The sequence below is a fragment of the Lepisma saccharinum genome, chromosome 6, assembly GCF_977018435.1.
Source record: "Lepisma saccharinum chromosome 6, izLepSacc3.1, whole genome shotgun sequence".
Classification (NCBI taxonomy): domain Eukaryota; kingdom Metazoa; phylum Arthropoda; class Insecta; order Zygentoma; family Lepismatidae; genus Lepisma; species Lepisma saccharinum.
In genome coordinates this window covers 5,935,725-6,224,082 of record NC_139234.1, presented here as the reverse complement: position 1 = coordinate 6,224,082, position 288,358 = coordinate 5,935,725, and the positions used below count along the sequence as shown (strand labels likewise).

The following is a 288,358-nucleotide window of genomic DNA, read 5'->3' as shown; positions in this document are numbered from 1 at the left end:
ACAATAGAGGATTTAAAAGAAAATATAAGAAGAGAAATTGCCAGAATCACACCTGAGGAGCTTATGGATGTTCAGAGGAATTTCATACGCAGATGCCGGAAATGTATTGGTGTTGAAGGAGGTCATTTTCAACATCATTTATAACACAGAAGGTTAGTGATCATCATTATTATTATTAGTTTTAAATATAATTTTACACTTTCGGTTAGCTTTATGCGCCGCGATGCTGTCTTCCCTTTCTGTCAACCGAGGATAAAGTAGAGATGTCTAAGAAAGATTAGATGTCTGAAATAAGGTTGTAATTCTAACTGTAATTGTGAAAAGTGGAAACATTACAAAACAAGCGGTTTCTGTTACGGACTATCTGTTACGCAATTTGGCGGCACCTGATGCATGACAAGGCCGGTAAGCGGCCGAAGCTCTCGCGGTGTCTAAGAAAGATTACATGTCAAAAATAAAGTGCCAGAAATATTTGTATTTTAGAGGACACCTTTTCCAGCATCCTTACGACAAGGTACGTGCTTATTTAAGTTGTAATTGTAACTATAATTGTGAAAAGTGGAAACATTACAAAACAAGCGGTTTGTGTAACGGGCTATCTGTTACGCAATTTGCCGGCACCTGATGCATGACAAGGCCGGTAAGCGGCCGACGCTTTTGCGGTGGCATGCTGCAATAACCTCCCTGTAGAAGAAATGAATACTTTGAGAGAAGACAGGAAGATCAGACTAGAAATAGTTTAGCAAATAGGGAAGGAAATGAAATTACCAGAAATGTACCGGTTAATGGCCAAGGTTTTGATAACTCTACCGCAAACCGTACTAGTTCAAAAAACTAGTAATGAAAGAGTCACGTGATTTTTCTCGGATAGTGGCTGATAAAATAAGAACCGAAAATAGAACTGATAACGGACCGGCGATAGTAAATCAAACGTTTCTTTACAGTGATGTAGTGAAAAATAGTAAAAATAATCCCGAGAAAGAAATTAATGATATATTAGTTGTGAAAGCTGAAGTTCATGAGCCTCCATTGAGGGAGAAGTTAGTAACTAAAGTAGGCGAGTTGAAAACATTTTTGGAGGAAGTTAACAAAAAGGAATTGTCTCCTAGTGATTTGTGTAGTGAATGTGTTACTAATTTTGAGAAAGTCGGGAATAGTCTTCGTATTTTACTAAATAAACTGGAAAATGGAAGTAGAAGAAAAAGTTGCACCTCACCAACTATAGTTGACTTCGAATCAAAGAAATCAGTGGAAGATGAAACACTGAATAAGTTTAAGAAAGAAGATAATAAAGAGGGTTTTAGTGCTAATCAGTGCAAGAATAGTATACAAAGAACAGCAGTGGAGAAAGTTGAGAAAAAATGTGTACTTGAAGATTATGAATTGATGGGAGACAGTCAATTAGTGAGATTTGCGAACGTTGTGTTAAACAGATCAGTGAAATTTAACGAAGAAGGAAGAAGATATGTCGGTTTGTGTGAGAGTGGTTGTAAAGTTGATGACTTGTTACAAAAATTAAGGAAAATAGAACATAGCATCAAGTTCGATAAAGTGTTAGTTTTAATAGGTACAAATGATGTCTTAAAAAGAGGAAAAAAGGAAGATTTTAAGAAATCCTACGTAGAGTTAGTAGACTTATTGGAGAATAAGAGTGAAGAGATTGTTTTGTGTACGGTTCCTCCTGTGCCTGCAGTGGCGGATGATAGCAGTTATGATCATTGGAAAAATGGTGCGGGACTTTTGGGCCACCCTGTATATTAGCAGGAATAAAGATAGAGAGAGTGTGTAATATGAAGTAGTATCTAATAATAATAGAAATACTAATGGGAAAAGTAACAACACGAAATAAAGAGAAAACGTTACTGAGTAACTAAAAGATGTATTCAGGGTAGCAATGATGGGCAACATCATTATAAGTATTGCTCGAAAATAATAATAATAGCATCATTATCAGTCATTAACGAAGATGATGAAATAGTTGAAGGGACATTCACAAAGAACGCCCGTGCTCATAGGAACATTTTATAGGATATACTTGTAATGATAATATGACATGGTATGTACAGCGACACCCCTGAATATATGTGATAAAATTACAGACCTATCATACCATCTACAACAGACAAACTAATTTGTCTGTGCTTCTACTTTACAGTAGGTAGAATCCTTTCACATGCACATAACGTGTGAATACGTATGTTTTCAAGTTATGAAAGAGAATATAGCATAATTAACACTACTTTCTGTACAGGTACCTAGAGTCTGAATTTCTGTAAATCGTAATATTTTTTGTGACTTACTTCTTTTCGAGACTTATGTAAACCTCCGTGGCGGAGTGGTTAGCACATCGCGTTGTGGCGCCAGGGGTACCGGGTACGAATGCTGGTCTGAGCACGGGCGTTCTTTGTGAATGTCCCTTCAACTATTTCATCATCTTCGCGATTAGCCAAAAGTGGCAGATAAGCGAAGTAAAATAAACCAGATCAATCAATCAAACAACGACTTCTGTAGCAGTTATAAGAAATTGTTCCATTATACTCACAATTTCAGAACAAAATTTGTTGGACAGAAGATATCAGAAACACTTTTATTATTTTACCCCATACACATAGTAGCTTAACATTTTTTTTCTGTTATAACTCATGCATATACTATATGACCGTAGACTGGCAATTGAATTCAAACAAATGTATTTAACTTTGTGGCGCAACAGCCCTTGAGGCCTACCGACTACCGGTTCACCCCCACATGACTTAGCAGAGGTGGGCGCTCATCCAACCATGTGGCCAGCACGACGAATCCCCAGTCGTTGTTGTAGCTTTTCATGACCGCGTTACGCTACTCATTCGTAGCTCCCCAATTTTCTCAAGATAATGGGTAGCCACCGGCCCCATACACTTGCCGAAATCTCAGGAGAAAGGTTGTTACGCTTTCCCAAGAAGATTCGAACCAGCACCCGTAGCCCGAGCCACGGGGTGGGACAAAACAAAACTATCAATTCCCTTTATGTGTTCCCAATTGAGAAATATGCATAATATCACCCTTCATAAGAATGATAATTACGCGAAATTGGGTCAAATTCAAGGAGGATACATGAAGGTGGGCCCATTGAACATTTTGCTTATGTTCTGGAATTTTCTTGTTACCTAGGTTGGAGGACCTCCTTAATTTTGACAAAACATATGTTCTGCTCTCCTTTATTTCTCAATGAGGTTTTCCTTCCGAGGACAATTAGACATTAGCTAATGCATATGTGGGAAATTAACTGCATAAAATGTTTAAATTATAACACTTCAGAAACACGCCTACCTAATGTGACGTCATTTATTATGTTCGTTAAAATGTCCCTCGTGGATTCAGCAGTATAAATTCTACTCTTTGTCAAGTGACAGGGGGGAAAAGAGACACATTTCAGAAATCTACCAATCAGGCTCTTCCCTGTAACATTACCTCATTTCATGAAGGTCATGCGAAGAATTGAGGTTATAACAAGTAATCTGTTCAGAGTTTCCTCATCTAGGTAACGAATGGCAGGCTAGTAGAAGCGTGGAAAACTTTGCGAATAAACACTGCAACATTCTACGCAACTTACACGTTGATTTTGTGTCTAAAAGCACGACACTTTTGTAATAAATAACTTTGTATGTAGAACATGAATCGTATTGTATACCATGTTCACACAAAATCTGCTCAAAACTACTGCTTTTGGACCTGTAGTGCTTCTCAGAAGCATGTAAACAAACTGTAATTTGCTTTTTATATACGTTTTGCTGTTGTTGTTTATCCTACTGCCGTGTTCATCAAATCGTATCACATTCCAATGGCAATTGAGGGTGGAAGGGGACAGCCTTTCCGAAGACACCCAAATGTCAACTTCACTTCCACGGAGCACAATCTGGACTGCAGTTTATAGACTAACGAGGCTCTGGTGCCTGGAACAGCAGCCAGGATAACCCTCTGTAGAACGTGTGGTGTGTCGTCCCTATATGTTTGCGATTGTCCTTTCATGTATCTCATCATTTCACCATGCATCCCGGTCGTCGCGATTAGCCAAAAGTGGAAGAAAATCAACGTAAAGTAACCCAATTCAATCCAATGGAAATTGGCTAATTGCTGTATTTGGAACAGTGTTAAGTAAATAAACAAATGAGAGCCTCGGTCGATGGTCCAGTCAGAGTCAGTGTTGAACTTCGTGGCGTAGGGCGCTTTGACGCTAGAGGTCCCGAGTTCGAATCTAGGTTAAACATTGATATTTGTGTTTGTCCTGATATAATTGAGTAAAACTGATACGTATCAAAAACAGAGAAAAGGAATGGCGGGGAAAACTTCCGCTTAGGGTTTTCCTTGTGTAAAAAAAGAAAAGTCGGTAGGGTGTGTGACTACTACACGGGAGGTCCGGGTTCAATGATTTCGGGTGGGAAATTTTCCAACAATGTCCGTCCCTGCATGGATCGGCTCTAGGGTTCACCCATGTCTTCATGGCATGTAGCAATGTGCAATGGGTAAAAAAAATAAACAAATAAAAATATATTAGCTTATAGTTGAGACGAATCAACAAAAAATCGTAAAACCAAGTATGAACAAATAAAAATAATCAATCGTGCATTATTCTCGAATTCAATAAATTCCCAGTTCGTTGACAACTAGTTCAGTGTTACCCAAAGTGCGCGCCCTGAGGCGCCGTGGATGGCTTACAGGGACGCCGCGAAATGTTCTAACATTTTCACTGAAATTATACTTATTCCAATGTATGTGCTTATTTAGTACTTTTTATAGGCCCACATTCTGACTTGGGCGCCGCCGAAAAAAAATTGAAACACTGAGGGCGCCGCGAAACGAAAAAGTTTGGGAACGCCTGACCTAGTTTATATAATGTTCGCAGGCCAGGAAGGAGTCATGCTTGTTTACAAGAAATCGCGTTGCTTGAAAGGCCTGGGGGATGTTGTAATATGCAGGTCAGACACCGGGGATTCCCTTTGCACATTTATGTGCTGACCGGCTGACACATCGCTCCAGACGTGTATTGGAAGAGGAGCTCGAAGGTGCAACATAGTTTTCCCGCTTGCTTCGTCTGTGACCTTCGACTCACCCACAATGTAAGTAACTGGGTCATTTTGTTGCTTGCTGTGTGTTCATTCTGTGCTCCAACACTTTCTCCTTTCATGGCTGTCTTAGGTTTATATCACACCGTGCCTTTCTGCCGTTTCGGTTGTGATGTGTGTTGTCTGACAGGAAGACTCGCTATTCTCGGTAAAGCCCGAAGCACACGGAACTGAATTTTCAGTAGGAATGCCCTAGTTGGCGCTGGACTGGCTACCGATTTGCTTGTTTTCACCTCACATTATACTTGTTACTGCACTTGTCGATAGACTTTTCGTCCCATAATACATTGCACAGAGCAGACAATCTATAAACATAGACGGGCAATTTGAAGAATGCTGTGGGAGAATTAAAAATTAAAAAAGATAAGTGTGGACTAGAAATTCGCTCGAAAAAATATGTTTAATGACTCGGGTATGCATATTCATACATGGATTCGAGGGTTTCATTCACAAAAAAAGAAATAGAAAAAAAATACACTTGAAATAATAAGGTTTTTTGTTTTTTGTTTGAGTTGGTGTTTTAATTCCACTTTGTGCACAGTAAGATAAATCGGGACTGGACCTACAGTTTAAAGTGGAATCCGAACCACCATGTGCCTCCATCAGGTATCGCACCCCGGACTTGAAATAATAAGGGTTTTCATTTTCGGCTAATCACATTTGTCACGTACACATCTCATCGCTTTGCATAAATATCTAAATATTAATGAACTGAACACGAATGCACTGCACGTCCTCTCTTTACTTTTTTATCGAGTTAAAAAGCCAACACTAGGAAACCAGAGACAAAAGAACTCTCCTTTGCAAACTCTTACATTATCTTCACATGGCCAAACTTTGCTCTGATTTCCTGTTCCACAGAATATAGTCGAGAAAATCCAGCAGGAACTAGAAACTCGTCTATTCCTCAAAACCAGTCAAGCAGTCAGCCATGCAGCCATCACTTCCGGTCAGGTAGTCAGTTCAGCGCCAACTAACTAGATATCGAGTTCCGTGTGTTCGGCCTTAAAGGAGGAGTGTTTCTCTAACAGCGAGCGTGGTGATATATTCCCCAAACGAAAGACTCCAGCGATAACGGAGGAGTTATCGAATACAAGACCAGTTTTTCCGACACAGTGCGGGTCTTTCATAAAAGCACTCGATGTGTTTAGCGACACCGACATGTTTTAGCTTTCTTCCAAAATAGGATTGACTCTGGGAAACACAAAACTTGATGCAAAACAGTTAATCAAGTAGAAAACGACTCCGGCACGGTTCAACCAAACCGTCCGACCACCCCACTGCTTGTGTTGGCGCTGGTTACTCTTGTCTAGTGATCCAGTTATACTGCTACTACGCCGCACCATGATGTCGCAGCGAGAGAGTAGAACATGCCGTTTAGTTTAGAGTTTAACTGCTGTACAGTGAGCATGAGACTAGATAAGATGAACAATGCATAACAGGTGAAAAAAACACTAGATACCTTGAAATATGTGTAGCGGTAAAAGTCAAGCACTCCCCTGTGTTTTGCACCACGCCATGAAGGCGTATAGGGGGTGTGGAATTAGGGCCCCACACTTTCTTGACCACGGTCGAAGTTGGGGGTGATGTGGTCAGCACCACGCGCCTGGCCGCCCAGATTTTCCTCCAGGTACCCAAGTGGACGCCGGAGCCACTTGAATAGGTGCAAAAAATCCCGGTTCTCCCCCTCCGGCGTTCGAACCCGGGTCCCTCGCATGATAGTCATACGCCCTAACGACGTTTTTTTTTATAGGAATACCCCTCATCGCAGTATTCCCCGTTTTCACGTTTTAATTTTCTCTGTATTCTCGTTTGGACAAACACAAACATCCATGTCCGAACCGGGTTTCGAATCCGAGACTTCTCTCTTCGTAGCGCGCTGCGCTGACCACTCCGCCACAGAGGCCGACACTGAGGTACCGTGGCTATGTGTAGTGGTGTCTTTATTATTTCCTTCATTTGGTAAAGTGCAGTTGACTGACTCGCTTTGTGTTATTCTCTTGCATATTGACCCACCTGTTACCCACCCACCTTGACTTTTCAAATCCCATTTGATGTTATTTCTTACCAGTCAATGATCCTGTACAGTGGGATCCATGAGTATTACCGTGCAAATTGTCCATTACTATTTTCATTAATTTTTCTCTCGCATCCTATGTGTTTTTAAGCGATGGATTTATATGTATTCTGGTGCAGTTGTTGTCAACAGCTTGTTTTGAGTTTTCTTTTAATTCTTGAAGCTCTTATTGGGTCAAATGAAGTGCACGAATATGGTGATGGACAATTTGCACGGTAATACTCATGGATTCCACTGTACTACCACTGATTGACTTGCCTGTCATCCAGGGCCGGTTCTACCGTACGTGCAACACGTGCATTTGCACGGGGCGGCAAGCTCAAAGGAGCAGTAAAAAGCAGAAACGGATAAGAAAAGCATGGAGTAACTGCGAAAGATAGCGGTGCCGCAGCTATTATTGTTTTGTCTGTGAAAATGGTAAGCAACGTCTACTGTGCGTGTGCGGTGCCAAGTTACAACTCTATCTATTGTTTGATCGCGCGCCAGTCCGCCAGTCCTCCGCCCCAGCCCCCTGTTATCGAGGTTTGAGTTAAACTGACGTGTCGCATTCAGTAGTCGGAAATGGAGCTGCATTGTTCTTTGACGACGTATGGATCGCGAAAGGTGGTGATGATAGGTATTGCCGAATCGCGCAAGACGCAATAGTAAGTACGAATATCCGCTGTTCTTTGTCGTTGCTGGTTGCACCTCATTTACGATCTTGACGGTGTCATGATAGTGCAGTTAGTGTATGTCGTGTGTGAGAACGCGCGCGCGTTTGAGTGTGACAATGTATTGAGAGACTTGTGTATTTGTGCTGTCATTCAAGCAAATGGTTTGTCAAGTCGTCGTAAGAAACGCAAACGAGGAAAAGAGCTCAATATAGAAAAACAAAGTGGAGCTTTGCACATATTTCTGAAACTTAAGGCAAGCGATGTAGTGAAAGCCGAAGAATTCGAAACTGAAGGTACTTTCCCACTTAACACATTAAATATTCTTTCATTTTATTATGTTAAAAATTGGTTATACTATGTGAAATTGCCACGGATAACAAGCTTAGTTGTTCATACATTACATATTTTGGGGTGGAGACGGCAAGATGTAAAATTGCACGGGGCGGCAAAATGCCGAGGGCCGGGGCTGCTGTCATCTACCAACCTTGACGGGGAAATACTTATTGTATACAGAAGTTCATTTCGTTTCATCTTCATTTAGTTTATAAGGGATTTCTTTTGTTTCAGGTTGACAATAAACGTCATGGTATTCGTCCAGGTGTCGCCAGTGGAGGAGAAACAGATCCAAGAGCAAATAGGCGAAGACCCAAGGCAATTGGAGAAAGGAGTTGACGTCATAGCGGAATGGCTCCGACAACAACCCCATCTTCCGGACGATATCGGTAAGCGTTTGCTAAGGTGATGTTTGGGGAATCTCACGAATTTGCACGAAACTGTACATTCTTTCCAGTTCAGACTTTGTTAAATCAAACTAAAGTTACACTTGTGTGCGAAACTCATGCTTAAACAGTTAAACGTACACTACTATCATTTCTCAGAGATTTGCCTATCTAATGTGACGTCATCTAAGCATGTCAATTGAATATCCCGGACGAGCCCCCACCTGTGTGTTTCGCCTTGGGTATTTGTAATGGAATAACAGGGCAGAGCAGCATTATGATAAACTTAAATATAACAATAGGCAATGACCAGCTAATTGTACAGTGGGATCCATGAGTATTACCGTGCAAATTGTCCATCACTATGTTCGTGCACTTTATTTGACCCAGTAAGAGCTTCAAGAATTAAAAGAAAACTCAAAACAAGCTGTTGACAACTTCTGCACCAGCATACATAAAAATCCATCGCTTAAAAACACACAGGATGTAAGAGAAAAATTGATTAAAATAGTCATGGACAATTTGCACGATAATACTCATGGATCCCACTGTACTACTAAGTACTTAAAGGAACCAGGAAATAGTGGATATGACAAAATGTGTTTAGTTAATTTTATGCTATACATTCATTTCACCTAATGTGAAATCACAGAAGGTAAAGTGTTAATGTTTGATAAGTAAGTAAAGTTATATTTCTAGTACGCTCTTCCACAAATACGACGGGTTGGTGATCCCTGTCGTAATAATAATAATAATAATAATAATAATAATGAAAGTCATAAACAATAATACAGACCAGAGGAATTCTCTCCCTTCTTTGCAAAGCGGAAGCACCACCCTATCTTGTAATAAACATTTTCTCTTTCTTTCAGAGCGTGAAATACTAGTAACCTATATACGAGGTTGCAATTTCAGTTTGGAGAAGGCGAAGAAAAAGTTGGATACACTGTTCACGATGAGGGCAGCTGCACCCGAGTTTTGCTTAAACAGAAGTCCCACATCGGAGGACTTGAACTTATTTCACTCATTAATGTAAGTATTTGACTTCATTAACTATGCTATACATTTACGTCACAATTTAACAAGAAGCACTGGGAGCATAACAAGCTTCAAAACCTTACTCGTGTTATAGTAAAGCGTTGATGTTTCATTTCGGCTTTAGTGCAGTAATTTTAAGGCATAACACGTTGGAACTGTCTTTACAGCTCCTCTTCTAGAACCAAAATTTCATGCAGTTACAAATTTGTACTAAACAATGCTTTGTGCCCTTATTTTTACGTGAAATAAAATTTGATACGTTGTATTTACCCATCACGAGTAGAAGTTTTAACTCAAGTCCACTTCATGATCAGATAGGCCAATTGAAAGTGGATCTACAATCTATAGTTGCACGTACAATGGGGTGGAATGCACGTACAGTGGGGTGCATAAGTACTGTTAAGTAAATTGTCCATCGCCATGTTCATGTCCAATGAGAACTTCAAGAATTGAAAGAGAAACCAAACAATCTAGAACTGCCTCTGCATCAGAACACTTAGAAATTGATTTCTTAAAAGTGGGTAGGATGGAAAAGAAAAATTAATGAAAATAGTCATGGACGATTTACCGAGTAATACTTGCGCATACCACTGTACATCCTGGGTTGATTTAAGGAATGGAATTCTGTTGATGTGAAGCAGATGTCGTCCTCTGCATACTGACGTTTCTGTTTCAATTCTTAATCATCACATTGTGAAAAAGACACTGAATCAAAATGGTGATGGACAATTTGCCTTCTATTACTTGTGTCATTGGGAAATGGCGCTAACTTATGTGGGCACGTGGGGCTCAAGCTCATCCAATAATTTGCCTGTTCTTATATGTGATTTTAGAAAATAAAGTCCCACCCTTAAGGAAAGAAAATGTTTCATCATTATACACCTAAAGAATTCTAACATCTTAATTCCCGAATGTCCGAACGTCTCCAGCATGATACTTTTTAGTGTCCTAAATTATTTACACTATCCGTGGTCAAATCGTTGGAGGGGAATAAAAGTTTATATATAATCAGGATGACGATAGATAGGACTACAGACTATGAAAATAGGCAGGAAAAAGAAGCCCCAAAAATACAAAATAGGCTCAAAAATTAGAAAAAATCAGTATGCTGACCAAGGCAGTAATTTATTTTATTATAAAACATAAACTAGTGAGAAAATGGAAGGAGGCCAAGGAAATAGAGAAGAAAGGTGAAGAAGACACAATGAACTGGAATGGGGGACTGAAGTTAAACAAGGAAGGGAAGAAGGTGTTAGAAAGAGTGGAAAGGACAAGAGAGAAAGAGAAGAGAAGAAGGAAGAAGAATGAAGGAAAAAGAGCGTGAGATAAAGAGTCCAAGCACATGGAAGAAAACGTTTAGCCTTTTAGGTGAAAGTACAGTTGACAAGGGAAAGCCACCTGCTAGAATGTTCCAGAACAACTTTCTAATAGTCTGGAGGGGAGTAATGTTTGTGTATATATATCGTCCTGCTTCTGTTCCTTGTTACATTTGTACTTGGTGCAGAGTCCGAAGAAGACCTTGCTAGAAGGTTGAAACGTTACGTTTAGTTTATGTTTTATAATAAAATAAATTACTGCCGTGGTCAGCATACTGTTTTTTTCATACAATGGAAACAAGGCTTAACATCGACAGATATTTCGTCATTTTTCGGGATTAGGCATTGAAAAAGCAGTTATCTGAGAAATAGGAACTACCCTACTACTAGCTAATAGGTAAAAAAGCCACTATAAAATTCATGTTGTCTCAGAAATGGCCTGAGATAGTTTTTAGACGTAAAAGCAGTGGCCGAATTGGAAATAAATTACTGCCGGTATGCTCGTATCCACAGACCTGTCCTTTTTTGTGGGTGATTTCTTAAGAGTGCTGCGTACAATCCTTTTTGGCATCTTAATTTACTACCCGTATGCCATACTGGCCCAATTCGATCACTTCGTGAAAGCCTACATATTACAACCAAGGAACAAAAAAGGCACAGGGCAAATCCTCAGCCTACTTATGACGTATTAATGCATAGCCCAAAATTATATTTAAAAAAATCAATTATAAAACAACGGCAGTCGGGTGTATAATTAGCCACTATTTTCATTCATGTTCCTTCATTCTGTGTATGTAGGGAATGGAACTATACCTTTACTGGAACAAAATATTGTCACGTGTTTATTCGTGGTTTTTGTTCCAACTCCTGAACCTTCCATTGGCCGTACAAGACAATTTCCTTCTACTATAAATGTTTGCCAATAGAAGATATGTATCTGAAGACCACAGGGAAAGAACGTGCTTTGTCAATGTCGAAGCGTCCGGTCATCGGGAGATGCGGCGATGACCAAGCAAAATAATAAAAATATTGCATTTTTTATATTTTAGAGAAGAAGTAAAAAATAGGTCAGCATACTCGCATATTTGTGCGAAAGAAAGCAAGCGACAGCATGAAACAGCTCGAAATACGCAAGAGATTCGCTAATCTTAGCGCGTCGAAATGATGCCCCAGTACTACCCCTCGCGCCGAACCCTCTCGTCAAGTTTCCCATTGAAGGCAATAGTGTTAGAAGCCCCAGCTCATCGCAGAAGAGGTGCGAATCAATCGTCTTTGACGGTGCCGAGAACAGCCAAACCATGGCCGAACGCTTCCGAACAGGCGGTCCAGCAACCTCTACTTTTCCCCACTCTTGAAGGTCTGAGTCATAACAGGCCTTCTTTTCAGCCCCACATCCTCATGCTTACAGCCACGGCGTGGTTTGTCTGGGTCTGGAGTCATCAAGATTCTTCAGAGTGTCCAGTGGCGTGATCAAGGAGGGGTTGGTTAGGGGTCATAATCCCTGCCTAGGCTCAATAGTCTTACAAAAAAAGAAGAAAGAAAAAAAGAACGTCAAAGGCAGGAAAGAATGATAAAATGAGGAATTCAGGAATGACTACTAAAAAGTACACGGGCGGGCACACCACTGCGAATGTCTGCTATTTCCACTTGTTAAGAGGAAATGCACACATTGAACAATATGAAATCTGCTTTTCATTATCAAAACAACAATTGACGGCGAACCATAAAAGTTTTTATCTTTAAACGCGACAATTGAGGTGTTTTCATTTCAGTTGCGATCATATTTAATAATTATCATGGTATGGGATGGAACTATGTTTCTTTTGTATCCTTAAGGTCTGTGGTATGAGCTTTTACATTGAATTGGCAATGATCCCCCACCCCTACACCGTTGAAAGATGGACCCTGACGTTTGGGAAATCTTGCGATGACTACGTAAAAATGTCACGCTTCGCCACTGTGCTTTGTCCATTTTTAGCCGAACTGAGGTAAAGATGTTATCAGATAGCTCTGTGAAGGGCCTTTCTAACTACGAATTGTACAAGAATAGGATGTGCTTTTTCCGTCCTTTACTAAGATTGATTTATTTGCTTTATTTTACTTCGCATTTGTGCCACTTTTGGCTAATTTGCGAAAATGGGGATGAGTGATGATATGGTGAAATTGATGAATGGACACTCACAAACATCCATGCCCAGGCCGGGATTCGAACCCGGGATCCCTGGCGTCGTAGCCACGGGGCCGGGTTCTTTTACAAAGAGGTTTGGTTTGTGTATGTATACAGGGAAATAACGTGCTAATATAATGGACAAAGCACGTTTCATCCCTGTGGTCTTCATTTCTTACGTTCAATTCGTTTACATGACTGTCAGCGCCATCTCTTGATCTGGTTCTTAGTCACAAGATCTTCGGTTGTTTCTGATGTTCGATTGTTTCTTTTCAGGTACACGATTCCCCTTCCAGGCATCGCCCCTGGAGGCCACCTGGTCTTCTTATCGGGGTTCCACAAGAGCTTCTCCCCGTCCACCAAAGAGACTAACGCCATCGCCAAAGGTTTCCTCAACAGCATAGACATCTCTGCTCTGAAGCAGCCGATCAAAGTAGGGGACATCTTGGTCCTCGATGCCAAAGAGCTCAAACTGGATCTAACCATGGGAGGAGCGCTTGCACAGAAGAAGAAATTCCTCACATTCATGGAGGTAGGGCTCATAACCAGCCGGAGATTGTAACTGGATGGAAATTTCCCTCAGCATATGGAAATTTGAAGGAAATAGAAGGAAATTTTCTCAAAAGTTGACAAAACTCTGGAAGCAGCCCAGACAATTTTTCAATGATGCTGTCCCTATTTTGAATATAATTTGTTTTAGTAGGGTAGTATTTGTAGGGGGATTAGGGGGAATTATTCCCCAGTGGTTGCTTGTATCCTAAACCAACTTACTCGCCACCCAAGATTCCAGGTTCGAGTTCTGGCCTATTGTGAGAGTCCCTTCATCAATCTATCTAATCAGTTCTCAGCCTCATCAAAATTAGCCAAAAATTGCAGAAAAGTTACGTAAAATAAGATCAATACCATTCTAGTTTTGGTGAAGAAGAAATACAAAGAACTCCTTAAAAATATTGACGATCCAGACAATTGTACCCATTTTGTCAATATTCTGAACCATGTATCTATTATACCATCATGTTCAAGTTCACATTACTCGAAATTGTAGAATGGATGGAAATTATTTCTCTTATTCATAATGAACATTAAATCTTCAATTCATTGAACACAATTGCAACTGACAGTTTGTCTCCACATTAGTTCCAAACTGTAATGAACTCTACATTTTAAGAAAGGTGAACGGACAACAAACAACAGCCAAAATATGTTTTTGTCTCAAGTTCAGTAGATCCTTTATGCACCACGTGCTTGTAATCACATGTAGTACCGAACTATACCATAATTAAATAGATAATACATTTTTAAAAAGTTAATAAGTTATTAATATGTTGTCAAACATTTATACAGTACAAGTTTTCTCTTTCACGTAGAATCGTTACTTGCTATCGGTATGGCAGTTTTCGTATATAGCCATTATCTTTGTAACGTGCACTAAAATTACTTGTAAATCACACATTCAAAATGCGAGAATAGAAACGATGGAATCTAACTCGAAAAGTGTCTCGATGGCGTAGTGGTAACGTCGCCTCGCCTTGAAATCAAGGTGTCCCGGGTGCGATACCCGATGGAGGCACATGGTTTGGATTCCACTTTAAACTGTACGTCGTCTCTTTCTGTTCATAAAGTGGACTTAAAAGAGCAAATCAAAATCGAAAAGTTGTGTGCCCGGTATAAGACAGCGAATGACTTTTTCGTAGCAGTCTTGCATTTTTTCCTGAGTTTGCTTTTTTTTATTTTTAAAAAATCTAGGTCAAATAAAGTCCCCCTGGTACGCCACTGTCATTCTTAATTTCTGAATGCAAGTATAGAGTCCAAGTATAATTTTGGTTTACGATTTTAAAATAGTTTCTGTCAACACCGTGTGCTAGTGGAGATGAAGTGTTGAAACAATTAATTTTGAGAAGAAAGTCATTTGACTCTGATAGATAATATTATTTTTCATGGTTAATCATTTATTCTACCACTCAGAAGTTAAAGGGATACCCTTATTTCATGTGGCATTACATTGGCAGATATTTATATCCAACGAACAATATTTTATTTCCAAGTGTTACATTTGTCAATAGCTTGGTAGATCCTACCCTGATATAAATTAATTTATCCTCCTATATTGCAATAAAAAATAATGCGTTGACTTTAGTTCTATATCTCTTTATGATTATAACAAAAAAGGAACGGGTAGATACGTGTAGTGATGAATCTAGCAAGTGCTGCCATCTCTCATCAATTACTGGAACGAAATCCTCTTACCAGAGTTTTCTTCTCTTTTTTCAGAAAGCCTATCCGAACAAAGTGAAGCAGGTTCACGTGATAAACGTTTCGCCAATAGTAGAGAAATGTGTCAATGTAATTAAACAATGGCTCAGTGAGAAGATTAGAAACAGGGTAGGTATTTGTAAAATAAAAAATGTATGAATTGCACAATGGTGTAACATTCAATTTTACAATCATTATAATCACTGCCAATCAATATATGTACAGTGGGATCCATGAGTATTACCGTGCAAATCGTCCATCACCATGTTCGTGCACTTTATTTAACCTAATAGGTCTCCCCGATGGCGCAGTGGTAGTGTCGTCGCCTTGTAGACCGGGTTCGATACCCAGTGGAGGCACATAGTGGTTCGGATTCCAGTCCCAATTAGCCTTACTGTGCATAAAGTGGACTGAAAACACCAACTTAAGTAACTTAACTATTTGACCCAATAATAACTTCAAGAATTAAAATAAAACTGAAAACAAGCTGTTGACAACTTCTGCACCAGCATACATAAAAATCCATCGCTCAAAAACACATGCCGAGCAATACTAGTTAATCCCACTGTGCATACATACAGGTGGGTACCGAGGAGCAATAAACAGAGCATATTGAAGTTTAAAACCAAGAATTATGGGAGGTTTATAAAAGTTTCTAAATTAGAGGTTCTCTTCGATTCCTATCTACCACTGGTTGTGGTCAATATCAAACTACTCCCTCTGTCCAATAATTATTGTCCGGTACACTTTTGTTTGTTGTCACAAAATACTTGTCCGATATTCAAACTGTGACACTTGCGTATACAGAAGAAGAAAATTAAACACGGGAATGAGTCATACAACGTTATTACTCAAGGATCAGTACAAATTGGCCGATCAAGTATCCAAAAGAACATAAATAAAAAGTTATCATTTTGGCATACCGGACTATAATTATGGGACAGAGGGAGTATTATTTTACCTACCAAAGTGGGAATTTTTATTCATATCAAGTAACATACATTATCTCTAATGATTCTCTTACGTTTCTTAGAATTTTGACGGTGTCATCATTCTGTAATTAAACTAACTTTCTATTGAAATGTTTGAACACGATTTTCATGTACCAGGTGGTTATAATTAAAGTGACGGTGTTCAGAGTGGTACAGCACGGGCTGTAATGAGAGTAGCAGTCTGAAATTTCGCAGATATGCTAATGAAGCAATGCGCTCGCGAATTATGTAAAAAAAAAAAAGTTCCAATTATCACCACCAGGGTAAAACATGGCGCTGTAAGCAGTCAAAACGTGGAATTTTCCGTAACTCTGACGTCAAAGTCGATGACATTGCCTAACCATTGTGTGAGCTCACTGGTTGTTGTTGGTGACGCTTGTTGCTTTTTCCTTTAGTAATGTTCATGTAATTCGAATAGTGAAATTGTAGCGATATTTTATTACAAAGAGTATTGTTTTCTGCGATTTATAGTGTTTTTCCTGTAACTATACCAAGTTTTGACTGCTTACAGCGCCATTTTTTCCCTGGTGGCGAGAATTGGAACTTTTTTTTTTTTTTTTTTTTTTTTGCATAATTCGCGAGCGCATTGCTTCATTAGCATATCTACGAAGTTTCAGACTGCTACTCTCATTACAGTCCGTGCTGTACCACTCTGAACACCGTCACTTTAATTATAACCACCTGTACTTTGTTTGAATATAATTTCAGTAGTTTTTTATATTTTAAAATATGGCAAAACAACCCATGAAGTCAGGAAAACTAAGATTAGTTGCTTAATTGGAAGCAACAACGACATATATACTCATAATAAACAGTACAAAAACAATTATTTCTATCTGGTAAGGGGCCTGAGGCGTGTACCCGAATTGCCTCTCCCTAAGGCCGGCCCTGCATTACATACATACATTACGATTTTTCTCGGGGGTTGTGGTTCGTAATCCCATATTTGTAGATCCAAAGCAGGGGATTCGGGTTCGTGACCCAGCTTAAGCATGAGTGTTCGTTCCCTTCTAAGTGTCCATCAGTTTCATCCAATCATCAGTCACTCCTCATCGTAGCGATCAGACATAAGCGGCGCAAAAACAAGAACAATATAAATGTAGGGATCTGCCAGTATTTTCTCGGGAGTTGCAAAAATAGATTTAGGGTAATCATGACCATAAATTAGGCCTTTGTGAAACATTTCAGGATCAGAATTTTGAATGGTTTTGGGGTGGTTGTGGATAAATATATTATGCAAGGTGTGGCAATTTATTCTGTATTCTTTTTATTACTAGACATTACTACAGAGCATTCCCTGACATTCGCTACGAGACTCGGCGGCAAGCGGCCCGGCATCAGGGCTTGTCTTTCCCGGTGAACGGGTCCGCGACAGTCGCTTATATTAAACCTCGTAAAAAGGTTTAGAGTAACAGGGTCAGTTCTGAATAAAAGTGGAAAGAAAAATGGGGAATAAAGTATACAAAGACAATCCGCACACCATCCGATAGTTAAAAGAGAGTATTGTACGAAAAATCGGGAGAATTACAGTAGACGAATTTGCACGTGTAAATGCCAATTTCCTTCGGAGATGCCAGGAATGTGTTGCAGCAGAGGGCATCATTTTCAACACCTTCTGTAGTCAAGGTTAGTACACAATATGAAAACTGTAATTTTAATAGCCGACTCTAGCGACTGTCACTGACCCGTTCACCGGGAAAGACAAGCGCTGATGCCGGACCGCTTGCAGCCGAGTCTCGTAGCGAATGTCAGGGAATAATCTGTAGAACCTCGCCTGAAATTCTGTTGGATATTTATAAAGGAAAGCACAGGGTGTCGCCGTAAAATATCGACAAACGTTCAAGGCGCATAGAAGACAACACGTGCCACGGTACGAACCATATAAAAACGGCATATTCTATTCTGTCTGTATAGAGCCATGTAGTACAGAATCACGGTTGCCACTGTCATTTACGTTTTATACATGAAAACATTATATTTTATAGTAAGGTATTGAAACATTATCACGTCGTCAGGGTTCAACTCCTGTTCCTTAAATCTTGTACATGCTCCCCCTCCCCCTTACTTGTGTTATATATCTTGTGCTATGTATTTGCATTAATGAAGGTCTTCGCACGTTTAACCCAGAGGGATTGACACTCCAGAAAGCGGTTCTTGCTTTCATTGTTTACACAGTTTGTCCGCATCGTACTGAAATTTTTATCGTTTGCCGACAGAAAATATAGCTGACAGTGGCAACCTTGAATCTATAATTCATGGTTGCAAATATTCAAGATAGAAAATCCGGTTTTCGAGGGTTCGTAGCGTCGTAACGAGGCCTTAACGCACAAATGTTGACAAGAAAAATCGTTTGACTTGGTGTCCTGTACACTACTGCAAAATACGTTCTTGTTTCGGCTTAGAGCTCAATGCGCCACACGCTTACATTTCAAATCTAGCCCTGAACAATAACCTAGTTTCCTAGATAATAGATTTTTTAGGGAAAAAAATTGATCAAGTTGTTAATATGTTGTATACAGTAGGCTACATACTTTCTTTTTCCATCGAATCGGCAGTTTCAGTTATTTATCCACACACCCCTAAACACCCCCAAAGTTTCTAAACACTCCCTAAAATTTTTCATCAAGGTTCAATTTATGGTTAATTTGGCTCTAAATTTACCCTTAGATCCCCACAAATACGAACTTGCACCCCCCGATGGAAAATTCTGAATAAATCCCTGGGCAGTTTGACTTTTTTTCATCACGACAGAAAAAAACACAAACCTCCATGTCTAGTCCACGATTCGAACCGAGCACCCTGTTGTGCACTTGACGGTCGATGGCGACTGGACCAATGCGGGTAGTTTTTGTATATTAAAACAATCGTAAATGCTAGTGTTTTTTTTTAGAATTAAATGTACTTTTTTGTTGTATATTCACTTGTGCTATTCTATCATGCTCTCATGCATGTGACGTTGATGTCATTTATTTTTTAGATAACCTCAAACCTTGTCGTTAATTTTTTCAGTTATTTTTCCACGCGTGTGGCAACTATAACGACTTATACAACAACGTGCCGAAGCATATGCTTCCTGACCAATTGGGAGGCACCGCCGGAGACCTCAACAAGATGATTCGTGAGTATCGTCAAAGTTGTTCTGTAATTGCCTCGTGTCCTCACCGTCAATATAATACCTGTTGCATAACTCCTCGGTGACCCTCATGAAAATTGGCACCGTTCATTTGACTGTAGAAAAGATGAAAGAAGTGTATATACCAAGTCAGGGGCGCCGACTTGTCAAAATTATTGGGGGGGGGGCTCTGATCACTGAAATAAATTAATGATTGACTCACTCTCTCCCTTTCTTAAGTTTTGGCCTCAGTGTTCGGAATCACGTAAAAGCCCATGAATTCCTCAAAAATATCAAAATTTTTATTCACAGTTCTAATGCAGAATATTAATATTGTCCACGAATGGATATTTCACAAGTTTCGTCAACCATAATAGAAAAATATTTCCGACTTTTAATATCTGCTACCACGGAGCGCAAAACAGATCTCCCTAATATATCAATGATCTCGTTCTGAATGTCATGTGAGAGCCATTTGTAGCCCAAAAGTCTCATCCACTACCCTAGTTCATACACATCGTCTTTTGAAACTCTTTTTAGTAAAAATTTTAACAATACTCATAATTACATACTTAGTATATAGTAATAAGTCATGTGTTTTGCAGTCTCTGGTCATAGCCCCCCCCCCCCAAGTTGATGGTTTAGCGGTCTCAGCCCCCCAAATTGATGGTCTAGAACATTTCAAATGTGTATTTAAAGTTAAGTTCATGTGGCACAATTCTGAGTAAACTTTACAAAAGAAGCAAAATAATACATTAGATCCTCTAAAGCAAAATTATTTGGGGGCTCTGCCCCCACATCCTTAACATTGGGGGGGGGGGGGCTCGAGCCCCCCAAATCCCATGGAGTCGGCGCCTATGTACCAAGTTAGTGAAAAAGGAGCAGATTTGAAAATGTTATTTCCAACAAACAATACACGACAGAAGCACAATCCGTACGTCATTGGATAGCGTCTTGAGACACACTTTTACTAAGCGTGTGAACCTCGAAAGGTTCGGGGATCGAACCTGGAGGCCTTTAGATGAAAGTAATTATTCTTCAATCGGGGGTTAGCGGTAGCCCGTAAGCTCTCGCTTGGCTGCATCTGCTAACTGCAGGAGGTACCTGAATAAACTTAAATTTACAGAATCCTTTATAAAATGGCAACTCTCTAGATTTGGGCAAAGGATGGCATTGGAAAAGTATATTACCTGTCTCTCTTTAGAAGCGTGAACCGAAGGGTTTCTAAAGTACCTCTCACTCGCTTGCTGAAGTTCGCCTCTTAAATTGTCACTCAGCTTCGCTGCACTCCACTTCCAAACAAGTTTCTAAAAGTCTGCATCCAGCCTGAATCTCCTTCAAAATCAAAACTCAGTCTCCTCTCTCCAAAACTCAAAACCCCTTTTCTTCCTCCCGAACCACTCTCCTTTTCTCTTCAAAACCCAAGACCAACCCCCCTTGTCTCTCTCGAGCCAGATCCAACTTGCATTCACCCTGATCAAAACTCCTCCCTTTTTTCTCTCTCATCAATTTTCCTTTGCAAATATTGGCGAATGCTTTTCGCTGAGCTGGTGCTGAAGTTAACACTTTCCTATACTTCCTGCCAGGCTGCCTAGCTAAACGTAACTCGAAAATGAAAATGAGGGATACGTAACGATAGATTAAGGTTCAAAGTTTTGTTGTAGCACAATTGGTTTCGTTCGTGCACTAACAATGACGTTTCGTGTGCTACAATTTGCGAAGTGTGAATCCATTGTGCAAGAGCAACGCAAAATTCGAACCTTCTGTCACTGTTGCTGCCAGGGTGCGATGCCTACAATTGCAACTTATACGGTTGCAAATCCATAACACAGTCAAGACTAGAACTGCTTCAGATCTTCAAGAGTTGCAGCCATAGCCCACTGTTTTTGGAGGAATGCCCAGATTTTCTAGGAATACGCTCGATATTTTCATCGCAGCATAATGGATTCACAATATGCAAATTGTAGCACACAAAACTATTATTTCTGTGGTGTCGTCATTTACCTGGAAGAAAAAAACGTCATTGTTAGTGCACGAACGAAACCGATTGTCCTACAACAAAAACAGTGGCGTGCATACAAGGTAGTCTATAAAATAAATATATTTCAGCTAATAATGTGAACAGAGTAACTGAAGAAGACATATGACACAACCAAAACTAAGTTCGGTTTGGATGCAATTCAAGTTTTGCATTATTCCCAGGATACTTAGACTCCCCGGAAGTGTCGAGAGGCATTTTTGCGGAGCCCGTGAAAGACTAAAATGCCACAAAGCAGTGGCGGGCAGTGTTTTTATCAAGGCAAGCCTGCCCTTGATGTACAATTGTTTATTTCAAAATTATATGTTCAGTGCTTCGGCTATCTAAATGGTCACCGCACGCTACTAATGAACCTTAATATATCCAATGATGTGAGGATTATGTTTCTGTCGTGTATTGTTTGTTGGAAATGACATTTTCAAATCTGCTCCTTCTTTTTTACTTCCCCTGTATATATAAAACTTAGGATAGTCTATAAAATAAATATATTTCAGCTAATAATGTGAACAAAGTAACTGATAAAGAAATATGACACAACCAAAACTAAGTTCAAACATTGTAACGCAGTGCTCGAGGGAAATTTCTAGCTGGGGATGTATGTGGTGGTGCTTGAACGGATCAACATCAGTGCAATACGTGGGTAGCTGTTCATGCAAATGTTCTTACCGGGGAGGGGTGTTTTGTGAAAATGTTCTTAACTGGAAGTTAAGAACTCCGTGTCGTCTATTCTCATCCCCGCTTCTAGTACTGGTAATATATTACAGGGCATTAATTTGTCATTTGTGAAGAAAGAAGAAAAACACTTGTATTGGGTATTGAGTAAAAGTATCTCTCTAATGATGATGATGATAGCTAGGGAACGTATTTTAAGGTGCAGCACTTTTCCAAAAATATAGCTCTTTTCATACCGGTCGTTTGAGATATGTATTTTAGGACCTTTTTGCACCTTTTCATGAGATTAGCACATTTTCCCCTTTTTACCCATCCTCTGATGCTTCAGCACCTCTTTTCTTCCTTTTCTTTCATGTTTTGTTAACAAATTATACAGAAAAATAAATGGTTTTCATTCTTCTTGAGCAGCTACATAAAATCCTATAGTTTCATTTTGTAGAGCAGAACGAGAGCTATATAATGGTATAATACAATCATTGCAACCCCAATAGTTCCAAAGAGAATGTAGCAAAACCCACGAAAGAAATCACGAACTTCAACAAAACATGTTCGGCATAAACGCTCTCTCTGCGGTCCGCGCGCATTATATAGAGAAGGAGCATTGAATAAAGGCATTTTTATTAGCACCTTTTTGAAACATTTTCAGAACCTTCCCCTTTCCCGACCAAAATCCATTCTCAAATGATAACTATTATTATTATTAACCGTTTGTAACTTAACGACTTGACCACATACAAAAGAATACTACTGCGTCGTGATTGTCCTAAGAGAATTCGCATCAACCCCAAAGACTACGGCGAACACTAACCTTCCCACGTTAATGATAAATTATTTAGCAAAAGTGCCGTATTTTGCGTAGACTCATTTTCAAACTCCTTTTTACGCATGTACGCTAATTGGGACTGGTTCTAAGATTTCTGACGGGGAATTCGATTATCCCAATGTGGCACATCTTGCTTGCACTTTGGGCGGGTGGGGCAGTGAGCGCTTCGTGCGGTGCGACGTTCCCGCCTCAAGGTCATTAAGTAGCAGAGCAGGAGTGGGGAAGCCGTTTGCGTTGAGGGGTAAAAATTATACACCCTCCTTTTCACGGAACCACGTTCTGTTTCTACCATGGCTAAAACGCCACACTGCACTGTTACTCACGAATCAGATGACGAGAAATTTTCCACTGCACGAACGCGACCGACGAAGCCCCCTGCCTCGCTCATTTCCTCCTTTCCGCCCGCCCCTACCATAACGCTGTTCGATCGGCAGTACACACGTGCATACGAGAGCACTCTTTCACAAATACGACCTTTTGAACAGCCTATATTACCTCCCACAAAGAAAAAACAACAATTCTCTGAATTGTAAAACGCTCTAGATTAGGTAAGCAAATGTCTTAAAATAAATGATTGGTGTTTAGCATACACATCCATTGCAACAGTGTAAATGTTGTGTTTCACCTACGTCAGAAACTGTTGAATTGTGGCTTCGAGCAGTCATGATTGAGGCCAGTTCTTGTAAGCATACTAGATTCAATCCGGCTGGCGGGAGATACTAACACGCACGTTCGTGATTTAAATCAACCGTGCAATTGGTGCAGATGTAACGAACGCTACGTAGAGGATATTTCCTTGCAAACGACAAACAAAATTGGCTGCAAACATGGCGGCTGTGCTCATCCTGACGTCACATGAAGCCAGCTATAATTATAAGAACTTGTTATTTTTGCTGTTCCGGTTTTTTTTCTTTTACTAGAACGTTACAATCCCCTATTATAGGGGCACTGCCAGAAGCGGTGAACGCATGCGTCGAATGTGGGAAAAAGGACAGCTTGCTCTGCGACGACATTCATGAGCATTTCTACATTCTAATTTCGTCATATAGGAGAAGTATTTATTTTACACGAGAGCGCTGAACTAAGCTTATATTACATTTCTTGGATCTGAAGTGACGCATGCCTCAATTGTGGGAAAATAATTATTACTTTCTTTCACTTCAGATCCAAGAAATGTAATATAAGCTTAGTTCAGCGCTCTCGTGTAAAATAAATACTTCTCCTATATGAAGAAATTAGAATGTAGAAATGCTCATGAATGTCGTCGCAGAGCAAGCTGTCCTTTTTCCCACAATTGACGCATGCGCAGCATGCACCGCATGCGTTCACGAGACGCCTCTGGGCACTGCAAGAAGGAAAATAGTATACACTCAAAATAAAGTTGGTTCTTCTAAGGTTACTTGTAGAGTGGGATCCATGAGTATTACTGTGCAAATTGTCCATGACTATTTTCATTAACTTTTCTCTTGCACCCTATGTGTTTTTAAGCGATGGATTTTTATGTATGCTGGTGCAGAAGTTGTCTGCAGCTTGATTTGAGTTTTCTTTTAATTCTTGAAGCTCTTATTGGGTCAAATAAAGTGCACGAACATGGTGATGGACAATTTGCACGGTAACACTCATCGATCCCACTGTACTACCATTCAAAGAAGGCAGCTTATACACGATTCTAGGAAGTTAGACTAGATCGGTCAATAACCTATCAAATTATAGTGACGTCAGTGTGGTAACACTTCTAACAGTGCCAATGTTAATATGCTTCTAATTGATTTCCAGAGCAATACAAGAACTTCACTTACGAACTGAAGGATTACTTGGAGCGGCTAGAGTCTTTGAAGGCGGACGAATCGAAGAGACCTGGGATCCCGCGAACACACAGCGAGATTTTTGGAATAGAAGGATCCTTCCGTCAGCTAGCTTTGGACTGAGAACGCCATCGTACCTCCAACATCCTCAAACACCACACCACGGAGCTCGGGCATTTTCAGTATTGTGTACTTAATATACACTTATACATAGGTCAAACAAAACAACAAGCTTACCATTGACCAGTGGCGGACCAGGGACGAGAGGGGGCAGTTGGCTCCCCATTTCTTGTGTCTTTTGCTCCCGCATTATGCTAAACCTTATCTACCAAGGGAAAGTAAACTGCCTTTGCCCCCCCCCCCTCAGTTTTGGAACCCAATCGCCGCCACTGCCATTGACACTTGGATCAACTTAATGTCAAGGGACCAACTTTCGTCGGTTGTTGTTCTAATGGTTACAGATTTAGTGCACGGGATGTTTAATGGCTTTGTTATTATAAATATGCATGTTAATTTATTTATGTGTCATGGCAGTGATTTCCAAATTATATTCCTACAGATTTATGGATTGTTTTAGCATGTCTCTAGTTCATCCAAAAGCGACAGACAGATCCATCTTATTGATCACACGTACTTTTATGCAATGACTGTGTGCACAATAATTGTTCCTAAGCATGTCTGTTGTACGATTAAGCACACATGTAAGAACTGTACAGTTACAAGTGAACTTTAAGACTATGGACATTTGTAATTGGAATGAACAATTAAATGTTTTCGCATGATTATTTTTCATGTGAATTTTATTGTTACCTTTCTCTTTTCATTATTATAGTTATAATTCCTATTAACTTTATATATATATATATATATATATATATATATACACACACACACGTTGATTTCGTATTCATACGTTGAGGTACGGCACGCTTACGAATATAAAATGGGCTAGTACATAATAATAACTTTACTTCCACTGGTAACTGACACGTGTTTAGGGTTATTGACTCTTGACTAAATCTGAGCAGAATGAAAAACTAACAGTAAACAAATTAAACCGATTTTTAAAAAGCAGATAAAGAGGGAAGTAAGTATTTGTTTACTCTGTTTCAATGCCAAAAACAGGATATTATTTTCGAAGCTGGTGTAGTTATTATAAATATTAATAATAAGTAAGCAGTACGTTTCTATTGATTGTTATGATCAATGGATTAAATTTTGCCCTACAAAGTGGTCAGATTAATCGACTATGTCATACATATTGTGCGTGTTATACAGAGAGCACACACACACACACACCAGGTGGGGGGATTGGACCATTGACCCCTGGAAAATGAATGTATAGATTAAAAACCTAAAATTACAGAACTATACACCTCAAGACTAGATAACGGTTCCGATTGTTTTATGATTTGTTTTCAAATTCTCCTAGCAGAAAGAGTAATTATGTACAGTTTTGGCAATGAATGTCACAAGAAATTAGAAACTTCCTTAAAGTAATGAGCTTTTAAAAGAGTTATTTGTGTTGAAGAGAAAACTTTAAAGTTACCTTAGGCAAGCATGCGCGCTCCCCATGGACAAGGAGGCATTTTCCGTTGATAGAAGTGATAGTAAGTATCGTAGACAAGTGGGAATAAATGTTACAGTAGTTTAGAACCTTTTTATAGAAAGCATGGCCAGTACCCAGGAATTTTGAGGGGGGCGAGACCCATAGGCGAATTTTAATTAAATTTTCTCTCATATTATACACTATATATATGTGTGGGGGGGGGTATAGGAGAGGGTGGGTAGAGAAATTTGCTCATTTTGTTACGAAATGTTGAAGAACAGCATTTTCTAACCTATATGTATGCAACCACGTGACAAATATTTGCAGTTGACATGGACATTTGTATCTGTCAGAGAGCGAAACAAAATTGTATGATGGGATTAAATTACGTGTATGCATAATACAAATAATTCAAATAGCCTACGAAAAGCAACATATGTGTGTGGAGTTGATGAGGGTTCACACCCATTTTGCAAAGTCCCTGACTTTTCCAGGTAATATTTTACATAACTGTGTAATGATTTAACATGCTAAAAATAAGAGTTATACTTCAACTTTGTAAGTTAATCAAATGAATCACGTTTGTTAAACATTTTTGAAAATAAATGGAAAATAAAATGAAATAACCTTTTTATAAGCAATATTACCCAAAAAGGAAGATTGTTGGGAAGATGAAACGAAACGTGTTTCCGGTTGCAAATTATGCCAAGCAAAAATCATTTAATTCCACTGACTTTCCCAGGTTTTTAAAGCTTTTTTTAAAAAATAATTTGTTTCCAATGACCTCAGTCCTAGTCTTGCTTTCCTGACTCCTCCAGTTGTCCAGAACTTTGGAGTCAGTGCGAACCCTGTAAAAAAATTATCTGAAGGGAACGGCTAAGTGACTTCACCCTGGCAGGGTGTCTGCTGGCATAATATTGTTTCTATGCTGTATTTTCGCATTTAGAATCTTATTCGACAGTAAAAATAAATGCCAGTGGCAACCAAGAAGCTATTAAATGGGGATGCATACATGTGGGATAGAAAATGCCATTATCAACGGCTCGTAGCATCGAATATTTTGGTCCTCGCACACTGTGAAAGGTGTCTGTTGTACTCTTACACCACTGTGTATTTATGTTCAAGACACGTAAATAATAATGTACTTAATTTCTTGAGTGTTTTGGACAAATAACAATATATGTTAGAAGTACTTCAGACAATTTTTTGCCCCAAAAATCTAGCAACGATTCTGCTGCGAAGTGGATTCTCCTATTTACATAATATTAATTAACCCTAAGCCATTGAGTAGCAGAATGGACATCAGTTGTAGAAAAGCCCTGATGTCGGAGAAAGAAAACAAAGTTTTCTATCCTTCTGCTCAGTAGTAGAGGAAAGGGATCACAGACCTTGCGTTGCGGGTGGAGAGCCAAATTCCCCTTATATGGTTGGTTTTGTATTGCAGTCATTGAGGATTTTTTCTTCCATAATATAAAGAGTATAGAAAATTCCCCTCTATTCTAATTATGTGAAACATTTGTGATCGAGCCGAGGCGAAAAGGTCGAGACATGGATTAAAAGGAATGGTCTGTCCCGACTAAATCGGAATGTCTGATAGCCTTGCATCAATTGTTATAGAACTAAAATAGCCCAATATTGCAAACTGCAGACTTCTAGAACCTGTCTCTGTCCAGAAACAATCTATTCATTTGTGCAATGACAAGATCGAAATTCATGCAAAATTTGAAAAACCATCAACGTAATTTTTGTAGGTTTTTATACGTTCAAATTTAAAAAATTCATGGCTCGGGGGGGGGGGGGCATGGCCCCCTGCCCCTTCCCTTGGGTACGGGCTTGGGATGTTATTTTAATGCTAAGAGAACGAAACCTGATACGCCTAAGCTAATTACAAAAGCATGTATTGAACAAAATCTTCAAACATTTTGGCGTAAGTAATCGCTAAATCGCAATAAAACTAAAGGAACTTCAGCGCAGAACTCTTCTGGTTTTTCACAAACAGATACGGTAGATTTTCCCAATGCAAAACCTACTTACCATGATTATGTTGGTGTCTGAAGTCTACGTGATAAGAATTAACTTACCTTGAACTCTGAAAACCTCAAATTATTGGCTTAAAATGTGAGGTTTTCTTCTAATAACATTGATTCACATGACAATGACCTTTCTTGGCTTTATGACGTGCAAATCGTGGGGAAAACCATGTAAAAACATGCTTCGTAATCTTCAGAAACCTTTACATGCAAGAATGGAATCTTCATTAGTTTCTTCTTTAAAACAAATACATTTAACTGCCTCTCAGCAATAGTGCCACGAAAGGTCAGGGCTATCGTGGGTGACCATCAAAATTGACGAGTCATTGACAACCTATGCTGCTAATAACCTTGACGGACAACATTTGTCAAGTCTTAATAATCAAAAAGCCGAATTCAACCTGCGAGTTGATTTTTATTTCCATAATTTTCGTGTAAACTGGTTTGGAGTGAATCACAAATTTCTAATTAAGGCTTTTCAAGGTTATTTCAACATAAGTTGATGCATATTTTGAAAAATTATTTGGATAATACTGGTAAAATTACAATTCCATTATTCTTCACAAACTACACTTGCTTGTACACTCGCCTAACTTACTGTTTATTTCCTTATACAGCGTATTTGCAGAAGACACAATTCAACCTGCATGTGTATCAAAATACGCTGTATAAAACCTCATCTTATTACTGAATTCGTTGACCCTGTACATATCGAGCTTACTGAAAAACTTATAAAGGGGAAAATTTCCTCCGGATAGAGAAATTCAGATAAAATTTTAAGAGAAAGGAGAAATTCCAAGAAAAGTAACAAAATTGAAGGAAAGTTTCAAGGCGTCCGCCTCGTATACTTTTATCTTTTTCGTGGCACAATGTAATCCCATCTCTCAAAAAAGAACAATAATATTGAAAAAAATACTTTTGCTTAGGAATCGTATGTTCCCGCCATTTAACTTTTAAATTGTTGCAACGAAAGAACTACTGAAAAAAATCTTACATTTCGTATATTTTTACCACATTGTACAAAAGTGTGATATTTATAATCCTTATATATTATTTTCATTTATTCATTCAATGCGAATAATTCTCTGAAATGATGTTTGATTAATAGCACGTAATTGATGTTTGAGGTTTTTGATCACGATTTCAATTTCTCTATGATGAAGGGGAAACTTCGACGAATAAGGGAAAATTTTCAATTTGAAAGGGGAAATTCTACTCTGAAATTGTAACAATACTGGATGAGCCGTCCATGCTTTTCCATTTTTTTTTTTAAAGCGGCTCTCCAATATAAGCGTCCAAAATAAAAGAATGAATGAATGAATTCCAATATGAGCACACCACAAAAGTGGCCGTACAGTGGGATGCATGAGTATTACGAAACAAGTTGTCCACCATGTTTATTCTCCTTGTTTTATGCACTGAGAGCTTGAAACAAAATGCCAAACAAACGACTGACAGCTTCTGCGTCAGCATAGTAAAAAAAATACAGTCCTCGAGAACATGTAAGATACAAGAGAAAAATTAATGAAAATAGTTAAATGGTTAATAGAAAAATGGACAAATTGCCGAGCATTACTTGTGCATCCTACTGAACCATCTCTTTTTAGGCCGTGTCCGAATGGTACAAGACCGTTCTTGAAGCGAGCATACTTGGAGAATGGTCTCGCAGTGCGGCCTTGAAGTCGTAGACAGGAAGTGAAGATCTTTCGAACTGCACTTCGACTGCAGCGCCAAATACGATCAGTAGATGTAACGGAGGACACGTTGGTTTTCCACGTTAAACACTTGTTTCTCACCGCAGAAATCACATAGCAATGTTCTTATACATACATTTTCACACATTAGAACAACTGCAACCAACAACTTGCTGGCTTTCTACCTCCGGGATTTCAAACAAATGAACATCAAGTCCACTTGTCACGTGACCAAGCCTGCAACGTGGCGTGCTCTGCCCTGTGGTCTTGATTCCTCGTGAACTTGGCGCTTTCGAACTACACTAGGTGACGTCACTTCCGTCAAGACCATACTTCAAGTCTGCACTTTGTACCTTTCGGACACAGCCTTAGGCTGATACTAGCTCTTATTAGGCGCCAGTGAATGGTGGAGCGTTTGTGGATCCATAGGCGAACGAAGTGTTGTGGCAATGTGGGTGCGGATTCAGTGTGCCTAGTATACGTATAAGGTATACTAGCAGGGATACGTGTACACGTATTTTATGGATATATAAATAAATATTTGAGGCTATATAAAAATATGACACAGTACATTTTCACCACGTAACTTATTTTGGTAAAAACAACACAAAAGATTTCATAAAGACATCCTTCTGGTGATGGAATCATTGCTTTTAATTCTTCAATGACATGCTCGAACCTAGCATTCATCTCACTTGACTTTCCACTACAATAGTCTGTCAGAATTTCACTTGAACCGTCAAGTAGGGTATACAGTTTTTTCTTATTGATTTTATTTCATAAACATTATTTACTGACTCAGAAACCGAATGATGCCACCCTGGCATCCTTGAGCATTTTCTGTTATGACGTCATTAACATTTCATCATAAAAAGTACAATATATCCTCATAAGGCCAGGAAAATCATAAATGTCTCACAAAATGTTCAGGTAATTTAAAATATGTATGTGCCATGGTAACACAGTGTTACACAGACACAAAAGTGCGAACCCGAACGTATGCCTCCACGCATTATATATCTCGGAACTGAAAGTAGTGATCGGAAGTGTAGCAGCATAATCCAACCGCCTACGACGGCAAGAACCCTGACGTTATAGTCATCCACGAAGCCGTCTGACGTAGTGGAAAAAAAACAGCTGAAAGTTTAATTCATAAGTGGTGTTTAAAAACACACGATGTGGTAAATTCCTGTAGTCTTGGAAACAAATACCAATGAATGATTAACTAGTCTGCTTATGTGAGTAGCACAAGAAGGTAATGTTTCTTGTAGCCATTCAACGAGACATAAGTCCACTTTTATACACAGATAGTCTATTCGGGACTGGACCTACAGTTTAAAGTGGGATCGAACCACTATGTGTCTCCACCTGGTATCGAACCTGGGAACTCTTGATTGCAACATGTATCCGACGTGGTACTGATTCACTTTTTACGTATAGAGTTTACAATCCATATCTAGCAGGAGGAGAGGTAATCTCTCTCTCTCTCTCTCTCTCTCTCTCTGTTACTGTCATAAGTTAATGAAGTCACGAATTTCTGGGTTGTAGTAACCCTATTGACTTTCAGTGTAATCGTTGCAACCCAGAAGTGGAAGTGCCCGTGAGTGTACAATACATAGGCGAAGAATCAAAATAAATGTTGATATAGAATTGGGTCTAGGTGAACCCACTAGATATTTTTTGGTATTCGGGAATTTTCGTGTCGTTTAAGTTGGTGGATCTCACAAGTTTGCACTAAACGACTGTTCTGGGGTGGTAATTCAACGTAAGTTAACGTAAACCTATAATGGGTAAAATATCCAGTGGGTGAATAGTTTTCCAACACCGTTAAAACTATAGCACTGTTCTTCCACCCTGAAGATGAGAGTGACGTCAGCTCTCGAAAGCTTGGAATCCTTTCCACAACTCACCTGGTCGATAGCCCTAGAGACATCCACCTCTGCTCTCATTGGTGAAAGTGGATCCGGTTCTAAGATAAAGTTAATGTTATTCAAACGGATGCTCCCAGCAAACTTCACTATGCTTAACTCTTATGTTCCTGCAGACAATCCGTAACGACCTTGCAAATTGGAACAAAACTCTTGGAATACTAAAGTTCCCATACACGTGTCAGATGACATGTCCTTCCCGGACGTATGAACAGACTGTTGAAGTACACCATCCCGCCTCATAGATATGAATCTTGGAGCTGGAAGTGAGGAGATTAATGGAAGTGCATGAGAGAAAGATTGTGAGGTTACTGTGATTTCTTCTTGTGAGTTTCGTTATGATGTACAACGTTGGTTTCTTTGTAAATTGGATAATCAAGATAAATAGATTCTCAATTCGGTAAATTTCTCGTATCGGACAAACGGATTTCCTCAAATTTACAGGAGAAATTACTTACCGAATGCAGTTTCTTTAGACTTGTGGAAGTTTGGGGAAGTGTTTTCTCTCATCGCTCATTGAATTTTGAGCTTTCGTGCATCGGTCACACATTTATATCGAAAAATAGATGATTTATCGGCAAAATTCAATGAACGATGAGAGAAAACACTTCCCCAAACTTCCACAAGTCTAAAGAAACTGCATTCGGTAAGTAATTTCGCCTGTAAATTTGAGGAAATCCGTTTGTCCGATACGAGAAATTTACCTCTGAGTTCATATGTTAAAACGTAAGTTCTGTGTTTTTGTGTCTATTTACTGCAAATCTTAATGTTTTCCCGTGCCCTGGGAGGTATCACGCGTATACCAATATATAGTCTCATGTTGCTCATTCTCAATTTGTATTGAGCTAAATATATTCTTATGACTATTAATGTCCTATGGTTGAACCTGGCATGACCGTGTCACAGAACACTGCTAATGCCATCAAAGTCAAAGGTTCGTTGGTACAAAATAGAGTTGCAAGACAGGTTACTACAGTGACAAGTGTACGTTCACATTTTTTAATGTGTAAATTTCCACAAAATTACAAGAATGGATTCTGCAGCTTATTCTAACCATTAAAAAATTGTATCTACAGTTAACTCAATCTTATCAGACATCCTTTTCTTTCTTCTTTCACTTCGGTTTGCCACTTTTGGCTAACCGCGAAGACGAATACGAATGTTGATGAGTTGAGATGGATGAAAGCACAATTACAACATCTAGATGGATGACAAAACACTAGTCCCACAAAGGGCTATATTGGCTTTGAGTCCAGACGCCAGAGCCTCGCTAGTCTGCAACATGAAGTCTAGGGTGTGCTACGTGGAAGTGAGGTTAACATTAGCAAAAAGAGAAAACGTTGCAAAAGAGTAAATATCAAGGGATCTTGTGAAAGAATTGACGCCATATTACATTAAAATTCTGGTAAGTTTGTATAGAAATATATCTAAAATGTTCTTCTTCGCTCCGCTCGTAATGCAGTGTTTGAAAAATACGTGATTGGCATTTTGATTACGTGATTGTGGATGATAATACTGAACCTGCATTAGGAGACGGTTGATTAATAATGTCAGTTCCATAAATATCACCGTTAGGGTTGGTATTGTACTATGGGAACGTAGTTTGAATAGTTTGGTGAATTTCTTGAGATAATGTGGAAATTCGATCTCTGTTAGCAAGTGACTTTTGACGGTTTTAGGCAGATGCAACAGGTTATTCACGTTTGACAGTCATCTGAATCGACCACTTTCGTAACGCCCAAGATTGGCGCACAAAAAGTGCTCTTTCAACAGGACAACGCGCCGTCCCACAAATTGACCACCGCAATGACAAAGTTGCTTCGAATGGATTCCCCTAATGCCCGGACTTGGCCCGTGCGAGTACTTACTGTTCCCGCGCTTAATACTTGACTCGATGGGAAAAAATGTTCTTTGAACAAGGATGTATCAGAGGCGTCAATGGCTCTTTGGCAGAATTTCACAAAACCTATTTTCCCTATGGTAGGAAAAATTGGAAACTAGTTAGAGACTACGTTGAAATATTTTTTTTGGAAATAAATTAAAGAAATGAGTTTACACACATGGGAAGAAGGTTTTCTACACCAGGTAATCTAATAGGAAATTACGCGAGAAACACGTATCGTAAAATACCTGATCAACTATGTACCTAGGTGGCGGTGCTGTCGTACGCACCCTGTACAGTGGGATCCACTAGTATTACCCCGCAAATTGTCCATGACTATTTTCATAATTTTTTCTCTTACATCCTATGTGGTTTTAAGCTATGGATTCTTATGTTAGCTGGTGCAGAAGTTGTCAACAGCTTATTTTGAGTTTTCTTTTAATTCTTGAAGCTCTTATTGAGTCAAATAAAGTGCATAAACATGGTAATGGACAATTTGCACGGTAATACTCATGGATCCCACTGTACATGAAGACATATCCCCCGGAAATAAGAACATTGCCATAAAGTTTCGTGACGTCATTTAATTTTGTTCTCTAAATGTCCCAGATGGATCTAACTTCATTACTAATTACTCATTTCATAATTTTGTGTGTATGTGTGTGTGGCAGTTCGTGTGCTAATTGCACACACAGAAAATGTGGAACAATCACTATTGATGTAGACACAAAATAAAGTCGACGCGAGGCACGGAATGGGGAAATTCTCATGACGTACAATGACGTTTGAAGGTAATGTACACAAAAACTCTTGGCAGCGAACAAAAGCCAGTACGTCATTACAATCATATGTAAACGTAATCATATCCTTTACAAATATTTCCCAGCGGGAAAAAATGAAAACGTCGGGAGCAAGTGATTACGGATCTTAGCTATTAAAGGAAGGGACAATTATATTCCCCACAACATTGACCTTCACATCGGGTACGAGCACACGCTTCTTGGTTTTCGTACAGCGCTGTACACTCGCTAATGAAAGTCGCAAGTGTTCAGAAGCAACAAGATTAGTGGTTTCGTGTAGAAGTGTTTCTCATTATAACTGCCGTTCTGTAACTTTGCCTTTGTACCTTTTTTTTTAAACAGGTAAGTCAGTGTTTTGTTATCTTATGCAATCGTGTTTTTAGATTTCTTAATACCATGAGCGGTTAAAGATTTCATTTTCATTCTTGCTGTAATCCTTTTAATAAGACTTGGAATAACACTTCCCTCAATTTGCGGTTAGGTTTAATGTACAAGGGAAAACTTGGAGCTCAATTTTTGTCATTTCTCGAACAATGGAATGAACATTTTGCCCAACTGAATGGGAAAACCAAGTCTTGCAACTACAGACAAATGCAAACCACGGCATATTGTCTCAACACTTTCTTTGCCTTTTTGCGGTGAGAGATGCTGGAATAAAAAGCTATTGTGTTTCAGGAGAAACGAACAGTCCATACACGGATTTTGCACCTGGAAGTCGGCGCGTATGGAAGGTAAAGTCAACTCTTTAAAAGTGAACTTAGTGAAAGTACTATTGTGTTTAGAGGTGTTGTGCTTTGTATTCTTCTAGAATAGCTCTACTCGTTCAGAAACAGTCAAAGAGAATGGCTGAACTGGAGTTTCAGATCGCTTCCAAGGATCTAGATTTGCAACTTTAACAATCATTATCATGCGACGTGAAAGGCTTTTAATGAACCATTCGCATTTGAAGTTTGTTTGTTTGAATTTTTTAAGCCCTATTTATGCACAGATAGGCTAATCGGGACTAGACCTACAGTTTAAAGTGGGATTCGAACCACTCTTCAATGTTTCTCCATCGGGTATCTAACTCGGGACCCCTTGATTCCAAGACGACGCCATTGGGGGAGGCCACCGTATCTTAAGCAAACGTCACATTTGGATCAATTTCAATGTTCTCAGATAAAAATCATGTTGTTTCTCATTGATACTGTCTTCTTCTGCACACTTACTCATATTGGCTTCTTAATTTGAGAAAAACTTCTTCGAGCTGATAAAAGCTATGATTACGGACTACTCACGTATTATACATGTCTTAACGTATACACACAATACAATCATAGAAATTTCAGTCATCACAGAAGGTTCCGGGTTCGAATCCCGCCCTGTGCATGGGCGTTCCTTTGGGAGTCTCTCTTCATCAATGTTAACAGGGTCTGGGACTGGATAGACATACAAATGTTCACGACGAAACAGAAAAAAAGAACTTAGAATCGGAAAGGATGTGTTTGGCTTCCTTCGCAATAAAACTTCGGGTTTAGGAATGCCGGAGAATTAGTTTTAGCCTCCTTCGAAATGGAAATCATTAACACTTATAGAAATATGAGCATGAAATCACTAAAAATTAGTTTGTCTTATATCCACATTAGGGCTATGCACGGATTGGCTATCCAAATATCCGGCCTGGTTATACTACAAATTGCTGTCTACGCTAAGCGGGCTAGATTTGAACATTTTTTCTGTCAAAGTTGGTTGTTTGGTTGATGTTCGAAATTAGCGGCCGCAAGTCGAATATTTAGTTTGGTGCGTAACAGAATTCGCCATGGTGCTAACGAATTACATCTAGTTTTCTTTCTCCTCCCGGTATATCTTTTTCCTCTTTTCTTTCTTCCTCTGTACCCCTCCCTCACTATCTTCCGATCTCTTTCTCTCCCTTTCTCCGTTTCTCTCTATTTTTTTTCTTTCTTTCATTGAATCACTTTTCTCTCCTCTCAATTTATCTTTCATTTCAGTTATCTACTACTTACCTTTTCCCTCTTTATCTTCCTTTCTTCCTATGTTCTTTTAACTCACTATCTCTCTCGGTTGCTCGATTTATATGCTTATTTCTTTATATATTTGTATTTTCTTTCTTCTTTTGTTTCTCTATTTCTTTTTCTCTCACTTTTCTCTCTCTCTCTCCCTCTCTTTTCTCTCAGATTATATATCACTTTCCTCCTTTTCTCTCTTTTCGTCTTCCTTTGTTCCTCTATGTCACTACTCTTAACTTTTAGGTAGGGATTTTAAAGAAGGGAAATGTTCCTCGTATACCACGAAGGGTGCAAAATGGCCACAATATGTGCCGGAGCACCCAAAATTTTAGCTCCTTCATTCATTCTCTCCCTCAAGCTCTCTCTCACTCTGTTTCTCTGTTTATCTACTCATCTGGTTCTCTTTTCTTTCTTCCCTACTCCATTTCTCTATTCTTTTCCTTTCCTGCACTCTTTCAATCACTTTCCCGAGGGTTTCATGTTCTCATATAAATGACTGAAAATTTAATGCAGCCTATTTGGGTGGGCTAAGCTATGCACGGTGGGCTCGATCTCCCCTGTGGCTACTCACTTGCGGAAGCAGTGTAGCCATCAACATTCCTTCACAACGATTAGTGCAGAAAACAATCTATATATCAAATCACAAACCCACGTAAGGTAAAACAATGGCAAATTTGTAGTATGGGATACGCTGCCGCAAATGACGTCTCATTTTAAACCCAATGCTCTTTCTTTTTTTTTTACTTATTGCTTCACCTTTATGGTTAACTCTTTGCACCAGTAATCATTTCCCATAAATTTGGCTTCTTTTTTTTAATATATTTTACTTGCATTTTTTAGACAAAATGATATAACATGGTAATGTATATTTCTAAGGATGATATAGATAGGAGTGTATTTGAAATTTGTTTGTACATTTTATGTAAATTGTATCTTATGTAAATAAAATATATAATGGGCATAAACAGCCATATGCATTGCTGTAAGTCCAATAAATATATTGATGATGATCAAAACAAGACAAAAAGTTCGTAAATTTATTGCGGTTGGAAACTTTGACAAGCATCCTAATAACGATTTTTGTTCCGCCAAATATAGTGCACTTCGTAAAACAACTTGGTGACATGGCAAGGCAAGATAAGTGTGAACATTTTGTAGTAATATAACTTTCAATGAGCTTAGAGATTTGTGTACATAATGATATTTTATAACATTGGTTATTTTCTAAAAATAATCATGTGAACAGCAAGGAAGTAGTGCAACTTAGTAATATTTCCTTAGAAAAATAACATGCCGAGTTCTATGCGTGAGGGAAAGTCTCCGTGTTCTCCGAGCTTGTTTTCAAAACACCAGCAAGGACAGCCTTTGAAAAGGGGTGAGAAACAGATTCTACTCAATATTTATGCAACGTTCTGTCAGTGGTATCCTGAGAAACCAGTAAATGAAGTGGTTAAGTTGGTATCCCAGTGCAGTGGTGTGTCAGTGTCTGCAGTTTTAAAGGTTATGAAAGAGAGAATGACCGGGAAAGTAACAATGTATGCGGCTGCATATTCGTCTGATGTTTTGAGAGCGGGTTCTCACATTCAGAGGCTCTTATATAAAATGAATAGGTGCGGCGAACTATGAGTGTAACAGCAGAAGATTGCGGTCATGGATCAGCTGACGCAGAGTGATACATCGAATCGGTGAGACCGTTTGTTTACAGAAGGTCTCAGGGATGGTGATTTAGACCTTAGTGACTTCAAGTATCCATCTTCGTCACACAAACAACATGCGACAATGCAATTTCTTCCTGCAAGGTTCATGAAATGAAGAATGGCTGTCGCTTAGTTATTAGACATCCTTCATACTCGGGGTCGCAGCTGCTTCTTTTGTTTCGTTGAAGGTCTCTCTTACCAAAATAACTTGGCAACGTTGCGTATTTCCCAGTAATTATATATAGCTCTTGTGACTTTTTACTTCACGTTAATAGCACTATGTTTATGGATGCTGAGGCTTTATATACCTCTCTCAAAGGTAACATTATGTTTAGAGATTAATGTCGAAGTGCACATGTAGGAACCTTGAATTTTTTGTAGGCGCAATAACGCGATAAAGACATCCGTTGGTTTAATGAAATGCATCTATGTGTGCAACGATGGGTCCTAACATGTTTTTCATGCACACTAAGTCGCGAGGTTCTGCTTCTTTGCAAATTACACCACTTCTTGTTGAAAATGCAAGATATCTGTGCCTTTGGAAAACATGGGAATTACAGGCTTCCCTGAGGTGTAAGCATTCGACGCTAGCACCATGCAGTGGCGTAGCAACATATCGCGAGGCCCTGGGCGAGATTAGTATGCGAGGCCCCCAACAGTTCTTTAAATTTGATATCTCAATATGAATCGATAGAAAATCTTGAGGGATACGTCTGTAAATTATCATTGACGATTTCACTCACCCTAAAAATGTATTTCTCTGTTTTCCTGGAGCTGAAATCTGAGATGTAGGAAGGAAGGAAGAACTGCTAATATTATTCATGCCCTTGTTGAGTTGAAAACAACGCAAGCATTTAAATGCTTATCACTTGCTTTGTGGCAGTTGGAGATACTTTATCGTTAACACATTAAAATCGGGATTACTTTTTATTAAAGAGAAGAATAAATGGTTAAAAATGTGCAAGCATTTGAACTTTTGCGTAAATATTTTATGTGAAAAATAATACAATAATGTTTACTTTTTTCGGGCCCTCTTAGGTTTAGGACCCGCCTGTCTGTATGTTACGGCCCTGATTTGACGTTTTCGTTCAAATTATAACATTTAACTAGAATTTAGAGCCAGATACAAAGATAATGTTTTAATTTTTTGCCCACAAAAATGGCCATTTTCATCTTTTTTCTCACGTCTATTTATTACATTTCTCGTATCAACCCTACGGAACGCGAGGCCCCGGGCGGTCGCCCACTTCGCCCACCCCTTGCTACGCCACTGGCACCATGCTTCGAAGCGGAGGTACAGTGGGAGACATGAGTATTACCGTGCAAATTGTCCATCGCCATATTCGTTCACTTTCTCTGACCCAATTAGAGCTTCAATAATTAAAAGAAAAGTCAAAACAAGCTGTTGACAACTTCTGCAGCAGCATACATAAAAATCCATCGCTTAAAAACACAGAAGATGCAAGAGAAAAATTAATGAAAATAGTCATGGACAATTTGCACGGTAATACTCATGGATCCCACTGTACAAATAGCAGGTCAACAGCGCAAGTTCTATTCAAATGTGAATCCATTCCGAAACGAATAATTTTTCTAAAGTTAACATTTCAGTTGTGTACAGCTATAGTCAATGTGTGAATTATGTTCATCCCCGCCAAGGATGGTTTTATCCACCTCAAAGAAAATGATGCTGAAACCATAGTGTACCATTTCTTAGCTATGTAACAAGAACAATTGAAAAATCATTCGTGTCCATTCATGGTCCAGTCATCAAAAATGTCCCTGACGAAAAGTATCCATCCTGAAACAATCTGAAACTGACCAACCTCACCGAGCAAGCTGTTTTCCACTTGAGTTTTCATGGCATAGTGCTGATACTTTACATGTATTAAACCGTTCACACGATACTTGTCGGTAGGTTAGGTGGACGTTAAGTTTAGGTTAGGTGGACGTTAAGTTTGAACTTGGTCAAGTTTTCGGTGTTACTAGTTTGATAGCTCTTTTTGTGTACGAGTTTGGGTTTGCCTAGAATGTGTATATACTAATTGTTTCTATATTACGTGTAAATGCTATAAGATTTAATGACCTAGGCTAGAACCACTGCTCTAAAATACTTAGAACCGCAAACCAATAGTTTAGTTTGCTAACTGGTAACATATTCAAATTTGCATACCCACTCAAAAAAACTACCTCCCGAAATGAGACAGAAATACGACATGAGTGAGGATTCCACCACCCCAAAGTAAAAAGCTTAATTCACACAGTGGCTGTAGTACTGCCTCAAAACTTCTTTCTATCATTCACATTCTTGTAACGTGACAGAAGACAGCAATTTAAAGAAAAAATGCACGGATGAGAACGGGACTGACTAAGCCTCCTGCCCTCTTACAAAGCTACAGAGTGATCTTCCACAGATACTGCGGGTTAACGAGGTGCACCACAAAGATTAAACAAAGGCATCATTAGCACTGATTTTCCACGTGACATTTGAATATAAAACCATTAGTTTTCACATCACACTACTCGCCTAAGCACAGAAGTCATTTGCTTTTCCTTTGCATTGTAATATTCACAAAAATGTGCCACGGACGAAAGAATCGAACAGTTAATGATAAAATCAGTTACCGTTAAGTTATCCGATATATAACATTCTCGCTATGTTCCAACACTGAACTGAACATCAATGTTTGCACATTTTCTCGGTGTGTCATTGGGCATCAACAATTTGCGAGCGCCAAAATTGGCGTCATTATTGATTGATTTGCTTTATTTTACTTAGCTTGTCTGCCACCTCTGGTTAATTCGAAGACGAGAGTGAGTGAGGATATGGTGAAATTGAGGAAGATACTTTCACAAAGAACATCCATACTCAGGACGGGATTCGTAGCTTACCACTCCGTTGGCGTTATTATATTTTCAGATGAGCACCAAACCCCGTTACTAAATCTTCTTCCTTTCAAAATTCAGGGTAAACGACTTATCAGACACCTTGTATAAAATCTTTGGAATTCCCACTAATAACTGCTACTACTGCTAAATAAGTGCGGCTACTCAACTTTCCTTCCAAGATGATCTTCAAACGGCATTGAAGGTTTCCTTCACCGTGTGAAAATTCACGGTAATTTATGCTCTCGCTCTTAGCAGGATCATGAGAAAGAACAATGCTCTCAAAACCCTCTCAGCTTGCCACGTGGCCATATGTTTTTAATAAAGAAATTATTCACACTGCATAGCACACTTAATTCCTTCAGGTCCCATTTCCGCCAGCGGACACGCAACGAACTTTCACAATCTTGACCATGCGTTGCCTGGAATTCCAAACTTCGGAGGGTTGCCACTACAACCTTAAATTCTTCCCCCGTATATGGATCTGTTAAGAAGGGGTCTACCCAGCTCCTTAGTGAAAAACAATACCAAGTCCGCGTAAAACTTAAAGCAGTGTTTTTCTTAGTAAAGATCTGATACTGTCAACAGTACCTCCCCTACGTCTTTCAACAGATGGACAGGGAAGCATTGGTTGGTGCTATTGTTACGGCGTTGCTGCATTTTTAGGTTTCTTGACTCCTGAATTTTCCACACTAATTTTATTCTCCACCAAACCACCACTGCCCATTTAACATAGAAGAGACGTGTGGTGATCAAAATTGTTATGAAAATAAAGTAGGACTTTCTTGAATTTCATTATTCTTCCATACTTATTCTTTTAGATATTTCCCTGTTACTAGTGTTTTATATTAATTCAAATTTCAACAGGCCACTCTGACCCCATATGGCTAAAACGTTAAACATTTCATTGTGTTATGTTCGACCGTTGTAGACAGAATTCTGTCGTTCATTCCATGCAAGAGTAGCATAAGTGACGTAATATTAACTATTTCGTAGAGTTGGCAAATAAAGTCAGAAAACCAAGGTCAGCACGAAAGTGATTTCTCCTGGACTCATGAGACTAAGAGTTATTACCACATCTAAGCTCTGATGAAACATATAAAAACAACGTAAGACTCCGAGGGCATAGCATAGGTAGACACTGCAGCAGGTGAATTGTGTTCTCGGCGGAGAACCAGCACACCGCAGTCAAAAACGAAGAACTAAAGAATTGAAATCGTGGCTACAAATTTCCAGAACACTTCATCGTTTCACAGAGCAAGCAGGAAGTAGCAAATACATGAAAATATTTCATGATAGCTTTTTAGCTACGCAAGAGGTGCGTGCTCGGCGATTTCTCGGTACACACACTGATAGGAAGTATTGATGGCCTTATCTCTAGGGCTCTCTGTCTTTCTCTCTCGCTCGTTTTCTGTATCTGCTATAGGTCTTTTCCACTGTTACGGCGGCCGGTCCTCGTTATGGCAGGGAAAGTGGGGAGCGGAGATTACGCCGCAGACCAACCAGACAACAGCGCAGAAAGTTACGACGCGACGGGTATAAGTACTGCGTGAACCTCGTTCAACAGGCTGCTGCGTTGGTCCCTCCCCACTTCCCTTGTCAGCATGCCGCCCGCCGCAAGAGTATAAAAGACCTTTACCTGTCTTATCATCTCACAGAAACAAAGTATTTCGAACTGTGCCTTCGCGTTTCACAACAGAGAGCAACCGGCTTCTGTGGCGGACTGGTGAGGCAGCCATTACACCAGTACATCCTCGTCGTTGCAATTAACAAAAGGGGTATAAAATCGATGTTAATTGATTGGGAATAAAACAAAAAATCAGCTTATGCATCATTTAGGTGCAATTAGCTAAACAACGGGAGTTGATACTACTTGGCTTGTACCCAGCTCTCGATGCCGGGAATACAGTTTTCTGTATCCAGTGTGTGCCAGTGTGTGAATGACCACTCTTCTCCTTTTTTCATCAGTGATGGATTTGCATAGCCTGACCCCGGAAGAGGAGCAGCTGGTAAGGAAAAAGCTTGGAGAGGACCCTATTCAATTGGAAAAGGACGTAGAGATCATCCAGGAGTGGCTGAAGCAGCAGCCACATTTACCAGATGAGCTAGGTGGGTCTAGTTATATTATTGAGCCCCACGCTGGGCGCCATAAAAATCCTGGTGTCCATTTACATAAAATTGTTATAAAACTATTGTCATATTTTTCTTTAATCAGCCAAACTTTCTACTACTTTACATATAAACGCTGGTAAGTCTGATATGATCCTCCCGAACCATATCAAAGATTCGCTCATATTTAATATTATTCTTAATTATTTTACTTTTTATATTCACTATCATAACGTAATGAAAGATGAGATATTTAATAGTTGAACTAATGACCTAATTCTGTCATTCGAGAAGTTTAGAATTTGTTATTTGCAAGCTTCTTGAAAGCAAAATCTTTCATTGTTGACAATTAGTCAAAAGTATGTGTTCTCAGTTTTAGAATCAAACTACTTGTATTATGAAAGCCATAAGAGCTAACTTTCAGTTGGAGTTATTAGTAATATAAGCCTTATGGACATTGGAAAGAAGTTTTTAAGAATGTGACAACTTTATAGTAGAGAATATTATAGAAACTTTAAGGATCATAACTGTTGTTTTAGACATAGAAAAATGAACCTTATGGAACATACTGTTTAATCTTTAGAATATTGCCATTATACACAAATTAGTTCTGCATATCACAGCTGTAGCTATGTTTATCTTTTGTGTCACGGGAGGCGCTCTGCTTGACATGCGGGGGTATAAATACAGCTACGGAACCTAATTCGGGGGCATTTTCATCACCGACTCCGATGGATTAACATCTTAAATACTCAGCTCCCTTTATGGGAGGGTTCAAGAACTCAGTCTTCGTTCCCAAATTAGCTTAGAGACATAGTTATTCTGTCGTATGGGTAGGTTCGCCCTGTGGACATGCTAACATGTCACCATACGAAAGAATAAGTTCATTTCAACTTTATTTTGAAGTTTTCTGAAATTTTAAATAAAATCTTCACAAAATAATGTTAAATTTCGACTCAGAACTTACTGTTATTCTGACGCATGGGTAGGTTCGCCCTGTGGACATGCTAACATGTCACCATGCGTGAGAATAAGTTAATTTACGATTTCTTTCAACTTTGTGATAATTCAGTTTGATTTCTTCGAAACTTATACGTAATATAGTATTTTCAATTTTTGCATAAAGCAACAGGACTTAATGTTATTCTGCCGTATGAGTAGGTTCGCCCTGTGGGCATGCTAACATGCCATCATACGGAAGAATAAGTTCAGATTATTTCGTCTCCATGATTATTATTTATTGATCAGGTTATTCATTATTGATATCTGGTATGGTTAGGTTTCGCCCTGTGAACATGCTAACATGTTGCCATACCCGATATCAAGTCGATGTCTCTAATATTTTACGAATTATAGCCGTTTGTATTTCTGCATATATCTTGAAGCCCGACCATAATGTCCAATTTATATTAAAATCGGAGTCAATACTTAAAACCTTCGCCAGTCACGTCAAAGTTATGCTTCATTATGTCAAGGAGCGTTCATAAAGTTCCAAGCAAGCGCCTGGTCGTCTTTATATAACTGATATGACAGCTTGGTCCATATTATGTAAATAAACTGCAAAAGTCGCGTAGATTTAATTATAAGAAGGAAATCTGTTCTGTCCTTTATCTATGGAGATTTGTAACTAAGATGTAAATTTATAAAAGTATCTTGAAAATAAACCATCTTCAGGAAAATAATTGCCCATAAAGAAGCCTACTGAAGACGCAGACCTTTCTTCGGAAACAGATGTTATTCATTTATAAAATCTCCCTTTTCCATAGCCTGTCAAATGATTTAGAGCATAACAGTCGAAGCTTCATATCCCACGTATTTCTACTACTATACCCGTACCTGAGAGGGGTCAGAGTATCCCATTAGCCCACTGAGTTTTAGCCGAGGTGAAGAAATAGATGAAATAGGATATTGAAAGGTGATTGAAGGAAATAGGAAAGTAAAGATGAGAATGGACGCTTTGTCTTCGTGATTTTTTAAATGTAATAGCTGCGATTGTATAATTTTTCGAAGGCGATTTATGCTCGAGGACGCTGACGACAGAGGGTGGCCTAAAGGTTCGAGAGAGGAACCGCCACAAAGCCTAGTTCAGCATGAGAGCAGCCTAAAGTGTCGCGATGGATGTTTCCGCTCACTTTCTTCGTCTCCTTCGAAGTTTAGCTGGCGATCGAGCGCAGGTCTCTCCCCAGCCATGCAGCTAAGCAATGATGATTTCAAAAGGATGGTATTTGTTTTATTTTGATTTTGAGCGTTTTCCCTCATCAGTTGTTATGTTTTCCTTCCCAATTTTGCTTAACGCTATGCGTCGCTCTTCATAGTCATTCACCTGTTGATATGTGTTGATCACGACGGTTTATCGGCTCGGCACCTAACAAGTCGTCAACGACTTGCATTAGAGTGAAGAAGCTTGACAGTCAGCAGCCAACTAAGTGAGCTCAAATGTACGAGGGACGATGCATTTTTGCGTTAATTTTGTTATTGGTCCTGCTTTTCTCTTCTAATACCTAAAACCGCCCCTGAACCATTTGACCTTTCATTTTATTTAAACCATGTTCCTTCTGGAGTTATATTTCTGTGGTGTTTAGAAATGTAAAAAACAAAAAAAAAGTTTATAACTCATACGGAATAATATTTGTTTATAAATAAAACTTCACAAAATTAATACAGTGACGACACGTAAAACTGCAAATAATTCCAAAACATATTAACGCTATTAAGACTTCCCTGAAATTTTCAATGTTATGGCTAAAAATAAAAGTTCGCGTCCATTGTAATTTTTCTGAGCATTACTCACCTACTTTCATCAATTTAAAGTTATATTAATTTAATTTATGTTCTCTTAAAAATATTAGATAGTTCACACACAAAGGGATTAAAATTGCAAAGTGGTTTTTCAACCACATTTGGTTTTTACATTTTCAATCATAGGTAACCCAGTGTGACGTTATACTTTCGAATAACATATGAAGAGATGATAGACCAACCTGAATGTAACGGATTGGAAACAATGTTTGAAGATTGCGAGCACCAGAGTAACAAAGAGACTTAGTCATCTGCCGTTTTCCTTTGTTTTCTTGGTTTCAATAAGTGTTGATTGTGTGTAATGGTGTTAGAAAACTAAAAAATGTTAGCGTAGGCCCACTTCTGAAGTTTTAAGAAGTCTTTCGGGTACTTAAATAGGTTTGGTGCAGCCGAAAGTCAAAATCCACTTTATGCACATGTAGTGAAGGCTAATCAGTATTTGACCCATATTAATTACGAGGATGATGCAGCTTCAGGTTGCACCCTAATAATTGGTTACTTCTTACTTGTGATCGCAGAGAAGCAGTACATCGTCAGCTACCTACGTAGCTGTAAGTATAGCTTGGAGAAGGTCAAGACCAAGCTGGACAACCTTTTCGCCTTTAGGACGGCATTGCCGGAGTTCACAGACGACAGGGAGCCCCACAGACCGTACTTCCAACTACTATACAAGAATGGGTAAGCATATGTATAAAATAACTAGCTTCGAGTTTTTTTTGTTTGTTTGTTTTTGTAATAAGCAACAATACTCATATTCTGTAATAACATTTTAACTTTCTGGCAAGATATGTAAACGGAAATGCAATGTATCCAAAAGAGTAAGGTCACATAAAGCACAGTATTAACGAAAATTAATTACCTTATCTTCTAAGGTTTGTCTCTTTATTTCTTCTAAAAACATGACATTTTTGATAGGATAAATTTGTCGATCTCTAAATGATCAGTCACTCGTTTGGTACGTACGTCTAGTGGCTTCGATGATAATAAATTCAGGGTTTGTGTTCCAGACTGAGAGACGGTGCTCCTCACTATGTTTGCCAGAAGATTTTTCTTTCTTTCCCGTCATAATTTAACGAGTCTTAATAAAAGAACGTCAGACATCAAATTATGACTAACTAACTAACTAACTCTCTAGCCTTCTTAAACCAGAAGGTTCATGGCTGCAGCAACACAGGCCTTCCATCTGTCCCTATCCTGAGCCAGATCTATATACTGTTTTCCATCCCTACCGATTTCCTTTAGGTCCATTTCAACGTTGTCAAATTATAACATCCTCTAATATTCCAGATACGTGGCTATAATGCCTAGGCTCACCTCCGAGGGCTACAGGGTGTATCTCACGGGGATAGTCTCCTTGAAACCCGAGGACCTAAACTTCAACAACATAGCAAGGTGCTACATCACGGCAGCGGACTTAGTGATGTTGAGGGGCGGAGCCAGGGCTGGCGAGATCCTCATCATTGATGCCAAGGGATTCTCGATGGAGCATTTGCTGAGGGTCAACTTCGCCGAGGTCAGAAGATTCATCACTTTCATGCAGGTAAGTGTCGGAACCACTCACCCCTCCTGTGGATTTAAACTTCCATCTAAACTGTCTCCTTATTGCATCTTGATCCTGCCTTTTATCTTTCAGTACCTTAAGATCTTTATGCAAACATATCCTTTCTTTTCTTTACTTCGTCGGTTTTCATCCAGGCATTTCCCTATCATTGCTTCTTCATTCCTCACATATCTGCAAACACTTTCCTTGGCTTTTATTCCGAAACTTTCCTAACCACAACGTCTTATCTATCTCACCTCCTTTCCTAACGTCTTATCTATCTCACCTCCTTTCCTAACGTCTTTCTCCAAGAACTTTCCCAACCACTTTTTCATTCCTTCTCTCACTCAGGTCTCCTTCTATCCCAATCATATATTCTTCTGATCATATCTTCCTGCTCTACAAAACTATCCCCGATCTCCTCTTCCCTTTCTCAAGTATTTCTCTAAATCCGTTCCCAGTCATTTTGTGTTCTCCTTTTCTCCTCTCCATCTGAGCTCTTTCTCCAAAAACTTTCTTAGTCACATCTTCTTCTTGTATTTTCATCCTTCCTTGAGTTTTCCTCCAAATATTCTCGAAAATTGATTTCTTACTTTTCCATCAAACCTTCTATTAAACATACTATATTTGCTATTCATTCTAACAGTGTGTTTCATTAAATAATATTTTGCATAAATATCTTATTGGCGTCATACCTCGCCAGCCAATTACCGTACACAACAGATTAAACAGATTAGCCTTTATTGCAACCGAAATAGATTTAGCTATTTTCTAGCGATGTCCTGGTGTTGCCATCTGTCCACCAGTAATTCGCCGCCTGTCGAAGTAGAGAGTGAGATTGCTAAGAAGGCAACTTTTCCGTCTAGGGCAAAATCTGGGTTGAGATTATATCATTTGGACTGTGAGCAACAGCCTTCATAATCTCTGCATTATTACCAGTTTCCATTGTTATATTACGAATCTGTTTTCGTCAGGAACCGGTTGATAATTAACGGGAAATCACGAAGGACGTTTCCCACTCATTATTGGCTTCATGAGTCACATGACTGGCACTGTGAAAATTTATTTTGTCAAGGTTCGAAAGTCAGTTTCACGGAGATAAGATTCAGAACAATTCTTGGGAAATCTGGGTTTCTCAAAGTTTGTATTTTCGCTCTCAGCGATGCAGTAACAAGTGTTAATGTTGCGTAAGGATTACAAAAGCGTCAGAAATAATACTGAAAGGATTTAAATGTAGATTAGGTAGTTTATGAGCGGATTTCTGGGAAAACTTGAAAATGTGTTAATTTTTTCCTTTCCTATGTTTTGTGAACTATATTCTCATTATTTTCCTGTATGTTTCTTACTACAAAATGATTAAATAAGCAAAAGCTCAATTATTACTTGCAATTATGTGACATTAACATTAAAACTTGCAAAGCTCCCAATTCACAAACAGAAATATACCAGATTACACATTGGAATCGGCACATAAATACAACTGATGTCTTTCTACAAGTGATCTGGTCACGGCTCCTTGCGTATATCTTTCCTTTCTCTCCCAATTTAGACCTGTTCAGTCCTTACTAGATATTCCTTTTCCATTACATAGCCAACCTGCAATGAACACTTTACACTATACCTTGTCGATTACCTGTCTTAGATGTAACGTGTTCTCTTTCATGCTTTTTCCGACTCTGTGGATCTCCTTTTCTCTCCCTCCTTTTGGATTTATCTTTTTCTCCATATTTTGCTACTCATTTTCTCCTTCTCACACATTTTGAATTTCTCTTCTGTCTCTCATTCAGTAGTAAATCTTTCACTCTCACCTTCTCTAATCTCTCTCTCTCTCTCTCTCTCTCTCTCTCTGTCTGTCTTTTTTGTGTGCTTGTGTGTCTCTCTCTCTATTTATGTATTGACCTTTTGTTTTCATTTATCTAGATACATTTTCTCATATTTACTTTCTCTGTGTACTGTCTACTCGTTCGCTCAAGCTTATATGCATATCTTCCCATACTTCTACTTATATATATCTTGGTCCATTCTCTCCTCTCTTTCTCTCTTGTCTCATTCATCCATGTTGGGAGGAGATGACAGTGTTTTTAATTCTGTTTTTAGCTTTCTGAGATGCGCGGGACTTTTACACTGTCTCTGAGGAAATTTTTAATGTTTCTTTACATTTGTAATGTGTGTGTACATATCCTGTGCAGGTCCCTTTACAACCTTTGTCAATGAGCTTTTTATACTCCTTCTTATAAACTTTCTGGTAAGGATTTTACTCGTACAATTTAAAGTGTACAAAATGGCCATATGTGCCCCGAAAATTTAATTCATTCAATTCATTCTCTGTCCCCGGTTTGATACCCGGTGGTACACATAGTGGTTCGGATTAAACGGTAGTTTCAGTCCCGATTAGCAAATCTGTGCATAAAGTTGATTTGAAAGCAACTTTATCGTCATCTCTCTCTCTCTCTCTCTCTCTCTCTCTCTCTCTCTCTCTCTCTCTCTCTTCTATCACTGTCACCCAGGGACTGCAATTGAAACCTACTTTCAGTTTCAGTTTCAGTTCGGCTCGGAATAAAACATTGCGGTTCACTTTCAGTTCTCGAACTGAAACTGGAATGAAACCGGAGTATATCTACCCGAACTGTAATTGGATGGTCTGAACTTTCACTTCCAGTTTGGCCCGGAATGAAAATTTTCAGTTACGTTTCAGTTCTCGAACTTACACCGTTCCCAGACCCAAATGTTAAGGATCTGGGAGCGTTTTGCTATGTTTGAGATCGAGAAAAATACTGAGTAAATTTTACATTTTTACATTTAAGAACTGTATCTCACATTGTACTGACAATTGTAATTTTTTGTAATTATCTGTGAAATGAAAACGAAAAGTTTATATGAATCCGCCGCGTCACTTTTTCCGGAACTGAACTGAAACTGAAAGTACACGGAGGGTTATGGTGCACCAGAATGTAGCGAAACATTTCAGTTCAGGTTCGGGTGCGAACCAAAAGTGTTCACAATGAAGTTTCATTCCGGAACTGAACTGAAACTGAAAGTACACGGAGGGTTATGGTGCACCAGAATGTAGCGAAACATTTCAGTTCAGGTTCGGGTGCGAACCAAAAGTGTTCACAATGAAGTTTCATTCCGGAACTGAACTGAAACTGAAAGTACACGGAGGGTTATGGTGCACCAGAATGTAGCGAAACATTTCAGTTCAGGTTCGGGTGCGAACCGAAAGTGTTCACAATGAAGTTTCATTCCGGAACTGAACTGAAACTGAAAGTACACGGAGGGTTATGGTGCACCAGAATGTAGCGAAACATTTCAGTTCAGGTTCGGGTGCGAACCAAAAGTGTTCACAATGAAGTTTCATTCCGGAACTGAACTGAAACTGAAAGTACACGGAGGGTTATGGTGCACCAGAATGTAGCGAAACATTTCAGTTCAGGTTCGGGTGCGAACCAAAAGTGTTCACAATGAAGTTTCATTCCGGAACTGAACTGAAACTGAAAGTACACGGAGGGTTATGGTGCACCAGAATGTAGCGAAACATTTCAGTTCAGGTTCGGGTGCGAACCAAAAGTGTTCACAATGAAGTTTCATTCCGGAACTGAACTGAAACTGAAAGTACACGGAGGGTTATGGTGCACCAGAATGTAGCGAAACATTTCAGTTCAGGTTCGGGTGCGAACCAAAAGTGTTCACAATGAAGTTTCATTCCGGAACTGAACTGAAACTGAAAGTACACGGAGGGTTATGGTGCACCAGAATGTAGCGAAACATTTCAGTTCAGGTTCGGGTGCGAACCAAAAGTGTTCACAATGAAGTTTCATTCCGGAACTGAACTGAAACTGAAAGTACACGGAGGGTTATGGTGCACCAGAATGTAGCGAAACATTTCAGTTCAGGTTCGGGTGCGAACCAAAAGTGTTCACAATGAAGTTTCATTCCGGAACTGAACTGAAACTGAAAGTACACGGAGGGTTATGGTGCACCAGAATGCAGGGAAACATTTCAGTTCAGGTTCGGGTGCGAACCGAAAGTGTTCACAATGAGGTTTCATTCCGGAACTGAACTGAAACTGAAAGTACACGGAGGGTTATGGTGCACCAGAATGTAGCGAAACATTTCAGTTCAGTTTCGAGTGCGAACTATAAGTCGAACTGGAGCATGTTTCAGTTCGAGTTCAAATTTGGTTCGCAGTCCCTGCTGTCACCCTTTTCAATATTTTCACTTTTCTCCAATATGTTTGGAACCTCAGAGCGATGTAAACCAACCCCCAGTGCTCTAATGGCTTTGCCTTGTTCCTTACTGCAGGAGGTCTACCCTCACCAGGTGAAGCAGATCCACGTCGTGAACATGTCCCCCGTGGCGGAGAAGGTCGCCAACATCATCCTACCAATGCTCAAGGAGAAGATCAGCAAAAGGGTGAGCATTTTGAGTCTCACGTTTTCCTCCTTCCTCCGCACATTCCTTCTAATATTATTCATGTCAGTACTCAAACTCCCTCTGATCCACAGTTCCACTTGGAAATTGCTTTCTCTGTCACTTTATAGACTTAATTCAAGTTTTTGCTTTACTCGTAAAAAAGGTAATCTCTCTAAATTTAACGTAATTATATTACAAAATACCAATAGGATCCCGAAATTCCGGCATACCATATTTTTTTATGTTCTTGTCATCTGGGCAATTCCATAGTTACAAACGTAACATTTTGTAACTTTGACCTTCTGTATTCTTTAAGCTAATCTTTCGAAAGCTTTGCTTTTCCTTCACAAATGTAATTTTGTAGTATATTTTTTTCCGTGTTATAGTGTAATTGTTCTTCATACCATGTGTCTCAAAAAGGCGGGAAATTTTGAAACAGAGGTGTAAAGAAGAGAATAAATAGTTGCAGGAGATTTAACCATGGAAATGAATAGTGCAGAGGATGCTATTACAACATTGTATAATGATGAAGAGACGGGTAGGTTTATGTCTCGAAGATAACGTCCAGTGGATGACAACCATTTCTGCGCAATCGTTCCTACAGTCGTCGAGGGACATCCTGCTAACTCAATGTAACATCACCACAGGAATCTGGGCGATTCTTCAGTTGTTATTCAAAAGTATCCGTGAGGAAATCGCCCAGATTCCTGTGGTGATGTTACGTTGAGTTAGCAGGATGTCCCTCGACGACTGCAGGAACGGTTGCGCAGAAATGGTTGTCATCCACTGGACGTTATCTTCGAGACATAAACCTACCCGTCTCTTCATCATTATACAATGTTGTAATGGTATAACGGGTATCGTTATACGAGTCATATTATATTCAACTGTATTCATGTTTTTCTCTATATTATTGATAATGATTATTGAAAATTAACCACGGCTGTTGCTGCGCGCATGCTTATATTCTTGAGGACTCACAGAGCAAAATCTTTATATCTGTTGGCAACATTGTGCAGCGCTATTCGAGTAACAGATCTTTTGAACGGTTCATTGATAATAACTGATCTTGATTTCCGAACGGGATCCAGCAAGAAAATGCTTCTTTCTTTAATGTGATTTGGCGAGTTTGTGAAAAACAAAGATTAAACCATGGGTTTTAATCATTCTCGGATATACGTTGGATGTGAAAGCAGTTCTGCACTGGGAATTGGACTTGTTGCCGGAAATCGCAGGTTGGAATCTGAACGTGAGGAACGGGTCGCGGAAGAGCGATTCAGGAGTTCGGGGAGAAAATATGGTAGACGCAGAAGTGAGCTGTTTTGATGCTGCAGATATCAAGGGACATCGGTCCATTTATAGGCGATCCATCCAAATTGAAGGATGCCTATGACCCACAAAGGATAAGATTACCTGTTTCACGAGAAATTTGTGAGCGCAAGTGAAGGTGTGAGCGGATATGTGAATTTTATTTTCGCTCAATATTCACAAATTGAAGGACCCGGATGCATTGTAAGTAGGAATCCTTTTCTATCTAAGTGATTACGGACAAACTCAAATCCAACTGAGAATACATGAAACTCATCGGCTTTATACGTGATTTAAGCTAGCTTTCGTGTGCGTATATTATGGCCATAATACGGAACTCAATACGTCGTTAATTTGAGCGCGAAGCATATGCTTGAGGTAGCCATCTTGTCGAGGAAATCTCTCGCTGCCTAAGACTGTGTAAATATTAATTATTGTATATAATTTTAATTTATTGTGCTCAATTCATTCATTATTTTCTGTGATATTTGTCAAAATTTACCTCATATCGAATGAGAGATTTTGTAACGTATGTTTACGTCCGTTAGCTGTCAATAATTGTGGCTGCTAAAACTTACATAGACAAATTTCATTGTTGGTTTTCATACGTTGAAATGATATAAAATTGTATTCGTCAGCAACGTCAAAATGATCAAAATGATAATCTTTCAAATTATTTTCACACGTAATAATTGACGGTGTCAATGAGCATGGTGTGATCGATTTTAAGGAAAAAGACAGCGGTCACATCAGTTGATATTCACATATTAATACGCCATTGTCTGGCATGTTGGTAAGGTGCAGAATGTAGCTTACTCAAAATGTGTTATGTGTTCGTCGTAATTCAAAATAAAATCCAGCAGATCTTATTTCTGCAATTGTTTTAGTTAATAAATGCTCATAAATCAACTCTCTAGTGTGAATATTATTAATTTACAGATTTCAATTCATGTAAGATAACCATGTGTATACTAATGTCAGTGATCTCTTACAGGTGGGGGGTTCACTTCTTACTGGTCACTCGTGCATGAATTATAATTCAAGAAATTGTTACTTACTTTTACCTTAGCGTATTCGTTATCGGGAAAGAATTTAAATTAAGTTCATCTTTCGGGTGCGTCAATAAGTCAACGGAGATGGGTTCATTTTAATATTCAGGGTGGACAGGTGACAGCGGAATTTAGTATAAAGCATAAGTTCATTTTTGCTGCGGTTTTATACTTCTTGAGGTCAATAATGGTGAACATAAACTTTTAGGGTAATTTTGGTCAAGATTCTTTAGTTTGTTTAAGCTTAATTGTTGTAATTCTTTAACACGGCTACCAGCGTTACCGATGAGATGGGTGGGGTCACGTGTGAGAATTTGGTGTGATTTCAGGGTTTTACAATTGAGATGTCATCTAAATTGTTCACATTAACTTAATATACCTACCCACCAGGCATTGACATTCTGATTGGGAGTTCTCACCTCTCAGGGTTCGTCACATTAAGATTACGAGACGTCAGTGTTGAAAGTTTTATAGGTATTAAGCAAATTTTTATTTTAAATTTTTGGCAAAAAAAAAAAAAAAAAAAATGGGAACTGAAAACGAACCTGTGACTTTGGAATCGTTGCTCGCGTTCATCAAGCAGAGTGATGAAAGGAATGATCAACGGTTCCAGGCGTCAAAAGCAAGTATTGAGTTGCTGAAGTCAGAATTAAATGACAGTAACCAATTGCTGAAGTCAGAATTAAATGACAGTAACCAATTGCTGAAGTCAGAATTAAATGACAGTAACCAATTGCTGAAGTCAGAATTAAATGACAGTTACCAATTGCTGAAGTCAGAATTAAATAACAGTAACCAATTGCTGAAGTCAGAATTGGATGACAGTAACAAATTGCTGAAGTCTGAACTTACCGCTCACACTAGTAGGTTGGTGGGAAAACTTCAGTCAGACCTCAGTGATACCAGCAAATGTATCTTAGACTTGCAACAAGATGTGGTCAAAACAAATGAGGGTCTTCATGATCTCACTTTGACAGTCTCTCAATACAGATTAGAATGCATGAGTAGAGCTGAAGGGTTAGATAGGAAGTGTGATGAATTGGCACGTAGGTTGAATTCGGAAGTACAGCGTGTTCATGAAACTTGTGAACATTCGAATGATGCTGTTACTTCTCCTGCGGTTACAGATTGCTTGTGTATTTCACGTTTGGTCGAATATGACTACTGCACTGGCACTCGGACTTCCTGGTCAGAAAGGGGTGCACAGTGTACCAGCGAACTTAACCAGAACGTAGCGTTAGAACAAAAACATTACGAGGGAAATGATGGAAAACATATTGTAGGCAAGGAGGGTGCTCTTGGGGCGTCAGGTAACAGGGATGAGCCTTTCTCAGTCGGCTTCCACAGGGATGTTACTTCTATCCCAAAACCGAACTTGCAAGTTTCTCCATCAGGCATTTGTTCCGAAGAATGTTGTTCTCTGGGTTCGTCTTCGTGGGGTAAGCTTGTTCGCACGGTGCAAAGTGATACAGGGTGTTCAGTAAGCAAGTTGAATCTTCGTCACACACCCACTGATACAAAAACTGCTCAGAATAACTCTGTCTTGTCTGAAACTGGTAATTACTTACCTGAAATGTCCTTAGATCAAGACCATTCGGTACTCAATGTAGTCAAACCAATATCTGATTATTCACCGCAGACTGTTATGGGGAATTATGTAGTCGAACTCAGAAGTTGTCGTTGGTGTGGTCCAAGGTATGTCCCCATGGGCAAAAGAAAGGCCAGTATGATATTTGTCGTTTCTTCGATGAAATTAGGAACTGGTTATTCAGTCAGGTGCAGGAGGCGCATCAGAGTTAAAATGAAATCACCAGGGGAAACTCAGATCAAGAAAACTTCTGGAGTCAGTCGAACAGTTGCGGGAGGGAGAGTGCCCTTACATCCTAGCCATATTAAGAAAAGAAAAACAAAGAAGTGTCCTCGGAAACATATCAGAACAAAAGTTTGGGGGGAAACTTCTAGTATTTGTCTTCTTTGGGCATTGTCTCTTTTGTACAGAGTACGACTGGTTTGGCATCGTACTCATGTCAGGAGAAAATCTCATGAAATGCGATTGGGAGAGTATGATTGCTCAAAGATGAAACCTAGTGAGGTCATCGGAGCTATCATCACTCTTTAATTAGTTGTAGTAAGTTTGCTTTGTACAAATGTAAATATTGCACGTAACATATTTTAAATGGGCAAATATTATAATTTATGTATCTTTGGGGTGCTTAGAAAGAGATTTTGAGTATAAATATTTTTTTTTTAATATTAATTTGGTTTTGATACGTAATTTCATTGGGGATCTTGTGTCAAACTAATACTCAGGATTAGGAATCTTAAGGACAATTAAGTGCAGGAATTCTGAGGATAGAAGCTTATGTGGAGTTATGGTGTTTCACCATCATTTAGAAGCAAGTGACTTCTCTATAAGCCTTAGATTCGATTTCGTTTCCATGACGTGGGTAGCTTCATTTCAAATCTGTTGCTAAATGTGCATACTACGTAGTATCGTCGTGAAATTTTAGTACGAACCTATTGAAGCAAAAATTGAGAATTCGGGCGTTCTGAAGGAACGTAGGGGAACATCAGGGACACTAGTTGTCGTATTTGTTCATCCTCTTAAAGATGTCTCCACGCATAGGTTATGTGAGAACGGAAGAATGTCGAGAGGACGTTTGCCGCATAATGATGGTTTGATCCTGACACGAGTCCGTCTTGGAGCTTCTGTAATAGAATGTGTCTCTCAATAGCGATTACAGGGTTATAATAAAGGTTAACTGTTATAGTCAATATTCAATAGATACGAACATACTTTTATCTAAAATTTGGGATAGCAACGTGAAGTTATGAGTCCTACGGAAACTTACTTTTGATTCGCTCATGACTAGTGTCGTGGTTTATTTGTGGTGTAAATACGTAACTAACAATAATAATGGTGAAACATTAGGTGACAGAATTTATTCGCCGCGTACTTACGGGGCTGGTGTCATCAGCTGTTTGTTGTTGCTTCTGTCTATCAGATAATTGTTTTCGCACGTATTCAGTTAAGGTTGCTGAGTTTGTCCGAACATGGATTCATATCTGCGAAAAAACATTTTCCTGGCTATTTGGCAGATCAAGCTCTCAAATTTTATAGAAACTCTTTAAACACGTATCTTGTGTAAAATTAAAATTTAAACGTTATTTTCGCCTCCGGAACTCAGGTTAAATATGTCGAGGAGATTGACCGACATACCGCTTTTGGACGTGGGTGATAATGTGACCTGGGATGGCAAATTGGTCATGGCAAATCTAACCAGTTTCAATAAAAGGCAAGATAGGTTAAAAAAGCTTAATGCAAACATGGCAACTCATCCAAAGGTTAAAGTAGGAAATTTGGTTTTCATTAAAAATCAAAATTCTGGCGGTGTGAGAGATAAGGTAATAAAGAAATATTGTGAACTCTTTGTTGGGCCCTATCTTTGCATCAAAAATAGTGGTAATTCCACACTGGCATTGATTGATTGTGTTACAGGGCAAAGATATGATAATCAATCAATAGAAAATTGTAAATTATGGAAATGTTCCTTGGACAAACTGAAGTATTGGGTAGAGTACATGCAAGACGGGAATTTTACAGGGGTTCAGGAAATATTGATGAACCTGAAAAGTACCTGGGAGCAAGGAGATTCCTTGGTCAGGGATTTGAAGGGAAATGAAGATTAGAGGGTAAGGGTAGGATATTCTTGTTTGCCAAGTGAGATAGTGCCTGCGGCGGGCAATGTTGCCAAGTTGGTACAATTTCGCGGCGGGTTTGAACATGAAGTTAATTCCTATTGTTCCTCCCCTCTCAATCATTTTCATACGGTAGTTCAAGTCGGTGGTTTGCTTTTGTGCACAGACTTGGGTCAAGTTAGGATTAGAGGTGATCTGATAGGAGAGATCTTGCTGAGTTCAAGGTAGAGTTCACTTCACTGATCGTAAGGGGCGTAAGTTGAAAATAAATTTTGGGGCTTGGTGAGAAACGCAATTAGATTTGCACAAAGGTGTGGGCATCGAGTAGGATGTCAAGCCTATCGTCAAGCTTGTAAAAAGTCAATATATATTTTTTTTGTTTGAAGGTTTCTTTGATGTCAAAGCAGTTGATGTGGTGGTTATTGTGATTGGATGGTTCAAATTAGCGTTTGCCAGCGGTGGTCTGTTTAAACTAGTGGGCCATACTTTTTGTAGGGACTGCGTGCCATCGTGAGATTTAATTGCAAATCAGCACCAGTTGAGGTGCACTAATGTTGAGTGACCAGTGCGATTTGAACTTCGCACATATTGTAAAGATTCTATAATCAAAAGTTGATATATATGTAAATATTTTGATATTGAGTGATGATTGCTAATATTGTAAATGTAGTGTAATACTAATCTTGTTATGGTGTGTAAATTTGTGTTTTGAGTGTACCTTCATGTTGGATGTTGTAAGGAATAAGAAATTGTGTGTTAATTGGGTTCAGCCTCTTGTTGGGCGCCAATTATAACGGGTATCGTTATACGAGTCATATTATATTCAACTGTATTCATGTTTTTCTCTATATTATTGATAATGATTATTGAAAATTAACCACGGCTGTTGCTGCGCGCATGCTTATATTCTTGAGGACTCACAGAGCAAAATCTTTATATCTGTTGGCAACATTGTGCAGCGCTATTCGAGTAACAGATCTTTTGAACGGTTCATTGATAATAACTGATCTTGATTTCCGAACGGGATCCAGCAAGAAAATGCTTCTTTCTTTAATGTGATTTGGCGAGTTTGTGAAAAACAAAGATTAAACCATGGGTTTTAATCATTCTCGGATATACGTTGGATGTGAAAGCAGTTCTGCACTGGGAATTGGACTTGTTGCCGGAAATCGCAGGTTGGAATCTGAACGTGAGGAACGGGTCGCGGAAGAGCGATTCAGGAGTTCGGGGAGAAAATATGGTAGACGCAGAAGTGAGCTGTTTTGATGCTGCAGATATCAAGGGACATCGGTCCATTTATAGGCGATCCATCCAAATTGAAGGATGCCTATGACCCACAAAGGATAAGATTACCTGTTTCACGAGAAATTTGTGAGCGCAAGTGAAGGTGTGAGCGGATATGTGAATTTTATTTTCGCTCAATATTCACAAATTGAAGGACCCGGATGCATTGTAAGTAGGAATCCTTTTCTATCTAAGTGATTACGGACAAACTCAAATCCAACTGAGAATACATGAAACTCATCGGCTTTATACGTGATTTAAGCTAGCTTTCGTGTGCGTATATTATGGCCATAATACGGAACTCAATACGTCGTTAATTTGAGCGCGAAGCATATGCTTGAGGTAGCCATCTTGTCGAGGAAATCTCTCGCTGCCTAAGACTGTGTAAATATTAATTATTGTATATAATTTTAATTTATTGTGCTCAATTCATTCATTATTTTCTGTGATATTTGTCAAAATTTACCTCATATCGAATGAGAGATTTTGTAACGTATGTTTACGTCCGTTAGCTGTCAATAATTGTGGCTGCTAAAACTTACATAGACAAATTTCATTGTTGGTTTTCATACGTTGAAATGATATAAAATTGTATTCGTCAGCAACGTCAAAATGATCAAAATGATAATCTTTCAAATTATTTTCACACGTAATAATTGACGGTGTCAATGAGCATGGTGTGATCGATTTTAAGGAAAAAGACAGCGGTCACATCAGTTGATATTCACATATTAATACGCCATTGTCTGGCATGTTGGTAAGGTGCAGAATGTAGCTTACTCAAAATGTGTTATGTGTTCGTCGTAATTCAAAATAAAATCCAGCAGATCTTATTTCTGCAATTGTTTTAGTTAATAAATGCTCATAAATCAACTCTCTAGTGTGAATATTATTAATTTACAGATTTCAATTCATGTAAGATAACCATGTGTATACTAATGTCAGTGATCTCTTACAGGTGGGGGGTTCACTTCTTACTGGTCACTCGTGCATGAATTATAATTCAAGAAATTGTTACTTACTTTTACCTTAGCGTATTCGTTATCGGGAAAGAATTTAAATTAAGTTCATCTTTCGGGTGCGTCAATAAGTCAACGGAGATGGGTTCATTTTAATATTCAGGGTGGACAGGTGACAGCGGAATTTAGTATAAAGCATAAGTTCATTTTTGCTGCGGTTTTATACTTCTTGAGGTCAATAATGGTGAACATAAACTTTTAGGGTAATTTTGGTCAAGATTCTTTAGTTTGTTTAAGCTTAATTGTTGTAATTCTTTAACACGGCTACCAGCGTTACCGATGAGATGGGTGGGGTCACGTGTGAGAATTTGGTGTGATTTCAGGGTTTTACAATTGAGATGTCATCTAAATTGTTCACATTAACTTAATATACCTACCCACCAGGCATTGACATTCTGATTGGGAGTTCTCACCTCTCAGGGTTCGTCACAATGGCATCCTCTGCACTATTCATTTCCATGATTAAATCTCCTGCAACTATTTATTCTCTTCTTTACACCTCTGTTTCAAACTTTCCCGCCTTTTTGAGACACACTTTGTAGTGGTAAAAGTCATAGTGTTACGGACCCAACGACGTTAGAAAACGCACCCTCACTTAATAACTTGGCATATTTTTGTGATTTCAACAGGCAAGCTAGAAAACTTCTGATACGCAATGATAAAGGATCAAGCTCTTATAAACTGGACTGTTCTTACTCACTAATTAGAGTACAATTAAAATGTTTCGGACACAAAATTTTTACGTTCTGGATGTAACTTCTCTGTTTACATCATCACGACTAGAAATATATGCAGTCTAAGTCAATTCATACACAGCATGGCTGACATAAATGTATCAGAGACTTTGACATTTTGGTTTCACTTCTCGTCTAAATACTCATTTGTTTTCATTTTATGCTCACTCTTCAGGGTTTGTTCCGTTTTGCACGGTGTGTCTGACCATAGGCGTAGCTACGGGGTGTGCCGGGTGTGCCTAGGCACACCCTAATGGGCTTCTTTATCAAAGAGAATTAAATACAGATACTATTTCAATAAGAGAGAAAATAAGCGGCAGTTTTGTAAGAAGTTGAAAATGTCATTACTTGGTACAAACGTGTGCATTATCGCTGATGAAACGAGTGTCTATAGATATTCGATTTTTTGATGTCATTGGAGAAAGAAGATATTTACTGAATTATACTCTGTGCTACAGCGCTTCTTCTATACCTGTCACAAGCTGAACGTGTGAGAGAGAGCTTTCTCCAAGCTTACCCAAGTTAAAACTAAATTAAGAGCAACTCAGAAGCAGGATAGATTGGAAGCCCTGCTCTTGCTATTTGTGGAACAGGAAAAAGCTTAGTCTATTGATGTAAATGAAGTTATTGATGAGTTTAAGAACATTGTACATTTTGACAGACGTCTCTTGTTATAGATGACGTGTATTTTGATGTATTTGTTTGCATTTATGAACATTTCATGTGTGTGTAATTTCTATGCAATTTGATGTTTTTCTACTACATATATTTAGAAATTTTCAACACTGTCATTTAGTGAATTTATATTCCATTACAAACATCAGTGCAGTTAAAGAGCCAAGTGATCGTGTTGCAAAATATGCTATTTAAAAGGTACAAGACCTCATTTTTTTCTTTGTGCACACCCAAATATAAAGTTCTAGCTACGCCTATGTGTCTGACGTAATGAATTTCCCCGCAGGTTCATGCACATGGAAGCGACTACACGAAGCTGCTGAAGATGGTCCCTAAGGAATTCCTCCCCTTGGAGTTCGGAGGCGACGAGAAACCCATAGCAGAGCATTACAGTGAGTATCACGAGCAGGAATTTTGAAATGTCCTTCCCAGATTTGGAACGTACCCCAATTTGGCAACGCCTCGAAATTCGAGGCAACGAGTCCGAGGCTTGGTGTCAGATATTCTCGGTCTCTTTGGCAATGTGGAATTCAAGTTTTTGGAAAACCAAAATTACTTTCCTATGTGACTTATCCACGTGCTTATTTTTATTTACCTCATATGTTTTGTTGTAGTAATTGTAAAATTAATCTATTGGTGGTGCTAACCTGTACAACATAGCTGCTTAGTGGAGTTTTTCGGAGGGATATTTTTCCTTTTATCTGTCTCCCAGCCAATGTCAATTGTAATTATGACTTACATGAGCATGAAATTACGTTTTTGCGATGGGTCGTAGCGTTGAAACGAGGTGTCAAACTGGGGTCTCCTTACCTGCACTACGGCAGACGAACTTCGTATTCTGACGTCATACAAGGAATGCCTACGTTGTTAGGATAGGTCTGGTAAGTTTATTGTTTATTGTTTATGCTAAGAGAGCTAAACCTAACAAGCCTAACCTAACAACTTAGGCATTTAGCGTAACAATGAATGTATTCCGCTGTGACGTCAAAACGCAAGCTTGCTCTGACTTTGTGCGATAAGGGAGTCCCGTCAAACGGGCGGAGATGTTTCCCTTAATTGCATTTATATGCTGTGAAAGTTTGTGTGGAGTTGTTCAGACTATATACTTCGAGAGTCGAGACGAGATTTGACAAACTAAAAGAAAAGTCTTTACAAGTATTTATTAAATCATAATAAAATCATAAGATTTTCCAAATTGGAAGATAAGATACTGACTAACTTCAAATCCTCTATCTAAAATAAAGCAAAATAGTACGTTGATAACTAGTCACTCCTTCGCATGGTAAAGAAACCTTCATGTGCACCCAACGGCCAAAGAAACAGGAGGCAAATTGTCCACCATCATTTTCATTCTGTCTGTATTACACAATGTGATGATAATGAATTGAAATAATGACGTCAATAAGCAGAGAACAATGTCTGCTTCTAACCAACATAGTTTCATTCCTTAAAACGACAAAAAGATGTAGAATAGGAAGTTAATGAAAATACTGGTGGACAATTTGTCTACCATTATATTTGACGTTGACTGTACGTATGTTCCAATCGTGCGAGTAGGCGGAGCGAAGCAGAGCGCGGTGCTGCAAACGGCTGGTAACTTCAGCTGCTTCTTCCCGTCCATGTACTTATTCTCCCTCTCACGCGTCCATTGGTCAATCTTTGCGCCCTCTTGAGTCACTAGTAAAGTCTCCAACTAGGTGAAGTCTCTCTCTCGTCTTCAAAATGTCAGCTCTTGTTCTCGTCTCGGTACTAGGTAGGGATGTGCCGAAGCCGATTACAGATGTATGAAAATCGGCAGAAATTGACACATCGGCATCGGAATCGGAATCGGCAAAAGTCCGATATTTAAACCGGTACAGATTATACTAGAGTTTTTACCTTCTAATAAGTTTTATATTCTAGTTTTGTAAGATTTATTGAAAATTTGGTTATGATTCGTCATTATTGAAGAGTTTTTGTAATAAAATTATTGCAAACTCTCATTCAGAGGATCAACCTAACTATAAATCTGAAATAAAACAGTACATTGCTGAACCAGGATCTGCTGTTGTATAGGAAATTCAAAAGTGAGTATTCAAACCTGAAGCAAGTCCTGAGAAAATACTTGGCCATACCTGCTTCATCAGTATTCAGTGATTGAGTGTTCAGTGTTGCTGAACAGATTTGAGATAAGAGAAGAAGTAGGTTTCTTCCTGAAGTGCTTCCAAAACTCGTGCTTCTGAAGTTGAATCTGGGCAGAACAGGAATTCATTTTGCATTTTAAATAACTGCTTGTGCACTAATGTTAAATCTCTTGAGAATCCATGTTCTTCTTAAAGGTTCACATAACATTTTTAAGATGCAAATATACATTCGCATCTCTTGAGAATATACTGTATATGTATATACATATGAAATGCAATAGAAATGTACATAGCAAATTTATTTTTGTCATGCTGAAAATAACATCCCATTTCTGTTTAGTAATCTTGTGTATCGGAATCGGTTAAATATCGGCATCTGTATCGGTTCCAAAAATTATCGGTGAGTACATCGGCATCGGTAAATTTTCAGCTTCGTCACATCCCTAGTACTAGGATAAGGATAACACTATACAGTGTTACACTAAACGAAACGCCAGTGTTGCCAACTGTGTTAAACATGCTGTATTAGAGGTTTTTACGATTTGAAATATTGTTATTCACCCAGCGACGGACAGGGAGCAAATATTTGCTAACCCAGTCCACAATAGACTAGGACAAGAAGAGAAGTAAAAACCTTAATGTTTCCATATTATTAGTAATCTACCTTAGGAGAGGGAGGGTTGAGTTGGTGTTTTAAGTCCACTTTAGGCACAGTAAGGCTAATCGGGACTGGACCTACAGTTTAAAGTGGGATCCGAACCACTATGTGCCTCCACCGGGTATCGAACCGGAGGACCCCTTGATTACAAGGCGACGACGCTATCACTGCGCCATCGGGGAGGCCGGAGGAGGGAGGGGTAAGTGTGATAACAGACACACTGAATCCCTGTCTGTCGTAGCTTGTCTGTAATGCTATTTCAGGAAAATAAAATAGTGCATTGCCGGATTAATGGACATTTTCCGGAGAGCTATTATTTTATCTCCCCCCTTCCTTCCCAATTCGGAGTTGTCAATTAAGCAGCTCGGGAGAAAAACTTGATAACACATTCCGTTCAAATCCAAATTGAGTTAACATGGAATTCAGTTGCTGTACAATGAATGAAGTTCCTTCAGCCGCCGCTGATAGCCAGAAAAACATGGGAACATCTGGGTATCCCATAAGCCACAATGTAATGGACAAATTTTCACCTGCGTTTTTCTCGGTTTCATACGTCTGTTGGTTATCAAGTTTTACTAACGAGCCGCCCAATAATATATATGGTTTACATTCACATGGTATATTAGTAATTTATATTAAACCTGAATTAGAATTGAATGTAGCACTCATAAATAACTAACACTTAACTGTGGTTAAATTGATTATGTTTAGTTGTTGAGTTGTTGTTTTAAAAAAGTCCACTTTATGCACATTAAGGCTAATCAAGACTGGACCTACAGTTTAAAGTGGCATTCGATTCACTATGTGCCTCCACCGGGACCCCTTGATTACAAGGCGACGACGCTACCACTGCGCCATCGGGGACGCCCCGATTATGTTCCTTATTTATTTATTTATTTACCTACACGTAGCCATTTTACACTGATATCATCAACAATGAAAGAACAAAAATATAAATAACAAAATAACACAAGGGATTAACATAAACAAGTCAAGATAGCACAATTAAATATTATTTAGCAACATATGCTCTGATGCTAGACGGAAAGGCGTACTCTGTGGAAAATACATCAGCACTTGATGGGAGGTCGTTATATTGAGTGGGAAGTCTGTGGAAGAGCGATCTTTTTTAATTTCCAGTCTGGGCTTTTCTGTGTAAAATAGATCTGAGTTGCGTGTTGAGCGCATAGGCACTCGAAAGTGGAATTCCTGGAGGAGCGTGTTGCAACTGATTTTGCCATTGGCAATTTTGTATAAATAATTATTTATGCAAAATTGAAGAGCATATTACAGGTACGTCAAAAAAGGCCCTGCGTCTCTTAGGTTTACTGTATCGTTTCACCGAACTGAATGACTTCAATTATAATTGAAGTCATTCAGTAAACGGCGCTGTTAGGGAGTCAGATAGGACAGGAGATGTGGTGTTGAAAAATTGCGTAATTAGGGAACCCTGTAACGAACTATAGCCAGGTAAAAGTGAAGAACAGAATCGATTCTAGAGATCTGAGTGGGACATGCCATGGACCAGACTGGAGAGCAGTATAATAATGAACGACTTGAGGTATAAGGTGAGGGCTGAGATGTCACTAATTTCGGTAAAACGATACAGTAAACCTAAGAGACAAAGGCCTTTTTTGTGGTGCCTGTAATATGTTCTTCAAGTGTGAGTTTTTGGTCGAAAACAATGCCGTCTTTGTGAGAGGATACTGCTTTGTGTTATTGCCAAAGATGGAGTAAGATGACTTTAACAGGTTCTTTTTGAGAGAGATGGTAAGAGTAGTAAATTTTTAGGATTTAATGTAAGTTTCCATGTCAAGCACCATGAAATAAACGTTGTTATGTCATTCTGGAGAAGATGAGTATCGTTGGAGGTGGAGATTTATCTGAAAATTTTACAGTCATCTGCGAAAAGAAGGTAATTACTAGAAGCGGCTGTGAGATGGTCGGTAAGGTCATCGACGAATAATATGAACAAGAGGTGTCCTAGAACACTGCCCTGTGATACTCCAGAAAGGACGGGAAGATAGTTAGATAGAGTTCCTGGAAGGACTACACGTTGTTGGCAATAGCTAAGGTAATCTGTGAGCAAGTTAAAATAAGAAAGTTACCATGAATGTTGAATCTATTGCATAATTTGTGAATCAAAAGACGATGACTGACAGTATCGAAAGCTTTGGCTAGATCGAAATATATTACGCCCAGTTGTGAAGTGTTTGAAATACATTTCATAGCATGTGAGAGAAAAACAGACAGGTTCGTAAGACAGGAACTACCAGAAAGAAAACCATGTTGATTTGAGCTTAGGTACGGAGAGACAAATTTATATAGCCTGTCTTTGATGATTTTTTCACAAATGATGGACAAAGGAGAGAGTAATGAGATTGGCCTATAGGAAGAAGCAAGGTTTTTGTTGCCACTTTTGTGAATGGGAGTGATGTTAGCTTGCTTGCTTAGCTTGCGAGATGGTATCTGTTTTGTCTCCATTGGACTTCAGAATGACAAAAGTTCATTAGGAAACGTTAATAAAGTTAAAATTTTACTGAAACCAGCTAAGGACATGGCTTACTTCGAAAAATGCGAGCCTAAGTCGACTGCAGGTAGAAACACTGATGAAGTACGGAATCAAATGCAAGGTAAAGTGGCACGAGAACATTTGATGTTTTGAAGGAGATGACGTTCAATGATTAATTGCAGATTTATTTTGGTGCGCACGTACGACTTTATCAATAGGCAGAAGTCAGTCGCGTATACTGAGTCCAATATCTGGGCTATCTCACTATGTCACGTGACCCTAGGCTATAAATAGAAATAAATTTAAAAACTCCTAAGAAATCAGGTTGCCAACTCATAGGATATCAGGTTGCCAACTCATAGGAAATCAGGTTGCCAACTCATAGGAAATCAGGTTGCCAACTCCAGAATCAGCATCATCGTCTCACTGATATGGATAGTTAATATTATTTAAAATTTGTGATCGATTTTTCTCCTGTATTTTATTTGCTAGACTACACGCTTCGTAGATAGCCTAGCTAGCCTAGAATATACGCTCCTGGCAGAAGTACTGGTTTCTGTACAGGTGTGTGTGGGCCTCATCTATGGCGCAGTGGTAGCGTCGTAGTCTTGTAATCAAGGGGTTCTGTGTTCGATACCCAGTGGATGCACATAGTGGTTCGGATCCCACTTTAAACTGTAGGTCCAGTCCCGATTAGCCTTACTGTACATAAAGTGAACTTAAAACAACAACTCAACTCAACTCTGTACAAGTGTGATAAAGTTCTCGGTCCGGGATTGTCCCAATCCTCCTTGTGCAGGCCTGGTCCTTATGGAATTTGCCAGAACTGTCAGACGGTTGGTCCATCCCTGTATATTAACGGATTTAAAATTATTTCATACTTTAAAACAATTTGGTAGATGCTGTCCATCATGTTTACCTTCCAACATACCTCGAGTTTTAACGCTTTATCCTTTTTCAATTACAGAACGTTTCATGGACACAGTATACAATTCCAGAGAGTGGATTTTGAGTCTAGAAAACGCTAAAGCAGACGAATCCTTAAGGCCAGGTGAACCTAGGAATTTCGACGACTTGTTCGGTGTGGAAGGTTCCTTCAGGCAGCTGACTGTGGACTGATATTGTCCTACCAACAGTTTCTTATTTATTTATGCTTGAATTAAATTTCTCCAATAAATATATGTGTGCGTGTGTTCAGCAGTGTCATTTTCTGCCAAAGCTTTTGATGTGTGTTTATTATTTTTTGTGTGAAGTGACGTAGGAAGGCGGATTCCTTCACAAATTTGCACTAAACACCAGTTTCATGTATTTTTTCCACTTAAGGTTTTTAGTTCCTTAGATATAAATACAAGAAGATAAAAGTTTTTGAAGAGAAAAGTATTTCCTGAATTAAGTCTGCTTTTTGTATTTCTTTTTAAATCATTTTCATTTGTTAGTATGACGAAAAGTAAAGTTAGTCATTAATATTTTATGCATATTACAATGAATCTTTGAAACTGCCCTTCAAAGCCGTATGAGCCATATTCCTTGCCTTCCAATAAATTCAGCGGAAATAAATAACTATCGATTGTATAACAAATACTAAATAATTATATTTTGATTATTTAATTTTATTACTTGGCACGAACCGTGCCACCGCCCAGAGCAGCAAATTTTAAGGGCGGCAAAATTTGAAGAGAGGAAAAAAATAAGCCTATTGAAAACTTGAAAGTTATAATATTACGATATTATAATATACTCGTATATTATATAACTTGGAAGTTAATATATGCCAACCCACCGTTTTGAAGGAACATATCAGTAGTCTCACTTTAAAACCACTGAGTGCCACAAGGTGGGAAAGCAGATTCGATGCCTTAACTCCGTTCAGATATCAAGTGGGAGAGGTCCGTGATGCGCTCCTTCAAATAATTGGCGACAATAAAACTGTCCAAATGGTCGCACAGGAGGTTCAGTGTATTGCAAACCAGTTGTGTGGCTTTACATTCCTTTGCTCACTAGTTATCTGGTATGAATTTTTACTCCACGTAATGTAATGAGCAAATGTCTTCAAAACATTAATCTAAGATGTGTTAGATGCCGTTAGATGATTTCTTGCAAACATATCAGCGCTTTAAAAATAGCAGAAGTGATGAAAATTTTCAAAGTTTCCTAGACGCCACTTGGCAGCCTGGCTAGGCCTCCCTCACTCCACTCGTGGAGGCGTCGGGGGGCGGCGACCTGAGTCTCCCGGTTGATGAGAAAGAGTAGCATCGTATTTAGATATAGATGAACCAAAGGTAGGCAACACTGTACAGAGTCGAAATCAAAAGAAGTAGTAGTTTTAATATGATAAAACTGTTGAAGATCCACAAAAACGGTACAAAGTTGATTTTTATTACCAGGTCCTAGACGATTATTTTAGCTCTAAGAGAAAGATTTGAGCAGCTTAAACATCATGGTGAATTTTTCAATTTATTTTATATCAGTAAGCATAAAGACATGCCATCTGATCTTTTGTCTGAAAAGTGTAGAAAACTTGCCGGAATGTTAACACATGAAGGCTACTGAATTAAAAGATGAATTAAAAGTGCTTTGGGCTATAATAAAACAATTACACCAAAGGAGACCTTAAACTGATAAAGGGTCATGATTTTGCAGCTAATGTGAGTGTAGAACTTCGAATTTATTAACTTTGTCGGTAACCGTGGCAAGTGGCGAACAAAGTTTTGCTTTGGAAATTAAAGCTAATAAAAATACCATCTTCGGTCATTCATGTCTGAAACACGCTTGTTTCCATTTTATGCAAGATAGCATTATACGAAAAAGAATATTACATGCAAGGTAAAGGTAAAGTTCCCCCGTGCATACAGCACCATGTCATGAAGGCACATTTAGGGGATGTGGGGGTAGGACCACACACATTCTCGATCTCTGCCATTTTGGAGATGATGTGATCGGCACCACTCTCCGGCCGCATTTACTTCCCAGGGTTGCCCCCAGATACCCATTAATTTGAGGCTGGGTGAATCCCAGAGCCGCTTTATGCGGGGACAACGAAGGAAAGAATTCAGACCTTAGATCACCCACATTTTAAAAATCCAATCATATATCACAGACCTATAACGGTAAAGATATGAAGTCAAGCCTTCATTTCTTTCCTAATACTTGTTACATTTAAGATATACGTTTGAGAGAGAGTTTTCATAAAATATAATAATAATATGAAATTAGTGTCGCATTTTTTAAAGATCAATTGTGGTCGAGCGAGATATCCTTTTGTGGTTAGTATTGAAATAGCGTAACAAGTGACATTATTTATTTTATAGTTTGATGTTTTACTCAGGAATATATTGATTTTCAATTTCCCGAGGGGGGAGCGGGGAGCGGCATCTGTCACAACCGCCCAGGGCGGCAAAATGACTAGCGCCGGCCCTGCTGGGATCCCTTGATTACAAGGCGACGACGCTACCACTGCGCCATCGGGGAGGCCATATCTGAAAGAAAATGTTTAACAAAATAATATGTATTTTTATATGTAGATACCAGGAGCGTATATTCTAGGCTTTCTGCGAAGCCTGAAGTCTTGAGAATAAAATACAGGAGAGAAATCGATCAGAAATTGTAAATAATATTATTCGTATCAGCGAGATGATGATGGTGATTCTGGAGTTGGCAACCTGATTTCTTGTGAGTTGGTAAACTGATTTCCTATGAGTTGGCAACCTGATTTCCTATGAGTTGGCAACCTGATTTCCTATGAGTTGGTAACCTGATTTCTTATGAGTTGGCAACCTGATTTTTTATGAGTTGGCAACCTGATTTCTTAGGAGTTGGCAACCTGATTTCTTACGAGTTTGTAAACTGATTTCTTAGGAGTTGGTCAAGTTATTTCTATTCATAGCCTAGGACCATGTGACATAGTGAGAGAGCCCAGACCTTGGCCTCATTATACGCCACTGGTAGATACATATGGGACTCTAAAGTTAAGTGCACTAAACTGGAACATTATAAGTATTATGACGCTTTCGGATCTTAAGAAATTAGTGAATTAAGAAAATGAAGCATTACGGACTATTACAAAATTGAGAACCTCGCAAGATACAGAATTATCGCGAAAGGTAGGATATTCTTGGTCTCTTAAGGATAAATTCATTTATTTATTAAAAAGAATTACCATTTGTGCCTGAAAAGAAGGTCTGAATGAAACAAAATATTAAAAAGAACATACACTAGAAGGTTATAAAAAGTTGCTATTTGTAGGTGAAATATTATTTAATTATCCTGAAAATTAAACTTTTAAATGAGAATCGTCGACCAAATAACTTTTATATAACCCTGGCCAGGTGACTTTAAAAGAAAACCAATTATGACATTCGAAGCAGGTTTTATATGATCACTTTGCCCATGCATTCTTCAATTTTCTTTCTGAAATTCCATAGTCTAAGCTTGTTTGCTTGACGCCTGACTTTTACTATTAATAAACTCTCCAATCAAAAGGAATGATCATTCTGCCTTAATTACACAAACAGTATGAGCACAACATCAAAGAATGATTTTCCGATAATTTCCAATCTCCAAAAGATGATTTTAAGATTTCTTGTAGTTACATAACTAGCATAAGCACGTACCCTTCCACGATAAACTTCCCATGTGTTACTTGAAACAACAAATAAGCTTCTTCTTACCTTCAGAAGAATCAATTTATCCTGAGACTCCAAGAGATAGATACCGGAGATTCCTAGAAGCAGCATCCTAGAAGTGGTTCTCAAGATTCACCCATCACTAGAAGAGTTGAACACAACTTTGAACTTCGTAGACAATGAAAAATCCAAATAAATGCCGGCCATCTGCATACATAGGTGACGCTGTGCAACGATTACAAAAGACTTCCAAACGAGTGATTTAGCCAATGAACTGTAGTTATCACCATTTAATAAAGCAATTACGCGCGATTGAATCGCTTCTACAGGATTGCAACACATTCACGTGACATTTAGGCGTACATCTTTATTAAATGTCCCGCATGCAATACAAATCCACAGAAACTAAATTCACTTCTTTGCACTGACGCCTTTTTTCCCAATCAGAAACCACTCCAAGTAGGACGCTTCGCCGTGTTGAAGCCGTTCAAAGCATGGCGAACATGCGAAAAAGTAACGTCTACTGTTCAGATTTTTGTTCTAAATCGTTTTGTGGGTCAGGACAAGTGAAAACCTTACATGTGTTTTCCACCCCGTGGAATCAACAAAATGAAATTTGTAAATAAATCAGGGAAAACAGAATTGATTGACAAGATTGGCATAACTGAAATGCGGCAAGGAAATTACGAAGAATGCACGAGTCTGTTCACTTTATTTTTTGAAAGATGATTTTATTACCGTGAAAGTAAGTTTTAAATTGTTCTTTATGAATATAATTTTTTTTTCGAAAACAATGTATTACGTATGTAATTTGGAACAGGTGCAAGTCGATTAAGTACGAAGATTAAAATAGTTTGAGAATTAATTAATGTCTGTAATCATAAAGGTAAGTCAGAGAAAGGAAATTCACATGCTAATGTTGCTGTTTCATTCATTAAGCCAATTTTCAGTGAAAGCTAAAGATAGCCTCAATGATATTGTTATTATTATTATCCTGTGTTGTTATTAAACCAGCCTGCCTCTTTGGGGAAGGAACCAAAGGAACTGCAACGGCATGTTTACATTTTTCTCCTGCGCAAGCTTTGCAATGAATTGCTTTATTTTCAAATCATTTCTGAGAGGTCCAGTTACAACCAAGGTGCAAATGAAACAGCACTGCTTTGAAGAACCAGTGCGTATACATTAGTCTCGTCTGCGTTTTCCGTGTTATTTTTGCCTATCATAATTAAATACTTCGCTCTCAGCGCAGCTTCACCTTCGTTATAATTCCTGGAATTCACATCGCATTCGCAATATTTTAAAATATCGCGTAATTTAAACGTTTCTTCCACACGAGCAATGCCAACACGCTGGTATTACGTACAGTGGGATCCTGCCAGCTTCTAGAGCGCCAGCCGTAAGAACTAAGAAGAGCTTTTATATATATATATATATATATATATATATATATATATATATATATATGGTACAGTGGGATCCATGAGTATTACCGTGCAAATTGTCCACCACCATGTTCGTGCACTTTATTTGACCCAAAAAGAGCTTTAAGAATTAAAAGAAAATTCAAAACAACCTGTCGACAACTTCTGCACCAGCATACATAAAAATCCATAGCTTAAAACAACATAGGATGTAAGAGAAAAATTAATTAAAATAGTCATGGACAATTTGCACGGTAATACTCATGGATCCCACTGTACCACATATATATATATATATATATATATATATATATATATATATATATATATATATAAAAGCTCTTCTTCTCACTTGAAATATAAAGTGATTTTTAAGAAACAGCAAAATGGACAAAAAAAGTGAATTATTTATAATAATTGTTATATATTTGTGATTCCGATTAATTTGTGAGACTAACTGCCAACTTTAGAAGAAAAAAGAAAAGATTAAAATAAATAAAAAAAAAACAATAACGATGTCCAAAGTCGACAAGATAATGCTGACAGGGACAAAAAAAAGAAGAAGAAGAAGAAGAAGAAGAAAAGCTCTTCTCAGTTCTTACGGCTGGCGCTCTAGAAGCTGGCAGGGAAAGTGAGGAGCGGGAAAGCGACCAATCCAGCGCGATAAGAAACGTAGCGGCCAGTAGAACGAGTTTCACGTAGTGCTTTTTCCGGCCGCGTCGTGTCTCTCGGCGCCACTGCTGTTGTCTGGTTGGTCTGTTGCGTAATCCCCGCTCCCCACTTCCCTTGGCAGAACTAGGACCGGCCGCCGTAAGAACTGAAAAGAGCTATACTACTGAATGTAAACAAAGATTTATCCTACATAGAGCGGCCATATTGGAAGCGACACTAGCGCTCAGGAGGTAATTTTAATCGCGATTACTTGGCGTCGGGACATTTGGTCAGTTGTAGGGACATTTTGACTACGTCTGTAGGGACATTGCCGATAAATGGCTGGCAACACTGATAAGGATTTTAAAATGGAACAAGAAGGACCAGATATGGAACAAGAAAAGGCATCAAATAAAAAGTTGTCAAGCAAACAACGAAGGTAACTTAATTCCTAAATTATAAATAATTTCATCCTGTTTACCCTCCACCCCATGTACCACCTCGAGGAAGTGAAATATTTTGCATGGTTTATGAAGATTCTGTTGTTTATAAATGTTTTCAGTCGTTTTTAGCTCGCGGAAATGTGTTATTTTGAAGTAAAGTGAAGCCTTCGCGCAAGGGAATGTAGCATTCACACGACATTCCACAACAGCAACCATAATTTTACGTCATTTATATTAGGAATATTAGATTTGGCTTCCGACGTGTTCTTTCCCTATTTTAGTGTGCACAGAAACTGTTTTTATTATTAAATAGCGGCGAAAGCACTCCGAAAGAGCAAGTGGTAACGGTTCCGATTGTTTCACGATTTTTTTTCGGCATCCATATCATTCAATTCGTACCATAAAAAGTTGGTTATCATGTGACGGTATCGCTCGCCCCCATTGTCCTAGCAGAAATACTAATTATCGTATAATTTTGGCAATCATTGTCTCACGAAATTTGAACCTTCCTTAAAGTAATGGGCGCTGTCTGGATTTCGAAAAGTTATTTGTTTGAAAAAAAAGGTATGAATTTACGGCAATTGTCTGTTATATCGGAGACACATTTCTATCGGATATTTTCAGTTTTAAATGTTTCGTAGTTACCAATTATGTATTGCGGAACATAGTTGAAGGAGCCATTATGCTTTTTACACGAAAATAACTTCGATTTTTCACATTACGAGTAATTCTTTTGGGTCCTTTCTTCCGTTGCGGAACATACAATATGGCGCTAACAGCTGTGGATCATCACACGTCGTGCTTGTGTTTTGTCGATTTGGAGTGGGTATGCAGTGTTTCAACCTTCTTAACCGAAAAATACCTACTTTCGTGTTCATTATGTCATCACAAACCATTGACGTATAGCCCCAAAAACCATCCCTGATAGCCCCACAAACCATTGATGGATAGCCCCAAAAACCATTCACAATAGCCCCACAGACCATTTCCGGCAAGGTTAGTTTAGGTTGGGTTGTTAGGTAAGCATAGTTAAAAAAAATAAAATTCTGGTAAAAAAAGGCACGTTTGGAAACACTGGCGAGACCACATGACTTTCGACGCTCACGCCATCTGCAGGTACATAATGGAAAAAATGGCATAATGTTGTCGCTTTGCACAAAATGTAAGTTTATTATATCAAAAGTGCTTATTTCTTGTTGTGCAGCATTCTACGGTGAGAAAATACCTTCAAGAACTTTCAAAATACTACAGAAACTCATTTCCGTAAGTAGTTTCTTCTGTAAAAATGAAGAAATGTGTCTCCGATATAACAGACATTTACCAAATTTACAATACCGGAAGTATGTCCAATTGCTTTCAAATTCGGCATACTCACTAATTTCGTCCTTGTAATCACGAATCTGCCGTTAAAATTTGGCGGTCACGTCGATTACTTAAGGTTTTGTTCAATATATGCTTTCGGGGTTAGGTTTGGTTCCCTTAGCATTAAAATAAAGTCCCTAAATGCATTCTACTAAGGTTCCGATTTACTTCTACATTCATTCCCACACTTCTATGATATTTACTGTTGCTTGTCGACGGAGAATATCTTGTCCATGACAAGTGCGTAAGGTAATTTTCGAGTTGTTTTTTCAACATAAATAACTTATTTTCGAGTCCAAACAGTGCTCATTACTTTAAGGAAGGTTCAAATTTCGTGTGACAATGATTTCCAAAATTCTACGATAATTAGTCTTTGTGGCCGTGGTGGCTCAGTCGGTAACGCGTCTGACTACCATGCTAAAGGTCCTGGGTTCGATCCTTTCTAATGTTGGAAGCGGCCCCGGCACCCACCCAGCATCGGAGGACATGGGTACCTGGGGGGTAAAGGCAGTCAGGGGTGTGATGCTGATCACATCACCCCCACTCAGGACCGGATCAAGAAAGTGTGGGGCGTTACCCCCAAACCCCCTATACGTGTAGTGTTAAGCGCAGGGGAGCACTTTACCTTTTTTTTAAATTAGTCTTTGTGCTAGGAGAAATCATAAAACAATCGGAACCGTTACCCTTCCTTTTCGCAAAACGGTCTTGCTACCTTGTGAACACAGTGTTGCTCAAGTGTTGTGCAATGAGTGAGATCCTTTGCATGGTGTGTAGATTTGCATGTGAGAAAATGGTGTCTTGTGTAAAGGTACAAAACATGTTTGTCCTACGAACCATTCACGGAAAGGTTAGGTTAGACAAGCATAGTTAAAATTAAGGGTCATCATAAACATAGTTTTGAAACACTAATCATTGCAAAAAATAGTTGTTTTCTTCATAAATCAATGGTGTTTACTCCGTTCACGGACCCACTTTTTTTTTTACTTATTTTGCAATTTCTAGTCGTGACCGCCAAATTTGAACTGCAAATTTGTAATTAAGAGGCCAAAATTAGTGAGTATGCCAAATTTGAAAGCAATTGAAGATACTTCCGGTATTGTAAATTTGGTCAAAAAAACAAAAACTTTAAAAATACCTTACGCAAGCATGCGTGCTTCCCCTGGACAAGGCATTTTCCGTTGATAGAAGCAACATTAAGTATCATAGACTAGTGAGAATGAATGTAGAAGTAAATTGGAACCTTCCTGAAACTAATCAGCACAGTTTTCATTTCAAAGAAGTTCAATTTATGGGCGCAAACTCGCAGTTTCGCATGCATTCCACAGACTACTACCGCTATTTCCCTCTTCCTGAATGTTCACAGGTGGCTCAAAGGGGTTTCGTCTTTGATTTCAGCATTAGTGTTATCAGTAGTAGAGTGCATTTAGGGACCTTATTTTAATGCTAAAATACCTGCCTAACCTAACCAATAAAAAAAAATGGTCCAAGTTCCTTTTGTTTTATTGCGATTTCATCATGGTATGAATGAATGCTATTTTTATGAGAAGAGAACTAAACCTGACCCACCTAACCTAACTACGAAAGCTTTTACTGACCAAAATTTTCAAACATTTTCGGCGGTAAGAAGAATGTACACACCTGAACACTGCATGGTACACAAACTTATTCCATGAACTGATACTGGAAACCTCTTCGTACCTCACATATTTGACCTAGGTAGGAGGGGCAGTTCGTAACTAAGAAATGAATGGCTGTTTGCCAAGTACAGAATTGTATAGAAGTATATAATAATAATCTGTGGTGCGTCAGCCCTTGAAGGGCCTTGGCCTGTCTCCCGACTGCCAGTCTGCCTCCCACAATCCTACCTAGAGGTGTGGAGTTCTTGAACCGGTAATGGGGTCAGCACGTCGAACCCCCAGCCGGATTACGGTACTCACTTGTAGCTCCCCAATTTACTCACGATGGTGGGTTGCCACAGGATGAGAACCCAGCAGTCTGAGCCCAAAGCAGTGCCTTAGACCGCAGATCACGTTACCACAAGGAAGGTGATTGTTCTCCTGTGTTGCTTAGGGTGTTTTTATTCAATGGAAGCTGAGGTGAAAATGAAAACTGGAAAGAAGATTGGAGTTGAGAAATTATCTCAACATGCATAAGTTAATGAAGAAAGAAGCTGACAGTGGCTTTGTGTCGAATGTTAAACAAGTACAAAAATGTGTTTCCGCGGCTACTGGTATGTCAGTAAGTACTTTGAAATGCCTCTTATACTAAAATGAATGCTACAAGGTAACTGGGAATGGATTAGTAACTCCTAACAAAGCACGCAGAAGAAAGAAATTTAAAAGTTATGTGGACAAATTTGACATGTTTGTTATTCGTAGAACAATTAACAAATTTCACGATAATGAAGGACAGCATCCTAATTTAGATTTGTAAGTAAACTGCACATAGCCTTTTCCACTTTCATGTCTAGTAGAATTGTAAAACTGCTCCTATGAGTCACGTGATGCCTTCCGCAGATGACAAACATTTCCTGCTTTGCGCATGCCAGAGGCCAGGCTAAACCGAATGTGCTGTACTGAACAGGTTTTCTGAGTACTTACTCATTTTTTCATCCTGCTTACTTATGGTAATTTCAGTAGGTTAGGCTGGTCAGGGTAGCATAATTTTTGTTCCTTATGTGCCTGTGGTGGTACTATCTCCTTCACATGTTCACATTTTAGCACGTGAAAAGAATGCATCAGACAGCAGCAATTTGTGGGCATGGTCACTTGCACAACCTACTTTTCACAACATAATAATAGGCTCTTTAAAATGCACAAATTTATTTTTCCAAACTTCAAACTTACTTCCACAATCATTTTCAACGTTCTAAACACATCCCTCATAATCCTGTACAACTTCTGAAAATCTATGTACACTCAGAACTGTGACTGTTTAATACAAGAGATTTTTAAAGAGAATGGTGTCACTGCTTTATGTTGTATGTGCAAGATAAATTAACATTATTCACATTAAACCTTTGTAATGAGAGCATGAGTGTCAAGTTTTCCCAATTTTTGATCAGCATATATTTGACTTTCCTTTCTTGTAGGAGGTTGTCGAAACTGGCCAAAAGAAAGGAAAGTGGAGGTGGAAGAAAGAAGTACTTTGACTTCATTGGTGAACCAATGAGAGAGAAGCCTGTCACGGACATTCCAGGGGTTGGAAATTTCATAGGGAAAGAACTGATTCAACAAGGCTTTACGCTAGTAAGTCCTGAAATTATATACATTAGTTAATTTTAAATTAATAAAAGAGTAGAGCACCACATTGTTGGTTGTTAGGGAGATTTCAGACTGAAGTGACACAACAGGTGACAAATGACAGCAGGGGTTCATGCCAAAGTGACAAGCAACATAGTTCCCTTCAGTCTGCAAGCAAGAAATTACTCCTCGTGCATGAACAACAGAGGTGACGTATGCAGCTTGTCTTGTCTCTTCGGTTTGAAAGTTTACATTGATAACCGAGGGTTTGTTTTAAAGTGACATGAGTTGCTTGATGCTTTGGACTGAAATTTACCTTAGTGATAACTAGAGACCGGATGTTAGGCAAAATGCCTATTCTTTCCTGTTAGAGATATGATGAAAACGAGTGTTGTGAAGGCCAGGGGGGAGGGATTAGCTTCATTTAAAGGCAATTTTATTTTGCCTATTTCATACGATATTGCCTATATTATTTCATAAATGCCAGATATTGCCTATTTTAGGCATTTTATTTAAAATTGGGACATGACTGAACTCGGTGTTACAATTTCCGGATGGTGTTAAGCTTGAAGATGTGCTTTTGTTTGTAACAGATGCAGCGCCATATAGAACAAAGCAGCAACGACCCTTAAAGTTATTTTCCCCGCTATGCTGCACATAACATGTCTCGCGCATGCTCTCCATCGAGTTGCAGAGGAAATTCGTGTTTCATTTCCCGAAGTTGACTCTTTAATTTCCAATGCTAAGGATATATTCCTCAAAGCACCATCCCGGGTTCTTTTGTTTAAAGAAACAGCCCCTGAACTTGCTTTGCCTCCAAAGCCAATACTAACTATATGGGGTACTTGGATATCTGCTGCAGTATATTACGCGACCAACTATCAGAAGGTGGCTGAAGTAATTAATTCCCTATCTGAAGATGATGCAATATCAATTTGCGTAACACAGCGTCTTTTGAACAATTCTGTTGTGCGAAACGACTTAGGATTCACCACCACCCATTATTCAAATTTGCCAGACACAATAACATTACTGGAAGAGAGAAGTGAAACACTGATAAATTCTATGGACCGTTTTCATTCTGCAGTTGACCAAATTTGTGTTGTATCAGGTGCTAAAGGTCAGGCTGTTCGTGAGAAATGTTAGCCAGTTATTGCAGCTAATAAGGACTTGGACAAATTAAGGGCAATTCAACAAGTTCTGAGGGGTGAAAATATACAAACTGAGTTAGATCCACACCTTCTTACGGGCTTTAAGTATGCTCCGGTAACATCTGTGGATGTTGAAAGATCTTTTTCAATTCTAAAAAATGTGTTGTCCGATCGCAGACATAACTTGTCAGTTGATCCCCTAAAGAAATACCTTGTTGTGATGTGCAACAGCAATTAGTGCTTCTTATTCAGAGACTTCCAAACCATACAGTACAAAATTGAAATGCATTTAAACAGTTTCTTAGTTCGAACTGCTGTTTATTGGCTATTTGTATTTTAATGCCTATTTTACTGCCTATTTTGAAAATTATAAGTGCTTATTTGCCTGCCTATTTTATATATTTTTAGTGCCTAAACATCCGGTCTCTAGTGATAACACTGAAAGTGAGATTATCTAATCCAGCTGTTCTCAAACTTTTTTTCTCATTGTACCCTTTAGTCGTAGCTAAATGCCTAATGTATCCCTACCATAGGTTTTTTTCCCAAATAGTGGGTTTTGGAGAATTTTTTTGACTGCTTGATTGGTGGGACATTTTTGGTATGTTGGCGACATGTATCTACAGTAGAGGAAAATGGCATTTGGGTGGAAAGATGGTAAACAAATAAACATTAATATCCAACATTTATTGTTTTATTGGGTGTTCCTACGTTTCCAATCTTTATGATAAGTTACAAAAATAAAAATGTGAGAAACACATGTATGCTAAGAAATATGTATAAAATACTAATTTCCACATATTTTTCCAGAGTTATTGAAGAAACAATTTGGAGTTTTTTAAATTGTAAATCCTCTTGAGTTTCTAGTGAGAAGGATGTATCTGACACAGTTTCTTGATGTCTGGTTATGCACTTTAAACTTTCAAGCGGAGATTCGGCTCAAAATTTAGTCTATTATAGATTTCTGATGAGTATTTCATTTCAAAAATATATGAAACAAACATAAGTGTGTCAGTGACATAATCAGCCTTATTTTTCTCTTGAGTGTTAAGGTTATCAAGTCTGAAACAATGAAGTCTGCTCTGCACACCTGCAGTAAAAATGTTGTGGTGTGGGTATTCTCGATTGCGTACCCCCTTTACGCCTACCACAGTTTGAGGACCACTGCTCTTGTCACTTCAAGATGTGAAAATACGTAGTTAGTTACCAAGGATGGTTCATAAAATGATGAGGAAATTTATCTTTTTAATGGACAGGATATTAAAAATAATTTTATGTCACATTAAACTTCCATTTGCAAGATATTTAACTTTAGAAAATGTTAGACCTTTGCATTTACTAGTTGCAGAGTTCTTAACAAATCACTTTAGATAAATTGTTGTCTTTCATGGCCAGACAGGATGTCTTGAGCTGCAGGTTGGTGTGTTGGTGCTTACTGAGATTCCGATAGTTGACATATATGTTCAGTTCAGCCTAGGGGTACTTGATTAGTATTCTGAAGTTAATTATTCTTACTGGTGTGCGAATGATCAATAATGTTAAAGTTCAGTTTCTCATGAGACTAAAGATGAGTTCTACTTTCAACAATTTATTATGCAAATACCTTGGTACAGTAGATGATGTTTTATGATTTACATGATGCACGAGATGTCAAGGTTTTACATTACATTATTGTGCCTCGATGTGATGTGACAAACACTGCTACGATAGTCAATCTCCTTCCAGACTGCACAACATTTCAGGTGTTACTGAATACTTTGTTCTTGATGTGTTCCCACAAGGAAAATTACATGGTGATTAAGCAAATTGAAGGATGCAAAATGCTTTCTCTGCAACAGGAAAATGCCATATGGTGTGGAACTATGTACAGTGCTTCAGGAGTAACTATAATAGAATTAACTACACACACACACAAACAAACAAAAAAAAAATCAGATGGTCCATGGCCATGAAATTAATTATAAGTAATTCAAAGTGGGACTCGCTTGATAGACCCAAACATACAGGCAGAATATGCTTCCACTGAGATGGTTTCTATTCTAACCCAACTGTCTACTTGCAACAAAATAATTCTTAATTTGTAATGTATAGGCAAAATAATACATATATTCAGATTCGGAGCTGATTGACTAGTCACTGAGCATGGAACATTACATTTGCTAACTAGACTTTCAGATATAGAGAAGGAACAGAGTATTGCCAACTGTGCTGTATAACCATGCCCATAGACAGTATTGCAGGGTGGTTACTCAACGAGAATTCTGCATTAATTATTTGTTCCGGGAATTATGCATGAATTTTTCTCCGTAGATGTGAAATATTGCAACTTTTATTAATCCAAATCCTGTTGAATTTATACATATTTTCAGATGCCTTAAGCAAGGTTTTCAGAGTTTAGCTTTTATTTAATCGAGAAAGGAAAAAAAAAAGTTGCATGGAAAATAAAACAAAATACTTTCTTAGTGTCCTTCGCAGAGCAATCTATCTGACAGATGGAAGAATATTGCATGATAAGAGTAAATTTGAGTTCGAAACTGTTATACAATTAACATTTTTTTGTAGATTACTATATCCCGTAACTTGTGTATTTCGAGTCTCAGTATGCGAATTGACAAATGTAATCTCCGAACCTTAAATTAATATTTGAAATATGTATAGCGTTTAATTGAACTGAATTAGAATTTTTTGATACTGTTAATATATTTATGGGGGTGTTGAGAGACGGAAGTATGTAAGGTTGAAAATAGTAAAAAAATCTCTGCTTCTTTACTCTTGAATTTCTATAAAGTTTGGCTTGAAAACATGAATTATCATGGTCTTTATCAGGGAACCACTCTGTATTAGATTCTACACAGATTAATGTTAAAGTGGGAAAACCTCCTCTTGCAGGCCTAGGTAATCAGGTAACTACAAAATTGATCATTCCATCAGAAATATGGACTTCCTAAATATCTTTCCTTTTGGCATTAATTTAATAATTTTTGAGGCAAATGGGTATCTGGCATCCTCGGAACATGTTGATTACACTTTAACTGATATTTTTAAATTTTTTCCACCATTGCTTTGACCTTCCGTTTATTTCGTATTTCTTCACTTCTAATTTTGTCTCGATGGGTTAAGAATTGCAGATGATATTCTGTAATTCGAAGAGTCTATGTGTAGAATTCTTGTTGTAGCTTCAAAATATTGACAGTTCTATCCACCACCTATAGTGGGAAGCATAATGAAGCAACCTTGCAAAATTTTCTTCAAGATCGCTGCCAGCACATACAGTGTAAAGCCAGCCATTTCACATTGCCACTGAAAATATATCTGTGAATGACCAGTATCTCATGATTGACGGTTTGGTGGTCCTGCTCTAGTGTAATTAATAGGTAGAACCAGTGGCGGCCGGCGGCAAGTGTGATGGGTAGTGTCAACGTGATCAAGAAATCGAGAAAGGGGGGGGGGGAGGGAAAAAAAGCAGCTCCGCAATGCTCCCGCTCCCTCCTTGAGGTTGCCCCACTGGCCAAGATGTTTATCCTTGTTTGGTAACGTGGAAAACTGTGGGTTTAAGTAATAACACACTAATATGATTCATCTTCACTCACTAACCTATCTTTATACACTACAGGACACTTCACTAAATACACAATTACACCACCCCCTGCCACCTTCTTCCCGGCTCATGGTGGAAATGTTACTCACTGAGACTTCTCACGTGTTTCAACTTGGTTAGGGCAGCTCTTGGGTGGCGCGGACCGCTGCCTCGCCGAGGATACAAAACAGCTGGCAATGCACGCAGTGAGGAGGTTGGGGCGGTCGTATCTAGTCTGTGGTTGGGGCGGTCATAACGTCAGCTTGACCGATTGCAAGACTCGAATCTCCTTGTCTGTAAACTATCAATGTATTAATTTAACAATACTTGGGCTATGTATGCATTTCTTCTGAGGGTAGTGCCATGGCACGGCGGCTCTCCCCCTTGAGCCGCCGCTAGGTAGAACTATGTATGTATGGTGAATAAAACATCAAGATTTTGGTGCAAAAATTAGCACATTTCTGTGTCAAAAACTATTAAAAAATTGTATATCAGTGTTAAAATGGTGAATAAAACTCCAAATTTGATTTAAAATCTATACTTATTACACAAAAGAAACATTTCCCTTCTAATAAAATATTTATGTAGTTCTGCTGTGTAAAGGAGGCCATTTTTGCTTCACAAATATTTGCAGCACAATTAATAAATTTTAATGTGATTTGCAGAATAATGCAGACTTCAGAAAGTGGCTCATCAGTAAATAAACTCTACATTTTGTGTCTAAAGAGTTTATTTCACATTTTGCAGTTCGTTTTGCATACTTTCGTGACAAGACTTGGTAGGGAAATGCACTTCAAACCTTTTAAAAAACGAAATATGCACGTCTCTATTAATCGGCACTATCAGAATGTGCATACCTATGACCGATGTACCAATTTCCATTTACCATTACCAACGGTCTTTCTCCGCAGTTCCCCAAGATCTCATTTTTCTGGTCTCTGAGAAAAGGACACAGCTGTCTCAAACGAACCAGCATTCTTTCCCATGAAGCCCAGTCTATATTTGATCTCTGCACCTACTTCAAGAGAAAGAAGCCAGTGTGTTCCCGCAATAAACTCTTTGATATCCATCCAGTCCACATTCGGCTCATGTCACCATCAATTCACGTTTGGTTTGATGGTTGAAATTTAGAGAAGCAGGAGGCCAACGGTGGGATGCAGCTAATCACGAAAGTTCAAGCAATTTAAAATTTAAAACCCCCATCGTGACTCTAGTCCTGAACAACAGCTCTGCACATAACAGGCTCGTGTAGACATCATAACTCCTGCGAGCATGCCAGCCAGTCTAGAGTTTGAATATTTCCCTGTCAATGTGACGGATATGCAAATTTGAACTACAACGCTGCCCGAAAATATCTCTTCACCTCAGTGAAGTTTAGACAGCCACAGAACGCATAACTTTAACAAATTATCCGAAGTGAGTTAGTCACACCCAAGTTATGACAGCTAAAATTAGTTAGAGCAACATACTTTTCGCCCTCCAAATCAACCCCGCAAACAAGGAGTTATTGTGTTTTCATGCTACGCGGTTATCACTCCTCCGTGCAAACTTTAAGTCACGTGGGGGTGGAGCTATAGTCAACTGACCAATAGCGAAGAAGGAATTCCACCCCGGTGGCAGCGTAGCCCGCGAATCAAGGGAAAACCAAGATACATCAAAAACAGTTCCAATACATCGCTCCAACCCCCCGGGAGAGAAAAACTTTGCTCTAACAGTTTTTGGTACATCGCTTGAACCCATAAGAAGCTTCAACACAAGACTCCAAAAAAAACTCCTCTTCACTCCAGTGCGAACAGTCATTATGTGTGCTCTCTCATCTACAGTCAAACTTTATTGTTTATTAAGAAGTGCATCAGTATTATTAGTGTTTGTTTGTGTACAGAACATCGCAAGCGCGGCTCGCGACAGTCAGCTGTTATGGTAACGTATGTAGTGTGATGAGACAATGTAAGTATTTGGCCAGCCCATTAAATAATTTCTTACGATTCTTAAGACATAAAACACTACTCACCTCTTCCCCATCACATAATTAAATTAGAGTAGAATTATAGATCAACTTTGCCAAACTTTTCATATGTCTCAGTGTCCTAATTTCTTGTAAATAACAATAATTGTGATTACTGAACTTGGCTCGTGAATAAAGACCAGCGAATAAGGACTTGAATGGCCTTCTCTGCTGGTCATTAACAAAACATCAAATACACGTAATTGATATTGTACACGTTAGGTGATGTGTTCATTTTCAGATTTTACTTTTAATTACTGAACAATCCATGCGTAACGTAACAGAGATTAGAGCCCTTTTTGTTTATATACCTTAGAATTTGTAGCTGCTGCTATAGATTAAGTAACAGTTGGGCTGAAAAGTTCGTAGGCTGACTCATAGATGGCGTTACTAGAATTAAATCCATGTGATTTTTACTTAGTACTAACCTTCAAAAGATACGTGTATAAATTTCACAGCTGCCGGATAATTAGTTCGTGAGATATAGCATTGTGAGTGAAGCAGCTTTTGTTATTGTGAAAAAATGGATAAAAACGAATTTCGTGTGTTAATAAAGCATTGCTTTTTGGCGAAAAAAAAATGCTGTTGAAGCCAAGGCTTGGCTTGATAAACGTTATTCGGACTCTGCACCAGGAAAATCAACCGTTGAGAAGTGGTTTGCTAAATTTAAACGAGGCGAAATGAGCATCGAAGACGATGCACGCAGTGGACGCCCCAAAGAGGCTGTTACCGACGAAAACGTCAAAAAAGTCCACAAAATAATTTTAAATGATCGTAAAGTGAAGTTGATCGAGATAGCTGAGACTTTAAAAATATCAAAGGAACGTGTTGGACATATTGTGCATGAATATTTGAACATGCGAAAGCTGTGTGCAAAATGGGTGCCGCGCGTGCTCACAATCGATCAAAAGCAACAACGTTTTGATGATTCGGAGCAATGTTTAGCGATATTCAACCGTAATAAAATTGCTTCCCCATCCGCCATATTCTCCAGATCTGGCCCCCAGTGACTTTTTCCTGTTTGCAGACCTTAAAAGAATGCTCGCTGGAAAGAAATTTAGCACTGATGAAGAGGTAATCGCCGAAACTGAGGCCTATTTTGAGGCTAAAGAGAAATCGTACTATAAAAATGGCATCGAAAAATTGTATGACCGCTATAATCGTTGTATCGCCCTCGAAGGCAACTATATTGAATAAAATCGAATTTTGTCAAAAAAATATTTTTTACTATGTTAGCCTACGAACTTTTCAGCCCAACTGTTATGTACTGTAGAGTAAGGTTGCACACACTCAAAAGTACAACAGCCAAACCTAGCTGAACATGTTTTTCATTTGGTGACAAAGTGGTCACCTCATCAGATCTCATCACCGCTGTTTTCTGTCGCCCGTGGTTGAATTCCACTACTCTTGCTTGCAGGAAGCTTCCCTATTCTCCTCACAATGCTGGGTCAACACCAAAATGTTTAAGTTCCCACAAGTGACCAAACCTGGGACTGCTTATACAAAAGGCAGTTGTGCTAACCATTTCACTACACAGAATATCGATCCAAGATGCTTTTGCATTGATTATTTATTGCCACTTTGGCAACTTGGAACAATTAGTATGAAGGATACTCCCAAACACCCACGTCTTGAACCTTAGGAACCTAGAAGTTTGGGTGCCAAGATCAGTCTACCACATAATACACTCAGCCATCAAGACAGCAAAATAAATCACATTTTGTATGTGTCTGTATATAAGCCAGTGGGCTGGGTTCAAAACCTGGACTACCTCACAATATCGTAGCTGGCCCCCTTTGTGGAGTTGTTAGCACATCATGGGATCCTGGGTTTGAATCCCGGCACCTTAAAATTTCCTGTTTTCAGTGCAGTTACTCGAACTGTTTCAAAAGCCAGTCTATTTCTATTTGATGTGGCAACAAACTGTGATAGCTGAACATACTGTTGCGGGATGTGAGATGTTTTTTAGATGCTTACTCTATTTTCCCCATTTCTGTATTTTTTTGTAGATCATACAAAATTTCCTGTTCATTTGAAAACTGCTTTCAAAGAAATGCAAGGTTAGCCCTCGATCTAACTGCATTTGAAGCGGCTACAATTCAGGGTGGGAAGACCTGTAGTATGTGGAAAAATCTTGAAGCCCAGACAGGTTGCCAACTCCTAAATAAATAAAGATTCCCAACTCCCAAAGCACCATTATCAGCTTATTGAAATTAGCAATTTTATGAACATTTTATAACTGATTTTTCTTTGGTATTGTAGTCTCTGGGCTTTATATAGCCCAGATTGATTGATTGATTGAGTTGGAGTTTTATGTCCACTTATGCACAGTAAGGCTAATCGGGACTGGACCTACTGTTTAAAGTGGGATCCGAACAAGGTTGGCATTTTGCCTGGGTTTTTTCGAAAAACCCAACCTTGGCAGGTTTGTTCAGATAAAACCTGAGCAAAACTGGGTTTTATTAGGTTTTTCAGGCTATGTTTATAAATACATATATTTTAAAAATGAAATAAATTTTCTCCGATAGTAATACCAGGTGTATAAGCTTAAATGTGCTGTTTGCTCATATATGGTATTAGTGAGCGTATGAAGCTACCATGGGCATGCCATACCTGGTGTTTGTATGAGTTGGACATCTGCCAACACAAATCAGTGCACATCGTCAGCACGTGCAGACAACAACAGACAGTATTCCTGTGATAAGCATGTCTAGTTTTGTGCCAGAAAAAGAGCATATGCAGGAAGCTCTGCTTTTCTGCTTCCATTTGAAGAAATCGGCTGCCAAATTGCATCGAGTGCTTGTGGAGGCCTACGTTACAGTGCTGTATCGGAAACAACGTGCAGGGATTGGTTTCGTTGGTTCAAAGATGGCAATTTTGACCTGAGCGACAAGAAGCGTGAAAATTGGCCCAGGAAGGTTGAGGACCATCAATTGCAGGCTCTTTTGTACGAGGACGATACCCAAACGCAAAAGATGCTTGCAGAGCAATTGGGTGTTACTCAAGCAGCCATTTCCATGTGTCTACGTGCCATGGGAAAGGTTCAAAAGATCGGAAAATGGGTGCCGCATGAATTGACCGATCGGCAGCTGGAGAGATGCCAAAACACATGATAAATATTGCTCGCCAGACAAAAAAGAAAGTCTTTCCTGCATCGGATTGTGACTGGCAATGAAAAGTGGATATATTTCGAGAATCCTAAACGCAAGAAATTGTGGGTTGATCCCGGCCAACCATCAACACCTTCCTCGAGACCAAATCGCTTCGGCCGGAAGACGATGCTGTGTGTTTGGTGGGATCAACAGGGTATCGTCTACTTTGAGCTGTTGAAACTGTCACTGCCCACCGCTACCACCAACTGATCAAATTGCACCGTGCTCTGTGTGACAAAAGGCCGGATTATCAACAGACATAACAAGCTGATTTTCCTCCATGACAACGCCCCATCGCACAAGTCAAGACTGGTCCAAAACTACTTGGAGACACGCAACTGGGAGGTGCTACCCCATCCCACCTATTCACCAGACCTGGCCCCTTCCCTTCACTGAGCAGCACTTCGATTCGTATGCAGACGTCCGAAAATGGTTGATGAGTGGTTTGCCTCAAAAGAGAAGGACTTTTTTTGGCATGGTATCAACAAATTGGCCGAGAGGTGGGCAAAATGTGTAGCTCGCGAGGGCAAGTACTTTGAATAAATTTCTTGTTGCTTTCTATGAACAAACCATGTGTTTTTCTGATTACAAAACAGCAGATTTAAGCTTATACACCTGGTATATTGGAACATTAAATTTCTACTCTTTTAGTTCAATAAATCAAAAACTGTTTAATATTTTCTGTTAACATAGTTAAGAATTGACAATCAAGGTCTCACACCTTTGAAATGATTCAATAAAAACATACATTACCCATAGTGCAACAGACCATTGAGGGCCTAGGCCAACTTACCATTTGCCAGCCACGCTTCGACCTGATCCTACTCCGAGGTGGGAGATCATCCAACCAATTACGGGGTGATGTGTGGTCAGCAAGATGAACCTCCACTCGTTGGTGTAGGTTTCCATGACCGGGTTACGCTACTCATTTGTAGCTCCCCAATTTAATCATGATGGTGAGTGAGTGTTCACCAGTCTCATACACAGGCCGAAATCTCAGGAGAAAAGTTGTTACGTTTCCCTCAGTAGACTCGAACGTGCATGCTCCTGTAGCCGAAGCTCAAAGCACAGCCACAGTGCGGGACGAATGATTAAATTATCTAAAATACTACGTACTATATTTGACCAGCAGTTTGATTCTACTCTTCCTGGATGGCGTAACAGTTAATAGATCTGTGATCAGTTCCCAGGTTTGCGCATTGCAATACTATACTAATACTTGATAGCTGTGGTGGTTTAGTCACCCTCCGTTGCGGAGTGGTTAGCACAGCATGCTGCAATGCCAGGGATCCCGGGTTTGAATCCTGGTTCGGATGTGGATGTTTGCGTTTGTCCCAATGTGAAAATTGAGAGAAAGTGGGGGATACTACTGCTCAGGGTATTACATTTATTACAAATGTAAAAAAAAAAAAAGAGAGAGAGTCAACATGCTGTCTGACTGCCATGCAGAAGATCCAGGTTCGAATCTTGGGGTGGGTGATCTAAAGTTGGAATTTTTCCAGTCTTGTCCCTGCATAAAGCAGCTCTGGGACTCACCCAGCCTGAAATCAATGGTTCCTTGGGGTTAAAGGCAGCCAGAGTTTGTGATCACATTACCTCCAAAATGGCCGAGATCGAGAATATGTTGGGCCCTACTCCCATATTCCCTGAATGTGCCTTCATGACATGGTGCTATATGCATGGGGAACTTTTACCTTTACCTACTATACAACACATGATAGCTACACACACACTTTTAAATCTGCTTCAATACAGTTTGTTCACAATAGATATATCACACTTGTGTTTTTTCCATTATTTTTGTGGATATTTCAAGCTGAAATATCTTCTCCATGCATTAACCATGCCAAAATTATGAGGCTGACATATTTAATTGTCTTGGCTGATTTAATCCAAATGGAATACCATATCCATCTTCCAAAAGATCTGGTTGCTATGCAAATAACAGTTCCCATGGACTAAACATTAGTTACCCCAATTTGGCCCCCCAGCATACATGTGCAATGTATTTTTAAAAAAGAAAGAAATCAGTCAAGCCATAGCTTATGATATGCCCTAAAATATTAGTCTCTTTTCTTAATGTCCAAAAATTTAGTTTAGGCAGATATTTGAATGTGGCATCAGAATTTGGAGCTTTGAAGCTACCTCAGATGGAATTTTAGTTTGAGGGCACATGAACGATTTTGTATTTGTTTTGGCATCAATAGGCCTGCATAAATAATGCATTACTGCATGCTGCACTGGGTGTGGGACAAACTGGATTGCATAAGGCACCAAGCACTTGTGAAAACTTAAGTGATTTTTCCTAATTGAATGTAAACAACGCAGTAATGTTTTAAAACCACTTATAATCATCTTGTATCAGGAACGTTTATTCTAGGCTAGCTAAGGGGTCTCCCTGATGGTGCAGTGGTAGTGTCAGGAGAGAATGGAGGCCAAGGAAACCTGGCAATTGTCTTTACTAATAAATCAATCTTCTCACTGTTCATTGCCTGTTACATTTACCCAGTGCTGCATGTTCCTCTTAGGCCTGACTTAAGACTTGAACCCAGACTTCTGGCATACCATGCCGTTGACCTACCAACTGTTCTTGAGCCAGCCCTGGTTTTTCACTGAATTACCCATGTTAAATTCTCTGTAGGCTTTACTGATATCATTGAAGGTGTCTAGTTTCTACCATGCTACATATTACCTAATAATTTGGCATGGATAGGATGTGTAGTGTAACAATTTATGCAAAAAAAAAAAAAAAAAAAAAAAAAAAAAAAAAAAAAAAAAAAAAGTGCAGACGACCAGAATTAAACCTGGATTCTGGCAGCAATAGGTCAATAAACAATAGTTTTTTGCAAGTCACATGGAATTGTATATTTTTGTAAGTGAATTTTTACAGTTTGCATGGTATTAACTTCGTAACTCAGCGAAATATTATTAAGAAAAGTATATTAGCTCTGCCACTGGGTTGGCACTAAGAAAAGTTGTCTGGTGGCACCCTCTATGTATGTATGCCATTGAAGTATGTGAACATGCTACATATTTTGTACTTTCACTCAAGTGGTAGACATATTTTGATAACTTCTTTTGGCTTCTTTCTAGGCAAAGCAAGTTTACGACCAATTTCTCCAAATGGACAGAGCCAGAAAGAGGTTTGAGCCATGGCTCATAGAGAGTGGAAAAGCAACTCCAAGAGATGCGTACGGGATATACAAAGCCCTGCTGGTTTACTATGGAAAAAAGCACAACTTGAACTGATGATGATGCAAGGTGATGCATGCAGTTGTTGTTCATGTAAGTCAGAATCATGATCATTGACTGAACAGTAAACGTATAGCATTTGCAAGTTCAATATCACTGTTGTTCTATGAAGACAGTGGAACCTTGGTTTTACATTTTGCTTCATTACACATTCAATCATTTTGGTCCCAGTAGGGCAAAATGCTATAGAATTTTCCCACATTTTAAGTTATTTCATCTTGGTCCCATGCAAAACGTAAAACCAAGGTTCTGCTGTAATTTAACATATATTTTTTAAAAAAGTTATTGTTCAGTTACAAGTACAATATACAATGACATGTTCATTCACCTTTTGCACAAATATACAGTATTCCTACCTGACCTGTGTAAGAACAGTTATTTGCCTATTGATTTTGGTGAATCGCTGACCTGAAGATATTCTATGCCTTTTGTGAATGGTAACAGTGTGTCACCAAGATCAGTAGGTCAATAAACAACATATTTTTGAAAGTCACGTGGAATTGTTGTTTATTTGTGTGTGTGGTAAACAACACAGGTGAAATTTTTGGTATAGAGGAATTAATTTATACGTTAATTCGTGTTCGCCAAAACAATTTATGGATTGTGTATAAACAATAAACATTTTTTGTATTTAACATTACTGTTGTTCAGAATTTATTTAACTTTTAGTAAATTGGTTGATTTTCATACTTTGTGAATATTTGTGATGGCTGTTAAGAATGAAAATTTGGGGGGGGGGGAAGTAGATAAGTTGATTTATGTTAGATGTGTTGTGATTGGCTCTGGACTTGCATATGGTGGCTACTCTAGGACCAAACTTCATACAGATAAAAATAATGAGAATAAACATCCATGCCCACACCACAACTTGAAGCTTTAGCTATAGATGGGGAGATCTTGAGTCCAGTAATCAATGTGTTTTATCTCCAAATCAACAACAGTTCTTGTTAACAAAAGAAATATACGTGAATGCACATCCATATATAAATATACTCCAATGGCTTCTATCAACAACTTTGTACCAATATTATAAGTGCACTGGAACGTTTGTACTTACATTTTTTAAAAAACTGATATCAATTTGTTATGAAACAAGCAAGCTAAATGAATGATAATGATTCATTGATTGTTTCAAAACGATGAATTTGATCCCACACATTGAATTTCAATGGGTTTACTCTTTTATGTATCTATTTAATACTGGGTGTCCACAAAGTTGTGTACCCTGAAGCAAAATATTTTGCCTTATTTCATATTTCTTGCAAATAAACCATGCAAAAGGCTAACAAATAAGAAACTTTAGACAAGAAAAATATATATTAATATCATATCTATTGTCCTTTTTCTAGCATGTTCAATAACCCTGGATACACTTCTTTTTTTCAGCATAGCAGTTTCATGTTAATTACAAGGAAAATGTTCTTAATCTCCTGAGTTTTCATTCATAAAAAAAAAAAATAGTTCTGAACTTTTACTTTTCAGTTTTTACTGGTAACTTATGCCATTAGCATGAGTACAAAATTAAAATGCATAAAGCTAATAATGTGACGAAGCAGTAAATTGTACAATTCTGATACCGATATTTAATAAATTTTGATTATATATATATATATATAGAGACAAAAACTCTGGAATAAAATGTGAAAAAGAACCAGTAGGGCAGATAAATAAAAATATGTAATGGAGACAGTAGACACACAAAAACAAAAGGTTGATATTTCGCAGCAACTTTTGTTTGTTTTGTTTACTGTCTCCTACAGCAGTGGTTCCCAAAGTGGGTGCCGTGGCTGCCTTACAGGGGTGCCACGAAATGTTCCAATATTTTCACTGAAATGACACTTACTTGTTAAGTCTGCACATGGTTTTTCAGGACAGGACTTTTTATATATAAAATGTTTCTGAATTTGAAATGTGTGTTTATTTGGCAAGCAACCTAACCACACTAACGGAGCATTGCAAGTGTTCGATAGGCCTACGTTCTGCCTTGGATGCAGCAGGAAAATTTTGAAAAAGTAAGAGTGCCGTGAAACGAAAAATTTTGGGAACCACTGTCCTACAGTAAAGTCAGTAGGTAGGTCTGGCAGTTATGTAATAGCTGCTGATTGTAGTTTCAAAAAGTTCTCAATGGATAGCAGTACATCTTGGCTTGATAGAAAGGAGTATTGAAAATGGCAGAGAGAATAGCAACATAATGTTATAAAGAAATACTTTCCTCAAAACTTCCAACACTGATTAACAACATACCGTATTTACTCATGTATAATGTGCACTTTTTTCCAAAATTTTTGCCCCCAACAATTGTGGTGCGTATTATGCATCGAATAATTCAAGACTGCCAACATGAAACCATACAGGGTTGTTCCATGATTTTGGGACACTTGCATTGATTTTTCATGTTTACGGAACCCTATCATGCTATATATCTTTGTAAAGCTTAAATCCTGCAGTTTCTGAATATTGTATTCCATTCAAGATAACGACACTAATGTGAAATGTGGTTGAAATAAGTTCATCACAAACATTCTGATTTGTATGGTGCTTTGGATGAAAGAAAACATAAGGAAGAAGAAAACAATAATTAAAATGTATTACTGGCCAAATAATAATATATACAGGGTGTTTCTAAAGGTCGTTTACAACGCTTGGGAGGTGATTCATCACACGAAAACAAGCAAAAAGTTTAAGTTCCATTTTTACGACTGAGGCTTCGTTTCCGAGATAGGAGCCTCGCAAAAGGTGACAAAGTGAACGTCACACCTAACTGGGATGAATACTATCACAGATAGAGAGGCGGTTCCAAGGGAATCATAAAGGAATTGTATGTGCTCAGTCCGGAAGTCACTATGAAAAGTTCACTGCACGCATGCGCAATGGAGTCCTCAAAGGAATTGGGGATTTCCAGCAACAACAATGCATGGAAAAGGTATGTAACGCAGCAAGAAGGACCGTGACAATGAGAAATGCGTTCAAGACAACACATCCCGACCTCAAACATCAAAACATGACCACCGAACACAAAATCCGAAAAGTTGAGCACGGTTGCATACCCCAGTTACACGCGAGGAATGAACGAATCATGTCATGTGGCATACGAGAGACAGGAGGAGGGAAAGAAAAACACAATATCAGATGATTGCGACAACGTGTATTTTTACACGCGACAACTACGTAATATCCCCCCCACACACACACACAACAAACAACAAATGCTACAATATCTTACGCACAGACAGTCCGTGTCACTGTACACCAACTGAAGATGTCACTTTCACCACACAAAGGGGGTGGGGAGCAATACCAAAAGTGTTCGCACGCGATCATTGTGACGTAAAAGAGACCAGTTTTGGAAGCGCTGCACAGGCAAGTCTGGCTCTCGTAGTCTACGTTTGACCTTCATGACTGCTGTTCCCGCGAGAGGAGCTCGAAGGGTTGGTTCTCTCCGGCAGTCGTCCCAATCGTGTTGCAGGTGCTGGGATATGATCAGCAGTTCGCTCTAGGTTGCCATACGCATTGAAGAGTACTAGTATGTTGCATTGAAAGAAGTTGACGTGGTGGAGTGGGCAAGTCAAGTATCGCAACAATTGGTCTGTGGTGTTCGTACGGTGATACGGCCAATTTGTGCAGTGTGCCAGTGTTAAACAAAAACAATACTTTGCAGTTCCAGCTCCCTATTACACAGATGGCTGCGTATACGACCCAGCAGCTAGCAGACATGCATCTCATGTATGGGGAGGCACGTGGTAATAGCCGTGAGGCAAGGCGTCTTTATGGAGAACGCTTTCCACATAGACGTTTACCGTCTCACACCTTCTTTCAGGTAGTGGACAGTCGACTGCATGAAACACGGTCAGTGTTACCACCGCGACAAGAAGTTGGAAGACCCCGAAGTGTACGCACACATCAGTTTGCAGAAGATGTGTTAAAAGCGGTCGCAGAACATCCTGGCACCAGTACGCGAGTGCTCGCTCGGGCACGAAACACGTCTCATGTGAATGTTTGGCGAGTGTTGTCAGATGAAGGAATGCACCCTTTTAAACTGCAGAAAGTACAAGAACTGTTACCTCGTGACTTTCGCCCTCGTATGGAGTTTTGCCAATGGTTGTTGCATCAGCTGGACACAAACCCTCACTTCGGGGCAAACGTATTGTGGACAGATGAAGCCATTTTCACCAGGATGGATGTCTTCAATAGTAGAAATAGTCATGTATGGGACTTTGACAACCCACATGCACTTTTTGTGGCCCATCACCAGCACAGGTTTTCAGTGAATGTGTGGTGCGGGATAGTACATGATCATTTAATTGGACCATTCATTCTCCCTGTTCGCCTGAATGGTCGCACGTATCATGCATTTCTTAGTGAGGTTCTGCCTGAACTGTTGGAGACCGTACCTTTAGCACTGCGGCAAGAAATGTGGTACCAACACGATGGTGCACCAGCTCATTTCGATCGTAATGTACGACATTTCCTGCATGACGTGTTTCGCAATAGGTTCATTGGTAGGGATGAGCCTGTGCCTTGGCCACCGAGGTCGCCAGATCTCAACCCTCTCGATGTTTTCTTCTGGGGAGAAATGAAAACCCTCGTATACGACACACCTGTCACATCAGCTGAGGACCTCGTTGCTCGCATCAACGTCGCCGCCGCGACGGTAGCAGATACACCTGGCTTGTTTGCTCGTACTCAACAATCCTTGATTCGTCGCTGTCATCTCTGCGTAGAAGTAAACGGCAGACATTTTGAAAACCGTCTGTGATTATTGCCCTCGGCAAATACCAGTGAGAACACTTTTGGTATTGCTCCCCACCCCCCTTGTGTGGTGAAAGTGACATCTTCAGTTGGTGTACAGTGACACGGACTGTCTGTGCGTAAGATATTGTAGCATTTGTTGTTTGTTGTGTGTGTGTGTGGGGGGGGGATATTACGTAGTTGTCGCGTGTAAAAATACACGTTGTCGCAATCATCTGATATTGTGTTTTTCTTTCCCTCCTCCTGTCTCTCGTATGCCACATGACATGATTCGTTCATTCCTCGCGTGTAACTGGGGTATGCAACCGTGCTCAACTTTTCGGATTTTGTGTTCGGTGGTCATGTTTTGATGTTTGAGGTCGGGATGTGTTGTCTTGAACGCATTTCTCATTGTCACGGTCCTCCTTGCTGCGTTACATACCTTTTCCATGCATTGTTGTTGCTGGAAATCCCCAATTCCTTTGAGGACTCCATTGCGCATGCGTGCAGTGAACTTTTCATAGTGACTTCCGGACTGAGCACATACGATTCCTTTATGATTCCCTTGGAACCGCCTCTCTATCTGTGATAGTATTCATCCCAGTTAGGTGTGACGTTCACTTTGTCACCTTTTGCGAGGCTCCTATCTCGGAAACGAAGCCTCAGTCGTAAAAATGGAACTTAGACTTTTTGCTTGTTTTCGTGTGAGGAATCACCTCCCAAGCGTTGTAAACGACCTTTAGAAACACCCTGTATATGGAGTGTGTAAATTCCTTAATGGAAGAAATCTTGTGCTGCTAACTGCTAGCTTGAAGGTCCTGAATGTGCCTTGTATAAATGTTACATTAGTGACGGTAAATGTGTATTTTTTGAAGTTCTTTTAGAAAAAGAAAAGAAGTAATGAGCCTATATATAAAAGTTTGAAGGCCATTTCAAATGATTTTTCACATTGTAATGTAATGTTCTGCAACACCAAGAAAAGAAGTGCAACTCTGGTGGAATTCGAGCATGCACCTTCCGTCACATGGGATGCGTATCAGCAGTATTTGTTGGCGAGAAATAATAGAAAATAACTTCCTGAGCACTGCAAATCCATAATGTAATTTTGATCTCCCTTTCTACTATTACAGAATAAATAAGGTGGTTAAAGAGTGAAAGCTTTGGGATGCTAAACACAGTGAAGGGAAAGGGGGGGAGGTGAGTTATTGTTTACACAAGAGGATATTCTCCTCTTGGTCCACATAGCAACAGGCGACTCATTGAATAGGTATGTTGTTATTCACTCTTGATTAGCATAGCAACAGCTTTACGACCTACAACTTAGAAAGCCATTTCTTGAACCTGGATTGTACTGCATATTATATACGAGATATAATATTTTGTAATTTTAACCATCGAAAACCAGGGTGTCCATTCTACACGCATGTGCATTATACACTCGTAAATACGGTACACGACTTCTGCCTCCCACGGAGTATTTCTAGCAATCTCCGTAATTTCATTCTGCACGTGCCAATGCAGCGAATTTTAACTAATGCCTGATGAGAACCGATTGTTTGCTTGAGTCTTTGTTTAAGTCCACTTTATGCACAGATAGGCTAACTGGGAGTGGACCTACAATTTAAAGTGGGATCTGAAGCACTATGTGCATTTACTGGACATCAGACCCGGGACCCCTTGATTACAAGGCGATGACGTTATCACTATGCCATCAGGGAGGCTCGACACTGATGGGAACTTACTTTTACAAGAAACAGGTAAAAGTAGGCACAGGGAAAACTTGTTTTGTTTTGATGAAAGCATCTGCGAATACTTCACACGAGAATCAAGACTCCAGCATACATAAAACGTAACAACTTTGTAGTTCTTCACGAGAATGCCAACAAAGTGTCCTTTGAGCCATTATGGAATGGTGGAAGGGGGAAAAAGAGAATGGGCAATAAGAAAAAGTATACTGCCCTCTGCTTTGATATACAATTATGTCTGACAAGTCCTCATACCCCTAGATTATATCACATACTACAGTCTGGAAAACCCGGAAGAGTCTGGGAATTTACATTCTGGAAAAGTCAGGAAATATATGGCTTTTCTGGAAAATCAGCATTTTTATAGCAGTTCACTAAACATAGCTTTTTGAGCAAAGAAAAAAAGGACAAGCAAAAAAATTATCTTGGGCTATTGACCAGGTGAGTTGTGGAAAAGATTCCAAGCTTTCAAGAGCTAACGTCGCTCTCATCTTTGGGGTAGAAGATTTAGTTTTTACAAAATTGTAGATACCCTATATTACCACAAATATGTATGACATATTTTCAATTATAACATACTTGTGAATTATATGTTACAGTACATTGTTCGCATTGTCCTTCAGGCATTCACAAATGTCACTAGCTATGTCCGCTCACCTCGGCCACGGCACACCATGACATACAAATTTGAGTGAGCGTTCTCTGTGACCTTCAGAGCAAGGATGCCAACCACGAAAACAAAATTATTCCCAAGCAACTGAATACCAGCCAATTTTCAACCGAGTTGCAACAGGATACATGCAATTAGGCACAGGGACTTCGCGGACATACTGTATACAGGGTAAACAAGAACTGAACTGTGTCACTCCTTCCTTCTGTGTGGCCTTTGGATTGAATTTCTAAAAAAAATACACTCACAGTGGATGCACAGAACACAAAGAGTGTGAGATGCAAATTTGGTAGACTCTTATAATGTGGGTTTTGAGGCACTGGTAAAATGATGGGATAAATGTATAAGTGGGATTTTGTTGAGAAACAAGATCTGTAATTTAAATGGTTTTGAATTTGGTAATTTTACGTGGTTATCTGTGACCTATCTACTGACTTCCTCACATACATGTATCAACAGAAACCAAATACTATTTTTAAAAAAAGCAACTCCATGTAGTATAAATATCTTCCGAGATTCTATGTTGTTACACATAAAAATATGTACAAGTTTGAAAAAGAGGAGCATTTCTTATCTTCTTCCTTACAGAACAAAAAAACAATGTAATATACAACATGTATGTGAAGTCCGTTAACCCTTTCTTTCATTTACTGCAAAAAAATTTACGAACTTTTCTATTCGTCCCATGTGAAAGAGAAACACGAAAGTTCTTTTTCAACCAAAGATGCAAGAGAGCTTTCTGCATGTTGCAGTACAACAAAATCAATTGCACTACAGATGTTTAATGAAAATTATAGTCTACCTAATGCAAAGCAACACCAAGCAGGAAGGCAATGTACACAACGTGAAATATTTGTAAATGCTGAAAAAGGACCTGCATTTTGTGAAACGGCCACCAAGCTCAATGGATTTAACTCCATTCGACTTCTACCTATGGGACTGAAGATTTTGTCTTCGTGCTACCTTTGCCACATAATGCAAAGGAACTCGAGCATAGAATGTGAGATGTGCCTTCCATTTAACAGAGCAAATTACCACATGGACATTTGCAAAGTTACCATCGAATCTTTGTAATCTAAAGGATGTGGAAAAAAAACTGGGAAGACTTTTTTTGTAGTCTTTGGAAAATACATTAAAGAAAGTGTTACTGGACTTTATGTACATGCTGTAATAAATATAAAAATTTTCCCTATTTCAGCGGTTCTTAACTTGTGGACCACGGATCCCAAGGGGCTGACATAATCTGTAAAGGCTTACAGAAATATTACCAGCATTCAGACTTGTCACATACGTATGATGAAAATTGACTGTTCATTACAATAATTATTCTTATTATTATATTAATAATTGTTAAACCGATTTAAAGATTAAACATGTTCCATGACTTACTAGAGGTAAAATGTGACAATATTTGTTTTTTATTAGATATTGTTTATAATATAACAATTCTTAATGTAAAATCTGCATTTTCAAATTGTCAATGAGCCAAATACAGTTCATCTGTATTAGTCATAGAACTTGATTAGAAAAAAACAAAGCTGCCATAGATAAACAAGTGAACATAACTCGTATAATGAGAATTCTAAGTGAAATTCAACAGCATCTCTCTCATTCAAGTTATATTGGGTCATCATTAGCCGACAGTTTTATGACTCTTTATTGATTGATTGATTGAATTGGTGTTTTAAGTCCACTTTATGCACAGTATGGCTAATTGGGACTGGACCTATAGTTTAAAGTTAGATCCGAACCACTATGTGCCTCCAGCAGGTATCAAACCCGGGACCCCTTGATTACAAGGCGACAACGCAACCACTGCGCCATCAGGGAGGCCCATTATAACTCTTTATTATCTTCACAATAACAAACATTATTATTTAATAACTTGTTTCAATTGTAATAATGACTGAGCAACTTTTTAAAAATATATTTCATGCACTTAGTTTTGAGTTCTTGTTTTAAGTTCATTTTACGTATGGCAAGGCTAATTGGTACTGAAACTACAGTTTAAAGTGGAATCTGAACCAGGGGTTATTGCACCTGGAACCCCCTTGATTACAAGGTGATGACTTTACCACTACATCACTTTAGTGCTTCAAATATTGAGTTAGACACTGGACGTCCACAACAACAATGGTTCTTCAGAGAAGGGTCCATGGTAAATGAAAGGTTAAGAACCGCTGCCCTATTTGATCAAACTTTGAAGGTAGGGAATTGAATATCGGAATCATCTTCACTATACATATTGCTAGCAATTCTGTAATATTAATTTCGACTGAAATTCATGCACCGAGAACCAGCTCCGTCACAGCACTAAAACAAAACTTAAGCCTGCGTATGTGCAATCAAGTTTCAAACTTTTTTTACAACAATTATAATAGAGAAATCCATTTGTAAACAAATAACACTGACTATGCAACGGCTCAGGACAAAAAAAAAAATTGCTACTTATAAACCACAACAATGCTCACAGCCGTAATTGAACCTTGTAAAATAATAATAATAATTGTAGCACCTTCAAAACACAATCTTAAATATTTTATACACACACAAAGGATTTGCAGTATTTCAACCATGTTTCAACATTAAATTGAACAGCTTTACCAATGAAATATGTACACATGTTGGATACCCACAAATTTTGTGTTTTACGTCAAGAAAGAAAGGCTTTTCTTTCTTGCATTCCATAAGAAAAATGGGATTGAGTAGAATATTTGAGATAAGCAATTATGTAACTTTCTGGCCTTGTGGATTCAAATTGTAAATAAGCACATTTTTACACAATAAATCTAGTGAAAAGTTGTTGATTGGGCAACAGATGGGTTTGACTATCTTTTTTTCCCCCCTATTTCTGGACAAATTGTCACTTTTGAAGATGATTTAACTACATTGCAGTAAAGACCAAATGTCTTGGAAAGTGCGACAATTTGCATTAATGACAAAAAAACTTAATTTCCCTTCTATGCCGAAAAGTTTACTATCATTAAAACATTTTTTCCCTTTTGATTACTGTACAAAGTTTGCAGAATGATTTTCAGGGAGAGGGAAAAAAAAAAGCTTTCATGCATGTTCCTGTGTCATGACTTGTACCAGTACAGTGGAACCTTGATTTTACATTTTTCAGGGGCCATGGTGAAAGGGCTAAAATATGGGAAAATGTAAAATCGGGAAAAAACCAGCTGTTTGTTTGCCAACTGTGTTAGCACACTGCTGCAATGCCAGGGGTAATGTGTTTGAATCCTTGCCTGGGCATGGGCGTTCCTTGCGAGTGTCCCTTCATCAATTTCACCATATCATTACTCATTCATCACAGTTAGCCAAAGGTGGTAGCAGTGATGAATTACATAAAATCAAAATCAGGTCGTAAGCTGTTTAGCATTTAATCCAGCCCCTGCATTGTCAAAATGTGTGGCATTCTTCAATGCATGGGCATCACCTTAAGGGGAGGAGTTACAGTCATGCACCAATTGTGCATTTATTTCAATATCGCCGAATGGGCACTGCTACTAAAAAAAACTTGTGTATCCAAGGGTATGATATTCCAAAAATATGAAAAATTACGTACGCTTAACAGTCCTTCTAGAGCATTGACGTGAAATTTCATGTAGTTTTCTTTCACTGTTATCTAGATATTATCAATAGTTTAATAGACTTACATAATCGTGGAACTTTTGATAATATCTAGACAACAGTCAAAGAAAATTACACGAAAATTCACGTCAATGCTCTAGAAGGAATTCTAAGCGCATGTAATTTTTCATATTTTGGAATACCACAGTGGTTTTTCAAATGGAGGTGCCACAGATCCAGCCGAGCCTCAACTCTAGGATAGTAGCCTTGTAGCAGGTACCTAAACATCATAAGAATTGAAGCACATGATTGATTAGCTGTTTTGAGAGAATTTAGTTCAACATAAAAAAAAAAATTAAAAGGGGTGAAGGGTGAAATAAATAAATAAATTTAGCATCATTTTCCCCTTTGCATGAAACTATGCTTTTTACAAGATATTTTCATGAAATGTGTATGCAGTTATTTTTTCAAATTTTATGTGTGAAGCATGCAAGGGATGATTCCCACTATCTGTACTTAAGGTTACATATATGATGAATATCAATTACATATACAGTGGAACCTCAAACCCTAGTAAGGACTGGTAATTATAATTTAATTTGCGATTTACATATAATTGAAGGTTGACATAAAATTCTGTGCCTTCCCCCTCCCTTGGCCCTTAAAGAAACATAAATTTGGATTATTCTTAATATTAACAGAGCAAAATTCTCTTTAGATTAATAGCAAGGATGACGATGAATGATGATTAAAGGACACTCGCGAAGTAATACCCAGGCCACGATTCAACCTGGAACATTCATACTCTGTTGCTGAAGCATTTTTAAAAATCAACACGTAGGTTCGTTGATGCAACATTTTTCATACTTTCACCAGATTGAATATTGAGTAACAAAGAATTAACAACGAATAAATTCAAGACCAGGTTACATAATGCTTCTATCAAAGTATTCAGTTTCTCCATCCCTCTTCTATACTAGTAACCATCTTTAACCTACCTCCCTTCTCACCCCCAAAATAAACACAAATCTGTACAAAATTTACACTTCGCTCACTTGCATCAGCTTCATAGCTCACCATGACTAAAAACTATTCACCGTTTTACCTGATGGTAAAAACTGGCCGTAGAATTCCTTGTTAGCAGCTCGTAATTGTAGCACACTTATGTACGATAATATCGATACATCTACAGTGTCACGTTTCCTTGTTTATAGATACAGCACTTGCATTATCAGCAACCCAAGCATTCTGTTATTCAGCCTTGCCTATTTTTGGCTTTAAGCAAAGTTTCACTTCAACTGGAGGACTAATATTCGCACTAGGAGTTTTCAAGTACAGATTGCACTTTCACTTCACAATAAAACATACGGTTAGTAACTTACTGATGACTGACCTGACAACATTGTCTTCAAAAGAGAGAGAGAGAGAGAGAGGTCACACAGATCGTGAGGAAATCACAACGCAGTCTTGCCTTCAAATGTGGACTAGGACATTTTTAAGAGACAGAAGTAAGGAATCTAGGAGCGGGAAGAACGAAGAGGTTAGGAAACATGAAACCGTCTTAGTCCGGTGTGTGTGGAGGTTCTGTACTGAAGTATGGAGCAGTGTCCCGGACGAGGAGAGTATGGCATACGTCGCACACTTTCGAAGCTCTCTGGTTGGGTCCGCTCTGAACTGTGTGTGACAGGCAGTTCGTGCAGAATATCCGACCACAATGTTTACAATGTTGCTGAAAGAAAACACCACAAAGATAAAATTAAGAAAAAGTATTAATGTTCCACTATCAATTTCTAATATTAAAATAGTACACATTTTTTCATGAATTTCAGCTGTTTTGGGGCCAAAATGTGGCTTCATAAATGCCAATTTCACATCTTATGCATATATGTGGCATCACATCTTCAATGTAGTAAAAAAAATAACACCATTTTTGCCCGAATATCGGCTGGTTTTGAGCCAAAAACAGGTTCAAATCAATGTAGACTTTATTCGCTTTATGCATATTTGTATATTTTGCCCCTGAAAAAAAAATATTTGTAATATTTTAAGATATTAACTGATAGTTGGAGGTTGCATGACTCCTCCCGTTTCCCTATTGTCATCTCGGAATCATGTTTAGTAAGGAACTAAAGCTTCAACTGTGAATCCTCTGCCAAATCCAATTAATGATCACTTGTGTTAAGATAACGACTTTTGCTCTTTGTTCACAGCACAGAATGTCAAGTCAAAACAGGTGCACCCAATTTTTTTCGAACGGTTATACAAACAATTAGTTTTTCTCTTTTGCAGTCCTCATCATTGGAGACTGTACATATAAATTAGCCATAAACAATTGTGTTGCCTCTTTTACTGAGAATACACAATTTTTACTTGCTAACCAATTTGTAGACAATTAAAAACACAAATCCGGTATGGCTTATCATAAACGCACTTCAACACATGGAACTTACATGCCCATGCTCAGAATGTAGCGATAAAATCAGCATTTCAAACATGGCTCAACGATTCCCCCTTCCAAGAGACCACGGTTGAGTGAAGAAGTCTGATTACTGTTTGAACATTTTTCTTTAAAAAAAATATGAAATGATAGACGTTGATAGGTTCCTGACCAAGCATAAACAAATTATAATGCAAATACTTCGCACAACGGTGATTTTTATTACGAATTTCCATCAAAATTCATTTCACATTATCAACATTTTACAAGAACTTAAGAGGGGAAAAGCAGTGTGTATCATTACTGGACTTGTGTAAAAATTTTACGTAATGTATCACTTTGGGATGAAGTTATTGAAGGTTGTATGAAGTTCTATTATTAGAGGCACATATTTGTGGTAAATAAAAAAGCAAAATTTCAGTACAAAAACAGAGTCGATTTCGGGTTCAAAAGCGGTAAATAAAATAAAATTTTGGTGTTATAGCTGTGAATAATCACATCAAAAGTGCTACATAAAATGACATTTTGGTTTTAAAATTGTGAATATAATCCTAAATTTGACTTAAAAACTGCACTTAACCTTTTGTGTCCCAAGTATCTCGATCGAGATACCCAAAAGTAAGCCTCACGGTCCCAAGCGTCTCGATTGGGACACTGTGTCAAGGTCGTAGTTTTTACGTTATAACTTTTCTATTTTTGGCTAGAATTTCGATTTTTTTTATATATTGTTCCTAACACATGTATTTAACAGAAATGTTTCTTGCACCTTTTTTTTCCTTCATGAAAATGGAGGTGAAAAGGCGGGAAAAGGGACTTCTCTTTTGCGTCTCTTTTCACAAGGTCAAATCTTTGCTGACAAAGAAAGACGGGCTTTGTTGTTCTAAAGCAATGCTTTTCACACCCGCCTGTTAACTGCATTCGAAGGAAACTTGTTTATCAGTATCCGATGTCAAAATGAAAGTTTTCCGTGAGGGCACAAGAAGGGGGTGGGGGAGGGGGAAGACTGGTTGTTGAATCTGCTTTGTGAGAATGGAATTTCGAAGCACACTGAAGGAAACCTTTGTTTTTTTAGCACAAGTGTCCACGTGTTGTGACAGGGGTTACCCTGCATTGTCTAAAAATAGAATTTCAAGCAGCTGCAAGAATCGGAATGTTGTGCATAGGTGTCGTTTTGTGCCCAAGTGTGAGGACAGTTTTTGGGTGAAGTGACAATTTTTTAAATAATTTTTGGGGGTTTTCTCCCTTCCCCCTCCATTTATATGCCAAATTTGCATAAATTTTGCATTTTGTGCATTTTGACATTTTTTTAAGAAAAGTATTTTTGAGGGGATTCCCCCCCTTTCCCCTCCATATGTACGCCGAATGTGCATAAATTATATATCGTCTGAATCTGTGATTCATTCTGCGTACAACGGTATATCTTTCATATCTCTAGGGCATTTAGTTTTTGAGCTATAGTCATTTCAAGGTACTGCTGCATTTTGAAGCTTGAATCAGTGGCGTGCCCACCATTCCTTTTGGGGGTACAACTCAAGTTACATTGGTCATACGACAATGATGCAAATATTTTTCTGTTTCTTACATGCCAGCAATAATTTCTATGTGCATTTTGAACTTTTCACATTTTTTTTCCGTAGAGGTGGGGGGGGTGCGAAACCCCATTTTTTAAAAAAAAGTATTTTCAGGGGATTTCCCCTTTCCCCCTCCATATATACGCCGAATGTGCATAAATTATATATCGTCTGAATCTGTGATTCATTCTGCGTACAACGGTATATCGTTCATATCTCCAGGGCAAATAGTCTCTGAGCTAGTCATTTCAAGGTACCGCTGCATTTTGAAGCTTGAATCAGTGGCATGCCGACCATTCCTTTTGGGAATACAACTCAAGTTACATTGGTCATATGATAATAATGCAAATATTTTTGTGTTCCTTACATGTCAGCGATCATTTCCATGTGCATGTCGACACTGTCATGTACTTTTTTCAGGGGGGGGGGGACCAATTTTTTTTTCTGAAATTTTGGAATTTTGAGAGTTAGCCCCCCCCACCACATATATGCTGAATTTGCATAAATTTCATATAGTCTGAATCTCTGGTTCATTCCGCGTACAATGGTATATCACTCATCTCTCTAGGGCAATTAGTCTCCGATCTACTCATTTAATTGAAACTCTGCATTTTGCTCAAAATCAGCTCGGGCACCAAGGGGGTTACATGTGAAAATGGCCTTGGGACACAAAAGGTTAATACACAAAATAAACTTATCCCTTCTAATAGCACATTTATGTAGTTACCAGAGTATTAAGTTTATTCCTGTGTAAAGGAGCCCATTTTTGCTTCTCAAATATTTACAGCAGAATTAATCAATTTTCCGTGAATTGCACAACTCACAGGATACTTCAGAAAGTGTTGCATCTGTATATAAATGGTAAATTTTCGTGTTTACGAGTCAATTTCGCATTATTTCGTGACAAAACAGGATAGAAAAATGCACCTCAGAACTTTCAGAAACATAAAAAAGGAACATTACAGCATGTTATTTCGTGTTTCCGTCAAAAATGAAATTTGCATGCCTCTATCTATTAAGCAAACATGAAAATTTCAAAGGTCGAGGTTCAGGTTGGAGACTGATCTACAGCACACAAATACACACCATGGTTTTTGCCAAGCTCAGCAACACCACCTTGCCTCGACGAGAAATATTTTAATGCCTGCTTACAAATTAAGATTGCTCCGAGGAAGATTACCAACATGTGTGTAACACCTCCAACTGCAAGATTATGTGAGATTGCAGGGTGTCTACCAACCCCTACCACAAAGCCAGTTAAGATGATTATAGAAGCTCTTGTATTTTAACAAGAGATTTAGACTTGCTTTAATTATTAATCCATGTAAAAAATAATGCTTCACACTTCATCCTGGATGGGGAATGACGTTACTTCAATATTTTTACAAAACTTCATGCATACAAGAATGTAATTCTTAAAAAACAAAGTGAAAAAAATCTTAACCACAACTAATTACAATTTTAGATTTCCAAATATTCAATTTTATCAAATCCCAGTACAGGTATATAATAATGTAAATTCACTATACTGTGAAAAGTAGCAAAAATTCTTGACTACAAGCATAATTTCTAGACTTTCTTGACCTACATGGTTCTGCAATTTTCCAATACTTACCTGTTCATGGTTATTGTTGGATGACAAACAAGAAACTTGATAGCCGAGAGTTTTTGAAATGGTGCAAGGATCATGAATGATGGTGGACTTCACCTAAGAGTTTCACTCTCCAACATGGCTTAATGATGGCTCCTGTTTTTCTGTCACCCCCCAACCCTCCTCCTAACGAATACAAGCTGACACTTACATTGTAGATGAAAACAAATTATGTGGAACGCTACATAGTCCTCCAATTTTACCCGAGACATAGTCTGAAACTGAAATATCATATTTATTCATGTATAATGCGCACTTTTCTTCAAAATTGTAGCCCCCAAAAACTGTGGTGTATATTATCAGACCTAGGAATTTTAGGTGCTGCACCTTAAATTTTTTTGTGTGAAAATGGGTAAAAAAGTGACTCATCCCCAAAATAAGCACATACTGAACTCTACTCATGGTGTTTCGATTGCACCTTTTTGCACCTTTTTCACAATCTCGGAACCTTTTCCACCTTTTTCACAATCTCTGAACTTTTTGCACCTTTTCGCCCTTTTTGCATCTTTATCATTTTTTAAAATACAACTCGCGCGCTGTTTAACCCCACCCACATTCGAGGCACGGCTTCTTGGCACGCGATTCTTGTTTACCGCACAACAATGAATCTGCTTTCTTCAGTTCTTGGACGTTAATGTAGTAAGTGCGCGGACTTCAAACAGTGCCAACAATGACGCGTTACAATTGCTAGAAGTTGTGCTCCTTTTGTCCTATGCTGTATTGTTTACGAATTGTTGTAGGAAAGCTGTTTTGTTTTCGTTTCTTCTCCCATCAGCGAGCAAGGTAACTGCAGTCTGTGATCGACTGATCGATGCATCGGATTTACTTATTCACCATGCCAAAACATAAAGTAAATGTTGGGAAACTGCAGGACATTGTTAAACAGTTTAGCGGTGACGGCATTCAGAGTGATGGATCTGTTCTGAGGTGTGATGTGTGTGATATTTCTATTGCTGTTGATGACAAACACCAACGCACTCGGGTTGTGCAGCATCTACAAAGTGGGAAGCATGTCAGGAATAAAGAACTACGAGATGGTAAAGATTGGAAGCGACAGCAATTCATTGGTGAGGCGCTTGCATCTTCGAGTTCCAGAAATACAAATGAATTTTTCAGTGAGACAGCAAGGACATTTATAGCGTGTGGAATACCTCTTTCGAAACTTAACAATCCTGTCATGAAATCATATTTGCAAAAATATACTGGGAAGTCAGTTCCAGATGAGAGCACCTTAAGGAACTCTTACCTTCAACCTCTTTATGAAGCTAAAATCTCGCAGATCAGGCAAGTAGTAGCTGACCATCTAGTCATTTCATACTAGATGAGACCACAGATTGGCAAAACAGGTACGTTAAAAACTTATTTTCTCGGCAAAACAGATAATGCAAGTGTAATGCAAAGTTTCAATGATGCATGTTTTGTATTGTGGCCGGAGGGCATAATATATGATAGAGTGTGGTTAGTTGTTACAGACCAAGCATCTTACATGTTAGCTGCATTTTCTAATCTGAAGAATATGTATCCTAACTTAAAACATGTGACCTGAATTGTTCATAGGGCCTCCCCGATGGCGCAGTGGTAGCGTCGTCGCCTTGTAACCAAGGGGTCCCAGGTTCGATTCCTGGCGGAGGCACATAGTGGTTCGGATCCCACTTTAAACTGTAGGTCCAGTCCAGATTAGCCTTACTGTGCATAAAGTGGACTTAAAACAACAATCCAATCCTGAATTGTTCATGCTTTTCATCGAGTTTGTGAAGCTCTTAAAGATGAATATACATATGTGAACGAATTTGTTTTTAGCATTAAGAAAATACTGAAAAAGGCTCCTTCTAGAATACAGAAGTACATAGAAATTACGAAACTTCCACTACCACCCTCTCCCATCCTCACTAGATGGGGTACATGGTTAAAAACTGCAGTGTTTATTTGCAATCATTTCCATACAATATCGATATTTTTAGATGCTTTGCCTAGTGATTCCTCAGCTGTAGAAAAAGCCAAAAAACTTGCACTTAAACAGGAATTGCAAGATGAACTCTATATTGTACATGGCTTCTCTTTCCTTACTACTGCAATCACAAAACTGGAGGAGCAGTGTCCTGAAAATAAAGCACAATGGGCTGTTTTGATGGATGTGCAACGAGAGCTGCAAGGGGTCGGGAAAGAGAAGTTCGAACAAAGTTTAGCCAAAAACCATGATGTTCAAGAAGTCACAACCAACAAGGATGTGGATTACCGGTTGAAAACAAAATACGCACCACTTGTGTCTGTTGACGTTGAACATTCTGTTGACGTTGAACATTCTTTTCCAACTTTCAAGTATCTGCTTAGTGACCGCAGATGTAGCCTAACTCAGAAGAACATAGAAATTTTGAATTTAATCTATTTTAACAGTTTTCTAGATGACTAATTCTAAGCAAGTAAGAAGAAGCATGTTTTCATTTATGTCGCTTTCTAATGTATCAAATAATTTTCTTTGCTTAGTTATATTAAACGATTTAAAACCAGAGAATACTCTATGTGTTTATCCAGACAAGTTGAATCATATATGTTATATTAAACGATTTAAAACCAGAGAACACTCTGTGTTTATCCAGACAAGTTGGATCATATATGTATGCACTGCTCACAATAAATTTTACATCTGAAAATTAGCACCTATTTTAGCACCTTTTTTGTACAAAAATTGGCACCTTTTTTGCACCTTTATTGGCAAATTTTTGCACCTAAAATTCCTAGCTCTGTATATTATGCACGGAATAATTCAGTCAACCAACATGAAACCGTACAGGGTCATTCCATGATTTTGTGACTCTTACATTGATCTTTCATGTTTACAGAACCCTATCATGTTATATATCATTGTAAAGCTCGAATTCTGTAGTTTCTGAATATGGCAACAGTATTCCATTCAATATGGCGACACTAATGTGCAATGTGGTTGAAATAAGCTCATTACCAAATGAACGAATGTTCTGATTTTTATGGTATTTTGGTGCTAGTTTGAGGGTCCAAAATGTGCCTTTTATAAATGTAAAGAGGAAATGAGCAAAACCACATTTAAAAGTTTAAAGGCCATGTCTCACAAGTTTTCACTTTGTAATGTAATGTTCTACAACACCGAAAAGCAGTGCCATTCTGGCGGAATTCGAGCATTCATCTCCAGTCGCATGGGATGCGTATCAGCAGTATTTGTTGGGCAAGAAATAACAGAAAACAACTTCCTGAGCACTGCAAATCCATAACGTAATTTTGATCTCGCTATCTACTACAGGGTGGCTCAATAAGTCACTTAACACCCTCAGTACAAGGCCACTGCGGCATGGAATTTGAAATTGTCGATGACCAATCGTTATCTGGCCAAGGGGGAACCACATTGACACCACCCACACGGTCGGCGGCCATCTTGAATTCAAACTTCAGAATTTTAAATGGGAAGGGGGTCGTGCGACATATCAAAATGGGCTAGAATTTCATGAGAAATGCAATGGTGAAGGTTTTTTCGACGTATCTTTAACCAGTAAAAAGTTATGACTGAATTATTGTACCAATTTGCTCCTTTTCGAGGTGTTAGAAAAATGCCTTAAAATTTGTTTAGCGCTTCGGTAATGCATCGAGATCAAAGTAACGTCTATGGAGAGACGTTCGCATGCCATTGCACATTATTTTAATCGGATACATCCATGAAGAGCTGTGCATTATGAATGGTTGTCGCGAACAATTTACAGTGTGACGCTTCCATTGAATTAAAAGTCCTTCACAGTGACAAGGCTAATGTTTATGTTCATAAGGAAGTTCATAAACAGAATATGTGACCCGTGTCATCTGATAACTAACTTTGGACAAAAACTGGTTCATAACGTTCCCATAAGTGTTCTGGTGTTCTTCCCTATTGAAAAAACTCTGTAAAAAGTACCTTCTTCCATAAGCAAGGATGAAAAAAACTGTTTATTTAACAAATCCAAGTAGCCCTAAGCATTTAAGGTTCCGTTGATGGAAAATTGACTAACCAATCGTGTTCCACACAGCACGCCACACCATTAACTTACCAACACTAACCATTCAGCTTTGATCTGTCGAAAATGGGTTATCAGATAAAAATCATTGAATATTCTGTTTATGAACTTCCTTATGAACATAAACATTAGCCTTGTCACTGTGAAGGACTTTTAATTCAATGGAAGCGTCACACTGTAAATTGTTCGTGACAACCATTCATAATGCACAGCTCTTCATGGATGTATCCGATTAAAATAATGTGCAATGGCATGCGAACGTCTCTCCATAGACGTCACTTTGATCTCAATGCATTACCGAAGCGCTAAACAAATTTTAAGGCATTTTTCTAACACCTCGAAAAGGAGCAAATTGGTACAATAATTCAGTCATAACTTTTTACTGGTTAAAGATACGTCGAAAAAACCTTCACCATTGCATTTCTCGTGAAATTCTAGCCCATTTTGATATGTCGCATGACCTCCTTCCCATTTAAAATTCTGAAGTTGAATTCAAGATGGCGGACATCAAGATGGCCGCCGACCGTGTGGGTGGCGTCAATGTGGTTCCCCCTTGGCCTGATAACGATTGGTCATCACCATTTCCATGTTGCGCGCTGCAGTGGCCTTGTACTGGGGGTGTTAAGTGACTTATTGAGCCACCCTGTATTACAGAATAAATAAGGTGGTTAAAGAGTGAAAGCTTTTTCATGCTAAACACAGTGGAGGGAGAGGGGGGAGGGGAGTTATTGTTTACACAAGAGGATGTTCTCCTCTTGGTCCACATAGCAACATGTGACTCATTGAATAGGAATGATGCTATTGACTGTTGACCAGCATAGCAACCGCTTTACGACCTTCAACTAAGAAAGCCATTTCTTGAACCTGTATTGTACTGTGCATTATATACAGATGGGACAAAATGATACAAACACCTGTGAAAAAGTATGCCACATTTCACACTGGCAGTACAGCAGCACCACCTGGCACTGAAGTCTGCCACCTAGTGGCCATGAAGGGGAAGGTATTAGTCCGTCAACAGCATTCGCGGTGGCTCAGTCGGTAACACGTCTGACTACCATGCTAAAGGTCCCGGGTTCGATCCCCGGCCAGTTCAAATCCGGGAACTTTTCTAACAATGGAAGCAGCCCCGGCGCCCACCCAGCGTCGAATAACATGGGTACCTGGGGGAAACCCTGGGGGGGTAAAGGCAGTCAGGGGCGTGATGCTGATCACATCACCCCCACTCACGACCGGATCAAGAAAGTGTGGGGCGTTACCCCCACACCCCCTATACGCCTTCATGGCGTGGTGCTAAGCACAGGGGAGCACTTTACCTTTACCTTTTTTACAGCATTCGTCTATCATACACTCTCAAGAGACGCTGCAATGTCATACCTGACAGTTCTAAAGAGGCATGATTGTTGGAGCACGTTCAGCTGGAGCCACAGTGACGGAAACCGCAAACCTTGTGGGGTGTGCAAGGAGCACAGTATCAGCCGTTATGACAGCGTACACAACAAAAGGTAAGATGGCATCTTCAAAGCACAACAGTGGACGAAAGACAAAGCTTGCTGCTCGGGATAGGAGGGTGTTGAAGCACATAGTGACCCAAAAGCACAAGCTATCGTTATCCGAGATAACATCTGAAATAAACAGGCATCTCCAGGACCCCATTTCAACCAAAACTGTCAAAAGGGAACTCCATGCTTCAAACATACATGGTAGAGTGGCAACTCGTAAGCTATTGGTGACATCATGTAATGCTGTCAAGCGATGCCAATGGTGCAGAGCTCACAGAAGTTGGTCCAAACAGCAGTGGCAACAAGTCATCTGGTCTGATGAATCAACATTCACGTTATTTCAGACCACCGGGCACGTTTATGTGTGGAGGACGCCCCGACATGAGTTTCATCCTTACTGCCTCTTGCAGACTGTGAAGCATGGAGGTGGGTCCATTATGGTATGGGGTGCAATATCTTGGCACAGTGTGGGACCACTTGTTTTTCTGCACGGGAAGATCAATGCCAATCACTATCGTTGCATTCTGGGGATCATCTCCATCCTTTTGTACAGACTTTATTTCCCGGGAACGGCCGCTTTTTCAAGACAACAATGCTGCTATCCACACTGCTGGGTCTGTCCAAACATGGTTTGAAGAACATGACGATAAAGTAGGACATCTTGAATGGCCCCTGCAGTCTCCGGACTTGAACATTATATAGAACATTTGTGGGGATATTTGGAGTCCAAACTGCGTGCTCGAAGTCAGCCTCCAGCCACACTGATGGAATTGGAGACTGCTCTGGAGGAAGAATGGCTCTATATTACCTTAAACATTGTGCATGACCTCTATGCATCCATCCCACATCGCATACAAAGTGTACTTCAGTCAGTCACAGGGTGGTCCAACCCCATATTAATAAAGATTTTCTCTAATTTCACAGGTGTTCGTATTATTTTGTCCCCCATCTGTACGATCTATAATTGTTTGCCACTTTTCCCTATCAAAAACCAGGGTTTGCATTATACACGCATGCACATTATACATGAGTAAATATGGTATATCCACCGGGGTTTAAAGTTTAGACACTGCAAGTGGTTGGAACCTTATATCAGCCACAATGCCAAACAAACACAAGCAATGTCCCCAGCAGAAAAGGATCTCTACAAATTATTCAACAGCACGATGTTTGGCAAGACGATGGGGAATGTACGCAAACATTTTAGTTTCAGAAACTGTTAAAATCACATAACTGATTGCCAATCAGAAATACAAGAATTTCACCAAGCTTAGTGGAAACTTGCACCTCATCAAAAGATTATGGGATTTTGTTCAATTCAATTAAGTCCACAGCAGCCCCCAACAAAATTAAATTAAAAATATAGCAAAATAGTGCTTTTAAAGATATTTAAAAATTCAGTATTTAAAACTTATTCATTTGAAACAACAAAGAATATTTTTGTTAATGAATGTCTTAATCACTAAATGAGAAAAAATTCTACCACTTTATGAATATAATTCATACACCTTGCTTTTGCAAAGTAAATGTCAAAATGCACAGTTTCATTTTCAAACGCAAAGCAAACTGCAAAGACTTTGTTTGTATATATTAATTAATAATGCAAATGAATGACTCGGGTTCGTAAATTTGATTGATTGATTTGCTTTATCTTTATTTTATTTCGCTTTTTGTGACACTTTTTGGCTTATTTGCAAAGACAGGGATGAGTGATGATATAATGAAATTGATGAGTGGACACTCGCAAACATCCATGCCCAGGCGAGGATTCGAATCCGGAACTCCTGGTGTCAGGTTCCTAAAAGAACACTTACAATTGTATACGAGATGTGTTACTAGAATATGTACTTTTATTGTAAAGACAATAATACATACCTTCCGCCTTGTAACAGTAAAGGCCGTTTTGCATCCGCTGCACTCCTCTATGTCCTCATCATGCTGCCACCGGACCTCCGTCTCGGCCTCCCGTATCCTCTCCAGCTGCACCTGAAGAGACTGCGACAGTCTCACAAAGTCCTTCTGGACAGCTTCGCTGTTGTCCAGCTCCTGCTGCAACGAGCCGACCCTGCTCCGCAACTCTGCTATGATGGACTCCAGCTGTTTCTGTTCGGTGAAGAGAGATATTAACATCAATGTTCAAACACCATGTGAACGCAAGCATTTTGCGCAAACCTCCATACTGAACGTAATGGCAATAAGCACAGAGCAAGGAGAAACGTGAAAGTAACCAGAGCCGGTTGCATTAGTATTATTGAATCACCTAATACTTGCATAGCTGTAAACTTTCTATTTACATGGTCATTTTTCCTTACATACAGGGTTGGTTGGTTGATTTGTTGTTTTAAGTCCACTTTATGCACATGAAGGCTAATCAGGACTAACCTACAGTTTAAAGTGGGATCCAAACCACTATGTGCCCTCCACCGGGAATCAAACCTTGGACCCTTTCATTACAAGGCGAGAGCACTACCACTGCGCCATTGGGGAGGCCCTCCTACATACAGGGCATTTAATAATTATTAAATTATAAGTTGTTGCAGCAAGTGCAATACTCTTCTCGTAATAAATTATCCTAACCCCAAAGAACAATATGAAATGCTCTGTATGTGTAAAAAATGGGAGACCTGTGTTTTAAGTTTTGAAGGTTCATTTCAAATTGAGAATCAATGTTACCTTAACGGTAAACCCTGATATAGCATGCGTTCACTCCTAGATAATTATCTCTCTGCAAAAGAAGAAAGCATCTGGTACAAAAACATTATTTATTGCAATGCCTGTTGGCATCTGCTATTCTAATTACTAACATGCACTTTACAATGAATACGAGAGTGAACTTTTTCTGGCTTCAGACTAAAGAAAGAGTACAATTACTGGATGGAAATGGAGGAGGCAGCAACCTTGTCTTCCACATCACAGAAATCACCAACACCAGCCACGACTAACCTTGGTGTGAACAGCATCCGACAACTCCGTCTTGAGCTGACCTGTCAACTGCTGATGGTGAGCTTCTAGCGATGCAAGTTTATGCTGCGTGTCCTGATGCAAGTTCTTCTCCTTCTCCAGGTGGGAAATTTTCTTCCTGAAATGTGACATGCGATCATTATAAAAAAATACCAGCTGAGTTAATTAAATATGGTGGAAATTCATTAACATGTCAAATTCATAAATTAATTTGTTTAATATGGAATAAAGAAGAAATCCCTCAACAGTGGAAAGAATCCATAATTGTTCCTGTGTTTAAAAAAGGTGATAAAATGAACTGCAATAATTACCGTGGAATTTCTCTACTCTCAACAACATACAAAATATTGTCTAACATTATTTTAACAAGACTAACCCCATATGCTAATGAAATTATAGGTGATTATCAATGTGGATTTAAACGTAACAGATCAACTACAGATCAAATTTTTCACATCAGACAGACACTTGAAAAAAAGTGGGAATATAATCAAAATGTCCATCAGCTATTCATTGATTTCAAAAAAGCATATGATTCGGTCAAAAGAGATAAATTATATAATATATTAGTAGAGTTTAGAATACCTAAGAAGCTTGTTAGTATGATAAAAATATGCACCAGTGAAACAGAAAGTAAAATTCGTGTGGGTATTAATATGTCTGACAAATTTACAATTCATGATGGGTTAAAATAAGGAGATGCATTATCTCCATTGCTCTTTAATTTTGCCTTAGAATATGCTGTAAGGAAGGTAAAAGAAACTAAAGAAGGACTAAAATTAAATGGTGTGACTCAGTTGTTAGCATATGCAGATGATGTAGTCTTACTGGGGGATGATGTGAATACAATTAAGAATAATGCTAAAATATTTTTCAAAACTGCTGAAGAGATAGGTTTGGAAGTTAACAAAGAGAAAACTAAATATATGCTTACAGGTCGAAACCAAGTGTTAGGTAATAATCAAAATCTAATTATTGATAACAACTCGTTTGAACCAGTTTCCAAATTCAAATACTTAGGAGTAATATTAACAAATGAAAATTATATTAAGAGGAAATAAAAAGTAGGCTTAATTCTGGAAATGCATGTTACTTTTCTCTTCATAAACTTTTGTCTTCTCGTTTAATATCTAAGGAACTAAAAGTTAAAATATACAAATCAGTAATTTTGCCTGTAGTATTATATGGGTGTCAAACTTGGTCCCTTACATTGAAAGAGGAACATAAATTGAGAGTATTTGGAAATAAGATCCTTAGGAAAATCTTTGGACCTAAAAGGGATGAGGAGACAGGTGAGTGGAGAAGGTTACATAATTTAGAAGTACATACCGTATTTACGCGTGTATAATGCACGTGCGTGTATAATACGCACCCTCGTTTTTGATGGGGAAAAGCAACAAAAAAATATATCTCGTATATAATGCGCAGTACAATTCAGGTTCCAGAAATGGCTTTCTTAGCGTGGGACTAACATTTACGTATTTCATTTAAAATTAATCAGAAGATCGTAAAAACGATCTTTTCCTTGCTTTCGTAGCTGATGCATTCACCACGCGACCTTGAACTTCCAGATGTTGGGCTTTTCATAAAGAGAGGAGGGAGCAAAGCTATCAACCACCCGTTCAAGGTCGCAGTGCGTGATGCTTACAATAGATGGATGACATCAAGGCAGCATGAACTCGCATCAAGGGGGAGGGTGAAACGTGCGTCGCTGCTGATTGTTTGTGAATGGATTCGTGAGGCATGGAACTTCATCTCCCTTGAAATGATGATCAAAAGTTTTAAGGTAACGGGAATATCGAACAAGATGAATGGAAGTGAGGACATTTCAGACTGCTTGTATTAGTAACTGGGAGTGAATGACGAAATTAAGTGTAAACGTTATTTATTTATTTACGTGAGTCAAGCCGCAATAGCGCAGTAAATATACAGTAATTATTTCTATTTGGTAAGTGTTGACGTAATTATTTTACCTTCATATTTGTTACAGTCAACTCTCGATACAACGACCTTTCATAGTTCCCAGGAAAAAGGTAGTTATTTCGAAGAGGTTGTTATTGGAATTTGAACCAAAAACTATTATTAGGAGATAATCAGGCAGAATGAATGTTGGATTTAATACGGGTCTACTAGAGCATTGTCTGTTACAAGATGAACTGGTAAGATAAGATCTCTCGGAAGATCTCACCTGTAAATTTCGTTTTGGTTTGGCTGTGTAAAATACGTCGTAAAAATGTCATTTTCCTTCCTTCGACCAACTTCTAATTCACCCCCTTCCGCATTCCAGGGAGCAGTCCTTCCTCTTCCTCGACTTTCATTGTAAGCCAGCCTGAAAAAGGAAACGGGCAACTTGTGATCTATTTGCACCCAATGTGTATTCTAAGACACATTGAACAGTGTCGCACTCGATAATCATTTTGGTTTGGAATTAGATTTCACTAAAGTGAAACTGTATATTTAGTCCCGATTAGCCCAAAAGCATAAAATGAACTCAAAAGAAGCTTTATGAAACCTGCACATTTTCAGATATCAAAATGGGAGATCTTTATTTACTCTCACGTTAATCAACGATAATCGGTGTCAGCTTATACATTGAGCAGTTTTTAAAAAATCGTTCGCAGCTTACACATTGAGGTTCTAAAGATAAAGGTGCAGAACATGAAGTTGTTTTAACTCTTCTTTTTCTTTCTGAAGATCGAATTTCGTTATCCTCAAATCAACAGCTTTGCGAGATACAAAACAATGACTTGCCTTCCCGCTGGATGAGTCATTGCTGTTATCCACAAGCGACAACTTCCCAGACGCTAGACAAAACACTGGCGCCAGTTGCAAAAACAAGGCGACCGGCTGGAAGTTCGAGCAACAGGTGGTCAGGGAAAATTCTGCGTATTTCAAAGATAACGCAACTGTCGAAGGCTGAACTTTTATCAGCTGTGTGAAGAAGAAACAATAAACCCTTTCTTTACGTTTTACCTTGCAACAGACAATAATACGGGCAATATATCAATACAATAACATTAAAAAAAAAGAAAAAAATAGGACCTGAATTCTGCAATTATTACATTGCCGTGCAGACCAGTGGCCTGCACCAGTGGCGGAGAAAGCTGGGTAGGGGGGGCATTTTTTTATACTTGTCCTATGGTTTTTGTTCGTTTTCAAGAATGCATCCAGAACTGGTTGACCATTTTAGAAGTCAAAGGAAAGAAAGAGCGGTCCACTTCCACCCTTGCCTGTAATCACACACGAGCAAGAAGACAATCTGCATTGCCCCCCCCCCCCCCCCTTTCTCTAAACGTTTGCTGAGAAGAAAAGAGGGAGAAGTCACTGCCAACGGAACACTTTTGGCAAATATTAGGACATCGGCACAGTTATGAAAATATAGAAAGTGGTAAACGGGAGTTATGATACCGCTTGATACGTCTCCCGTGTGACGGTAGGCGCGTGCTTGAATGCCGCCAGAACGGGTGCTGCTTTTCTCGATGTTGCAAAACTTTCCATTACTAAGTGACAACTCATGGAAAACGGCCATTTCGCATTAAAAAGTTATTTTTTTAAATTATTATTGCTAAAGAAAGGCAATCTGTAGATATATACATGTTATACGCAGTGACATAGTGAAAAAAAATGCGTGATTTCATTTTGGCTGTCCGAATTATTCCGTGCATAATACGCACCACAGTTTTGAAGCGCAAAAATTTTGGAAAAAAGTGTGCATTATACACGCGTAAATACGGTAATTTGTATTCATGTCCAGATATTATTAGAATAATTAAATCAAGAAGACTTAGGTGGGCAGGCCATGTGGCACGAATGGGAGAGGAAAGAGGAGTTTACAGGATTCTTGTTGGGAAACCTGATGGTAAGAGACCTGTAGGAAGGCCAAGACGAAGATGGAGGGACAACGTTGAGATGGACCTAAAGGAAATCGGTAGAGATGGAAAAGAGTATATAGGTCTTGCTCAAGATAGGGACAGATGGAAGGCCTGTGTTGCTGCAGCCATGAACCTTCGGGTTTAAGAAGGCTAGAGAGTTAGTTAGTTATATCATTATAAAAATCACTTCATACCACTTGCTATCAACAATGTGACATTAATCTCTCACACTAAACAAAAATACCATATCATATATGTGCATGCAAGGTTGAACAATATCCTCAACACTATTCATAAAGTCATTATGCAGTAACATAAAGCACAAAATACCAAACTGAGGTTCTGCCTGCAGCAGATGTACTGAATGTCTCCTAACTGGAGTGTCTGGACAAAGTCAAGAACCTTCTGCAGGGTAGCCAGTAATATCTATTGTGCATCTTGCACACTTCCTGTTTGGCAAAACCTGTTCATCCAATTTTTCACTGCAGTACAGTGGAGAACTTGCGTGTTTATAAATTGCTTTATGAACTTTTATGTTATCACAGCTCCCATGTTGGCAAATGGTTAGTGCTCTCACCTTTGGTGCAAGAGGTCCTGAATTTGATTTTAAAGTATTTAAATGGAATTGTAAACATTGTGATGAAACACACAAAAGTAAATTTCTGTTCTCCATTATGTGATGAATATCATCACCCCCCCACCCTCGCTGGCATCAAATGCATAATTCCATATTCACACATGGAGCATGGCAAAGTTCAATAGAAGAGCATTAAACCCCTCACTGATTGCTGCATGCAGGTGTGTCGGTATTCAGTGTTGGTATATTTTGTCCTTTAAGTCAGGGAACCAGGGAGGCCATTCAATCAGATGTCATTGGCCAATCAATCAGTCTGGGAATATTTCATTTAGCTATATCCTCACCCAAACAACATAATGTGGAGGGGGAGAAGGAGGGGGGCATCTTGATGCCACCACAGATTCTCATTAGTGGCTTCGTAGAATAAATGAATGAGGTCCTGTCTTGTATACAGTTTTGCATGACTGTCATGGTAGATTGAAAACACAATCAAATAACTACCTATGCCACACCCAGGATGATGCAATAAAAGATGGTGCACTATAAACGCAGTGTGATCTCTTACATTCAGCAAGAGATGCTTTGAAGGGGAAAACAGTGTATACCAGACAACATTTCACCATCTCCAACTCTTTCACCATCTCCAACTCTATCAGTTGGGAAAGGGGAAGAGAGATTCAGATTTAGTGAAGAAAAAAGTTACTGTTCTTCCTCTAATTACTAAAGTATATGTGCTTGTGTTTAGCAAAACAATATTGCCTGGTTCATTCTTAACAAAATGAGACGTAAAATTTTATTTAGGACAGTATATCATTTCAAATTTCAGCTGAAGAACAGCAGGGTGTTGAGGGTGTGCAGCGTGCAAACAAAACTATATCACACGATTTCACGAAGCCAAATCTATTTTCACTTACTTTAATATTTCCATTTCCGATAACAGCGTATCCTCCAGCCTCTCCTTGGTCTGCTGCTCCACGTCAAGGTGTTGCCGAATCAGTATGAGCTCGCTACGGAGGGTGTTCTCGGAATCCTCTTTCGCTTCTTTGGCAACTTTGGCGGCGATCAGGTCCTCACGGAGCTTCAGCAAAGCTTCTTGGAGATCCTGAAGACACGGATGAAGATGAAAGTAAATTTACTACTGGAAAATACCAGTTAGAATTTAATCACCGACACCTTGATACTTTCTGCAGCCCAGGTGTCTCATGGAGTATGCAAAAATGCCATGCAAGACTGTCATGGATTCCAAATATCATTTTTGTGCAACAATATTGTATGGGGGTCAGGCATGTAGCCTGAAATCCTATAAATATCTATTATAAATAGTGTAGAGTGGTAATTAATTTTACTTTCTTAGCAGGATTAAACATATTGTGTAATTCGGGCCTGTATGGCGTAATGGATTTTATGATTCTCATGTCAAATTATGAACACTTTAAAGCAGAACTATGGCAGATTGCGGTGTTAGAGCTCCAATGGAAAACTTGTATTAAAGTTATAAATATTCTGAACTACCTTCAGTTCTTACAATTTCTGTATTGGTATTCATAGCAATCGGTCTTGGTTTCGAAGTGGTATCAGCTCCAGTTAAAACATGATATATGTAGGTGTTAAAAACGAGTTAAAATCATGGTAGCAGTTGCCCTGTCACAATGTGAACACCTCCATATCTGGATGACAACTGGTACATGCCAAAAGAAGTGAACGTTATCTGTGTGAAGATGTTGGCATGTGGTAAGAGTTATGCTTTTTATGTATACAATATCTCTTATGAGTGATTTACCTTCTTATTTTATCGGTTTTGATGCAAACCTCAGACTGATACATTCGTGATGAATATCAAAAATACTGTTTCTTTTATGATCTGGTAAGTTTTTTCAGTAGATCGTGGATATTAATATTGAGAATTTTTCATTCAGGGCATATTATAAGTTACAAGAAGTGGTAAAATTGATCTCCTTTCTGTTCTGTACATATATGGAACATGTCTCACCATATTCTTGGCTACGTTTTGAACCATTTCTCTCCAACTATATTCTGGATTGCTGTTGTGATCTTATCTTCAGTTTCTCTATTTTGTGGGGGTTATATCCGTGCACTGTGTTAAGATAACTCCACAGGAAGAAAGTCAGGACTTAGGTCCAAAGACCAGGCAAGTCCCACTCCTTTAGAAATGATTGTTCCCAAAACACACTCAAAACATAGCCATAATGGTCATGCAATGTAGCCAAGACATAAAGTCTTGCTGACTAACTGTTAGTATGAATTTGCCCCACAGTGCCTTCAAATACCCTGCATCTAGACCGAACCATTGACCTTGCATACTGTGGGGGTGCAGGTAGGTTTTGATTAACGACCAAAATGGTCACCATGCCATAATTGTTGGTCAGTGCAGAATTACAAACCAGAAATGTCTGCTATTACATCTGCTGTTATTTCACAAAGATATCACCAAATGTTTCACAGAAGACGTGTGTTCCTGCTCTAGCCAGATACTTCTTTGAGTCAACGAAATGCACAAATCAAACTGAAATAACTGGCCTCATGAACCTGGTGAAACAAGTTGTTTTACTGACTTTAAGAATGCCCTAGCTGAATGTGGGCAAACAAGTCAGTCACAATAATTTGTTTATGGAATGTTTCCACTCAGTGGAACTCCCAAAAAAAAAAAAAAAAAAAAAAAAAAAAAAAAAAAAAAAAAAAAAAAAAACTTACCTCTACGTTATCGGGGAGGTTAATCATTTCGTTCTGAAGCTGCTGAGAATGAACGCTGTGCTTCCCCATCAAGCTATCGTTTTCTTTTTGTAGCCTGAAAGAACAGAATAATTTACTGACATATTCACAAACTTAAAGTTTCAGTCTGAATACTGAGACCACATTTTTAATACATATAGCCAAGAGAAGAGAGCTTTACTTACTGCAATGAAAATACATGCTGAATATGAGAATATGCAGAAAAATATAAAATCCCGGATAATTTTGCAACTTGTTGCTGTAGTGGGACCATGAAAATTGAATGTATACATGAGGTGAGATGTAAAAACTGGGAACGTCAAATTCGGGTTCCACTGAATTTGTATGCATTGCTACTGTACATTTGTTTCCAGTATGGATTAAGATAGATTAATCGTATTGGCTGTTTGGCATAACTTTACTAATCTGAAATATCTATGACCTCCAATTTTCTTCCACCCTGATATTATTTTTAAGGAAATAAAGAGAGAATCTATTTCTCTTGACCTTGTAAAATAAATGTCTATTTAGCTATTATTTATATTTATTTTTCAAAACCTATTACAGTCACCTGGTTACATAAATTAATTGTACATATTTGAATTTTTCTTATTTAATGTTGGTTTCCTGCTTTGACCAAATGTGACGATGAACACAAAATTGACAAAGGGACAGTCAAAAGGAAAATCCACGTCCACAGTGTGATTTGAACCCAAAAATTTCCATGGTGAGATTGAAAGTTGGCCGTTTAACACACCGAGTGACTATGTGAATTAATTAAGGATGTTAATGAACTGTTAATGTTATCCACAGAGGTTCCCCTAAAAAGTGGGGGAAAGAATAAGGTTCTATTACAATAGTGTGCAATTTAACAACACTGTTAGTAACATCTGGAAGAAATCTACCTTATCAGGTGGAGGTGAACGTCCTTCCTCTCCAATGTAAGCTTCTTCAGCTGCTCATGAACTTCCGTGTAGGTCTGCGTGTACGTCTGCCGGAGTTCCTGCAGGGCATCTTCCGCTTCCACCATCTTCTTATTCAGCTCGGCCACCTATGAAGTAACAACAATTCAGTCCACAATATGTACATGTTTAGAATTAAAGTTCCTTACTCAGAGTCCTCTGCATCCTGTTCGAAGCAACAGGTCGTGGTGAAATGTAGTATAGAGGCTATGCAGACAATGAGCAATTGAAACCAGCTCTTCTGAATCCACCTCAGAAACTATTGCCTTTGATGTTTACTTTGAAACGGGAACTCTTGTGAGGGGAGTTCTACTCTCAATAAATGGTCTTTCAGAAGAGATACGGGAACATAAAGTGACAATGTTAAAAACTGCACATTTAAATGTCTGGATATTCCCCAGCCAAGACAGCAATCAAATTACTCATGACACAGTTTGAGGCTTGTGAATCAATAGAAACATGAATGCTCGAAATATTATTTCAGCCACAGTAGGTTCCCAAATTCACTTTAAAATTATGCCACTCAATGCACGGTTACCACACAACAAATTCTTCAAGACCACCCTAATGATTTTCTCTACTAACAAATGAGTCTTCAACTTTGCATGTTAATCGAATGAATCAAGCTTATTCAACATTGTGAAAAATAAATGACAATAACAAAAATATATAGAACATTTCTATACAAATTTTTCCTAAGGCAAGACTAAAAAGTGAAACATTTGTTTTCTTTCACTTTTTTCAGGTTTCTAATTACACTATCCCTCTAATATCTACATCAAAGCCATCACACACTAGCTCTACGTATTCACTTGTACTGTGTGTTAATACCTGCTGCTTATGTTCCTCTTTCTTCTCGTTCCACTTTTCCTCCATTTCCTTCCTGAAGTCAGTCTCTTTGCTAAGGTCCTCCTTGTACCGGTCGACAGTCTTCTCCAGAATCTTCCTCTGTTTCATCACTTCCTGGAAATTCTCCTGCACCTTCTGCAGCTGCTTCTCGTAATTGGTGCACATGTCGCAGATGCCAGACGGCGATGACTTTGACCGGTCCTGGATGGCTTTCAGATCCTTCTCGGTGATGATCACCATCCCTGGGGGTAGAGTCACTCCCACGCGGTTTGGAGAAATGGGAATCAAGGGTTTTGACCCACTACTATGATCTGCAAAGGAGATAATACCACAATCTTTGTACAGTTCAAATTAGAATTTCAAAACAGGTAACAACGGCGAACTTTCCTTTCTTCAAGGTAGCGAAGGAATGAAGCAGATTTCCATCCCTGGAAGAATAATTTCTTATACAGGGTGTTTCGTAAGTTCGTTTACAATGCTTGGGAGGTGATTGTACGAGTGAAAATAAGGTGGAAAGTTCATGCCGAATTATTGACGTTCGAAAACGTGGGAAAATGATTTTCCGAAGTGAATAATGGCAAAATGGGTGGAGAGAAGTCATCAGTGTTGGGCGGTCCACTAAGAAATTGGGTACGCTCTTGTCAAAAAATCATGCGGCAATGTTGTGCAATGTCAGCGCAAGGGATTCCCCAAAGGACGTGAACAAAGATGTTGATGGGAGTGGGGTGGGTGTGCGTTCTGCATGTGCTGGTATCGACGAAAATTGGTATGTGTTGAATGGCACCAAAAAACAAAGAAAATTTCCTGAGCGAAGGGCACCATGACGTAAAAACGAAAAAAATTAACTGTCATTAAGTTGCATACCCTGAAGTATGCTTAATGGAGATGTGAAGGGAACCTCTTCACAGACGATTTTCAAAGTGTCCACCATGTACTTTCAAGCAAAGGCGACAACAGCGAATCAAGGATTGTCTAGTGCGATGCAACAACCCCGGCGTTTCTGCTATCGATGCTGCAGCTACATTGATACGGGCAACAAGGTCCTCGGGTGACACGACAGGTGTTTCGTAAACGAGGCGTTTCGTCTCTCCCCAGAGGAAGAAATCCAGGGGCGTAATATCAGGCGATCGAGGTGGCCATGGCACAGGTCCTCCCCTGCCAATGCACTGGTTGTGGAATACGGTATTGAGGAAATGGCGCACATTCCCATCGAAATGTGGGGGTGCACCGTCATGTTGAAACCACCGTCTTTGTCTCAGTGCCAAGGGCACGTCCTCTAGTAGTTCAGGCAAAACCTCACTGAGAAATGCTTGATAAGTGGGTCCACATAGGCAAACAGGGAGAATGTACGGTCTAATCAAATGGTCATGCAGTATCCCGCACCACACATTCACTGCAAATCTGTGCTGATGATGTGCCACTAGCAGTGCATGTGCAGTGACTGTTTTTACTATTGAACACACCAGTTTTCGTGATGATAGCCTCATCAGTCCATAGTACCGTATTCTGAAAATTGGGGATAGTTTCAATTTGATGAACAAACCATTGGCAAAAGTCCTCATGTGGGCCAAAGTCCCGAGGTAAAAGATCTTGCACTTTCTTCAATTTGTACGGGTGCATCCCCTCTTCTGCCAGGACTCGACACACATTCACATGGGAGGTGTTTCGTTCGTGGGCTAGTGCACACGTACTGGTGCCTGGATGATCCATCACTGCAGTTAACAGATCTTCCACAAACCGTCGTGTTCGCACACTTCGTGGTCGTCCAACTTCTCGACGAGGCAGCAACACTGATCCTGTTTCACGGAGTCGAGTGTCTACAGTTTGAAATAAGGTGTGCGATGGTAACACAATATTTGGAAAACATGCCCCATACAGACGCCTTGCAGCACGGCTATTACCTCCAGTTTCCCCATAAATCAGATGCATGTCTGCCAGCTCTTGGGACATGTATGCAGCCATCCCTTACACCGGGTAACAAGTGTTTATGGCCTTTAACACTAGTACACTTCACAGAACACGATGGGCTGTGGCTAAGAATGAACACGTAACACTGCTAGGTCAAATGTTTGCCCAACACTACTGTCCAAGAACCTCACGTCTTTCCATTCAACCGTGAATGTTTAACAACCTGCTGCTGGCACAGCACCTGAAGCACGAATGGTACAGACACGTGCGCTCCTTCATGAGGAAACCTACACTGTTGGCGCCCCTAGCGGGAAATGAGGTACTTAACGTCAGATCACACGGACACCCATCTGCCTTTCAGGGTATGCAACCTATGACAGTTCATTTTTTTTTCATTTTTACGTCATAGTGCCCTTCGCTCAGGAAATTTTCTTTGTCTTTTGGTGCCATTCAACACATGCTAATTTTCGTCGATACCAGCTCACGCAGAACGCACACCCACCCCACTCCCGTCAACATCTTCGTTCGCGTCCTTTGAGGAATCCCTTGCAACGACATTGCACAATATTGCCGCGTGATTTTTTGACAAGAGCGTACCCAATTCCTTAGTGGACCACCCAACACCGACGACTTCTCTCCACCCGTTTTGCCATTATTCACTTCGGAAAATAATTTTCCCACGTTTTCAAACATCAATAACTCGGCAACAAAGCAGTTTCCAGAATTTCATTACATGAACTTTCCACCTTATTTTCACTCGTTCAATCACCTCCCAAGCATTGTAAACGAACTTACAAAACACCTTGTATACAGTGTCCAGGAGAGAAGTAGCGAAAAATAAAATATCAATTTCTGAAATGGTTAGCATTTTATAGGTTTGTCGCGTGTTACTCACAAATCCAGAATATAGAAAAGGAAAGTTAAAAATTGTACTTACGTATGTGAGTATAGTGCTCTTATTGTAGAACGACGTTTCAGAGATTGACTATCTCTTTCCTCAGGTTCGTATAAAAACTAAGTACTTGGCATAGTACTGCGTCAAAAATGTAATATGAGGATTGTGGTTAAGGGTTGGTTAGGGTACATTTAAAATATTAAGTTTTTGCTATTAGAAGTACGTAAAAACCAAGCCGTTCCCTAATAAAACTTGTACAGTAGACCTATTCACAGGTAAAACAGTTAAAATAGTTAAAATTCTAAAAAAAACTGCATAAATCACAATGCAACCTGCAGGTTTGGCCTTTCCTACCCAACTGTGCTTATCTATCCACATGAAGGTCAATTCTCAACGAATATTTCCCCTCCCCTTAATTTTCTCGTTTCCCCTTATTACGTCACAAATCCAACATGAATTCACGTTCCTCTCTTGCAGCTTGCATAACTTCCGGAGTGACGTGGAAACCGATATTGGGTTCAATCTTCCAGGCTTTATCCCATTTTTTGAGGAAATTGATCCACCCTTCTTCCAAATTTCCTTCGTCCCTATTAAGATTACTCTTCCCCCCCCTACAAATACTCGCTGTTTCATACACGTTCCTTCCTAATTTCCTCCCCTCTTTTCTGATTACCTCTTTTTTTGCGATTCTATGCCCACTTTCCAAAATATGTTCTGAGAGACCCGTTTTGGGAACTTTTTCCCTTATGTCCTTTTCATGCTCGCTCCATCTTTTACCCATATTTCGGCCCGTCTGTCCTATGTACTCCTTCCCGCATTGGCATTCTATTCGATAAACCCCCTTCTGTTTTTCCGGTATTTCCCTAGTTGTCTTTCCTTTCTTATAATCGGTGAAGTATTTTTCTACATTCTTTGGTGCTTTCATCCCGCAAACGATTTCAAAATCTCTCGTTATTTTTCCGATTTTTTCCGATACGGATTGATGGTAAGGGATGCCAACGTACTTTACCCTCCTATTTTCGATTTTTTCCCCTTCTTTTTGATCCCCTTCTTTCCTAATAATTTTCCGTGCTCTCTCCGCTATCTTATCCATTTCTCTATTTGTGTATCCATTTTTTAATCCTGTTTTTCTTATCCACCGAATTTCGTTGTCTTTTTCTTTTTCAGTATTGCATAGTCTACCGGCCCTAATAAAAAAGTTAAGGAATACGTTTTTCTTTGTTATTTCGAGGTGCGCCGATTCCTTGTTAATATATAAGTTCCCCGATAGGGGTTTATGATGTACTCCTGTTCTAATCCTATTCCCTTCTTTCAAGATACTAAGATCCAGGAAATTGATTTTTCCATCGCTTAAGTTTTCCCTAGTGAAGTTTATTCTTTCGTCTTGTTTTTCTAATTCTTCAAAAACCTTGTTCAGTGCTACCCCCTTTCCTATAATCAAGATATCATCAACGTATCTCCCATAATATTTAATACCCATTCCTGTTTTTTCCAAAGCTGCCTTCTCAATGAAGTGCATAAAAATGCTCGCTACTATACCCGAAATGGGGTTTCCCATCGCCAAGCCTTCTTTTTGTCTATAAATACTGTCATTGACATAGAAAAAGTTATATTCCGTTACAAGGTTATACCATCGTACATATTCCCAAGCAGTTAGGATGTCTATTCCTTTTTCTAACAGCCACCTTAGTAAACAATCTCCCGCCCGCCCCCTCGGTACACTTGGGTATAAGTTAACAACATCAAAACTACTTATTGTATCCTCGTCATCAATTTCCAGATTTTCTATACATTCTTTAACTTCTACGGCATTCCTAACGCTATATTGGGTGTTCTCATTTACCTTCCTTATTCTTTTTACCAGCAATTTTGCTAGCCCATATCCAGGATGTTCGTATGTTGGTATAATAGGTCTAAGTGGTATGCCTTGTTTGTGTGTCTTAGGTATTCCAAAAGCAATTGGTATGTTGCCAACTTTAATTTCCTTAATAAGGATTTTCTTTTCGCTTGTGCCCAATGTAATGCTTGTCTCTACCCCTTTTTTGATCTCTCTTCTAATCTTATTAATAGGGTCTTTCTCTATTTTCTCAAAATCGTTACCTTTAAAGCTATCTTCTAATTTTTGGTGATATTCCTCTCTGTCCATGATAACCATCTTGTTTTCTTTATCAGACCTAATTAGAAATACGTTATTCGCCTTCACCCATTTTCTTACATTTTTTAAATCGCGTCTTAGGTTTTCGTTTACTTTCTCTTTCCATGTTCTATCTCCCCCTTTCGTGTTCGTTTCCTTTTTAATTTCTTTTTGCAAGTGTTGTTCTACAATATTACGTATCCTTTGTCTAACCTCAGTTTTATCCTCCCTTTCGTCAATAGTTGTTACGATCGTTTCTGCTGCTATTATGAATTCCTCTTTTTCAAGTTTCTCTACCCCTATTGCAAATTTCTGCCCCTTGTTCATAATCCTAATCAACTCTTTAGGTGGTTCGTGGGTGGTTAAATTTAAAATGTTCTCATTATTTCCCCACTCCTCTGTTTTTTGTTTCTTATTCTCTAGATTATCCTTCCTATTCAATTTTAATTTCATCAATTTCCTCTCTATAGTATTACTATCCCTAAATTTGGCTTTATCCACAGCTCTAAAGTGTCTCTCTTCAATGCGGTTCCACGTCACTTCGTCTAGTTCCCCACTAACTTCCAAATGTAATCTATAGCATTCCTTATTAAGACGTTCGACTTGTCCATGTGCCTCCCTAATACATTTCCCTAGTATTTTAAACTGTATTTCTTGTTTTTGTTCAATCATGCCTACACTCAACGGTTTATACCCCCATTTTAAAAAGTTTGGTAAAACCCCCATTTTCCTGCATTGTTTTAAAAATCTAATCCTGATTAAACCCTTATTCAACTTAATCCTCTTATTTTCTAGTGCACGCACTTTTCTCCCCGTATCGGAGATCAATAGCATTTTATAGGTTTGTCGCGTGTTACTCACAAATCCAGAATATAGAAAAGGAAAGTTAAAAATTGTACTTACGTATGTGAGTATAGTGCTCTTATTGTAGAACGACGTTTCAGAGATTGACTATCTCTTTCCTCAGGTTCGTATAAAAACTAAGTACTTGGCATAGTACTGCGTCAAAAATGTAATATGAGGATTGTGGTTAAGGGTTGGTTAGGGTACATTTAAAATATTAAGTTTTTGCTATTAGAAGTACGTAAAAACCAAGCCGTTCCCTAATAAAACTTGTACAGTAGACCTATTCACAGGTAAAAAAGTTAAAAAAGTTAAAATTCTACAATGCTGCAGGTTTTTTAGAATTTTAACTTTTTTTAACTTTTTTACCTGTGAATAGGTCTACTGTACAAGTTTTATTAGGGAACGGCTTGGTTTTTACGTACTTCTAATAGCAAAAACTTAATATTTTAAATGTACCTTAACCAACCCTTAACCACAATCCTCATATTACATTTTTGACGCAGTACTATGCCAAGTACTTAGTTTTTATACGAACCTGAGGAAAGAGATAGTCAATCTCTGAAACGTCGTTCTACAATAAGAGCACTATACTCACATACGTAAGTACAATTTTTAACTTTCCTTTTCTATATTCTGAAATGGTTGCATTTCTTGTCTCGAAAGCTACATGGTTGGAAAGAGAAACTGAAAATGTTTTTAAGTTGGATGCATTGGAAACACGCATTTAGAATGAGTATTTTCATGTCAAAGAGAAAAACAGCAAATGTGAATGCAAAGAGAGGGAAATGCAACTCCACAGGTGGCGACACAATACATTTTCTTGGCAGGCTGAAATAATTCTGGTTTGGTTTATTTTTTAACTTCGCTTTTCTGCCACTTTTGGCTAATTGTGAAGATGAGGATGGGTTATGATGATGAAACTGATGAAGGGACATTCACAAACAACACCCATGACCAGGCCAGGATTCAAACCTGTGACCCCTGGCGTTGTAGCACACTATGCTAACCACTCTGCCACAGAGGCCGGTGGTTGGTAGAAATAAAGTCTGTCATGCAACTGCCATGCCATTTCTACAAGGAACGAGGCAGTATTGCTCCCCCACCCACCATCTTGAATTGGGAGACAGGTACTTTGGAAAAATTTTGTTTCGATACTGGACCTACAATTTCAAGTCAGATCCAAACCACCTTGCGACATGCATCTACTCAGGGCAAGAAGACAGGCTGTGTTGAGTCGCAAAGTGGACAGGAAAAGGAACATGGAAAACATAACCATCACATGATGATACTGATAGCACGCATCAAGCAGCACGTGGTTCTTTTTTCTCAACTAGCACCATCATGCACACGAGCAGGAGAAAAATAACCATGCGAACTGCAGCAAGCCAGTGCATGCCTGATGAAGCTAACGGACAGGTGGCACAATCGATTGCAAACAAAAACTGCACGGAAAAATGAACATTAAATGTATTTGCGTACCCACCAAATGGATATCTTTAGACACAATGGTGCAGGCTTTCTTTACAAGTGCTAGGAATTAAAACTTTTTGAGTTCCTCTTTCCAATTGTGTACATTTCAGGGCCATAGAAATGCAGTCATTTCAGAGGATCTGTTCTTTACCAAATGCTGCACTTAGTTGATTCTGATATTCAATTGCTTACTTTTGAACCCGGGACCCCTGGCTTCATAGCTCAATGCGCTAACCACTCTGCCATGGGAGCTGGCTATAAACTTGTCATCCTTAATAAAGTACAGACTTGTAATGTTCTCCTCCAATGAAAAACGTAAGAAAGCAAATATAACTTTTTACTGATATTGATGAACTATCGATATAAAATTTACAGATACCAATAACTGATATTCTACTGCTCCATATCAAATTGCACATGCTCCTCAAACAACCTCATTAACCTCTTGAATCTACTCATACTGTCACTTTTTGTGTTCCCCCCCCAAACAAAATAAACATACATAGTTGCCTTTCTATTCAAGGCTGCCATTTCACCACACCACGCAACTTAATAATAAACAAATTTCCTTTCTTCACATAGTAAAAAAAAAAAAAAATACATGAAATATGATGTCAGTAACCATCAACACCATCTATCATATGTAATTGACTTCTAGCAGCTGGATTTTTAAAAACAGAATTATGTTCTGGCTATAATGGAAAGTGTAGCCACGGTTTTCAAAAATGTTACAGTGGTTCTGCTATGATTGTGAAATGCAAAGACAGTATCGACACATGCTCATAAAGAGTCCCAATCCACGAGTCCAATCCCTCCATTCTCAACGGAACGTAATGAAGACGAACTAACCTGTCTTCTGCTTCTCTGCAGGCGACGCATTTTGTGAATCAGATTTCCTTACTTTTAGTGTGTTTACATCATTTGTTGCTGGAACAAACTTCCTCCCTTTTCCATCTGGAAAGCAGAAATGAAATCAATTAACTGAAAGTCATTTAAAAAACTAAAGTGGTTTCTCCCAGAGGTGTGATGAGTTAATCGCAAAATCCAGAGACGGCCTAAGAATCTGCATAAGGTAAACGCTCTTAATTAATTTATAAATATTCAGACACATTGAACAAAAACATCAACTACAAATAAAATGTAACTTGACCTATAGCCGCAGGACTTAGACTCTAACACTTGTATTCTCATTCACGCCGGTGCATTTTCAAGCATGTACATTTCAAACTTACCTCGAAGTATTAAAAATTGTAACTCAAGAACTAATTGTTGTAGAATTATTTTCCAATGCGTACATACAAGAAAAACTATAATTGTCGTAGACAGATGAAATTTGTTTTGTTTTCTTTCTTAAAGATAGGGCTTTTAGCGGAGATAAAATTTATATATTGTGCTTCCCAATAATTAGTGTTTTTTTGTTTTAATGGCATGTCAACCCCTGTCCCCTGAATGAAAAAATGTAGTACATAGCTGTGGTACATTCCTATAACCGTGCAAAGTTTTGTTGAAATCAGACTGATACTTCTTGAGTAAAAAAAATAATATTATATAAAGCGGCAGTGTTGCCAGCTTCGTGAAAATGTCTGGAATTTTGCTTCTAGAATCGGCCGTATAGACACTGTATGGACCAAATTTGGAGGGAAGCCAAAAAAAAGACCACTCTATGAGGATATGTAATGCATGTGCTGCAACTTTGAAAAAAAATATTAAAATAACGGGATTCAGAAATGTTGTGTAATTTCGGAAAATTTCTGACTTTGGGCCTTTGTACCCGCTTTCCCCCCCTGGACCCTTAATTTTCGGATGTTACATAAAATGTTGCTTCTTACTCCTTCTTACATTTAGAATTTAAATTGTTCAAAAAGATGCAGTGGTTCAGCAGTTATAGCCTTTTATCTTCAATTTATCCCATATAGTAACAAAAGGGAAACAAGGGCTTTTTGAAACAGCACTTGTTAATAATAATAGCAATGGATGTATTGTTTTGTAATTCCAGTATATAATATCTTTATATGTAAACTAATGAACAAAAAAACAGAACTCAAATACAGTGCATAGTTTTCAAGAAAAGGCACATCAATTGCTGTTGTGTGCTAACACGTGGTCGGGGTAAAGTTCGCAGTCAGGCCTTTGCCCCCATGTCCCCCTGAATTCTTAATTTCGGATGTTGCTTAAAATGTTGCTTTCTACTCATTCTTACTTGTAGAATTTATTTTTTACAAAAAGATGCAGTAGTTTACAAGTTATAGCCACTTTTAGAAATCTATCCCATAATAATATGATGGTAACAAAGGACTTTTTCAAATTTTGCTTGTGAATAGTAGTAACAATAGATGTACTGTTTGTAATTCGAGTATGTCATACCTCCATATGTATACTAAAGACAAAAAAGACAGAACTGAAATATCGTCTGTAATTTTCAAGCAACGGCACTTTAATTGTTGCCATGCTCTGTTGGTCGAAATATCGACCATCGGGCATTACGGGGTTCACATGTGGCAATTTAAATATTGACTGTCCAGCCCCAAAATGTTAACAAACCTAAAGAGTGGTTTCATTTATTCTCAGTTATGGTTAAATTGGCACAGGTCGGCACAAAGAGCATTTGGTTTTATTTATGGGCAATTTTTAGTAGAGTGAATACCAATGTCAGTGTAGTGATGTTAGAAGCCACAGTTTCAAATTTTATCTCTGATCTTGGCAGATATTTTTCTGAAGGACGGGTATCTATTGTTGACTCCGTGACATTTTTGCAGTCTAATTATCCTCGAAATTATGCAAAATGCATATCTTAATTTAATTTTGCACCAACATTGTGTGGAAGAAGTGACTTTTGTAATCAAATGATAGCTATGTTATTATTCTGATCGCCTCTTATGTAATTCTTCGATTATTTTAAAAGCAATACTGGTACACTGGTGTGGCATACCGTATTTACGCGTGTATAATGCGCGTGTGTGTATAATGCGCACCCTAGTTTGTGATGGGGAAAAGTGACAAACAATTATATCTCGTATATAATGCGCAGTACAATCCAGGTTCAAAAAATGCCGATCAACAGTGAATGACATCATTCCTATTCAATGAGTTATTTGTTGCTGTGTACCAAGAGGAGAACATTACATTAGAAAGTGAAAGATTGTTTTTTGCTCATTTTCTCTTTACTTTTTCTAAAAAAAAACTTCAAAATATATACTTTTTCTATGACTAATGAAACATTTGCAACCTTTAAAAAATAATCTAGACTGCAATTTTATAGGATGCACATTCAGGACCCTCAAACTAGCAGTTAGGAGCACAAGATTTCTTCCATTAAGGCATTTACATACTCCATATGTGTCATATTATTTGGCCAGTAATACATTTTAATTATTTTCTTTTTCCTTCTTCTTTTTTTTCATACAAAGTACCATAAAAATCAGAACCTTCCTTCATTTTATAATGAGCTCATTTCAACCGCATCGCAAATAAGTGTCGCCATCTTGAATGGAATACTGTTGCCATATTCATAAACTGCAGAATTCAAGCTTTACAACGATATATAACACGATAGGGTTCCGTAAACATTAAAAAATTATTCCGTGTATAATACGCACCACACTTTTTAGAGGCACAAATTTTGGAATTATACATGAGTAAATACGGTATATTAATATTTATAAATATTCTGAAGACAAGTTTTAATTTAATAAAAAGTACACACCTTGGCATGTCCTGAGATTTTTATTTTGTCAAGTTTGTTTCATTTTGTTAGGAATGATGCTAAGGAAGAGAAGTACTAACATACTGAACACTGCAATAATATGAGTATAAAAAAGGGTGTCCATCCATAGGAATATTAAAACTGCTGTAGTATTATATATAAAAGTAAGGTTTAAAAAGTATGCTCCTGTGGAGGTTAAAACCAGTATTCAGGCACAGGGAGGTGGGCAATGTAGTGGAGGCAAGTCAATATTCCACGTGATTAGTCTTCTAAACCAGTGTTCCGCAACCTTTTTATACTCACGGCACACCCCAGACGGGCCTAGACTCAACACGGCACACCAAAATGTCCGTCCCCTCAAAATCATATGAATCTTAATATAATTACGAAATATTACGTCGTTATATAATCAATTATTATTATTATCATTGTTATTATTATTATAAAACATGAATAGACTTATGCATTTATTAAAAATTTATTAACTTTAATTCACTGTAGAAAATACACATTTCTAATATGAATTTTAAAGTAAATAACTCTACTCATACCTTCAATGTGATACTTGAGCCTGCTTAGATGCACACAGATGGCTGATTTGTGGTAGAATCGTTGACAAAGCAAGCCTCATTTCTTCATCGATGGATTTGAGTCTCTCTCTCTTTGATGTTTTAATTGCAGTCAACGTCGAGAAGCCCAGTTCACACAAATAAGTAGTTGAAAACGGTAATAACACATTAACTGCCTTCTCGGAGATAGCCAGGTATTCGCTGCTTATTGACAACCAAAATGTATCCAAAGGCACTTCGAAAAATTTTAATTTCAATGTTCTGTCTGCTTTCAAATCTGCCAGTTCCTCTTATAAGCGTACATTTTTCGGAAGATATTTCAAATCCATACTGAATGGATCACGAACCCAGTCAAAATCTTCAACGCTCTCTCCAAAATATTTTTGAAAGTCTGCTGCAAGAGTACTAAATGTTCTATAATGAAGTCCATCAACACCTTGTTATCGTCAGCAAGGGGCCATACAAGTTAGAACATCTCACACGATCCATTTTCAATTGTCTGTATCCACAAGTTCAACTTATTAATAAATCCTTGAATCTTATCCATACTAGTCAGAATATTTTCATTTCTACCTTGCATTTTTCTGTTTAGTTCATGCAAGTGTACGAAAATATCAGAAAGATATGCCAAGTTAGATACCCATTCATCATCTGCAAATAAATCTGCATACTCATGTCCCTCAATAGTCAAAAATGAAAGTACCTCCTCTTTAAGTTCAAACATTCGCGTTAACACTTTACCTCGAGATAACCATCGTACTTCTGTATGTAGCAGAAGTGTAGTGTGCTCTGATCCCATTTCTTGACACAAAACGTTAAAAAGTCGCGTGTTTAGGGGCCGCGATTTAATGAAGTTCACGACTTTTACTACTTCGTCCATCACAATTTTCAGAGGAGATAGCAAAGACTTAGCAACAATGGCTTCGCGGTGAATGTGACAATGGTCGGTTCGTAAGTTAGGATTTACTTCGCGTACTTTACCCACGAATCATTTCACTTGGCCTGTCTACAAACACTAACGCAGTCCTCCCATGTTAATTCATTACGGACCACATATTCATTAGTCGTACAAAATATTTCTTCACCGGTTGCTCGCTCGGGCAGTTCTTTGAAAAAAAAAAAAAAAAAAAAAAACTTGCAATTACGTCCCCATCAACATACCTATGTAGGAAAGAAGTTGTGCGTGACCGCCAATATCCGTGGACTCGTCGATCTGAAGTGAGAACTTTCGACTGCTCTTTATTTTCTCCTTCATAATGTCTTCGATGTCACTGGACATGTCACTAACTCGGCGGCTGATTGTGTCAGCAGAGAGAGGAATTTTTGAAATTTCAGTAGCAGCTTCTGAACCCAGGACTATTTTTACCATTTGTTTACACGCGGGCATTAACAACGTTTCTGCTATTGTGTGTGGTTTTTTGGCCTTTACGATAAGTTTGGCTACCTTATAGCTATAGCTAGCTTCCTGTACTTTTTGCAAAACACGTACCAACGTAGTCATGAGCATCACTTGTTTTTTATCTTGTTCCAACAACCGATGAAAATAATTCACATCTTTATTTAACAGAGAGGAATGTTTTGTTGACAAATGTGGTTTTAATTTACTGGGAACCACAGCAGCATTACTGAGTTTTTCACCACACACAACACACTCAGGGATTGGGCATGTTTTGTCACCACACCAAAAAAACCCGTAAGATAAATAGTTATCACTATATTGCCGGTGAACTACTTTCTGTTTCTTTTTTTCGGGCTCGATGGTTTCACTACTTGCACTCGAGGACGGACCACTCCGTACAAGGAACTTATCCATATCGAAAAAAGAAAATAGTAAGACAGGTGTAGCAATCCAATATTCGCACTACTGCAGAGCACAGCTGTGATAGAACTGAACTGAGTTGTCTGACAATGTGTGGGTCCTTCGGCGAAGGAAAGAGCAATAAAGTTTAAGAAGCGCCGACAAACAGGCACAAAACAGCCAGCCGTACACAAGAGATGCAGTGTTACAAACAAAGAACTCGCTTGAATAGCTATATTGTATGATTGGTGCGGGCCGCTAAAAGGCTTGCTAAATGTCTTACGTGGCTTTCTTTGCGGTGAACACCAAGTTTGCCGCCTGTAACCCATCAAACCGGCCCAATATTACAGGCGAGAATACATATAAGATGAGCAAACTATAACAATATTGAGTAAATAAATTACATTTAATTTCTATGAAAATATAACAGTTACCAGCAAGAATAAACAAGCACCTTCTTACTTAAAATCGACAATTAATTTCTTACAATATTACAATAGTAGGTAAACGTTTGCGTCACACCTTTCACCTTGTGACGGCACACCGGTTGCGGAACACTGTTCTAAACACTCCTAAATGGTGCTGGTAATTGCAAATTTCACTTTTGCTTCACAACATGGGTGCAACTATGCAGCTTTCCATAATTTGCAGGATAATTACACTTGCAAAGGTGTCACGCATAATTTTCAAGTATTTGAGCTTCAGAAAAGTATAAATTGGTAAAAAAGGTAAATGTTCAACGCAACGTGTCATGAAGGCACGGATGGAGAATGGAGTAGAGCTCCATGCAGTCTTGATTTAGGCCAGAGTGGATATGATGATGTCAGTATCATGTTCCAGCTACCTTTATTCCCCGAGGGCTGTCCCCAGGTACCCATTGATTACAAGCAGGGTGTGTCCCAGAGCTGTTCTATGTTGGAAAAATTCGCACTTGAAATCGCCAAACAAAACTATTGAACCTGGGTCCCCCATGTGGCAGTCAGACAGCCTACCAACTGGATGAGCATGGATCAATGATAAAATATGCACAGACACTTTCTGATATCAATACATCAACATAGGCTCAGTTTTAGTATGACGAGATCCATGTGGAGAGATGGATATATTGAATCACCCCCTGTTTACTGAAAACAGAAAACTGGTACACTGCAACCCTCCCTCCGATGAACCATAGCAACACGAGAGGGAGGAAGGTGACCGAGCACAAATAGCTTCAGCTACACCTACCTCAACTGGCCTGTACTTTTTTTCTACAGTAACTATTCTGAAGAAATACAATGATGTATTCTTTTTCTCTCTACCTTGTACTCCTACGAGACACCAATATACGCTTAAATTTTCTACAAAAAAATGGCAAAGATACAAAGAATTACCCAAAAGAGATACAGAAATTTTTAATACCTGGGCTAACAGCAGGAGACTTCTGTGCAGGTACGTTGGAGTCCAAACTAGGTGTGGCCTGCTTTGCTCTCTCTCTATGTTCTGATGCATCAGCTGCCTCAACCGTCACCTCAGGATTCTAATGGAAGAAATCAATATGACAGTAAAAAACTTCTCATGACACGTGCCAGCAATATACTTGTTAAAATCAACACAAACACACAAACAGCAGGATACAAACACTTTAAAATTGATTTCCGAGCTTTCAATACCATCTCGGAATCATCATCAGGGCTGGTCGAGTGACAACGACCAATAGTGCCAGCGGAACTTCAACCACGTCCACTTCGTCGTCACTCGGCCAGTCCTGATGATGATTCCGAGATGGTATTGAAAGCTCGGAAAACAATTTTAAAGTGTTGTTATCCTGCTGCTTGTGTGTTGGTGTTGATTTTAACAAGGAATAAATCAAGTTAATTCTTACTACTTATCACACATAAAAAAGGCACACAGGGGAGATGAGGAGGCAGGGGAGCACACATCACAATCTCGGCAATTTGCGGATGTGATGTAATTGACATCATGATTCAGCTGCCCTTACCCCCCTCCCCCCTCCCTCTAGGGACCCATTAACCTTTTGAGTCCCAAGGCCATTTTCACAAGTAAGCCTCACGGTCCCGAGCTGATTTTGAGCAAAATGCAGAGTTTCAATTAAATGAGTGTAGATCGGAGACTAATTGCCCCAGAGAGATGAGTGATATACCGTTGTACGCGGAATGGACCAGAGATTCAGACTATATGAAATTTATGCAAATTCGGCATATATATGGAGGAGGAAAGGTGGGAAATCCCCTGAAAATACCTTTTTTTTAAAAAAAAATGGGGTGGTGGGCACGCCACTGATTCAAGCTTCAAAATGCAGTGGTACCTTGAAATGACTATAGCTCAGAAACTAAATGCCCTAGAGATATGAACTATATACCGTTGTACGCAGAATGAATCACAGATTCAGACGATATATAATTTATGCACATTTGGCATACATATGGAGGGGGAAGGGAGAAAACCCCAAAAAATTATTTTAAAAAATTGTTGAAATGTTTGAAATTTATCTTTTCCCTTGAAAAGAGACGCAAAAGAGAAGTCCCTTTTCCCACCTTTTCACCTCCATTTTCATGAAGAAAAAAAAAGGTGCAAGAAACATTTCTGTTAAATACATGTGTTAGGAACAATATAAAAAAATCGAAATTCTAGCAAAAAATAGAAAAGTTATAACGTAAAAACTACGACCTTGACACAGCATCTCGATCGAGATGCTTGGGACCGTGAGGCTTACTTTTAGGTATCTCGATTGAGACGCTTGGGATCCAAAAGGTTAATTAGAGGGTAGGTGAACCCCATTGCTGCTTTAGACAGCAACAAGTTTGGAAACATTTGACTGGAGCACCACACGGACTGCATTTATCACACGTTAACATTCACTATTTTCTGATGTCCTGGCCTTATTTAATTGAACAATCAGGTACTAAAACCGTTCAGAAAGTTCCTGAACTCTGGCACTATGTAGTGAATGTGCGAACTTGGCAGGTTATGATAAGGGGAAGTCTAACAAACCTCACTGCACCAATGCATCACGAACTAATGTACCATATGAATCAATACACTTAAACTGAGCCAGCAATACTCTAAACCAGTGGTTCTTAATAATTCACTTACCATAGACTCCTGTTGAACATATCTTTTCTTGTTGCAGACTCCAGGACTTAAATCAATATTTGAAGTGATACAGTGCATCAAATATTTACTTAACCTTTAGCTTCTGAAGCTGATTCTGCTCGAGATAGAAGGTTTTCAAACATGCACTGCTGCACAAAAAAATATCTTGTAGAAGAACTAATTGTCATAGAGAGAAGAAATCAGTTTTGTTTCTCTAACAGGACTCGTTAGTGAAATTTAAACATGTAATCTCTCAATATTGAAAGTTAACATAAAAAGAATTAAAAATTTTGAAAACAAAATTTTACTCGGAAGGTTGCTATGGTCATCACAATAAACCAAAGTAAATGAAAAAATGTCATATGTTCATATGCAGCACTGTTCAATTCCTATAATCATGCAAAGTAGCATTGAAGATAGTTCAATACTTCAGGGGAATATGAAAAAATAATAATGCACGGATGTAAAAGCACTATATCAAATCTTCTAGATGAAATTGAGTTCTTGGATTGGCCCTATGGAAGATTATTGCTTGAGATTTGGAGGGAATCAACACGAAACACCTGCCTTCAACAACATATGAAAATAAAAGCAGTTCTCATAGTACAAACATGTCTCCAAAATCCACCACAGATTTGGGACTTGTAGTAAGAGAAAATATTACTTGGTAATTAGGAAAAATGAATGGTCTCAATCTGAGAAGAATTCTTCCTGAAAATTTGTTGTTGCATCAGCCCTATCAACTCTCAATCATGTTATCATGGATCTCTTTGGAGGGCATGGCAGCCCCTGGGGATCGGCAGACCACAGGTTAAAAACAGCTGTTCTAAACCAATACTAAGTTTATTTAAAGTCCACACTGTCCTCAGAAATGTAATCAAGAGGTTCAGAGTGTGACACAGTAAACGTGACATAGTTATCATATGGAAAATATGCTGCATTTACAAGCTGCTGCTCTCTTCTTTAAACAGATTAATTTTGAAGGTTCGTTGCCTTCGTAATCATATCACAAATTTACAGGGAACAATAGATAAAGATTTTGGAGGGAGGGAGAGAGGGCAGGAGGGAGAGGGGGAGGGAGGGAGAAAGAGAGTGGGAGAGAAAGAGAGAGAGAAAGGGAGAGGAGGGAGAGAGAGAGAGGAGGGAGAGAGAGAGAGAGGAGGGAGAGAGAGAGAATCAGGAAGAAAATACATAGCAACATATGAAGGGTAAAAGCCCATCTCAAACACAACTTGGTGTGGCTCTGCGTATATATTCTAATGTAGCTATATTTTCCTCCTATACTGAACATCCAAAAAATAGCATATATAACATTCTGTTTCACTGTATCATGTGAGAATTTCGAGACATAATTTTTATCATTGTACAAAATACCACTCAGCTTAGCATTAAGACAGGCCCACCAGTGAACTGAGGAATGGTAATGTTTGAAGGTTTTTTTTTTTAATATCACCATTCGTGCAAGAGGTAGAAAACAGAGGTAAAAATAGATGAAAAAGAAAAAGATATATAAAGATACTCACTCACCTTTGCTTCTGAACCAACTTCGACTAGGATATAATCGTCACCATCTTCTACAGATTCATCTGCTTTTGGAGAACCAGTCTGCAAAAAATAAAGGAAACAGTTTTGTTATGGAAAATTTCAGAACTTACAATATACTATTCAAACTCTTCAACTTACATTTTTCTTAAATTTTCATGTTGCCACTCTAAGCACTTTTTTATTAGCTAGGCAGGAGACAGGAAGACCGAGCACTCCGTACACCCAAGTCAAAGAACCTCTACACTGGGTGGCGGTGTTTGAAAATTTGATTTGTTTGAAAGTTACTGTTACACTTAAGTTTTCTTTTTAAAGTAATCATACATTGCTTTCACAGTTACTTTATTTTAGATACGTTACAACTATAAAACCTGAAAACAGAAAGCATTTAAAACTTAATTAATTTAGGTTAAATTATAATTAGTCCCATACATTTAACCCATTAAGGGACATGATCTTTTTGCACTGTAAACTCTCTCCAGATGGGAGTTTTTAAGTGCACAGTGATGTAATACAAATATACAGGGTAATTATAAACGATTCATCGGGTTTGAAAGGGCTGCATTAAAAAAATATGTAACACAAACAATAAAGAATGATACATGAAAATAAACAGGAGCTATCTAAGTTTCAGACACTTTCACAAATGTTCAATGTGGCTTCCTTTCGTCACACGACGCACATCCATGTGAGTTTTCAGTGTAAAATGGCCTTACAAGTGCTGTATCTGAAACTTGGAATAAATAAATAGTCTAGTTCGCCACACACGTGCTCTAGCATAGCCCTACTAATGGTCGTAAATGCAGCTGTAATGCGATCCTGCAGCTCAACCAAAGTTGTTGGTAGTGGTGGCACATACACATACACTGTGTCTTTCACACGCCTGCCCCCAAAGGTAAAAATCACAAACCGTTAGGTTGGGAGATCTAGGAGGCCATGGGAAAAGTGCTAAGACATCTTCAGCACATCGCCCAATCCAAGGCATGGGAGTTCTTCATTCAGGTAGTGACACACCTCAGTGTGTAAATGGGGCGGTGCCCCATCAAGTTGGAATATGAAGTTATTGAAATCCTCTTTCACTTGTGGAAACAACCACAACTGCAGAAAGTCACAGTGTTCTCTGCGAAGAAAAAGGGACCGTACACCTTTGATTTAGACACTGCAGCAAACACATTCACTTTTGGGAATCTCGTTCATGTTGCACTATAGCATGTGGTTGTTCAGTACCCCAGATAAGAACATTATTGAGATTACCCTTGCCACTGAAATGGAATATCTCCCTCATCACCAAACAGCGCAAGCTTAAGAAAACAATCGTCCTCCATAGTGACCTGCATGGAATTACAAAATTCATATCGTTTGACGAGGTCGTCTGGTTGTAACATTTGCAATAACTGTATGCGGTACGGTTTCAGTCCCAATCGGGTTCGGAAAATCATCCAGACAGTTGGCTACAGAATATCAAGTTCCCGACTGGCGCGGTATGTTGACTTCTGTGAGCTACACACAAAACTCGCCCTAACTCGCTCCCCTGTTTCATCAGAAATGCCATACGTCCTGTGCTTTTACCTTTACACAGGCAACTGTTTTCCTTAAACTGTCGATGCCATCGCAGAATGCTTTGGTGACCTGGCGGTGCAGTTGCAAACTGTCTCCGGAGTGCACGCTGTATGGTAACAACGGTAAAACACTTATCACATTCAAAAACACAGAATGCTTTCTGCTGTATAGACGCCATTTTGGAAACTATGTTTGTGCTGCCATTTGTCGGCAGGCACTAAGGTTACAAATATGACAAATTAAACTTTCAGATATGTTCTTTCATTTCATAATTAGCACACACATATTATATTAATAGTTTTGGAAATATTTCACTTTAAAACCTGATGAATCATTTATAATTAACCTGTACAAGGGAAACTACTTATTACAAGGAGATGAAGTTGGTTTTGTTTTTTGGGGAAGAATGAGCAGCCTCTTATGGGAAGCGAGACATTTTAATTCTTTCTTCCCACAAGTGTAGTTGAAAGGAAAACAAGATTTGACATCTTAACCAAAAATGTTCATTTTGCAAAAGTTAGTATGGCCCCAACTAAATCTAAATGTGGTTGTATGAAGGTGGGTTAAATTTCCCTGTTAAAAGATTTTGCCGTTCAAACTTCCAAGCCAATCGGTTCTCATTCAATGATGTCTTTGTATATATGGTCATATCTCAAAAGTCCACGCTTTTACCGTATTTACATGTGTATAGTGCGCCTGTGTGTATAATGCGCACCCTGGTTTTTGATAGGGAAAAGTTACAAAAAATTATATATCCTATATAATGCACAGTACAATCCAGTTTCAAAAAATGGCTATCTTAGTTGTAGGTCGCAAAGCTGTTGCTATGCTGATCAAGAATGAATACCTATTCAATGAGTCACCTGTTGCTAGGTGGACCAAGAGGAGAATATCCTCTTGTTTAAACAATAAGTCTCCAACCCTTGCCACCTACCCCCTCTCCCTCCATTGTGTTTAGCATCCCAAAGCTTTCACTCTTCAACCACCTAACAGTAGAGTGCAAAGATCAAAAATATGTTATGAACTTGCAGTGCTAGGAAGTTATTTTCTATTATTTCTCACCCAACAAATACTGCTGATATGCATCACATGTGACGGAAGGTGCATGCTCAAATTCCACCAGAGTTGCACTGCGTTTCTTGGTGTCGCAGAACATTACACTACAATGTGAAAAGGCCTTCAAACTTTTATATATATAGGCTTATTCCTTTCATTTTTTTCTAAAAGAACTTCAAAATATACACTTTTTCCATGACTAATGTCACATTTATACCAGGCACATTCAGGACCTTCAAGCTAGCAGTTAGCAGCACAAGATTTCTTCCACTACGGAACTTACACACTCCATATATAATTATTTGGCCAGTAATACATTTTAATTATTGTTTTCTATTTTCTTATGTTTTCTTTCATCCAAAGCACCATAGAAATCAGAACGTTCCTTCATTTTGTGATGAATTTATTTCAACCGCATTTCACATTACTGTTGTTATCTTGAATGGAATACTGTTGCCATATTCAGAAACTGCAGGATTTAAACTTTACAACGATATATAACATGATAGGGTTCTGTAAGCATGAAAATTCAATGCAAGTGTCCCAAAATCATGGAATGACCCTGTATGGTTTCATGTTGGCTGTCTGAATTATTCCATGCATAATATGCACCACAGTTTTTGGGAGCAAAAATTTTAGAAAAAGTGTGTGAATTATACACGAGTAAATATGGTATATTCAAATCAATACCTTAAAATTTAAACAGCTTTCAACAAATCTACAATACTCATATTGCATTGTATGTCATACCACCTTACATATAAAAAAGAAAGCAGAAAAAAAATATCAATAGTTGTTCCACGGATATCATGAGAAACTTAAAGAGTTTTGTGCTGCTGGTTCGAAACGAGACCAACTGGCATAAGAAGCTTATAGAAATTAGTCCCAGCCAGGGTTTAAAGGTTAATTTTATTGGATTCATGTTATCAGGATTCAAACCAGGGACCCCTGGCATCGTAGCATGCTGCTCTAACCACTCCACCATGGAGGTTGGTGGTTTAAAAGTTAAACACGCAAATGTAGAGATAATGAAATTCAAAGTAATCCAAAATTCCCCTCCACACAAAAAAATAAAGAAAAGTTACACTATTTTGTTACTCGTTATTTGACGGAAGTAACTTTGTTGCAGTTACCATTACTCGAAAAAAAGTAATTCTTACTTGTATCTCAATACTTCCAAACTAATTTTATTTTTTTTGTATTTTTATTTAGCATTGCTTTCTGTCACTTTAGGCTAATCGCAATGATGAGAATGAGTGATGATTAGATGAAAGTGATGAAGGGACACTCACAAAGAACACCCACATCCATGCTGAGTCTGGAACCTGGAAATGCCAGTGTTGAGATTGAAAGTCAACAACTTAAAGTGCTCGGCCACCAAAGTGTGTCTGGTGATAAATTTGTTATGTTTTTTTTTAAATCTTCTTCAAATAATATTCCCTCATTTTAATAGAAGATACATATACACCTGCCGCAAAACAATTTCAGACCTCATAACAAAAGCACAAAAAATTACATCTTTATCACAGGCCGGAGGCTTAATTCGAGAATCATTGACTTGTTGATAAAAGCAAGACACTTGGTAGGATTAATTGTTCTATCATTAAATATTTTCAGTCGAGTAGCCAATCGATATCTGCGCTCTGACGGCCGGCATATTGAAAATAATCTGCCATATTTGATATTTTTGGATTTGATATATCTCGGGAATGGTGTCTCCTATCAACGTCCGGTTTTCTCAGAAATGTTCCAAATAGTGTAAAATTGCATAATAAATCAATAAATATATTTTTGAAAAATGAGAAATAGAAGTTTTTCAGAGAAACTACAAAACATTTTATGAAAATAACTGTGAGTCTTAACAACGATTTTTTTTTTCAAAAATTGTGTTGACTTGTTTGTAAATTGTATTTCTCTTAAAATGTTATTTAAGGTAAATTTATAAATCTAGAAAAAATAGGAGTTTAGTTCATCTAAAGACTTCTGACAAACACTAAGTAATCTTACAACATAGGAAATGGCACTGTCTGGTTCAAGAATTATTAATTAAGACTTTCTAAAAAACTTCTATTTTCTATTTTTCAAAAATTGATTTATTGATTTATTATGAAAGTTTACACTATTTGGAACATTTCTGAGAAAACCGGACGTTGATAGGAGACACCGAGGTCCAAAGTCATTTTGCAGAGGGTGTACATACTTATTTTTAAGTGAGGTGTAATGTGCCTCCATTGATTACGAAGCGACAGCATTACCAATGTACCACTTTTGGCTAATTGCAACAATGAGGATGAGTGATAAGATGAAATTGAAGAAAGGATATCCACAAAGAACATCCATGCCCACTACAAATATGCCATTGGACAGACTGATATAATAAACAGTAGAATTGTATATCCACTGATAATGCATAATAAAATCAAAGGATCTATATCATCATCAAAGGTACATCAATCATGGATAATTTACACCTTTCTCCCCTAACAAGGAAACATCACGACACTAATTCAAAAGTTCACAATAAAACCTATACCCTGACACTAGAAACTGTTTCAAACCTTGCGGTTGGTTTGATTGAATTGGTGTTTTAAATCCACTTTATGCACAGTAAGGCTAATCTGGACTAGACCTACAGTTTAAAGTGGAATCTGAACCACTATGTGCCTCCACCGGGTATCGAACCTGGGACCCCTTGTTTACAAGGTGACAACGCTAATACTGCGCCATCGGGGAGGCGCTCCTTATGGTTGGAAATACACTATAATTCACTACATATTTATAAACAGCATCGATTTTTTTTAATGTTTCACAAAGGCCAATCCCTTTTATGAGACGAATTTTTAAACTTTTTTTTATAAATTGCACTGCTAAAGGTAATTTAGTTGTAATGCCAACCTATTTCCTATTTGAAAATACAATGTTACAAGGCATGTTTCCACATTTGACTGAGCAGTTGCAGAATTTTGACACCTTCCAGATATGAAATTACTTATCACATTATCTAAATTTTCTACTGAAAAAGATTGAAAAATAATTGTTTTTAAACTTTCCCAAGTAAAAAAAAACAACTTTGGAGTGGCTTCAAGAATATTAAAACAAAAAATGATATGTAAGAACAAAAAAATAATGGCCTGAATAATACCTTTTGCCTCTCAAACTTTCGAAGCTGCTCATCCGTTTTCCTCAGCTTATCTTTGAGTGCTTGGATTTCTTCCTCCAATGGAACGACCAGAGACCGCAGTACCTCTGCATCCTCCTGTGCCTGTGGAACAATACAATTCAATGAAGCAATTTGATTGGTACACAGGTTCTTAAAAGTAATCTACATGTTTAAACAGCTCACCGAAGCTTCTAACTAAAAACTACAAACAATGAAAATAAAAATGTTACTACAATATCAATGTTTAGTAACAAAATAGATGGTGGCAAGTTTGAACTAATTCAAAAGTATCTCAAGATATTGCCAATGCTGAAGCTTGAATAGTGTGTTTTTTTTTGTTTGTTTTTTTACATCACCTTTCTGCACCTTTGGGGTAGCTACAATAATGATGATGGGTGGTAAATTGATGAAGGAATCAGGAGATACTTAAACTGTCAGCTTCTCTAACAGTTACTTTCTTTTAGATAAGCTCTTACATTCATTCCTTCAATTTGTTACTTTACGTCAGTTGTGTACCTCTTAGGATAATCATGAAAAGGAGGATGAACTGATGAAGCGGTTCTGGGAACTCTATGATACGTCCAGGGTTCAAACCTAGGAAATCTGGATTTGTTGCATATTATACTGACCGATCTACCATGGAAGCAAGCATAAGTTGTAACTCTGACAACATGTTTCATGCAAGCTGTTCTATTTTTCCACAGATAACTAGAGCCTTGATTTTGCCCTAAATAACTATTTTGTTCCTATGAACAGATTTATAGGCTTTCAGTACAAAAACTTGTTTCGGTGTGTGTTACGAAAATGCTCAGGATTTCATGGTACTTCAGAATTCTACTTGATGTAATTATTTTTAGATTTGGTGCAAGAAAACTTGCACCAAAGTTGACTAAGATAACACTATTAATTTCGTATCGCTAACCTGACTTCCAAACCCACCACATAAAACTCACTGGTGATTAAAGGGACATTTCACCATGGAACACCCTGTACTACATTCCCACTCAATTTGGCAAAACAAATCCTTGACTTGTCCAGGTAATTATAAAATAAATCTCCAGACCATTCTGCGGAGCTTTAACATGCTAATAACCAAAGTTTAAGTGTTAATCTGCACTTGCTAATCAATAAAATGAAAGTTTATTCAACATTGTTCAAAATAAATGAACAAAAATAAACATTTTATACAGAATACCTCCTATCAAGTAGCAGGTTCAAGGCAAATGTGGAACTTTCTTTTTGTTACCAAATCTTGGCATGTTGAAAACACTTGCTTTCCCTGAACTCTTTCCACTTTATGGTTGTTTTACTAAATTATGTGACTTTTTCAGACTTATTTCGGAGATTTTTCCACATAAGTGGAAACTGTTTATAACCAGGCTGTGTCAAGAACATGTCAGTGGTGAGATTTACCAGCGAACATACTGGGCAATGAAAGTAGCAGAAAAGTGGTTTTGATGGCAATTCGAAATAATAGTTTAAAAAATTAATTGTATCTAAAATTCACGTACACACTTTTTATGGTTCAAGAGTTCTAACTCCATAAATTTCAGTCTACTTCAGGGCTCCACTTCACATACATGAAGCGGAAACTTCAAACCCCGACTTCACACACATTGAAAATTATGACACAAGTATGCTAAAAGATCCACAGCGTGTGTCCAACATTTCCCAATAGACGCAACCAACACATGAACGATCAGAATGCAATGAACAATTCTGAATCCATGGAACCACAGAGGTGTTGTACTGAAAATTTAGATATAATGACTGTGCTACGACAGATACATAATAGCTAACAATAATACTCAAAGCATATGATACATACATACGCAAACACATTTCAATATGTTTTCGCAAAGTGAAAAAAGTTTACATAATGTGATATGCAATTATTTTCTCCACTTAGAAATAATGAAATTCAATAATTGTACATAAAATTTGCATTTTTCATTTAACAATCGCCCATTAAGCAGATAAAACAATCATGACAAAAATAGAGTGAATTTCACAAATAAACACCTAGGAACAAAACTACCAGATGATATACTTATTTGATTACAATAATATAGTTGCTTAACATTGAAAATGCATATCAAAATCAGAGTAGCAAGTCCTCCTGGTGGCATAATGGTAATGTCACCCAGTGGAGGCACATAGCAGCTTGGATCCCACTTTAAACTGTAGGTCCTGTTCCGATTAGCCTATCTGTGCATAAAGTGGACTTATTAAAACTCAAAATCAAGGTAGTTTTATGGAAATTGTAATGTACTCTATACACCTTGAAAATTTGTTTCTTAAACTATTATACTGTAACAAGTGTTTAAAAATTGTATTTTATTATTAGTGAAGAACATTTTCCAACAAATTAAACAATCTTACCTTAATGGCATTCATGTGTGATTATATGCAAAGGAAAATAAAAGAAATCCTAAGAGCATAAAACATGCATTCTCAAGTACACTAGATTTACATGCAACTGTTTTTCACTTTCAAAATGCCCAGATATAATATTAATGTCAATATCGGAGAAATGCATCTACATGCAAGCTGTTAATATACTGAGAAAGTTTATTAATGTACGTAACATGGACAGTGTGATCTGTGGCACTGTAGCCAATACATCAGGCTTTGTACATATGAGAGTTACAAAAGCCACTCACCATGCTACAAATTTTGTAAAGATTTCATTCCACCAAGCGCAATGAAGTGAATGCGAACATGTACACACAAGCGTCTTACTAATTCTGCCGAACCAATTGTGTTGTCAGATATGAAGTTGTTACTAATAGCGTCACATATGGTCAACAAATTATCAAGATTCAGGTACAAAAATTGGCCACATTTTGGGAAAAAACTGGCATATAAAATGGCATTTCAGTATTAAAATGGTAAATATAACCATAAATTTAGTTTAAAAACTATACTTATTACACAAAACGAACTTTCCCTTTCTAATAGCACACTTATGTAGTTGTCCGAGTATAAAGTTTATTCCTGAGTAAAGGAGTCTATTTTTGCTTCTCAAATATTTAAAGCATAATTAATCAATTTTCCGTGATTTGCGTAACTCACAGGATAATTCAGACTTTAGAAAGTGTCATGTTGGTAAATAAATTCTAAATTTCGTGTTTAAGAGTTTATTTCACATTTTGCAGTTCATTTTCCATCATTTCGTGACAAAACGGTAGGAAAATGCATCTCACCCCTTTCAAAAACATGAAAAATTAATATTACAGTATATTGTTTCATATTTCCCTCACAAAGGAAATAGGCAATGGAACCAATTTAAATCATCTGATGGTGATGAACATATAGCGATGATAGGTATTGACCAAGAACAGTTTATTAGAAAGTACTGGCTGGAATAGTCACACTAGGGTTCGAAAGTTGATGAAAAATCAAATCTTTCTGGGCTTTTAAGATAATGCTAAACCCGATTGTTCAATTAGAACCAGAAAATTTGCTTCCCAATTTATATTTTCTGACGTTTCTTGGCTTTTAGGACATTTTTCAGTAGTTTTGTTTCATTTTTATCATTTTCGAGGTTTCTTTTTGCTCCTTTCCTGTTGTTTCTTGAATTTTCTTGCTAGCATAAATTACATATTTAAATTTCTTAACATGGTCTCTTTAGGATTAATTGATAGTTAATGCAAAAGCACAATATCATTTTTAACTGAAATCTTTGGGAAATGGATTAAACTTAAAATACTTTGGTTGAAGCCTACTTGTGGGTCCTTTGCTTACCACTTTTACCCCTTTAATTTGTAGTTTTGAAGCAAAATTAGTCACAACATAAAAGACGATAAACTGACGCACACAAAACACAGCTGTATTTTCAAATGCTGACCGACTACTGAATCATGCAAGGCCCAGTCTTAGAGGAGGTAAATCCCTTACACAGAAAAACCTTGTGACCTTGAAGTAATAATAAAGAAAACTATATTAGCACATAATTGCTTTCTCCCTTTGCTTTGGTAGTTCAAACACCAAAACAACACATTTTTTCAAATTATTCAACTCCTCTGTTGCAATTTATTAAGAAATCAAGATTCCATTATAAGAGCAAAAAATATTTCTATGTCATTTTTTAAATAATTTTAAATGGGTCTTTTTTTTCAGTTTTTAAGTTTTCAACTTCTGAGCGCAATTAGTCACCAATGTAAGCAACGTGTCTTGCAGAGTTTGCAAGAAATGCCAGGAAATTATGCAAAACAAGCAAAACTTTCATTAATTTTCAAAACTATTGTGGAATGAAATTAATTTTGTTATTTAATAATTATCTCATGTGAAATCGTGAATATTTTAAAGAAAAATCTGGGAGATTGCTATGATATACATTGAATGGAAAATTAATACATTAAAATGTATAAATATTCTAAACCAAATTGAAGTGTTACAATTTTCAAGTATCTACATCAGTACAAGGTGGTATTGACCCAGCCCTAATAATAATATTGGTAGGGACACATTCAAAAAGACGATAACAATAGAAAATTATAATTACTGCACAAAAGTTTTTATGTACTTAGATGACTCATCTAATCAGAAGGACGAGGATCATGATACGCTGCAAGTAACAAAAATTAGGATTCGAACTGGGAATCTTCGGTGGCAAGGTAAATGTGTTGGGTCACTACGCCATGTTCACGCATGTGTAACAATATATACAGGGTATTGACAGACTTACACAACATGTAGAGGGGATGAAAGCAAACAACTTCTCTTTCTAAGGGTTTGCCTATTGAGGCATCGTTTCAAAGCCTTCAAAAACAGCATTTTTCCCCTCCACTGACATTTAAGTGAAATAACATACAAAAATCAATAATATGCTAAAAATTACCAATACTTGTATTACATTGAAATTTGATTAAAGTCATACCTGTGCACATATATCAATGAAGAAGAAAATTACCATCTCTGGTTTTAAAGAACTGATATGTTAAATGCAGACATGTGGGGTAATCCTCAAGAGGTTAACGATCAGAATGTGCCCAAGTTTCTTGTTGACATCTACATGCTGTGAGTGTGTCTCTGTGTCACACTCTGACACCTGAAGTGGGTGTGTGTGTGTGTGTGTGCATACGTATATCTACATGCACTTTATATAACTAACATTTTTTGTGATACAAAATTGGAGATAATACAAATTAGGCATAATACACAACTTCTAGAACTTGTTACGTTACTTTCCAACCTCTTTAGCCTTAACAATGACAATGACGACGAATAATAATTATGTGAAATTGACAAAGAAACACGCACAAAGGAAATCCCTTGACACAAACCCAGAACCTTCAGACGCAAGACTGCTAGTTAAGCACTGAATGCTCCTGCTTACCAAAGCATTATTCGAACAATAACAGATTCAGGATATGCACATGTTAGTTACACTATCAACAAAATCACTCCACACGTGGAAAAGAAGTCTCAAACATGCTACATGTCACAATGCAGATTCCGATTAGGTTGCAAGTACTAAGAAAACATGACCGCACACAGACAAAATGGACATGTCAAAACAAAAGAAAAACCCACACAGAAAGAAATGACACACTCTGCGGATGTGCTAGAAATGTAGAAAATGTGAGAGTCACGTACATATTTGTTTACCTTCCTCATGCTATCTTCGAGATTATCGTGGGAGTTATCGGAGCTGGCGGCGAGCCCCGCATTGAGGCTGCCAACTTTACGAACCAGAGTTTTTGTCACGGACGAGAGAACACCCGGCCCGAGGATGTTCTCACGCTCGGACGACTGGGTGCGCAGTTCTTGCATCTCAGATTCAAGTTTCTCATTTGCTTTTCTCAGTCTCTTGATTTCAGACTCGTACTTTGTTCGTGATGAACTGGATTCATCCATTGTTTCTGCAACATTGAAAACAAATATATGATTAGGAAAATACATTAATGAAATTAATACACACATTCTGATGGAAACAGCATCAAGATTTTAGTACAAAACAGTAAAAAAAATGACATTTCAGTGTTATATTGGTGAATAAAATCTCAATAGAAAAATTTCCATTCTAATAGCCAATTTCCATACTTTACAAACATGGAATCTTTGCCATTACAAATAAAGTTCCAATATAAAAGTTTTAGATACCAATAATTGATATTCTATCAAACTTATCAACAATTGTAAATGTTCAATGAACATGAATTATTCATTAATCCCCTTAATTAATGCACATAAACATGTGACTGCAATATGTTGTGACTTTGAAAATATCTGTATTTAGACCAACTTTACAAAACCTTAACATATGAATTTATACAGTGCGTCCATTTCGATCTTCAGCCGAGAGATCGGGAGACGTGTGGCGGGCGGCGCTGGCGGAGATGCCGACATTTGCGGCCTGTAATGCCCACTTATTTTTATGGACATATGCAGACATTTATATAAATATTGCAAAACGAGCACTAACCTATGTTATAATTTATCATCTGTAATTCATCCAAGTTCTGCCCTTATATACACAAAAAAAATACGCTTTAGAAACGATGTTAAGAGCCACAGATAATAAAACATTTTAATCATAGTTTTGACCAGTAACGTCCTGCTTAAGTTTATATCCTTGAAAGAGTTTTGTGCCGATGGGGATCGTTTGGAGGTTTCGAATGTGCAACACTGTATCAAGATTACGCTGTAGATGAAACCGTTAAAAGTCAATGGTGTTTGTGAGCTTCCTTGCAATCCGTAATCTCCGAGCTCAAGTTTTTTGTTCCTTCGCGACAGAGCTGTGAATATAGTGGCGAGCAGATGTAAACCAAGAGCGTGTTAATTTCGTACTGTGCGCAAGAGTGTTATTATTGGTTACTTGCCGTTACGTGTTTGTGTTATTGCAGTGTGTATGTGTGTTGTGTCAGTGAGGGGATTGGAATGCCAGCCGCAAGGTGCACGTTACGAGGGGGCTGATAAGTTCTCGGCCCAACCCAGAACGACTTTAGCTACAGGCACGAAAGTTTCCCCGGAAGTCTACACACTTGGCACTTGGTTGATATCAGTTTGAACAACTCTTATAACACAGGTTAGTGATCGTTTTGCAATATTTATATAAATGTCTGCATATGTCCATAAAAATAAGCGGGCATTACAGGCCGCAAATGTCGGCATCTCCGTCACCGCCGCCCGCCACGCGTCTCCCGATCTCTCGGCTGAAGATCGAAATGGACGCACGGTACATTCTTATTGATAAAAAAATATCAAACTGGCAGGATTTTGCACTAAATTACAGGCTACTTACTGATATATCAGATCAGTGAAGTATTGGTTGTTTTATCAATAAACGGATTCACAAAATTTCTAATATCAATTGATAGCAATAGGGTAATTATTAATCGGTCTCATTTCTCTGATGGAGCTAGGCTGATACCAAATGCATACACTGTATTAATGCATGCTAACATGTATACTTGAACATTTCTCAGAAATTTACATACTAACAAAAAAAATGATACAAAATACTGGAGATTCATTAAGTTTATTCCTGTGCAAAGAAGTTCATTTTTGAACCTACATTCTGCCTCAAAATTAATATATATATAATTTTTTATACTTAATTGTCTTTATTAAAGAGGGGCATATCCATTATATTTTTCTCCTAACCATTGACAAAAAGGAAAAAGAGTTTTTGGAAAAACGTTTGGGGAAAATACTACCGAAATAACAGCTTGTGAAGTACCTGCCACTGTGTAAATTAATTGTGTTCGCAGTATTAACAAAATACTATTCCTTTTGCCAGAATGTTATCAAATAAACTAAACTCTTGTATGTTAAAATATTTTTATATTAATAAAAATATAAAAAATATATAAACAACTAAATTACTTACGACCAGTGAGTATCATCCGTCGAAAAATGCGACGTTTTGGGGGTCTTACCTTCCCCTTCTTCATGATTTCCTTAGGCACAAATCACCACCATGCAGTGTCAAGTTGTATCAAACAATGTCGCATTTTTCGACGGATGATACTCACTGGTCGTAAGTTTTTTAGGTTTTTATATATTTGTTATATTTTTATTAATATAAAAATATTTTAACATTAGTTAAAAGTGAGTAATTTGCACAAAGTAAAATTTGAATAAACTTGCATAGAAAATGTACAAGGAACATTGCTGCATTTTCATTATTTTCCAACTTAGTACGCATTTGATTTGAGTTGGTATTCTTATGGCAACACTGTTAAGCCTTGTTTCCATGTTAATAAAACATTAAAATGCTGACAAAGGCAAAATTTATTGTAATAAGAATAATCACAAAAACGTAATGTTTCCACCATCTAACAGGGTCTTCTTCAGATGAAGATTCAGAATAAAAAAAAATATTGTGAACCTTCATCTGAAGAAGACCCTGTTAGAGGGTGGAAAAGTTACGTTTTTAGTGATTATTTTTATTACAATAAATTTTGCCTTTGTCAGCATTTTAATGTTTTCTTGATTTTCTTATTCAGCATCGCTTTTCTACCATTTTTGGCTAATTTAAACGACGAGGATAAGTGATGATATGATGAAATTGATCTTGAGATGATCACAAAGAATGCCCAGGCCAGGATTTAAACTCAGGATCCTTCTCACCATAGCATGCGGTGCTAACCAATCCATTGTTGCAGTTAGTGACTTGAAAATGTGTTTTGTATGTAATTTTATCCAAACCTTGGGCACAATTAAGTTTCTCAGAGTTACTGTTGTGAAAAATAAATTCTTATACCTTACATACAGGCCCTAGATGTAATATTTGAGTGTGATTTCAGTTACATTTCCCTTCATAAAATGAAATCCCAAATCAATCAACGAAAATTAAAGTAATTTCATTTTGAAATTCAGCATCCATAACTAAAGGTTACTTTTGTTTTTGTACAAAACTTTAATTGTAGAACAGTGTATATTGGCATTTCAGTAGGGACCCAGGTACCATGAGCTCCTGCTAGGCTATCCCAATGTTACTAAATATATTATTCTGAATGATCACAAAAAAGAGTTAAAAAACATATTAGAAAAGGAGTTCAATAAAAAATTGCTGGATGCTGACGTAACCCTTTCCCAAAAAGACTATTACCATGTACTATTTGCTGCAGCGATGCTATTTCCTCTTGCCACTTTCGTTTCTCTGTCTCCAGGTCGCTCTCCATCTGGTAGCCGGCGACAAGGAGACTGCTTTTGGCTTCCCCGAGCTCAGAGTTGAGTCGCTCGACTTCTTCAAGCAGCCGGTTGTGTTCGAGCGACTCTCGTTTCAGCTCCTCTGTGAATATAGAACGGAATTTGTTAATTTTGAAAGACAAAATGCATCAAACAACGGCTTTTATTTTGCTTTGCTTTTAATGTAGCTTTGTTGGCAACAAATGTTGAAGGCTTCTCTTTTCCAGGAAATTGCCTCGGTGAGTTCTGGAAAAAGTTTCTGAACCTTCGATAAGCAACATCAATACATGAAAGCTTGGAAATATTTCCAAAACTAGTAGTGGTATTTGTGGTGGGGACAGCGCGAGAAAGGAAGAGCATCCCCTCAAGCAGATTTGCTATACTTAAAACTTGCTCAACATGCCCATATGAGTTTTTTGAGCAAGTGTGGAATCTTGTCTAATTCAAGATTTTTGTAAAAATGCCCTCGGGAATTTTTCAGAAAAGAAGAGCTTCCTCAGATTGATTTGCACATACTTACAAAAGTTGCATCAGCCAGATTTTTGTTCATAAATTTGTCAAAAATTGATATATTTTTGACCACACCAGAAATTAAGCTTATACACATATATATTTACTTCTGGTTTAAGTTTAATTGGATACCATTCAATTTGCTTATCTAATATTAAAACAATGTAATATGTAGAGCCCTCTTCTAGAATTGCTCCGTGTTTGCATGTTTCCCCTCTGTGTCAGTGTGTGGAATTCCCGAGACGGTAGTATTGATTTTTTTCCTCAGCGCCAGTATTTACAGAAATTCCCGATTATTGCATCAGCCAGTTATGTGAGAGTGACTGAGGGGAACAGATGTGTTGATACAGTGCTTCTCATACTTACAGGCCTGTTTGGTTTAATTGAACATTATAAAATCTGATATTTGTTGTAATCCACTCATATTTAGAGTCAAGCTTATATTTGTCCCAGCCTGTTATACATAACAAGGTCATTGCCATTCTATACATGCATGTCCGTGCAGGCATTTGCGGAATGGCAGTGTGAATGAATATTCCATTTGTAAGCTATTGGCTTTACAACCTGTCATAATAAGCATAGAGATTGATTTAAAACCCAGGAAATTTTATATAAATACCAAAGCCAAAAATATTAAGTGTATACACACATATATACATACACACATACAAAGCACAGTGCTGAACCCAACTGATATTTTTTATTCAGTATAAAATTTTGAATTGAAACCCAGGAAATTGTATATAATAAACAACAACAAAAATGCCGAATCAAAAATATTGTGACCAATGCAATAAAAATATATCCAGCTCTAATTGGGCCAGACACCAAAAGATTTGTAACCCAGATAAATACAGAACTCCCACAATAACTTGCCACAAATGCCATAGAGAATATAACATGGAATATTTCACATATAAACATAAAGATACTTGCTCTGTACAACCATCCACATCTGGTCTGAAAAGAAGGCACGAAACACCTCTTAATGCTTCACCTGCAAAGCAGCCACGCTATGAACCCATCCGTAGCAGTTTTAACGGCCAATTAAGGGATCACAAGTTTGTATCAGAGCCAAGATGTGGCATTAATAATTTTTTGAACAGTGTAAATCCTAATCTGCAGGCAATTCTAAATGCACAAAATGGCTCTTATAAGCTCTCCCTCAAATTGTTTGTACAATATAAGAAGCCAAATGGCACAAAATTTACACAGCCCCACATAACAGAAACTGTACCGGTTTATTCAAATGCAAATTCAGACAAAATAATAAGCAGGTTGATAGATCAACTGAATATCAAACACTCTGAATTTGCGGCAAAAGAGTCCGGATGGAGCCTATGCGGTTCATCACACAAGTTATATATTAATATTTCTGAATTCAGCCCATTAAAAGGTTCCACTTATGTACCATTACCTGCTAATATCAAAAACAAAAGAGCCGTGGTCAATATAAAAAATAATGACGCGAAATGCTTTTTGTGGTGTATATTAGCTGCTCTGTATCCAGTTTCAAGGGATCCTCAGAGAATAACTTATTACAAACAGCATGAGCACGATTTTGACGATGCAATGGAGGGTTTAGAATATCCAATGTCAGTTCAGAATATTGATAAATTTGAAAAAAGGGCCAGGCACATCAATGGCAAACAATTATCTATTAATGTATTTATTTGTTCCACTGGCAATTGCCCGATAGCACCTCTCAGAATCAGTACACTTGATGATGAATCTGCTATTCCGATTGATCTGCTCTTAATTGAAGGGGATGATACATACCATTATACTCTGATACATAATCTTGAAGCTTTAGTGAGAACACAACTAGACAAATATAAAAAAATATTTAAGTTGTGCAGAAGATGCTTAACTGAATTTGATGGCAGGAAAATGGTTAAGGGGGTTCGGGAAGAGAGTGCAGAAATTGCAAAAAACAAGTTAATTGAGCATCTGAAATACTGTGGGAACCATAAACCTGTTCATATGGTGATGCCAATGCCAAGTGAAAATTGCAAATTCAAAAAGTATGAAGCCTCGTTGGAACACCCAGTATATATTGTCTGGGATTCTGAATCAAACCTCAAATCTCTTGCATTCTGCAATCCAGATCCCGAAGAATCTTCAATTACACCATACCAGCAACATGAACCTTCCAGCTTTTGTTTTATGGTTATACGGGATGGTGGTGTTATTAAAGAATATTCATACAAGGGACCAAATGCCATCAAAATATTTGCACATAGAATAGAAAATGTATGCCGTGACATAGCATCTAACATCTTATTAATATCAAAGCCTATGTTGCCTTTAACAGAGAAACAGATTGAGGATTTCAACAATACAGAAAAATGCCCGGTATGTGATTGTGAATTTTCAGATACAAATATCAAGGTGAAACACCATTCTCATACAGATGGTCGATATAAACAGGCCCTGTGTAATAGCTGTAATATTAAGATCAAGAGACCAAGATTTATCCCCATATTTTGCCATGGAGCATCCAATTATGATTATCATCATTTAATCAGGTACGAGGGGTTTGACAAGCAGAATTTAAACATTTTAGCTGAAAATGATGAGAAATATATATCTATTAGCAAGATAATTAAAGTTGATGGTGTTCCTATTCACATAAGATTTCTTGATTCTTACAGATTTTTATCTGCTAGCCTGGCTACACTGGCCTCTCAATTATCTGATGATCAATTCAAAATCACACGTGCTTTGTTTCCAAATCAGGACCTGAAATTAATTAGGCGGAAGGGTGTATATCCATATGACTATGTTACAGATTTTTCTATATTTGATGAGTGTTCCCTGCCACCACAAGAAGAGTTTTACAGCAAAATCAAAGGATCTGGAATCAGTGATGATGATTATCACCATGCTCAGTTGATGTGGAACAATTTAAAATGCAAGACATTTGGTGATTATCACATGGCATATTTAAAACTTGATGTCACTCTCTTAGCTGATATATTGCAGGCATTCAGAAAATCTTCCATGCAAAATTATGGACTGGACCCAGTGTATTTTTTCAGTGCCCCGGGCCTAGCATGGGCTGCAACGTTTTTGAACACCAAAATGCAATTGGATCTGATCCAAGATCAAGATATGTATCTGTTTATGGAGAAATGTATAAGAGGAGGGATGGTGCAATGTTCCCAGAGATATGCCAGAGCAAATAACAAGCATATGCCTGATTATGATCCAGCACGGCCATCAAATTATATAACGTATGTAGATGCAAACAGCCTCTATGGTTATGCCATGATGAAAAAACTGCCATATGCAGAGCTTGAATGGGTTGAAGATTTCAATATTGAAGATCTTCAGGACTTTGATGACAGTAACTACGGCCTGTTCTTAGAGGTTGATCTGACAATTCCAGATCATTTGCACAACATATTTTCTGATCTGCCCCCAATTTCCGAGGTTCAGTGCTCACCTGGCTCTAAACAGAAGAAGCTCATGATGACTCTGGAGCCGAAACAGGGATATGTCACATATTACAAAAACCTCCAGTTCCTGATGAAACATGGTGTTCAAGTGACCAAAGTTGGCAAAGTTTTGAGGTTCAGGCACTCAGAATGGTTGAAACCATACATTGATACAAACACGGAGCTTCGAACATCTGCAAAGAGCCAATTTGATAAGGCCTTGTTTAAATTGATGGTGAATTCTGTCTATGGCAAAACTATTGAAAATGTCAGAAAACATACCGATGTTAAAATAATTACTGACCCCAGCCTGAGCAAAAAATTGGTTGCAAAGCCTAATTTCAATTACAGAAGAATTTATGATGAGCACATGGCACTTTTCAACATGAAGAAAACAAAGATCAAGTTTGATAAACCTATTTATGTAGGGGCTGCGATATTGGAATTGTCCAAATTACATATGTTAACATTGTATTATGATGTGTTGAAACCTTTTTATGGTGATCGTGTAAAACTGATGTACATGGATACGGATAGTTTTATTCTTGATATTCAAACAGAAGATGTTTATCAAGATATTGCACAGTCTGAATTGTTTCAATACTTTGATACCAGTGAACATACAAAGATTCAACCCCACAACAAAAAGGTGCCTGGCAAGTTAAAAGATGAGACATGTGGTGATGTTATTGTGAAATTTGCTGGGTTAAGTGCCAAGATGTACACTTTTGAGACATGTGGTGGCGCTGTTGCCAAAAAGGCTAAGGGCATTGGCAAAGTAACTGTTGAAAAAGATCTTCAATTTGAAGATTATGAAAATTGCCTCAAATCCCAGAATTCAATCAAAACATCAGAATCCAGAATTCAGAGTGTGGATCACTTATTGACTTCAAATATTGTAAGAAAAGTGGCTCTGGACCCACATGATGATAAGAGATGCATTTTATCATGTGGCATACATACTCTACCATGGGGGCATTGTGATTTGAAAAATGGCAAACAATGCCCAATTACAGAGCATGATTTGAAATAAATAAACATGCCCATGAACTTATTTGGGTTCAAAAAACAGGCTAATATGGAGCTGCCAACACCACAACCCTCTCCTGATATGCTGTCTAAACTAAGTGGCTTGTTAATTATTCATCTGAACAGCATACTTACAGATGTTGATGATGAAACAGGTAAAACATTGTACATATTTAACAATAATTTAAATCACTACCAATTACCTGTAGGTGGGCAATTGCAATTTATTACAACCCCTGAGGGTAATGTCAAGATTTCAGTAGGGAGAAATATTTATAGAATTAAGCACTCAAACATGGTTTCTGGCACTGTATATACTGTTTCTGCTGGTGACTGCTTATATATTGAGGTCCCGGGATCCTATGACAAGCTTATACCCTTTTTTATAGAATTAAGAATCAGATACTCTATAATAAATAACTACTAAAAGAAAATGCCTAATGATATATTTGGCCATACAAGACATGAAGATCACAGTGACGAGATTCTGATGCTTGATGTCAGAGTCAAGAAATTAAGAAGTGATTTACAAGCTTTACAAACCACACTCAATGCCAGTCTTCAATTAGAAATTACAAATTTGCAATCACAATGCATGGACCCTCTTCTTAAAATTGATTCCGAACTTAAATTATTGCATCAGAAATATACTGATCTGGCAACATTAGATAATTTTCAAAGTTTAGAAGAAGCTGTAACAGCTCTTCAAGCCAAATTTAAGACCCAGGCTAACAACTCCGAGCAATTGAAACAGCAATTGGAAGAGCAAATAAATAATGTCCAGGCACAGCTCCAAACAATTGTCAAAAGCATAAAATCACAAGAAGATTTTGATCTAGTGATTTCCACTCTAAAGGAACAGATTCAATCACTCCAGATACCTAATCTGGACCCTCTGCACAATGCCATAGCCGAGGTTAAAGAAAAAATTGAGACACTTGAAAATTTTATGAACAATTTGCCATCTTCTGATGCTTTGAATGCAATAACTCGGAGTGTTGCCAACATTAAGCTGCAACTTGAAACATATGAAGATTTTGGAAAAATTCAAAGTACCATAACCCATCTTGAAGGTACAATAGCAGCAGTGCAAAGCGATTTGGCAAATGTACAAGAATCCCGATTGCCTGGGATTGTAGATACTCTTGTCAGTGTCCAGCACCAAATCACAAAGCTTGAAAACCTCAACACTGAATCTGAACTATCTCATTTTCATCACTTGATCGATGATATCCAAACAAAACTTGAAATTTTACAACAATCAACACCCACTCAGGCAGATATAGCCCTGCTCCAAAATGCTATGCAAAATGTGGCTGATGCTTCTGAATTAAACAATGTAAAATTGGCACTTGAATCTTTGCAAAATACAGTATCAAATCTTCCTACATCACAGGAACTTAAAAATATTAAGAGGGCAGTGAATAGGATATTGAAATCAGAAGATATCAAGAATATCCAAGCAGAGATCAAACAACTTACTCAGACAGTGGCCACTCTACCAACCAATCAACATATTAATGAACTGCATGCCCTGTTTGAGGATATCAGAAGACAGGTCCATGATCTTACTGCTCAAAATTCAAAATTGGCAGTTGTTGAAAATTTGCAACAAATTGTAGCTAATATCAAGCAACAGCTAGGGACCATGGAATCCAATCAAGCAAATGCTCTCTCTGTTTTTGCCACCCAGCTTCAAGAGATTGTGCAACAATACAAGAAACTCATTGTGGACATAAAAATCAAGCCAGGCCATGATGATGTTGTTAGGACCATCAATGAGCATCTTGAATCTGTAACAAGCAGATTGCTCACAGCAGAAAAGGAAATAACAGGCATAATCGAGAATCCAAAACATACAGTAATTCTTGAATTGTACAGCATCCCCAACAAAGAATATGATTCACCATTTACACCAGGTGGCAAAATATATATGCTGTCCCCTGCACAATTTTATTACCAGTTTTTTGTTGGGGGCACATTGAGACCAATCAAGATCAAATATTGGCATCAGCCACAGGCACACCACTACCCCACCTTATCAATAACAAATGCTGAGAACAAAGCAAAGGTCACCAGTGTAGAGTTGGAGGATTTTACAGACCCCAATACATTAGAAACAGCATATGTTGAAGATGATGGCTCTCTGGAATTTAAAATACAAATAGGGGACAAATTATATTTAGAAAATCCTGCAGTCTCAGCTGCTGAACACCCCATAGTTGCAATATTCTTGTTTTCATATTATGTCTAGTAGTTGATGAATTACACAGACAGGCCAGGCATAATTTTAAGAGACTCCCAGTAGTCACAAAGGGCATAGATGATTTATGGCAGAGCGACTTGATTGAAATGGCAACTGGGCAGTTGAAAAACTTAGACAAAATCAACAAGGGCTACAAGTATCTACTCACTGTAATAGACACATTTTCAAAATTTGCCTGGGCTGTGCCACTCAAATCCAAGACTGGAAAATGTGTTACAGAAGCCCTCAGGACAATCATCAATCATTCAGGAAGATCACCGCGCTATTTGCAAACAGATAATGGCAAAGAATTTTATAATTCAGTGTTTCAACAATTTATTAAAAGCCAGTCAATAAAACATTACTCGAGTTACAGTGATCTCAAAGCCTCAATTGTAGAGAGATTCAACAGAACCTTAAAAAATCTTATGTATAAACAATTTACACTGCAAGGTAATTATAAATGGATTAATATTCTTCCAGAACTTCTAAATAAATATAACAACTCGGTCCATTCAACAATCAACATGAAACCCTCTGAAGTAACTTCATCTGATGAGCAAAATTTGATCAGGACTGTTTATTATCCTAGATACCAGCCAACAACAAGAAGGGCCAAATACAAGGTGGGTGATCAAGTAAGAATCAGCAAATATAAGCACTTATTCAAAAGAGGCTTTACAAGAAACTGGAGTACTGAATTATTTACAGTGGTTCAAGTTAAACCCGGGACCCTTAACACATATATAATAAAAGATCACCGAGGAGAAATTCTCAAAGGCAGGTTCTATGAACAAGAGCTCAGCAAAACTAAACAGCCTGACACATATCTCATAGAAAAAATCATCCGCAGAAAAGGCAACAAGTTATTTGTCAAATGGCTGGGTCATCCGGAAAACAGCTGGATCGATGCAGACAAAATAATAATATGAGCACCTGGGATGTTATAAAAAGGCTGCCAGAACCTGAACAACAGAATAAGAGAAATGGCAACTTGCTGCCTGATAATATTAGGTGTCTTATTGTTGGGCCATCAGCTTGTGGTAAAACTACACTAATGGTTGATAATTTTTTATTGGCACCCAACTGGTTAGACTGGAAAAACAGGCACTTGTATGTCTTCTCTAAGAGCTTGGAACAATTAAAATATCAGCAGCTGATGAAGCTATATGATGGATTGGATATAGCCACTTTTGAATCAGATGTTAAGCCACTCCATGAATGTCTCGATAACTCTGTTGTTGTGTTTGATGACGTTATACTGGATAATCAAAACAAGGTTAGAAATTTCTTTACACAGGGCCGACACAAAAACATTGATTGCTTCTACCTGGCACAGACTTTTTCTAAAATACCGAAGCAACTGATCCGAGACAACAGCAATTTTATATGTGTGTTTCATCAAGATCATACCAACCTCAAACACATACATGATGAATATGTAGGTGGGGACTTGAGCTACAATGATTTTTCTAAATTTTGCAGCAAGTGCTGGAACCAGGACAGTTATGGGTTTGTCACAATTGATATGACAAGAACACCCAGTAGCGGCAAATACAGGAATAAAATCAACGATTTTCTAGACGTTGAAACATATATAAACAACCATGAAACGACCAATCATTGATGATCTTAAGTTAAGAGATTATCTTATAAAAAGATTTAAGGGATGGAAATCAGAGAACCGTGGAATTTATGAAAAACACAAACAAACAGAACAGCCTGTAATTGATGCTATTAATAATTTAGGTAAGAATATCAAAACTGTTACAGAGCAAAATCAAGATTTGATCACAGAGCTCGTACCTGTAGCTGCAAGGAACATATTAGATTATCCATTCACCCCACTTTCCAGTATTCATACACCTAGTCCTGTTGCTCCTAGAAGAATTGAAGCTACTCAGGATCCAATTGAATTGGGTCTTCTTGCTCAAAAATATTTAACCACACCTAAAGACAACAAAGATGAGGTTTTTGGCTTATATGCCGACACAGAGCTTGATGGGAGCATCATTCATAGAATTGGCAATATCAGAGTAACATTTATGGGAGATGATATAATTGTATATTCAGAATCTCGTCTCGGAGAAAAAGGTGCTTTTGTTAAGTACACCGGCACACCTGGATTATGGGAATTGATAACTAGGAAAAGGCCTGGCAGCTATACAGATCAAGATTATGAGGATTACAAAGAAATATTAATAAAATCAGATGCTCTATACCAGAACAATGATCCCACACAAAAAAGAGTGAAGTCTAGCAGTGGGGCAAAATACAATAATTTAATCAAGCCCATATGGTCACAGATCAAGACTGGCAGTGGAATCAAACAATACAACACCCTGCCTAAAGAATTTGTGTGGGTTGATGATGTCAGGAAACTTGTGGATAGGTTATTGGTGATAGCTGGGGAGGAAAATGCTGGCAACCACAATTTTTACAATGAAAAGGTTGGAATTATGGACATGATAAGCACAAAATTGTCTAATTTTATAGTGAATGACCCTAAGGGGATTGGATATCTCATAAAAATTATTAATACTCTACCACCTAAATTTTGGAATATTTCTGAGGGTCGGGGGCTGGTGAATGACATTATAAACAAGCTGCCATTTGAACTACATATTCCAGGCTATCAGTATTGTGGTCCAGGCACAAAATTGGAGAATAGATTAAACAGAGGGGATCCTGGTGTAAATCCTTTAGATGCTGCTTGTAGAGACCATGACATAGCATACAACACACATTCTGATCTTGACAAGAGACATGTTGCAGACAAGAAATTAGAAGAGGCTGCATTTGGTAGATTTGTAAGCAAAGATGCTTCTTTCAGTGAGAGAATATCAGCATTGGGAACCACCATAGCTATGAGCACCAAACAAAAACTGGGGTGGGGGTTGTGAATATGTATATAATAAACCTACAATGAAGGCCAAGGGTGTTATGTATCAAATACCTTATGCAGGTCTCAAATCTCTTAAAACTATTGACAGTCTTTTAACCAAAAAGCAGCGGAAGAAAAAAAGCTCTTGTATTGCAAAGGGACATGGTATGAAATTGTTACTTAGTACCCCCCAATTAAAAAAATTACAGCAATCAAGAAAAAAAATGCATACAGGGGGTTTCATATTTACTATCCCTGCCATCTTAGCAGCACTGGGGGCTGTGGGGAGCTTGGCTGGGGGATCAGCTGCCATAGCAAAAACAGTAATAGATGCCAAGAAAAATAGGGCAGAATTAGATGAGCAGAGGCGCCATAACCTGGCCATGGAGAAACAGGGCAAAGGTGTTAAGAGAGCCATGAATAAGTTTAAAAAAAACAAGAGCCGCTTACAAACCAAGATATTGAAGCTTTAATCAAGCCACTGGGCATCAAAAATTTTAGAGGTGTTTACATGTCTGATTCTTTACCAGAACAACCACTCAACAAAGAGTATGGCATTGTTAATTTGGATGAGTACAAAAATCAGGGCACTCACTGGATTTGTTATCTTAAATATTTAAACAATGAGGCATTTGTGTTTGATTCATTTGGAGGTGTTCCACCTGAAAATTTAATAAAATATCTAAATTCAGCTAATCTTTATTACAATAATGCCCGTGTTCAAAACTTCAAAGATGTTAATTGCGGACATCTGTGTTTATCTGTTCTCAGATATATGTCTCAAATAAATAAACCATCAATTGAAAATTTTCAAAAGGCCTTGTGGTATCTGAAACATCATGGGGGTATTCCATCTCACCAGCCAAAATTCAATATTGAAACTCAAATTGCATGATGACATAGTGTATCCCAAAACAATAGCTCTCAGAGCATTTTATGGCATGTACCTAATCCCTAATATTACACACCACAACAACACAATTGCAGTTGGTGATCAAAAAATTGTCATCACTCCAGGGCAATATAATCTGTCCACTCTAAATGCTCAATTACCCAGAGGTATAGTGTTAAGTCAAAATTCTGTCACTCACAGAGTAGAGATTGTATCTGCTACAGAAACAGTGGATCTGGGTACTATAGGAGAGCTGTTAGGATTTGAGAACAACACAAAACTTGAAGCAGCCATCAAACACACTGCTATGAATATACCCAAATTCTTAGCCATAGAGACTCTGAATATTCACTGTAATGTGGCCGAGGGTATGATCACCAAATCAAATGGCATAGGCACTCACAAACAAACTGGCATCATTGCAACATTCAAACCTAATTCTGAATTTATGGAGCCCATCATCTACAATCCATCCCCAACATTATATTTTCCTGTATGCCATAATAGAATAGATTACATTGAATTGATGGTCACTAATGAAAAAGAAGAATTAGTTGATTTTGCTGGAGCCACAACAACTGCTATCATAGAGATTAACATTTAAATAAAAATACATACAATGGAAAATATTGAGAGTTATGAGCTACAATCATTCCCCCCAAACAGGAGGACATTTGCAAATTTAAATCAACCCAACACAGAGATTGAGGTTGATCTTGATGTAGGGGATGGATTTATACACCCCCACAGAGCAGATCTATACATCAAATTTGATGTTGTAAAGCTCGATGGAACAGATTATCCGGCAAATTCAAATATAAGATTGGTGGACAATTTTGTGCCCCATCTGTTCTCTGAAATTGAAATCAGAAAGCATGGCGTTGTTATAAACAGAGTGGATTATCCTGGCATTACCTCCACAGCTTTGGCCACACTAAAATTATCCAAGACCGAAGCTTCATACTACAAAATCGGTGGATTTGAGGCTGGTGATAAGATATTATCTAAAAATCACACAGTGCTCTTCCCCATGCGCCTGTTGCCAGGATTCTTCTCGGATTACAAAGATATTATGTGGAAGGGGGGGTTAAGAATTACATTTAGAAGAGCTGCCAATGATAACAATGCTTTGATGAGATACAACACATTAAACTCTACAGGGGAAGCTCTGCCTAATACCCTACCTGATACAGGCAAGTGTATTATTCAGACTATGGAGCTAAGAATCCCTGTTGTTGAATATGAGGCCAGTTACGCTCTTAAATACAAAGCTGATATCCTAAAAAATCCACAAATTCCTCTGCAATTTTACACATATCAATGCGTACAGAAGCCTGCATCTGGCACATATTATGAGTTTGATGCTACAAACTCATTCTCCAGCATTCAATTTGACATGCCCGATTTTGTAGTGGTACTGTTTCAGACTGGGAGACACAATAATCAGGAAAAAAATTCAAGTAGATTTGATAACTGCAACATCAAAAATATATATCTTAAAAATGGCAGAAATGAGGTTTTTCCTAGAGAAAATTATAATTTAGACATGTCCAAGGATGATTTTCTTAAATTATATGAGGCTTTTTCGGCTTTCAAAAGAGTCACTACTGGCAATACTGACATGTACTACACTCCAGATGAATTCAAGACACAGAGACCCATGTTTGTAATCAACACTTCAAAAAGAAAACAGGTTGTGGTGAATGATAGAACAAACATTAAAATTATCTGTGAATTCCACGAGGCTTTACCAGATGACACCATATGCAGTGTCATTCTCATAGGTGAAAAATCATATGTTTATGATGTAAGAAATGAGCGGGTCACAGAGCAGTTCTAGAAGCACGATTCAAACACAGAAGCCCTTTGGATATAAAACAATACTTTACCGTCAGTTACCTACCCATTTTATACCACCTCTGCTCGTAGCAGATACCTACCCAAAATACAATACATTTGCCAAAAGTTGAAATACAGAAATATTACAATGATTATTCTGTAAGTTAAAGACTTGAGCCTATATTACTGCAACAAGACGAAACCTTTGCATGACAATATCCATGAAGAAATTTCCTCAATATGATGGAATGGTCCCTGAAAGGGGGGCACAGTATAGATAAGAATTTCTCTTTGAGTTCCATGACAAATGACATGTAATTTCCCTCGGAAAAAGGCACAGTGTAGATAAGAATTTCTCTTTGAGTTCCATGACAAATGACATGTAATTTCCCTCGGAAAAAGGCACAGTGTAGGTAATATCAACAGATATAATCACTCAGGCATTTACTAATGTCTCTTTGATGATGAATAACTCTCTGAAAGGACACAATAAAGATTTTATCTGTTGGCATACAACTCCCAGGCTAGCATGATTAATTGTTGGCAGAAACATGGGACTGATCAAAAGATTGGAAAGAACATGGAATGTTTACTTGACCTCCATTCTATTGTATTGATCAGGCAGTTTTGCTCGTATTGTTGAGCTGATATTTTACCCAGATAACAAAACTCTGGTGATTCTTAATAGAGAATAATTTTGCTCTGTTGTATAACATTTTTTACCAAATTTAAGATCCGGGAGCTATCAACTAGCAGTATTTATTCTCAAAATCTCACATATAGAATGCCACATCTCTCAGGACTCGAACCCAAAGCCCCTTGTTTACAAAACAACAATATTAACATTTTGCCATCAGATTTTATGAAGACTCAAACCCGAACCTTTTGATTACAAGGCAATAAAAACCATGCACTACACTCCACTCGGTCTCAGAACCCAATAGATATCAATTCAAGATTCCTGGGATTTTGACAGAAAAACATACTATAAGCTTAATTTCTGGTGTGGTCAAAAATATATCAATTTTTGACAAATTTATGAACAAAAATCTGGCTGATGCAACTTTTGTAAGTATGTGCAAATCAATCTGAGGAAGCTCTTCTTTTCTGAAAAATTCCCGAGGGCATTTTTACAAAAATCTTGAATTAGACAAGATTCCACACTTGCTCAAAAAACTCATATGGGCATGTTGAGCAAGTTTTAAGTGTAGCAAATCTGCTTGAGGGGATGCTCTTCCTTTCTCGCGCTGTCCCCACCACAAATACCACTACTAAAACTTAACCAGCCAAACAACTTAGAAGAATACTTATATTAAGAATTACAACACCCAAAGCATCTTGGGGGAAAAAAATAATACAAGCGCATGCAAGTTTCTCACTCATTCAGACAAACAAAGTCCCTGAATTTTCCAGACAGTTTGGGATAAATTTCTGGGTCAATCTATTCAAGAAAAACTGAGGTTGTCATTCCAGAGAATAAAGTTTAATCAACATTGTTCAAAGTATACAGGGTGTTTCCAGGCTGATGATACAAACTTTCAGGGATGATGGAGAAGGGCACATGTATCAATTTGAGATAAGGAACCTTGGTCCGGAAATGCCTTAGTCGAAAGTTATAAGCGAAAATCGGTGCATGAAGATGTAATACTTTTATTACCTGCACAAGTTTCAGAAGCTGCTACATTCACAACAGTTGTTCAAAGTGGCATCATCCAGCTTCGCTGCAGGCATGACATCGTCGCACAAAGTTCTGGCGTACCCCTTGGAACAACCCTGGGGTCATTCGAACAATGTCACAGGCAGCGAGAATCCTTGCGAGGAGATCCTCTTCAGTCTCGAGAGGTGTCTCGTACACAAGACTTTTCACATGACACCACAAGAAGAAATAAAATAGGGTCAGATCAGGTGACCGAGCTGGGCACGGAACAGCTTGTGAAACTTGTGCAGGTAATAAAAGTATTACATCTTCAACCAGCGATTTTCGCTTATAACTTTCGCCTAAGGCGTTTCCGGAACAGGGTTCCTTATCTCAAATTGATACATGTGCCCTTCTCCATCATCCCTGAAAGTTTGTATCATCAGCCTGGAAACACCCTGTATAAAAACATGTATACAGAATATCTCCTATCCAGTTGGTTCACAAAAAAGTGGAATTTACAGGGTGGCACATATTCCATCTATCAGAATCTGTTGGTAAGCGTAGCACTGTGGTATTGCAGTCTAAGGCATCATGGTTTGGCCTCGGGCTGCATGATGTGCGCTGGCTTCATTCTCCTGAGGGGAAGCATAACAACCCTTCTCCTGAGATTTCGGTCAGTGTATGGGATTGATGCCCACCCACCATCATGAGGAAATTGGGGAGCTACAAATGAAAAGTGTAACCTGGTCATGTAAACTTACAACAATGACTGGGAGTTTGTTGTAGCGACCACACGTCACGCCATAACTGGTTGGGTGATCACCTACCTCTGCTGAGGCATGTGGGAGCGAGGCCAGCAGTGGGCGCTGACAGGAATCAGGATGCTAGATGATATGCCTCTTCCGACTGGAGACTTCTAGATCTGCACACTGCCATTCGATCTTCATTGGCTGATAAGACAGTGATTCTCATTGGACCATTGCGCATCTCCTGAATGGAACCTATTTGGATGAATGCCTCCATTGCAGTTACTTGTTTCGAGCCAGTCAAAGCTCACGGCAGACTGTTTAAGAGACTTACAGCTACCTAAAATATGGAAGCCTGCATTCGGTCAGGATGACCAACTGACAATGGTAGATACAATACGTGTCACCACCTTTTATTTTCATACATCTCTTTTCCCCCAGTTCTTCCATGTTTCTTTATGTACAAGGGTTGGAACTTAAATAGTGGCAACACTGCTGTGGAGACACTATGCAATGGAATGTAGTAGTGGCGCTGATAGCACACGTTGTTGACATACCTACCTTACCTCCGAGCAAATGGACTCGCCCATCCCACGTCACAGGCAGGCGCACAAGCGAGGGAAACACAGTCACTTGTGAGCGAGCGGTCTAACGTGAAGGTCACTATGTTTTCCAAACAGGAACAACGGAGTTGGATCAAGATTGAATGTGCCAGAGGTCGTACAGCACGACAGTGTCATCAAGGGCTTCAAGAGGCATGCGGGGAATCGGCATTGCCGTACAGAACAGTGGCACGGTGGGTAAAAGCCTTCAACGAAGGTCGGCAAACTGTGGCAGACATGCATCGGGCAGGTCGTCCTAGCGTCTCTGAAGAAGAAGTGCAAGCTGTTGACGTGTTAGTGGACAGTGATCGAAGCATGACGATTCGTGAGCTCGCCCACGAAACCGGATTAGCGCATACGACTGTGCTTCGCATCCTGAATGAACGCCTGGGCATGCGCAAAATTGCATCACGATGGGTTCCGCATAAGCTGACGGAAATTCAGAAATGGATGCGTTACGACGCTGCTCAGACGCACTTGGAGCGCGAAGGTGAGGCTTTCTTACGCCGTATCGTAACACTGGGTGAGACATGGGCCAGATCTTACGAGCCAACACTGAAACGCCAATCCAACGAATGGCGTCATTATGGGTCGCCGCGAAAGTCGAAAGTGCATCAGAGCCCCAGTGTGGTGAAAGTTATGGTGATTCTCGTGTACGACTGTGATAGTGTTATCCTAACGCATTACGTTCCTCCACGGCAGACTGTAAAAGCCCAGTATTACTGTTCATTTTTGGAGCATCAACTGCGACCAGCTTTGCGAAAGAAGCGGCGACACTTTCTGCGCACACTCCCATCATTTTGCACGACAATGCACGGGCGCATACAGCGCAAGCTGTGGCTGCTCTGTTCGGTCGATGGGACTGGGAAGTACTGTACCATCCACCATACTCCCCGGACTTAAGTCCTTGTGACTTTGATTTGATTCCGAAGATGAAGGAACCACTTCGTGGCATTCGCTTCAGAACTGTTCCAGAGATTCAACAGGCAGTAGACCGCTCCATTCGCACCATCAACAGAACAGGCTCTGCTAACGGTATACTACGCCTTCCACATCGCTGGCAACGGGTTCTACACAATGCTGGTGACTACTTTGAAGGACAGTAACAGGTACAAACATGTAACTCTTGTGTATCGGTTGTGAATAAATAGTTGCCACTATTTAAGTTCCAACCCTCGTATTTTCAAAATTCCCTGATTTATCCAGTTAAGGAGAACTATCATTTTGGTTTGGAATCTGTAAATTGCTAAAAAGTTTTAAATACCAAAATTCTTCAGGTAAAATCTAGAGCATTCACATGAATCTTCATGTGGTTTGCTTTTCCTGTCATCTAGATATTTGCAAACATTAAAATGCTGAGCAAGACAAAACTTATAGTATAAAAATATACACTAAAAACATAACGTTTCCACCCTTGAACTGGGTCTTCTTCAGACGAATATTCACAATGAATTCTTTAAGACCCTGTTTGAGGGTGGAAACGTTACGTTTTTAGTGTATATTTTTATACCATAAGTTTTGCGTTGGTCAGCATTTTAATGTTTTATTAACATGGAAACAAGGCTTAACAGTGTTACCATTGCAATAGTTGAATAGGCTTACATACTGTAGCAAATATTTAAACAGTGAAAGCAAACCACATGAAGATTCAAGTCAATGCTCTAGAACAGGGTGTCTACCAGTGAAGAATGTCAAGAAAAGATGCTTTTTGGTCAAGAATTTTTGTTATTTTTTACAGTATAGTGAACTTACATTGTTATATACCTGTACTGGAGTTTGATAAAATTGTATATTTGGAAATCTAAAATTGTATTTAGATTCTTGTATGCTTGACGTTTTGTAAAAATATTAAATAAAGTAATGTAGCCATTCCCCATCCAGGATGAAGTCTGAAACATTAATTTTTACATGCATTAATAATTAAAGCAAGTCTAAATCCCTTGTTAAAAAAGTACAGCATCAGCTTTCATCTCAACCATCCTTGTGGTAGGGGTTTTTCATTGAATAAGAATATCAATTTTCTTAATTTCCAACTATACCTAAGTGGGGGACAATTAAACAAATGTTAGAAAAAAAAAAGTCAAGAATTTTGGATTTGTTGTTTTGGTAGAAGGAATTCAAAGCAGATGTAATTTGGAAAATCATAGTGGTCTTTTGAAGGGAGAGGAAATTTCGTAAATGGCTTTGCTGGCTTGCATTGGCCAAAGATCCCGCCAGCCCTTTTTCAATTACGGCAGCTGTAACTGAAATACCAGGTACAATGTTTAAATTTAATTTTTCAAATTAATTACAAATCTGTCCTAATAAAAAAACATGATGAAAAATACTCTCATTACCTTCCTTCTGCAAAAACAACTCCTTCATCTTAGCTCTCTGGTGGTTGAACTGTTCCTTAATCTTTTCCTTCTCCGCTTCAACCTCTCTCACCTTCTCAACCAAGGTATTGATCTTCAGCTGAAGATCTGGAAAGAGAAAAAATTAAGAGTGCATTCTTCATGTATTAAGAGTAAGTCACAGTTCCAATTGCATAATGACTTTTGAAAATTGTACAGGAAGATGAGAAATGTGCTTAGAAATTTAGAATACTGAAAATGATTAAGAAAGTAAACTTGGGAGTATTAATCTGTTAAGGAATTATTTCATGAAAAGTAGGCTTTGGAAGTGACTGCACTTGTAAATCTCTACTCTCTGAAGCATTTTTCTCACATGGAATACATGGAAAATGTTGTGTATATATCAAAGTGGTTTGATTTAAATCAGGTATTTTTTTTAAAAAAAAAAACATATTTAAATCACTTTCAATAAATAATTTATAGAATAATGTACATAAGGATTTTGTACATGTCAGAATTACTCTTGGTGAAAGTACATTAGTCTCGTAATCACTGAATGGTGTTTATTAGGCTCTGAGAAAGGAAGAGAAAAAAACAAAATATATATGTACTGATGGAGTGAAGCCCATACGAAAAAAAATATTAATAAAATCGTCAAAATTCAGCTACAAAGACTATGAAAAAATATTTTAAGTTACAAGCAATTTTAAGCATGTTTTAAAAAAATTAAATAGATTTGAATAAAAAAAATTCTGATTTAAATTTAAAAAATCATCAAAAAATTGTGAAAATACTAAGGTGATCAAACCTAACAATCCTAACACTTATAAATGTTAACAAACACACTAAGCAAGTAGGGGCAGTGCTCAAAGTGAGGGAGGATGCAGAGGGTATCCCTCCGGCTGAGCATTTCCCAAGCTAAACCCAAGGCTGGACCAAACATCCTCTAGTTAACATATTCCACTTCTAACACTGGGTAGGTGCATAATTATAATGCTAAAAGCACCAAAATGAACCAGCCTAACCTACTCATAGGAGTAGCATGAACAAAAAATGGGCCTGCACAAAATCAGCATGTGTTTGTAGAGATGTAGAAAATTCTATTCCTGTAGAAAATACATGTGCATCATGATGAAATTGGAATTAAAATCTGGGATGTATTACAAAAGCAGAAGAAACCTCACTACTATGAAACCAAATAAAGAATGATGGGCTCAACATTAAGAGAATACAAAACTATCCAAGCCTCCAATTTTTACTACTTCCAACATGCAAGAAAAAAATTAAAAAATCATGATAGATTAAAAATAAATAAACGAATTTAAGATAAATTCAGTGGTACCAGTAACTCTTCTTTTTATTTTTTTTAACCAAAAAATACTGGTTACATTTTACAACTGTCCACCCAGGATGTTGCTCCATTTCCAAGAAAGGGTATCTCAGGTCCTGCAAGTCTTTTACTCCAATTCAACAAAATTTCACAACTCTCACTGTTCTCTGATTTACGGGAGACAGAGAGAATACATTTCTGCAGTTGGCTTATAATTCCGAACTAATCATTATACACACACATTTTCTACATGATTTTAAGTCTATTCATGTCTGTACACACATATTCAACGGTCTCAGCCATTACTTACTGATTGCTTCATTGAGAAGATTTATCTTACCACATACTCCCATATTTTAGCCTCCCAGGAAGGAGTCATTTTGGGGCCGTTGACCAACTGTATCCCCTCGTGAAATGATGCTCAATTTTCTTTTAATCGAAAGATTTCGATATTTTACGTAATATAAAATTGTATTTTTTCTTGTATGTACGCATTGCTTGCATTGTAAAATTATTTCTCTTGTTTTTGATCACCAAGAACTTTGGAATGTACTTTAATGAATACAAAATGAGAAAATCTCTACCAGATGTGGAAACCACAGGGATATATAATATAAGTTGTTCATGTTCAAAGGATTATGTAGGACAAACAGCAAGGAAAATGGCTATAAGATGGCACGAACACGATTTGGAAATTATAAACTTAAATCCAAGAACAGGATTGTTAGCTCATATCATCGAAGAGAAGCATTCGATTAAAAAGAGAAGGGTTTTAAAAACAGTGACGGGAAACATAGATTTGAATGTCTGGGAAGCTCTGGTCATTGCAGAACAACACTGGAATAAATTAAATAATGAAAATGGTAACATAGACCCACTATGGAGTTTTCTTTTTCACAAGTGGAGTAAGCCAACATTTTTAAAATTTAATGTAACGGACTACATCAAGAAACTCTGTGGGAGCAATGATGATTCTCAATTGTCTGATGATATTTGGGATTCATAATTTAAATAAAAAAATAATGTGATCAAAATTTTTTATCTGAAATAAAAATAAAACAGACTGCTTGTTTTCACAGTTAAATTGCTATATTACAACAATGTAACATTGACAACATCCATTGTATAGGGTGTTTCATAAAGTGCGCAGTTTTTGAAAATGCAATAACTCAGCCAATATTGCATGAAAGTTGACATTTTGTTTTTTTTATTATTTTACACATTCATTATGATTTAATAATTTAAAAGTGAAAAGTGTCTGGCATATGCCCATATGCGATTTAAGAGTGAAAAATGATGTCTGGCACATGTCCACCCCAGTTTTGTAAGCAGGCAGTAACTCGATCTGTGACGTTCACCATGACTCTTGTGCAGACGTCTCTGTCGATTGAACCAATTACCCGTTGGATTGTTTGAGGTTTGTTCATGTACACTTGTGACTTCACATAACCCCATAAAAAGAAATCACATGGGGTGAGGTCACAAGACCTCGGAGGTCACTCCTGGTCACCACGAAGTGAGATCACGCGGCCAGGAAACTTTTCTTGCAGTAAGATTATTGTCTCGTTGGATGTGTGACAGGTAGCCCTGTCCTGCTGAAACCACATACTCACGGTATCCAGTTCATCCAGAGCAGGCCACACAAAATTTCTGAGCATGTCCCGATAACGAGGACAGTTTACCGTAACTGCATTTTCGTTCCCATCTTCAAAAAAGAAGGGGCCAATCACACCTCCTCACCAAAATATCAACCAATCCCCGAATTGAACATGGAAATCCAATGGGTAATTGGTTCAATCGACAGAGACGTCTGCACAAGTTATATGGTGAACTTCACAGATCGAGTTATTGCCTGCTTACAAAACGGAGGTGGACATATGCGAGACAACATTTTTCACTTTTAACTTTTAAATTATTAAATCGTAGTGAATGTGTAAAATAATAATAATAAAAATGTCAACTTTCATGAAATTTTGGCTGAGTTATTGCATTTTCAAAAACTGCGCACTTTATGAAACACCCTTTACAACTGATTCCTTTTTGTTTACAATTTTTTTAACCATTATTTTACCTGTATCTTGAATCAAACTAAAAATAAATGTCTGATGAAGAGAGCATGAGTTCTCCTGAAACGTCACAACGAAAAACTGTGTTTTTATGCTTGTAATAACCGTACGTAGACTACAACAGAATTAATATAAAATTGGTTTCAGCATGTGGAAAATGCAAATAAAGGAGATATTTGATCCCAAAGTATGGCCTAAGTAAGTAAAAACCTGCCATTTCAGAGCACTTTCACCACTTTTTATTAGTAAAAACAGTTTGCATGCACACTCAAATAGTGAAAGAACATGTCATAAATAACTATCAGTCCAAAACCTAATGACGTAAAATTGATTGATTGATTAATTTGGTGTTTTAAGGCTATTTTATGCATAGTAAGGCTAATCGGGACTGAACCTACAGTTTAAAGTGGAATCCGAACCACTATGTGCCTCCACCGGGTATCGAACCTGGGACCTCTTGATTACAAGGCGACAATGCTACAACTGTGCCATCGGGAAGGCACCAATGACGTAAAATTATAGCTGCTGTTGTGGAATCTCATGTTGGGTTCTATATTCACTTGTGAGAAGCCTTCGGGCTGGTCTGTTTAACGGTAAGGTAACAAGACGTACTTTATTTCACAATAACTTATTTTCACGAGCTAAAAACAACTGAAAACATTCATGAACAACATAAACCATGCAAAATATTTCACTTTCTCAAGGGAGTACAGAGGGTCAAGGGTACCGCCACTTGTTTATTGTCATCTTGAATGTGGACTACTACATCTACCGAGCATTTTGCATGTGACACAGAGTTTTGTACTTGAAATTGATTTCTCGTGATCAGCTCTTGCATTTCTGATTGCATCATCCAAATGTTTGAACATGCATCATTACAATAAAACCCCTAAATAATTTCATAAGCTGGTCAGGTGGGATCTTAGCGTTATGTCCCTGAATGCTTTTGTAATTAAGTTAGGCAGGTCAGGGTTGAGGCTGTTAGTACTGCAGTAATCTTCCTAAATGCTCTCCAAAATCTTCAAATATTTTGACAGCAGGTGTATGCAAAATAAAGATGCGTCATTACAAGTGACACTTTGAGCTAATTGCTTTCTCAAAACTTACTTTCACTATCATTTCCAGTATTCTGGAAGTCTTCCTAATGCTCTCACAAAACTTGAGAAAGTCATTACACAATCAAAACTGTTAACATGCAGTATAATCTGTTCAAATATGAATTTTATTAAACCCATTCTAAAACACACAGTTGTTAATGCACTATGATGGGCATTATAATTTCTTCCTTTGTTGTTACGTTCTGCCAATGCACAGGTGAAAACAATTTCTATTTCTGCCAAGATAATTACATCGTTACTTTATTTTGTTGTTGCAGTGTTAGGTTGCGAGGTTTCATCCTTTTATTAAATAAAGCAACACACTTTGCCCAATGTTTTGTACATAATAGAGTGCAAAACATATATGTCCTAAAAATTTCATAACATGCCACAACACTCATTCTTCCCAAAGAAAATGAATTTTCTCTCGAAGGAAAAAGCATGGATGCATGTATTTTGTTCCCAATCATTTCTTAGTACATTTGCAGTACATAGGTGGTCCTGATATTGGCGAGACCACGAAGAAGTAGAGGTGAGGAGAATAACAGACCACGAAGAAGTAGTGGTGAGGAGAATAACAAGTTGTAAAAACAGACAATAGCACCCTTAACCCTCTGTACTCCCACAAGAAAGTGAAAATATTTGAATAATTTTTTAAGATTATGCTCCATATGAACAATATCTGTTATTTTTAGCTTGCAGAAATGTATTATAGTGGAGTGATGAGAGGTTTTGGGGGGGGGGGGGGTAGCCTACTATTTATTATGCCATTTTCATCATCGGCAACATCCTGTGGTATGAACTAAATCTGTGCAATTATGTATTATGCATTGCCTATGTAGCGTTTTTATAAAGAGGTATTGGTTTTGAAAGTTATGACTTAATGGAAGAATGGCAAATGGATGTGAAAGTAAGTTGACATGTTGTTACGTTACATTTGTGGATTATATCTTAGACCGGTATTGGAAGTATCGGAGATTGAAAGTTGGCAATCCTGGTGCGACATCAGGGGGGGACGCAAAATTTACTGTAGACGATGTTTTGGTGTACGTGACATGGTACTTTGTTTATTTGGGTTTGAAAGATGGGCAGGGGTCGTGCATCTGTACTGTGGTCCGTGTTTGTGCACATAGGAGAAAGTGTATTCTTCAAGGTAAGTACTTTCTCAAATTATATATTTATATATAATAATAATAATAATAATATATAATAATATTTGAAATTATTGTTATACTAGGAGTGTTAGGTTTTCTGCTGCTTGGGGATTTTTAAACAAAAAAGGAGTGAAAGTAGTCCAAAATAGGAGTTTCTTTTATTTACGCAGGCAAAACTTTCGGGTCAAATGTCTCTCTTATTATCATTAGGAATGTTTGGACGTTTTTGTTCAGTTAAGAATGCTAAGTTGGATGATGTGATCTTTGGCAAGTGTTCTTTAGCTATTTGAGTGTGAATACAACCAGTTTTTAGCAATAAGAACTGGCGACAGTACTCAAGAGATGGTAGATTTTTACTTAAGAGCGCAATACTTTGAGATCAAATATCTCTGTTATCCAGGGGTGCCCACAGGGGGGATTCATGACGTGCCCGCATCATGGGAATTTTTTTTTGGGAGGGGAGACAAAATTTTATAGTTTTTAGCTACCAGTTCTATACATCTTCACACAAAAATGGGGGATTGTTTCGTTTGATTGACTTGTTATTGATTTTTAGTTATGGTTATTACGAAGTGGCGCAACCACAGACGGGCAGGGGTACGGAAATCAATTCTAGGTGAGGCAAGCATCATTTCTAGGGGTGGGGGGGGGGACATTGAAGTAACTAAAAGCAAAAACTAGCAGAATCTAAGAGTAGCAGGACAAAAGGACAGTTAAGATGGAATTAGTCGTCACACATTTCTTGCATTTTTTTCTTCCAGACGTCCAAGGGCACCTGCAGAAGGGTGATTGCCCCACTCGATTTCAAATTTTATACAAATAAAAATACAGTTTGTAAAGTTTTTTTGCTCGCTTCACTCGCAATATCTGTTTTCCTTACAGTCTCTTCAAGTTCAGAAACTGTAGCTAGGGTGCGGCAGAAGCCAGCCATGGGAGCTGGATGGTATAAATGAAAAAAATTGTAAAAGAAAGAATGCTATGTGGCCCATGAAATTATTTGCACCCTATAAAATCAATATTGTTTTGAGTTTCCAAAAAATCTCCGGAAAAATTTTCTTGAGAGCGAAAAAATACAGTTTATGTGCTTGTTTTCCATTAATAGCTAATGTGAAATTGAACATGTGCAAAAAAAAAAAATTCAAATCCTTTGTTCCAACACAAACGCTTCAGCAGTCTTTTATCCCCTTCTTGCATGATTTACGGGGATAATAATGTCTTTGATACTACCTCCTACTACTACTACTACTAATAATAATGATATCATTATTATTATTATTGGCATATTTATCCTGTTATTACGTACAGTTTTTCCACCTACGTGTGGGTGATCATGGCAATGGGGTTGAAGCGAAACATCAACTCTTAGTCCTTCTTTAGACGAAAGCATTTTCCTTAACATTTACGCCATGACCAAAAAGCTACCGTGTAAAGTGAGAAATGTTATGGCATATTTCATGGCATTTCTCAAGGATAGAACCGGCTCTATTTCCATAGCATTTTTCGTAGCACAACCAATCAGAAGCGACCTCTAGGTCATGAGTGAAGTTGTAATGGCAGTCTCTTGAAATGTAAACAATGTATCTCTCCACATTTTAAAAAGCCGATAACTATTGAACCGAGAGGGATATCATTTCATACAAAACATTTTTAGGTATATAACGATGACACTGCTTAAATACATTTACTGTACACGTATAGAATATTTTTGTTGTTTCAAATGTAAACAGTGTGCACTCATCATAGATGGTGTAACTCAACGTGCCTTTCATGCTGTAGGTATATGTTATACATTGTAATCGCAAGAGCTAACCGAAAAGTTACATAAAATGCTTCCATGTAAAGTACTTTCTGCTATGAGATTTTTTTAAGCATTTACATAGCATTTATGATAGCAAAAATGTTAAAGGAAATGCTATCGTCTAAAGACGGCGTTATGCCTTTAGAATCGGTTTGGAAAGGGAGGGGGCATGCTGTTCGCATTAATGAAAGCTTTGTCAAACAGCAAACTGTTGACAATAAGGTTCAGTGCACTAACAATAACAGTGAACCTGAGCAGAGGTCTAAGAAAACGCATGGTTAATTTTGAAACTGTGGTTGCTGGCCAAAATAATTTGACATAAAGGGGGGAATGTTCTACCTTTGGGGGGGGGGGTGCATCATAGGCCTTGGGGGGAGGATGGGCACCCTGATGTTATCTATGTTTACCATGCACAGGAACCAATTTTGGTACTACTTTACTATACCGGAGACACCTATCAATGATTTATTTCGCCATTTTTTACATTGATAACGTACAATTCTGCGTTGCAGAACATTTCTTTAGCTGAAATAATGGATTTCTAACGAAAATACTGTCTATTTCTTACATACGATAGCCCCACGAACCATCACGGGGACGAGGTATGGCTACTAGGTTAGGTTCCATTAGCACTCCTTTTGTTCAATTTAGCATATACGGACAACATCGGAATTACAAATTCCACGGCATCTTCCACACCCGGCAACAACTTCACGACGCATCCTCGACACATCATGTTGTAGCAGCAGCAATAGCGCGTCGGAAATAGATTTTCGTAGAAAAACACCTGCATTCGCATTAAAATGGATCAAAACTACATTTCCGAACATCAACAACGCTACAGAAAATGATTTGCGTAAGTACTTTCTCCTGTAAATTTGAAGAAATCCGTCTCCGGTATAGTAAAGTGTTACCCCAATTTTATATTAAGTAAAATATTTAAATTTGCCAATTAAAAAAATCAACAAAATTCTCAATGGGGTACAGTGGTCACCGGCCCCAGACAACATTCGGTAACATTATCGTATGGGCAAAACGGATTCCTTGAAATTTCCTTCAAATTTACAGGAGAAAGTACATACGGAAATCATTTTCTTGAGCGTTTTGGAAGTTCCTGAATGTAGATTTGATCCATTTTAATGTGAATGCGTGTTGTTTTCTGCGAAAATCTCTGTCCGACACGCTGTTTCTCCTCACGCCATTTGCTTTTTGCATGAGAGTGCAATGTTCCGTGTGTTAAGACGATGCAACCCCGTAGCCAGTGTTTCAGCCTCGCCGTGTTTTCACTAGAACCACCTGTCGAGTTCGGAACAAGCCATTTTTTCCGAATGGGTGTCACTTATCGCACAACATTGTAGCAACATTGTGTTCCGACGTCACAGGAGAGAGGTTATTTTATAATTTTTCTTTGTAATTATGCTAATGGAACCTAACCTAACAGGCCTAACCTAACCACGTAGGCATTCCTCGTCTCACGTGTGACGTCTGACGTCAATATTCAAGGTTGGAAGGAAGAGAATTAAGAATGAAAGATGGTTCCGACCCGAATGGGTGTCACTTATCGCACAACACTGTAGCAACATTGTGTTCCGACGTCACAGGAAAGTTTTTTTTCATGTTAGGCAATACAAAGGTAACGCGTCTCTTAGCGAAAATATTATTTTTTCTTTGTATTTATGCTAATGGAACCTAACCTAACAGGCCTAACCTAACCACGTAGGCATTCCTCGTCTCACGTTGCAAGATGGTTGTGCGTAAAGGAAGAGCATTAACAAATTTCGAAAGAAAGATGGTTCCGACCCGAATAGGTGTCACTTATCGCACAACATCCTAGCAACATTGTGTTCTGACGTCACAGGAGAGACCTTTTTCATGTTAGGCAATACAAAGGTAACGCGTCTCTCAGCGAAAATATTATTTTTTCTTTGTATTTATGCTAATGGAACCTAACCTAACAGGCCTAACCTAACCACGTAGGCATTCCTCGTCTGACGTCAATATTCAAGGTTGCAAGATGGTTGTGCGTAAAGGAAGAGCATTAACAAATTTCGAAAGAAATATGGTTCCGACCCGAATGGGTGTCACTTATCGCACAACACCCTAGCAACATTGTGTTCTGACGTCACAGGAGAGACCTTTTTCATGTTAGGCAATACAAAGGTAACGCGTCTCTTAGCGAAAATATTATTCTTTCTTTGTATTTATGCTAATGGAACCTAACCTAACAGGCCTAACCTAACCACGTAGGCATTCCTCGTCTGACGTCAATGTTCAAGGTTGCAAGAGTGTTGTGCGTAAAGGAAGAGCATTAACGAATTGCGAAAGAAAGATAGTTCCGAATTGCGAAAGGAAGATGGTTCCGAATTGCTGTTTATGGACAATGAACGTGGTAAATCGCAAGGTTATTTCACAAGTTCTACACGTAAATGCGACGTATTAGCATAATTTCAAATAGGGGCACGAAAGTAGATATTTTCCGGTGAACGAGGTTGCACCACTGCATAAATCGACAAAAACACTCTCAGAACGCCCCCTAAACCAGTGTGCTATCACGGCCATAATGTGTTACAGATTCGAAACAACAAGTAACAGTAAGTACTCGTAAATAGAGAAAATAAACATTATCTTAGTTAGAAATGCATTATTTCGCCTTAAGAAATGTTCCGCAACACGTTAGCAATGTAAAGAAGTCCGAAATATATGATTCGTAGGTGTTTTGCCCATACGATAATAGTACCAACTTGATAAAGAATTTGTAGTTTCAAAATCAAAAATCACATTACACAGATTACCAGTATGTAAAAGGGTGCACTTTTAGCTATTGATTAAAGAAATTCTTACATGGCACTGGTAACATATGGAACATGTCTCGTTTCTGTAAACCTACAACTCTGATAAAATTGCAAATTCATGTTATATATTTACGAAACCAGAAATTTGCTGTGGTCAATATCCGATGGGAACAGTCTTGACATATAATTCGAGATTAGGTAGTCTGACAATGACAGAAATCATATAAATACATGAATGGCATTGTTCAATGGCACTTAGTCTTTCAATATTCTCATACTTCATTTGAAGGAAACTATATTTACATATAAACGTAAATCATTAATTCAAATAAAGGTATAAAAGAGCCTAACTGCATATGTATTGACAAAAACAATCTTTTCAATTTCTAATAAACGTTTTCGCTACCATTTTACTTGCAAGTCAGGCAACGCATGGTACATGAATATTGCTTTCCACTGTCTATTGCATATTTTATAAAATTAAATATGGAAATGCATCTTCTTGCCGTCAATGAAAATTGTATGTATTGCTTACCTTCGCCTCCATCGGAACACTTGGGTATTTCACCTTCTACATCTTCTTGTCCATCCATGCCTGGAGTGGTTGCTTCGACTGGCTCAATGTATCGTCATTGTACAAAAAGCATTCGAAATTGCAATTTTCATTTGCCTCTCCATCCACATTTGTATGTCATAATTTTTGCCACAACTTAGATTCACTTTTTTTCCGTCATTCTCTTCTGAGTAATGCTAATCGCAAATCAATCTATGTGGTACCCAATGATATTCACACGTTTGATTTCATATTGCCAGTACATTTTAATAGGTCTGGAATTGTTTCCGTACCGTAGGAATTACAGTCATAATACAGGTTAGATTGTGAATATTCTGATACAAAAAACTAACTTTTTTACATACATATTGATCTCAACTAAATTTAAAATATTAATTCGATCTCTTTCTCTTGTACCGATAAGCATACGTCTAGTACAGTGGGATGCCGAAGTATTGTTCAGGAATACTGCCGTTCAACAGGCCAATACGACATTAATGATCAATTACACATTCCAATATCTACCAGTAGCTTGGGATTTGCGGATTTCGAGTTGTTATTAAAATACGATAAGACATGGAATTAGGGGTGTGCGGGATCCCAAAAAGTCGGGACCGGGATCCCAACTTCGGGAAATGACTTCCCGAGCAGTCGGGAAATACCGAATAGTCATTTTAAAAAGTTGTTAATGGACATTTCCACTTTGACATGAAAAACGTTTTAAATCCATTCATTTTACAGATAATGACACAAACATGAGATGTGCAAAATATCTCGGCGATATTTGTTTCGGTTCTCGAGAAACACGCCTTCAAACACCGCTGAAATTCACCTCCTACGTCACGGATTTGAAAACGTCCTCTCCACAGACAGGAGGTCCTCTGACGTCATCACTTAGAAATGCGTGCAGGCGGGGCTTCTGCTCGTCCCGTCAACTTAGCATGAGTCGCGGAAGCGACAGAAAATTCACTTGTTACTGTGTGAAACAAGTATCTTACAACTTCCAGTGCAAAAATCTGTGCTCCATTTCTTGGAGATGAATTATGCCCTAGCAGTCTTTACTATAATTCAGCCACTCGGTAGAGGGTTGTTTTCCCATTAGGGTGACAAAGCAAACCTTGTAACAGTCAATGGCTGAACACGTGAACAGCCTTGTTCATTGCGAATACATAGGTTAGTTCTGACTGGCAAGAACTTAATATTATAGGAATGCCTTTTCTGGAATTACAGTTATTTTCGTCATAATATTTTCTTCACAAATTTTAAGATAATACTTTTAGAACACACTGGTTTACTTGCCAATTTCTGCAATATAAGAGGTGATACGGTATAAAAAGGTACGGTGAGTTTTTAAATTTCCTGCAGTAAATGACAGTTTTCTTCAGTTAATATATATATTGCAAATTTTTGTATTTAGCCTACTTTTACGTCGCTTTTCCGTTCACTTTGTTTAACCGCAACGATGAGAACGCATGGTTAATTTATTATAATTTATTTATTAATTATCATCTCTAACATCACATTTCTTCCCACTTTTGGCTAATCGCTACAATGAAGATGAATAACTACAAGCTGTATTCGAAGTCGGGGTGCAGGAGTACATCCCCCCCCCCACACACACTACTACCAACTGCACAATCTAAGTATCACCCAACCTGCCATGATAAGAGACGAACTTTTTCTTCTGTCCCATCTCATTTCAAAAACATTCACTTGTCCCATCTCCTTTTATGAGACGAGACGGAACATGCCTCGTCTCGTGAGCAACACTAACATTAACAATAGAAGCATCCTCCTAGCTGTCCCCAAAGTCTCGAGCAAACATCCTCCCATGTAACAATTTCCAGTTCAATGAAATGTCAATCACAAGGAAACAGTCATGCCCAGTTCGAGAGTCAAACCTGGAACATGCGACTTCCTGAGATAAATCATGAATTTTGTGTATAATAATTACAATGCCAGTTCATTCCTGGTAATTCTGAATCAGCAGTTTGGTTTGCATATATAAGCAGGATAATATTTAGTTTTCGAGGGCTGTACCGTCGAAACGAGGAGTCAAAAATAATAATAATAATAATAATAAAAAATTAAGAAAGGTTTTTTTTTGTATTTATAATGATAAGCCTGCATACGTTGTTAATTCTATATTTTTCTAGACTTGAGACGAGAACGAGAATTGCCCTCCCAAACCGAGACGGATGTTTATAAATTGAGACGAGACTGTCAATGAGACATTTACAAATAAACACGAGACAGACATTTACAACGCTCAACGAGAACGAGACCAAGGCTGCCATGTCTCGTCTCGATAGGCTCCTTAGTGGTGAAGTTGTGAACCAACCAATTAATGCATTCGGGGTAACGAGATGACGCGGCTTTTCTCGCAGTACAAAATTCAAAATAATTATATCGTACCATTTCAGTATGGGATATTGTTATGGGCGTATATATAGTTCACGGGGGGGAGGGATGGATCAACTTTTGGTATGATTAGGGTTGCTTTATTTCGTAAGTGAAAATGCAGGACACTGCTGACCGGAAGCTTGTTGGGGAGCATGGGGGGAGGGGATGTTGGACCCGACAAAGTTGTGTGTTTGTAGTCACGAAGTATTGATACTTTTCTGTTCATCTTCTGTCACTACGTTTTTAAGAACCAAATTTCTTTAATATGATTCGAGGGGAAAAAAATAACTGATTTGATAGTCTCAATGCAGTTTCTTATCGCAGAAATTCCGAAACTATCAGGAAATTGCAGATATTGGTCTGCAGTCTCATCTGGTGTGTGGAATTACGAAATTTCCTTCCCATCCGTATCCCGTCCTATACGTCTCTAATTTAAGAGAATGAAATAAGTCCGAAGGAATTTTTTATGAACAAGCGGATAGAACAAGGAAACTGGTAATTTTAGTGAACCAAAAAAGAGAGGGGTTGGACTCGTTGAATCCCCCTTAAATACGCCCATGGTTATACACATTATTTCCTTGTAATAATTATACATAAACTAAGTACAGATATGTACTGTGCAACTAATGTAATCTTCTCAGTGTGTTTTCTCTTATCTGCACAAAAATGTTTGATCATAATTTGCGCAACAGAAATGGAACACAAACTGAAATTGCTTTATGGAAAAGAAAGTTAAATAGGCTTTATAAATAAAGTTAAGAATGTGAAAACTCCTATTTTGCACTACATAGGTTACGGTAAATATTGATAAATATAAGTTTAAAAAATATTTTTGAGTGTCTGGTCAGCAACCAATTTTATAAGCCATATTTTTCGCATGGCCTGAGAACACACGCAGCTGAACTCTTTCATTTATCTTGCACGTGAGCAGCACGGATATTTCATAGATTTTCGATTCGATTCGATTTAGTTTATTTTACTTCGCGTTTTGTGCCTCGTGGCTAATTTGCGAAGATGGGGATGAGTGATGAAAGGATGAAATTGATGGATGGACATTCACAAACAACCAAGCCCGACCGGGATTCGAACCCGGGACCCTTGGCGTCGCAGCGCGATGTGCTAACCACTCGGCCACAGGGTCGGGCGGATATTTCATAGAAGAATGATCATTACAAAGCATAGCTTTCCTTTCTCCTATCGCTCCTTCTTCCATTATTTAAATCGGTACAGATTTGTAAAACTGCTGCACGTGTTCGCTCACCGTGGGCTACCGCTACCCATCTGGAACTGGAAGCTCGAAGCAGACGACAAACGAGCTCTCCCTAAGGAGTGACGTAGTAACATGGCGGCGGCGTGTTTTCAGCGCAACGCTAGCCTCCCAACTTTGGAAGTCTCGTTTCTGCCTTAAACTGGACGCAGAGAAACGCGAGAACTTGCAGAGGTCATTTTTCCAGGGTGTAGTTTTTAAAATTGTTGTAAAAAAAATTGAGTGGAAATGTCCATTCTCGACGTTTCCTGCATTGCAAGTGTCTGGAACTTATCGGAAATTGTTAGTTTTTATTCCAGAAATGCAAAAACAATCACTTAAGTTGAAAATAACGTGTAGAATTCGAGATTTTTAGAGCTTCAGGAAATTTGGAACATTTCCCGTCCCGACCTTGTTGGGAAATGGCGAATTTTTCCCGTCCCGATGTCGGGATTAAAAATAAATTCCCGTCCAGACCAAAAAAATTGTCCCGCACACCCCTATATGGAATATTATTCACGATTGACATTGAAACAAGGGCGTGCCAAGAAGGGGTGAACATTTGAACTGTCCTCGAAATTTTGTTTTAAGGTGTTTTGGTTTTCCTACGGATCGTGTTAAAAATGTAAACATAAACATTGGTAACGTCTTCGCCCGGTTCCCTAAGAACTTCCGGTTTACACCAGTCCCCGTTGTTTCAAGTACAGATTCACCGGCATACGAAGTAAGAAATGAGCACTTGTTTTCATCAGTTGTGCGAGGATAGTCCAGAAAGATATTTGTTAGTCTTTCCATAAAGGAGTGGTCTTGTTGAATCCTTTGGATGATGAAAGTCAGTGTAGATTATTGAAGGGGAAAAAAACGTGATTATGTGGCCGCCAGTTGTAGCCTACATGCAGACATGCAACACGCACGAAGAAAGAACTCAAAACGTACAAAAGTTTAGATATATTCAATTGTAAATGGAAAAACGAGGGAAATGAAACTGCTTTAAAACTGGTGATTTTGGGCCCGTTCCGAAAGTCGCACAAGTTTAACGCGTTAAACAAATTATGGTAACTGGCTGACCCACAAGTGCTTCCATGTGTTTCAGGAGATTCATTATGCAGTCCCAAATGTTGCATTCCGTGCATGAACGAGATTCACCAAACTCACGGGCCAGGAGGCTGGTTTGTTTCATGAGAATCGTTTGCTCCTTGCAGACAAAGCGCGTGCTGATGGATTCAAACTGCACTAGTTCGGAAAATGTATTATAATCTTAACAGAGACTGATATGAAGCAACGTGCACAAGATGAGTATGCCTTGACCGTTCTTAGAAAGTGATTAAAATGAGTAACAGTGTCCACAGTAGAGTTTATTTTTGCCATAAGGACATTCCTTCTGCTGACGCCATGTGGAAACTTTCTCTAAACAAAACGCTGCACCTGCGCTGTCGCTTAGTGTGTCCCATAAGTCTGTAAAATAACTGGTTTCACCATATTCATGAGCCCAGTTATTTTCGTTGAATGCATTCATTTCGTTAAGATTTTCGGAACGCACCCATTGTTATAACACAATCAATGTACGCTGAAGTGAATCCTTGCCAACAAATCTGTAGAAGTAATGACATATTCAAATGCTGGTAAATAAAATTTGTGTGCTATGAACTTCGCCTTTGCACCTGGGGAATTTAGGGAAAACCTATGATAAGACATGCCACTTTTAATTGCACTAATTTACTTCAAGCAGTACAAGAGCTTTCAGACTGAAGCGTCTCTGTCTCCAGCAACATTGGAATTTCACACGGAAGCGACAAGCGACACAGAAGCATTCAATCTAAAGCAAAAGCGTTCACTACACATGCTCAGACAACAGACTGAGGCGACACGATAAAACAATACAGTCCGAGCGACAAACGACACTTGCAACTTTGTCACGTACAACACATGTACAACTTTTTTTAAGGTTAGCTGATAATCCAGAAATGGCATATACTGTTAATTTCAAACAAATTCAAAAGCTGACCGGAGATGCATGTGGCGTGAACTTTGTCAAGAATCAGTCGACAGAAAATTTAGAAATTTAAACAACTCTGCATCAACATGCCGAAAATTAATTAATTCATTTTTATTGCATTTTTAAACTCTTCCATGGCAACACTGTTGCAGCTGGTGGGCTCACTGCAGGTGCTCGCTGTCACCTAATGACCTTGTAGAAAGAGGGTTGTAACAGGCAGGTGGTATCGACCCAACACACAACAGGTTTAGAAGATGAACAGAAAGCAACATGTCATTTGACCTAACTGGGTAGCTTTTAAATTATAGACTGGAAATGGTGGAATGAAATTGTTGAAGTGTGTTCCAAACCCACGAAAATATGAAGTTGGATGTGGTGCGAGAATATGTGTCAACTTACTGCGAAGGTGAATTATGTTTCTAAAGCAGTGGCAGAATCTTCCATTATGAATGTAGATAAGCATCATACTTTATATGTGTAAATAACACATTGGGTTTGTTTTTAAATTCGTTTTATGCACAGAAAGGCTAGTCAGGACTGGACCTACAGTTTAAAGTGGAGTCTGAACAACAATGTGCCTCCACCGGGTATTGACCTCGTGACTCCTTGATTACAATGTGATGATGTCATACCACTATGCCATCGGGAAGGTTTGCGTATAAATACATATATACTAGGGATGTCCGTTGATTGACTGATTGATTTGGTTATTATTCGTTGCTTTCTGCTACGTTTGGATAATTGCGACAATGATGAAAAATGGTGAGTAGATGAAATTCTTGAACGGCCACACACAAAGAACTCCTATGACCTGGCCTGGTTTCGAACCCATGGGACCCGGCGTTTTAGCACGTTATGCTAACCACTTCACACGCAGCTCAGCCCAAGTGTCTGGATTTCGGGTTGTGGATGTATGAATTCTAGACCAATTAACTATTAAACCAATCATTTCGACAGCTCTTATCACTAATGAAATGAAACATTTCAGGCAAAAAATACAAGTATTTATGGCTATATAACATTTCAAATCCATTGCAAACACTATAAAAAAGAAAGTTCCCTATGCATGTAGCACCGTGCCATGAAGACACAGTTAAAGGATGTTAGAGTAGGGTCCTACACATTCTCGATCTTGGTCCTTTTGGAGGCGACATGATCAGTACCACGCTCTGGCCACCTTTACCGCCCCCCAAAAAAAAGTGCCCATTGATTTGAGGCTGGGTGAGCCGCTTTATGTGGAGACGAGGCTGGGGAAATTCCGAACTTAGATCGCCCACCACGAGAATAGAACTCGGGTCTCTCATGTGGCAGTCAAGATGCCATACCGATTTATTTTTCAAAGTACCCTAAGTGGCATTTTTTCCCACACAAACCACAAATCTCAAATCTCGACTTGTTCATTGAGGACAGACAATCACAAACATCCATGTTCGAACCGAGATTCGAACCCGAGATCCCTGGTGTCATAGTACGCTGCACTCACCACTTGCCGCAGGGATCGACAAACTAGACCACCGTGGATCTTGCGAACACTATAAAACATTAGAAATCCTGTATCAACGTCCATCTGTTTTCCGCAGCTATTATTGTTTATTTCTGACATTTTCCTTCCTGCCACCAGATCGCTAGGCCAGTCTCCATGGAGGAAGAAACTGGAAGTGAGTTGGGTCCGCCGCTGTGGTCAAATTCCAAGAATCACCTCCGAAATGCCATGTTTCGCAGAGTGCTGTCCAAACTTTCAGAGAAATTTGTAACTATTAGTGAACCTCCACGGGTGACGTCAGCCACGGGAAATCTCGAGAATCAACAGGCACAGAAAATAGATTCTCATTTCTTCTGCATTTGGCAAATAAAACTTTTAAAAATAGCATGTTCTGGTATATACAAGGGCTGATATTTTAGTAGTGGCAACTGGTTATTTTCTAGACAAATAGCATACATACATGGTTTCAAGTTTTACAGGCCTTCGATATGGTTCCCAGCGTTGCATACAATGTAGTTGCCAGCAATGTGGAAGCCGTTGGCACGGCCTACTCTGTTGATAGTGTGAAGAGAGCGATCTACTGCCAGAAAAATGTCTCGAACTGTTCGGAAGCGAATCCCACGAAGTGGTTCCTTCATCTTAGGGATTAGGTCGAAGTCGCAGGGACTTAAATCCGAAGAGTAGGGAGGGTGGTAGAGCACTTCCCATCCCCAGCGAATGAACAAATCAGCCACAGCTCCTGGATTGTCATGCAGAATGATGGATGGGTTATGCATAAAGTGTCGCAGTTTTCCTCTCAAACCAGCATGCAGGTTGTTTTGCACTGTTGTGCTGTGCAACCTCTAGCATATTCAATTTTTAACCAGCTCTGCTGCTCCTGCTTCGTAAACATCGTGACTGCACACCACGACCGCTCACTCACAACTGCTCTGTTCTTGTTGTCACTACGCACAGGCATGGAGTGGGAAGAGTGAGTTCATTTGCTCTGGTATGCATGTAAGTAACCTTTGGTATAAACGACATTGCCTGGCTCCGTTGCACGGCATCACTATACCATGGTTGTCACTACTATAAAATCAGTGTTTTGTGTGTGTGTGTGTGTGTGTGTGGGTGTGTGTGTGTGTGTGTATACCGTGCGTCCATTTCGATCTGCAGCCGAGAGATCGGGAGAAGCGTGGCGGGCGGCGCTGACGGAGATGCCGACATTTGCGGCCTGTAATGCCCGCTTATTTTTATAGACATATGCAGACATTTATATAAATATTGCAAAACGAGCACTAACCTGTGTTATAACACGCAAAAGTTCTTCTGTAATTCATCCAAGTTCTGCTCTTATATACACAAATAAATACGCTATAGAAACGATGTTAAGAGCCACAGATAATAAAGCATTTTAATCATAGTTTTGACCAGTAACGTCCTGTTTAAGTTTATATCCTTGAAAGAGTTTTGTGGCCATGGGAATCGTTTGGAGGTTTCGAATGTGCAACACTGTATCAGGATTACACTGCAGACGAAACCGATAAAAGTGAATGGTTTTCGTGAGCTTCCTTGCAATCCGAAATATCCGAGCTCGAGTTTTTTGTTCCTTCGCGACTAGATGAAGACAGAGTTGTAAATATAGTGGCGAGCAATGTAAACCAAGAGCGTGTTAATTTCGTACTGTGCGCAAGAGTGTTATTCTTGGTTACTTGCAGTTACTTGTTTGTGTTATTGTAGTGTGTATGTGTGACGTGTCAGTGAGACGATTGGAATGCCAGCCGCAAGATTCATGTTAGAACAAAGATTTTTTATGTATGACACGTACGTGAAAACAAACTCGTGTCGAGACGTGTGTAGGTAATTTGTACAGAAATTCCCATGCGTTTCAACTCAACACAGAGATACGGTTAGACATCTTGTCCTTAAATTACGAGAAACTGTATCGTTAAATTTTAAAACACCTAAGCAAAAACGACGGATTCTAACCGAAGCAAAACTCGATGATATTTGGTGCAGCGTTAGAACGTTCTCCAAACAAACCTCTACGCCGTGTTTCACAAGAGGTGGGCGTGTCAAAATCATCGACACATACAGTCACTAAGCTACTAAAATTAAAACCATACTCTTATAACACAGGTTAGTGCTCGTTTTGCAATATTTATATAAATGTCTGCATATGTCCATAAAAATAAGCGGGCATTTCAGGCCGCAAATGTCGGCATCTCCGTCAGCACCGCCCGCCACGCTTCTCCCGATCTCTCGGCTGCAGATCGAAATGGACGCACGGTATATATATATAATGGATAAAAGCAAGGAGGGCCAAAAGGGCTAAGTAAAAATCAAAGAAGGTAAAAGGAAACACTCACCGGACAGTAGAAAAATTCAAAATTGTCGCTAATTTCATAGCATCATCGGTGTGAGGAGAAATACTATTTTGAATTTTTCTACTGTCCGGTGAGTGTTTCCTTTTATCTTCTTTGATTTATATATATATAAGTTCCAGTTCCGTCTATTTCCGTCCATTCGCAAGAAAAGACCTGGGATGTTGTCTGGAAATGTCATTCTTCTCCATGACAATGCCCGCCCTCACACGGCCAATGTGACAACAACAACTCTGGTCGACATGCGCTGGGAAGTTCTGCCCCATCCCCCCTACAGTTCGGATTTAGCCCCCAGTGATTATTATTTGTTTGCACCCCTTAAAGACCATCTGGGAGGGAAGAAATTCACGACAGACGAAGCACTGCGGAGCGATGTCCTCCAGTGGCTACGACAACAACCAAGTTCTTTCTACGCCAAAGGAATTCGAGAGCTGCCAGAACGATGGCAACGGTGCCTCGGCACGCACGGAAAATACTTTAAAAAACTGACATAGTTTGGTGTTTCTTCTGCTACCTATTTCCTCTGCAGAAATAAAAGTCCCGGTCAACATTGAACGAGCCTTGTGTGTGTGTGTGTGTATATATATATGGCTCAGTCGGTAATGCATCTGACTACCATGCTAAAGGTCCCGGGTTCGATCCCCGGCCGGTTCACATCCGGGAACTTTTCTAACGTTGGAAGCGGCCCCGGCGCCCACCCAGCATCGAATAACATGGGTACCTGGGGGAAACCCTAGGGAATAAAGGCGGTCAGGGGCATGGTGCTGATCACATCACCCCCATTCACAACCGCATCAAGAAAGTGTGGGGCGTTACCCCCACACCTCCTATACACCTTCATGGCATGGTGCTAAGCACAGGGGAACACTTTACCTATATATGTATATAGGGTGGTCCAAAAGTTGCAGTACAGCCTATTATTTCAGAAGTTATACACCAATGTAAATTGGGTATGAGGGACAACCTTTTGGGGCATAACACAACAATGGCTATCATTTTGAAATCCGCCATTTTGAATTGCCGTCCATTTTTTTAAATAGGAAGGGGGTCATGTGGAGTATCAAAACACATTAAAATTTTGCCAGGAATTCATTTCTGGAATCAGATTTCACATAACTGTTACGGTGTAGGCGTTATTGGCATCCAAATTTGACACTGGAGGGCTAAATGATGTGTTCAATATGCAGACCGTCCAGTCACGTAATCCAATCAGCAGATACTCGCAGAAGTACTTCTGGTGCGATTTCACTGCAACACAGCGTAATTCTTTGTTGCAGATGGTGAACATCACAAATTTTCTCTGCATAAACTAGTTGCTTCAAATGCCCTCCCCCCAAATAAAGTCCATAGGTGTGAGGTCGGGTGATCTTGGTTGCCATTCCACTGGACCACACAGACCAATCCATTGCCCAGGCAACTGGACATCAAGCCACTGACGAACAATTAGCCCATAGCGTGGCGGAGCACAATCTTGTTGGAAAAACGAAGGGAATGTACCATCTTCATTTAAAAGGAAAGACAGTGTCTCTCAGCATTTCCAAGTACCGCTCGGAATTAAGGGTTCCATCGATGAAGATTGGTCCAACCACACGGGTGCCCCACACCACACCATGATTTTAACATCTCCAACAACATTGGATGGGTCAATCCAGTGCGGATTTTCATCACACCAATATCGGTGATTCTGGCGGTTCACTTCGCCACTGACATAAAACATTGCCTCGTCACTGAACAGGATACTCTGTGGGAATGTAGGGTTGTTCTGATGTTGACGTAATGCCCACGTACAGAACTCAACATGTCTGTCTGTTCCTTTTCCTATACAATAAACTTCATTTGAGCTTCCTAGGCCAAATAGAAGAGGAGTTACTGCAGATTTAGGATAGCTGAACAGCCTCAGAAAGGACAATTTCTTCAAACTTTGACCTTGAATAATTTGACAATTACAAGATGCACGAGACTCAAAATTTTCAGTTAGTGCCTTCCATGCATAGTTTCACGTCACCAAAGTTCATGAAAATCTGAGATGGTCAGGTTGTGGGCTGTGTTGATTTCGTATGGAATGACTCAATGAACACCGAGTTGTGAAGTAATTTGTGGTGCCCACTGACTTACACGATATGGTTAACACATATTCTGAATTCATCAACAGGAAAGGGGAGGGGGGGTGGCAGGTCTTCCTATTCCATATTTACCTCACTTATCTCAGAATTTCTTGCTTGAATTGCATCATTGTTGACCCACGTCTGTTTCATAAATGATTTTTTCTCCATATAAGCAACAATACCTGCAAAATTTCAGGAGCATAGAGAAAACATTTAGGGGCCCCAACACGTCAGGTCTCTCTCCCCTCTGCATGATGGAGGGGGGAGAGGGCACTATACCACTGCACATATTAAAATGGCCATTTGTTGTTTCTTGTTGCAGAAATTCAATAACAGAACACTTGCACTCTTGCGTTCAGAGGTCAACTGAAGTTATAACAAGAGCATTTTTCAGGTGTCTTAGTTCCGAAGCTAGCAATCGAGTTACAATGTATGCCCTCCCCCCCCCCCCTTTCATGCCTTCATGGACCCTCTCTAGCGCATAATGTGTATATTTGCTGTGGAATTCATATTCAGTAGGTCTCTCTCTCTCTGAAACTTGAACAAGATGATGCTATTTGGGCTCTTCAGTTCTGGAAAGGAATGTATTTTTTAAGTTTTGGCAAGATTGTGAACAAGATGCTTTGATTCTGTAACTACCAAAGGATACACCACAGTTTGCTGAAGATAGAAAGGAATTATTTTTCTTTAAATGCAGAAAACACAATTTCAGTGTGCATACTTAATTGTAAGATTAATCTCTATGAAAGTGGGGGGGGTCTCCTCCCTGTCTCACTACAGAGGGGATAATGTTCCCCTGTTTCACCAGCACTGTAGTTTATAACTCTTGAGAACACATGCATAAGATGTGCCAAAAATGGTGGGAAAGTAAGCATTAAATGAGACTTAATTATTATTATTAATAGTATGTTTCTATATCAGTCTTTTTAGAACCACTCTACACATGTTATTCATTTAAAGAACAAAAAAGGTCATAATGAATAAATGCATAAAACTTCATTTTCATCAATACAAAATTACATTCCACATTTGACAATAAAACCCTCAAAGATGCAAAACTTTTTATTTTTCATAAGGAACTGTTTTTCGAATGCACAGATTATTCATATCCCCTGAAATAAGAAATGAGTTTAAAAAGTAGTAAACTTAGAAAACATGAACACAAGTATTTTATTCTCTGCATATTTGGCCATTGCATTTGCATGTAGAAAAATAGTTGCTGTTTAATGGTGACATCAACTCTCACACGAAAATCCATTTCGAAACAAAGAAATTCACGCACCTCTCGCACACAAAAATACTCATGAATGTAGAAACCCCTTACACATGTTGCAATCAAATCAACATTATTCCAAATATGAATAGGACGAACACTGTCCAATATCTTGCTGAACTACGGAACTTCAGTTTTTAAAAAGTACTTTGCAATTCTCAGTGTTATCACATTCACCATATTAACTACCTTAAAATTGTGCACCTGGAACACAGTTCTTGGCAATATTTCAAACCACAAAAATGTTGTTCCTTTTTTTTTTTTTTTTTTTTTTTTTTCAGGATTTGTTGTCCTGAAAGACAAACTGAACACAGACTGAAAGTAGCAAAAACTAGCGACATGAAAATGCAGGATGTTTATTTTTGGACTGATTCATAGGCCTACATTTAACTGATTTTGATATACATCGTTGTTTTGGCAAAAAAACCTGATAGGGAATTGTAAATCCCTTAGATAAATTACACTGGTACATAAATACTTTTCACCTCTTGATGAGGAGGAACAAACTTACAAGATCTGATATCATTACAAGAAAAGATAACTTCAAAACTAAAGGATGAAAATAAATACTGGAATTGGTTTAAATCTCTGAAATTAGCCCATTTTTTTGTTATTTTTTTGTATTTTTGTAACATTTTCTATCAAAATTCCATATTCTAAAATATTATATTTCTTCAAAATTTCAAATTCCAAAACCAAACGACGAAAGACACAACCTGAAAGTTGAAGCTGACATCTTTCTGAGGTATATTCAAGGAAAGGAAGATGATCAGGATCTTGTTTTTAAGATGTTAATGGCAGCATGACATAAAATACCAACTTCTAATGGGTTTTTAAATTGTTGTCAGTGACTATTTTCTAAATTACACCTCCCATTAGTAGGATGATCTTTTTTTTCCCCCCCAAATCAAAAAATGTTCCGGTATTCTTCAGCATGTACTCTCCAGTCTTGTCACAGATCTAGGAATTCTAGTAGTATTTTTAGTCAATTCTTCCCTTGAAAAACTAAATTGGAGTTATGAAGAAAGAAAATTACTAGAGAGAAATGTAACGGACATATATTTAAAATAAAAAAGGAAATTCATTTTTACACAAATATATATAATTGTGTGACTTTAAAAAAAAAAATATTCCCGTATCAATTTTGACAACTCACTGTCAGCATTCACAGATTAATGCGAGTGACAGTGAGCGACTTACCAAAATTGATATACGAATAAAATCATTTTTTGCTAAAGTCACATGGAATTATTATATATATGTGTGTGTAAGAGTTTTTGTCAACAGTGTTTGTGATACAAATTTTAAAAAAAGGCATGTATGTGTGTGTAAGAGATATGTAAAATCAACTCGAGATAAGAAGAAAACTCTTCATAAGTTGTTTGCTAAGGTGACTCAAGCAAAAATCATGCGAAATTAATCATTAAAACTGCTACATATGTATTTACATTCCTTTCATTAACATAATGGCTTATTAGATATTATTTTCAGCTATGAAAAAAAATAAAAAAAGATTCCGGAATGGCATACCATTGCATACCACCAGGAAAAAAGCATTGATAGGATGTACTGTTATCATATACAAAATAAAAGCATTGTTACTGGTAGGAAATATAAGTTGCATGGTTTGACAAAAATACCATGGAAGTACTGAAATGTTGCCAATTAAAGAAATATGGTGCTTGTGTACGTAATATGTGGAGTTGTATTGTTTTGAAGCATTTTACCTATCTGCATTATGACATACTTTCTGCAAAAATTCCTGAAGAAGCTTCCCATTCGTTGAGATACTTACATCTTTGAAAATAATCTGTGTATCCAGCGATTTTGGAAATAATATTATGAATAGGAACATTCGTTGCTTAGTGGATTCACTTTATTTACTCAACATTTTGACGTATCACGTATACATCTTTCTCAGAGACAAAGAATAAAATGGAATGTAACAACGGACACTACCAGTACACATTTAGATATTACTAGTACGTGTGTGTGTGTGTGAATAAAAATGGTCCATCTATGGCAGGCCTCGTCAACCTGTCATATTTGTGAATGAACGCTGCAGACTGTGAACTGCAGAACGAACAGCGGTACCGTAGCATTGTAAAGAGGGAGGGAGTTGGAAACTTCTGGTTATCTTACTCCTGAGTGACAGTAAAAGGCAGCATTGTAATCATGGCAGAAGATAGGAAGGGTACCTTCTCCATCAGTATTTTTTACCTCTCAACGCAAGCAGCTCCCCTATTCTGCAGCCGCAGCTGCTTACTGGCCTTGAGGTAGAGTAAGTTTGCAATGTAACAGATTGCTCACTGGGCTCCACAAGCAAGATGCTCAAGTCTGATGTACGAGATATCTTCTAATGCAGATAAAATGAAGTACAGCAGTACAACATTTACGTAAAAATTAATTGCTGACTCTGCTATCAAAAACACTCTGAATTGTACTTCTAATTGCCATTGTTGTCTATTACCTTTTGTACCTGATATTTGTATCCTGAGAAAGAAGTATATGCAGTACTTGGAAACGTTTCAGCAGATCAAAGAATATTACCCACTAAATTTCTCAGATACATCGGAACCAGCAAACAGGCAACTTGACCCCTAACTCTTAAACAGGGGGGGGGGGGCTCAAGATAGTTTTTATCCCCCTCCCATTACACACTTAAAAAATGAGGGTACGTCTTTTACTATTTATATTTGCTTTTGAAGAAAATCTCAGAAAAAAAAATGCGCTAGTTAAATAAACATGACTCCAAGTTTATGATAATAGGAAGAAGTGCACGACACCAAGATCGCTAAAATAAAAATTGCAGTCAGGTCTCTGCAAATCAAGCGTAAAGTGGAATTATCTCCACAGAAATTCACTGCTTCTATTTCCAATTTATGGAAGTCTGCCAAGTGTATTTGTGTGTAACAATAAACACAAAGGAGGAGGGGGGGGGGGGGGTATGCAGGTTGCTTGGTGGCCTGGAAATAGGAGGTTGTTCAGATTTCAGAACAAATTGAGGAATTTAAAAAAAAATGTACACTGCTAGAACAATGAGGGAAATAGAAAGGATGAAGTCATGCAAAGATCATTTGAAGGGGCAATGATACAAGTAGATAGAATTACTCCTCATGGATTTTAAGACGATGTAAGAAATTACCATGAAGCTTTTCGCTTAGATGACAGTTCTTTAAAGAGAATCCTTCTAGTACCTTTAAAGAAAAAAAAAAGTGAGTATTCAACACAAATGTGCCAAACCGTTCCAAGGAATTGAAAGTGAATTTCTTGAGGAACTGTAAACCAAGAGATGGAAATTGAGAGAATCCTGCAGAACCACTACCAGATACGAGACAAGTTGCTTTTAACTCAGTCATCTGCCACATGTAAACATGTAAAGGCTATTTGAAATGAAAAGGAAAAGTGCAGAGGACAAGGATGTTATTTCACATGTGAATTTCTGTCACCCACAGTTTCAAAAGAGACTTTGCAACACTTTTCTTGAAACAATAAAGGAAGTGGAAGAGCACGGTTGTGTTTCGCAGAAAAGGCTGTATTCTGAAGCTTTAAATTGCTCCCCAGAAGTGCAAACATACCTGAAAGTTCCTGTTAATAATATTATTTGTAATTGATCAAGAACTATAATTAGCATAAGGTCCATAATTTTAAGATAGTTAATAAGAAACTCTTGAATTGAAAACTGTGCATTCTTCAACAAAAAATAAATTCCTCTCAACATGTGTCTCCTATCTTTCTCAACATTTCCTTAGCTTCCTTTATCTGAGCCTCTATCCGCTCCCTCATTGCAGATGTCCCTGTTTGCTGAAGCTTGAAGGTGAGACTCTCAACATTCGCATGGTATCCTGCAATGTTGTGGAACACTCGGACATGCTTGTCGCCAGCAGTGAGAATGTACTTTCCAAGAGAGTCAAAGGCGACGCATGTGATTGGCACTGAAAGAAAACCGAAAAAGCTTGGTTTCATTTTGTTACGTTAGTATTAAATAAAAGAACAAGTCTCTGCCAAGACTATCAGATAATTCTGTCAAGTCAATCGGTATTCTTTAAAAAGTTTACATTGCTTGCTTCTCTGCCTCTTTGTCTAATTATGAAGATGAATGACGAATACCTGAAATGGATGCAAGCACAAAAGAGCAACCATCTCCAGGCTGGGACTTGAACCAGACCTTTGGTGATAAGATTGCAAGTCAAGCACTCAAATCACTCATTGCAACACAATCAGAAAACTCTACTAAGAAAATCAGCCTCCCCTGCATTGTCATCTTGTAATCAGCCCGGGTTTGATACCCGATGGAGGCACATAGTTGTTTGGATCCCACTTTAAACTGAAGGTCCAGTCCTGATTAACCTTCTGTGCATAAAGTGGACTTAAAACTCAAAATCAACCAATCAATCAATCTACTAAGAAAATCAGATTATTTTACGAAAAGAATCAAGTCATTTTTACAAGAGAATTACCTATATCTGCCAAGACACTTGGATGATTCTGTCACAATATGCAGATGATTCTGTTACGATAATCAGAAAAAGATAATTCTGCTAGAACCCGGTGATAGTTCAATTTTACATTTTTCAGGGGATCAAATACTTCAAATGTGGGAAAAAGTAAAATCTGGGGAACATTTAAATCTGGTTCTACTGCATCAGACTGTTCTATCAAGAGAATCATAATTCTGTCAAGACAATTAGGTAATTCTCCAAGGACGCAATCAGAACAGATAATTCTGCTGAGTCAACAAGTTCTGCCAGAAGTTCATGCTATCTCTACCATGACAACTAGCAGAATTAGTTCAACTTTGCTGGTTCTCCTTTGTTCTTACAGAATGTAAGGAAACAGTACCACAACCTCAAAATCTTTTTATTACACATGTACCTTATTTTTTATAGCTAACAAAGAAGAAAAAGTATTAAATGTGTTGTAGCAAAATGACTACTTACATGAATGGATATCTTCAATAGTTCCCATATTCTTTCCAGTTTGGACGGAATACAGCGACAGAGAAGCTCCAGTCGATATAGCCACGACGAGGCCATCGGGTGATATGGCAATGCATGACGGATCCCCATTGTGGTAGTAATTCCCAGTCATCAGCAAATGAGGATCCTCTCCCTTCTCGTACTCAACTAAAAGATTTCAAAGGTCATAAAGAAAACAGTATTACAAAGCTACAAACTGCGAAGAACTTATTCTGTTTACATATATGCATAGAATTCATGGCCTCTTGCAGCCACTCGAAGTCCCACTTAACTGAGCTGAACTTAAGAGGCACTTTGCATGCTGCACCATGATTTTCCAATCTTGCCTTTGTTAAGTGGAACTTTCTTCTGGGTGCCACATGACCTTGCAACAGAAACTGGAGAAAGAATTATTTTCAATCATATTTTGTTTTTGTCTATGGGCATACAATACCAAAGCAAGCAGCAGTGTATAGACAGTGCCTGTATATGTCTGCTTTTAATTTCAAAGTAGTCCAGTAAAATCTCGTTAATCTGGAGTAATGGAGGGGATAAGTTGACCGGTTTCATGAAAGTCTGGATTAACTGAATTAGTAGAAGAACAGTAGAAAGTGCATTAAAACTCTGTTTATAGGAACAAAACACGTTAATTATGGTGTATATAAAGGGCATAGGCCTAAATACACTATACAGTACAGTACAAAGTCTGCAGGAAACAGAATTTCATCAGTGTTTCACTGCCTTTTCTTTGGGTAGTTCTCTTGTTGACTTCTAGCCACATTTAAAACCTTGCATTCTGCTTTTCTTTTTGGCTGCCTGTCCGGATTAGGCAAAGTCCAGCTTATCGGGGTCTGGATTAATGAGGTTTTACTGTATATTGTTTTGTAGCTTCGAAAATATATTTGAAAACGAAATACTGATTAAAATAAATTGAATTCAGTGATCCAAGAAATAGGTAATGTATGTGCACTTGCCGTTAATGCCAATGAATTAAATTACACTTACAAAATTTTAAAATAACTTTCATCTAATTCTATTAAGATAATGTAGAAAAGAATATTCATTTGCAATACATTCTGAATTAGGGTTCGTACAACCTGTTTGCTTGTAACTTTTCTTCAAGACTGACACAAATGAAAACGAAGTTCACTGGTTTAAAAATAAAAAAAACTTCCCCTTACATTATTTTTCAGTTAGAAAATGTCACATTTTGTTATTAAACACAGTGACCAAAATTTATCAAATTCAAGTTGGATTTTTAAAAATACAGTACAAGTGTCACAAATCTTAGATGGTGTTAAAATACAGACAAAGATATGTGGAAACAACATTCCCTTGTGTATGAAATACCCATTCCCTCTTTAAGCCATTGGAAAATATTTGGATTTCCAATACTGACAATCTTATTCATTTCTTTGCCAGGCAGACAAGAGGTAGTTGGGGAGAGGGGGGGGGGGGTAACTTCTCACCAAAAATGCAAGGTATGATGCATATTTATAGTAGTAGAACCTTGTAAAAACAGGCAGGCCACCAAAAAAGATGGAATTAGCCACTTGAAAAGGCACTACAAAATTAAAATTGGCCGCAACATGGACTTATTAATTTTCTTATATAGAAAATATCGTGAGGTTCACTGCAATTATTCTAAGCAGGGACAGAGCATACATGCTGACACATGTGTGGCTCAAACGAAATTCCTGTACTCGATTGCCAATAGAGTAGGGGCTGTGATGTACAGAATGTTATTTTTACTTTTGACTGATTGTTGTGAGAAGCTAAAAAAAGGTAAAGAAATTAGAAACAATGGAAACTTGTTTACGGTAATTCTTGTACATTATTGAGGAGAAATGACGGAGAACATTTCTCCTCAATAATGTTCGCACGGCTGTCAATTGTCGGTGGGATTTAAAAAATGGGAGGAATATTATTGTTATGTATTCGTTGGTAAGAAAAGACCTCATCTTCTTTTCATTTCTTTGTCCGTAATTTCCTCATCCTGCCATCGATAATATAAACTATCCATTGCGTTAAAGGTACGAAGAATAATTTATAAAATAACCGATTATGTGCAAGAGAATTACGAAATTATACAGAAATATGTCTTATTATGAGAAAATTGTTGAAATACGTTGTAAAAACACGAAATTGGCAAAATGTGTCAAAATATGCCTCATCAAGATTGTCTATTTTGGCTAATTTTCATTAGATACGTAAATATCTCACTGCAGTATTTGATTCGATGCCAAATAAAAAATATGTTATAACAAAGTACCGGTCCCAAATTATGATCATTCAATCTATCTTTTCCCAACTGAACAAAAACCCGACAGGCAAAATTTGGGTGATGGCATGTTGTTCCTTGCTTGAGTCAGTTACTGCGTAATCTGCCTGTTCTTTGTGCCAGATATTGGGCCCTTTTCTGACTTGTTCTTGTGCCAGCAGTGGACTGTCTTTTACTTCACTGTATTTTTACCCTTAAAAAGATATCAATATAGGGAAAAGAGGCAGTCCATTGGGCCAACTTTTCCAACTATTTTATAACAGTTGCCTATTTTGTTCAAATTAATATTTCTCATTTGATGTATTATATGAGGGATTCAGAGCACAAGTTGACAGTTTTGAGAAAAAGGCACATTTAGATAACTTAGTCCTATGTTTAGCTGTTGGAGCACAAACACTATGAGCAAGAATTTGAAACTTAGGAGATACTTACTTCTAGCACTGAAATGTTGATACTTGACAGTTCTAAGTTATACATGTAACTCCGTTTCCATGAAAGTGGAGTTACGCCACTTGTGCTCTGAACCCCTCACATAATACTTGCTAATTTTAGACGTAAGCATGTAACATGTTTCACAGAGCTAATGAATGTATAACCTACATTACGAAACTTACTTCTACCAAATCATTTTTATCCATTGTGTTTCAATTTATTAGTTCTCTAATTTACTTCATGTGCACACATAATTTGTACACTTCTCATGATTAATCGAAAAAAGTTAGAAGAGCAACATTAACATAAAACAATGAAAATTCATTAATACTAATAATGTGTACATTACTTTTAATGACAATAATGATGAAAATTACACTGATAACAATAACATTGTGGTTAACTCAAAGATAATTTGTTTTCCATGTTGCTTATATGAGTATTTGCTTTTCCTGTCCGACAGAAATTCAAATAAATCTGTGCCTATGATTGTTCTTCCCAATTATTTGAAACTTGCAATGCCTGTGTGAAATAATATGCAAAACAGACAATTATACCCACTATAAAAGTGTATTAGGCTTGAAACAACATGAAACAAATTTAAAAGGAAAATATGCACACTACTGATCAAAATAACTTACTCTTGGTGTCGAACACTTTCCACGAGCCATCTTTGGAAACCGTTGCCATCCTTGAGGAATCGTCATTGAAGGCAAAACTGTAAACACCAGATGAGTGGCTCTTCAGCTCAAATGCCCTCTGGATTTTGACAAAGTCTCCAGACCGGCTGAACATCACTTCCCAGACTTTCACATCTGGTGTAAACCCTGGAGAAAAAGAAAAAAAATCCACAAGGAAATATTTCTTGCTTCTGTTTTTTACATTATGCAAAAGTGGCATCAAGATTTTCAAATTTATTGAATTTCAAAACTTGTACTCTGCATGGCTCATAACTAGTCTTGGACAATATATCGTCTACAGGATATATCACAATATTGAAAAAATATCAAGCAGGGGATATCAACTAGATGATATATCATCATGATATTTTGGCGATATATCATCACAATATTTTGACAATATATGAAGATGATATATTGCCAATATTATGATATGAAGATGATATATTGCCAATATTATGATACAGAAAAAGTATCATATTGCATCCTCTGTGACAATATTTTCTTGATGATATATTGCGATATCAAATTTCCAATATCATCCATCCCTACTCATAACAGGCTTAACAGATCACTAGAAGCAAAGAAGTAGGACACACTGTCCCAAAATGTAGGACACAAATTCTTCACAGTAAACCATACATATATCGGGCCTCTCAGATGGCATAGTGGTAATGCTGTTACCTTGTAATCAAGGGGTCCTGGGTTCGATACCTGGTAGAGTCACATTGCACAATGGTGCGGATCCAACCATTTGCGATTAGCTTACTGTGCATGGGCTCATACTTTGAAATACTATATATTATTCTGAGATATTAGCAAATAATGTGAAACTATCTCATTTTTAGTTTAAAAATAATGTATTTTTAGATAAATTCTTGAGTAGAAAGTTATAATAAAAAACATTCAATATGTTCTCTAAAAATGTCAGGTTTGGCCCAAAATATATTTATAAAACTATAAACACCTAAAATCTTTGAAACCTTTCACAGGATGTGTGTGAAAATTATCAACGCTTGACCATCAGTGTTTCCAACCATTGGAATGCAAAACTCGCTAACCAGCATGGACTTTTCTCAGGAACAAGGAATTTACGAGCCAAACTATTACAGGCAAGGGGGAAAAGATGGCAGGGAAATTGGCCACTGTTCCAATGAATACTTGCACATGAGTAAAAACAGAAGTGTTGACCTCTTCAAACAGAGTAGCTGCATTTCAATAGTGACAAGAAATTTTTGATTTTAAGTTGGGGAAGATTTGTTGGCTATCAGGTTATGGTTTATGACTGCATCGGTAGTGGTCTACAGTTCAAGTTGAAATTGTGTCGGGGAGTTCAAAAAAATTAGGTTCCTTGGTGCACAAAATTTATCTAGAGGCAAATTTCGTGTATTAGCACTTAATTGGTTTTCCTACCCTTGCTTTGGTAGTTTAAACCACCAAATAATAGGTTTTATTGAATTATTCAACTACTCTCTTTAATTTATGAAAAAATCAAACTTTCATTTTAAGAGTGAAAATTATTTTAGGTCATTTTAAAATCATTTAAGGTCATTCTGTAGGTCACTTTTTTATATATATATTTTAGGTCCAACTTCCAAGCCCTATCGATCCTTAGAAATACTCAGTATCTTACACTGTATAAAAACTTGGGCCTGCATACAAACCACTGACAAAGAGAACAATAACTTACCAGAGGCAGCAACAAAACGTCCGCATGGAGAGACTTTTGCACACATGGTGTTAATCAGGTACGTGTCCACCTGAGCAAGGTGCTCACCCTTAATATCACAAAGGACCAAGTCAGTCTTATTGGAGCATGACATGATGTACTTTCCCGAGATGGCGATTCCAAGGCCCACCACATCAGTTTCATGTTGCTGTGAAAAATAGAAATTCACACAAAATTTTCATTTTCCATTATCTAAGGCATCAGATACCACAAACCACATACAAATGTCGCAAATTTATACTGAAAGCATTATGTAATAAGTGCAGGTCATTCCACAAAAAAATTCACACAAATTCTACTTCACCATGTAAGATTTTGGTGAAATTTGGTGAGTTTACAAATACCACCATGGAATGAAACATCCTCAAATCTTAGGCTGATATGGCAACTGTTTTTCTTATTTTTTAATTTCGGACTCTTCAATTTGTCAAATTTTACTGAAAAATGAGCACACTAGATTTACAGCAGAAGCCTGATTTTACGTTCTTCAGGTAAACAAGGAAAGAATACTTAAAAATGCAGGAAAATGTCATATCTGGGGAATTTTTTATTCCATGTCGCTGTAATAGGACTATGAAAATTGTCTGTATAATGCAGGGAAGTGTAAAAACAGGGAATGAAAATCAGGATTCCACTGTAATAAAATTACAAACAAAGAAATTGAGCTAGAAATCGGGGAAATGTCTCAATCCAAATATTTATAAAATATTTTCAAAATCAATATTTATATTTTTTTGAAAAGGTTTTTTTTTTTCTTAAAAAAAATTAAAGAAAATTGTTCATTGATCATCCACTTCATTTTGGGCTCATGATGCAAACATCTGTTATAAGAGGGATAACAATAAGAATAAAAATAACAACATGAACATACCTTAGAGAATGTCATAGCTTTGGTAATGGTCCCAATACCTCCCTCCGGTTTCTTCCCCACTCTATATACCTCCATGGTGTTCTCCTGCGCTTTGTGAATGATGAACGCTTTAGTGTCTGGGCTCCACTTTATTAGTGTTCCGTGATCATACTCTATGTTGACCCTAATCGACGTTCGTCCCTTCTGGGAGAGATCCTTTACCGTCCAGATAAACACGGCTCGGTCTGAAACAACATTGTCACTTCCCAGGTAGTTGAAATGCATACTAATATTTTTAACTTACATAATCCACAATAAAGAAATTTAAAACTTTAAAGTTGCATCATGTCAAAATAAATTACCCAAATAGTTATGGACATGAAAAGAATTAATGAAGTGCTTGGAAAAATAAATTTAAATTGTGGACAACTACATGCATAAAGAAGTGTTAGAGAAGAAAGAGTTTGGTTTGGTTTGAGTTGGTGTTTTAAGTCCACTTTATGCACAGTAAGGCTAATCGGGACTGGACCTATAGTTTAAAGTGGGATCCGAACCACTTGTGCCTCCACCGGGTATCGAACCCGGGACCCCTTGATTACAAGGCAATGACGCTACCACTGCACCATGGGGGAGACCCTAGAGAAGAAAGAGTGAAAATGTAGATTGTAATAGAGGAAAGTCAAGATAGTGGTGTGTTTCAAGCAAAACAATGCTTATTAGGATGGTCTTCAGTTACATGGGGATTTGTATTTCCCTAGGTCTTACTTACCCTCTTAAATTGTTCTTCTATGGATCTACTTTTTGCATTAAAATTTCAGAGCAGTAGGTTTATATTTAGGGGCAACTCAACATCATATATTGTTTTTAAATTGGATAAATTTTGACATTAATGTTATTTTTTGTAGATTGAAGATATTTAACAGCATAATCTTTCCAGAAGGATTATATAGTCCTTAGTCTATAGTTTTTAACAAGATTTTGATGAGTGTCCAGCCTTGAGTGTTTTCATTTTATGATTAGGGTAATGAGAGTGGCGCAGTTCCACAACTTGAAAAATGTACTGCTTCTGGTTTTTTGATGCGATAAGTGCTGTGTTGAACTTTCACCACTGTGTTTCTTATCTACAGGGTGGCGCATATTGTATCTACCAATAGAATTTGGCAAACCTGTCGGAACGCAGATGCGCATGCACAGAAGTTTTGCATGCTTAGGCAGCTGCAAGTCTCGCAATTAGTCTGCCATGGAACGTTGGCCAGTTCAGACACAAATCGTTGCAGTAGAGGCGTTCATCCGAATGGATCCCATTCAGGAGACTCAGTAGGTACTGCACTGGGAAGCATCAGGGCACCTGAGAATCTGCCTCCTTCGACCTGAAGACGTCTGTTTCTGCACGCTGCCATTGGCACTCTATTGTGTGACCCATCTTATCATGTTGTGACACTCTGGCACTGGTTGATGGCGACCCTCATTGGGCCTTCATGGCAATGTCTCCTGAATGGGACCCGTTTGGATGAACGCCTCTACTGCCACGATTTGTGTCTGAACCGGCCAACATTTCATGGCAGACTAACTGCGAGACTTGCAACTGCCTAAGCATGGGAAACTTCTGCACATGCACACCGACAGGGTTGCCAACTTCTATTGGTACATACAATATGCACCACCCTATAGAAGAGAGACCTGCAGTAAAAAATGGCTACTCTTTGCTGGGATTCAAGAGCTAGGTTGCCAATTTAATGAATTCTGGACTTAAAAATACTTCAGGATTGTCAGATATGGTCCTTATTCCCATAGTCTGTTATCTTCCTTCATTGGTTTACATTATCCTGAAGGAGATTATAATATTATACCAAGTTGTTATTTTGACAAAATTAACATTTTTTTTAATATCAAAAAAAGAATAGCCCCGCGCACCTCTAAATGTTATTTATTTTCTTCCAAAATTTTGAACATGAGCTTTGTTAATGAAGGAGAATTTAAAGTGTAAGACCAATAAAATCACAACTTTTAATTTTGAGGACCACCCTAGTGCTTATGCATTTATGTTGATACACAGGAACAAAACTGAAAACACAGCAAACAATAATGATACTCTGATGTTTCATAGGTTTTCTACATGTATTGTCAAGGTGAAAATTGAGAAAGAGTAAAATACAAGTAAAAGGGTTTAAAAAACAAACTGACATATTGTTTTATTTCTTAAACATTTCAACACATTGTATTAGAAATTACAAATCCATCAGGATTGCAACAACAATAGATCAAAGACATCTAGTAAACAATAAAAACTCAAAATATTAAATGAAATGTTACAATTTGTTTAATCCTCACCTCTCTCTTTTTCTCAAAAGAAAAAGGAATTTAAATATTCCAGCTGATTTTAACTCCATTGTTTACTGCATTTCTTTTGTATTGTTGTTCCATCCTCATTGTTTAGTAATTTCTATTACATTGTTTAATTCCTTGATTGCTCTTGAAAAAACACATGCATGTGTGTGTGCATGGATGTCAAAATGTCACAGTATAAACCACAAAAAGCACATTTTTTACATTAGTATTTTATACAAAAATGACTGGTTACAATCTGGAAAAATAAATATAATTTTGCAAAGACAATTAACCCAAAATATGCACCAATACAAAAAAAATCTATATAAATACTATTTAAGATAGCACTACATAATTAAAAAAAAGAAGAGATTATTAGAAGACATAAGTGAGTACTAAAAAGATTTTCGCAGAACTTACTTGTAAATGTTCTATTAATTTTGGTGGCCTCTGCCAACATCCACTTGGGAAACTCGAGCAGAGGCCACCGAAATTAATAGAACATTTACAAGTAAGTTTTGCAAAAATCTTTTTAGTACTCACTTACGTCTTCTAATTATCAACCAATCTCTCTAACATGAAAAGAGATTATGTTGAAAAAGGTAGGATATTCAAAATTATACCTAATGCTGAGTAACGGAGTAACATTTCTGGTTATGGAGGCATAAAGTTCGATCTCCACATACCCCCCATATCATACATAGCATCTTGCATAAAAATTATCAAAAATCATAATTAGGTATTTGTTTCATTAGACATTCAAACGTTTTGTAATTTAATTTTAAAAAACAGTCCTAAAAGGAGGATTTCTGTGCTGCATAGATATAGAATGGCCCATGTAATACACTCTGCCCCACACCAACACTATGTCTGTCAATTGCCTTGCAATCTGCAAAGAAAAATTGCATTTGATTTTGACTAGTATGATAAGTGCTGAAATCAACAAAACATAATGCTTTTTTGAGATTGGGGGATCACATCAATATGTTTCTCTTCAATGCATCGTTGTAATTGTGCTTTGGCTAAGGTTTGGAGGATTTCATTGTTCAATTTTCAAAAGTGTAATGCTTAACAATTTGAGCCATCTCATTGTCTAGGCAATGGGTGGTTGTCTAGCAATCTTCATATCGAAAGTTCCAAGTTGAAGACAACCTGGGCAAGTCTCATCAATTTCATCTAATCATTGTTCATTTCATCATTGCAATTTGTTAAAATGGGTAGAAAATTGGCAGATAAGAAAACTATAAATACTTAATAAACACTCATTGACCTGTCATGTGACTTCAAAATGACCCTTCTAGATTTGCTCATTCCAGAGTTACGTCAATTTCCTCAAATAAATCACATAGAGATCTTTATCAGATTAATATCATGTATTCCAAATGGAAAATTATTTACAAATAAGTGTCCTCATCACTCACACTGACATTAACTTGCAGCCTAAATTTTCCACCATATTTGAAAACAATAAGATGGATCAACTACACAAACCAGTATCGCAACATATAATAAAGCACCTATCACACGGCACTGAATTTCTAGTAGGAATACCCTAGTTGGCGCTGAACTAACTTTCTAGGTAGCAATCATGGCCACCTGGCTGACTGCTTGACTGGTTTGGAGGAATAGGACATGTTCTAATTGCTACTTGCTTTCCTCGACTGGATTCTGTGGAACAGCCAATCAGAGCAAAGTTTTGCCATGTGAAGATAATCTGTAAGTGTGCAAAGGAGCGCTTTTGTCTGTGGTTTCAGAGTGTTACTCCAGCAATGTATAACGTATACAGCATGAAAGGTGCGTTGAGTTACACCATCTATGCTGAGTGCATGGTGTTTACATTTGAAACAACTAAAATATTCTTCCATACGTGTACAGTAAACGTTGCAAAGTATGTATTTAAGCAGCACCATTGTTTTGTACTTAATAACATTCTATACAAAACGTTATTCCTCTCGGTTGAATTGTTATCGACTTTTAAAAATGTGAAGTGATACATTGTTTACATCTCACATGGCCACCATTACAACTTCCCTCGTATGGGAACAAAAGTCTATTGACAAGTACGCTGATAAGTATCGTGTAAGGCGAAAACTAGCAAATTGGTAGCCAGTCCAGCGCCAACTAGGGCATATCTACTGGAAATCCAGTTCCGTGTGATGCGGGCTTTAGTTTACAGATTGGTACTTGAAAACTTACTAGAATAAGATTCTCTCAAAAGCAGCCTCATGTTTGTCAAAATATTTGAGGGGTACAAAGTGAATTGAAGTTCTAGGGGATTCAGTACCCTGCCCCCCCCCCAAAAAAAATAAGAGGGTATAATGTACCCCTTCATTCGGGCACCACTGGGTAGTTGTTTCAGTAAGCAATGCTACATTTTTCCATTTTATTATTATAGTAATCTGGATCCAAGTGATGGCATGAAACTGACTGACTGGTTAGGGGTTGCTGTATTCAAAGTACAACTCACTGTTCTAAAATGTAGAACATAATATCATTCACAATAAATAGTACATATTACTAGGAAATAATGTGAAATTGACATTTTCAAAGTTCAAAAACAATGTTCTTTAATGATTTTATAATTGGTTGCAGTGTGCTTTTCAATGTCTTCCATGTGTCAGGATGTCCAATAATAACTTTACTCAGGAGATTATTTAATTTCCTCGTGTTCTTCTGTTCCTTCAACTGAAAGATGCGTTTTCTTAAGCCAGCCTGCACACCGGATCTGACACGATGCAACGCAACACGACAGGACACGGCACAATGCAATGTAACACAATATAATTTTGTTTGTTAGCTAAAATCCGATTGTAGATTTCATCCATGTACAAAGCAGGTCTAGATCTGTCTTTTATCATTTTGGAAAGAGAGTAACAATGCATTATAAGTATAACAGTTTACAGTAGAATAAATATATATATGTGTGTATGTACAATTGATGGATCAGTTATACGTTGTGAACCGAATATATTTTTTTGCAAATAATTGGTTAGAAAAGATGATACTAACCATTTAATGCAAGATAGATGTCTGTACCTGAAGTGAATGGATTGGCTCATGCACAAATCATTTTGTTGCAAGCTGCTCCACATGAGACCAAATTTCACGGGCCTTCTTTATTTTATCGCAAACTGTTGCAAGGAACCTCGAGTCAAATATTTTGTCCCACGTGCAGCTGCCCATAAGAGGCTAATGTTAAACCTTAATTGAAATGTTGAAGATTAGGCACACACAGGAGATGTAAGGTAAAACAGCGATAGCGAAAAATCAGGCGAGGTCAGGCTGGCTTGGTAGCTCAGTGGTTGGGGCAATGGCACAGTGTGCCAGAGACCCGGGTTCGAGTCCTGGTCGAGCCTGCATTTTTTGCTGAAAATTAACTGAGATGGTTTGTGACAAGAATGACTCGTCGTGTTTTGTCGGATCTGGTGTGCGGCTGGCCTTAATGCAAATTATGTGATGCTCGGAATGAGGGACATTTACAACTAAATGAGACTTCATCTGCAGTGAAAAGAGACATGCAACACATATCACTTAGAAACGAACAAATCGCCAGCAATGCACGAAAAGCAGCATGACAGGTCACACAATGACAGTCAATTGGTGAAATCCTCAAGCAATACAAGACATGCGTTGCTTGTCACTTCAGTGTGAAATCTCCCTAAGACAACAATGTAGACCTCATCTGAGGAAAAGTGTGTGCCTGGTATGCGGCTGAAACAAACAAATACTCACCAATCAACCATTTTTTTTTTTTTAACTCAATGAGGTCCTTCCACATGTCATCTGTTATTTCCTCAATCGTATTACTCTTTTTTGTTTGGAAATTTAATGTTATCTTCTCCCTCTTCGCATTAATCGTGGTGATAAGGAAGAATGATAAATACATGAAACAACTAACACATCCCCCACCAATGATCAGGCTGACTTGAGCCCATAATATCAAGCAGCACAGTCACGAGTCCAGCACTCACTGTACTCATCCTCCAAAGTGGCATAATGCACCATCACACCCCTTGCAACAAACAAATACCCAAACAAATACATGCACAAGTATTCCAAAGGATCTAGCATATTTTACAACTCCCAAAAGCCTAGCACATGGAACCAGCTACTATTTTAAAAAGTACCACATGACCAAGCTATAATACAAATATTATTTTTGTTGCACTTGTGCAATACTGAAGAAAAAAAAAAGGTCACCATTACCCGTCAAGATGCAAATTAACCAGGGCTACCCTTCAGTTTAGCAAAACAAATTCTCTGAATTTTCTCGAAAACTTTAAAATAAATTTTCACACCATTCTAGGGTGCTTTAACACCAGGTTTTAAGTCTTAAAGGAAAAGTGCAATTTATTATTATTATTTTCTATCTTTCTATTTTAGTGTTTTATTTACACTTTTCTGCCTAATGGGTTAATTGCGACTATGTGGATGAAAGATGAAATGGATGATAGGACAAACAAAATGACTTAATGAAGGTTCGAACCTGGGACCTCTGGTTTCATAGCATGTTACACTGAACACTGCCAAAATCCTGGCAAGTAGAAAACACACTTGATTTTCACTGATTTTCCTAGAATATCCACGATTTTCAGGTCAGTGGAAACCCTCTTTGCTTGTGGGAGTTCAAGCAGACTCTTCGCTAGTTCTAAACTAGACTAGATCTTGACTAGACTAAATCTAAACTACATGGTGCAGCAGCCCTTTGAGGTCTAAGGCTTGCCAAACAGCTTCGCATTGGATAATTCATGGCTGGCACATCGACTCTCATTGTTGCAGTTGGAGACCAAAATTTTGGTGACTCTTACTATCTAAAATCAAAAGCACAATTATTTCTATATGCGGGAGCCGTTGGTTGGAATTTTAGTGATCCTGAACTAAAAGTGCCATTACAGTTCTAACGAATTTTAAGTGGTTTTACAAATGAAGCATTACATGAAAATTTCCTCACCACCAAATCTGTCTGCTTACATTCATCATGCTGTGTGTTTAGTAGCCTGGAGTTAGGAAGAGAAATGAGTTTTGAAACTGAATATGAAAGCAGTTGCTTCCAGTTGCAGGAACAAACAAAAAAAGTATTATTTTTATGAACACTTGCAGTATTGAATCAGAGTTAACCAATATTGATTCAAAAATCCAAAATTATTGCAGATTTCACGACCACAATTAATATTCCCAGAATATTTCAGGTTTCTGAAAATTCTTATGAAATTCCCCAATTTCCTTGATATTTCCAGAATTTTCAACAGCTTTAACTAGAGGGATTATAAATTTAACTATGTACAGATGCACTATCTCATGGGTGTGTTCTTGTGCTTATCAATCATTAATCCTGATTTTCAAAGACTGTAGTAGTAGTTTGCACATTAAGTTTCAAAGTAAAAGTACTTGGTTAGAACATCAGGAAAGTTATGTATACTTCTTTTTTCTTTCTTTTTTTAGGGGGAGCTGGGGTTGGTACCTAATCCATTTCATCATTCATCACCACCTTCAATGGTGAAGAAATGCTGTAACATAACCAAATTACAACACAGTGTTCCATCTACTTCTCTAGATTATAAGACTAATTTGCAGCATGCTTGGGACACCAGTTGCTAGTCAATTTTTAAGTCCCAAGTCATATTGATCCTGAGTGTTAGCATAATTAATGGTAATCAGCAATCAATGCTACAATAAAAGAAAATAAAAAGCACAGAGTTTCCAAAAACTTGATTACATGACATATGTATCATCTTGATCAAATGGCACAGAAACTGAAAATTCTTGTCTGTATCATCAGACTTAAGGATGATGCTAAACCTGCTCCTTCAGAACCGGTAGAGTGGAAATATAAAGTAGTAATCATAATGTTGACAGATCATCTATTTTGGAATGTTTTATATTTTGGGTAAAAAGTTCAATATGTCAAAGAAGGAATATGTAAATTAGAAATTAATCTTAATAATGCATTTGAATAATACAAATACATATTATTTACGAGTACCACAGTCCAAAAGATACAAATATCAGAAAGAAACTTCAAAAATAGATGGCTGGCAACATTATGGTTACTTCACATTTCCACTTGTAGTTTAAATAAGGTCAGCTTCTGATGTAAATCCTTCCTTTCCAGATGCAAACGTGGCATTGTGAAATGGTAACAATTTTTCTATGCTGTTCACATCAAGATTTATATATAAATAATATTATTTAAAGAGTGAATATGAAATTGAAAATAAGGCTGTAAAATGGAGAGTAATGAATAGAGAATAAAAGAACAGCTGAAGAAAGTAGATGATAGTATCAAGAAGAGAAGTATTGGAACCAAGAGGAAGGTGGAGTGAATACAGCAATTCCTTTGCACTCATGTGTGGTCTTCTTCATTCATTCTACCACCCATCCTCTTGCATGCTACAATTAACAAATTAGTAACATGTATATGGGATGGTATCTTTCAATTTGTCTGCTTCAACTGCCACAATTTTCAATACAAAATTAATTTATTTGAGGATGACCATTTACCCATAGTGTTTTGAACACTAAAAATAATCATCATACGCAACTACAGCAGTGAGGGTGCAAGAAAAAAGTGAATGAGGGGGCTGTCACAATTCACATACAAAAATGCATGTGGGTGGAAAAAACACTTATATAACTTTCCTAGTTTGCTGGAAGGTGGCGAGGAGGTTGTCTCTGCCTCCTTCTTGCACTGGTACTCTACAGCAGCATCTTGAATGCCATACGTACTACTTCATATTTGAGTAATTTTCATCTTAAGAATCTAGCCTCAGAATTAAATATTAGTTCTCCAGCTTGGATGAAACCTTGCACCACTATGCCAAACATTTGGTTCAACCTGTTACCTTTACAATGCTAGCAATCGGTTGGCAGTTTCTGTGCCAATTGGGAATGAGGAAAAGGCCATACGCTGGACTGCAAAGGGCAAATGGAAGGCAGAGAAGCATCACACACATGTGGTTACAACATTGTATTCTAATACTCACTTTTCATATTTTATTCAAGAAGTTTGATTTGCAGTATTTTAGTGGTAGTGATTAGTGTGCTGTACATACATTTGTGCATTCCCATGTACCTTATTTGCAGCCTGGCTTCCTCCAACCTGGGGCTGACAGCAGATAGCAACGATGCCACGTGACTTCTGCTCGACAGGTCAACATTTGGCAAAAGCAGGAACAGCAGCAGCTTGGGACAGAAGTGGCTTTTATAGTAACCCTTCCTTCATCCAGTATTTCTCCTTTATTTTCCCATCAAACATAAGAAAACTGATTTTCTAACTTCAAACCTTTACTATGTCAGAAAATCTCTATTTTCGAAAACATCTTGCTTTAAAGAACCGTGCCATTATTATGAAATCTAATACATTAGTGGATTTTGATTTCAGAAAATAGGCTTCCATTTGGCAAAAGCTTGTTTCAAGTCCTTATGCTCATTCAGGACTGAACTTGTGGCAGTCTTGCGACTACTTGATTACGAGCCAACATTATTAACCACTCTGCTATTGATATCCTCTAGCATGATTTTTCCTGCAAAATCTAGTAGAATTTCTAAGCATATCATATTTTTATCAATTACAATATCAGCATGGTTTCTGAAAATAATTAGGACCATCAACCAGGCCAACCTCTCCTGCATTTGAGTTACAACACATCTTGGCAAATCCAGAAGCATTCACGTATGTAGGGACCTTGAAAAATTTTCATACAAAAAGTTGTTCATTTGGCTATTGTGTGTGTAAACATTTGAAAATTTTGTTCACAAATTTTTGTTTATATGCTAATTTACCCATCCAATATGAATTTTATTCAAATTGTTGAATTTTCCATTCACATGCGATGTTTTTGCTAATTCAGTTCAATATTTTGTCTATTTTATTCCTTGCATGACTTTTCTATCACTAGGTTATTCATGACCAAGATAAATAGAAAAAGAATTGTATGGCAGGGGAGAGGTAAAGGAATACCTACAACTAAGCAGGTAACTGAATAGAAGCTTGTGCAGCACTCATTGAATAACTTACTAGGCTAAATACTATAACGTCCCAACTATCTCTGGAGGAAGGCAGCGTGTAGCATCAGAGAAGGGAAGCAAATCGAGTGGGCAGAGTGAAGCCGTACACGCTCCTGCGAAGGCTGGTGATTGCAGTCACTTACCCCCTTTCCATGCATTTCGGTTCTCTCAAGTGTTAATTGGTGGAACCATCTCAAATCCCTACTTGCGCAGACACTTGTTATTGTTCCCCTACTCCAGAGATAGCTGGGACAGGGGATGCTTCATTTTTGACTGGGTATCCTTTATTTTGCAGTTGTTACAACTTTCTCTGAATGCTGTGCCTGTGTTTGTCTGTTTTGGTTGCTAGTCGAAGTCATTCTTTGTAAAAGATGCCTCCAAATTTTTGAAACAGCCAGAAATCCCACATGTGAATTCAATAGTGAATTGTTCATTGTTTACAAGCAGTCAATAAAATAAATATTGATCTTGAGGTTTTCGGGCTGAACACAAGTCTACCTGAAGGTATACTTCTGGCTTGAAGTATATAAAAATAGTACGATACCTCTCCTGGAAGTTGTACATATTTATTATTGGCCTTGACCCCCTTCCCATTATTATTTTTGTTTCTTCTAATTATTTTTTCTTTGTCTAGAGAACTTGCAAGTAACAAGAATGCAGATCAAAAGTTTGAAATTGTTATTGATATTCTGTACGTTTGTGCCAGAAAATGTAATATAAAAATTTGTTGACTAAAATTTTGCTGTTACTGTAGTTTGTTACTGACCTCTCTCCTCTTGTTCAAACTTAAAACACACTTTTAAATTTAACAGAAACTAATAGTTATGCATTTAAACTTACTTCTCAACACAGATTTCCGATAGTGTGTGCAGAGAGACTGCTGAAAAGGGAAACCGAGAATATTTTGTGTGAGGGGAGTCTTTCACTCTGCTCCAATTTGTTGGCGACACTTGATTTTTTCAGCATATTTATAAATACGCACTTGGGTAAAATCAATTACATTTTCAAATTTTATTTTCATAGACAATTTTCAATCAAAATTTCTCAGGTTTGGTCTGCCAATTTTCATAGCAAATTTTGTAATTTTATGTACATTTATTATGTTTTTATATTCACGTTTTCAGGTCACTACTTATATGGTTTTATTCTTTCATCTTTCTACAGTTTCTGTGTATTGATGTTTGCCTTCGGAGGAATTTACATGCAACGTAATATTTCTCCATTTCAACACAATTAATTGTGTTCATGTTCCACTTTGGCATCATTGTATTTTCTTATAAATTTTTGAAGTTGTTGGTACTTACTGTCAAGCATACCTCTAATGTAACAGTGGCATTATCCTGCCATCGTAACAGGTTGCATTAAGAATGAGAACAAAATCTGCCTCGGAGGCAAATCATCTCGCAATGAAGCACTATCACCCTCCTGCCAATTTAAGACTCCGAACTAGACTGGGAAAAATCTAAGGATGTTGCGCCAGACAGGCTTGTTCTGCTTGGTATTCTGGCGGAGGAAAAGCTGCAAAGTATAAATGCACTCTAAAATGGGCTCAATGCACACAGTTCCAATGCAGATAAAATCCAATTGCATCATAGTGACAATTACGTAAATGACCAGCCCAAATGCCACACACTATGTACAATATATTGTAGTGAGCAGATGAATAATATAATGTTGCATGTAAATTACCCCAACAAAGGTGAGAATGAAGAGGAACCAGAGAATAAAACCACATAAGAAGTGTTACGTTAATATTAGTGCATAAAGTGGTAATATGGATGATAGGAAAGATTACATTCACTTGCAATTGTCACCCAGATTCTCTTCTGCTTATTGTTCTGCCATATGTGGTCACATTGCCAACTGCACCAAAGACTACCATGTCGCATCTCTTTCAAATAATTTTGGAAACTTCATACAGCTCAGCACACATCAAGGCACACTTAGAACTTCTTAGTGTTTGTGTACTTCATTAACGTTCATTAAAGTTCCTGCTGAAACCAGCATGATACAGAAGTCTCCCCAAGTGCTGTAGTGTCTGTGTTCATTTTTCTCAGTGATGCAAAGGTCAAGTTCAAAACAACATCTAATAAAACAACAACTTATTTTCTCAACACCTTAATTTATTCTTAATTTGACTATAAAACTACAAAAGTGTACCTTATAATAAAAAGGAAAAAAAAAGTATCAAAATTTGAGTGGCAAAGCATGAAACGACCCCTACGCACATCAAACATCTCAGAGGAAATACAATACATCGGAACAAAGTCTCACAGAGACGACATACAATTTATAACCACATTATTTAACTTCCTATTTTTCACTCAGTCATCATGTATCCACCACCTTCATACCAAAGTACTGGCCGTGAAATGAGGAAAAGTACCAGATATTTGCCTACATCTCATTCCCTATAACATAGGCTTACAAAAGAAATGCAAACATATTTAAAGAATTAAATTAAATTTAATGCCATAGCTTTTACACAATGCTCAGTTAGTCTTTTCTCACCAGCATCTTCTTGCTGTTGAATGATTAAGTCTTGACACAACAATTGTTTGAAGTTACAACTTGAACTAGTCCTGACATTGTGCCAAGATGTACATCAACACGTGTTTATTTCATGTTAACATAGCATCCATAATAATATCAATAACTGTTTGCACAAGGGTTATTCAAAAATTCTATTTCCACCAGAGTGCAGCAAAGCTTTGTCAAACTTTTCAAGTCCACTTTATGCTCAGATAAAGGACCTACAGTTTAAAGTGAGATCTGAACAACTAGGGATTGAAACTGGGACCTGTTGATTACAAAGAGCACAGGTCATACTGAAGGTACAATCATGTAGCACAAAGGAACATTAAAATATATTCCATCTAAAAGGCAGAGTTTTCATTATAAGTAGAAATGACATTCGTTTTGGATTGTAGCTCATTTTTTTTATTTCTACTTCCCGAGTTTTATGGCAAATATGAGAATGGATGAAGTGGCAAACAAATTATTATCTATACCTTGCCTGAGACCTGAAGATTCAATACACACTACCCTACGAATAGTTAAGCTAAAACTGGCAAAACCAAAGGAACACCAATAACCATGACAAGTGTTTCAACTCTGTACCTTCAGAATTAACACGAATCAAACAATGATTCTGGCTAATACAACACCTAACACTGCCAAGAGAATTTACAATTATGAACAACCCTTGTGAAACATTAAAAAAAGGCTTCAATGACCAAAGGAAAAAAAAAAAACATCTAAATTTTGCATCCGCATTGCAGACAATGGGAATGAAAGATATCAGTCTTCTACATTTTTTCAAACTGTGAACTACACATTGTTACAAATCATCATACCCACTTCTTTAACACTTACTCTAACAAATCCATGTAATTATACCAATTCGCACCTGATGGGCAGTGCAACACCAAAGTATACCAAGTATAAATGTACAGTGGACCAGCATGGGTGTGTTTCATTTATTACAATGAGATCAATTTTTGTAGTCACGGACACTTCTGGGGTGTAACAATTCCATTGGAAGTTAATGAGATTGTTACAAGTCAGAAGTGTCCATGGCATAATCCACTAGTCATTGTGGTATAGCTATGCAAAGACAAAATATAGTAACCATCATATTTTTTCTATATTGTAGCAAATGCTCTCAATGTTTCAATTAATATAATATGGTACTAATTGATGAGAATCACAAGTGGTTTGCTATATTGTTTATTCAATTTTTCCAGAACAATGTCTCAAAATACTTTAAAATAACTTTTCTGCAATTAATAAAGCAGACTTACTTAAAATATGAAAAGTATATTTAAAAGGGGCTGATTTTTGACAAAATTCAAGCTTCGTATTTCTGCAACAGGATAAAGTGATTTCCTAATGACTGTGCCAAAGAAAGTCTGGCTCAACTAGTTTTGTGCACTTTAAGTACATACATTAATTATTTTGCCCTTCTGAATACTATCCAACTTAAGCATATTAAATGTCAGTATAGGGACCACGGTAAACTGTGGCAAAACAGATCTAAAACGCTTGGGAGAAAAGTGATGAAGTTGTCAACAATGAATTTAGGTGTTAAAAAACTAGGCAGTGTATTAACCTGCCTTCCCATATGCTAAGTATATACAATAACATTATGCTTGTTTTCTGGTTGTAATACTCAGCTTTCTATAGTGTCTTACATGATGCATTTATACTTCCCAGTTGAAACAAGAGAATGGTGCAAAATTTTCCTACAGTTCTTGCATTTTCTGTACTAAACAATTTGTAGCAATTTTTTTAATGAAGTTCCACAAGAATTGTGGAAGGATACACCATGGTGCACACCTTCTTGAGGGCCTGCCAAGCAGATTTTCATTGGGTTGCACATGATCAGCACATTTGAGTTCCATTACCACTATATGGCTTTTGAGACCTGGATGACTGGAACACAAAATGAAGGTGTAATTTCATTTGCTCTTCTAGTAAATAATGACAGGAAAGATTACATGTTAACTTACTCAACATGTTCTTTTTAAGTTTGTAGAGTAGAAAATCCAGCACATCACCAGAGATCATGTAATTGAACAAATCCATGTCTTGCCAGGAATGCAATGATCACAATAGCACAGTGTGACTAGAAAACATGGTTCAATTTCCACACAGCAAAAATAGTAGTCGCAAAACACCACTCACCCCTCGTTATGCTGATACAATACCACTCATGTCTGCAATTTCATACTGGGCAGAATATCTTTGGATTATTGCTAAAGATTACAAAATACTTTTACACAGGTTTATTGCTCTGCTTATATGCTTCCATCCTAAGCAGTGATGTACAAGTACTTTTAAATGCAACAGTAGTACAAAAAGATCACTTGGCAGACAATTTTTTTCCTTTACATCGGGAAAAAATTGCAGACCCTGCTACAGCAATCACTATATAGATTATTGCAGGTTGTCCTTGCAAATGGCAAACAAGTATTCTTACTGACAAGGGTACGGAGGCATCGTTTTCAATGTAACTTTAGCGATGAACAGGCACAATTATGAGAAGATGCAATTTTTGAGACTTTAATTGCTGCATTCAAAGAACACACTACGTAGCTGTTAAAAGCATTCCAAGAAAGTAGAATGAATAACACTGTATTTTCATCACTTTTGGCCACCAAAAACTTTCCAAGCTGGAGCTAGAGCCAGTCTTGGTAACATTCTATTTTTAAATTTCAAGTCTTTAAGCTAGAACTGCATCTTGGAGCATTGAAAAGAATATCTACACTACCATGAATGTAGTCTTCATTAAATTCCTATCGAAGCAAGATATGAGTTTTAAAAATTTATGATGTCAATATCGTTATTCAAAACCAGAGACAATTTTTAAAAATTTGTTGCTCAGACAGTCTGAAGTTCCAGTGAACCTTATAGTTACTAAAATTGATCAGTAATATTGAGGGAACAAAAGTACAACCTCACAATAATTCCCAATAGTAAAGATGTTCACTTTCTTGACAGTAAAGATAATGAAAACTGATTAAGAGGTAAGAAACGGGGACCAACAATTACTGAAGCTCTCAAAGTATACCTTAGCATTGAACAGAAGCATCAACCATAATTATATTTTAGAACAGCATGCATGATGAAGAATTTTCCAATAATTCTGAACTAAAAATTGCATTGCAAAAAATAAATTTACTAATAAATGTCATCAGTATTAACATTGATTGTTTCATGTGAGAGTGAGATTTTTTTAAAGGAAAACATAGCTACAATGTAGTACTTATATGCCAACAGTTATATATATATATCTATTGCAAACAATTTTACATTGCTACAAGCATCTATAGGAAACCGTAGCAGTAGACCTACTTTACATAGCCTTCCCAAGCTAACTCATCTGAACATTGTGCTGCTGAACTGTCTGCTAACGGTTTACAATCTTTTTTTTTTCTGAACATACTCGTAAGTACATAAATACTATTATTCTAAACTATTACAATCCTCCCAATCCAAGAAACAGTTTAAAATGCTCTATAAGTAACAATAGTATTGCAATCGAAGCCCAGTGAATTTCAATATGTATTTTGTACATTTTTATCACTGAACACAACTGACAAAAAATCATGTCAAATGCCTGAACGCAAATTGTCTTGACAACATCTTGGTGAAGTACTGCATTGCAATACCTTAGGCATGAGCAAAGATTTTCTCCACTAGTTACATTATTTGTGGCCCAAATGTACAATCTACAGGCTGACTATGTCACTCGCGCATGCAATATAATGCGTAAAAACTTTACAGAAGTCCAAAAATGACATTTAGGTATAAGCTTCAGCTTGAAAACTATGTAAACTTACAATGAGAATTTTCCAATACAATTACACTCAACAATGAAAATTTTACAAAAAATCACCCTGAATGACTTGGATTAAAGCTTCGGAATATTCCTAGGCAATTTTTGGGTACATTTAAATTCCACTACATTACAGCCACATGAAGTATTGAAAAATTCAACTTTTCTTTAAACAACACTGGTATTAGCGATAATAGAACACTGGTTGCATAAAAACTGGTAAAATAAATACATAAAGTAACAACCTTTTTTTTGTCATCTAACAGTGTGATACAGTACTATAAAAATGTGCTTCAACAGAGAACTAAGGTACAAAAAAAACGTCAATGCAAAAATTCAACAGTATGAAATAGTATATAGAACACACTCTTCAGTTACTTTACCTCTAACTCAACCTATTACAGCTATGCACATCAAACAAGACATTGGTCTACTCTTAAGCATTCTCCATCTTGGACATAAATCAATTCTCTCACCCCATTGTTGACGTTTTGCAGAACTTCTAACCTGGGTCAACAAAGACATTTTGTTGAGGTTTCGCAGAACTTTTACCCTTGGTCAATGACATTTTGATAATATATTTTCAAAAAAATGCAAAAATGTTGAAAATTCTGTAAAATTACATCTGCTTAGATTCCTCATAGAGCAATGGAGGCAATCTTTGCGTGGTTCACTTTCTCAGTTGTCTAATGATAGAAAGCAGGCTTTTCACAAAACCATCACTGATGCCTATGCAACAGAGAAAGCAAACTACATGAAGATTCACTTCAATGATCTAGAAAGAATTCTAAACAGATGTAATTTTTCAGAATTTGGAATATCATAGTTTTCGTAAAAATAAATTTTCGAAGCTGTTGGCCCTGCAAAATCTGGACAAACCTCTTCTTTGTATTGAACCACAGGTTCTACAAACACAGATGTATCCAAAAAGTTTCAGACACAAGGAACAAACAGCCATTTGAGAGCCAAGCAACTTTTCATTTGCGGTTTTGTTGTCAACACAGCAGAAGAAGACAACAAATTAAATCTTTCAAGTTGGCATTTTTGGCAACTGTTCAAATCTGAATCTTATAAGAAAGATGTTATTTTCATGATTGTAAATGCAGAAATGTGAGTTAAAAGATTTTGAGATTGTGTGACAAACTTTTAATTTACATTTACACATCTGGTTTGTTATTGTAAATAGCTTTTATGTCTTTTGGCTAATTGTGACAATGAGGTCATGATAATTACATAAAATTCATGAATAGAAACTCATCAAGCCAGGATTCGAACTTGCGATAGTTGGTGGCGAGATCACCAGTACATCACTCAACACACATTTCTCTTGGAAATAGACTTTAAACTCTGCTTGTTTAATCAAATGTAAATGAATACTTGATGAAATTCAAACCAATCACAAAACAAAACACTTTAGTCCAGGTCAGTATTCAAAGGACCATAGATACTAAACAGCAATCAGTGTTCCTTACACTGTCAAACATTCAAGCATGACCTTTCAACAGGTTTTCAAAGCCTTACGCTGACAACATAATCTTACAAGCATCTTATTTTTTAATTGAATTTAACCAGTAGGAATTGTATTCCTGGGGCATTTATGGCATTGCAGAAACCTTGGTTCAATACAAGTTTCATAAATACAGCAATACATATGTATAAAAAATCTTCCATATTTCCTAATGCTATTAGCTCAACAATCACGAACATACATAAGTTACATTATACCAGTTTGTTATAAATCTGAAGCTAGAAATACATGGTTTTCTTAGAAGTACATTGCTTTAGCATGTGCTCAGGATATAAATTGCTAAGTTGGAATGAATGGTAATAAAACATTTGTTTTTATTCCATGTTGATACTTGCACATAAATATCAAGAAAGTAAGAAGTTATAGTCATTGAAAGATGAATATTATTACTTATTCTAATATGCCTGATGCTATGGAGAGAATGTGCAAAGACTGAAATACTATGCTGAAGAAGTGATCATATTTCTCAATCACTCAGCGTGACATTAATAAAGAGCATGGCACACGGACATTACGAAGAAACACTAGAAGACATGTGACATTCACATACAATCTTATTGTGGAAGGCAATGAATGTTTGGAAAATACAGGAAGATTATTACAACAATTTATATAATGATGTCAAAATTGGTATAAACAAACCTGACACTAGATCTAGCACATCCAAAAAATTGAATCAGGTCCTCTTGCACTGATCTACACTACTTCAGTGTCTTGTATTTGACAGCACACTCAAATTTCAACAAAGACATCAAGTAACTTACAATAAGTAGGGACCTCGATTTTTCGGTCCTTTTTTTTCCAATTTTTTTTGTCAACACTTCAGAGTTATGTTCTTGGAAACAGCAACTTTCTAAATGATCCACAAATACTAGGAGTGCATTATGTGTGTTAGTCTGTCACTTAGAAACAAATTGTGTGAATTCTGACAACATCCACAAAAAGCTGTCAATGTACAATATTTACAACTAATAAATAGAATCTGTGAAAAATCATTGGTTCAATATTTTTGTAATTTTCATACCCGGAATTCTGTCAAAAAATCAAGGCCCTTACTTATGTTAATTGCAAAAAATATATATTTTTTTTCAATATATTGAGAAAAAAAATAGTATTATTCCATTTGTTTAACATCAAAACATGCTCTCAAAGTTCCAATATCTTAATATAATGCTAAGGTTTCACAACTGTAAACAAAGTATCAGAACACAGCCCTTACAGCATACAACCAGCAAGAAACACCTACAAAATATCAGTGCACTTGCAAATTTGCAAAACAGTTCTGACACACAATATATTCATGATGGGTGCGGTAAACGTGGTTTAAAATTACTTACGTGAAATTTAGAAATTTCACATAAGTAACACACAATATAATTTTCGCAAATAACTTTCAAAGCTTGTAAACATTTGACAGTTTTCAAGGGAGATAATAAAAACAATTTCCTAACATGTTGGCAGTGTTCATATAGCATTTACATATATATCTGTACCTACAGTAACAAATGCTGTTATCAAGTTGAAATGAGGGAATGACACCAAAAATGCATTAAGATAAAATTTTATACAATCTTGATCGAGATACATAATAGTTTTTCCTTATAAGTCTTTACTCAGTTTTTGTCCTTTTTTTATTATATTATTGGTTGCAAGAAATTAAAGAGCAAAATGGCAGCTTACGCAGCTTTACGCTGTACTAACAAATACACATTTACACATGCTAGTGTGTCATTCTTCGAGCATACATAACGTTATGCAAGAATTCGTGAAACTGTCAAAATTACTGTAGCATGACAATGAAACTGAAAAAAAAAATCTTGGGATTATAAAGAGGATGATATATGCTAAAGTCTATATAGCTGGTGTCTACACCTTGGTACAATTTGAAGATAGCACATATAGAACTATTATATTTACAATAGCATGATAGTGATTATTGTCAGAGGCATGAAAATGAATTACAGGGTGGAAAGTTTAAGAGGAAACTGGGGATAAATGAACCTTTTAAACAGCAAGTAAACATAATGAAATTGAGTCCCAAGTAAAAAACCATTCTGTTCTTTATGAAGTTCACCCAATATGAAAAAGTAATGGAAAACAGAAAAAAAACTATGACTATGTGAATGCAGTCTATACATTTTCTTGTCCTTAAAACATGTACTTATTCTTTTTTTTATTTAGCCTGTTCAGTTGAGGCACAGTTGGTTTTTTATATATATATTGCTGTTATGCAAAAATGGGCATTGAGATGCCTGTACCCTAGTGATCTTTTTAAAACAATGCTTAAGGCTTCATAGTCATAAATAAGACTAGTCACAATTGAGTCCATTTTTTAAAGACTAACTTGAACACACAACCCCTAAACACGAAGCTTGTTTATTTTAATTCACTCAAATAAATAAATTACCCACAACAGCAATAAATTCTGTTTTTGGTTTTCTGTTAACACCTTACATGTTTTTAAAAAAAAAAACTTGCTAGCATAAAGGAATGTTGTAAATATATCCCTGCCGGAACAATGCTATTGGCAGCAGATTATAGAAAACTTTTTTTTTAACATTTACCGCTGACTAGTCTCCTGCTGCCGCAGAAACCAAACACAGCCACAATACAACTACTAAAAGAAAAGCTTTCACCAAGCCATATAACAAAAAGGCAAAATCTGGAACATTATTTTTTAAAAAAAAGCCTTTGCTTTTAAGTCAATACTACACACACACACTCCACTTTACTTGGAATGACTCAATTTTCCAAAATTGTCCGGAAATCCTTTCTGATCTTCCACAACATGAGTTCTATGCCTGCCCTGGCATCCTCGAAGCTGTCGTGGCCAGATGATTCTTGCTGGATGTCTCTCTTGAGGTAACACCCGACTAATGACTTCAGTGAACGGCGATATGGAAGTCCGTAATAATGAGGGAATACCACGGATGTGTCGATCACGGTCCCGTGAATTATCTTAAGTGCACGGAGATCGTTTTCCAGTCCATGACCAATGAGGATTGTATCTGCATTGATGAACCCCATCAGGTCATTCTGCACACCCTTTAGTGTCTTTGTCGCCTTTGTAAGATCTCGTGCTGTTATTCCAGAGAATCTCGTGTTGTAATCTATGATGTAGTTCTCTGGTTGCACCAAGCAGTCGTACACTAGGTGCCCGTCAGCACCCACAACAGTCACTTTTGTAAGCTCGAGACCTTGCGTGGTGAAGCACATCTCGCAGTCTATAGCGTAAATGCCAAAATTGCCATCGCTCGGTGGGGTCTTTTTAACTTTAGTCTTTATGTACCCGTCGTATGGTCCGTTAATACCACTACTGCTTCCATACCACACATGTAGCTTCCCTGTCGTGCAGCCTTTGGCATTTTTCCGGCCACGACAGCAACTGTACTCCATTCGCACAAAGCTCTTTGTCACAACCTTCCTCAGCTTCCCCCAGTGGTACAGGCACTTTTCCTGAGTGAGATATTCACCATCGCGTGTAACGAAAAAACCCAGACCACAACGGACACACTTCTTCTCGTCGCTCGCACTACCTTGGTTCATAACATAGCTCTCGCCACCTGTATAATAACTTGTGCCATCGTTCATGGAAAACTCTGGCATATCCACCACATCATCATCTAGCGACGTCAGGTCACCAATTTCACACTCTTCAGACTCCACGGACACCTCTGGCGAAGACGACTGCTCCCCGTCACCATCATTATTTACCACACTATCAAGATTGTTGTCAACATCATCATCGTACACTGTAAAGTCACCATTTTCTACCCCGTGATCAGCATTCCACTCCAACCCGACGTCAGTGTAATCAACTCCCCAAAATGACCCAAGACCCCCATCCATGACACCGTACGGCAATGGATTAGCAACCTGCGACAAGATATCTCCGTAACCATTGTAGGTCATAAAGCCATGCTGCTCCACACTAATTTGCTCCAGTTGAGAGCTTTTCGGGATGAATTCCCGCGCGTTGACATCAAAGTGCGAAGAGCTACTCAACGAATCATTCTGGCTGGGATTCGGAGCGCACACAGCCTGGTTCCTGTAAATAATAGCCCTACCTGGATACAGGGCACTCTCCACAGGGTATCCAAGAGCGAGGAGCTGGTCGGGACTCAGGACGTAATGCCGCAGGATAACGGAAAGGTCACTATCGCTCAGATTTAATTTTGTGTGCTGATGCAGCGGCAAGTGGCGTTTGTTTCTTTGGTCTCCCACATTTTTCCTGGTTTTGTGCTTACTCTTCTTGCTTCGTGACAGTGGAGAGTTGCCATCTCGTCTTAGGCGGATATTTCTCTTCTGTTTTCTGCTAAGCGTTCCATTGCAATGCCTGCCATCCTCCGTGTCCCCACTGCCTCCGTCATCTTGGCTGTTCTCCTTGTTCCCTTCACTCCCGCTGCTGTGCTCACTCCCTCCTGGGTCAAGCTCTTCTGAATCATCTTTTGGAACGTTTGAAAAGTAAAATTGAATGAATATAACGAATATTACTTTGCTAACACCATTAAGCCTTGTTTCCATGATAACTAAAAACTCAATATGCTGACCAAGGCAGAATTTATATTATTTTAAAACAAACTAAACGTTATGTTTCAACTTTCTAGCAAGGTCATCTTCAGACTCTGTACCAAATACAAATGAAATAAGGTACAAAATGGGAAGATATATATATACACAAAAATAACTCTTCTCCAGACACAAGATAATTAGAAAGTTGTTTGTCTGGAACATTACTTACCGGGTGTTCCAGCAGGTGGCCTTCTGTCAACTGTTGTTTTATCTGACAGGCGATTTTGATAAACATTTCCTCTCATCGGTAATGTGGTTGGGACTCCTTATCTCATACCCTTTTTCCTTATCCTTTCTCTCTTCATTCCTCTCCTCATCCACTCTTGTCCTTTCCACTCTAACACCTTCTTCCATTCTTTGTTTATCTTCAGTCCCCCATTCTAGTTCATTCTCTCTTCTTCCCCTTTCTTCTCTATTTCCTTGGCCTCCTTCCATTTTCTCACTAGACAAGTGGGATGAGGCTAGGCAGATAGGAAGGAGAAGAAAAGAAAGGATAAGGGAAAAAAAAGAGCATGAGATAAGGAGTTCCAACCACATTCCAGATGAAAGGAAATGTTTATCAAAATCGCCTGTCAGATGAAACAGTTGACAGGAGAAGGCCACCTGCTGGAACCCTGGTAAGTAATGTTCCAGACAAACAACTTTCTAAACAAACAACTTTCTAACTATCTTGTGTCTGGAGAGGAGTATTTTTGTGTATATACATCTTCCTGTTTTGTACCTTACAGAGTCTGAAGAAGACCTTGCTAGAAGGTTGAAACGTAACGTTCAGTTTATGTTTTAAAATAAAATAAATTCTGCCTTGATCAGCATATTAAGTTTTATTACTTTGCTAAAAGAAAGTTGCCATGTTCTAGCCCAACACTCAGCCAACTCTTTAGCCATAACTGACTATTCATCATATGAACAACAACTTCTAGAACAAGCTCACAATTCATATATTAAGAGAAATACCAAATTCAGAAAAAGGTTCAAGAGATTCAACAAAAAGTAATGCAAATAATCAAAATTAATATACAATATCTACAACTTAAAAATTGTCATGTTTTAGCTGCTAATGTAAGTTCCCCTTTTACTAAAATGGTAACCTATAAAACATAATTGAATGTTTTCAACACGAAAGCAGGCTCTGCACTTGAAATTATTTCCAAACGGCATTATACATAAAGGAATATAATATAAAAGTTCCAGGAAGAAAATAAAAAACACAGCACACAATAACGTAATCTGAATGTTTCGTTGGTTCCCCACATGTATTGTTGAGGTAATGGAATGAATAAGTAGTATTAACTAAAAAAATGTGGTATATTCTTCTAACACTTTTATACTAGTTGAGAAACTTGTGAAAGTTCAATATTTCAATGTGTTGTCTTATGCTGCATAAAAAAGGTGGTTCACATGCATGGTCAACATACTGAAAACTGATCTTCCAAATATTCAGAATGGCCTCAATCCTCCTTCATGGATGGGAGAAAAGAATGTGTGGTGGAAGGGTAAATACATGGATAGAATGGATAAAATGAATTCACGCAAACAAAAATGTGTTGTCCTGAACTGTCTGATGTTGTCAACTGGTCCTTCCAGCTATCCGGGAAAGGTGTCCGTTTCCAAGTACCAGTGGGCATGATGAGGACAACATATTTTTATACTTCTTAATCTGCTGTAAGCATTTTGACCATGATTTAGCCCTTCCATAACACATTTTTCCCATTCATAAAGAGGGATTGAAGTTTGTCCTCAAATTAAAAAAAAACAAACTACGTTAAGTGTTGAGACTTTATCTGGTTTTAATTTCACATTGACCATCTTGTTCCTCTGGTAAGAACATAAAGAAACAATAATGGTATGAAACAACGTACTGCAAGGGAAATAAACCTTCAATTCGTATCCACTAACATAGAATCTCATTTAAGAGAAGGGTTTCTTGCAACATTCTAATTCTACTTTCTTCGTGTGGAAAGACAAGTGCTAGGTCAGGTAAAAAACAAATGAATCCTTATCCAGTGCACTATATGAACTATCTGCAAGGACTACATAAAGTGCAATAATGGCAATACTGCTACTGAAGTTGAAAACATACATAATCATCAGTAATGCCTTACACAGGATTCCAATCTGTGATGCCCGCTTGTAATGTCAAACTAATGTCTACATCTGAGAGGGTCCATGTAGTCAAATGGTCAAAATTAACGACTCCTCTGACCAGAACACACACAAATAAAACTATTATGGCCTATCAATAATTTAGCATTTTAAAAGTGCAACTGTAATTTACTTTAAAAAGTATTATAATGCATCCATATTCTATATTGACCCAACAATAATATTTTTATTAAGATAAGGCAATGCAGTAAAAAATTAAGATTAATGCACCATAAACAAAGGTAGTAAGTAGCTTGGTAATCCAACATGGTGAATTACATAGTAGAAAGCAAGGAAGAAAACATCGCAGATAATCAGCATTTACGGAAAGTCAATGCCACAGCCTACATTGTCAGTACAATAATAGTTAGTAATAGCTTACAAACAAGTCCGAAAAAAATGTTAACTTTTAGTTGGACTGAAATAATCTATCATCATGTTTGATTTTGTTATTTAGCATCACATTTCTGCCCCTTTTGCCTAATTGCAACAATGAAGATGCGTGGCGATGTGATGAAATTGATTAAGAGACACTCACAAAGAACACCGATGCTCAGGCTGGGATTCAAATACATTGTGAATGTGGCAAACTTCACTGTCCTTTTCTACTGCAGTAGAGTACCCACATGATAGCTGACAGCAGACTATGGAACCATGAATGGCAGGAATGGTTTCAAGATAAATCTTGTGGCCTATAGTTGGAATCATCATACGCTATCTTCCTAGTTGGTTGAAAGTATCCCTCTTTCACTTGTTCATTATTATATCGATGTTCTTAAGTGTGATTCAGCATGATTACATGGATATATAACACAATAGCTTGTACTTACGAGGTGTGCCCAAGCCAAATTTAGAATATCACGTAAGGCGACCATGTAGACATGTCATATTGTGACAGAATAATGTTCAACACCTTTACTCAATTTTTTGTACTCTGCAAACTTATTCTGCATGGCTTTGGAAAGAGCCATGTGAGTAAAACATGGCCGAACAGCAATTGAAGTATTGAGTAGTGATACGAGTTCTTGATGCTGGAAGGGCTACCTACCACCCAGGGACATCCACACCTGTTTGGTCAATGTGTACATGGAGTTTGCCTTCCCTTGCTAAGAAGCACAATTGGGTTAACGAGTTTAAGAAGGGAAGAAAATCCATTCAAGATGAACCATCTCAATCCCTGTTCAGAATTGTACGAACTCCATAAAACCTTAAAAAATTCAGACAAGACAAACTGTCTGTAATAGCAGACAATGGAATTCCTGAAATCGACAATTCATCTGATGTTGACTGAAGGCTTGATGAGAAAAGTGTCCACACAATGAATGCCAAAGTTGCTCACACCACTTCAAAAGCAAGATTGTTTTGACATTTCGATTGAAAATTTAGAAGAGAGGAGTCAGAAAAATTTCTAACTAGTAACAGGGGTGAGATGTGGGAACATTATTATGACCTCTAAACGAAACAGGCTTTCAGGTACTGAAAGCATAAGGACTCTCCTCAGCTCAAGGGAAAACTTAAAAAAACAATATGAAAGCTGTAGTTGACTGTTTATTGGGAATGCAAAGACCCACTGCTTAGCAAGTTCAATCCAACAATTAATGAAACTTTGATCGAACTGCATCAAACCATACACCAATTAGATGTACTAGGTGAATGTGTTGCATAATAATGCACCAACACACATCTTGCATTGTCAGGGCTGCTGCAGACGAACAGAAGTTAAAAATAAACAGTCATCCCTCTAATTCACCAGACCTGGTCCCAAGTGATTTTTATGTTTTGATAATTGAAGTTCTAGTTAAAGGGAAAGCTATTTGATGATGACAAAAAGATCATATGTGCTGTGAACTCCTTCCTTGAGCATCAGGAAAAATCCTTCTACAACAATGGAATTACGAGCATCCCATCCAAATGGGAAGAGAGTGTTAATACCTACAATACAGGAGGAGACTACATTGAAAAATAAACAAGATGTTTTTCGACCACATGCTGCTTTGTGTGATTTTCTAAATTCAGCTTGGACATCTCATAAATGTATCTTATAGACTGCAGAATCAAACATTTCATTCTCATTTATATCCTGATTATGATATATTGCCTTTTCTTTATCTCAAAGTTGATACTAGACTAGGACTTTTTAAAATCGTCAAAATATGCAAAATAAAAAATGAACTTGTGGCCTAAATTTATATAAACATAAAAACATTAAAAAAAATAATGCCTTATCAACAATTTAAATTTCTAATTAACCTTCCGAGGACAAGCAGCCTAAATTTAGACAGCTGCTTGTATTGTACAGCCACATAGTGGCAACAATTAACAAGTCATTTCTTGAAAACTACACACGATATTTCAGTTGTATGTATATGTAGGTATGACATACTCGAAAAGCAAAACAATGTGCTTGTTTTTACTATTTTTAACAAATGCATTATTTTAAAATATGGGTTTTTCCACTCCAAAAATTATGTAACTTATGTATTGGTATTATTGCTCTTCAATCACCGATATTTGCTGATTTGTGCTACTTTTACATGTAATAATGAAAATAAAAAATGTGTTCACAATGTGTGGCAATTAGGGGGTCAGATGAAGACATCAAATTTTCAAAATTAGCCAAAAATCACAATTTTCTAAAAGATTGCATATTTTCAGATTTCAGAGAAGAGGATTGCATGTCCATACTTCCCTCCCAATTTGGTCCATTCAGTGGCTATAGGGCCAACACTAGAAGCAATTTTTCAAGATTTTTTCCTATAAGATGGCAACACTGCTTTCCTTATACACACAGGAAAAATCTGCCTATTTTCAACACAACTTTGCATGGTTGCAGGAATATACCACTGCTTCATACTACATTTGTTCCTTCACTTCGATCTATTGTGGTGGCCACAGGGGCATGCTAAATATGGATACTTTAGTCCACTTTGGAAATAGCTAAGTGCAAGAGAAAGTTCTATATACACCTTGAAAAAGCATAAACTGGTTAAAATTTGCTCTCTCAAATATGCACTAACAAAGCAGCTTAAGGTGAGGTGTGACAATTTCGCAACAGGCATGCATATATTTGAATATCGTCTGAATGGGCACTGCTAATAAAGAAAATCCAAAAAACAATTTGCGAGTATTTCTCTCCATGTTGCAAGTGGAAGCTGATTTTAAAGTTGATTATTAAGCTAGATACCGTGTTTCAAAAATATGATTAATAAGTATTTACAGAACCCCATGCATTCCTTATGGAAAAACTCAAGTTACGGCTAAACAAATGGGAGTTTAGATTCTTTCTAGCGAAAATATCATCTTCAATGGATCCTCTACCCGATCATATATTATTTTCCATCAGAAGTAGATATTCTCAAGAAAACGAATAAAATAAATACCCATAAGCAAAATGCATTTCTCTTTTCCTCCTACAGCCATTCTGCCAGTGTTGCCAAACCTTATGCGCATAAAATAGTTAAATTTAACCTAAGTCGACTTTCAAGGAGCTACATTTAGGAAGGCTGAATAAAGTGCCAAGACAATATATTCTTAGTTTTTACTGTGTAGATCTGACCGCATTACTAATAATCCACTGATGGTCGTATGAAATCGAAAATAAGGGATTACCGGATAACAATATTGTCATCTTCACTTCAGCCACGGCGCTATATACAAGGTAACCGAAAAAGTTCTTGCCGTTTTTGATCATCAGAAACAAAAAGGTATGCAAAGAATGTCACACTGTTAGTCCTCAAAGTAATCCCCATCGGCATCCAGTACCTTTTGTCAACATGCCTCCAGCTGTGCAGTGCCCTGGCGATAAATCTCAGGGTCTCAGACGGAAAAAGTCCGTGACTGCTTGCCGCAAGTCTGCCTCATTTGCGAAGGATTTCCCACGAAGGTGGTTGTCCAGGGAATGGAAGAGGTGATAATCTGTTGGCTCAAGGTCTGGAAAGTACCGTGGATGGCACAATATCTCCCAGCCAAGTCACTGTATGGCATCCTTGGCCACCCGTGCACCACATGCGGCTTGGCATTGTCGTGAAGAAGCCGTACACATTTGCGATTAACCAATGCTGGCTCCTTATGCTTCAGTGCCTGTTGCGCACGTTGCAACTGCTGCGAGTAGAGGTCCCCAGTGATGGTTTGGCCCGTTGGTAGCAGCTCATAGTGCACCACTTGGTGACTAGTCCACCATACAGAGCATGATCTTGCATGGGTGTGAAGGTGGTCTTGTGGCATTAGGCACAAAGTCCCATGTTGACAACCAATGTCGGGCACACTTGGGAGTGTCATATAGGACCCACTTTTCGTAACTGGTGAGCACTCGACTGAATATGGGTGTGTTGCTGTGCCAAGAAAGCAACGAGAAACAGGCTGTCACTCGTTGTTGCTTCTTGTCTTCTGACTGTGTATGAGGTACCCTCTTGCTCAACTTGAACGTCTTTCCTATGTGATGCAGGTGCAGTCTGGTTGTTTTATTGGACACCTGGAAGTGGTTGGCAAGCTCACCACACCTTAGGCTGCTGTCCACCTGTATGGCTGCCTTCAGGGCCTCGTCATCCAGGACCCATGGTCGGCCACTGCTAGGTTCGTCACAAAGTGACATATCTCCCAACCTGAACTTCTGGAACCAATTCCTATTGGTGCGTTCATTCACAGCATTATCCCCAAAGGCTTGACATATTCGGCGACTTGATTCTGCTCCGGACAAGCCCACCTTAAAGTCAAAGCAGACAACCCCAAACGAGCTGCTTCAACACTTCCATTTCTCTTCGCCCCTGCTCAAGCTATGGCTGCTATGAGTGCGCAATGTGTGTCTATTGGGCAAGACCAACGTCCCCACTCCCACCCTGACCACTTTTCCGGCACGTGGCACACATATTTTCCTATCAGTGATCACTTCTTCCCATGTGATGTTAAAAATGGCAAGAACTTTTTTGGTTACCTTGTAAAAGTAGCTGGGGAGGTAAGAAGGGGTGGGGTGACGCAGCCAATATAATAATGTCACGTCACGTGCAAATGTATACTCATGGCAAAAGTTGGTCTATGTGGGCCACGGCTAGTGGTGGTATCATAGTAGGGCAGGGGGCAGGTACCACAGTTCACAGCCAAACAAGTGCACGAAAGAGCCAGATCTGGCTCCAAAAGAGCTAAGTTGGCAACAGTGCTCCCCAGCTGCCTGAGAATGGAGGAACTGGGGGAAATTGTCCCTCCCCCCCCTTAAGATGAATTTCAGGAAGATATCAACCTTATCAAAAAGAAATGAACTACATGCAGTCAAGAAAATTAAGTCTGATTGATCACAATGATAACGACAAAGACACATGGAGGGAGAAACATACACCCATGCCCTGGGAAGGATTCAAACCCAGAACCAAGTTTCCTCTGTACTTCTGCTAGTATTTTACATGCCAAAACATATAAAATTTTATGAATTCTTTTACTCTTAAAAAAGTGGGAAAACCTGATTAACAATTAAGATTTATTCCATTACAATTTCAATGATATTTAACATTAATTATAATTAATAATCAATAATAATTATTCTTTTTCCGCAATGAAACCCATTTTGTGCACTGTTTTAATGGCAGAGTTGCTCTTTGTTTTATGAAAATTCTTAGTCACAAATTTGGTGGTCTTCCATCCTTTGAAAAATTCGTACATTTTAAAATACAGAAATGGTTTGAACAAAGGTACATTAACCTTTAGCAGGCGGAGACTTGTGTGCAAATGTCTAGTCTCCCAGGCCAGGAACTTATCAAGCAACAAGCACTTTTCAAACTTGCCACGATGTACCAAAAAAAAAATCTTAGCTCAAGAGCAAATTGTCACAGGGAAATAAAATCTCCCCCCCCCCCCAAAATGACAGGGATATGGAAGTGAAATTTATACATTGTACCTCTCAACAATGGAAGTTAAAGGAAGAAAAATCAAAATTTTTACGAATACTTGGTATTTGGCCCACCCCTGCAGCCACCACAAGAGACCAAAGTGTACATTCCTACAACGATGGAAAATTGCATTGAAAATAGGTTGATACTTCTTCGGAGGGAAAACAATAATGTATAAGAGCAGCAGTGTTGCCGCCAGCTTACAGGAAACATTTTTGGAATTTTGATTCTAGTGTTTGCCATGGAGGCTGCATGGACCAAACTTGGAGAGGAACACGATAAAATACCACTCTTTAAAGATAAGTAATTCCCGCTTCCCAATTTTGTAAAATAAAAGAAAGAAACAAATAAAGAAAATTTGCAAATTTGACATTTCTCACCTGAACCTCTTGTCGCATATTGTTCTCATTATTACATGTAAAAGTGAAATACATCAGAAAAAAGTGGTACTTGAGGAGTTATAGATAATTTTATAAATCTATCCCATAACACACTGAGGGAAACAAAGGACTTTTTCAAAGTCTGCTTGTTAATAATAGTACGTACGTAACAATGTGTATATATTGTTTTGCAATTCGAGTATTTTCATACCTGCACATGTATACAAATGAACAAAAAATACAATTGAAAATATCATGAGGTTTTGAAGAAATGGCACATTAATTCCTGCCATCTGTTGGCTGGCAATATACTTCAATTTTCACTTTCTCCATTATCCAGTGTCAGAAAAAAATGTGAAATAAGACAAAAAAAACTGAAAAGGTTGGTGGGGGAGACCTTCAAACACTCACTGAAACACCTACCTTTGAACATCTTTGCTGCCCTGTTGCAGGATACTACTCTAACATTAAGATTCTACTACAGGGAATGGACCCCTCACGTGTATTTTTCCAAAAACTTCCAGAGGAATTTTAATATAAATGAAAGCCTTCACGACTAAGGATGTAAGCATAGTTCTTTCAAAACAAGCTGTTTAAATCGAGAGATGTTTTAGAAAGAGCTGCATTGAAATAGCTGAAAGGTCATTAGCAATGCAAGTTTTGTTCTGAAATTAGCATGAAGTAACACACTACAAAACTTGAACTCAAAGTTTTTAAGTACGACTTACGTATGTTGGGTGATTTTTTGTCGCTGTTTACGAGGATGAAGAAGCAGTTAAAACTTTGAATATCAAAAAGAAAATAAATAGACTAAAGGAAGAAAGAGGAAAAAGAAAGAAAAAAATGACAAAAACTGCATCAAGTTGTTTTTAATTAAGGTACTCACATTTTCCGCGAGGCTGTTTTACACTATTTTCTATTAATTTCGGTAGCCACTGCCACCATCCTCGTTGGAATTCGTTGTGTTGTTGCTTGGCACGTTTGTTTTTTTTTTCCTAAATTGCCGCTAGGTGTGTTGCTGTCGCCTTTATGTCTGTGTATATGTCGTCTGCTGTTCACTGGTGTTAATTGCTGCAGTAACCGAAGCCAGGCGTGGTGTGCCTGACCACTATCCATGTTCAGTTCATGGTTGTAGTGCATGATGGCATGTGTTTCTTTAATTTGTGTGTCTATGAGTGTGTGCTTTGTATTTGACATGTACACTGGTGAACAGCAAACGACATATACGCTGACATACAGGGGACAGCAGCACACCTAGCGGAGATTTAGGAAAAAAACAACAGAAACATGCCAAGCAACAACACAACGAATTCCAACAAGGATGGTGGCAGTGGCTACCTTAATTAAAAGAAAATAATGTGAAACAGCTTTGCGGAAAACGTGACTACCTTAATTATCTATTACCGCGTCTCTCATTCCCATAGTATAAAGTTGTCCTTAAGTTGAGGGGAGTACTTGTGCAATTTTTTTTTCTTCTCTACAGCAGGTTGTACAATTCATCATGCTCAGTGAAGTACACTGAGGAGTAGCTAGTCTAGCAGAGATAGATCAATCAATCTAATATTTCGAATTATATTCAAATCACAATATTTATTGTCTTATCAAAGCCACAGTTCATATGCAACACTTTCTTTTCCACCCGATTCTCGTCCATTGGTGTGATCCGCGGGCAAAGCTGGCTGGATACCCTAGCTCATTCTTCCTCCGCCTCACCAGTTTCCAGGTAGAAACGGCTGACAGATAGGGGATTGGTTTCTCACAGACTTTTTTGTAAATCCTCTAAAGAACTCTGGGTACAATTTTCTGCAGAACTTATGTTCTCTCTCTGTATTTACACAACCTTTTACACGTACAATATGGGATGTAGCTTTACTATTTATGAAATGGGAACGTGTTATGTGCAGACAATAATGTTATGCTATCTTTCTTTCTTTTTTTTTTTCAAGTATGGAATATATAATGATTAAATTTGTGTGCTCGGACTCTCTCTCTCACTCTCGTTTTAGTAGTGTTTTATTTAAATATACTACTCTTGGCCTCTAACAGTCATAAATATGGATGTATTTCTTTGGGCAAGAGAACGCGTGTTCATACTGTTGTTGGTTTGGTTTATTTTACATCGCTTTTCTGCCACATTTGGTTATCGTGAAAATGAGGATGAGTGATATGATGAAATTGATGAAGGGACCTCATATGAAAAATCCAGGCCAGGATTCGAACCCGTGAGTGCACATTCTTGTCCTGTGTGTTGTACTCTGCAGTGAATAATGAAATAATTTGGAATGAAAAATGTATCTCAGAACTCAAAAAGACAAATGAATATTATTGAAGAAACTACAAAAAAGTGTTTTGTTTCTGTGCATAAAGTGGACTTAAAACATATATGACATATGGTTATGACAGCGTGCTACGACACCAGGAGTTCCAGGTTCGAACTCCGACCTAGACATGGATGTTCTTTGTGTTTGTCCCTTCATTAATTTTATCGCATCATCTTCGCAATTAACCAAATGTGACAAAAAAGTGATGCTAAGTAACAAAAATTAATTCAAATCGCTTTTCCGCCACTTTTGGCTAATCGCGAAGATTATACGAAAAAATTGATTAAGGGACACACACAAACAATACCCATGGCCAAGCTGAGATTCGAACCCAGGATCTCTGGCTTAGTAGTCAAATCAAATATTTTTTTTTTATTTTTGAATGTGGGTGGGGTTTACGTGTACTTTTTTTAGTACTCATTCATCATTTTGAAATCTCTTCCTGTTATTGACATTCTATTTTTTAGGAATACTGGGCCCTAAAGGGGGAGGGGTGTGACCCACACCACCAATCCCATCCCCCCTTGAGCATGCCACTGACTGCTATCCCAAGTGTTGACATCACTGATCATGCTTGAAAATTGTAGCTGCCAAAATTATGATTTGGAGTTTAAAAAAATGTGATTGTAAATAAGAAGGAAGTACAAAAATTCTAATCAAACTACTGCTATATAATCTTCTCCTGTAGAATATTTTTTTAAGATTAAAAGTATGTTGCATGGAGGTGAAGTGATCAGCATCATGTTCCAGTCAAGCATGTTCTATGGTAGCTCGCAGCCACCCACTTATAAGAGGCTATGTGAAGAAGTGCTGTACTCCCACCCAACATCAAAATGTCTACATACTGCATTGCAAAGGTAAGTCAGAGGAAGAATTAAGATATATTTTAAAATTCAGAAATGTTGCAATTAACTACAAACCTCTAAAATTGCACATTTAGTAATTTCATTGTGCACATATTTGGCCAATACACTGTGTTGTATTTTGGTTATTCTTCACTGCTTTATGAGTTAGTTACCTTAATGCTAAACATGAGTACCGGCTGAGATTCTGAGAGAACAGCCGAAAATAAAACCTCATCCTGGGTTCAAAGATTTAGGGAACTGAACCACAGCAGATCTTAGTCACTGCTTATAAATGAACAGACAATTCTAGTTGCTACGCAGTCATTAAAACGCACACTAAAATTCCCATATATTCCCCTTTTGGCAGAAAATCCAGTTGGCAATACTAATATATTTGTTCTAGTATAGGAGGAGACAGTTTCTAGACACAATACCCTGAAATCAATTACCTTCCATTCAAGAACAAATACCCATTACTTCAAACCATATGCCACTACGCCAACACACACATTTCTGCTAAAACAAACAACAATGATCACATGCACACACAAACACAAGAAGCGACTTACAAGTACGGTTACACAGACAAACATTTTGAGAATGAATTGAAGCAATTCCAGTATTTAAAAAAAAAACAACATCAGGAATCTGGCAAATTGCACATGCCAAACTGGGTGGAGCTTGAGACTCCAGCTGTGATGAAGGTACAAATGATAAGGAAGTCATTCCCAGAATGGGACCCAAACCTAGAACAGGGTAGCTCCTCTAGGGCCATGATAAAATTAAAGTATAATTCCCGGTTTTCAAAGCGAACTTTCCAAACATTCAAGGGTACAAGCTGATGTTTTGTCTATTTCAACCTTATGTATTACTACCTCTCATCACCCACACAAATACATTAGCAATATAAAGGGTGTGTGTGACTCCAATGTATTAAAAAATTCTAATTCAATTCTATTAAATTCTATATATATTTGAAATATTTAATTTCAAGTGCGGAGTTCACATTTGCCATTTCACGTACTCAGACCGAACTACATCTACAAACACAAGTCACATATGTTACGGGATATACTGCTCCACGAAAAATGCTACTTATAAGGATTTCAAACTTTAATTTGCCTAATAAACTAAAAGATATCTTATCTTGCAATAATCTTCCATATGTCAGAAAGGTTGTTCTGCAAAGAGGACTAACTGATTGATAGAATGCTGTTTTATTTTCGAAGCAACTATAGTTACCTTCTTCAACTGATTGATTTAGTTTGTATTTTAAGTCCACTTTATGCACAGATAAGCTAATCGGGACAGGACCTACAGTTTAAAGTGGGATCCAAACCACTATGTGTCTCCACCGGGTATCGCATCCTTGATTACAAGGTGACAACATTACCATTATGCCATCGGAGAGGCCCAGTTTCCTTCTTCGATAAAAGTAAAAGCTAAACTGAAAAACTTGCTCAGGGCATATGCATAAATTCGATGTGATTTGGATTAATAAAAGTTGCAATTTTTCACGTCTGTGGAGAAAAATCATGCACAATTCTGAAATTCAGTTGTAATACTCTTTCCTGAATACTACAGGGCAATTTTTGGAATTATTTCCTTTGTCAAAATGCTCATTAGTGTTAGGAAAAAAAAGAGAACAAAGAATTCTAGGTAATGGATTTCTCCCCACGTTGCAGTTGCAAGCACAAATCTAAGTCTACTATTAAGCCAGATAAAGTTTATTTAAAATATCATTGATAAACATACTTGGCTCCATGTATGTCTTATGGAGAATGAAAACATTCCATCTTGAACATAAAGTTTACTGTAATTGGGGGGAATGTTATGACATCTTTCGAGATAACCATTCTTCAACCTTTCTTTTGTCTATTGATGTACTTTATGCAGTTATACTAAGTAACAAATTCCTAAAGGAACTAAAAAAGTAAAGCATTCATGTAAAATCACATGTTCCGCTCAACACAAAGTCACTCTTGTTCTGGTGAAACAAAACATTCCCCTCTTTTTTGGTACAACACAGCTCCTCTGACCCTGCAGCACCCAGAGCACATGGTATAAAGGTAAAGCGTTCCCCTGTGCATAGCACCACGCCATGAAGGCATATAGGGGGTGTGGGGGTAACGCCCCACACTTTCTTGATCCGGTCATGAGTGGGGGCGATGTGATCAGCATCACGCCCCTGACCGCCTTTACCCCCCAGGGTTTCCCCCCGGTACCCATGTTATTCGACGCTGGGTGGGTGCCGGGGCCGCTTCCACTGTTAGAAAAGTTCCCGGATTTGAACCGGCCGGGGATCTAACCCGGGACCTTGATCACGGTAGTCAGACGCGTTACCGACTGAGCCACCGTGATCCAAAAATTTTATCATCCAGAATAATGTATGCCGCTGTGCCATCACAACAATGAATATAAAACTACGATAACTTTCCGTGAAGCCAGCCACCTTAGTTGAAGATCAGATTGAGTGGTTGACTTGTGGTCCAGCTGGCAAAGTTTCATGGTCTAGTCTTACACTGGGCTCCACAATTTCTTTGCAAGTCTCTCATCACCAATTTTATCGAATCATCCTTCATCCTCCTTGTTGGGATTAGCCAAATATGGTAGAAATGTAATGCAAATAAGAAATTAACACACTCTAGTTTCTCCTTGAAACACACAGGCATATTTACTATCTCTGTTCCAGTGGTGCACAAAGGCACTGTGTAAACTAAGGAGATACACATAGTATATCTGGGATGCACTTCATGTGCACAGCTTACTTCTTTAGTGTGTCAAAAAGCATTAACGACTGTTTTATTTTATTTTCACTAGAAATGGAACAGATGAATTGTTCCATTATCTGTGTCTGCTGATATAGGCATATTGGTGCATTGGTAAAATTGTCTATAAATAGAATGCAGTTTTGGGTAAAATTTTGGCATTCAGATGCCCTTCTTTTGTAAAGTAAACGTCTAAATACACAGTTTATTTTCAAAGCAAAACTCATCACAGTCACTCGGTTAAGTACATTAAATAATGAGGTTAACAAACCATCCTAGAACCACAATGGTCCAGCACCTAAGCTACCCGACCCCACTTGGGAGACATAGGTCCGATAATGTCCTACATAAAGAGACTCCGAGATACACACAGTCGGTACCCTGGTGACAATCCTGGGGGGAAAGGCAGCTGGAGTATGGTGTTGACCACCATCTCTGCAATGACAAGATTGCAAAATGTGTAGGATATCCCTCCACACACACGTGTGCCTTCACATGGTGTCATGAGAAGGGGGAGGGGCTAATTCTTTTTAAAAATGAATCATTTATATTCCAAATATTTATCAATCACGATAATGATTAATGTTTACTTTGAGCATAATCATCTGATTCCAGTCAACTTCCTTACGTAGCTTTTTGTGCACGGACAAACATTGGATATAAAATATGCACTTCAATCAGTGGGGTATTTCCTTCATATTTTTTGGCATATCTTCTTATTCTGCACCTTAGGCACCACATTCAATACACAAGGACTATGGAAAATATTACTAATTAGGAGGGGGCTGATTAGGATGAGGGCTGTTTATGACATGGTATAACTTCAAGAACATCCCTCAACCCCCCCCCCCCCCAATACACTACAGAAACGGTTTATTGAAGAATAACATGCTTCCTGGCCCTGCTTTTGGTCCAACCATTGACGGAAATATCAGTTAAAATTCCGCACAGGTTTTCCCATTTCAATGGAAATTTGTTATGCATGATTCACCTCCAAGAAGGATTTTGTTTTCAGCTCATTGTTACACAAACCTGTTCACACTAGTGAGCATGGTAGTCATGCATTTCACATTAAGCAGTGAAAGGGTTAAGCAGGCTAGTTTTGCTTGGACACAAAACATCTCCAACTGCAACCACACACTCTTTCATAAAATCATCAGAGTAAGGCTTGCAACATTTATAATTTTTCTCACTTTTGACAATTTCACTAAACTAGTTATGTTGTTTCCGAAAAAGCTGCTGCTGACCAGTAAATTTTCCATTACATTATGGAGCTCCATGCTACTGCAACTGGTATATTATAAACTGTAATGTCTTTCACTGTTACAATGTTTTTTGTGGATGTAGGGGAGACAAGACTACCATTGTCATCACATTAAACAGTGTTATGAGATCCAAAATATAAATTATAATTATTAAACTGGCAGGCTGGGTGGCATAAGATGCACATTTACTCATCTCTGTCAAAATTCCTTGCAAATATTAGAAAACAGCAAGTTCAACGATAGGAATTCTTTTCATGTTGGAGTTGTAAGCAATCAGCAAGTTGATTACCAAGATAAAAGTTATTAAAAATATCATTAATAAATGTGTTGACTTGCACGTGTTTCTTATGGAGAATGTAATTAAAAAATTTTGCTCATCAGAGCGATATTCTGACACTGTTCGTAACATCCAATTCTTCCTTCCATTCGCATGTAATTCTATTAGGGAGCTTACAGACCGAACTGTCACTTGGAAACTAAATCTTTAGAAACAAATGCAACTTTTTGTACATTAAGTGACATGACAAACTGGATGTGTCACTGAGGCAGTGCCATTATTTCAATCTTGTGCATCGTGGTGCCTTGGTTTCTTGGTAGCACATGCATAGTGAATGCTCTTCCATATGTTGGACAGGGGCCCTAAGCTGCTTGCCACTTCGGCATGGAACTCCAATGTCATAGTGGTAACGTCATCACCTTGTAATGAAGGGGTCCTGGGTTTGATACCTAATGGAGGCACATAGTGGTTTGTATCCTACTTTAAACTGTAGGTCCAGTCCCAATTAACCTATCTGTACATAAAGTGTAAGAGGACTTAAAACAGAAACTCAAACCTGTTCCTACAGTAGCTACAGAAAGAAATACTCTCATATGTTGACACATGCTTTCAATGTTTACTTGGGGCACGAGGGAGCGGAGGGGTAAAGTTTTCAAGTCCTGCAAGAGTAAGTGGACATAGGAACTGCATCTACTGGAGACAAGAGAATATGAGAGAAAAGCACTGAAGTTTTATTCTTCCACTAACACCAAACTGATATATACACATGTCTTTACGACAGAGGGAGTCATAATTTAAACAAATGTTGTGTTTTGTAATAGATTGATTATCTTTTGTCCTTGGCAAAGAGATGTGAGTGTGTCAAAGCAATGTACGAATAACAAGTATTACCTACAAAAAATAAATGTTTTGCATAGTTGCTTATAAAATTTCTGTCTCATGGGCAGTTTGCAAAAGTTAAGGGGCAATAAAAAATCAGTCTCTCCCCCTGATCTTAGCCACAGTATGAAAAGTCACAAATTTGAAAGATTATGGTTACCCAATCTAGAAATCACAAAGAATTTACATGGCAGTTGCATTGTATGAACCTTGCTTATGCATAACCAGTTGCAATCCCAAGATTACAAGCATACTGGTGGTGACGTGCATTTCAAATTAGAGATATTATTAATAAATATTACTAATTGCAAACTTAAAACTATGCAGTAGGCAACTATGTTAAATGTCCCATACCCTGGAATTTGCTTATCATGTATGTACTGGTACATTATGATTTTTTTCTGTGGAAAATGTTTAGCCAACAAAACTAACAGGAATAATTTCTCGAAATGGATAAAAAATACTCTCTCTGTCCCATACACATTTGTTTGGTGTCCGATATGCAAACTGTGACATTGGTGTATACAGAAGAAGAAAATGAAACACGGGAATGAGTCATACAATGTTATAACTCAAGGATCAGTACAAATTGGCCGATCAAGTATCCAAAAGAACATAAATAAAAAAATTACCATTTTGGCATACCGGACTATAATTATGGGACAGAGGGAGTATATCACTAACATATAAACAGAATCAGTCTAACTTCATAACAGGGTAATAGTCACAAAACTAATAATAAATTGCACAACTTATCAAAGTATGATGGGACAAGTCGAATGATGATATTTTGAATGTATAAGCCAGCGGCGTATACTCTGGGTCATCTAGGTAATCGCAGATGACCCGGCTGTATTTATTTTTTTAAAAAAAATATATAAATACATCTCTTCGCAATATTCTTCCAAACCAATTTCGATGCATACATTTCTTTGCTTCCAGTGCGCGAATGCTTCCAACCGTTTGCCGCTGAATGTCCGGGAACCTTCCTCCAGCTGGTGGAATGACTTCAGGCAATCTCACCCTGACGTCATTCCTCCCGCTTTCCTTACAACCCTTGGCGAGGAAGGAGGAGAAAGGAAAGAGGGGGAGGAAACACTGCTTCTCAGGCGCGGTGATTCTGTGGCCAGGGTAAGCTCCTTCTTGTGAGAGTCCACCGGTCGCACTCTCAACCTTCAGAGCCTTTGCCGTTCCCTCCGCTGAACTAGGGAAAACATACCCGGTAGAGTGCGAAGAACAGGAAAATTGAATAACATGGGCAAACCAATTCTACGCTAATTTTCACTTTACATTTGAATGGCTTATTGCAGAAAAAGACCTGAGTCACATTTTTGAGGAATCGGAGTTAATGGTATTTTTTATTTTCCTAGTTACAGACACATCTTTTAGTGCAGAAAGGACGTCAGTCACACGAGGATATAGCCAAGAAAATGCACAGTGAAAAGTGTACTTTAATGCAGAAAGGTACCTGAGTCGCTGACTCGGGCCCTTTTCTGCAATAAACTTAGCCGTATTTATACGTTGTACGAACTGTGTACGCTAATCTGTAATACAGCTCGGGCGGTAAAAATACTGTGAAACTTATTGACACAAGTAGCATTATTGATTTCGCAACGTGGTGGCCTCATGTCTACAAAAAAAAAATGTGGCATCTGTGAAAACCACCATGTGTTCCTACAAGAATAGGCAGTATTTTCAGATTTCCAAGTATCATTACTTTGAATACTATGTTGAACATAAGAGTACTGTCAAGGTTTCCGAAGTCATCAAAGGTATGACGTCTCACACCTTCTATCTGTCCAAAGGTGCAAGAATTGTAATTCCTACGCCAGTTCCATTGTACATTATCGTGCATTATTGTACTTCAAACACCGACAATAAAGTCCAGAAAGTGCAGTACACTGTCATTCATTGATGAATCTATAATTTATATATATATATAACCTAACCTAACCTAGCGTATGTGGCAACGACAAACGGGCGTTTGTAGGATATTTCTCGTCCTATTTCTCAAAGTTTCCACTTTTATTGCAGAAAGGTACCGGAGTCATAACCTTTTCATCTCCACTGTCTCTAGCAGCATACTGCAGAGGGGCGCATTGAGGGTTTCAAAATTAACTTTTCTTTATGCTGAATATTTGAGCCAACAACGGCACATTTCTTTCTTACACTATCAATATTATACAATTTTTCTTGTTTTTCTCAGAATTGTGCAAAAGTGACTCAGGTCCCTTTCTGCAATAAGCCATTCATTTGCTTCTGTCTTGCTGATTTCTGTTACTTGAACATAAATTTATCAAAAGGAAAAAGCTTAAATATTGAAGATCAAGCAAACTAAATTAAAATTCAAAGCTTAAGCAATTAAAGCACCTACATGCTGACTCCCCCTCCTTGTATTACAAAAATAGTGATTGTTTCTCCTCTCTAATCTTCAAAAGCAGCGAGAATACTTCTTTCACGGAACTGAATATTTTTTAAAGGGAAAGATATCAAAAATAAATTATATATATACTATTAGTTCATTTAAGTTGCTATATTCCGCCTCTATAGATTAATAGTGATGAAGATGAACGAATTAAACATAAAACGAAAAAACACATCAGGCACGTAGCCAGGTGGAGGACTCGGGGGGCTGAAACCTTCCTCCCTCAAATCCTACAAATATCTAATTTAAAAAGTGTATGGTGGTAATTAATTTTACTTCATTAGCACGATTAAACACCTTGCATAATACGTTGTAATAATCTGAGATTCATCTTCAGGACTTCTAACCCCACTGTTTCAACTTTATGTGGCGGCTGCTATTAAGGGATGATCCCCATCCCGAAATAAAATTCTGGCTCTGGCCTGCAATAATTCGAACTTTTAAAACCTTTCATTTCGAGCTCGGAAAGGGTTTTTTTTTTTATCATTCATAGGGAATTTCATTCTGAGCCAGGAACACAACAACAGAAGTTTGGCGCATGAAACTGAATGCGTGTAGTCGTTGGCTTCATGCTGTGCTTCATGTTTATTATTTATTTAGGTGTTAGTGTTTGTCGTGATAGTGCTGTGTTAAAGGGTAATGGATGTGATACGAGATTTGCTGGTGAAACCTTTTGGAACAAGATCTTTTCAGGAGAAGTTGCAAATTGTTAATACAGGTAGGCCAGTGTCATCGCTTGAACTTATTTCTACACACAAAGACAAAAATCGGGAATATGTGAGGCATTTTCGCAAGCAAATTATGACAAAACACCATGGTACAGGAAGTATAAGTGTTAATAAGCTTTGCTTTTTTGTTGGTCGTGCTTACTTTTCGGGGCTGAAAAGAATGTATGGATGCGTGGCGGATACTGTAAACTAAACTATCTTTGCAACGCTTGTGCCAAACATGAAAAATCCGAAAGTCACATAACTTCCTTTGTTAAGCTGCAATCTTTCGCACAGACACGTATTGACATGCAACTGGACAAACAGCGTGCTTTGGATGTGGTACGGCACAAGTAATCGGGTCCTGGATTAATTTGAATTTTTCACTTAAATTAATATTGCTGTTTATATTTCACTAGTGCACGTCTTTCATTTTATATTTCACAGGTTGTTTTTTATAGCTTTATAATACTGTCTTGTTTTATTATTTGAAATTCTACACCTATATTATACTGCAATAACGATAATTAATTGATTGTGGTTGTAGCAATAAGACAAACATTCCGACACAATATTCCTAAATCCAATATGGATCCTGCCATAAATTGCATGGAAACTTTTGGAGTTTGAGGATCAATGGCCGGAGATTACCCACTCGTTAGAACCAGCATACGCCACTGGTATAAGCCCCCTAAATTTTAAAGAGTTGAGTGCGACACCTCATTTAGATCTCCTTTTCAACAAAAAAAAATTGTAAGAAACATTTTGTTTTGTCATTGGTTTCCGAATGAACACCCAAAAACTATTTTGCTGTTTCCCCTGTGCATAGCACCACGCCATGAAGGCGTATTTTGCTGTTTCAGTGAGTCTAAAACATCTTAACCAGGTAATCTTCAAAACCGAGGACGAATCATGGGGAAGTCAAATGATGCCATCTTCCAAGTGACCCTCTACAGTACCTTGAGAATTTTAAATGAAAAAGGGGAAGAGTAGCGTTATGTTGGATAGGTCTCCTAATTTCAAGAAAATAATGTAGGGGGCTGATTTCCTTGTTTTCAATTGATCCTCACAGCGGAGGAAATTATTTGCTTAGAGCATGCCTGGTACAGTCAGCACAAAACTACTTTTATATATTTCAGTCAAGGAAGCAACGTTCGGTTATTTGCAAAAAAGCAAACAATGCCAGTTTAACAAAACTGAACCTTCAGATTTCTCCAAATTATTATGCAAGTCAAAAAACAGGCCACAAACATCATGGCATGTGTGCACATGCACAGAGGTACCTTTACCTTTTTTTTTACCGTAGTACTTTTAAAAGGTGTTAGTATATGGCTGTAAAATCCAGTTTGCTGATAGGTTATGTAGTAAACGCTACTTTTTTCCTGCACATACAGGGTGTTCTGCTCAGGACTACAATAAAATAAAAATTCATAACGTTGAAAGTTCGAATGACTGAAGTTGGTATCACTGTGAAGAGTAACCGAGAAAGTTTTAAAAGGTAATGCACCAATGGCAGGTTGTGCATGAGCAGAAGTCAGAGTTGTTCAAATTTCCGAAGCATCATTAGTTATCACGTGGGTGAAGGAATTTTGATTTGGCACTTGCACAACTGAAATCTGTATGTGGGGGTGTACGCTGTGCCTCAACTTCCATCAAGATAGAACCCATGCCATTTTGCCAAAGAAGTGCGATGTTTCTTTAATGACCATTTCAATGCCACGCATTGGAAGAAGATCTTGGATCACGGAGTGGCCACCACATCTTACAGTGTTCGACTTCTTGCTTGTGGGGTTTTAAGGACTAGTGTATGTTGCAAATGTTTGGGATCTGCCAGACTTGCACAAAAGAGAAAGAATTCGTGCTGCATTAAACATGACGCCACAAGTGCTAGAGAGAACTTATGGCCGAGTGGATTGCCATTTAGACATTTGCCGTGCCACCAATGGTGTATATCTCGAAGTGTACTAGGCACGTAACAAAACTTTCCGAGTCTACATATGTATGCAATAAGTTTTGGAAATAAATAGTTTAAAGTAAAGAAAATATAATCTTTTTTTATCATAGTTCTACAGGGAAAACCCAGTATATAGCTAGGATTGAAATTGCTAAATGCATTTCAGAAGTGAACAGCAACCGAGTAACATGCAAAAGATTCATAAAGAAATGTCTCCAGTTTACTGTGAGAAGGGTGTCACTGAAAGTGGGCCACAATTAATTTGGAAAACTGGGCCGGTCATTCTGTTGAGATTGCAATATAATCAAATGTGCGAAGAGTAGAGATCACCTGGGCATTCGTGTAGTTTAACCTAAAAAATCATATGAATTCCAAAACGGTGTACTCACTGTGGATGCTCAGAAAACTAACATATGAATACAAAATCAAATAATGGCATATCTCTGTAACATCTCTCTCCCAAGACTTCAAGGCACTGATAGAACAGTGATGCCTAGCTATGAACTATGTCAATGAATATGAAATAATTTCAGGTTCAAATTTCACAGTGTTTTGTTATATATGAACTATCCCTGGTATATATATTTTTGGGAAAGTCAAGGTCCTCTAATGTATACCACCACTGCTACTTCAATCTGGTATATATATTTTTGGGAAAGTCAAGGTCCTCTAATGTATACCACCACTGCTACTTCAATCAGTAAAGCAAAATACCCTGGAAGGAATAGATTTCTTCAGGACATCCACCAGGCAAGGGTCACAGTTTAAGAGTTGCCAAAAAGCCAGCATTTTTGAATGGATGGTTTCTTTCTGATAAAAAGAAGGGTTTTTCTTTTCAAAAAACTTAAATTTTGGCTTTTTACCAAAATGAACAACCCTGTAATCTAAATTACATTAAACTAAACAAACCCACACACTGCGAACCACTAAAATTTAGTCCCCATACCAGTAAGCCCCCCCCCCCCCCAGGAATATTCTTTACCTCTCTTTAATAAATGCCTATGTGAAATTTAATTAAGGAGATTTAAGCTAGAATAAAACTTTAATTTAAATTAAAGAGAGAGGTACAACTTATTACATAAGATGAATTGAAGTTGCTGTTATGAGTTTACAGGTTTGTAGACACACATTTTACAACTAGTTAAAAAAATAAATTACATGATGTAAGCAGCCAACAGACAGATATTGGCCAATCCCAGTGGACACATATTGCATAGTGGTTAAGATACAATTTTAACCCTAGATTACCGAGGTAAGCCCACCAACTCTACATTTTAGATTTTTCAACTGTTTGAAAATAAATTATTGTTCCCTAGGATGTTCCCAATATTTCTGTATTACTTTTGTTCATAAAAACATAAATGTAATGTAATGTAATTAGGAGGCAAAATGCACTTGGTTGGCATATAAGGTGTCATCTCTGAATGCATCTCATTTGAAAAACCCGTGACAGTGTACAATTGGTTGGTAATGATGATAATTATTGTAATTATTATATTTAATAACAACTGCACTTCTGCAAACACAAAAGCATTAATACAAATTATAATGGATTTTGTGAGTCCTAGTTAATGATAAAATATATGCGAGACACTCATGCAATAATTGGTTATTATTTTTATTAATGATAGTAATTTTTGTAATTATTATAATAAAGAAATAACTGTACATATATAATCAGCAAAGGAAGCAGTGATTCAATAATAAAATGACTTCTTGAATTTTAGTGATAAAAAAGTGTGGGCCTGTGAGCCCACATGTAGGTATTTGATACTAGATTTTCAAAAGGTATAAAGTGATCACAAGGAAAAGAACCTTAGGCAAAAAGTCTCCGCGCAACTTCACTGTCTTCCCTTCAACTTGGGTCATAAGGAAACATGCTCCACTCTGCGCAGGCGTTCTTGCTTGTAGTTCCACTATAGAGCAGTATTTTCTATTTTGCTTCATAAGTATATACTACATAAATATATTTAATAAGCCTACCGAAATATGAAGATAAACTCTGAAAGAACCGCCATTCAAAAAAACAGTCTTTTTAAAAAAAAAAAAAATCACATTTCATATTTAGAAATGAGTGTATTTTACAGTACGGAGATAAACTAAAACCATGGAACAGGAAAAATACTGCCAACTCCTGTATTTTCATTGATTTGGGACATTTTGCGATAAAGCCACGGAAGAAAAACTCCGGCTTTCTTCAGACCACTTCCAATTCTAGTCACCCTTCTGAATGTGTAATTATTTTTACAAGTTACACAGGAGTATCAACAGCCTGAAAGGGAGTATTGTATTGAACACCACTATATCTTTAGATAGACTAATTGGGATTGGACCTACAGTCTAAGCTAGATTCAAACCACTGTGCAATGTACCTCCATCGAAACAGACCCTACAATGTCGTCCATGGCTGAAAGAAACCTAGCCAATCATACTGGAATTGCTTCATTGACACACTCTTAACACACACAAGATGATCACCACAGAACACACACTAGAGCATGCTTACCTTCAGCACATGTTGCCAGGTACTTCCCATTGGAGCTGAAGTCAATATCTAGAATCCTCCCGCTGTGACCCTTGAGGGTTGTCAAGAGCCACGGGTGCGAGAACACTTGTTTTGATTCCTTCTTCCACTTCTCCGCTTGTTTCTTCTTCAACTTGTTAGGAGCACTTGCATTGTCACTCACTTTTGCTTTCACCTGCTGAGTTGTGTCTGGACCTGGAAAACCAAAATAGTGCTTCATTAATTAAAAAGTCAACATGCATTATTTGAAAACATAAATACACAGTTATAAGAAATGTAACAACAATCTGTGTGGACTCATTTGAGTCTGACAAGATCAGGCATGACGACTATTTTAGTTAACCCCTAGGTACAGATCTAGAAATTTACTTTGAGAGGGATCCAAACCAAGTCACACACAAATGCTAATAATAATAATAATCACCATAATTACAAGACTAATATTTATAACTAATATGTTGGTATAATTAAAGTCTATTCACAATAATTATTAAAAGAGGATAATATTGTTATCATTATTATTACATGAATAGGTACAAAGACAGTACAAGAACAGAGGTATAACAGCGCATTTTCATTATCTAGCACATGTGTAGTTAGATCGCTAAATTTTGTGTAAAAATAACGGTCCCACCCAGTAAATTAACTTCAAAAAATAAAAACTAATATTTATTGAATGACAAAAAAAGAAAAGGATGTTATGTCAAGCTGACGAAAGAAGTTCCTAATTAATATTTATAAATATTATCATAAATATGCATACATCATCTTTGGTACTGTCAATTTGAAGCCATATGATCTCAACCTATCTTGCCTTCATGTAAGTTCAGCAGAAATACCTCTTATTTAGGCAAAACAAATTTCCAGACCAATATTTGGTGTTGACATTTTTGGAGAAGAAGTACGAACATCAGCTACAAGAGAAAGCATTTTATTACCAAACTTTAGTGTTAGCAGATGGAGCCTTTTCAAACTTGGCATGATGTACAAGAATGTCAAAGAGTGATGTGTGTTTGTTTATCTTCGGAATGACAGGGATTCTAGAGGAGGTGAAATTCATACATTGTGCATCCCAATAATTAGTGTTAAAGAAGGAAGAAAATTGCAATTTAATAAATAATAATAATATAACTGGCCACCACAATAGACCGAAGTGGATGAACATGTAGTATGTAGCAGTATGTAACTCCTGTGGGCCTCTGATGATAAAGATATTTGGTAGTGAGGGGGTGGCGGAGATAACCACTGAATTCATGCGAGTGTGTTACCCTCTAGCAGTTCCTACTTGCTTTGGCACAATAAATATGTTGACTTCTTCAGTGAATTTCCAAAATAGATGTCCAGACTAATCTGTAGTGCTTTAACATGTTAATAAGGAAGTTTGAAGTTTTAAACTGCACTTGCTATTCAAGATAATGAAATTTGACCAAAGTTGTTGAATAAAATTATTGAAAATATACTAACAAACATTTGAGTGTGAGAGAGAGAGAGAGAGAGAGAGAGAGAGAGTATATGAAGCTTTTGTACACTTTTTAGAATGAGCACATTTAACATGGAAGTGGGCAAGATGCAATTCAAAATAACACAAAGAGAATAGCAAATAGACAAAAAAATAAGCAACAGATGGCACTATTTGATATTATTTACAAACATTTCTTCTAATAGAAGACCGAAAGGCAAACTCTGAGGAAAATATATCGATTCTTGATAGGAGGTCATTGTATTGTGTGACAAGTCTGTAAAACAGGGATCTTTTATGAATTTGTAGTCTCTGTTTCTTTGTATAAAATAACCTTGCGTTTAAAGTGGGATCCGAACCACTATGTGCCTCCACCGGGACCCCTTGATTACAAGGTGATGACACAACCACTGTACCTCGGGGAGGACCCTCCATGCCTCTGCGAAAGGCAACTTGCATGTGTGGGTGACATGTGAAAGTTGCTTTTTAACAATCTCAGAAATTTAAAAACTTGTTTCTTCAAACACACTTCCATGGCCACCCTACCATTTCTAGTATTGTAAATGCCCTCCCCAACCCCCAGAACAAAATTGTAAAAGTCATTACACAATTGCAATTCAGACAGTACTCATGGAAAAGTGTCCACTTTCTCAGTTGTGTGTCAAAGCATGTACATATAAAAAAGTTGCAAATTTGAATTCCACAACCATCCATCAAACACGAAAAAAAATTGACAGGTCACTAAGTTTCAATGGCAGGAATGCACAAATAAAAAAAATTGAATGCAACTCTCCCTAGGCACTCATAACAAACTTCACAATCTTCATGTGAGAAATAAAGGTATGACCACTTGTTTAACACATGTGGGTTAATTCAGTAGGACTTTGCCACCAAAAGTGGATGCAAAATATGCACAAAACGGACACCCTTGTAAAACCTGATTTACACAACAAGTCATGTTTACACCCATGGCAAAACAAGGTGGGGGACCAATGTCTGATCAGCAGAATATAGAGAAATTGTGTTAAAAGGAAAATTGAAAACAACAGAGCAACTCCTTTTTTTTTAAATCACTGTATGCTGCAACCATAACTTCTTGATAAATTGCTTACATTCACCACCTACACCAAACTTTATCTTGACCACTACATCTCACCAATGATTGAAATTCTGCTAAAAAAATTAGATTCCCCCAGCACAAAAGCATGCAGCTGCTTGCGCATTCTAGGAAAAATAACCTACACTCAGTACGGTCCTGTCTGTTTACAAAGTACTTCCAAGATTATCATGTATCGTGAACTGCAGGAAATGACCACTTAGTTACTATTCATTCACTTGCGAAGCGTAAGAAACCTGGGAACTAAATCACCTAAACAATTCAGATGTTAGAAAAACATATTACACTATTCACGCATAATGCTTACACAAAGCATCATGAGTGTGACATTCAAGAGAAGCAAAGCACGCCAGGTTTGACCGAGCATTCCCACTACCCTCATGTTAACTCATTTAATAGGAAACTTTATTCCTCTCAGTTGAATAGTTATAGTCTTAAAAATGTGAGGCAATGCATTGCTTACATCTCATGCCACCATTACATCTGCACTCATGACCTAGAGGTCGCTTCCGATTGGTTATGCTACGGAAATACCATAATAATTTTCACTTTACACTGTAGCCTTTTGGTCATGGCATAAATGTTAAGAAAAATGCTTTCGTCTAAAGCAGGCCTTATGAGCATTAGTCAGAATTTAGCTACTTTTAATATTCTTCATAATGATTTGTACAAAACTGAGAAGTGTCTGTAAGGTTGAAGGGGTAAAAAGAGTGTAAAAATGATGGTTTAGCATCTTCATGAACAGAAATCGGTAAATGTCTGTTATATCGGAGACACATTACTATCGGATATTTTCAGTTTTAAATGGTTCGTACTTACCAATTGTGTATTGTGGAACATAGTTGAAGGTGCCATTATGCTTTTTACATGAAAATAACTTAGATTTTTCACATTCCGAGTAATTCTTTTGGGTCCTTTCTTCCGTTGCGGAACATACAATATGGCGCACACAGCTGTGGATCACCGCACGTCGTGCTTGTGTTTTGTCGATTTGGAGTGGGTATGCAGTGTTTCAACCTTCTTAACCGAAAAATACCTACTTTCATGTTCATTATGTCATCACAAACCATTGACGGATAGCCCCACAAACCATTTCCGGCAAGGTTAGGTTAGGTAAGCATAGTTAAAAAAAGGCATGTTTTGAAACACTGGCAAGACCGCGTGACTTTCGACGCTCGCGCCTTCTGCATGTACATAATGGAAACAATGGCATAATGTTGTCGCTTTGCCAAAATGCAAGTTCATTATATCAAAAGTGCTTATTTCTTGTTGTGCAGCATTCTATGGTGAGAAAATACCTCCATGAACTTTCAAAATACTACAGAAACTCATTTCCGTAAGTAGTTTCTTCTGTAAAAATGAAGAAATGTCTCTCCGATATAACAGACATTTACCCAATCAACTAAAAACATGTAACAGGCGGCACTACATGTGGAACAACAATGTGTGCGTGTGTGTGCATGGACTTTGGGCAGTCACCAGATTTCACAAAACTTCCCACAGCAGTACATAATTGATGTAAAAGAAAGGTACAATCGAGAATTGTGTACATTTGATTTTTAAGCTAGGGTGACCAGATATTTGTTGACCAAAAAGAGTATAGTCGATAGGTTGAAGGTGCGCATGCATTTTGCTCTTTCACGGGGTCCGCAAAAATCCCGCGCGACTTCTTGACAGTCTAATTATGCTGGAAATTATGCAAAATTAAAACTTCCTTTTTATTTTACACTAATTTTGCACAAAAAACTATATTTTGTGACTACATAATATCTATTTTAATATTCTGATGTGATTCTTGAATATTCTAAAGCAAATTTCTTGGTATGTTGATGCATATAATTGGAGGAGAACATTTACACACCAATATTGATCAATATTTTGAACAAATTTTAATTATTGCAATTTTCAAGTATCGGTAAGAGTATTGGTATCAGTTCAAAGTGGTATCAGCTCAGCCCTAATCATTATCATTAAATTCCAATGAATTTGAAATATGTTTTGCTTGTTGAGGGAATATGAAAATGACACTTGAAATTGTTCATAGGAAATTCTTGAGTCAAGGAGTAAATACTTCAGTTTGTTGACATCTTGACGTTTTCCGTTCTGTGGATTTTAAGGCATTTTTACGCGTAAAATAATGAATGAAATTAAATAGCAAGGAAAAAGAGTATATTTGGGGATTTTTGCAAATTGAAAAGAGTATAGAGTATATGAAGCTCTAAAAGAGTATAATACTCTTAAAAAGAGTATGTCTGGTCACCTTACTTAAGCACAATTTCAATTTTCTTTAGAGACTTTAATATGTAAGTAAAATGCAAGGTACTTAAACGAAGTAAACCAAAGTGGCCTTGTAAACTAGTTGGTGCAACGTTTTTCTTATCTTTGCGATAAAAATGAAACAGCTTAACTGTGTAATCATGGACATTTTAACAATGTACCTAGAGTATATTAATTAAAGTTTTGATCACAAACATGCGTTGCAAATTGATGCAAGTAAATAACTGGAAGAAGCAAAAGAACGTTCAACCCGAAGAAAAATAAATGTGATTAAGTTTCTCAATCCAGGTCATGCTCGATTACCAGAAAACAAATTATGTTCGGGATAATAAGACAGTACACTCATACAAGGTGCGTGAAATCTTGCTAAAATAATGTTAGGCAGAGTTTTTGGCTAGTCAACGTTTACGCATTAATTAATTTTAAGTACGCGTCGTATTATAATTAGCGAGCCTTTTCCCTCCTAATATGCTGCTCTGTTTTCACGTATGATGCTGACAGATGCAAATTGGGGTGACATCAAAAAATATTGGATCCATTGAAAAATACATGGAAATATTAGAACAAAAAAAGTATAGACTATGTTTGGCATCTGAATGCTAACAGTACAGAATTGCTTTCCCCGCATGGTAGCGAATGTTATCGAAATATGTATCTATTCACAGACGCATTCACTAAGTTTTGATACAAACTACCCACACCTAAATAATGTTTATCCAATAAAACAATGGGTCTTGCAAGCTTGTTTTCCGTTACTCCTTGCACGTGTCCTACATCGAACGTCACTTTCCATCACTTGCAGAACAACAACCTCACTAAAAAGCACATTTGTCCACACTAGTTGCTTGGAAGACTTTGTATTCCATCGTATAAAATACATAAACGGAAAACCACACACCAAAGCACTTACACACAGATACACACTTCACTGTAAAATAAAAAGATTACTTTTTCTTTAAAGCTAGGTCACACACTCCACCATTGCACTTCAAAATCAATATCACCCCAAGAACATACCACTTTTATGAAAGACACTGTATTTCTTACTTTTCTCTTGTTCTTCAGTCTTCTGGGATTTGAGCAGCTTTGAAATATAAAACAATACAATAACAGTGGCTCCAACAATCACGGTAATGACAAGCACTGGAACCTCGTCCGCAACTTTCCCGGTGTCCGCCATAGTAGCACTCCTCACTCAACTCCACGAGGTCTTCTGGTCTAGAGCGGCGTGTTCGATTCACGGCCCAAGGCGCTTCGACCGGGTTCCACGCTGGTTTTGCTGACGATGTCGTCCGCTAGAGCGCAACTGCGGAAAGCGTAGGCAAGTTTTCCGTTCCTGCACATGTGGTCTGATCCCTGCGGCTGGTTTTCGTCGAATGAGCTACCGTGGTGTTTGCCGCCACAAGCTAGCCAGCCAGCGCCGCTGATATCACTGCGTCTTCTTTGAACCAAGCAAGCATTTCCTAGTGCGATAGACCAACGCATGTTTCATCATCGCCGCCTAGAGCACGAAGAACGTATGCGTCACGGTGACGTGTTTTACTCCGCATGGGCAAACGTTTGGCTAAATGATTCTTTAGTTCCGAGTTTTGCGCCAAAAAAATCATTGGAACGTCACAGGAAAAACCAAATATTTATTTTTTCATGTCGCATAGTATCGTGACAATAAAATTGAAGGGTATTTGTACTTTTGTTATTTAACATCGATATTCTGCCACTTTTAGCTGGAATGAAGATGAGCGTGAGATAAGTCCATTTCATGCGCAAGAAGGTTAATCGGGACTGGACCTACAGTTTAAAGTGGGATGCGACCCATTTGTGCCTCCACGGGGTATTGAACCCGGGATCCCTTCATTACAGGGAGACGACTTACCACCATAGGGCCCGATAAAATGCCTTTCACCACTAGTGCTTTGGCCTTTCGCTACTATAACCACGTCATCGGGGAGGCCCTGAAGATGATCGGTCAAAGTCAAAGTTTGTTTTGAGTCCCCCTTTTGGCTCAGCATCTCTAAAAGAAATAACTTTAAATGCTGGAAAATATTGCAAAGTATAGGGCACAATAATAAAACATAAGATAACCCATCCTTTTTTTGGAAATTCTAGGGGCGTCCGACTGCCCCTGTGTTGCCATGTTTATAGCACTCATCCCTTGCTAGGGTGACCAGACGTCCTCTTTTATCCGGACATGTCCTCCTTTTTAGGTGTCTGTCCGGCGTCCGGGCGGATTTTTTAGAAATCTGTAAATGTCCTCCTTTTTTTATAGCATCCGGTAGCGCAACCACAGGGGTCATTGCTCCCCCAACCTTGGACGGAAATGAGTTCTGGGGGGCAAACATTGACGGCTAAGTGTTCCAACAGAGGGCAATTACCGCCCACAACTTCAAATTTTATGCAAATAAAAATACTTTTCGTAAAATTTTCTTGCTCGCTTCGCTCGCAGTGCCTCCTTTTCTTAGTCTTCTCAAGTTTAGAACTGTAGTTAGGGGATGGCGGAAGTCGGCTCTGGGCGCCGAACGATCTAAATGAAAATAAGTTGTAAAAATTGATTGATCGATTTGTGGCTGTAAGTCCACAGAAAGGCTAATCAGAACTAGAGCTACAGTTTAAAGTGGGATCCGAATCACTCTGCCATGTGCCTCCACCGGGTATCGAACCCAGGACCCCTTGATCACAAGGCTACGATGTTACCACTACACCATCGGGGAGGCACAAAAGTTGTAAAAGAGAGAATGCAAGGGCGTCCCATGAAATTATTTGCGCCCTATTAAATCAAAATTGATTTCAGTCTGCAAGAAAAATTGGATCCAGATTGGGCGCGTTAAGTATTCGAGCAATGCTCACCTAGCATCTGGGAGCTGAACACGATCACTTTCCCAACTGAGTCATTAGTGGGGGGGTGCGGGATCCAGAAAAGCCGGTACCGAGATAGGTAAAAAGAATTTCCTGTTCCGATCTCAACTTCGGGGAATTATTTCCACACTTTTCAGGATCCCGAGCAGTCAGGAACCTTCAAATGGTAATTTTTAAAAGTAGTTAATTCTTGATGTTTTCTGCATTGTAAGTGTCTTGACACTTCTCGAAAATTGTAAAAATAATAATAATAAAATAAAAGACAGTGACGTAAAATTCGTGATTTCCACAGCGTCGGGAAATTTTTAAACATTTCCAGTTCCGAAAATTTCCCGGCTTGATCCGGAAATCGCGATTCTCTCCCGTCCCGACCAAAAATAGTTCTGTCCCGCCCACTCCTAGCCATTACATTAGTACGTATTATTTTAAGTCGTTGCTTCGCAATCTGAGACTTCTCAAACACGTGTAATCTGAGCAGTTCATTTTCGATTGATTGATATGGTTTATTTTAATTCGCTTTTTTGCCTCCTTTGGCTAATCGCAATGATGAGGATGAGCGATGATATCATGATTTTAATGAAGGGACACTCACAAAGAACACTCATGCTCAAGCTGGGATTCGAACGCGGGACCTCTGGCATTGTGGCGCGGTGTGCTAACCACTCCGCCACAGAGGTCGGCCAGTTCATATTAGAGTCAAATATACGCGATACAAAAACGCGTAGTGTGAATTTTCTTATTATTAAGTCATATTTACTTTAATGAAATAACGAATGATGATGATCTAAGCAAGAATATATCATGCTTTTAAAGGATGGAAGAAACGAATATGAGGTAAAGTGTACGGTGGCTGTCACTTTCCCCTGCTGTTGAAAGAGTGCAAACATGTTCGTGACATTAAAATCACATTTCCTGACACAATATAAACTACCTAAAATTTAAATTTCGTTTTTGGAAATAAGTTAAAGTGAAGCTTACTTGTAACATTTGCATTCACATATGGGGATATTGCATTCTATATATCCAAGAATTGGAAAAAATAGTAAAATTCTATGCTTTAAACTATAGATATTCTTAGTTATGGTTGTCATGTTAAACAATAGATTAGGAGATTGCTTTTGTTGCTTAAAAGTAGGAGGAATTTATTGATAATATCATCAGAATTATCTGTGAGTAAAGTGTTGGTAGTTTTTTTTATTTTTATATTGATTAAATTATGAGTAATGGCAAAATGTGTTCCCATTTTTTGCGATGTCCTCTTTTTTATGACTTTGTCCTCCTTTTTCACCATGCTATGTCCTGTTTTTTGAATGCATGTGTCTGGTCACCCTATCCCTTGCTTTGTTATCAAAAACTTCCACGTTTCGTTGTATACGCATCTCCTCTTCATGATGATACAAACACTTTTACGATCTGTTAGAGAACTTCGCACGTTTTGGCAACGCAAGGACAGGATTACGTGGGAAGCATCCCATTTCTGTTTGAATAATAAGAATACCAAACGTACCCCTGAATACCAATACCAGTGTATGAAAATAATTCATTATATTGCGACTTATTCTCATACTTCTAATAGCACATTTGTATCAATGGTGGCGGTAACGTATGCTTATGAGGGGATTAACATTTTGATGTGCCACGTTGAGTCATGGATAATTCATTTACGGTGTGCCACGAGAAGAAGACTGCTCAACACTGACGAAGACAATGTTACAACACTGTTTTGAAAGAAAATCAGTTTTTCATAATTTTTTAACCATGTTGGGAAAACGTGAAATATAGACAATAAACATGAGGCAATCGTGAAACAAGAATAGTGAATTTTTTCCATCAGTCACGTGAATATTTCATATATTTTGTCTGACACTTAGTAGAAAATGTTTGTAGTAGTATAGAACTTTTATTTCTACAACAATTGGAAACCCAGGATGATTCAACAATGCCCGTTGTCAAGCCCATGCTTGCCGATATCGTTTACATCAGTGGCGTACGCAAGGGGGGATTACGGGGGTTAACCCCCTTGTGGAATATTATGGAAAATGCTGTGGAAAAAATTCAAAATGGCCAATTTATCACAGTCAAAGATCTGCGACAATACTATCACTATTACTACTACTACTACTACTACTACTACTAATAATAATAATAATAATAATAAATAATTTGAATTATTATTTCTATGCAGCACTGAGAAAAGCACTGCATTCCAAACACACGCGTCTTTCAGAGTGAATGCCTTGAAAATAAACACGAAGTCTTGAAAATAAAATATAAGGGTATCTATGATTTAAAAGAGAAAAAAGTTGTTTTGTATCTCAGTTGCAACAATGTTCAATACACTGGCGTACGCAGGAACTTTTTTTTCGGGAGGGACTGGAATAGTAAATGTGGATAGTACATGACTTCGTTTTGGAGGGCAGGATGCATAATAATATATTTCGTATTTTTGGAGCTTTTCAGTCTATTAAAATTGTATTCAAAGACAAAAATGGTAATCGGGACTCACATTTTGATTTTTAAAGTTCTTAACGGATTTTTATCTGAAAATTCTGATTTTCTCAAAATTTCGGTAGGGACTGTAACCCCATCAACCACCCCTCTACGTACGCCAGTGTTCAATGAACATGTATTTTTTTGAGTGAACAATGAGAATTAACTAAATAAAGTTCTTGCTTCGTTGTAAGAGTCTAATGTATAGACAAAGGCTAGGCGGACAAGAATAGTCACAAGTCGGCCTTCCCATTGTATTATTTACCGCAGCACGTTTGAATGTCTCTCTTTAAAATGTCTCACCTTGTTGACTAGACAATTATTCAAACGACAATAAGCTTAACTATTGCAAAATGTCTTGTTGGTAAGAACAGCGAGACAATCCAGATGTGAATTATCGGGGACATTTATGCGGGGAAGAAGCCGGAAAAATTCCAACCAATTTCGGGAATCGAATCCGGATCTCCCGCGTGATTGTCAGACGCTCTACCGACCAGACCGCCGCAGCTCCTTGGATGAGTTTCATACTTTGAGTATTTCAATTTATTTTAATATATTTTCTTGTTTTTTGTGGATTTTCTTCACACTTGAAATGTCTCACCTCGTTGACCAGACAATTATTTCGTAACAAAGAAACAAAAAAATGCTCCCAGAATTTGATAAAAATAGAATGACTAAAAAGTAATTTCGTTCTATTGCTTTCATAAATACTATATATATATATATGTAGATCTCTACTACTTAATAGTCGTAGTGGTATTAGTAGTATTATTAGTAGTAATTCAGATAATTCATTATAAGTATTATTAATTAATTATGAGTATTATTATTTAATTAAAGTATAATAAGACAATGGTAGTGTGAATTTGGATAAAGTTTTAGAAATAACCCCCCCCCCCTTTGATAAAATTCTGCGTACGCTACTGGTTTACATAGATTACACTGTCTTCTACACGTATTACCTATTCTACGTGTAGACGATCGGTGTTTACGCGTACACTGAATCCGTGCCGCACGGTTGCTTAAATACACGATAGAAAATGCCACTTTTAGAGAGTTCCTAGGGTCGAAACGAGGGCTCAAAGAACAAAACGTTGGAAAGATATGTTCGTCTTGATCTACACCAATGTTTCTCAACCTCGGCATCAAATATACAGGGCCGCGAGAGGTTCTGAAATTTTTGTAGTTCGCGCAGCAGTTTTTATTAACAAATATTTTGTTGTTTAAATATTATATGTTTCGGTGTTTAAAATGCAACATACCAATGAAAATCAGTATTTTTTAAATTAATTTTCATCGTGTTGGCCTGAGGAAACTACAAGATTTCGTTAGATTCAGTGGTTGATATTTTAAATCTATTTTTTAACTTAAGTCGCCGGCCCCCGTGGCGGAGTGGTTAGCACATCGCGCTACGACGCCAGGGATCACGGGTTCGAATCTCGACCTGGGCATTGAGGTTTGTGCGTGTCCATTCATCAGTTTCATCACTCATCCCCATCTTCCCAAATTAGCCAAAAATGGCACAAGAGGCGAACTAAAATAGTCAATCAATCAATCAATCTAATGTTCTTGGAGAAAGTGTATTTGAACTATTACTCTCTATGATTGCGTTATAATTTATTCAGTAATGTTTAATTTCAAGGTTACATATTAATTCAATTAAAATGTGTTTTTTTTTAATACAAAAATATTTGCTAGTAACATTGTTCGGTTTGGGGTATCAAATTTACCGGGTCCCGTAGTAACAAAGGTTGAGAACCATTGCTCTACACGCTGTGGAAGTTTCCTGTATACATGGTAAATTAAAATTTTAAGAAACACAGAGAATAAGCGGTGAGAGTGAAAGACAAAGATCCGAATCATGTACCCTTCCGTCGTGAAATTATGAGTCGACCACCCTTGCTCACCGAGGAGGCTAACGTTGTTAATACAATCATAGTTTACATGTAGATTATTTGAAAATTGTGTAATGCATAAGCACAAGCAAATTGCCCATCACCATGTTTATTCTCTTTGCTTCACAAAATGAGGACTTGAAGAATTGAAACAAAATGCCAAACAAGCTGCTGACAACCTTTTAACGAAATACGTAAAAATGCAGCCCTTAAAAACACGTAGGATGTACGAAAAAAAAATAATGAAAACTGTCATGGACAATTTGCCGAGCAATTATTCTGCATCCGACTGTACTGTACCTACCTTGGCTCGCCTGATGGTTGCTCATTGGATGATGGCGCTAACCAGTAGCGCCTCAAGGAATATCGTAAGCTCGAAATACCATTCCTCATCTCCCATTTATCTTTCCGAATATCCCCTTTAGGATATATGCTGCTTTCCAAGAATGCAGTAGTCTTCTGGTCTATTTTCTTCTGTTATATACAGCGCCGCGCCCACGATCTTTCCATGGGGGCGGGGCAAACTTTCCTGCAGGAAATCATTTAACAAAACAATATTGTTATCTGATGACTAACCCATATAATCTAGGAAGATATATTTCCCGTCGTTCCAAAGAGGATCTATTCGCCATTGCCTAGCTCAGAGGACATCGAGGACGAAGAGCGAATGAAGAGCAAAACACGTTTCACACCATTTACCGGGTTTCCGAGAGTCATTTTGAAAATTCAGGAATAGCTTGCGATGACAGGAACTCGGGTACATTTTACGAAGAGCATAAATATATTCACGACAGGTATAATGCTCTTGTTGCTATCTGAATTTACTGGGTTTAGTGTTTTAATAAGGTTAAAGCAGTGAATTTTGAAATTTGGAACTTCGTGTGCTGTATGGAGATTATGTGTTTTGGTGTTTAGATGAATACATGAGTATACAGTCACGGACACTTCTAGGTTGTAACGATTCCACTGAAAGATAATGGAATATTTACAAACCAGAAGTGTCTGCGACCGTACGTACGCACGTATGTATGTATATGTGTGTGTGTCGTCGCGATTAGCCAAAAGTGGCAGAAAGGTGACATAAAATAATCTAATTCAGTCAATCAATACCTACTTATGTGCATTATTATCTCATATACATATTTAATATGCTATTGGATATGAAAGTAAACCGTATTTCGTCGAATCCAAGATGTCATTGAACATAAGGCACACCTTAATTATTGTTTCAGCTTTCAGTGGGGAAAATACGTCGAATTTAAGGCGCACATGGATGCACATAATTCCAATACTTTATTAGAAAAATACGGTAGTATTACAGTTACATTATTGTTACAATAACGTTCACAATACTGCCATTGCCATTAGCATTTGCATTTATCATTTAAACAATAACAGCACATTACACTATATTACGCTACCAAAAAAAAAGGTTACGCCTTAGATACATATAAAGGAATGCATTTGCTACTTTTATATATATATATACACACACACACACACACGCACACACACACACACACACACACACACACACATGCACACACAACACGAAATCCTTTACCAAGTAGTTAAAATGCCAATAAATTACAAAATAGTTGAAACTTTTTATTTATGTGTAAGTTTCTGTTTATATTTTGCTTTCTATTAATTTAAATCAATTAGCTTTTATACATATTTGTCTTGCATTCCTGTTTTCGATATTATCCTTAGTAATGTATATTTGAAATCAAAACTAATTTCTTTTCTTTGTTGTAACAACACAAACTCTCCCCCTCTGAAACTTTTCATGGGGGCATTTTCTAGAACAAGAGTGTTGGTGGGGGAAATTCCCCTGCCTCCCAGGATTTTGCACCCTGCTCTGCCTTTAGTTTACTGTTCTTCTCGTTTCTCTATTTTGTCTTTGTTTCTCTCCTTTTCTTGTGTTTTTTCACTTTTTCGCTCTGTTTATCTTGGAGAGAGAGAGAGAGAGAAAGAAACAAAAGAGTCTTCTTTTTTCATGAAATGAAAGCATTTTCAACACATTTCTAAAATTCATATGAGCAGGGGTGACCATCCCCCCCCCAAGGTCAATGGCGCATCCCCCCCAAATCATGTCATGCGTCCTCCCCAAAATCGTCATGAGCCCCCACGCCCCCCCCCCCAAACCATATCATTCGCGCCCTCAAACCCTATCGTAATCCGCACAAAGTATTAAATTACGACAACGTGTCTACCGAAAGTAACTTTTTCCTTTGCTTTACTGAACACTATATTTGATCGGCCAAGAAAATTTTTACATCCATTTCTTTACAGGCTTTCAAGAATATTAATTTAATAGGATGCCAATACTTTCTTAGTGTTTTCCAGCTTCTCCTTTGGCACGTTCGGGGTCGAAAACATGTGGATACCATATCGCTAAATACAGTCTCCAAAATTTAACGTTCGAACTCTCTCCCCACTACAGAAATCTCTCGACAATCTAAGATTTAACACTTTATCAAGAGCTTCCTAAATCACCTTCTAAATTTAATACTCAATCCTACCACCAAAATTACCATGCCAATTTTAGACTTACTGTTGATATTGAAGAGTGGATATTGTCTCCTCCAAGAAATTAATTCTCAGTCTCCACACTAAAATTTCCGCAACAGTCAAAGACAATAGTAATACACAAGAATTGGATACCCCCTCAATTTAATGCTCAATCACCCTCAAACTAAAATACCCGCCATAATCTAAGACCTAGAGTTGGATACTGTCCTCCCAAAATTTAACTCAGAATCCCCCCACAATCCACATGTCAAGTAAGGGCTAATATGTAAAATTTGGATATCTCCCCCCCCCCCCATCTTCGATAATACCCTTAAACACTTTCTTTTCTTCATCTAATGGATGAATTATGGTGCATTTAAGGTGTAAAACCTTCATGTATTTTGAAAAAGATATAAATGTTGAATTTTATATTATTTGAAGAGAAAAAATCCCCCCCCCCCCCCCGTGGCAACCCCTGCATATGTGCTATTCATCTATTTTACATATTTAAAATTAATTGAAAAACTGGAAATAATTAACATTTAAATATGTAAAAAGTACTATGTATGTGTACATATCATAAATATAATAAAGCATGCACATTATGCAGTGGAATGCACAAGTATTGCTCAGCAAATTGCCCATGACTATATTTTCATTAATTTTTCTCTTGCATCTTACGTATTTTTAAGGCATATATTTTAAAATATTCTGATGCAGAGGGTGTTTGGTAGAACAAAATGCGCGAACACTGGGATGGACAATTTGATTGCTAATACTCGTGCATCCCACCGTACTATACACATAGTTGTCTTCGTTTTCTGCTCTAAATAAGTGTACTTCAAAAACGCTCCTCTTGATCGACGTGAGATCGAACCTACCGGTCTAAAGTGCATTTCTCCACGAATACAACTAGATTATTTACTTTATGTGCATAGCTGGTATTTACTGAGGAGAGGAGTACAAATGTCCTTGGAGGAAGGGTATTTTATATTCTGACAGTGGGGGGACAAACACGAGTGACAGCTAAAGACTTTGAGGGCATGCTTCAGGAACAGAATCGGCTGGTGTTCGAGAAAGTCACTTGCCTCGTGATTAAGGAGAGAGTTAGAGCAAGAGGGAGGAAAGGGAAAGAGAGAAATTCAGAAGAAAGAGAAAGATGGAGACACAGAGAGAGACGATGGGAGAGAGAGAAGAGAGAGAAAGAAAAAGAAGATATATGAGACAGAGATCGGTTAGTTCATTGAACTCTCCAGTCTAACTATTGCCTATTTTTGCGGGAGCAGGGAAAGGTTTATTATCCATTTGCATTGACTCATCTCAGCCAACAGGTCGTTAGGTGCCATGGCTTGCCCCAAATTGATAGCTTCCTAGAGATAAGGCCTGCTCGAAAGGAAACGTACGCACACACACAGAAAGAAAGACAATGGGAGATAGAAATGGGGAGAGATAACTAGAATGAAAGAGAGGGGCAGATACGCAAAGAAAGAGTGTGGGAAGACAAGAGAAAAAGAAAGAAAGAGAGAGATATAGAAGAGTCAGAACGTGGGAGAGGTAGAGAGAAAGAAAAAGAAAAGCGTAGTACAATTATCGGCTTCTCATAACTTGTCGGTTCGAGGACAAAGAGGAGGAGCAAGAGAAAATCTCAGGAAATTTAATACATTTGGTAAAATTGTTTTCGAAACATGACCAAGTACTACAAGAACATTTCAGACGTATATAACAAAATGAGATATTATCTAAGTTCTGAAATTCCAAATGAACTGATATAATTAATGAGCAACATAGTCAAAATGGCTATATTGAAAAAAATCAAATTTTCAAAGTCCATAGATTTATCAAGTTCACGTTCTGCTTACAATATTTACCTTTTTTAAGTTCGTAACTTCTTTTAGATCCTGGATTATTTTGTAAAGGTCAATAAGAGTTGGCACCTCTGCTGGCAAGGAGGATTATAGTTGTTGACTACTTCGTCTCGCTTTGGAATAGAGTTTCCATATACGAGTATGTCTGTTTCTTATAAGTGTTCACATTTTGAATGGCACAACTTGATACACTCACAACACTGAACTTTCACTTCCTGCCTTGATACGGTTTTAACATATTTCACCCAGGAACTCATTGCGATATATTGAACTTGCTCTTAGTAGTAGCTTGTAGTAGTTGGCAATACTGTTTGTGTACATTTCGCACAGGCCACTGGAACGAGCAAAATTGATTGAATTTCTGTATTTTTTGGAGAGTAATTCTTATTCTGCATAGTGTAGTACTTACAGTTCTCCATGTGTTAGAATAGTTGCAATAACTCAATTAAAACTGTATAAATTACACAAAATTGCGGAGCACAGTAAAGATACATCACTCGTCAATTTTCCAAGGTTGCCATATCTACGACTCTTTAGAAGTCATGAGCGAATTCAGCTTCAGGAAAAGCACAGAAACACATTTTTAGGGTGCGAAATTATTAAATATAATTTTAATAATACAATTATATAATTATAATTTCAGGGTGGCGACAGACCTGGAAAACCGGGAAAAGTCAGGGAATTTGAGGTGTCAAAAAAAGTCACGGAAATGTCAGGGAATTTTGTCTCGATTGACTATATCTATATTTTTTAATATCGTTATGGAACTCTGCACGGGAACAGGAAATCTTGTTGTTGTGTTTCGGTCTCAACTTTTAGGCCCCTTTTATGCACAACATAAACACGGCACCAGAAACCAGTGATGGCAGGAGGAGAGAGAGAGAGAGAGAGAGGGAAATTTTCGGAGGGGCAGAAAAATGTGTTAAGCCTCTAAATATTACGTGGAAAATGCATTGAATTATCATTTTTTCTTGTCCGTATGGGAGTAGTAAGGGGACAGAACTGTCAACAGATGGAGGGGATGGGAGCGGGTGGCGCCATCCGATAGTTGTCGCACGTCGTAGTAAGGCATTTTGTTGGACAAACTGAAGGAACATGGAAACAAATAGGCTCCATTGATACGATTTTTGTCGAATATCGCCACCCGACAAAGTATCTCACTACAACATGCGACAGAAATTGCATGGACTGCAACATCTAACAAAAATCGCATGCATAAACAAGAAGAGCTTTAGACTGCAAATATGCTGCTGGAATTTTATTACTCTTCTGGCTCACTTCACCTTATTTAATGTAGCAGTGCTTACGAAGGTTTTCTTTCATCATTCCGACGTGTTACTAGTTTCGCACAAGTTAACATACGTTTACAATGACATTGCACACTATTCTTAGATATCAAGAAGAACCCAACAAATAGTGTTGCCCACGGGACGAGACGGGACAGGCTTTTAAAAATTCGAGACGAGACGAGATTGATCATGTGTCCCGAGACAAACGAATATTTTCGAGACGAGACAGCATTTCACAGCATTTCCACGAGACGAGACAGGCCAAAGTCTAATCTCGTGGGCAACACTACCAACAAAACGGGATATATATATTGAATACTATCACCAAAAAGTGAAACATAATTCTGCATTGATGAACGTTATAAAAATTTGGCAAGTGCATGCTCCCAACCTCAAATTTACTGCAACACTAGTTTTGCAATGAAATTAACGCCACTCTCTGTCCTGTCTGTTTAAACTCGTCAGAGATGGTCATTAATCTCTCACTGAGTGAAGTTAATGTCCAATATTATGAAATAAAATACTAATAATAAATACATAAATATTTCAATATCATATTCACTCGAATCATTCAATCATCCAACATTCTTGTCTTTTCTAGGCTTAAAGAAACAAAATGTGCCATATTTGTGTACCCGGCTTCGTATCAAGCGGGTACCTGGAGGAAACTTTGGGGGGTAAAGGTAGCCAGGAGCATGGTGCTGATCACATCACCCCCACCTTCGGCCGTGATGAAGGAAGTGTGGGGTCCTGACTCCACATCCCCTATATGCCTTCATGGCTTGATGCTAAGCACAGGGGAGCACTTTACTTTTACTTTTACTTCCTCAAAAATCTCTTCCAACATATCAAACTGTCACGAAAATACGTAGACCATGTCACCTACAGTTTAAAATAATAGTTTAAAAGCACGATGGAAGTATTACATTTTGGTATATTTGGCAGAAAAATGTTCTAAAACAAAAACGCGAATTTTGGGAAACGTAACACTAAGAAGTCAAAAAAAAAGATAATGCAAATTTTTGGTGCCATAATAATATATCGGTATCTGTCACGTAAGATTGATTCATTCAATTTTTTTGGGTGCGTCGCCACTTATGGTCATTATGCACCCTTCAGTATATACGGGGAAAATTCCATTATCTAAAACCCTTACCTTAAAATTAAAAAAAAAGGGTATGGAAAATAACTTTCCCAAAATAACTCTCACGAAGAGGCGTAGGCCATGTGACTTACAATTTGAAACAGTAGTTTAAAAACACCATGAAGGTATAATTTCAGATATTTTCCAGAAAATGCGCTAAAATGAAAATGTGAATTTTGGGAAAAATAACACCGAATAGTAAAAAAAAAATAAAACATAAAAATACACCAATTTGAAAGAAAATAACAAAAAATCAAGGTCCCTGCCGATTAGGCATAAATAAAACAAGAATATCAGTAGTAATTTATTGCATTAGTAATAGTGAGTCCTAACCTAATTTTCGGCATAATCACCACCGTTGTTCTGGCATTTGTCGTAGCATGGAACTAAAATTTGTATGCCCATGGCATATGTGTCTGACAGCAAAGACTGGAACTATCTCTACCGCAGTGTAGCTGTCAAATCCTTGCCCTGCCTCTTCAGTTGAACAAAGATATGAAAGTCGGTACATCTGTGAATTGTCTGCACCATCGTCTGACCACTCACGACGTCCGGTCTGCACACCTCACACGATTGCTGATAGCTCCGTGCCAAATTCTGAGCGTGCAAAAATCTGATTACTATACGTAGGCTACATCGCAGTCGGTGGGAGACTGTATGAGAGCTGCAATTTTTAACCTAGAACTGTCCTAAAAAGGCTGCATTACGACTTTACCAGATTACAGCTACATGTCACTTCTTCCTGCCCGCATGTGTGTGTCGCTCTCCGGCCACTAGTGCTGCGTACAGGCACCATTGGAAGTTTTTTCAGGACGCCCCTCGTATATGAACTTTCAGAAGCTGTTATTAACAGAGTGTTCCTGTTTAAATGTTTGGTTAGCTAAATCAGGTACCTATACAATGCAATTCTATAAATTGCTTACGTTAAATTTCTAATACCTACATACCCTTTTCGACAGCAATAATGGTATAACTGCGTGTTGTCAGTTTCACAGTACTTCACTTGGATATACTGTACTGAAACAGAAATCCCATTGATAATGTAAGGAAATATGACATTTTCTTTTGTACAATTCAATTGTTTCACTTATATGCAAGAATTAAGTTGTTTGTTTTACAGAGGAGAGAGAAGTAGCTTCATGTATCGAAAAATGAGTCTGCACTCATGGTTCTTGCAAGCAGAGGGTTCCAAACCTCACTGGAAATATCAACACATTATACCGAGAATGGATAAGGAGACTGATAAATTACAAAATGTATTTCTTAATCAATCACTCTTCACTCGAATGTCATTTGGTCGTAACTTAAAAAATAATCAAGTATTTTATTTTAAACTTACTGCGCATGATAAAATTCCGTAATCCTTCCCTAGCTTGTGAATTGTGAAATTCACTATTTTGCAGTTTGAATTCAAATCATAGAGAATAGAGAAATGTAGTCAATTTCATAGAAGATAATATTGGTACTTAACAAATCCATACCTGGACAGGGGCGCCGACTTGTCAAAATTATTGGGGGTCTCTAATCACTGAAATAAATTAATGAATGACTCACTCCCTCCCTTTTTTAAGTTTTTTGCCTCAGTGTTCGGAATCTCGCAAAAGCCCGTGAATTCCTCAAAAATATTAAAATTGTCATTTACAGTTCGAATGCAAAATGTCAATTGTTCATGGATGAATATGTCACAAGTTTCGTCAACCATAATAGCAAAATATTCCCGACTTTTAATATCTGCTACCACGGAGCGCAAAACAGATCTCCGCAGTGGCGGCGATTGGGTGCCAAAACTAGGGGGGCAAAGTGAAAAAAATGGGGGGCAAGAATAGTTTACTTTCCCCTCGTAGATAAGGTTTAGCATAGTGCAGGCGCAAAAGTTCCAAAAAGTGGGGAGGGCAACTGCCCCCATGCTCCCCCTAATCGCCGCCACTGGATCTCCCTAATATATCAATGATCTCGTTCTGAATGTCATGTGAGAGCCATTTGTAGCCCGAACGTCCCATCCACTCTCCTAGTTCATGCACATCTTTTGAAACTCTTTTTAGTAAAAATGTTAACAATACTCATAGTTATATACTTTTATAGTAATAAGTCATGTGTTTTGCTGTCTCTGCTCATAGCCCCCCCCCCCAAAGTTGATGGTTTTAGCGGTCTCAGCCCCCCCCGCCCCCAAAGTTGATGGTCTAGAACATTTCAAATGTGTATTTAAAGTTAAGTTCATGTGGCACAATTCAGAGTAAACTTTACAAAAGAAGCAAAATAATAAATTAGATCCTCTTAAGCAAAATTATTTGGGGGGCTCAGCCCCCACATCGTTAACATTGGGGGGGCTCGAGCCCCCCCAAGCCCCATGGAGTCGGCGCCTATGTACCTGGATCTGTAAGAGTTTATTATTTCCATTTGCAAAAACATCCATTTAGTTTAGTTTGTAATTGTCAGGGAAAAATCTAAATTTTGTCCTGGAAAACCTGGAAAAGTCAGGGAATTTCATTTCTGCTTGTTTGTAGCCACCCTCAATTTGATCATTATAATTAATTTAAATAATTATTATTTAATTTCGATAATACTTTTGCTGGTGTGTGCCCGAATATTTTATATCGATTCATATCGAACTGTTTGGGGCCTCTCATTCTAATCTCGCCACGCCAGTGTTGCCACGCCAATGTTGACCGAGCGTTCACAAAAGCGCTCGCTTACTCATCGTTCTGAGCTGCCGCTCGACCAGCTCGCATCAGCACCTTGAAACAAGCGAACGAAAGCCTTGGTCTGTTTGGTGTAACAATACGGTGAATCACTCGCTTTCTTTTTGCGTCCGTTTACTTCTTCTTTCTTCACTTTTTATAGCCTGTTGTTATTGCACGAATTGAAATTTCTTTGAGCCTTGATATCAGTTATAAACATCCGTTCCAGCGGCGTACCCATCTGGGGGCTGAAGGGGCTCGAAATAATAAACCTTCAAGGGAAAAAATTAAGAGACAACTTACAACAATGTACACACGTCTTGAGAAGTACGAATTATCCCAGAGTAAAAAATCATTCATGTTCTATGCTGGTATGCATGTATTATATTTGTGTATTCCTTTGCATTTTTTATATTTGACGTCACACACACGTGCGCGCACGTTAAACTTTGTACCCTTCAAATCAAAAACGTTCCTGCATCACGAGAACGAGAGCAGACTCTTCGAGACTCTTCGAAACGAGATTTCTGTAAAATCGAGGCTCTTGGTTTTGCTCGAGATTTTGGTAAACCATAATGAATTGCTTGAATCAATTACTTTTCTATGTGAAATGAAGTAACTTTTATCTTCTACAATGCCCATAAGTCTCCCTTCTCCAAAGTATATTGTTTGTAGTTTTACTTTACTCTGTTTACTTTTTCTGTAGCGTGTTTCGAGGCACACTCATGTTCTGTTGACGCAGATTCGGTGTTGTCGTCGGTGATGTGCCGTAGACTCTAAGTTCACGTCTACATGCGTTGTCTACGCGTAATCTACACGAAGATTACATTGGCTTATACGTAGTTTACATTGTCTACTGTAGACAATACAACCAACAGGGAAGAAAAATCCCAGTGGTCTTTGAAAGAGAAATTATTTTTTTCTTCAAACATGTCGATAATCTCGGCCTATAACCAACTTAAGACCATCCGACGTATTCAAAGTTATCGAATTTTCACTAACAAGGGGAAAAGGGACTACCGGAAGAAAAACAAATTATAGCCATAGTGAAAACTGACATTATTTTTTTACACTGACAAAAAGGAAGGCTAAAAATATTTTTTGTCTTATTACTGCACACTGCACAGGAAAATGCATGTGTCTTTACAGTAGATTTTTCCACGTGTGAAATGGTGAAAATAGAAGTAAAACAAATCTTGTCATTCTACGGACATCGCATTTGTTTTGGGTATGTCGCAACTAGTTTATTTTGCAGTTCAATTACTACCTGGTGAATTGGTTGAACATAAAAAAATACTTAAAGCACTTGTTTCTGGACAATGGAATGCTGCACGCTCTCTATGTCCACCTGCTGATGCTGTTGCTGCTTCTAGAACGATTCGTGCGCCTTTGTCTACACGTAGAATGTAGACAATCGTTGTTTACGCGTAGACGCACATCACTGGTTGTAGTCCAGTGTCTTTCTTTCCCTCTTGTCTATTTCTCTCCTTTACCCTTCTCTCGATTCTTTATCTTCACTTTTGTTTCTTCATTTCTCTACTTCTTACTTTTCTTTCCTTCTTGATTTTTCTTTCCCTCTCTCTTGTTTATTTATCTTTTAAATTTTCTTTCGGTTCTTCATTTTCTTTCCCTTTCTCTCTTCTTTCTTCACTTGTCTTCCTTTTACTTTTCTCTCGCTTCTTTATTTTCTCCTTTCCTTCTCCCCTGCTTGTTCATTTCTCTTCCTTTTACTTATCTCACTCTCTCCTTTATTACCTCTATTTCCCCCTCTTTCCCTTAAAATGGTTCTCTCTTCTCGTGTCGCTAAACATGACGTAATCATACCCACTCATGTTGATGTTGACGTTGGGACACCCACAAGGAAATCACATACAAAGGACAAGATTCGCTGACGTCGTGCTGGCCACTCCGCCACAAACGTCAGCTGAAAGAAATAATAAGAATAGGAAACAAGTCTCTGCGCAAGTGAGAGGGGAAAGTGAGTGCGTGAAGAGGAAAAGTCGGCTGCAGCTACTGCTTCGCTCCACCCACTCGCTTTCCCCCCTACTCTACCGTCATGCGCGGCCTTGCTCCACAGATTCCTGGGACAGAGTATACACAGTAGATTCCAAATCTGCGTGTACACATAAATACAAATACATTTAATGCTTTTTTAAAAATTAATGCATGATTGTATTATCTGACAAGTTTACTTGACGGAGAAGGACAGCTTTTGTTTATTATCGCAACACGCGGGTTTCTGTTCAATTTATAGCAAGTACAATTATACGTTCTTCCAGGGTAGGGTCAAGTGACCTTCTCCCTCCCTGTGGACACCCTTGTTTAAAAGGTTTTTACGAAACTTAAGAAAGCATTACACACACACTTACATGCTGCAATGGTGTGTGTCGTGCGATTGATTCTTGCACCATAATGCGTGACAGCAAGTAGCTCCGAAGCATACCACGGCTGTCACCTTTTTCGAAGGTCGAGGGTTTCTTCCATCGATCACTGCAATCGACGCGAGCGACCTCGAGCAATCGCTTCCGCTGTGTGTGGCAAAGTGTTTTCCGGGCATGGGGAAAAGTTTCGACATTTCTTCGCCAAATCAAGCGAGTGCTAACAAGACGACACAATACTTTTAATACAGTACCTGTGATAATAGGTACAAAAATATATTTAAAAACTTACTAAACCAAACTAATAAATGTGTTTTTACACGTTCAAGAAACACATAACTTATTAATCTATCTAGGCTATATATACAGGGTGCTCGGAAATTCCCCTTACAAACTCCTAGGGCAAGTAGAGGGGACTGAGTAGACAATATTTGGAATAGGAACCCATGTCCGGAAACGTGCCGTTTTCGTGCTACAATCATGACAATGTGTCGGATGTGCCTGTGTTGGTATGCAACCGGGTAGGCAGTACATGACGTCAGAAGATCACCTGATGACCTAAAGTGTAATCATTTATTACAACCATGTCAAATGAGTTATTACGTAAGGTACAGAAGTAAATGACGTGTGACTCAGTCCATAATACAAACAAAATTATTTGGTGACAATTCCAAGGGAACAAGAAAGATACGTACTATTCATTGATCAACACCACACCTGTGTCGACAGTGGAACGCGACAATTTGTAGACGTCACGTGCCATCAGCTGATCTTCTGACATCAAGCACTGCCTACCCGGTTGCATATCAACACAGGCACATCCGACACATTGTCATGGTTGTAGCATGGAAACGGTACGTTTCCTGACATGGGTTCCTATTCCAAATATTGTCTACTCAGTCCCCTCTACTTGGCCTAGGAGTTTGTAAGGGGAATTTCCGAGCACCCTGTACATAAATGAATGTATCTGTGTATATGTGTATATGTGTATGTTTGTTTGTTACGGCATAACTCACGAACGCCTGGATCGATTTCAACCAAACTTGGTACACGTATGACTTACAATCTGGAAAGAAATACCGTGGGGGTAAGACACCCCTAGCATCCCTAGGTGGGGGTAGGAGGGGGTGACATGTAAAAATAATCGAAAACGACCGATATTAGTGTGGAATCCATAGTTTTCGGGGCCGCTGAGATGAATAGTGACACTCCCCAATGCCGTTCAACTCCAAGTTCATTTTACACTATAGTTAGAATTCATTATTTTCCTGTCTAATAGAAGACTGGAAAAAATAAATACCCGGGCTACGCCGGGCAATCAGCTAGTAAATAACAACAGCCTCCCCTTTTTGGAATGTCTCCTTTTTGACATTTTTGTTTCACTGCTTGAACCTTACTTTGCGAGAAACTAGGGTTGACATCTTTCATAAAAGTTAATGTAAGTATAGTCGTACGCAATTGTTACGTATTATTCTCTAACGGACAAACTCACAAGAATAAAGAACTTAAAACGTGAAAAATTGCAAGTGACATAAACAAATACTACGCACATTTTAACGTTTTTTGAATTCCAATATATTTTCAGTTGTCAACAATCATCTGCTTTAAGACCCTAGTTATATAGCACTGACTGTTCATCTATCGTGTTGTTTCAAAATATCTAATTTCTCAGATTAAAATTTAATTGAATGTGAAATTTAATATAACAGGACGTTCAACATTGTATTTAAATGAGAGAACAGTTGCCTGTCCGAAACACAACGATGCAACTATCGTGCTGCCACCTACAATTAGCTTTGCCTGACCAGCCCCATTGTTCGTTCATCCCTTGCGTTCATCCACTATGGCAGAGGCGTGGCGTGCATGTAACCGGTGTTACCGCAGGTAACAGCAAAATGTAAAGATTTTTTTTCTCAATAGAATAACAACATTGTTAATGAAGTTAACCGATAGCGTTGCAGTTGAGTGTATATTGCAGAGGACATTTTTTCTGCAGCCGACAAAAGCGAAGAGCCAGGCCGTTCCGCTACCCTCAAGAGGCAACAGGAGGAAAGCGCGCCAATGCAAGGGAACAGCGGTGCGGGGAAAGACTTGGAGCCAAGTGTGCTAGGGGTTATTCATATGCATGTTTAGGGGCCCTGTTGCCGCTGCGGCATACCGGATCAGTAAGTGTTGTCACATTGGATTTCTATAAAAGAGCTAAATCCCGCCTAAAACAGGGATACTGTTTCTCTGAAGCAACAAGAGCTAGACTGTAAAGCCAAAGCTGGATTTAACTACAACTGAGACCGTTTACGTAATAGACGAAAAGATAAGTACTTGATTCGATTCGTGATTTGGACAAACCTTGCTCCAAAAAACTAAGTTGGCAACAGGACTTCCCTTCCACCGCTGGAGGAGGGGAATTCTGTCGTCTGCTCACCGCAGAAACGTCAAACTGATCCGAATGTGTTGTTCTTCTTCCCCTTTCCACCTCTTTGCAAAGAAACAGAGATGGTTGACAAGGCTCGACTACTATTCACTGGATTTTCGCGGTAACTGTCTCATGAGTGGTAGTTTTTTCTAGGAGTGATTGTGGCTAAATAAAGCATTGAGGGAAAAAAAAGCGAAATGAACAAGAATCCAGATCAAAGGCATGTTGTTTTTTTGGGGCGGAGGGTAGGGTGGAGATAATAACGTCTGATGACCGGTAACACTTTTGAAAAAGTCACGCGGAATAGTAGACTATGAGCGCCTAGTATTTATTCACAAGACCTTTGTGGGCTGTAGGTTCAAGGGCTATCCTCGTCAAGTACCTGGCAACATTGCTCTCGATTTATCAGAGCAAGCTGTTAATACAACATGACGCCCCAGGAAGAGCCGCTATCGTTGATTTTTGGAGTGAAGGCCATTGTAATCTTCCGCCGTTAATCATTTGCCCCTCATTACAAGCAGTGAAATCTTCCTCCTCCTCTTCCACATCGAATAAACTGTGGTCAAGGTGACAGAGCAGCTGCTGCCACCGATGTCAGATGGATTAATTAGCTGTGAACCGAGGCAGTCGCTTTGTTTCTCCTTCCTAGGTTGTGCAATAGCGAGTCAGGTATCAAGGTTTAGTTTGAACCTCGCGAAAGGAGTTTCTACAGGGTGCCGACTAGTAAAACTTAAAATAGAACAAGACTTATGAAACTGACAAAAATAGAATTTGTTTGTTTAATGTTTCTTCACTTCTTCCTTTTTTACTTTTTTTTTCCCTTCATGATTTTTCTCTTCCTTCTTTCTCTTCTTTCTACTTTTCTCTCAATTATTTTTTCTCTTTTCCTCTTGCTTCTTTATTTCTCTTTATTTTTCTATCGCTTCTTCATTTTCTTTCTTTCTCTCTTTACCCTCTTGTTTTCTTATTTATCTGTACTCTCATTTTCTGTCCGTTTATTCTTTTTCTCTATCGATCTTCTCCTATTCCTCTATCTTCTCTGTCTCTTTCTACCTCTATATTGATTCCCTTTATTGAATACATGCGATTCTGAAAATTCTTATTCATCATATTTTTCAATATCGTGTCTAGCTTAATAATCAACATAAAAAAATCTTCCACTTGCAACGTGGGGATAATTCATACTCTCTCATACGCCGGGAATTTTTTAGTAGCAGTGGCCATTTGGACGACACTGAAATAGATGCACAACTGGTGTGAAACTGTCACTCTTCCCCTTAATGAGAAAAATAGACAATGGACCTGGTCAAAGCAAACTATTGTAGGTGGCAGCACCCCTGTTACGTCCCCACGCTTTTGATCGGCAATTGTTCTCCCATTTAAATACATGGGGAATTTGATGCCGACCGTGCTGCTATTACATTAAATTGCAAGTTTAATATCATCTTAACCTCAGAAATGATGTCTGAACATGATAGTTGAATAATCAGTGCTGTAAGAGTAAAACTTTTGAAAAGACGAACGTCAACAACAGAAAAGATATCGGAACTCAAAGAAGCCTTAAAATTTGCACAGCACTTTTTTTACGTCATTTGCAATTTTCACAATTTAAGTGATCTATTGTTGAGTATCCGGTCAAGAATAATGCATAATAATTCCGCGCAACTGTGCTTTTATTTTTATAGTTGTTTATAAGAACCAACTTTTTTAACGTGACATAATACTTTTCCACGTAGCTAGTAAATATGGTCCTTTGTTTTATATACACACATTTATCGTCAAGAATAGTTATTACATAAAATTTTTTTTCTTCTGTTCCATGTCTCGTAACCTCTAGAGCTATCTTATTTACAGGTATTATAATTTTAAAGTTGTTGTTACCAAGAAAAAGAAGGACGAAAATACGGGGGGAGTATCTACTTAATACAATGAAAACATACGTTAATATTAAATTATCGGATAGGGCATAATGCCAGTCATAGTGTATAATAATATATATCATGCATTTACGAACTTAATACATTTTTCTTTATAATTGTGGAAGTTTCTTTAATTCCTACCCGCCGTTGAATAACTCATGCTCGCAACTAGAAAAGAAGCAAAGCATAGTGTAAAAATCTAAATTTTTGTATTATCGACTCATAGCAGCTAGAGACGACCCAAATGACGTCAGGTTTAGTGTTCTTTGTGCATAAACGTACTATATTTAGCTCGTTTTCGCAACCATTCACCATTCCGTTGAGCTTTAATATATTAATTCTTAGGTTCAGGAGAATGTAATTTTCGGAAACTTATGACTGGCTACATTATCTTAAAGCTTTGCTAAACCCATTTTTATTATCGATTTACACGAGAAATTCTTACCTTCATTGAAAATAACGTTTGAATAGCCATCCCATCGAGCTCCAATGTAAAGCTTAGGGCAACCAAATGACGAACGAAATTATTAGGGACGCAACGGGTGTGGCGCCGCCACCGGAAAAGTTTGGCAATGAACAGCCCCATTGAGTAAGACTGATGTAAAAAAACACAGGAAAAGAATGACAGGGGAAACTACCGCTTAGGTGGTTTCCATTTTAATTTTTAAAAAAAGTTGGTAGAGAAATGGCATGGTATGTTAGAGACTCGGGTTCGAGTCGTGGTCGAGCCTGCATTTTTGCTATTGTTAATGTTGGTTTAAAAAGAGATATGCAGGAATAAATTTGATGCAAAAAGTTTATGAGACGAGAAAAATCTACTCCGTTGCAAAACTTCTCAGTTCGTATATAAAAATACAATTGTTAATTTTTTTAAAAAAATATTTGTTCTATAAAAATAGTAACGTTTCTCTGAGGTACGAAAATAAGAAGAAAATATTAGAAATCCGACAAGACTGTGAAATCTATGGAAATATACTTATGTGAGAAAATGAACGATTACGATTTAATAAGGTTTAAGGTTACGCTATTCACACCTTTTCCAATTTTTTCTGCGCAAGCTCCTGCTCTACTTCTACTAGTATTAGTAGGAATATGTATTTATATAACTTTAATTTTCTTGAAGATATAGGCCTATGCATTTCTTGTTTATAGACTGAAACAATGAGCAGAACCTAGGAACAAGGACTAAATGTTGTTTATTGTTTATGCCACATACATTTCGCCACTCGCAGCTCCATATCATTCTCGTTTCGGTGGGTAAGCACGAATTAACTCGATGCTGCTCTGGTTCTACGCGTTTGTGCGTGCTGTGGAGCAATGAGCTGGTGTCGTGCGAAGGACGATGCAAATATCGAGCTGGCCGCATCCACGCAGAGGCATCCCGGGAGAATGTCACGAAGTCACTTGAGGGCTGCTTCGCTGTGTT

General features: G+C 38.0%; 5 protein-coding genes across 12 annotated transcripts; 3 read left to right on the top strand and 2 right to left on the bottom strand.

Annotated features, from left to right (window-relative positions):
- The first annotated feature begins 5,030 nt into the window (after nucleotides 1–5,030).
- Nucleotides 5,031–25,538, top strand: LOC145989208 (alpha-tocopherol transfer protein-like). The gene is made up of 7 exons (XM_083124511.1): nucleotides 5,031–5,096; nucleotides 8,400–8,554; nucleotides 9,424–9,583; nucleotides 13,349–13,604; nucleotides 15,344–15,454; nucleotides 19,327–19,435; nucleotides 24,739–25,538. Coding segments are annotated over exons 1-7 (945 nt in total). The 5' UTR covers nucleotides 5,031–5,094; the 3' UTR covers nucleotides 24,891–25,538.
- Nucleotides 25,539–34,830: 9,292 nt separating this feature from the next.
- Nucleotides 34,831–68,343, top strand: LOC145989207 (alpha-tocopherol transfer protein-like). Of its 3 annotated transcripts, none has more exons than XM_083124510.1 (7): nucleotides 34,831–34,958; nucleotides 43,208–43,348; nucleotides 46,666–46,825; nucleotides 47,435–47,687; nucleotides 51,990–52,100; nucleotides 62,155–62,260; nucleotides 68,129–68,343. In XM_083124510.1, the coding sequence occupies exons 2-7, from the start codon at nucleotides 43,210–43,212 to the stop codon at nucleotides 68,278–68,280; spliced, it is 921 nt and encodes a 306-aa protein (XP_082980636.1). In that variant the 5' UTR covers nucleotides 34,831–34,958; nucleotides 43,208–43,209; the 3' UTR covers nucleotides 68,281–68,343. The 3 variants fall into 3 exon arrangements, with proteins under 3 accessions (XP_082980636.1, XP_082980635.1, XP_082980634.1); XM_083124509.1 differs by having other exon boundaries at nucleotides 34,831–34,992; XM_083124508.1 differs by lacking the exon at nucleotides 34,831–34,958 and adding an exon at nucleotides 38,469–38,672.
- Nucleotides 68,344–73,861: 5,518 nt separating this feature from the next.
- On the top strand, nucleotides 73,862–93,502 carry LOC145988525 (barrier-to-autointegration factor-like). Of its 2 annotated transcripts, XM_083123424.1 has the most exons (4): nucleotides 73,862–74,294; nucleotides 78,752–78,908; nucleotides 91,878–92,069; nucleotides 93,423–93,502. In XM_083123424.1, the coding sequence occupies exons 1-3, from the start codon at nucleotides 74,194–74,196 to the stop codon at nucleotides 92,031–92,033; spliced, it is 414 nt and encodes a 137-aa protein (XP_082979550.1). In that variant the 5' UTR covers nucleotides 73,862–74,193; the 3' UTR covers nucleotides 92,034–92,069; nucleotides 93,423–93,502. The 2 variants fall into 2 exon arrangements, with proteins under 2 accessions (XP_082979550.1, XP_082979549.1); XM_083123423.1 differs by lacking the exon at nucleotides 93,423–93,502 and having other exon boundaries at nucleotides 73,863–74,294; nucleotides 91,878–93,317.
- Nucleotides 93,503–97,535: 4,033 nt separating this feature from the next.
- On the bottom strand, nucleotides 97,536–187,923 carry Rbpn-5 (Rab GTPase-binding effector protein rabaptin-5). 3 transcript variants are annotated; one of them, XM_083123420.1, is made up of 16 exons: nucleotides 187,687–187,923; nucleotides 176,918–177,043; nucleotides 158,676–158,858; nucleotides 155,216–155,481; nucleotides 149,597–149,716; nucleotides 143,824–143,901; nucleotides 140,602–140,719; nucleotides 133,980–134,084; nucleotides 125,860–126,188; nucleotides 124,972–125,117; nucleotides 124,049–124,142; nucleotides 122,251–122,438; nucleotides 119,076–119,216; nucleotides 116,870–117,005; nucleotides 115,802–116,029; nucleotides 97,536–104,478 (listed from the first exon to the last, which is right to left on the bottom strand). In XM_083123420.1, exons 1-16 carry the CDS (start codon nucleotides 187,742–187,744, stop codon nucleotides 104,311–104,313), a joined length of 2,484 nt encoding a protein of 827 aa, XP_082979546.1. In that variant the 5' UTR covers nucleotides 187,745–187,923; the 3' UTR covers nucleotides 97,536–104,310. The 3 variants fall into 3 exon arrangements, with proteins under 3 accessions (XP_082979546.1, XP_082979547.1, XP_082979548.1); XM_083123421.1 differs by having other exon boundaries at nucleotides 155,228–155,481; XM_083123422.1 differs by lacking the exon at nucleotides 119,076–119,216 and having other exon boundaries at nucleotides 187,687–187,921.
- Nucleotides 187,924–200,281: 12,358 nt separating this feature from the next.
- LOC145988523 (transducin beta-like protein 2) lies at nucleotides 200,282–271,167 on the bottom strand. 3 transcript variants are annotated; one of them, XM_083123419.1, is made up of 7 exons: nucleotides 264,542–264,922; nucleotides 258,624–258,836; nucleotides 211,525–211,748; nucleotides 210,615–210,801; nucleotides 208,886–209,071; nucleotides 205,514–205,699; nucleotides 200,282–204,508 (listed from the first exon to the last, which is right to left on the bottom strand). In XM_083123419.1, the coding sequence occupies exons 1-7, from the start codon at nucleotides 264,672–264,674 to the stop codon at nucleotides 204,288–204,290; spliced, it is 1,350 nt and encodes a 449-aa protein (XP_082979545.1). In that variant the 5' UTR covers nucleotides 264,675–264,922; the 3' UTR covers nucleotides 200,282–204,287. The 3 variants fall into 3 exon arrangements, with proteins under 3 accessions (XP_082979545.1, XP_082979544.1, XP_082979543.1); XM_083123418.1 differs by lacking the exons at nucleotides 200,282–204,508; nucleotides 205,514–205,699; nucleotides 208,886–209,071; ... (1 more) ...; nucleotides 211,525–211,748; nucleotides 264,542–264,922 and adding exons at nucleotides 223,947–234,151; nucleotides 271,037–271,167; XM_083123417.1 differs by lacking the exons at nucleotides 200,282–204,508; nucleotides 205,514–205,699; nucleotides 208,886–209,071; nucleotides 210,615–210,801; nucleotides 211,525–211,748 and adding an exon at nucleotides 223,947–234,151 and having other exon boundaries at nucleotides 264,542–264,923.
- Nucleotides 271,168–288,358: the final 17,191 nt, after the last annotated feature.

What these genes read in the sequence shown, in the direction of transcription:
- LOC145989208 (XM_083124511.1), top strand. An exon ending in CCATCTTCCGGACGATATCG is followed by an intron (nt 8,555 to 9,423) that starts GTAAGCGTTTGC and finishes TCTTTCTTTCAG; the next exon opens with AGCGTGAAATACTAGTAACC. An exon ending in AATTCCTCACATTCATGGAG is followed by an intron (nt 13,605 to 15,343) that starts GTAGGGCTCATA and finishes CTCTTTTTTCAG; the next exon opens with AAAGCCTATCCGAACAAAGT.
- LOC145989207 (XM_083124508.1), top strand. Translation starts at nt 38,633, where the DNA reads ATGTTTATGGATGCTGAGGCTTTATATACCTCTCTCAAAG. An exon ending in TTTATATACCTCTCTCAAAG is followed by an intron (nt 38,673 to 43,207) that starts GTAACATTATGT and finishes TTTTTTCATCAG; the next exon opens with TGATGGATTTGCATAGCCTG. An exon ending in AGGAGAAGATCAGCAAAAGG is followed by an intron (nt 52,101 to 62,154) that starts GTGAGCATTTTG and finishes ATTTCCCCGCAG; the next exon opens with GTTCATGCACATGGAAGCGA.
- LOC145988525 (XM_083123424.1), top strand. Translation starts at nt 74,194, where the DNA reads ATGGCTGGCAACACTGATAAGGATTTTAAAATGGAACAAGAAGGACCA. An exon ending in TTGTCAAGCAAACAACGAAG is followed by an intron (nt 74,295 to 78,751) that starts GTAACTTAATTC and finishes CCTTTCTTGTAG; the next exon opens with GAGGTTGTCGAAACTGGCCA. An exon ending in TTCAACAAGGCTTTACGCTA is followed by an intron (nt 78,909 to 91,877) that starts GTAAGTCCTGAA and finishes GCTTCTTTCTAG; the next exon opens with GCAAAGCAAGTTTACGACCA.
- Rbpn-5 (XM_083123420.1), bottom strand. Translation starts at nt 187,744, where the DNA reads ATGGATGGACAAGAAGATGTAGAAGGTGAAATACCCAAGTGTTCCGAT. An exon ending in GCTGCAGCAAATAGTACATG is followed by an intron (nt 155,482 to 158,675) that starts GTAATAGTCTTT and finishes TCAATGTTGCAG; the next exon opens with AAACAATGGATGAATCCAGT. An exon ending in ACCTCCCCGATAACGTAGAG is followed by an intron (nt 122,439 to 124,048) that starts GTAAGTTTTTTT and finishes CCGTGTCTTCAG; the next exon opens with GATCTCCAAGAAGCTTTGCT.
- LOC145988523 (XM_083123417.1), bottom strand. Translation starts at nt 264,674, where the DNA reads ATGGCGGACACCGGGAAAGTTGCGGACGAGGTTCCAGTGCTTGTCATT. An exon ending in GACTGAAGAACAAGAGAAAA is followed by an intron (nt 258,837 to 264,541) that starts GTAAGAAATACA and finishes TTGGTTTTCCAG; the next exon opens with GTCCAGACACAACTCAGCAG. An exon ending in CCTGGCAACATGTGCTGAAG is followed by an intron (nt 234,152 to 258,623) that starts GTAAGCATGCTC and finishes ACGTTCCAAAAG; the next exon opens with ATGATTCAGAAGAGCTTGAC.